Source organism: Rousettus aegyptiacus, unplaced genomic scaffold (assembly GCF_014176215.1).
Source record: "Rousettus aegyptiacus isolate mRouAeg1 unplaced genomic scaffold, mRouAeg1.p scaffold_m13_p_7, whole genome shotgun sequence".
In the NCBI taxonomy this organism is placed as follows: Eukaryota; Metazoa; Chordata; class Mammalia; order Chiroptera; family Pteropodidae; genus Rousettus; species Rousettus aegyptiacus.
In genome coordinates, this window is record NW_023416310.1 from 58024310 (window position 1) to 58312667 (window position 288358).

At 39.6% G+C, this 288358-nt stretch overlaps 4 protein-coding genes, 1 long non-coding RNA gene and 3 pseudogenes across 8 annotated transcripts; 4 read left to right on the forward strand and 4 right to left on the reverse strand.

Annotated features, from left to right (window-relative positions):
- Positions 1-14867: 14867 nt before the first annotated feature.
- Positions 14868-67398, reverse strand: RPIA (ribose 5-phosphate isomerase A). 3 transcript variants are annotated; one of them, XM_036224270.1, is made up of 9 exons: positions 67083-67398; positions 61433-61493; positions 59904-59959; positions 50223-50282; positions 48080-48144; positions 46812-46880; positions 45979-46120; positions 39907-40006; positions 14868-15088 (listed from the first exon to the last, which is right to left on the reverse strand). In XM_036224270.1, the coding sequence occupies exons 1-9, from the start codon at positions 67365-67367 to the stop codon at positions 15042-15044; spliced, it is 885 nt and encodes a 294-aa protein (XP_036080163.1). In that variant the 5' UTR covers positions 67368-67398; the 3' UTR covers positions 14868-15041. The 3 variants fall into 3 exon arrangements, with proteins under 3 accessions (XP_036080163.1, XP_016003253.1, XP_016003262.1); XM_016147767.2 differs by lacking the exon at positions 14868-15088 and adding an exon at positions 34916-35858; XM_016147776.2 differs by lacking the exons at positions 14868-15088; positions 59904-59959; positions 61433-61493 and adding an exon at positions 34916-35858.
- Positions 67399-67411: 13 nt separating this feature from the next.
- LOC118605116 lies at positions 67412-68422 on the forward strand. The gene is made up of 2 exons (XR_004951922.1): positions 67412-67607; positions 67689-68422. It is a non-coding gene; the product is annotated as an uncharacterized LOC118605116 (long non-coding RNA).
- Positions 68423-93021: 24599 nt separating this feature from the next.
- LOC107512387 lies at positions 93022-94193 on the reverse strand (annotated as a pseudogene).
- A 14495-nt stretch (positions 94194-108688) lies between these two features.
- Positions 108689-178029, forward strand: EIF2AK3 (eukaryotic translation initiation factor 2 alpha kinase 3). Of its 2 annotated transcripts, XM_016147834.2 has the most exons (17): positions 108689-109297; positions 120124-120253; positions 137381-137575; positions 139029-139159; positions 140800-141034; positions 143418-143580; positions 144475-144615; positions 145241-145363; positions 146707-146936; positions 147289-147401; positions 150390-150512; positions 152825-152974; positions 158690-159470; positions 162615-162782; positions 172261-172362; positions 175466-175528; positions 176813-178029. In XM_016147834.2, the coding sequence occupies exons 1-17, from the start codon at positions 108993-108995 to the stop codon at positions 177011-177013; spliced, it is 3354 nt and encodes a 1117-aa protein (XP_016003320.1). In that variant the 5' UTR covers positions 108689-108992; the 3' UTR covers positions 177014-178029. The 2 variants fall into 2 exon arrangements, with proteins under 2 accessions (XP_016003320.1, XP_036080238.1); XM_036224345.1 differs by lacking the exon at positions 144475-144615 and having other exon boundaries at positions 108732-109297.
- Positions 178030-181593: 3564 nt separating this feature from the next.
- On the forward strand, positions 181594-181712 carry LOC118606148 (annotated as a pseudogene).
- A 17831-nt stretch (positions 181713-199543) lies between these two features.
- On the reverse strand, positions 199544-202526 carry TEX37 (testis expressed 37). The gene is made up of 3 exons (XM_016147878.2): positions 202500-202526; positions 201790-201882; positions 199544-199966 (listed from the first exon to the last, which is right to left on the reverse strand). The coding sequence occupies exons 1-3, from the start codon at positions 202524-202526 to the stop codon at positions 199544-199546; spliced, it is 543 nt and encodes a 180-aa protein (XP_016003364.2).
- A 22657-nt stretch (positions 202527-225183) lies between these two features.
- On the reverse strand, positions 225184-225302 carry LOC118605811 (annotated as a pseudogene).
- A 37549-nt stretch (positions 225303-262851) lies between these two features.
- Positions 262852-267998, forward strand: FOXI3 (forkhead box I3). The gene is made up of 2 exons (XM_016147891.2): positions 262852-263464; positions 266294-267998. The coding sequence occupies exons 1-2, from the start codon at positions 262852-262854 to the stop codon at positions 266917-266919; spliced, it is 1239 nt and encodes a 412-aa protein (XP_016003377.2). The 3' UTR covers positions 266920-267998.
- Positions 267999-288358: the final 20360 nt, after the last annotated feature.

Below are 288358 nucleotides of genomic sequence, written 5' to 3' on the forward strand. Positions count from 1 at the left end.
CCTCTGGACCATAGTATGAGAGGCTCGCTTCCTTGTTTGCCCCTCCTCAGTAGGCTCTCAAAGTCTTTTTAAGGGTGACAGTTCTACAGGCACATATCCTATGATTCAATTGAAACTACCCTGAGAATTTTCCAAAAGAAGGAAACCGATATAATGAGAGTCATATACTGCAACATTATATAAAATAAAACAATCTAGATTAAAAAGCAATAGGGAAATATTTAAGTCCATTATGGCACTTCGACTTAATGAAATATTATGCCTTCATTACATTTTTAAACAAGTATTGAGAGGTTCCTATCTACCAAAGACCATACCGAGCACTTACAAAGTGGCACACATTACTTTTGGTTGGGTGTGGGGTGAAATAGTGCCTAGGAGGAGATAAGAAGGGGCTCCTGGGAGGTTGGTAATGTAATGTGTGCCACTTAGTAAAAATTTATCAAGCTGTACAATTATGATCTGTTCACTTTTCTATGCATATGTATTATACTTCAAAATAAGTTTACATCAATAAATATCTTACACCCAATTTACAGATAAGAGAGGCTAAGGTCAAGGCCACACAGCTGGTAAATGGCTGGCCTGGGATCAAATCTCTACCTATGTAACTCTGCTCTCTTGAAGCCTATACAATGCAAGAGAATTGTAACCTTCCAGTGCTTAAGGTGATGCACAGAAAACAGGGTCAAATATGCCATTTTCCTGGGGTCTCCTTCTCCACTTGGTTAACTACTACTACTACTACTACTATTACTACTACACACACACACACATACACACAGAATTAACCTAGTCCAGACATTGCGATCTCATGTATGAAAGAGTATGTGTTTTGGGAATTAGAAGGGGTACGGAACACATATAAAACCAACTTTGACTCTCTTCTCTCACTTCTGTATTGGCACCCCAGCCCTTCTCCTCTTATCCACTCATCCATCAAAAAATATCTACTGATCACCTCAGCCTACACTCTGAAGGAAGTACAAAAATAACTAAAACGGTGTCCTTTTCCTCAATAAATTTATAATTTAGTTTTTCTACTTTGACAAGGACTAGGACAGTCATGGGAAAACTGGTCAGGAAAACAACAATGACATTCTACCTCCTGAGAATATTCATTATTATTAAATTTTTGAAACTAAAGGTCTGACTAGAGTTCAGAAAGACTCACAAATGTACCTCCAAGCAATATAAATTTGCTCATTTATCCTTAGGGGCAAATTCAAAAACCTAGGGCACTTCTGATGAGGCTGAAATCAAAGCAAGCCCTTTCTCATAAAGCAAAGCTCTGAAGTCAGATACACTATGACTCAAGAAAGTGAAGACAGGTACTGTGGGTTCAATTGTGTCCATCAAAAAGATATACTCAAGTCTCAACTCCCAGTACTTATAAATGTGACCCCACTTGAGAATAAAGTCTTTAGAGATGTGTTCAAGTTAAGCTGAGGTCATACTGAAGTGCTGGTGAAGATGCAGTTGAAATCGGATTATTCGCACAGTGCTCATGGGAATGTAAAATGTTACAGACACTTTGTAGAATAGTTTGCCAGTTTCAGGAAAAACTAAACAAAATATACCTACTATATGACCTAGCAATTACACTCCTGGGCCTTTATTGCCAAGAAATGAAAACTATGTCCACACAAAAAAATCTGTACATAATTGTTGATAGCAGCTTTATGTGTAATAGCCCAAAACTGGAAACAACCAACATGTCCCTGAATAGACGAATGGCTAAACAAATTGTGATATATCTATACCATGGAATACTATGTAGCGATAACAAGAAAGTATCGGTACATGTAACAACTTGGGTGATCCTGAAGTGCATTGAACTGAATGAAAAAATAATAGCAATGGGTCACATACCATATTATTTTTATATAACATTCTTGAAATTACAATACTGTAGAAATGGAGAAGAGATTATTGGTTGCCAGGGTTTAGTGATGGTGGGGGAAAGAGAGTGAATGAAACTGTGAAAGGAATAGCACAGGGAGATCTTAATGGTAACGAAGTAATTCTTTTTCTTGATTGCAGTGGTGGTTATGTACATCTGGACATGTAATAAAATTGCATAAAACTATACACAATTTGAAAAACTATACACAATTCGACCAGTGTTAAATTGCTGGTTTGGATATTGTACTATAATTATGTAAGAAGTAACCTTCAGGGAAAACTGGGCAAAGGACACACCAAACTTCTCTGTTCTATAATTACTTCAAAACAAAAAGTTAAAAAGAAAAAGATAAGATCATATTGGATTAAGATGGGCCCAAATCCAATGACTGGTGTCCTTATTTGGAAAGGAAGATTGGAGATGCAGAGATGCAGGCAAAATGCCATGTGGTAACAGGTGGAAATTGGAGTGATGCAGCTGCAAGCTTAGTAATGTCAAGGATTGTCTGGGAGCCACCAGAAGTTAGGAAAGAGGCAGGGGATGGCTTCTCCCTCAGGGCCTCAAGAAGGACCCGCCTTGACTTCAGAGTTCCAGCCTTCAGAACTGTGAGAGAATAAATTTCTGTTGTTTTAAGCCACTCAGTTTGTGGTATTTGGTTACCACAGCTGAAGCAACCTAATATAACGGGAGTAACAGAGATGAGAGTTCTGTTCTCCACAAACTTCCACCAAGTCAGCTCAAGTAATGTCCATGCCCTGCAGAAACAGCTGGCCAAATCCACTCAGAGAAATGCGATGCCATGGGTCTTTTTCATGAATCCAGAAAGTTCAGATCAACAGATAAGAGACCCAGGCTGCTTCTCATGGGACTTAATGGAGTACTTTTTGGCTCTTAAAATTAACTTTGGAGTCAGAAAACCCCCACTCTACCAGTAACTAGCTGTGTGGCTCTGAGAAGTTTCTTAATTTTTGTGGGCCTCACTTTCTCACCCATAAGATGCAGATAATGATGGTTAACCACCTAATTAGTAAAAAGTTATAAAGATTAAAAGTGATAGCAAATGTAAAGTGCTCAGCACAGTGTCTGGTGTATATCGAAGCTCAGTGAGGCTGCTTATCAAATGACCACACCATGTGTCACCTATCTTTGGGGTGAGCTAACTCTTTGACTCCAAAGTCCCATAGGCCCTGTGGTAGACCTAAGGCAGATATGAGGAAAGAAATACAAAAGAGAAAGTAAAGGAAAAAAGAAGAAATTAAGGAGAGAGGAAGAAAGAGAGAAGAGAAAAAAGAAAGGATGGGAAAAGGAGGTGTGTCCAGGAAAACTTGAAGGGACCTAGAATCACATGCCCCCACCTGTAGCAGAGTTTGTACCTTTCCCCAGGCTTACCAAGGGTAGAACAGCAATAGTACCTGAGGGAGAAGAAGCCCATACTCATGGCACAAGGCTGGGCATCAATTATTTGGGAGTAAAGATGCCGAGACATCTTGAAAGCAACATACAGATTATATGTAGACTAAGACATAGTAAGAAAAATTAAAACTTTTCTGGTGGTTGCCAGTGGGTTTATAATAATAATAAATGTTTAGTGTCACAAGGTTGGAGTGGTCCAACTGCTAACCAACCATCACTACCTGTCACTTCTGTGGGCCATCCACAGCATCCTAGTTACCTTTGGGCACACCATGTCCCCTCTGTGCCTTCTTTGCCCTATCAGTAAAGGAAAGGGCTGGATTGGAGACCTTTGGAAAAGAAGTTCTTTTCCAGCTCTAATGTCTGTATATCAGAGTGAGATTCTCTATGGCTTCAAAAATGGACTATAGCTTTCTATTAACCTTTTCTACAAAAGGAGAATTTTTGTCAGAATTAACCATGTGTTTTAGAGCTGATGCTAACACATTTCCACAAGCCCCTAAGCAAGTCAACAAATGAAACAGTATTTTGGAGAAAAGGGAAAGGGAGAAGAGAGAATGAGTAAAGAAATGTTTTTAAAATATCAGGAAATGGAAGATAGAAAGAAATTGGAAATGCGGGGGGAGATAGAGGAGGAAGAAGAAGCAAAGAAGCAAAGGATTAATAGAGGGTGAGAAATGAAAGAGGGAGTGGAGACAGATGTCTGTCTTTTTACGTTGTGCCTTATTCCCAAACACTCACAGTTCCAAGACCTAACTCTTCACTTGCGTCCCCCAACATAAGAACAACTCTCTTTGGTCTTTCTTGAAACCTCAGACCCCAGTGGGCTCATGCTCATGTCAGGCCTTTTCATCTTTTCACAGAAGGCGTCACTAGCGCTGGTACCTGGGCTGGGGAAGAGTGTTGTTATGAAAGCTAACAGGGTGGAAACTAACCTTTTACTAAACTAAATTAGTGGCCTGAATGGCCACTGGAAGACCTAAGGTTTAGTCTCAAAGATACAGACCAGGGGCTCTGCACCCTCTCCCCACAAGATAATAACAGGTGAGTTATCACCAGTCATTACCAAGAGCCTGGGGAGATGTGGTGAACAAATTATTGGCTATTTCCCCCCACATAATTGTTTGTATATCATTGTCTGAGAAAATATGTTCTCAAGTCACAATTGCAATACTTGACTTTCATGCTTCAGTTTTTTTCATCTGAAAGGGAGGGAGTCTTACTAATAAGAATGTCATGAGGATTAAATGAAATAATTCATATTAAAGTGTTAAGCATCCAGTCTAGCATATATTAAGGGAGGTATAAATGTTAGTTATCATTATAATAGAAGGAGTAGCTCAATTTGGCTATTGTTAGATTTCCTTCAAGGGTCTCCCTGAACACATTCTTCAGTCAAATTCTTTCAGCCCCAAAATGTTTAAATCTTGCATTAACTCATATATGTTCCAGACCTGTGCTTCCCAATACAGCAGCTGCATGCCGCACATGGCTAAAGAGGTCTTGAAGTGAGGCTAGTTCATATTGAGATGTTCTATAAATGTTAAAACACATCAAATTTTGAAGATTTATTTACAAGTATGTATAAAATATCTCATTAATAATTTTCAGATTGATTAATGTTGAGATGGTAATACTTCAGATATTGGGTTAAATTTAATATACTATCAAAATTAATCTCACAAGTGTTTTTTTGGTTTGTATTAAATTTATTAGGGTAATATTGGTTAGTAACATAAATTTCAGGTATGCAACTTTATAATACAACTTCTGTGTATTTCTATATACTGTTGTGTGCTCACTCCCTGAAGTCTAGCTTACTTTTGTCACCATATATTTTACCCCTTTTACCCTCTTTGTCCTTCCCCTACCCCGCTTTCTCTCTGATAACCGCCATACTATTGTCTGTATCTATGAGTTTTTGTTTGTTTTGTTTATTCATTTGTTGCTTTTTGGTTTATATCTTACATATGAGTGGGATAATATGGTCCTTTTCCTTTTCAGTCTGATTTATTTTACTTAGCACAGTATTATGCTGTACTTAACACTCTCGAGATCCATCCAAGCTATTGCAAATGGCAATATTTCATCTTTTTGTAGCTGAGTAGTATTCCACTGTGTGTATATGTGTGTGTATTATATCTTTATCCTATTATCTGTTGAAGGACACTTAGGTTGTTTCCTTATCTTGGCTATTGTAAATAATACTTTAATGAAATAGGAGTACATATATCTGTGGATAAGTGTTTTCAAATTTGGGGGGGGAGGGGAATGTAGATACCCAGAATAGGAATTGCTGGGTCATATGATAGCTCTAGTATTAATTTTTGGAGGAACCTCCATACTATTTTCCACAGTAGCTGCATCAATTTATATTCTAACCAGTTTGGTTTTTACGCTATTGAGTTTTGTGAGTCCTTTATATATTTTGGATATATAAAGCTCCTTATTGGAGGTATCATTTGCAAAATCTTTTACTTTTTTAGTTGATTGCCTTTTTGTTTTGTTGATGGTTTCTTTTACTATAAAGCAGTGTTTAGTTTGATGTAGTCCCATTCATTTCTTTTTGCTTTTATTTCTTTTGTCTTTGGTGTGAAGTTCACAAAAGCCTTCTAAGACCAAGGCCTATGAGTTTAGTGCCCATATTTTCTTCTATGTATTTTATCATTCAAGTCTTATGTTTAAGCCTTTATTTCATTTTTTAAAAGAATTTTTTATTTTTTAATTACAGTTATTTTTTATATTTCAATAACTCTTATTTGGCATACAATATTATATTAGTTTCAGGTGTACAATATAGTGACTAGACATTTATATAACTTATGAAGTGATTACCCCAATAAATCCAGTACCCATTTGACACCATACATAGTTATAACAATATTATTGACTATATTCTTTATGCTGTACTTTACATCCCCATGACAATTTTGTAACTACCAATTTGTACTTCTCAATCCCTTCCCCCTTTTCACCCTCCAACCCCTCTCCCACATGGCAACCATCAAAATGTTCTCTCTATATCTGAGTTTGTTTCTGTTTTGTTTACTTATTTAGTTATTTAGATTTCCCATCAAAGTGAAATCATATAGTATTTGTCTTTCCCTGACTTAATTTACTTAATATAATACCTCTGGATTCATTCATAGTATTGCAAATGGCAAGATTTTATTCTTTTTGATGTCGAGTACTATTCCATTGTATATCTTCTTTATCCATTCATCTGTTGATGGATACCAGGTTGCTTCTATATCTTGGTTACTGTAAATAATGTTGCAATGAACATATGAATGCACATGTCCCTTCAAAGTAGTGGTTTGTTGTTTTCAAATAAATATCCCAAAATGAGATTACAGGGTTCTTCTTTATCTCATGTTATAGTCTTTGTTTTAAAGTCTATTCTGTCTGGTACAAATATTGCTAACCAAGCTTTTTATTGTTGTTTTGATGTTCATTATATATTTTACCATCCCTTTATTTGGATCAATGTGTGTCTTTAGATCTGAAGTAAATCTCTTAGAGGAAGCATCTGTAAGGATCTTGTTTCCTTATCCAGTCGGCCATCCCATGTCTTTTGATTGGAGCATTTAATCCATTTACATTTGAAGTAATTGTGGATAGTCATGTAGTTATTTCCATTTTATTATACATATTTTTTATCTTTTCTCTTCTTCTTTTTTTTCTTTCTCTTCCTCTTTCTCTTCTCCTGCACCTCCTCCTCCTTCTTTTTCAAAAAGTCCTGTTAGTATTTCTTAAAATACTGTTTTGGTGGTGATGAACACCTTCAGCTTTTTCTTCACTGGGAAGCTCTTTATCTGTCCTTAGATTTTAAATGATAGTTTTGCTGGATAGAGTAATCTTGGTTGTAGGTCCTTGTTTTTTGTTTTTTGTTTTTTTTATCACTTTGAATATTTCATGTCAATTCCTTCTGGCCTGCAAAGTTTCTGTTGAGAAATCAGCTGACAGTTTTATGGGAGCTCCCTTGTAGGTAACTAACTGCTTTTCTTACTTTGTCTTTAACTTTTGGCATTTTAATTATGATATGTTTTGGTATGGGCCTCTTTGGATTCATTTTGTTTGGGACTCTCTGTGCTTCTTGGGCTTATAGGTCTATTTTGTTCAAAAGATTAGGGAAGTTTTCAGTCATTATTTCTTCAAATAGGTTTTCAATTCCTTGCTCTCCTTTTCTCCTTCTGGTACCCCTATGATGCGAATGTACACTTGATATCGTCCCAGAGGCCCCTTAAGCTATCCTCACTTTCTAGAGGGGGAGATTCTTTTTTAATTTTGCTGTTCTGTTTGGGTGTTTTCTGCTACTATCTTCTAAATCATTGATTTGATCCTTTGCTTCATCTAATCTATTGTTGATTTCCTCTAATCTATTCTTTATTTCAATTATTGTATTCTTCATTTCTGACTGGATTTTTATATTTTATATCTCCATTTTTACATTTCATATCTCTTTGTTGAACTTCTCACTAAGATCATTGAGCATCTTTATTACCAGTGTTTTGAAATCTGCATCTGGTAGATTGCTTGTCTCCATTTTAATTCTTTTTCTGAAGCTTTGTTCTATTCTTTTATTTGGGACATTTTTCTTGGTCTCCTCATTTTGGCTGCCTCCCTGTGTTTGTTTCTACATATTAGGTAGGGCTGCTATGTCTCCCGATCTTAGTGGAATGGCCTTATGTAGTCAATGTCCTATGGAACCCATTGATGCAGTCTCCCTAGTCACCTGAGTCAAGTGCTCCAGGGGGTTTTAAATTTATATACATCATCAGGAAAGGTGTTACCAAGAAGGTAACATTTAAATAAAGACCTAAATGAAGTGAACCACGTGGATAAGTGGATAAGGACATTCAAAGCCTCGGGAACAGCAAATGAAAAGTTCTGAGGTGGGCAAGTGCCCAGAATATTTACAGCACAGGGTTACAGGGAAGAGAGGCAGATCACACAGGGTCTCATGAGTCACAGGAAGAATTTTTTTTTTACTTCAAGTGAGATGAAGTTTGGTGGGTTTGAACAGAAGAATAATTTTGCCTGATTTATATGTAGCAACATTTCTCTGGGTGCTCTGATAAAAATAAACTGTCGAGGTGGAATGGCAGCCAGTGTGGCAGTAGCAGCCCAAGTTAGGGGTCTATTACAATAAGCCAAGCAAGAGATGATGCTACTTTGAAGGTAGGGCTAACATGACATGCTGAAAATGTGGTGTGGACAAAGAGCGAGATGACAACAGTAAATCCAGAGTTTTTGACCTGCGAAATTAAAAAAATAGTTTTTCTTTGTTGTTTTTGTTTTTGTGTTTAGAAAGGAGGAAGCTTACAGAAGATGCAGTTTAGAGAGAAAAGACCAGGAACTCAATTTTGATCCATCTGGATTTAATTTTCTTGTATAGTAAGAGGTATAAGTGTCAACATTCATTTTTTTCTCCATATGGATATCCAGTTGTTCCAGCATCATATATTTAAAAGACTTGCCTTTCCCCCTGTTGGATTGCTTTGGCATATTTGTTGAAAATCAACTGACCATAAAGTTGTGTCTATTTCTAAACTCTCTATTTCATTCCATGATCTATTTGTCTATCTTTATACCAATAGACACTAACTACCTTGATCACTGAAACTTAAGAAGCTCTATTTTGGACATGTTAAATCTGAGATGCCTTAGACAACCAAGTAGAGATGTCAGGTGGACAGCCAAGTATAAGAATCTGGAATTTAGAAGACAGAGGTCAGTGCTAGAGACAATAAAAGTGGTGTCATCTTCATACAGGTGGTGCTAAAAAGTTATCAAACTGCTAGAAAGTATCTAATGAGTGAGCATGGGAAGAAAAATCCAAGCACTGAGCCGAGAGGCACTCTAACATTAAGAAGTTAGTGAGATGAGAGAAACTAGAAAAGAAGATTGAAAAGGATTCATCAGCGAAGAAGGAAAATCAGGAGGGTGGGATTGTCCAGTAATCCAGGAGAAGTGTTACCAAGAGAAATGAATCAGCGGCCAGCTGGGTCAACTGGAATGAAAACAGACCATTAAATGTAGTGATGGGGGCGGGGAGGTGGGGGTGAACTAGATTGTGGCAGTTTTTATAGAATGGCAGGAGCAAAAGTCTGATAAAAATGAATTGAAAAGAAAATGAGAGCAAAGAAATGGAGACAATGCGCATGGACAATTCTTTCAAGGAGTTGGAAAAGAGAAGAACAGAGTGACGCAGTATATGAAAGCAGAAGAGAAACGACAGCATTTTTAATGCTAATGAGAATGATCCAGTAGAGAGGAAGAATCCGGTGCGAAAGAGAGAGAGGAGAAAATTGCTTGAGCAGTGTTCGTGTGTAGGTGAGACAAGGTGGATGGAGCACATGTGGAAGCACATTACTCCTAGATAAGGACACGGGGTGGTTCAGCCAGGAAGAGAGTGTCCACAGGCACTGGTGCAGCGAAGTCCCCAGATGTGCTGGGAATTGTTCACGACCTGTCTAATGAATGTGTATCAATTAGACCGTGTAGGTTTAAAAGTTTAGGGAGAACCTGTAGATTGAAGTAAGCAAGTACCGGCTATGGGGAGGTATGGAGAGGAAGAAAGATAACCGTAATCAGGCTCCGTCCCACACCCATAGCTAGCTTCCAAGTGGAAGAAAACTCAGCACTTCTCCCCTTATGTACCCGGTAAGTATGCGCAGGCTCCCATTATCTGGCAATGCGCCACTATTGTTTAACCAGTGTATAAAAGGCGCCACCACCATGGTAGTGGGGGCGAGGGGCGCAGGGAAGGATGGGACGCAGGGAAGGATGGGACGCCGTGCCCTCGCTGGTTAACACCGCTGCCCTGTGAGGTGGGCTGTGCCATTGCTGAAATAAAGAGCTATGTCACAGTTGCCTACACTCCTTGAATTTTCTTCCAACTGCTCAAGTCTAGTAGCTTATCTTGAAACTGTGAATCTGCAGCAACACAGCAGGGTCAAGCTCAGAGAAGGGTTGGGAGGAAAAATGAAATTCACAAGGGAGTCTCCTTTCCCCTTGGTTCCACTTGTCAACTTTCCCTCTGAGTTCTTGGAGACTGTTGGCATGGGAAAGACCCCCCTGCCACCCCAACCATCGACAACCAAAGGCATCACATAATTTTTCAGAATAACTTGATATTCTGATGTTTTCCCTTACCCTGCCATTCTCCCTCTCCTTCCCACTCATTCCTCTGGCTCCTTTCCCATTCTCAGATATTCTCCCCTTCTCCCTTCCTACCTTCTTCCATTTTCTCTGTCTCTCTCCTTAGTTCCTCTTAGCCTTTCTACCCCTCCATTTACCTACCAATCTCTTCGCAGGATTGAATAGCACTATTACCCCTACCACATGGTTGGTTATCTCTTCATGAAAAGGTTTGATCTTCCAACTCTGGCTGGAACCTTTTGTATCCCTGAAACTAGCAAGATTCTCTGTAGAATAAGAAACAGGATGATGGAGAGGAAAGAGGCAGTGAAGTGTGGAAGGTAGAGAAGAGGAGAGTGCTGGCATTTGCTAGTACTGTCACCTGTGTGGCCACCTTTGCTTCTCACACCACCCACCGAAGTGTTTTTTATTCACCCTGGTTCATAGATGAGGAAACTGAGGCTAAGAAAGATTATGTAACATACTTAGGATTATAGAGTTCATGAGAGATAGAACCATAACTTAAACCAAGGTTATCAAGCCCAAACTACCATGTCTTCCCCATAGCTTTGTACTTGGCAGATTCTGTGTAGATTTTCAATACTATTGGTTTTTGATAGTAATAGTTAGGCCTCAGTCAACTTCTCTAGGTCTAATAAAAGGGTTGGACTAATGGTGATTAAGGGTCTTTCTTTCTCTCTGTGAGTTATTCTCAAGAAAATATAAAATTTTACCATGGGCAAAATTTTACCAAAGAGCAAATGAGGTACAGCCTCCAACATATGACACAGTAATCAAATGTTGATGGTCCAGACTGGAAGCAAAAAATACATAGAGAAGACCTTCTGTAATATTGTTGGTGGCTCAATACATGCTAACTTATAACAGATATTTACTCTGTAGTAATAGTAATGGATACAATGCCCTAACACTGACAGAGATCATGTCACCAAATCCTCCTACAACCCCAGGAGTAGTTTGTGTTATAAAGAAACTACAACTTGGAGAGAAATAAATACAGTGTCTAAGATCACACAATTTTTAAACATTAAAATCAGGTTTCAAACTCAAGTGGCCTGATCAAGAGTCCTAACTGTAAAACACAGTGCTGTTCCCTTAGCAACTACTATTCATGGTTGCCACTTTTAGGAACAAAGAATCAGTCAATATTAAAGTGATAAAGAACCTTAGAAATCAAATCTCTCATTAACAGATGAGGAGACTGAAGAGCAAAAGTCGAATGATCACTAGACACAGAATTGAGACTTGCGGTTAGTGCTCTTTCCACCTGTTATATGTTTGCTAAGTGCAATAAAGAGAAAATTACAGACATCTCAGAAGAGAAATCTATGACCCTCTGCAAAAAGAAGAATTAACCAAGCCTAAGACAACTGGAAATATTAATCTAGTTTGAAAAAACAACTCATTAACCAAAGGTCCCTCTTCACACCCCAACATCTTCCCCCATCACAGGGCTCAGGCCCCAACTATGCCCTCAACCACCCCCACCCGAGGCTTGTTTTTACCAAGTTTCATGGTGATTGGCCTGAGGAGATTAAAAAAGTAATGCCACCCTTTGAGGGAGAATCCCAGGGACTAAGATAGCAGCTGTTATAGCAACGGTCATACTACTTTGGTCAAGGAGAAGACTTTTTGGGGAACTGAAAACAGAACCTTGAGCACATCTGCTGGTTTCACTCCCATTCTCCTCCAACACGCCCTTTTAGAAGTTACCATGGGCCCCTGCACCTGGGGCCCTCACAGCGCACCTGGCTAAGTCTGTGTCCAGCACTGGAATGGAGGTAACACCAACCCTAACCTTGCTTGATATCATTCCACCTGAACTCACTGTTGGATCTCTGGTGCTAGAGTTCTCCTGCTGGAAAACCTCAGCCCAGAACAGTCGACATCCTCTAAGAGGTCTAATATGGTAACAGGACCCACTCAGACTGCATGTGAGAAAGAAGTAGTAAGCAAGAAGTTTCTTCATTAGGCCCACAGAGGTCCTGGAGTTATTTGAGAGTAGCAAAAAAAAAAAAAAAAATTAACATTGAATAGTTTGGGCATCTCAGGGATAAGAGGCTGGGAAGGATAAGGATGAGATATAGCAACGTTTCAGTATATATTTCAGTAAACTTTCTAGTTCCCATGACAGAAACATTCTCTTCTACTATAACTTCCTTCCAACCATGCCTATTGCCATCTACACATCCATCCATTCATCCTTTGGTCCTTACCCCAGTTATAGGGTTAGTTGTTTGGCCACCTACACCAAGCAACCCTAACTACTACAGACAAAATTTGTTTGCATGATTGGATGAATGGATGTCCATCTTCATTTATTATACAGACATTGATTAGCATCTTCATGCACCTGGCTCTGTACTATGTTCTGCAGATAACATGGTGAACAAGATAGAGTTTTCAACATCAAGGAGCTCCCAGCCTAGTGTGGAAACAAATAAACAGAAATTGTATCATGAAGTAATGGGCTGGAGGGTGAGGTATCTAGACAGCTCTATAGAGCCATACAGGAGGGACACATAACCGCATATTAGAAGTCAGGGAAAATACATACTTTCCATTCCTGCCCAAACATTAGCCAACATGGAATGTACCTGACAATGAAAGTGTCCTCATAAAGCACTCCTGTGCTCCAGCCCTCTGACTGCAAAGCCATGGGTTAATGAGCTCTGACATGGGGACTCATCACTCACAAACTTATCTCCTCTATGTCTGGGGTTCTTTGTCTATAATAAAGCAATAGTAATAGAACCTCTGTCTCAATATCACTATGAACATTACATGAAGTTTTGTGTATAATCCACTTAGTACAAGGCATGTCACAGAATATGTGTTCAATCTATGACCTTTTCTTAGTCTTAATTATTAATAGGTTCTTCGATTCCATGGGTGACCTCAGTGGATATTCTCCCCACAGGGATTTCACAAGGAAGCCATCGTACGTATGATCTGAAACCTTCATTTATTCAAATTTGCAGTATTATATCACAATCCTTCTGTTCCTCTCTTTATTTGACATGTAAAAAGAAAAATCTCTCAATCTTAAAGAAGGAGAAACTGAGGCATAAAGTGAAGAAACTATTCGTTGGCACAATATCTCCCCCACGAGGCTAAGGATCAAGCTTGGTTCATTGTATTTTTCCTCAGCCCATCCTCCTTGACACCATAATAGAACATACATAATATTGCAGTTTTAAGGAGGAAGGTGCATTCCCCCCCCCAAAAAAAAAAACCCCAATATTTCATACGGGGAAAAATAAATATGCTTGCCAGTCATCAGCATGTGATTTCAAGAGATCCAACCATCCAGCTGTCTTCCCAACTAGAAGGATAGTGAACTAAGAGGTGGTTCATGTCCTTGAGGAAAAGGAGGCTCTGAAATCTGAGACATCACGAACTCTTCTTGGACTACACACCAGCTGAGTCTGCCTTCCCACACACTTGGTTCATGGGCAGGCAGATGATGGCTCATTAACTGAAATCTTCTAATGGATGGAACTGTTCTTCCCCCTTTCACTGTGCAAATAGACAAATAACAAACAAAAAAACTATAACATTACAAATAGAGGAAAATAAGAAAATAAATAGATAAATAACTTTGGGAATCAGAATCAATTCAACTCAGTCCCTTACAACTTCTGATCCCACACATATTCCTGGATTCTTTCAGTTGATAGACATGTATGAGCAGCTGGCTCATGTTCTAGGGCTGGGAGGTGGGTGAGGAAAGGTGCACAGGGAAGAGGACACAGAAGTCTTGTCCTCAAGGGGCTGCAGCATGACCTGCCTTGAACCCTTTAAGATCTTTAGTCATCAAACAGAAGCTCAAACCTGTTCCCTGGACCTGAATAAAATGAGGACTTCCTATCTATTCTCATTCCATTTTCACTATATTCTCCACGGACTCAAGGAACCACATATGGGTTTCTTTTGTTGTCCACCAAAAACAATAATTTGGACATTAAGAAATTCTGGTTTGAGGATCACCAATTCAATCCATCCAGACTTCTACACTGTAGAGAAATTTTTAAATTTTCTGTCTTTTTTTTGGTAAGAAATAGAAAATATTCCATGTATGTGTGCATGCAGCATTTTATTTAACAAATTAATGTTTGTAATTTGATAGCATAGTGTATTCATTTAAATTTAAAAGAAGATTAAAAGAAAATGAAAATACAGAGAACTGGAAGAAAGATGAAAGATAATAGAGATGGAAATAATGATAAAGGAGGGAAAAGACGGAGAAACGGAGAAACTGGGTATGCTCTGAAAAGAGTTCTAATCAGAGGTTTTCCCTCTGAGGACCCAGGTCAAGGTCTTCTGTGAACTGTGGTGCATTGGGATGCTGATCAGCAAGTCTGCTGCTCACTGTCCCAGGATTCTGTTGCTGGATGACATGATTTCAAAGCATCTCTGCTGATTGTATTAACCAGAGCAGCCCACCTAGGGATGGCAAGATTTCCTCCACTGCAATAGTGAAGAGAGCCACGACAACCAAAAAACTCAATGGGTCTGAGGCTTCAAGTCCTGTTAGCCCATCTTCTCCTCCACTCTTTTAAGATCGTAAATGCTTGAAGACATAGACAGTGTCTCCGAAATTGACTGTAAACAAAACAAAACAAAACAAAACGTGCGTGCGCACGCGCACACACACACACACACACACACACACACACACACACACAAAGTCCTTGAAACAGGAGAAGCTAAATGAGACATGAATGAAAAATGACACCACCCAACTCTCATTGCCTCTGCCCTAACACACACACATACCTGCAGATACATGCTTCTGTCAGAGTGTTTCTCACCCTTTCAACTTGCTCTCTCCACCATCAACCTCAATTTAGTTTCCAAATATGCACCGGTGTTCAGAAATATTGTAACTTCTAATTTTTTATGTAGGAAAAAGAAATATACTTTTTCCAATTACTATATCCTGTAGTAAGAGTTAACAAGTGAAATTAAGCAAATTTCTAACACAGGTTAGGTCTACCTGATGTGACAGTTGCAAATAATCTTTTCATCCATGTTGTTAGATTCATGACACCCTTCGAAATCATGAGGCACAAATGGCTTGTTAAATATAACAATATCAAATTTGTTAACCTCATAACTCTCATTAGCTATTTATCTGTAGTCATGGCTGAAAATCAATGAAATCTTGGTTCTATTTCCAGCTGACCTGAAGAAATCCCACCTCCTCTTAAAGACCATCTGCGAATAATGGGAAACTCTGCTGGTGTCACCCAGAATCCACTCTCTCAATTCCCCACATCACTGCATTCACTATGTATCATCTATCACTTATGTATTTTATTTGTGTAAGCCCCAAGTAGCTCTGTCTTTATTTCACATCAAAATACAAACTCCTAAAAGGCAGAGGCTTTTGTCAATTATAAAGAAACTGGCACTGTTTCACTTGGAAACCATGCATCAAAATATTTGAAGGACCTGTAGAGAGTCACTCTATACTTCTATCCTTCAGTTTATGATTTATCTACCATTTACTGAGGACCTAAACTAGGAATTTGCACCTTGATCTTTATACAGTTTTAGGCTCATTGCAGTGCTTAGCACAAAGCATAGTGCCTTATTTGTACAAGCATTTGTTGAATGAATAAATGCGTGAATGAATAATAAATTGTTGATGATTGATATGGTTGTAGAACTATTACGGGGTTGTTTTTCTGTGTTTGGTTGTGTTTGTTTGTTATTTTGATATACCTTCTCATAGAGTGTGATGTTATTACCCCAATTTACAGATGAAGAAACAGGACTAGAAGGATCAAGAGAACTGCCTAAGTGGAAAAGCCGTCCCTCAGATACCTGCTCTCTGATTTCAAACACATAGTTCCTTTGGTTCCACACAACTGCCTATCTGAAATAATACCATTGAATCTGTTAATCCAGGTCTTTTTAGAGAGCTGCTGCATTTGTAATCTACTTTATGACTGTGACTTCCAGGAACTTGTCTTTTTATTCCTTTTTCTGCCCTTGTATTGCTCTATGCTGTCTTCAGTTCCAAAGAATGTTTCATGTAAGGATAGAAGATTCCTATCTTCTGGAGCCAGCTATAAATAAGGCATCATTTCTCATGACCCTTCATAATATAGTCCAACTCCACTAAAAACACCCCTCACCTAGCAGCATGACCACTCTCATCGCCTCTGTGAACACATGATGGGCCTATCTACGTAGAGCAGAGAGAATAAGTCCACTTTGGGGTAGAATGACTTAATTATAGGCAAAAAGTCGCTTTGACAGGGAAGAAGTGCTTTATTGCACTGAATAACTAACTTGGCACTATTGCTTCTTCAAGTTGGAAAGTACCTTTGTGTGTGCGTGTCTCCAGACGAATTTATCAAACAACCTCACTTAGCTATAAGAATAAATCTCTTAATTTTTTTGTGAAGTTATTTCTAACATTTTTTCAATATCATTAATCATCAGGGAAATGCAAATTAAGACCACAATGAGATACCACCTCACACCTGTCAGAATGGTTATCGTCAATAAATCAACAAACAAGTGTTGGTGAAGATGTGGAGAAAAGGAAACCCTCATGCACTGTTGATAGGATTGCAAATTGGTGCAACCACTATGGGAAATAGTGTGGAATTTCCTCAAAAAATAAAAAATAGAACTACCATATGACCCAGCAGTTCCACTTCTGGGTATTTATCCAAAGAAATCCAAAACACTACATGAAAAGATATATGTTCATTGAAATGTTACTTACTATAGCCAAGATATAGAAGGAACCTAAGTGCCCATCAAAAGATGAATGGATAAAGAAGAAGTGGATCATACGATTTAATTTATATATGAAATTTAAAAAACAAAATCAACCAACAAACAAACAGAAACAAACTCACGGAACAAATTGATGATTGTCAGATGGGAGGGAGGTTGGAGGATGGGTGAAAACAGTAAAGGGATTAAAAGTACAAACTTGCTGTTATAAAAATAGTCATAAGGGTGTAAAGTACAGCATGAATATAGTCAATAATGTTTTAATAACTATGTATGGTGTCAAATGGGTACTAGACTTATTGAGTTGACCACTTATTATGTTATATAAATGTCTAATCACTATGTTGTACACTTAGAACTAATATAATATTATATATATCAACCATAACTGAAAAATATTTTTAAAAGAAAAAATATGTTAGATGCATTAAAATTCTAGTATTTATTTAAATTTTCACTCTTGAATTAAGTGTGTTTTATAAACATGAGAAAGATTCTAAAAGAAAGAATAGATAGACTCACCAAGAAGAATGTTGTTTTGATGATGGTCCCACGAGCTCAGATCACTCTGAGGAGATATAAGGACATGGATGTCACAAGCCCATTTTCAAGGAGCCTGTGCAGATAAAACAAAACAAAACAAAATAAAATAAAACATGATCCTTGCTCCCCCCCCCAAAAAAAATGGGTACAAACAAGGGAAAATTATAATAGTGCCAAACTGGGCACTAATGCTCTTGAGAAAAGCCAACTAAAAGTATCAAAGTGATTGGGATTTGATTTGAATTAATTGAGAAGTTTAGATAAAAGAACTGAAGGTGAATTCATAGACTACTAAGACTGGGGAAAAGTGGCCAGAATAGTCAGACTACCCTCTTTAATTTAATAAATTAGGAGACTAAGTCCTAGAGAAGTTGACTGACTTACTCCACACCATTAACTGAAGTTGAGCCAAGACTAGAAGCTAGGTCTTGAGGCTTCCTGTTCAGTTCTCCTTCCTCTACTCTACGTTCTCAAGCAAACTTAGGCATCAAGCTTTGAAAAGTTGGCACATAGAGTGAGCGAAAAAGGGCCCCAGGGCTCCCTGTGGTGGCATGAAAGACTAGAGGACAAGCTGAGCCAGGCTGCTTAGTTAACTTCTAAATCGGAAGCAAATAACTTACCCGTAGGTTCACTGGCACAAATATCCACATGTTTTTTGGCCTGGTTAGGCTGGACCAGTTTGCATTGAATTAGCTTGCATAGGGTGAAACTGATTTGATTTCAATACATTTGGAACTGGAAGATCACTGAGGGCCACAGTTGTGTTTCATCTTTTCAGATTCTTCCCCTTAACAAGAACTGACCTACTCGAACTGTGAAAGAGCCAGACCTAAATATACATTACTACCTGTAGGATAAATCACTAAATGGAATCAGTGTGTCCCTAGAAAGTCAATACACTTTTAAAGGACATTCATGGGAAATTCTTTTGAGAATGAAGGGTTCATCTGCCAAAATAAAATGTAAATGACCTCCTGTATTATCTATTTGTCCAGTTGATTGTTGGTATACTGTTTTTCTTCTTGAAGCGATATGCGCCTCTACTGGGGCTGAATGAGTCTTGAGCGAACCAGGCATTTGCTAGAGAAGTAGCAGGACAAATCCCTGGTTCAAATTCAGAGTTCTCAAGATCTCTCCCTTCCTTTGGATTCGATATCATGTCGCATGGAATTTGAGAAGGAAGATCTACAGAAATGTAAATGAAGGAGGACTCCATAACCTATGGGGGATTTGTTGCACATTTTTCTCTTTAAAAAAATTCAAGCCATTCAGAGATCACAATGAATATCACAGAGAAAGTCCTGACTCAGAGAAGGCTGGAGCCTTCACCCAGGGACTGGTATAATAGTCAACCCCAGTTATTATTCAGTATTATATTATTCAAAATGTTTGGTTTATGTCAATTATTAAAAGTAAAAGCCTACTCAAAGAAATGTTTTAGAAATTCATTCACAAATCCATAACCCTAGTACATTTATTATTTTAATTTCTTACATCATATTATTTTCTAATATTTATCTATGTATCTTTATACAAAGCCACAGGAAAAATTCACACCATTACTATAATTTTGTGTTTAACCTCTTTCACTTTGTTATTTCACAACACTTTTCTACTTAAATATCATATTGATCATTTTGAATAATACTCATCATTCTCTCTTGTTAATAGCATGTAATTTTACTTAGTCTTTCCCCATTGTTGAAACCTACAACATGTGACCTTGACTCTTCCTGAGCATGATCAGCTATGCTGGCATATCACACTCCTTGAAAATTTGACTCAGATCATTACTGCGAGAATCTGCCTGCTCTGCTAGGGTTACCTAGCCCTAAATGCAGCAAATGGTCAGGTTCTGACTTAAGCTGTTGTCTAATTGTTTCATATGTATTTATTTTATCTTACCAAAATATTGCTAGCTCTTTGAGATTTGAGGGAAGTTTTCAGCCTCAAGGCTAATCAATAGCTATCGTTCATAGCAGAAAAAAGAAACTTATTATTTGACCCTAAAAAAGAAACTTATTATTTGAGTGCCTAACATGTGTTGGACACTTCCTGGCAATGTCATATTATTTTTCTTCTTTAATTCCCATAAGGACCCATGAAGAGATATTATTATTACTTCTAATTTATAAAAAGAAACTGAGACTCAAGGATCAATTTGCCTATCAGAACAAAAGCCAGAGGAGTTTTATAGATATCAATTTCTTAAAGTTCAATCTCTTGAGATTTAAAATTTTTGAGAAAAATCCTTAATTTTTCATAGAAATAACCCTCCCTGATGTTAAATTAAGTCATCTATTGTTTTCTGTGATCCCAAGCACATGCATCAGTATTTATTCAAGATTTTAAGTGGTACTTGGCACATGCTTAAGAGAGGGTTGCTGGTATAGAGCAAACAGAATGTCAGGATGGTGGGATGTTGTACTTTAACCAGCAAGAATAATTTTTAGCCCCAGCTATTCTTGCTAGATAAATATTGCTGGGAGAATTAAGCAAGATAGAGATAGTGAATTCCAAAATCTGAACCCAAACTGGAAACATGGACACAGAATGTTAAAGCTAGGAAGAAGGGTACTTGAGGGTACCAGGAAGAAGTCTTGTATTTTACAAGTGAAGAAACTAGAGAGTTCAAATGACAAATGAAAAGTCCCACAGAAATCAAGAAAATGCAATGATTAGGGGACAGAGCTTCATCATTTCATAATATGAACAATGGGTGAAGTAAGGGGAGTTCCACTGTGCCACGTTACATGAAAAATAGGCTTCTATTTTAAGAGCCCAGTCTTGCACCTGCCCTATTCAGATTAGCCTAGCAAAAAAAAAAAAAAAAAAAGAAAGAAATGAAAACAGGCTTTTCTCACTATGGGCTGGCATGAGGGTTCAAGGTCACAGGTTGCTTAAGCCATAGTGGAGTATGTACACCCCATGGGGCGGGGAGGGGGGGAGGGGTGCTTTCCCTACTAAGATTCTCTCAATTCATTTACTACCAACTTGTCCCCATAATACCAAGGGGAGAAGTAAGGTGAAACCAGAGAAAGAGACCTTTTAGTCCTCTGGCTCATGTAGAGTCGCTCTCATATACCCCCACCCTGGCTGTGTGCTAATTAAGCAGGAGGAATAGGAAGCCAGAGAAGGTCCAGACCAGCCATAGGTTAGGGGAAGGGGAGTTAAGAGCCCATACTCAGCACATCTAGAAAAAAAGAAATTGTTAGATCTTGGAATAAATTGCCAAGAAAAGCAGAAAAATATTTTAATTACAGTTTCTTCAGTAAAATAATAAAGGCCAATGGAAAGATTATAGATTTTAGAAAGATCTGACTTTGAATCAGGTCTGCCACTGTCTTGGTTGATTAGCTTTGTGCAAGTACCTAACACTATCAAAACTTCAGTTTCCTTATCCATAATTTTAGATAATAATAGAACATCTCTTTGAAGGTTATTGTAAGGACAGTGACAATACGGAAGCACCGAGTACAAGGCCTAGGCAAAGGTAACTGTTCTCGTTATTTTTATCAACCTACATGAGAACATCCTTTTACAATTTCTAATGCTTTGACAAGATGCTTCACTACCCTGTTTCTTCATTTCAGAACATAAGCAAGCAATCAGTTCATTCTCAGGGCTCCCCTAATGATAGAGGCAGCTCTCTAGCACCCTCCTCCCAAGAATCTACCATTCAAAGTCAAAGGACTCCATGAATTTCAATTTAAATCATGTTACTAGACCTCCATGCTCTATCAAAATCTGATGATTTAAACTCCACTGTGTAGTTATCGAAATCCACAAACTCTTTTACTTTGGCAAAATATAAAATATACAATGTAGGAATAAGAAAATTGCCAAAATTTGTTAAGTAATCTCAGTGAATTTCCTGTTAGCTGTCTTCCTTAAGGAATGGGTTGGTCTAGTTGAAATAAATTGAATAGATCTCAAAAGATTGTGACTAAAGTGAAACAAAATCAGTAGTTATGGTTTCCTTTCTTTATTAATGCTCCTTTAATAATTCAGAAGTCACTTCGGATTCTTACAACAACTACTGTAGTACTATGAAGGGACAAAAATGTTGGTGAATTAAGAGTTTGTTTAATAATAGAATAAATTTTTTACACATTCATACTTTTGTGTGTGTGCAAGAGCTTAATAAACCTAAAAGAATTTCGCAGTTGTAATGGGGTCCTGTGATTATGGTTATTACTTGCTTCTGATTTCTGAACTAGCACACTTTTCCTTTTGCCTGCTCCCCTCTTGCAGAATAGTAAGCATCGGCTACCCATTGTGCTGACTTTAAAAACAGGGGGCTGGAGTCCAAGGAGTCACTGGAGTCCCTCCTCAACCACCACCTTATTAACAGTCTCGGGCAAGTCACTAGCCCTCAGTTTCCCAGTCTGTAATATGGGTGGGAGGTGGACTGGGAGGTTGTGAAGTTTCCTTCCACATCTAAACTCCTATAATTCCTACACCGCAGTATGAAAAAACAAATTTTTAAGGTCCTTCCTTTGAACATGATTTGTTATCTATAATGCAAAAACAACCACTTTAATATGAAAAGAGGTCTTGCAGTACTTCTTTGAGAGAGGATTTTGAAAGCTGCATCAGATGAAAAGGTATGTGAAGAGGACTAAGAAAGATAACTGGCCAAAGGTCAACTGGAGAACGGCTCCACCAGAGATAGACTGGGCCCACCGTGCAGATCGACCTACCAGTCCCCTGATGCGAGGACCTTGTGTCAGGCCTCCACCAACTTTCAGGAGTGTACCACCACCTAAAACATGTGCTCACCTCTATGGATTTTGAAAATATGCCTGTAGAGTCCTAGAGTGAGATGAGGAGATAATCCATATTATTTAAACAATGTAGTCAGAAAGAAACATAAATGAAATCTAGAAATCCCTAAGTATCTTTTTTGAGTGTCAACACTGGACAAAATTGCCAAGGTAACTAATCTAGTTTGCCCTTCAGCTGTGCTGTGGCTGCTAATTGAGAGATTTATACCCTCAAATGGCATGTTTTTAAATGGTCAAGTAGCCTATAGTGGACATAAAACCCAGAAAAGAGACTTGTACTTGGTTCTGGTTATGCTCTTAGGTGATGCTAAGTCACTCAGCCCATCTGAAATGAGCTGCAACATAAAACTGAGAGTAGAAACACCTGTTATGTTCTACGCACTTGTTAAGTAATGACCACACAAAAAAATATTCCACAAAACTCTCAGCAAGCTTATTGTACATAGCCTCCTGAAAGACAGCTCATAGGGATGGGAGCAGAACTCATTTCATGAAAGGCAACACGATGTGCCTTCCTACCCCCACCAGAAAATGAAATGAAACTGTTCTCTCCACATGCGATAGGCTCACAGAAGGGCTCTCCTTACCGATTCTGTGTTGAGTATTTACTTATCACTCTGTAATTAGACCGGTGAGAACAATTTCCCTCAACTCCCTCTTTCTGGAGACACACCTGCAATCACAGAAACAGAAATTCAGAGTTTCGACTTTACTGTTCAGGGCTTATGACAAAAAACTTACCAAATCAGGCATCAAATAGGAACTAACACCACACTTGAGGCCTGAAGCTAAGTAGATTATTTCTGTATTTCTCAGTGAGATGGTATCTGTAGAATTTAGTATCTGAAGCTCAGACATTCACAGTAAACATACATGTATGTATGTCTATGCCCTACTTCACCCTCAGGCACTATTAGTTTTATTTTTTTATTTTATTTTTAATTTTTGCTGGTTGGAGAGGAGAGATATGGATATATGAAAATAAACTGTAAAATAATCCTTGTGTGGTTGAAAACATTTGTGAAACATTTAGTTGGCATGTAAATTGATATAACCTTTTGAAAAGGAATTTAATAACACATATCGAAAGCCACTAAAATTTCATTCCCTTTAACCAATGTGTAATTTCAAGAAGTCTAAAATTCAAACATTAGAAAAATACTAAATACCCAATGGGAGAAATGGGAGAGAAAATAATGGAAAGCCAACTCAATGGACTAATTTAAGTCAATTGAGAGGAGGCTTCTGAAATCTATGTGGCAACATGGAAAACTCAGTGAGCATCTGTAAAGTAAGGTGTGGAGTTCTATACATCGTACAAATAGCTCTATGTAAAAAACATGTGTACGAAGAAAGATTGGAAAGAAAACATGGCCCAAAATGCTATGACTGTTAAATTAAAGTACAAGGTTTTGACTTTTCTTCCTTTGAAATTTTGTTATTAGAATATCGCTTTTCCAATAAGTAATAATCAGGAATAGAAAAAGAAGGGAGGGACAACTTGTCAACATTACATAAAGGAAGTCAGAAATAAACCACTGTCTCATTTTCAGATTTGGATAGAGCCAGTCCCTTCCAAGTAGCTCCATGCCAGGCCCTGGGCAGATCATTCTACAGCCCTGGAGACATAGTCCCAGTATCCAAAGTGCCATTACTTAACCAAAAGAACGTAAGAGCTAACCGCTTCCCAACAGTTTGAACTAAATGATCTGAAAGGTAAAATTTCATCAGCTGCAGCAAATACTTCTCAGAATCTTAAATTATCAAGTGACCTGGGAACCCTAAAAATAATTCAGCCATTCTGGATTGAGAACTAAGAATATTTTAAATTTAGATAATTGTCTAAAATAAATTAACAAGAGTATGTTGAGGGACAGAGGCATGCTCTAGTTAATTGTCACTTCTCTCTAATCTCTCAATCCATTTGTCTAGTTCCTTTCTTGAAAGTATTTAAGAGGGCAAAAGTACATTAATGAAAAACACTATAGTGCACCAAATATTTTACTGATTCTATTGCTAAAAATTTTTCCATTTAATTTTTGGAAAGGTAATACATGTACTTGGTAAAATATTCAAACAGTACAAAGAATAATCATGGAAGTAATTCTCTCTTTACCACTTCATATCCTCCAGATTAAAAAATTTTTAACCAAGTATTTTAGTTCTAAAGTAAGTTTCATAATAAAAGTGGACTGAAACCCAAAACTGGTATGTTAGAAAAGACATAACAAGTTAGACTTAGAGGCACAAATTGTAAAAGCTCTCCTTGCAGAGAAAATTGATTCCCAAAGTACTTCCAAAACTAAAACTTTTTTAAAATTTTATTTTATTATTAGTTTCAAGTATACAGTATATTGCTTAGACATTTATATAGTTTTTGAAATGATCCCCCTGATTACTCTATCTTCTCTGTCTCTACACCTAGCCATTACATTACACCTGCTGACTACATGCCCTACGCCGTACTCTTTTGAAATTCTTTTAGAATTATCCTTACTATAAAATTTATATTATAAAAGTGTTAGTTATTTTAATTACAGAAAATTATTCAGAAAAATGAGTTCTAGTAATTCAGTAAATAAGTCACTCTTTATTTTGGAAAAATATTTTGGGTCATTTACTTATTGTCTAACATTATTTATACTCTTATAATACACTCAGAATTAGAAATGGTCTAATGTGGCTTGTATGGAAAGAGGAACACAGAAAATATACTTCGCTGCATGAAATTAATTATTTATAATTAATGAGTACTGGCCACATGTGTTCGATTCGAAACAAAATCTTCAAGTTTACTTAGAAAAAGGATTCATCTTTTCTCCTCAAACTTTTAAACATAATTATAAAACTCCCTATACACATCTTATGAAATAGTAATCTATTTTAGGAATAAGAATGCATTGTGGTGAATTTTATTGTATGTGAATTATATCTTTATAAAAAATAAGAATGGTTTAATAAAACCCACAAAAATTGTACTCAAGAAAAAGGAGCTGATCTGAGGCATTGGCCCAGAGAATATAGCTCTCAGCTCAGCTAAATACCTCAAGAACTTCCAAGATCAACATTGGTAAGCATTGTTGGTTTGGGTTAATGCTTATTCAGAGACTCAACTTTTCATACCTGAAAGTTTACTTTAATGAAACCATGTTTATTTTTCATAATTAAAATTGCATTCATTGCTCTCTTTACCCTTAATAATTGTATTTTGTTTACATGATCTCTTTCTTTATGTTTCATCAAAGCAATCTTTTCCTTTAAGAAGTTTGAACTCATTTCCCCAAACAGAAAAGCATAAAGTTCTAAAGCATTGTATACTTAATTAGGGGGGGAAAAGCCACACAATTAAAAGCACAGTCTCTTAGTCAGGGAGTAAGGGGCAGGAGGATGCTTGGAGAGGACAGCTATCTGGAATTACGAGAAATTATTCTTCCATTTCATTGGACTTCTCTTAGATTTTGCAACCACACACACACAGCAAATTGAGATGGGCACAGAGCCTGGGTGGGCCCTGGGACCGGGCTGTTTCCTCAGAGTTTCTGTACAGGCAGCAGGTTGGTAGCACTCACTGTGGCAGCCTTAGTGGCAGCCCCAGCTGGGTCATGTGGCTGAAGGTGCCTTCAACCTCAGAGCACTGTTACATTTTTGCAATGTTCACTATTCAGAGCTTGTCCCATTCTCCCCCAGGAAAGCGGGCCATCCCATTAGAACAATCTCCTCTGACTTCTGAGGACCTGTATGTCCAGGGAAAACTATCTGCCTGAAGAGACGCTGCAGGAGCTTCCGGCAGGCAGGAATTCCAGCCCGGCTCAGCCTGCACCCTCAGCAGTAGGAAAGCTTTGAGTGCCCAGAGGAGCACAGGTAAGAGTTCGAGCAGAGGTACTAAACAGTCATGATACACACCTTAACTGCAAAGAAATGTCCTCTGACCACTCAGTGCAGCTCTACTTCTGGCACTTTTCCAGTTAACTGGCCAGAGCAGATCTCCTGAGTCAGTCACTTTAGGTGAGATGGCTTGAAGAAACAGCAGAAACTGCAAAATATGGAGCCTTGCACTCATCAATTTGAGGCAATTATGTAGGGAAAATGCAGTTAGCATTAATATATTGGCTAGGTGGAAAACCAGAGGAGAGAAGGAGCAATTAGGGGGATTGTTTTATAAACTATATAAATGTCTAACTAATGAATACACTGTAATTAAATTAAATTACTGTAAATAATTAAAAGAAATTTTAAAAACACACACGCACAGATGATTTTATAAAGCATTCATTCTTACATGACAGCTAGAGCTGAGAGCCCTAACCAGTGATCACTGGCACCTCTGTGCAAGTTCCTTTAGGCCAGCCATAATCAATACAGTGAGGCTCAAGGTTCAATTGACACACATCCCAAATAATTCCAAAGGGACAAGTAAGGACCTTCCAGTTCCGATGGTGCTTAGCTTTCTCATGAGTTCTGGCAACAGTTTGCCTGAAACGTAAGAAAGGATAGCTCTGAGATGATTCTGACAGAAACAAACCCCTGGGAGAGTAGACAGGACGACTTATTCCCCAGCAATGGCCGCGGCAATTCCCAGCCTGTCAGCCGGGCTGGGGAGGCCTCCGTGTACTGGTTTGGAGCGTCCCCTGCTGGCCCGTTAAGAAAGCACACTCAGTTCTTTAAGGGCCGCTGACGCAGTCTGACTCAGCAACTAAAACTCCGTTGTTTGGCTGCATCATATGAATTCTTACACACTCGTCATCTTTATAAATTTTTATTTGTCATCTCCCTCGCACACAATTGCCATTTTAAAAAAATTTTTGATAATATTGTTCAGGTTCTTCAGAAAATACAGAAAAACATGAAAATAATTATATATAATCTCATCAGCAAAAACAACTACTTTTAACATCATTTAATAAGCATAATTTCTACCTATTCTAGATCATGCTGCGTGGTGATCATTGTTCATCTACTCTCAGATTCATTTCCTGCCCTCGTCTCCATTACCAGCTGACTTTTGGCTCATTGGCAAAATGTTAGAGTGGGAAGAAGGGTTAAGACATCTGTCCCTCCCTCCACTTTGGGGAGGAATTTTCCAGCAGCAGAGGCATCTCCTCTGTGGTTCTAGCTCCCACCAGGCGCCCGGGACCTGCGTCTGGTAACAGCACCTCTCTAGCCCTGGGAGTGGAGTAGCTCCGTGCTGTTGCTCATCTGTGAGTTCCCTCAACATAATGTTTAGCTTCTCCGCCCTTCCATCACCTGTGAAGCATTTTCTGTAATAAAGTCCCTTTGTTTGAAATACCTAAAATGGTTTACTTCCCTGACTACATCTTGATTGATATATGTCACATCAATAACCTTTGGTTACCACGTCACTCAACATTTTGTATCTTTCGTTCTTCATAAGCTTTTATTAATAGCTGCATAATATCTTATTATATCACACTTTAATTGACTCACATCATTAAAGTTTCCAATGTTTGCGAAAATATAACATTGGTATGAACATCTTGGTGTATAAATTTATATTCACATTTCTAAGTATTCTCTTAGACTACATTCTTGGAAGTGACTAGGAAATGATTCATTTTAAGATTCTTGGTAAATATTGCCCCCAAACCCCCAGACAGAAAGGTTAAACCAGTTTACAATCCCACCAGAGGTCTAAAAAAGCTTTTCTCACCATGCCTTTTGCAGCGCTACCACATTAATTTGCTAATTTTATAGTCAAAAAAGATATCTGTTTTAATTTAGATATTTTATTTATATTGTTAGTGAGGCGGAACATTTTTCAGTTGTTTATTGGCTGTGTGCATTTCCTCTTTGGTAAATCATCTATTATACTACACAGTCCTTAGTGGTTCTCGTATTGACTAGGAGTTCTCAGATGCAAACAGAAGCTGGCTTTGCTAAATTATGCAGAAATAGGGTTTATTGGAAGCATATCTTTCAGCTCTAAAGTAGGTGAGAAGACTGGTAAATTAGGTTCAGGAAATATATGGAGCCAAGGAAACCTGCTAAGCTGAAAATATGATCAAGATCCTACCCTGAAATGGTCTGAATAAGGTGGCACTACCAATCTGCTCACCTGAATGATGCTCCTGGCATTACTGCCATCCACCATTGAATCCTGAACGCCACTGGCAAAATGCATGTTGAACTCTTCTCACATCTTGTCACTCCTTGTAACAACTTGCAAATTCTGCATTTTTCCTTCCCTCATCTACTTCCCTATCTCTTTGAGTCTGGGTTGACATGGTGACTTGCTTTGAGCAACATTGTACAATTTCTGAGGAAGCCTGGCAGCTTCCACAAGAAGGCTCCTTCTGAGAATACAGCCCCCATGCCACGAGGAAGCCTAAGAAAGCCCATGGAGAGAGGCCCAGGCATACCCCAGATGACCCAGCCTCAGCCAAATTACCCCAGCTGAAGCCACATGAAATGGAAATAAGCCATCCCCACCAAGTTCTGTTCAATTTAAAGGACCATGAGTAAATGAATGGTAGTGATGGGGTAAAGCCACTAAGTTTTGGGGTGGTTTGTTCTGTGTCAGTAGGTAACTGAGATACTCCTTAAGGTTTAGACCTTGAGCAGGAATGGCCAGCTGACCAAGCATTTCAAGGCCAGTCATACGCAGCTCCTCCAAGTCATCTGTGCCCACTGGGGCCTCTTATCTTTGCACATTCTGTTCCCCCATCATGTTTCTTTCCATCTCACCTGCCTGCCTGGTGGTCTTTTACTCTTCTTTCAATTTTCAACAACTAGAGCAACCACTAAGTAGTAACCAAAATATATACGGTAATAATAATAATAATAATAATAACAACAATAACAACAATAACTACAACAACAACAACAGAGGAATTAGAATGGTATGCTGAAAAATATTTATTTAAATCAAAAGGCAGTAAAGGAGGAAGGAGCAAAAGACAGGAGACAATAAAAACAACTATATCCATATGTTCACATACAAAAACTTGTACATACATAAATGTTCATAGCAGCATTATTCATAAAAAGTAGAAACAATCCAAATGTCCATCAACTAATGAATGGATAAATAAATGTGGTATATCCACATGATAAAATATTATTTGGCAATAAAAAAGAATGAAGAACTGATATATGCTGCATGTATGAGCCTTGAAAACATTACACTAAATAAAAACAGCAAGATACAAGAGATTATATATCATATGATTCCATTTACATGAAATGTCCAGAAGAGGCAAATCTCTATTAACAGAAAGTGAATTCATGATATGTCTACAGCTGAGTGGAGTGGGGGGTACTGAGGAGCAAGAGGAAGTGACTGCTATTGAATGTGGGGTTTCTCTTTGAGTCGATGAAAATGTTCTAGAATTCATCATGGCGATGGTTGTACAACTGTGAATATACTAAAAGTCACTGGATTATATACTTAAGTGGGTGAACTGAATGGTATGTAAATTCTCTCTCAATAAAGCTGATAAAAATTTTCGATTAAAAAATATTTTTTAAAAAATTCAGCTAAATAACCACCTCCTCCATTAGGCCTTCCCTGAACTTCCCCAAGCAGAAGACACAAACACTCACAGCTATCGCAAGTAAACCTATATGACACTTCACGGGACCATATAAAATTATTTTAAGTTTCTTCTTTTGACAAATTCCAGAACAAAAGTTGACAAGCCATTTTAAGAAAAATTCTATTATGGAAACTATCATATATATAAAAGTTTGAGAACGGTTAACCCGCATCTCCATGTACCTATAACTCAGCTCCTGGTATCCCCATGTACTGCCCGCCCCACCCCCAGATTATTTTCAGCAAGTCATTTTACACATCCAATGCTAGTAATCTTGAGGCCCAAGGAAGCTGGAAAACAGAAGTCCACAGCAGTCTAACAGAAATTCAGCATTTATTAAGTGCCAATAATTGTTCTAAGCACTTGGAATGAATTAGTTCATTCAAGCTTCTAAACAACCTTAAAGGGTAATGTTATTATACCTATTTTACCCTGAGGAAATCAAGACTTAGAGGTGAAATAAATTCTCCGAGAGCTAGTAAGCAGAAAATGGAATTTCAAACTGAGGTTATCACAATCCTATTTACCTCAGTAAACAAGAATATAACTAATATAATCATTTAACTTATAAGCTGAAAGAACGGTGTTCTCTTTCCTGGACTGTAAGGCCACTTACAGGGTCCATCTGCTTGAATTATAGATGGTTTCAGTTCAAGCTGGGGCTACTGAGGACGAAGCATCTAAGGCCTCAGAGGACCCCAGGCTTGCTCCAGGAAATGAAGAGCCTGTAAAAAGCCAGAACGACAAAAACAGCAAAGTCCCCTTGAATTCTAGAACTGTGCTCTGCAATATGGAAGCCACTCACCAGTGTACCCAGTGAGCACTTGGAATGTAGCTAGTTCAAAATCCGATGTACTGAGGTCAAAAATAAATAAATAAATAAACAAATTAAAACATGTATTTTGAAGACTTAGTACAAAAAAAGAATGTGAAATATTGATTACATGTTAAAATAGTAACATTTTAGAAATGTTGGGTTAAATAAAATATTTTATCAGAATTAATCTCACCTGTTCCTTTGCACCTTTTTAGTGCGGCTACTAGAACATTTAAAACGGCGTCTGCGGCTCACATGTCCACAGGCGCTGCCATACTGCGCCTGGGCTCTCACCTTGCAAATGCTTCTCACAGGTTCGCAAAGAAACAGGCAGCACCTCTGGCACAGAGGGACACCAGCCATGTGCAGCTAAACTCAAAGGTCTGACCTGGGGAACCTTCAGAACTTGTCAGTGATACATTAGCCTAACCCTCCACCAAGAGCAGCTTCTGAAATAAAATGAGTACAGCTCTATTTGAAACTCAGGTTGGGTTGGGATACCCCTGAACCTAATTATGCACTTAAAATGAAGTTCTGTCACCAAGAAGTCATTGAAGGATCTTATTGCCACTGGGATGAGGCTGACAGAGACAGCCAGCCAGGGCTTTAGTTTCAGAGAGATGGAGCTGCTTCCTCTCCCACCTTGCTGCCGGGCAGGAATGTTCTCAGTGGTTTGGCATAAGAAAATGGGTTTCAAGACTGAATTTATTTCCTTCACCAGTCTGCATAAGGCATTGTCTATAGAACAAAGGGGCTGCCATTCAGGTCAGACCTTTCCCTCCAGCTCTGGATTGTACCTCCACCCCACCGCCCACGTCAGAGATCACACTTCCATCCCTCTGGAAGCTCCGTTACAGGTGGTTATTCGCTGAGGTCAATTTGGGCACATGTGAATGCTACACTATACTGGAATGTTTTTGCTTACCTGCAATACAACCCAGTTACTAAAAAAACAAAGGCACTGAAACTGTCAAAAACATCATCTGATTACCAGGTTAGTGGAAGGTGAAGGCTGATGAAATCCTAAATCCTGCTGTATCAGCTGCTAGGTATGACAGGAAGTGAGCAGTCAGGCATTTGAGAAGAAAGTCATAAGAGGTTGTCATGGCACCACTGAGGTCTTGGAAGGCTGGAGCTTACACCATATGGTCACTGTGGCCTGACTCCTCCACCCCAGTGCCCGATACACAGCAAGGGCTCAATATCTATCAGTTGAAGCGAAGGGAGGAGTTGATTATAGAATGATCAGGCCCTCTGGATCCTGGGTCAGCCTTCCGGAGAAAGAAGCTGCAGCCCCTGACAGTGGGCAACTAGTCAGGTTCTATAGTCAGGACATGGTGTTGCTATGAGCTGACCTGGCCCCTACCATTAGGCTGTTGTGTTCTCCTGTGGAACATAAACAATTTCACAGAACAGCATCAGACAAGGCCACTCTGTGACTGATGAAGACAAAAACCAGATGACCCAGTAATCACATCTCAACACAGATAAAATGTGACCATGGTCCAAACCACACAATGGACCAGACACCCCCCACCCCGGCTAATGAGTGGCCACCAGTGCTTTACCCAGACCAGCTTTAGCCTCACTCCATTCTCACCTTCGCAGTGAAAATCAAAGACAACAATCGCAGAATTCTCCTGCTTCCTGACAACATCCAGTCCAGAGCAAAGCCCTCCCCCAAAGCACCAGACACAAGCTCAAATCCTGAAGTCCTAACACCACCCTCTGACAGACCTCAGCAGCTCCCCATGGCATGTGACTTCCCTTGTTCAATGAGTCAATAAACCCAACTTTGTTCAAATATGTGTTCCTGAAGAGTCTTTGGCTAAAGAAAACTAATAACCCTTAGGCATAAACATCCCCTCCTAGGCCACGGTTGTCACTGTGCCTATATCCCCAGGCCTGGGGAGGGGAAAAAAGTAAATGAGCACAGGAGAGAGGAGAAATTTAGTGGTGGCAGAGAAAGACTTCCACAAAGGGTGCTGTCCTGTGGCCATCCTCAGGTGGCGCCATGTCCTACGCCTTTCTCACACTAAAAAAAAGCCTACCAGAAAACAGAATTTAATATTATAGGATTACCCATAAGCCTATCTACACACACACAAAATAAACCATTTCATTAACTTCAGTACTTAAACAAATTACTTGTGATTCACATTACAAGGATGGCCATGACAGTTAAGAAACACAAACTATTTAGTCCTACAACCACCTGTAATTAGGAGCCTAAGAAGTCTAGCCTGCCTTCCAGCATATGACCTGAACAAGTTACTTAAACTAAGCCTCATTCTCATTCTGCAAATTAAGAGAACGAATGCCATAAAGCTGCTGTAAGGTAACAGGCCAAAGACCACAAAAAGAACGTGACACATGGGAAGTAATGGCAGGCAGGACACTATTGCCATGTTCACCTGATAACCATTTTCCCCACCTCATGGCCCACCTCTCCCTGCCCTAGGCTGACAACTCCTTCACGTTGCCCCATTATGGCACTCCTCTGTCAACCTGCCTTGCCCACCAGATGGAAGCATCTGGAACATGAGTAAGCTGAAGCACAGGAGGTGTCTTCTTCTTCTCTGTCCCACCCTTCCCTCTCACTAGTGGCCTAGGAATTGGCACATGGTGGGGACTCAGAAAAAGTCTGATGAATGAATATAAAAACTTTATACAAGCTATAGCTAAAACCAAAACTGAGTAGGCTTTATTCAAGTCCACGTGATTCTTTCCCTTTGATACTTCTCAGAAATGTGTTTAACTAGGTTAGAAACAGTTCCCAAACACCAGACTTGCAGCTTGTCCTGTGTCCCTCAAATTGATCACGAGCCTGAAAATTTTTTTCATCCAACTTATCATCCACAAGATCACATTTAATAATTTTATTGAAGAAACTTTAATCAGAATTTATCTCAAGAACTGCTGTATATGTGCCTAAAGCACTGCAAGTGTTTTGTTTCAAGAGAAAAACCTCAGTCACGTTAAGATTTGAAGAAGCTGCAGTTCGGTTACAGGTGTCAATGCCTGTGAAACTCACTGAAAATTTACATGTGATGTAGAGCATGAAGGTGTTTTTCAGAAACCCAGTTTAACTTTGTTGTTTTTCTTTATACCTGAATTTAATTCATGTCACAAGAGCAATAAAGGATTATTAGTTCTATCAAGTTTTCTCTAAGATCCGGTGCCCGTTAGGTACGAAAATTATCTATCATCCAGACCAAAATCATCTTGAAGAAAAAGAAAGCACTCTCAGCAATAGGTTCCCTAACAATGTGTGGGGCAACTATTTTTAAAGGGCACCGAGAGTAAAGAAAGAGAAAGAATCCAGCAAAAGAAAGCCTCTTCAATATTCAGTACTGATTGTTTATTCTGCAACTTAACTTAGATGCCAACAAGTTTGGCAGCTAAAATCCAAGCTTCAAAACAGAAGGCAAGCCCGGTGAAATGACTGTCCATGTACTGTGCAAATTCAGCACAGGTGAGATTAGGGGTCTCAGCACAAACACCTTTACAACAGGATGGATTCCTGCGTCCCATGTAGAACCATCACTGCGTTGATCGCAGCCTCTCTTTTCCTGGCCATGAGGCTTTCTGGACAATTCGCTGCTCATTAGGCAACTATGAAGGTTACAGAGCGGAGGGAATAAAGAGGAAGTGCAGGTCACCCACTTTACTGCTTGTCAGCTTCCATGAGTAAAGACTTGACTGATGTAAAACTTGGGGGCAGTTTGTGACTTTTGTTCAGCTGTTATTCTCCATCAACAAGGAAAGCTAATGTTTTGTTTGACAAATTCTATGGAATGAAACTAATGTCAAGCTCTCTCAGAAATAAAGGAAATATTTATCCATCCCTTGGCTCAAGATTTCTTGAGTATATTATTCTACCCCTTATTAGAGATCCAATGTAAACTGAGTGAGCAAAATTGATTTTTGTTGTACCACAAAACTGCTGTGAATTCTAAAGGAAAGACAAGAGTAAAAATGGCACCATACTGTTTTATTTCAACCCTCAAACAATACAAAGAGGTAACAACTTCTGATGTTGAACCATGCAAGTAATAATAAAGGAACAGATAAAATATTAACAACAAAAAGACAATCATTTAAAAGCGTTCCACATTTCACAGCAGTGCTCTGGCAGTGCGGGCAAGTCCTTCGGACCAACTGGTTCCCGCCCCAGGCATCTGAAGGAACTCCCTGATCTTAGCAAAAGAACCACCACAATCTCCCTAGTAGTTTGCACTCTTTGAGTCGCCATACACCACACTGGTACATTCACCAAACTTGTAAACTTCATCTTAAAATATGTAACCAGGTACTATGTGTGATTACAATGAAAACTAAAAATAGACAGACAGTGGCAGAAAAGTAAACTCCGATGTTTCCGGTAAGGCATCAGGGGATCGCTGCCAGCTGGGCCCTTCATTTTACCAGTTTAAAGAAAAGTTTTCACTTACATTATTCAGCAAACGCAATATTCAGAAGCTTAACCGGCAGGCTCAAGTTAAAAGTTTAAAAGACAGTTCCCTTCACTCTCTCTCTCTTTTTATTTTTTGGTAAATGTTTCATATAAAACATGAAATCAATTTCTACTTTATTAAAAAACTGAGTATTTTTAATAGTAAAAATATATGTTTATATTTCTCTTTTTTTAAAAAAAAGACATGTAATAACATATTTCAGAAGACTGAATTTAACTCCCCAACCCCCCACCCGGCCAGCTGTCCACCTGGCACAGACACATTAAGGCAAAGGCTCCTGGAGAGGCGTGTCCATCTCGGCTGGGGCTGGGGACTCAAGGCGAACACTTCGCTCCTGCTGTCAGCGGAAAGGCTTCTCCCTCACGTTCACTGAGCCGTCCTGCATCCCAAAGTAGACTCTCTCAGCCATATTGATGAACAGGCCTGTGTCCACCACACCTGCAGGACAAAGGACGGAAGGAAGCATTAAGTTTCAGCTTTCTCCAGCAAGAAAAGAATCCAGGATCACAGGGTCAGTAGAAGCAACTACCGTTAGCAGCACTGGACAAATGAATAGAGATTCTGATTATTTTTATTTCTTCTTACAAGCCATATGTCCCCTGCCATCTTGGCTTTCTTTTTAAATGCCCATTATGTGCCCAACTTTTTCCTTTCTCAGGGCCTTTGCTCATACTATTCCTTTTGTCTGGAATAGTCATTTGAGAGCTTCAAGGGGTTCTTCTCTGTCCTTCAGATATTAGATGACAAGTCATCTTTTCAGAAAGGTCATTACTCTAAGTAACCCCCACTCCCAGTTATTTTCAATCACACTGTCAACTTTAGAAGTTTTCCCCCAAAGAGCCCAAGAAAATATTTGCAATATGTATACCCAACAAAGGGCTCACATCAAAATACATAAACTACTCTCTAAATCAATAAGACAGACCTAGTAGAAAAATGGACAAAAGATTTAGAGGTACTTCACAAGAGGCTATCCAAAATTACCAATAAACATAAAAAAAAACGGTGTTTAAACTAGTCAAAAGGGAATGCCAGTTAAAACTACAAAACACCACTATATGCTCACTAGAAAGAGTATAATGAAATCTGACGAGGATGAAAAGACACTCCCACACGTAGACAGTGGGAGTAAACTGGCAAAGCAGCTTTGGCAATGTTTGTTAATACCTCTCTAACACCAAACACACTCACACCTAATGATCCAACAATGCTGCTCCAGGCATACAAACAACTGTCAGGTAGACATATGGTCATCAAGAGTCATGTACAAGAATGTGCACAGCAGTACTTTTCCTAATAGCTAAAAACTGGAAATACTCAAACACCCATCAACAGTAGAATGCACGTACAAACTTTTTCCTCACACATAAATAAGATGGAATGTTATTCAGCAATGAAAATTAACTACGGCTGCAAACAACCTTTTCTGAAAATACTGACATATCCAGTTAACCCTTTAACGACTCAGAGGTTATGGGCGCCGACCTCCCTCACAGTCGAAAACCAGCGAATAACAGCTGGCCCTCTGCATACGCAGATTCCCAGCTGCAGAGCAAAACAGGCTTGGATCGCACAGGCCAACTGAAAAATCTGCACGTAAGGTGGACCGGCCCAGTTCAAACCCCATGTTGTTCAGAGTCAACCACGTACACACATACTACAATGAGCGAGTAATTGCTGAACTATCAGAGAAAAAGTCTGATGGACTCAGTGCGTAGGGAAAGTGGCACCTGCACCTGCTGCTGGCAGACAGGCAAAGCGGTGCAATCCATGGCAGGCGATTTAACACCATCTAGCAACATCAGACACACTTACCTCCTCTGACCTAGGAACTGCTTTCTAGCAAAGGACAGGAAACAAATATCCACTAGTGGGGAGCTGGTTACACGAAGTATGCGATGGCCATAAAATGGAATGCCATGCTGTTATTTTAAAAGAATGAGGAAGCTCTTTCATGAACCATTATGGAATAATGTCCACAACAAAAAAAAAAAACAAGGAAGCAAAATGCATGTCTAGTATGTTGTCACTTGTTAAAGAGGTGGGGAGAGAAGAGAGGGTTGATTTGTTTATGAAAGACCAACTCGAAAAGCACACATAGTTTTGGTAACATTTGCTGCCTCCACACAAATTTGGAGGGGTGGAAGGAAGAGATTGTCACTGTTTACTCTTGTAATATTAAACTATGTAAATTCAAAAGGAGGAATAAAATTAAAACTTCCAAAGACGGACCCCAATACATAAATAAAATCATCTATTAGCAATGAAAAGCCATCAGGTAGGGAAAAATCTGCTGAAGCGCAACGGTCCCTGGCACCAAAGAGCCAATATGACTAGAGCCTCCCAGAGATAAGCCTAGTAGCCACTCAAGACCCGTCCGCTTCAAAAAGTCTGCAACACACAGTGACAGATTCTACCTGATCAGATAGAAAGTCAAACCAGGTTCAGAGAAGGTTGCACGGCAAGAGCAGAGATGAATGGCAGCAGTCTAGGGTCTGATCTGAGAGCAACCTCTCCTCAGGTTACTAAGATGGAGGGAGTGACTGATCCTCCCAGCCCCCACCCTCATCCCCAAAATAGTGGAAAGGGAAGGGGTGGCTTAATGTGAACATGGGAGAAAGAATCCCAGTAGCTCTGGACCTTCCACAGAGCCTGTCTGCTCTGGGTGCAACCCAATGGCACATCCAAGGGAGTGCACCTGTTCAGCTGTCCCCTAAGTGACACGGGACAGGCAGGGCAACAGGGACAGACAGCGAAACTTGCCCTGCTTCTCCTCCCTTGATCTTGGTCCAGCAGCAAGTATTACAATGGGCCGAACCAGGAAGAGAAACAAAAAAACAAATTTCACTGATGTTCCTGGTGGCACTGTGCCAAATAATTGAAAATCTAGCCTCTCTTTTTTCATTTTCTTCATTTTAAGTTCTTAATAAAACTCTGAACTTCTCTAGGATGTAATCTGTACTTACTGAAATGGGAAGCAAAGTATGAAAGAAATTTTCTTGACATCTCAGGGTCTCAATAAACCAAGAAAAGTCTGAGCAGCAGCAACAGAGCTACCTAGTGGGCACTGCAAGAAATCCACTTACGGATGAACAGCACCAACACTGCATTTGTGTGCGTTATCATTAGGGCAAATCCTCCTTTTACGTTAACAGTGACCTCTTTGTCTTCTCTTCCTCCTTCCTGCCTTCTTGGCTCTTTAGTTCTTCCACTAAAAAGATAACACTAAGTGAGAGAATAAGCATAATTCAACCAATCTCTGATTTAAGAAATCTGGTAAAAGATTGTCAGTGGAAGACTAAAATAGCAAACTAAAGTAAGATTGGAAGATTATTACATGGCATATATTTACATCATTTTCATTCTCAAGTAGCTTGGATAACTTAGAATTTAGTATATTTAATTAATGGTAAAGATAATATTCTTTCTTTTGTTGAATACATCCAACAAACACTCCCTTGTATACTGGGTACCACTTTAACTCACTTAATCCTCCCAACAATCCTATGAGGTAGGTACTAGAATTATCTCTTTTACAGAGGAAGATACTGAGGCACGGAGATATTAACTGCACGAAAATCACACTGATAGAGCATAGCTGGGTTAGGACCCGTACTCAGGCAGTCTGCTCCAGGATCCACTCTTAGCCACTACAATCTGCTACACTGACTGTATCTGCCTCATTAGCCAGCTCTGGCCCAAGAATATTCCATGTCATGAAATAGTCCCAATTAGAATTTTAGTCTCTCAATATCATGAGACTGATATTTCTCACCTCCCTCTCCTTCATTTAATCTCCTTGTTTGAGCCCAATATCACCTCCAGCCTGGAATCTTAACTGACCTCTACACTGCCCGCCGAGGTCCCTGGTACAAGCAGCATTAGAGATTCTCCACCGCACCACATGTTCATGTCACAAAACTCCTCTTAGACCTGGCTCTCGAAGGAGGACAGACTAAAAGTTCAGGGTCTGGAGCTGACCTAGGGCCCCCACCTCAGTGCTGCGACAAATTCCCAGGCAAATAAATCCTTTAACCTTCCTCAATCTGTGTCCTCTCGACAACTATGTACACTCAAACTGGGACTCAAATGAAACATTTGCAAACACTTACTGCAATGTCTAGATTACACTATGCCGAGGATTAGATCACAAGCCACCTCCCCTCTATGGAATTCCCTGAAAAGCAGCAACTTTTGTGCACTCTAGATTCTTGTTATTATTCTAGCAGAATCTGGCACATTCTATCTTACTTGCAGGCATGGCTTCCACACAGCGAAGCACAGCTGCCCCGATTTGCCACAACTCTCCCTAAGGACAGAGTCCACATTCTCCAGATGGGAGCGCCCCTGTAATGCGTGGCACAATATCTTGCTTGTGGTCTGTATCTAAAGAATGCAGGCGAATTGAGTCATTTTGCCCTATTGCTTAAGAAGGGTCCTGGAAGGGACAGCCTTAGGCAGAGAGGGTGAACGCTGCTCACGTTACCTGGGATCATCTTGATGGTTGTGTTCACTTCACTCCACTTGTGCACCCGGTCAAACTTCCAGTCCAGGATAAAATTTCCATTATCTGTTACCACGGGACCCTAGAAGATAATTTTCTATATTTACTGAGGATGTAGATACAGGTAGGTAGAGAAGGGCAGGAAAGTGGAAGTGATAACCAAAGACAGGTATCCTAATTAACTTGCTCCAACCAATACTCCCACCTCATGCTTTCTAGAAGGCAGTGCAATGAGCAGTAATGAGTAAGAGCTTCAGAGTCAGAATTTGGGTCTTGATGCTACATAAGTACAATTCTCAGAGGAGCCATTAGCTTCTGTGAGCCTCAGATTCCTCAACTGCAAAAAGGGATACTCATGCTTACTGCAACTACGTATAAACGATATGAGTAAGCATTTACTGCAGTAAGTGTTCACAGTGAGAGCTTAATAATTCTTAGCTATTTTTAGACTGAAAAACTACAGCAACAGAACAGATTACCAACGTGGCACAATATTCTCACAGCTTCACATTAAGTATCATCAATAATATAAGACAATGCTATTTCACCCATCGGTCAGGCAGTCCTATCAATAAAAAAGGCAGGAAGCTGAAACGGGTTCTGAGGACAAGAAGGCAGGGGTAGTTTTAGTTAATTAATCAAGAATTCCTCAACAGCTTTGTGCACTAGGAAGCACTGAGGACCACAACTGCTGACAGAACGCTACAGCCAAAGGCAAAGAAACTAGGATCGCCCACAGACTGGAGAAGGGGTGGGAGCTCCGTTAAGATGTTGAGGTTCTTGTCTGGAGTAACCCCAGCCATGACAGAGAACCTCTGACAACCTCCCAGCATCAGAGCTCTGCACAGCCACCGTGATCAGGACAGTGACTTAAAAAGTCACAAAACACCAGGAAGAAAACACATCAAAATAAAAATTACCAAGAAAGTGTTAAAAATAATTTTTATTTTCTATATCTCTCGAGTTTTTTATATAGTTATGCCTGTAACTATGGTTACTTTTTATTTATTATTTTTGACAAATAGGATGGGAATCATATCAAAATACCATCTTCCTGCTCAAGACATAACATGTAATAGTTCTCTAGTGACTATCACATCATGTACGAATTCTGACATTTTAAAACACTCAATCTTAAGAACTGTGGAAAAACTTGGCATTTTATTCTACTTGCAAGCTAACAACTTAGCCTGCCACAGTTCATGGGTGCTGGCAGAAGATATAAGACATCTGGATCCGAGACACAACCCTTAGAGCAGTATCAGCAAGAGCATCAGCATTTGCATCACTTCCCCAAGACCCAGGTCCTTTAGCTGGCACGGAGGAGGCCCGGTGATATCTGCATGCAGTGTATTGCATTACATGAGAGGAATGTCCATCTTATGGAATTCGAATATTTTATAAGGTGCAGTAAGCCTGCCTGAACTTTGCATAAGAAGCAGACATCTTTATACACCTAGAAGTACACTCACCCTTTGCTCTGGGAGGATATACTACACCTTTCAAGGTTGTTCACTTTATAAACCTCCTTGAATAGTTAAAACAAAAACAGTGTCTCTGCTTGTAAGAAATGTAAGGGACCCATAGAGAATTATTTCTCAACAATTTTAAGACCCTCTATAACGGTCCATGGCCTGTTAGGAACAGGGCCATACAGCAGGAAAGTGAGCAGCAGTCTAGCAAGCAAAGCTTCATTTCTATCTGCAGCTGCTCCCAGTGTTAGCAATCACCGCCTCGGCTCCACCTCAGATCATTAGGCATTAAATTCCCATAGGAGTGTGAACCCTATTGTGAACTGTGCTTGTGAGGGATCTAGGTTGAGCGTTCCTTATGAGAATCTAATGCCTGATGATCTGAGGTGGAGCTGAGGCAGTGATGCTAACGTTGAGAGCGGCTGCAAATACAGATTAACATTTTAGCAGAGAGGTTTGATTGCACAGAGACCATAATAAATCAGTTGCTTGCAGACTCATATCAAACCCTATCAGTGAGTGGCAAGTGACAATTCAGCTGCAGCTGTTGGTAGGCTTTATGATGGCACGTGAGTTGCCATCATAAATTTATGAGGTACAGCTGCTTTAATTTAATTGTACAGCTGCTTCTGGTGGCAGGCTTTATGTCAGAATCCGATACTTAATTTAGTCTGTGCATGGTCCACCCATTATTTTATTTACCACTTCCATTCTCATCTCTTCCCCACACTACACACTTATCTCGGTCATAGTTTTGGTAAGCCCGCAAGCTAACAGTAGCCAAACTGAGAAAACAACAAATATCACAGGAGAAATTCTTTGGAAAGGGGGAAAGACCCAACGATGAGACAGTGGAAGACTAAGACTGCCAACAACAAATAAGCTGTATTTAAAAGAAAATACCAAGAATCCAACTTAAATTACAGATTCATTGCAACAGGTGATTCATATTCTCCAAGCCCACTTTGTATAATATGTGGTGACCGGCTATGCAACGAAGCCACGAAACCTTCAAAATTGCTTCACCACATGGAGACCAAGCACTCGGCATTGAAAGACAAGGCTTTGGTAATTTTTCAAAAGAAAAAAAAAACGCGAACATGAAGAACAGGAGTCATTATTGAAGGCTATCACTACATCAAATGTGTCTGCACTGAGAGCATCATTCTTAGTAGCTAATCACATTGCTCAAGTTAAGAAGCCCTTCACCACTGGTGAAGAGTTGATCCTGCCTGCTGCTACAGACATCTGCTGTGAACTTTTAGGAGAAGCTGCAGTTCAAAAAGTGGTATGTGTTCCTTTTTTGACCAGCACCATAACTAGATGAACTGATGAAATAGCACAAGATATTGAAGTACAATTGTTAGAGAGGGTTCATGAGTCACCGTGGTACACAATCCAGGTTGACAAGTCTACCGATGTTGACCACAAGGCAACAATGCTTGTATTTGTGTGATCTATTTTTCAGGAAGATGTTCAAGAGGACGTGTTATGTGCACTTTTGGTGCCAACCAACACCACAGCTGCAGAACTATCCAAGTCTTGAATGATTACACATCAGGAAAACTGAACTGGTCATTTTATGTCGGGATATGCACGGACGAAGCGGCTGCCATGACTGGACGGCTTTCCAGTTTCACTACACAGGTCAAAGAGGTTGCTTCTGATACGAGTCTACACACTGTATCATCCATAGAGAAATGTTGGCTAGCTGAAAATGTCACCTGAACTTAACAACATTTTGCAGGATGTGATTAAAATTATCAACATTAAAGTACATGCCCTTAACTCACGTCTGTTCACTCAGCTCTGTGAGATCCAACAGAGCACACACGTCTTCTCTTGGACACTGCAGTGAGATGGTTTCTAAAGGTAGATCACTCACCAGAGTTTTTGAGTTACGAGAGTCGCTCCGGAGATTTTTTTGACAAAAAGTCACCACTGGCAGCACATTTCAGTGACACAAAATGGCATAACTTGCTTACTTGTATGACATACACAACCTGCTCAACCAACTCAAGTCGGCAGACAAAGTGGCTTCATTAAAAGCCAAACTGGAATTATGAGGGTGACAAGTGAACACTGGGATTTTTGTCATGTTTCAAATATTGGCAGAGATTTTGAAAGAGACTGATTCAAGACCTTCTTTCTCCCAGCTAGTGAATGATCACCTATCTCAGCTTTTGAAAGAGTTTGAGCATTACTTCCCAACCACAAAAGACCCCAAACTGGGAAGGAATGGATCTGCGACTCATGTGTGAATAAGCCAGGTGAATCAACTTTGTCCACTCTATAAGAAAATCAGCTGCTTGAGACTGGAAATGACAGTGGCCTTAAAAGTATGTCTCAGACAACTTCAAATCTCCATGCATTCTGGATTAAAATCAAGGTGGAATATTTTAGTACTTCTGAGACTGCCACAGAAGCACTAAAAAGCCTGCTTCCATTTCCGACATCCTATCTTTATGAAGCAGGGTTTTCTGCAATGACAGCAACCAAAACGAGATTACAGAGTAGACTGGACATAAGCAACACACTTCGGGTGCCACTGTCTCCCATCACCCCCAGATGGGACCGTCTAGTTGCAGAAAAACAAGCTAAGGGCTCCCACTGATTCTGCATTATGGTGAGCTGTATAATTATTTCATTATATATTACAGTGTAATAATAATAAAGTGCACAATATAATGCACTTGAATCATCCCAAAACTGTACCCTCCACCAGCATCTGTGGAAAGGTTATCTTCCATGAAACCGGTCCCTGGTACCAAAAAAGTTGGGGACCACTGCTCTGTAACTTTATTTTTTCTAAATATGCATTTTCTTTTTATTTTCCTAAAAGTGTCCCTTTTGGCTCAGTTTCCCTCTCTAGAAAACACTCTGCCTTTCCTCTACTTATCAGTAAACTACTAAAATGGACAAGTCCAAACAGAGCTCCCCTTCTGTATGTCAGGAACTGTACAGAATCTCAAGATTTTCCATACTTGCAGGGTAACATGTTAGTTTCTTACTGTACCATGGATGCTAAGGAAAGACGTGAGATTTCTGGGTCAGTGACAAAGGACTTTATTACTCACAGTAAAAGCAATAGCCAGAGCTTCATGTTTGTTTTTGTTGGTTCCCATGCTCCCCATATACCATAGTAATAGGCTTGCCAAATTTAGTATATACATAAAATAAAAAACACAGTCAGTTTAATTTTAATTTTAGTTAGACTCACTGCTTTTCTACACTGAGTGGAAGCCAGACTGTTCTGTGGGAAGAGATGAAGAGATGTTACTTCATCTCTCAATGTTGCTCACTGAAGGAAAATAAAACTGGAAAATGAACCAGGTAAAGCGTGATCAGGGCCTTGCATTCTCTGCCTGCTTAGCAAGAACCCTCAGGGCCCATGATGGAGTGTCTCCTTCAACATTCTGAAGCCTACATTTAAACCAGCCTTAATTCTCATCTAAAAGATGTGCTTGTATATAGAAATATAACTTTTGATGTTTGTTATCTTTAGCATTTGTCTTTTGAGTTGCTCTGTAATCTTCATGAGGCCAGAGAATATGTCCTACTTTTTATTTTTCTTAATCGTTCACAGCATCTTTTATAATGTCCAAATATAGATGCTACTTAACGAGATCTTTTCAGATAATTGATGCCTTTAGGATGAACAGCTTTTAGTTTTTACATTTTTTAGTAAACAAAGAATAAATTCTTTGGAAAGTATTTAATCTGAACCCATAAGAAACCATTTTTAGCCAGGAGCAAGTTTCTTGATCTATGCTCTATAATAACTAACACATTTCTCTTTTTGGTCTCTTATGTTCCTAATTACCTCATATATTCTTATGTTATCCTTTCATATATACTGGTATGTGAGCAAGCCTCCAAATGAGTAAGCTTGCTCACATTTAAGGCTGGATAACTTTTTTTTTCCAATTAGAGTAGACATTCAATATTATTTTACATAGCTTTTAGGTTATTAATTTTGCTTGTTTATGGATAAGTAAAACAAAAGTTCTGTGTAATTCACTTTAGAAGCTAAAGAGGAATATCTGGAGTAAGTATGTGGAGTATATTCCTGAGGAGGTATTTACTTCCCCCCAAAAATTCTACTACTTATCACATCTAACCACAGAATTAGAGAAGAGGAGGGAAAAAGAAAATTATACCATGAAACTGAAAACTTTCTGGCCCAGGGAACTTCCCAAAGCCCAAGTTTAGCGGATGTTAACCAGGGTGATCCAGGCTTCCAGTACAAAGGTCAGGTCTCCTGAGGAGTGTCAGACCCCCAAGGGACAGAAAGAATCATTCCCCCATTTGTACAGAGGATGTGCACAGCATTCAGTATAGTCTTATCGATATGAGTTTGAATGCAGAAATAGTCAAAAAAGCCAGCACTCTAAAAATAAATAAAATGATTTAAAATAAATAAACATAAGCCGACTGACTAGTCTAGGCACAGAGGACCTGACTGAAGCAGAAAGAACACCACACTGAGAAACTGTGGGCACCAGAGAATGTTTTGGACCACAAATATTGACACAATACTGAGAGCCCGGAATGCCTTCCAGAAACGTCCCTGGCCACTTACTGCCTTGTTGACAGCCATTCGAAGTTCAATCATGCCTCCAAACTTCCGAGTTACAGCTCTGCTCACTGGGACATAAGCCATTGGGATGACCTCAATGGGGATTCCCTTGTGCCACTGATCCCCAAGGTTCGTTGAATCTTTCCTGGAAGGAATGAGTCAAAAAATAATGTATATAAGCTCAGCAGTACAGATAAACAACAAATTTAGGAATTATATTGTGAAAGGGTAAGGGAAGTGAGCAAGGATAAGTATATAGAGGCTTTAAATGTACTGACTACGTTCTATTATTTAAGAAAAGGGTATTCAAAGTAAATCGATTAGCTTTGTGACTATACAGGTGTTTATTACTAATGTCCCTCCTATAGCTATACTTCACAAGTGAATACATTTTTTTTTTTCTTTTTTAATTAACATGCTCAGCACAAGAGTCTTCTACCAGACTCCTTGAAGGAGAATCTGAAAGCCTGGTCAAAGACCGTTCAAAAGTGACCCAGGGGAAGCAGTACATACTGAGTCACTCGCTGCCCGTGGGCAGGCCTTGCACAGCCACTTGTGAGGCTCCCTGTGAGATCAAATGACTGATATAAGAGGATGTGCTCTGTAAACAAGGGAGACAAGCTGTTTCCTTCTCATTACAATGAACACATAAAATAGCGATATCTACCTTCAGCACAAAAGCAGAACAAATCCTCTTAGTCACTGCTCTAAGTCCTAGCCATGAGTCTCAAAAAGTCAGTCTCTCCATTTCTCTATTTCCTCTTCTGTAAATGGGGACAAAGCCTGGGGTCTGATCTATCACTTTGGTGGGCAGTTCAGAACACTGAAAATTATACCTGAAATCAGCAATTACAATGAAGTGACTTGCATAGCCAGCCACAATCTTCTCCTGCGTTAGGCAGCCTCTGAAAATGAACACGGGGTAAGATAAAAACTCGATATGGGAACCAAGGCCAGACACAGGAAGCCCAAATCCACTCAACGCTGGCGCTTACCCACCCCCATCATGCTGTGCAACGAAGTGAATTATGTCACACCAAAATTCTAAGGTTGAAGCCCTAACCCCTGATATGACTGTATTTGGAGATAGGGCCCCTAAGGAAGGAATTGTGGTTAAATGAGATCATAAGGGTGAGGCCTGGTCTGATAGAATTAAAATCTTGGATAAGAGCCATGGGAGAGCTTGCTTACTCTCTCTCTGTCAAGAGGACAACATGAAAAGGCAGCTGTCTGCAAGCCAAAGAGCGTCTGGAACAGTGAGACACTTTTGCTGTTGAAGCCGCCCAGTCTGTGGTGTTTTGCTATGGCAGCCCAAGATAAGACTTGTTGCTTCTGGTAAATGGATTGTGGAAACATTAGCCTGTGTCTAGGAGGAACCTAGAAACCGGACAATGGCTCCAGTTAGGCCAGGCGGAATGCCATCTAAGATGCATCTGTGGAGAAGCCCTGTGCTGAAGGAGAGAAGTCACCTACACATGGCGTGAATGCAGGGGCCTACAACTGGAGAAGTAAGGATAAGCTTCAAACAACATGGCCTATTGGCTATTTGACAGTCAGACTGATGAAGCAGAAAGAGCACAATGAGCTTTTAAACAAATTTTGTGTCATTTCAAAGTTTGCTTGATTTTTAAGAACCAGCAGAACAGGATTTCACCTTCTTCACCTCACCTTTCCCTACTCCCCAAATCAGCACTTAAGAAATTCCCAATAAATGTTTTCAAAATGAATGAATACATATATGCTCACAGAGGTAAGAGTGGCTTTCAAACAAAGATCACGCACTGGTACCCACAGGCCTAATAATCTAGCCCCAACAATATTTGGTTTAGCCTGCACTGTATTAAAGCTTGAATCAATGGAAGAATGCAGACACAGAAAACCCATTAAGATGAATAATCTCACTGAAGAGGTCCAGGTTCCTAGTGATCAAATTGCAACTTTGACCAGATATGCCAATTTGGCTCTACGGCCATAGTTATCAACATCCCAGCAGAAAGACGAACTCATGTACATCGCAGTAGCAATTTGTTTATTCTATAATCCATTCTCCTTTGCTAAGAATTAACTGGCAGATACTCTTTAGCAAAGTCCCCCCAACACTCACCCACCGCCCTTGATGAGATTGAGATCAGCATCTACTTCATCAGCACCATCAATGGCAATGTCGATCTGTGTTGGGGGAGAGGAAAGATACAAAAACCACTAAGAGCCTTTTGAAGGAAGGCTCTGTACAAAGCTTGAACATGCAATAGCTCATCAGGTCCTCAACAGCCCTGCTAGCTATGCACAGTCGCATTTAACCCACCAAGAAACTGAGGCTTTGAGAGGTTAAACTGTTCCACTAAAGTCGCCAGGAAACAAATATGGGACCTGGGACCCATAACTGGTTCCAGCGCTTACACTCCCTATTCTCACTGACAGCCTTCTCAGTGAAGATGAAATTACTGAGATCATGCAGTGGATGACATGCTGTCCAGTTACAGAAACAGACATATGGTGTATCTGTGGTTTTAAAATTCAATAGGGCGAAGAAGGGCAGATTAATAGAAAAAAGGCTGAGAAACACTAATTTAGAAGTCTCCATACTAGTGTGATGAAAACAGACAATTTTGAGCAGACAGATAACACCCAAAGAAGAGTTATAAAGTTGACACACATTTGATGTGATCCAGAATTGGAAATTATCTGAGGTACCCCTACCATGATCCCACCAAAGCACCTGTCTGGGCTTGCCCACTCTATTAGGGAGCACCAGTACCAGCACCTAAAGTAGTTGAAGGGAAAATAAATTCATTCATCTTTCAAAATTCAAAATCAAGGACGTTAGGTATTTCTCATCACTTCTGGTACCCTGCATGGACAATGTAGGAGCTTCAAGTGTGGGTTTTTTTTTTTTTTTTTTTTAAATAGCAGGATACAAATTCAGTTCAAGCTCCAGTTAGAAGTTGCTTGGCGTGGCTGCTGTGGCACAGGTGAAAAGCCTACAAAGCTTTAGCCAGACTCCTTTATTTCCATCCTTCTACATATCAACCCTCTATCTGAAGTTATAGCCTGGCTCGCTCCTCCTTGACCCTGCACTAACCCCAGGGCCAGGCTTTGCCTTGGCAACTCTCCAGGGCCTGGAAAGTTGCAACCCTTTGTCCGAGTAGCAGGCCCACCTTCAACCCAAACCATTCACCTGAGAGCACTGAACAGCTGATTCGGCCTGTGCCCTGGCTCTCTACCCACAGAACTCTCTCAATGAGACTGTCCCGTAGTTCCTACTAACCCATCAGAGGCCCATGTGTACCATCACAACTGGGTTACTAGACCACCATCAAGACCCGACCACCAGCCTGGTTTTGGAGCTAAAACCCCACCTCACTCTTCCGATCCAGCCTTCCCCTCTCCCCTTTACCCCACTGCACCCATGCATGCCACTACTTGGTCCAAATCACCCCAACTAGCCTGAGTATTGTCTGCATATACCCATGTGCCTACCTGGAACTGCTTACTGGAATGTCCCCTCCTGCTCCAACCACCCAGTTTTCACAGCCCCACCTCTTCCCACAAAACCCTTCTAAGTAGTGCCACCCTAGTGCTAGAAGCACCCAAATTCATACTGAGGCTTTGCCAATTACAAAAAGCATGGCCTTAGGCAAGTGCTTGCCCTCTATGTGCCTTTTACAGATCTGTAAAATGGGATAATAATGGTACCCACCTTAACACTACTGGAGATTAAACAGTTTACCACAGGTACTGTACTGAGCATAACACTTCGTATACAGTAAGGGCTCAGTAAATGCTAGCTACGAGCATGCTACTCAACCTCATCGACTTCGGTCTCCTCTGGATTGCCCATGTTTTTAACTGTCTTTATCATAAAACTTAATTTTAATCTGTTTTTAAATGTCCATGGCTGCCTCAGATGATTACTTCTTTTCTCCACTTGGTGGTAAGCTCTCAGGGCTGGCTCACTCTCATATCTCTGTCCAAGGACCAAAGGAAGCCCTTTGTGTGCAGTCTTGGGCTCATCCAATCCCACTCTACCATACTCAAACTGAACCCTCATGGTTAGACCACAGGGAATGTACTGGGAACCAACTACCTCTCCACTTGTGCCCTAGGCCAGGGTTAACATTCAAGGTCTCAGGAGGAATGCTAATATGATGAACCAAACTTACTCCTAGACTTGACAAGATATAGCGAGCCCATGAACAAGTGAAAGCCATAAAAAAGGGGCAGAGACAGAATGGCCTCTCTCTTACCTCTGGGTGTCGGTCCAGGTCACTGAGCGTTAAGCCATGCTGCAGGATGAGCTGACGGGCCTACGGAGGACAGGAAAAAGCACCCATGATCATTTATCCTGAGCACTGACAAGGATTTTCAAAATTCTGTTGGATTAAAGTGTCGAACATTGAGTCCTGACCAAGGCTCCCTCTCAAATCTCAACCTGGCTCACCAAGGTAAAAGATCTAGCCCCATGGAAGGTAAAACGAAGTTAATTCATCCTGGGAGCCAGAAGAAGGCAAACAGTACACAAAAGAGCTCCTCCTCAGTGACCTGCTATTTAAGACAATAAGTATCTGTCATGGCCTCCTATAGCTTTGGGTAATACAGTGCTTTAAAAATTTCCTAAAATAAAAACCAAATCTACAAAATATTAGAAAAGTTTCTAAAAACAATCCAAAAATGTGAAAAAAAGACTGAGGAAGATCACAATGAATTGATGTGGAATGATTTCCAGGCTACGCTATTGAGTAAAAATAAGCATAAGAATATACACACTCGGAAGAGTATATAAAGGCAGAACTTCTGGAAAGGCTAAGTGAGGAGCATGGCAAATTGAGAGCACCAGACTGGGCAAAATTTAGGATGTTCTGGAGCATGTCTATAAAGTACTATTGACTTTACAGACATGCACCATAGTTAACCTTTCGAACAGGCTGACCAAAGGGGAGAGCAGTGGTTACCGCCCCATGGCCCCAAGCAGGATCCTTAGCTGGAATAAATGCACCATGAACCTTGGACCACCCAAGTCCAAGTGATGAGGATATATGTCATTGTTTATAATATGCAGAGGAACCAAAGGATGAAAAAAGTTTTTTTCCAAGGCATGTCTTAAAAATATTTCTGCTTACAGTGAAAAGCACCTGAGTTTAAGAATCAGAAGCTCTGGGTTCTATCTTAAATGAACCAGCCACACGACCTCTGGCAAGTTTTCCATCTACAAAAAGATAGGGACAGACAAAATGACCAATGTAATGCCTTAAATCCAAAATCCTCAACACTGAGAATAAAATACAAAGACCTGAGATTTGCAATATACAGCCTTTATTTTGAACCCTGATTCAAAAAAACTGTAAAAAATACTTTTAAGGATAAGAGGGGAAATTTAAACCCTGGATTTTTATTGGACACTATTAAAGATTATCATATTTTTTAGTATTGTTGAGATGTTTAAGTCTCCCTATTTTTCAGAGACATAATGAAATATATCAGTGAATTATACTATGACTGGGATTTGTTTCAAAATAAACAAGGTGGAAGAGAATGAGGTACAGATAAAACAAAATTAATTGGCCATGAAGTGAAAATTGTTCAAACTGGGTGATGGAAGTTCATTATATTGTTCATTATCCTTGTTGAAGTTTGAAATTTTCCACGATAAAAGGCTAAAATAAAATGCTGACTGAAAAAAACAAGTTAAAAAAAACAAACAAACATGATTTTGTTCTTATTAAAGAACAAAATATACATAATGAAGAGAAAACAAAATATATATAATATGTATCATGGAGAAAACAACCATTAAAATGGTATTGCTGGATTATTTTGAAGTTTCTAGATTTCTCCAAAAGTGGTACTGGAGAAACCACCATAATTCCAGACTTGAAGACTATATATAAAAACACTAGGAAGAGCTGTCAGGAAGGCAGCTTCCAAGGTTATCCACAATGAGCCCCTCCTCCTAGTAATCGTGCCTTTGGGTATTTCTGCCCACAATGCCCTAGGGTTGGTCTGTGACCAATGGCACACAGCAGGGGAGATGGCATGATACTTCAGAGATCAGTTCATACAGAATGCCACTAGGTAGCAGACTAAGGGTGAAGCATGCTCAAGTAATCCTTCCCTCCCACCTTTTCTCCTCTCCCTTAGCCTCTCAAATGACACACTCCAGGGGAAACCAGCTGCTATGTCCTGAAGACACTCTACTCAATTGCCTGTGACAAACTGAGGCCTGCAAACACCCATGTGGCTGAGCTTGGAAGCAGATCCTTCAACTGGGGCCCGGGCAACCTCACAAGAGACCCAAAGCCAAGACCACCCAACTAAATCACTCCAGATTCCTGACTCTTGGAAACCATGAAATAATACATTTATTGTTCATTTATTGTTTGAAATGTCTAAGTTTAAGAGTAATTTGTTCCATAGCAATAAATATCTAACACGGGCATTAGAAAAATGATAAGAACTGCATATAGTTCAGTGTGATATTCTATCATGCAAATAAAATGGTGTGATATACCATGATCTTACTAATTTTATCTACTTTAGAAACAGTACTAAAGTGAATTGAGATATAGTAAATGAAAACTGGATGTCAGCAGACTCCTCTATGATGATTCCTATGAGAAAAGTCCTATGTAAACATATCATTTTAACTGAACATTTCTTAAGTTCAAAGCACCATGAGAATGTCTTATTGTCTACCTAAGCTATAATCAGCACATGAGAGACCACATTTTATATACTCTTGTATCCTACAGCAGTTAGCATCATATTAAACCAACAGTTGAGTTAATAACTGGTCACTGTGAGATCAATCCAAAAGGAGCCACTTAGTGTAAACCCATGTGTAAGGAATGGATGGTGAGGGAGGTCACACAGTTAGGAACAGATCGAGGACCAGAAATACTGTCTCCTGTTTCCTGGTCCTGTCTAGGGACTAGGAATGCAATTAAGAAAAAAAGAAATATAGAGAGAATGATAGAAGAAAAAAAGGAGAGGACAGACCTGCTTATAAACGGAAATGAAGTCGTCTTACATAATAATATGCTAATAATAATACTATTAACAATAATTTTAAGAGGAATTCTTTGAGGTCTTGGCATTCCTCCTCTAACTGAAGTGCTCTGCCTTCTCCCAACACCAGCACTTCATACCTAACTCAAAGGATGTCTTTTCCAGGAAGTCTGCCCAATCTCATGGGCAAAGAGGGGCTCTCCTTCCTCTAAAAGGTAAATTATCATTACTTCTTCTCTACTATATTATTTGTAACAAATGACGCACATAAATGCAGCATTAATTCATCCAGCAAACAAAGAGTGCCTAAGGGCCAGGCACCACACTGGACACTGGAGATAATGAATAACACCTCCCATGTACAAGGAGCCTCATATCCCTTAAAGAAAATACATATACCCTCAACAATTGGTATGTCCAAGTGAACTCTGCTTCATCACCACCACTAGCTCCCCTAGCACCTGTCCAGAGTCTGGCACATGAGAAGGGCCGATTGGTAATTGTTGTCTACATCATGCAGCTAGACCTGCTATAATCCCCTGCCCTACCCAACTCTCACCTCTCCAGACAATAACCAGTAATTTGAGCACAGCATCTGTATAATCTTTAAACAGCATGTATCACATTCACAACACAGAGGACAACCCTGTACAATGACTGCAAGATCCCACCGGGTTGAGACCCTTTCCCTTGAAGCGTGCTTCCATCAGCAAGTCCTCCAACACTCCCTTCTCCCCACCTTTGACTGGACTCCCCTCAGGGCCCCTGCGAGTGGCCCTGCTCACACAGAGAAGTCATTCTCACAAAAAGCATGGGTGTCATCCTTCCTGAGTGTTAGGGGTTGAACTGTGTTCCCCTAAAAAAAAAAGATATGTTGAAGTTCTAACCCCCAGGACCCCAGAGTGTGACCTTATGTGGAGACAAGGTCTTCACAGAGGTAACCAAGTTAAAGTGACATCATTAGGGTGGGCCCTAATCCAACAGGACTGGTGTTCTTATAAGGGGAAATTTGGACACAGAAACAGATGTGCACAGGGAAGAGACCATGTGAACATGAAGGCAGAAACCAGGGTGCTGCACCTATAAGCCAAGCAATTCCAAAGATTGCCAGCAAACCACCAGAAGGTAGGACAAAGAAATAGAACAAATTCTCCCTCATAACCTTCGAAGGAATCAACCTTACCAACTTCTTGATCTTGGATTGCCAGCCTCCAGAACTGAGACAATAAATTTGTTTGTTTTTTTAGCCACTCAGTTTGCAGTGTCTTGTTACGGCAGCCCTAGGAAATTATAACACGGAATTCAGCACAACAGCCCTGTCATGGGAGTACCGACCCACCACTGGCTCTGTCAGCACGAATGTAGCCTCTATGCACGACTGAGATCAGACACCAGACACGCCAAGCTCACAAGCTAAGGGGTCTTATCTCCTGAGGAAGCAGAGAAAACACCTGTCAGCCTCTTCCAGCTCTAGAACGTGCAGGGAGCAGAAAAGCTAATGATTAGCTTGTGCTTATGAAAAAGGACAGGAGGCAATGTCTTTTCGCCCGCAACCCCACAGCTGGTGCCCCTAAATGCCTCCTGTGCTTAAGGACAGCGGCACAGTCAGGCTAGCAATCCTTCTGCTTTTCATCAATTCTACAATAAAATCTGAAAACATCTTCCTTTCTACCACCTAATCCAAGGGGACTGAAGGCCAGCGTGAACGAAAAATAGCTATTTTTGGCTTAGGCCAGATCTGACTTACTTTCAAATGCGTTTTTAAAATTCTCCTCTTCCAAAAGCCTAACTTTAAAGGGAAAATTTTTACAAATCCTTTAAATTCCTATAGGTTTACTTGTGTAAAAGGTAGGGCACAAAATATTTCGATTTCTTTTTAATAATTTCAGGAGAATGCATCTGGCTCAACACAAAAGTTTGGGTTTGAGGAGGAAAAAAACAGAAACAAGAAAGTAACTGAACAAGTGAATTTTTAAAAGCCCTGTGAACTGTGAACGACTCTTCCACCTAATTAATTGAAACAGCCAGTATTTTCCAGTTTAGGGACACTTGTTAATCATCAACTTAAAACATAGTGGATTTGGAGGATGACGCTATCTTAAGAACAAAAGATCAAATTTCCAATTCAAGAGAGCAATATGAACACCTGTATTTGGCTCAGCTTTCCCAAAACCTCTGTAAAACTATAATAAAGGGTTTTTTCTTAAAGGCATAAGCCAAAAAAAAAAAGGAGAAAATAGCAAAAAACTTTGAAAAGCTGGACCACTGATGCACAATGGTAAATAGCAGAAATGAGGAAGATAAATCCTAAACCTGTATTGGGGAAAGCTAAGATGCAACCAAATAAACAGCAAAGAACTTTCCAAAAGGTTCAGACCCAGGCACTATGAACTTCAAGAAACGGACATGATGATGGGAGTAAAAAAAGAAGGAATGGTTGAAAGGCTAGTTGGGACCCTGTTACATCTCCTTATCTTTCTCTACTAGTCTCAGAGCAGCATGTTTATTCTCTGAAGAAGGACAGACAGCAGGTCTCAGGACCAGGCTGCCAGGCACAACTGAAGACGGCGGTACTCCATAAGTAAGATTTTGTTGTGGAGCAGCCATCCTAAAGCAAAATGGTTTAAAAGAACAAACATTTACTAATTCTCCTGATTCCCTGGACTGACTGGGAAATTTCTGGGCTGGGTGGTATCAGATGGCCTCACTCACATGCCTCAGCCACTCATCTGCCATGAGAGTAGCCAGGGCTTGTTCACATGATGGCAGAATGGTTTCAGCAACAAGAGGAGCCAAGCCCCAACGCAAAAGCACTTTTCAAGCCTCTGCTGTCGTATCTACCATTTGGTCACGTTCCACTGGCAAACAGGCCACATGATCACACTCAAAAAGATTCCGCAAAATGCTGTACACACTCCTTTTTCTTCTACCACAACTACTATACTGAATACGGGGGAATTAAGAGCAAGTTTATATCCATAATAATGACAGATATCTTCCAGCCCTCTTACCTGCTTGTCTCCCAGGACACGGGCAGCCATGCATACCCTCCCAAGAGGAAACTGGACAATCTTCTCTGGAAAATCTGACCAACCAGAAGAAAGATAAATGATCTGACATCAGGAGTTCCCCCAACATAGGGGCTTCACAGGGAAGCCTAGAACAAAGACCACCCTCATCCTGAGAGCTAGTTTCTACTTGGTTTCTTGGCCTACCAGTCTTCGAAATAAGCAGACAGCTAAGGAACATCAAAATAAGAAAAGCAGGAATGTAATTTTAAAAAGACTAAAGCAATCTAATAGTATTTTGACTGTGCTGGTTGTTATATGACTGTGTTTGTCAAAACTCAGAATTATATGCTAATAAGGATAATTTTACTGTATATAAATTATACCTCCAACAAAGTATTAAAAAAATAACTCTCGGGAAACAGATATTTAAGAAGAAATCTTAAGAACAAAGTTATCATTGACATCCTCAGAGAGACGAGAAGAAACTGAAAAAATTGAACCCATAAAAACAACAAAAACAACTTTCAGAGAACAAATGTAGTTCTTGTTTGAAATTTAGACATATGAGAGAAAAGGATGCTCAACAGAAAGGTTAGAAAAAGAAAAAGCTGAAAAGACAAAGGGACAGAACAGTCCACAGGTACCAAGAACACAACAAGAGTCCTAGAAAGACCAGAGAAAACAGAAGACAGAAAATCCAAGAAATTAACAGAAAAAAATTCCCCAAACTGAAGAGTGAAATTGGCAGAATGAAATGTCCTAGCAAGTACCCAGCATAGTGGACAAAAATAAATGCACATCGAGACACAACATAGTGAAATCTGAGAACACTGGAGACAAAGAAAAGATAATAAAAGGGCATAAGTTCAGAGAAAATAAAAAACAAGTTTCAGACAGAGGATCAAAAATTAGAATAGTTTCAAGCTCGACAGCAAATTGAAAACCAGAAGACAGCAGAGAAATGTATTCAAAATTCTAAGAAATTACTTAATATAGAATTGTCTAATAAATCAAATAACCGACTTCGAAAGAGGCTAACAAAATTTTCAAACATCCAAAGTGTCAACAAATTTGCATTCCATGCACTTGAGTAAAAGGTTGTGCTTCACCCAAACTGAAGAAAACATAAGGGTGTGGAGGAAGAGTGAGGAGGAACAGGGCCAACAGGATGTCCAAAACAGGAGGAAGAGGAGGTAACTTCCTGACTGTGAAGGGAGGCCCCAAGATAGCAGCCAAGTGCAGCTCCCACAGCATTACCAACCCTAACCACCCAAAGAGACTTGGCCAAGAAGATAAAATTAATGGAGTAGAATATCCACCATGTCAAAAAGAGGTGAGATTTTCCAATCCAGGTAAGAAGAGCTTACTTACAGGTAAATTAAAAAGGAGTATAGAGCCAACCAAGCAAATGAAAAAAACAAAGGTCACATTTACTTAACTTTTGAGAGAACAAAATAATGGGCCGGTAAGGAGGAGTAATCATAGCACACTATGCCGTTCAGTTGTAATTGGATGGTCATAATTCTGTAAACATTGAGTAAAGCCTCACCAAAACGTAACTACTGAAAGACTGGGAGGGAAGGGTGTGTGTGAACCATGAGATCAAGGTGGTAAAAGATGACCAAATGCTATCTTCCATTCATCTATTCAGTGCAGAATTAATACATAACACTGAAAAACAAATAAATAACAAAAGCATGTCATTTTAAGATACTGGAGGAAATATTAAATCAGCTAATGCAGTTTTAAAAGTATGTCCATCTAAAGAGTAAGAAATGGTAGTAGTCAGGAGTGGGAAGTAAGGGGAATGTGTATGTGTGTGTGTGTGTGTGTGTGTGTATTAATAAAAAGATTTGAATTATTTGATTCTTCAATTCATGTGTTGTATATAGTCATATTTCACTTAACAACAGGATCCATTCTGAGAAATTTGTTAGGTGACTTCGTTGCTGGGAAACACAGAGTGTACTTACACAAACCTAGATGGTATGCCTGTACTGTGATTGTGTGTACTATACTATTATACTACTAGCAACACCACAAACATGTGAGTAATGTGCTGCGCTATGAAGTTATGATGTCTACAACATCACTAGGTGACAGAAAGTTTTCGGCTCCATTATAATCTTATAGGACCACCATCATGTGTGTGGCCCATCACTGACCAAAACATTATGTGGCATATGACTGTATGGCTTCAATTAAAAATAAACACCTATATAAAATAATTTACTAAATAGGAAAAATATTAGATGATCAAGTCACTTGAAAAAATTAGACACAGCTTTTCGAAAGACCAAGGAAACCAATTTTAAAAGCATCTTCTCAGGACAGCAGGATTTCAAAGGCAAAGAGGCAATGTAAAACCACTCATTTTCTAACCTGAAGCAGAAATTATGGTGTTGTCTTCAGTCCCTTGGGTGCCCACCCACCTTATTGAAGACCCACAAGAGATTTCACTTCAAGAAAGCTCTCACCATCCTAATTTCCTGTCTTGTCTACCTGAAATCCCTTTCCCACTCCCTACTCTGACAGACCTAAAAGAAATCTCTCACCCCCTTAACAGCTCCCTCCTCTCACTAGAGCTATCTATAGGCTGCCAGCACTGAGCTTCCAGGATTGGAAGTTTCCTAAGACCCGCCTGTCCAAAACTAAGTCCACAAAGTCACAGTAGCACCAACTATCTGCAATTCCAACCTTTACCTCAGTTCACAGTATCTCCATGATGAATTCAATGAGAGATTATACACATACTCCTTCCCACAATGGCCAGATGAGGACAGAGATGGCTCTATCTGAGCACCTCTCTCTCTTCCCTTCCTGAAGTCTACTTTTCCCTTAGCTTTCTCTATATTTAACTGGCTCCACTGTTTTCCTCCACCAGCCCCCAATATTTTACAGTGAAATGGCATTACACATGAACTCAAAATACTATACTTGCATTACTTGACACATCACTTACTGCTCTTTGCCTCAGTTTTTTCATCTATAAATGGAAATAACGTTCCTTTAGAGACCATGTGATCATCTCTACATACTCCATCACGCCTAACACAAGAGACACAGAAATAGTCACTGAGTGAATAAATGAATGCATCTAAAACTGCACATCTAAGGAGTAGTCCTCAGTAAAGAGACTATTCTCACCCAGCAATTGCACTTCTGGGTATTTATCCAAAGAAAACCAAAACAATAATTCATAAAGATCTATGCACCTTGATATTCATGGCAGCACGATTTACAATAGCCAAGTTATGGAAGCAACCTAAACGCCCATCAACAGATGATTAGATAAAGAAAGTATGGTTAATATATAAAATGGACTATTACTTAGCCATTAAAAAAATGAAATCCTACTATTTGCATGGATGGACCTAGAGGATATTATGCTGAGTGAAATAAGTCAGAGAAAGATAAATACCATGTGATTTCACTTCTATGTGGAATCTGAAGAACAAAAAGAACAAACTAATCAAAAAGACTCACAAATACAGTGGACAATTTGGTGACAGAGGAGAGGGAAGTTTGGGGGGCTGGGAAAATGGGGTGAAGGGTTAAACACATACAAATTAGTACTTGATGGATGGTCATGGAGATGGGGAAAATGGCATAGGGAATGTAGTTAGCATTAATATATTGGCTAGGTAGAAAACCAGAGGAGAAAAGGAGCAATTGGGGGGGATCCTTTTATGAACTATATAAATGTCTAACCAATGTGCTGTATACTTGAAACTAATTAAAATAAATAAATTTATTTAAAATTTTTTAAAAAGAAAAGAGACTATTCTGCTCTGGCTCTCTTCTCATCTAGAGCAACTCTAGTGCACAACCCCGAGCCACACCTCTGTGTCCCTGGGGACCCAGAAGATTCAGCAACAACTGCCAAGATACAGAATGGAAAGCAGGACATACCTGGAAGGAAGTTGGAATACAGACGAGGTTCAGATTCTCTTGTTTCACTCTTTCAGCTGTGGAGAACAAAAGCCATATGTGTGGATTTTCACTCTCCTCATTTTATTGTTCTTGACGTATACACATTTGTTCAAATTCAATAGAAAAGGAAAGGCCTACTCCCCTTGGACAGCTGTCTTTAATTCTGTGTCCCCACTCTTGGTGAAAAAGTTGGTGGAAATATATCGCACATCACAACACAGGGACACTGGAAAGCTTAAGGAAGTAAGTACTAACTAAAGAAAGAACAATGTCGGTGTTTGCTACTATTATATGCCTGGCAATATTCAAAGATCTTTGTACATATGAACTCTTTTAATTCTAACAACTCAAAGGTAAGTTACAATTATTATCCCCAATGTACAGATGAGGAACTAAGGCCCAGAGAGGTAAAGTAACTGGGTAGTTGCAGAGCTAACAAGTGGCAGAACTGCAATATGATCTTCAGTCTTAACTACTTCCCTATATTGCCATTTACAAGGAAATGCTGGAACTCAACTTTTGCATTTAGTAAAAAAATAGAATCATTTTTAGAACCCAGAGGGTTGTTAAAGGGAGTTTATTCACTTTTAGACTTCTACCTTTCAGGAAAACTTGATTTAAAAAAAAAAAAAAGTCTTAAGAAAAACACAGGCTTGTTAAAATTTAAGTCTTTTTAATCACCGTGTATGCATCTTGTGAGGTTTAGATGTCATTATGAAATCCACAGTAATTCCTGTGCTTTAAAATCCTCCACACACTCAGAGCTAAGGCAGAAACGTGTGCAACACTAAAGTCCCTGTTAGGCCAATGAGAAGGCTTTCAGAAGCCATCACACCACACACCACACCACAACCACCCCTCTTAAAGACAAAGCTTTCCTGGGCTTTGTGCATTGAGCACTGCCTTTGGCAACTAGAAGAGATCAGCACCCAGGCAAGCCTTTCCTCTGGGCTTTGTTCTTAACAAACAAGAGCAGGTTAATAAAACCTGTTGAGCAGCCACAGGGGCTGATGATTCCTCAGCCTTTCCTAAGCACAGAGAAACCATACAGGAACCAGCCCAGCTGCCAAATGCAGGCACTGCCCATTCACTGCAGGGTCAAGCCTGTACTGACCTTGATTGGTTTGCCTGTGTTCGCCTAAGGAACCCACAAGCTTCAGAGGGCTTGCTTCGGGGTCCCTGCAACTACATATACAGTATCACTGATGATGATTAAAATTCTATTGAGACCTCACTCTAAGTCTACTCTTCCCATCCCCCACAGCTGAGCAGACTAAACAAAGCCAGGGCAACCCCCAAAGGTGGTTGAAGAGGCCCAAGAATCCCTCTAAAAGAGAAGAGCAGGTACACTCAACTGACTTCAGACAAGATGCCCCTCTCCCACATGCCACACTGCTGGAGTCAAGCAAGGTAGTTGCCCAACCTGTGCCCCACCTCCTCTCCCTCCTCACCCCCCCCCACCTCTACCCACACAGAACGTGCAGTAGACAGCCAGCCCAGGGACACACCTATTCGCTGCACAGCGTGGACAATTGTAGACCCGCTTCCAATTCCCAGCACCTGGTTATTCTGCCAAAAAAGGAGAGAAAGAAACAAAACTCAGCATAAGCAACTCCATTTTGGGCCTGTTGTCTAATGTTTACACTCCCTACATCCTATCAGACAAAAGGCTTTGCTCACTTACAACGTTCAGCACCTTAAGTCGGCCTCCCAAAAATGGCCTGCAGATGAGCACAGAAAGTCTCTTGGGCAGGGTGATCAGAAAGGAAAGGCCCCCGGAAAAAAAAGAGAGCCCTGGTGCACCCAGAGAAGAAAGGAGACGTTTCTGGCTTCGGTGCCTTTTCATAAAAGCTTAACATCTAGAAGGCAGGAGACTGACCACATGCACTTAATGCTGGCGGCATCGCAGGGAACCTGAGGGACATATCAAGCCCACCATCTAGACTTTCCTCAAAGTCAGAAGAGATAAGAGTTTGAAATAACCACGAAATAGGGAATTACATCAGCATCTGTCCAGCTGATGCCAACTGGTCTCTATGTGTATAATAAGCCTGCCTCAAAGAATGTGGGGAAAGAGCAAAGGCTAAGTTAAGAACATGAGAAAGTCTTCGCCTGCAATAGGAAGGATTTGTAATAAACACAGAACACTTCCTGAGTTTAAACGACAAGAAACAGGCATCACACTACTGAGCTGGCCTTCTTAAGAAAAAGGGAAGGTACCTATGAGTATACCAGGGGCACAGTAGGGGCCCAGCCAAGGTCAGTTAGACCACAAACAGCACAACAAGGTCAGGGTATACATACTCAGGAACTAATGTTGAGTTCAGTGTCTAAGCAACTTCCTGGCAACAATTTCCTGTCAGTCTAAGGCAAAATAGCTAAAAACTTAAGTGGCAGCTACCATTTATTAAGCACCTTATAAATGTTAATACAAGTCGAATCTCACAATAAGCTCTTGTGATGTCAAGACCCATTATCCTCACTTCAGAGATGAATTCGACACTGCACAGAAAAATTTAAAATTTAGAAATGAGCAAAAGGGATTACAGGATGTCCACTCAGTGGAATGCAGGAGGGTGCAGGTCCTGTATTATCTGATCCTACAGGTGTGTGTGCCTTTGCCTTGACTAGGCCATTTTGCAACTCTGTAAAGATAGACTTTAACTTGCAGAAAACCACTAATAACTAACACAAATAATTATTGTCCACAGAACTGCAAATTATTATATTTTGTGAGATCTTGATTATTAACCTATAGATCTTACAAATTTATTTTATTTAACATTTTTTGACTGCATATAAATTTATGGTTCTTTGGTTTTTCCTGTGAACAGGTTATAACATCTTTTCCAGTTCTCTCATTAATTTAATGAATTAAATAAAATCTTTGATACATGTTTATACATGTATAAGCATCAAGATTTTAGCTTTTGAAAAAACCATCTTTTAACAACATCAACCACCTCCCTACAGAACCTCACTTTGAATAAGCAACTTCCCCAAGTTCATTTTGCTGAAACATCATTTCATTCAAACATCTCAAGAGTGTCAGCAACTGATTAACAATGAACTCATTTGGCAAGAGAAGCCAAAGTGAAACTTTCTTCCTAGGAGGATAAAAAAAAAAGGTCTGGAGGCCCCTCAGGACAAAGAGGCATCACCACTCACTCTCCATAAGACAAAGGCCAGAGGAATACCCAAGTCTGGTCTCTGTTCTGCCCTCCTCAAAATGAACAACACATCAATCTAGAAAAGACTAGAAAGAATGACCAATAGGTGGAGAGAATTACAAAAAAAGAAATCAAAAACTAATGTCCCCACTTCCAGTTCAGTGTCTCCTATCTACAGAGGCTTAACCCATCAACCTCTGTGTTCCTGACCTGATATAAATAACTTACTAGCTCAACATTCCAAAATAGAGCTCATGCTAGGTCGGGATTCCACCTGCGACAATGCCCTCAAGAAGGCAAAGTATCCAATAGTCATTTAGCTACCTGGGCAAACCTCAATAGCAAGGTCTTCAAAATGGTACAATGCAAAACATGCAAAATAACTGAATATCAGAAAATGCAAAAATCTTCAAGTATTAGAAAATAAATATCTTGACTTATTTATGCCTAGGTAGGCTCGATCTCACCCGAAACTGAGAGCTCTAGCTATACAGTAATTTAACTGCCAGCTTCATTATCATGTTCAGCTATACATTCATGTCACACAGATGAGCTAGGTGAGTCAGACAAGCTCTGTGCAAAGCTCCTCCTGTTACTGAACACAAGGAGTTCGCCTTGCCTGCACATCAAACTTGCAGACACAGGCGAGCTAGAGCTCAAAGACTTGGCCTCTAAGGGATAAGTTATACAGGGCAAAACTCATCAGTCATGGTAGCTAAGGGAGCTATGGTCATGGGCTCTACTGATTGGTTGCGGCTAGGGTAGAAAGCAGTTGACCATCACATCAGGTCCTGATGTCAGTCATGGCGTAGTCCTGTCTGGTTTCAAGGGTTGTTCTGCCTTCTTTGGTACAGAACTGCAAGATATTATCTTTGGTTTAACTGAAACTGTTTTTGTGGTCAACAGACCTGAGGCTTTGTTTGATGCTGACCTAAGGGTTTAATGATTAAGAGAGTGGTCCCGCAGAACAAAGAAAGATAAGGAAAGACAAGAAACAAGTTAGCTCAAGGCAATTTGGAACAAGGAGAAAGAGAAGAAAAAGGCAATTTATAGATGTGACTATTTGCACAGTACACTCCCCTGGCTTTTGGAGGAGGCCATGAAATGCAAAAAGCTGCTGGCCCAAAGCTCTTCAACCATGTCATGTAGCCCTGGAATTAAATGACTGGCCCAGGAATCGCTGCCCCAGCCAAAGCCAAAGAGAGGTGGCCAAAGGCTGGCTATGAGATGGCCCAACAGCAGAAGGCTGCCAAGCAGTTCCACTGGAGGAGCAGGCCGCTTCTCATGGGCATCTCACATGTGCAACATCAGAACTTACTCACCTTGTCCACTGGGTAACCTTGGAAATATTTCTTCAAAATAGTTACCACATTGGAGCGCCAATGGGCTAGGGAACTGGACATACGTCCCAGAGATTCAACCCACCAATAATCCCAGAACCTCCATACTTGCATCCACACTCCACACAATTCAGTGAACATCTACTCTGCAGGCCCTATTGTGACCAACACTGGATGAAAATAAAAGTTAACTACTATCCTGGAGCTTACCCTTTAGGGACCTGGGAGAGACAAAGAAGAGATGACTAGAACATAAGACACCTGCAAAGGTGCCTAAGAGATATAAAGCACTACAAGCTTGAAGAGAATACATCCTCCCTTCATGAAGCAAAGGAAAAAACCTGAAAGAAAGAAATGGCCTTTGAACCAAACACTGAAGGACATATATGATTTTAACAGGTAAAGGCAGAAGACAAGAAAGAGCATTCTAGGTCGAGGATAGTAATGTTAAAACACAAATCATGTGCCATTAGCCTGCCTTTTCCAATGTTCTGGTACCTGTGGGAGAACGAAGCACAGAAGAAAATGAAACTGTGGGCTTCAGGACAAGAACCAGAGCCTCTTTTCTGTGTACCATCTCCACCTAGCTTGGTACCTAGATGTGACAGATGCTTCAGATGTGTTACATGGAGATTAGGATGAGGCCACGTGAGGGTGACTGTGACAAGAGCAGATGAGAGCTTCAGAAGATGATAATGCACCACTTGGGAGGTCAACAGAAAGGACAAGATAAGGGAAACTGCTATCTTCTGGCCCTGTGGAAAGCTTAAACTGGGGAAGTTGATAAGTCAAAGGGAAGGGTCAGCTCTAAGAACATTCCAAAGATGGAACCAACAAGACTTAGCATATAACCTACCTTATTTACAAAAGTGAGTAAATGACTTTAAGTCACAATGTGCTAGAGGAAACCATGGCCTTAGATGGGGCAAAGGATACCCCCTGGGAGCTAAGCCTTAATAATTATGTACATGAATGTGTGCAATAAATGTGTGGATTTGAATGAGTTAGCCTGCTTGCAAAGTATCCAGGACCCAACTCTCCTCTTCCTCTCTTTAGCCACATTTCTGGCAATCACAACAACTGCTCTGACACTACCAGGCACTCAGTAAATACCTAGCAAACAAGTGAAAAATACAAAATTCAACTAGTGCTGGCATCTCAGTAAAGAAGTTTGGTAGGGAAAGTGGGTGCAACTCAGATTGGGGTGAGGTGCCCCCAAAAGACCAGTGGAGATCTCCCTGGGATCACCTGGTAACTTCATGGAATAATGTGGCTGGAATCCAGTGTTTTGGGGCTCTAGCCTGAGGTGAAGGCTTTCAGATTTTTATTTAACCAAATACATAATCATAAAACAAAGATCAGGGAAATATGTGTCACCAAATATTAATGTAAATAGGTAAATTGGAAAACTAAAATATGGAGCTTATTGTATAATTTCATTTAACCTGTTCATTAGCTATTCTCTATCCAAGCATTTTGAAATTTCAGCTTTTTGTCCAAATTTTGCAGCTGAGGCACTGAACCCCCAAAGTAGAAGTAGATTACACATTTTACACTATCTGTGAATTCCCACAGAAAATCCTACTGTTAACCAGACTTGGAACAAGTTACACCAGAACAGGGCAGCAATGAACCCGGTGGAAGGGCACTGGAATAGGAGTCATTGGGGTAGGGGTTCTTGGCTAGTCCTCCAGAACATGCTGAGCCACCATTTACCACACAGTCCCCTCCCACATAACCAGGATGTTTGGAGATCAAACGTCATCTATCTATGCAAAATAACTTTGTAAGATAATGCATTATTAAATGCAATGAACTATCATTAGAGAAAAGGGACTCTGATCTCATTTTCTAAGAAGCAGAAAAGAAAGACAAAAAGCCAAAGAAACTCCACCTAAGGGCGGAGATACTCCACCTGGCTACCAAAATACTATCATTTAGATAATTAACCTGACTGGCAACAGTAAATCCACTCAGGTCAAAAGGCTACACTTCCAGCATCACACCCACCACTTAACAAACAAGTGGGGCCACAACCTCCTCGAGTAACAGCTAAACATCTCCGCACCTAGACCTTTAAGAACGGCATTCTCCAGATTTCAAGTGTCCACCCGGCCCTGTCAAAGAGAGGGTGAAAGATCGAGTGTTCTCCTGCGACTCTGTCTCCACTTCCCCTTGGCGAGTACACTCAGGAGCAGGCGCGCGCCAAGCTTCCTACTTAGAGTGAAATTTCAAAGCAATTTTCAAGCCAGCTCTTCCCCGGTTTCCCAGGAAAGTTAAGAAAGACCTCTCCGCAACCCAAGAACGCATCAGTTTCCATTTGTTGATAAGGAAAACACATGGCAAGTCTCTTCCATTCCCACTCAACATCAGACACCACCCAGGCTCCACTTTGGAAACTGTTATCTGGCCAGACACGGAGTATTTAGAAAGCACAACTTAGGGGACTCGTCCCCAAATGATCTCACATCGAATCAGCTTTTAAATGGCAAGAAACAAGGGATTCTAACCTGAATCAAGTGCGCAACCTCTCCCCTCTCACGCCACTTACTCCCTTGCAGGAACTGAGCGCGCCCCGGCGGTGTCCAGAGCGCGCAGCACGAGCCCATCACGCCGCGTCCAAACGCCCCACGCCCGGAGCTGCTCACCCTCACGTGGTTCTCCACCGCCGCGCGGCCCGCCAGCTTCTTGGCCTCCTCGGCCTTGGACATCGTGGAGGGGGCTGGGAAGCCGCTTTTGGCTTCCCCGCCGCTGGTGCTTGTTCCGCCAGCGCCGCCGCGGGTCCCAGACTGAGCGCAACCGGGAGACTGCACGTGGGAGCCGGGGACGCTCCAACTGTTCCCGCCTCCGCCCGAGGCCGCGCCCCCGGCCCGCCCGGGCAGTGGGGCCAGGACCCGCCCGTAGAGGGTGCTGAAGGGCCCAGGGCGCTGCATCCCGGCGCCTGCCTCCTGCCTCCGCCACGGACCCGCCCCCAGTTCTTCCGGAAGTCTGGTGCTCACGCACACGGCCCGCGCCGGCGCGGGCCTCGCTGGGAAATGCAGTTCTGTGGCTTGGGGAGCCCGAAGCCGCGCCCCGGCGTGGACTACCAGCCCTACAAGGCCCCGCGCGCGACCCGTGCGCAATCGCCCGCGACGGGCTTTGCTGCGTTGGCCACTGTGACGGGAGAAGCCGAGGTTGGTTGAATCCTGGACGTGTTTTCGTTTGTCCGTGCTTCGGAGGCGGGCAATATCTGACCCTGTTGTTTCTCCCAACAGTCAGAAATGTAGCAGTGGACGAGACCTCAGGACTCTTTTGGAGACGTCTTTTTGCAAATGACTTCTCTAGACTCACTCCCAAGGGAAACGCTCATGGGACCCCGGTGTCCTCTAAAGTCTATCCTAGACTTTCGAAGGACCAGGACTCCAAGTTCAGAACCCCCCAGCCCTAGACGTTGTACTGCACTTTGCGGTGTTGGATGGCGTGCTTTGTCCAGATCGAGCCTGATCCCGCACATACGAGTGTGCCCTGCAGAGACCCCACAATCTTGGTTGACTAACAAGGATTTTGACTGAAATTAAAAACTTTGTCTTTTTTACCTGTAAGGTGTATTGCTGTAGGAACAGTAAGGAACAGAGAATTATTGTCCCCGTTTTACAGGTGAGGAAACTAATGCTAATCCCAACTAACCCCTACTACTTGGAGGTCCTTAAAGAGCATGTAGGTAGCCTTTGTGCTTCTTGCCCATGTTAATAGAATCCCCTCTGTCTGCACACGAACTCATCTTCAAACTGCGGGCCCTCTTCCTCCTGTGTGCAAAGCACCAGTATGGGCCGCCGTTATCGCCCTCATCCTTTGCTGTGCCCACTGAGGTCGTCAGCCCTGGACCACTGCCTTAGTCTGAGGAGGGAAAGTTATTTGAGGTAATATTTGAATCCTAGACGTTAGGCAAAATTTGGAAACTAGCACAAAGTTCTGGCTCAGATGCTGGACAAAATATTTGGGACCCCCACTACCGTTGGTTGCCGCACCATTGAAGTCAAACTTGTGACCTTTTCTGTATCCCCTTGGGGGCAGTCTTTCCCCATTCAGGCCAAAGGTTGGAGCAACTGTTAGTAGCCAATCTCTGCTTTACCCCTCCAGCTTCAGGGCATTTGTACTGAGGCTTCCCACAGTAAGTACTCTCCGCCTGATCCTCTGCCCACCTCTGCACTGCCAGCTCCATCTTACCCTTCATTCAGCTGAAATGCCACCGCCTCAGTCTTCCTGATCACCAATTTATTGGGTTCCCACCCACCCATCCTTGGTCATTTTACCCATTGTTCATTTCCATCACAGAACATCCCTCGATCATTTACTTAGTTTTGTGCTTTTTTTTTTTTTTTTTTTTATCTATCCTCTAGAAAATAATATTTCTGAGAAGAGAGACTTTGCCTTTTCCCTATAGCATCCTCCCTACGTCTGTCATATAGATAGTCCACAACAAATAGCTAAAGCACAGATAACATTTTGTGCCTCAGCCCCACACTCTATCTTCAACTATACATAATTTCACTCTGCTTTGCATGTCTTACCTCCATGTCTTTGCACACACTGTACCCTTCTAATTCTCAGGACTGCACTCTATGACTTTAGTTACTCTGCAACCCTGAACCCTAACCCTAGGCAGGTTGACTGCTCTTCTGTGCTTTCAATCACTTGCACCCTCTTTGCCATAATCCATCTTGCTCTGTTCATTTGACTCTCATTCAAAAGACTACAAGTCCTTCGATGTCAGAGACAGTCTTTTCTTAATAGAATTAAAATGCACATTGCCTGGCTCAATATTTTGGGAGCGAACAATATTCTACAAAATTCTACCTGCTTGTGCCTCTGTTTTCTTCTCTTCATTTTGCTATTATTTCTCATTCCTGCCCCCCTTAATCCTTCTTCTTAGGTCTACCAATGATGCCAACTAACTCTTATGGACATTCTGAAATCCTACTGGCAACTCTTGGGGCTGAAGACTATACTGATCCTTGAATGATATAAGCATCATGTTCTATGATTCTTTTATTTGCATGTTTATTGACAACAGTGCCAGGCACCATGCTAAATGCTTTATAGATGTCATCACATTTAGTCCTAACAACTCCAAGAAGTGGGTACTAGTATCCCCATTGTACAGATGAGGCAAGAAAAAAGTCCTAACTTACCCAAGGTCACATTGCTCATAAGTGAAACTGGGATGCAGACTTTCAGTGACTCTAGAATGAAATTTTGATCTGACAGAATCACCTAGGTGCAAATTTATTAATTGCCCCAACACCACCACCAGTATAGCCCTAAACTTGGTATAAACCACACAAGTATTGCCTTTTCTCAGGTAATGGCAATGAACCTTGAGACAAAATGGTTAGTAAGGGGAAAAGAATGAAAAAAAAACTTTAAATGAGGATGTACTAAATAAAAGGAAGTATAGTTTTTGGATGCTGGACTACATGTTCAGAGTCTCACAAAGGTGAGATTAATCTACTTTAAAATCTTAATAGCCTGACAAATTCTAATTTTTTTCCTAGATTATTCAAACTGTGAAGAAATACATGTGGCTCATTTTTCCTCTTCATGGAACCTAATACCCTTGGAAAAGAGATTTCAGGGCCAGAATGAGGGATCACAGGGTCAGAGCCCACCATCCTGTACTATTACTGGTGGTGAGAGGGAGGGCCTTGGGCAGCTTACCCCCTTGTTGGCTCCAGTATGGTCCAGTCTGAGAGAAAACAAAGGCAGTGGAGCACTGTGACACCTCCCTTAATCTTGAAATGTAGGCTTCCCAGGGAGATGCACAGCCACTATTGTGTGCCTGCCTGGGCTTCAATGAAGTAGGAAAAACTCCCTGCTACCGTACTCCCTTCTCTCTCCTTTCTACCTGTCTTTTTCTTCAGTGTCTTCATTTGGAATGGGACTTCCAGGGAAGGCTGTACTGAACTACAAAGCAGATGCTGGAATGGATTTGAGGATCCTGCCAGAGACAAGTGGTGCTAGCTCAAATACACCTCAGGCTAGAGTTTGGATTACTCTAATTTTATCTAGCACTTAAGCTAATTTAGAAATGGGTACTTAAGCTAACATTCCCTCAGTTTACATCCATTAGCATCCAGCTCTCACATCCTTAGATTGGTCTTTTGGAGCTTTAACTTGTGACCTGCATTGCTTCATTCCCTTTCCATGAGAGCAGGTTTATTGTCTAACTAATAACTTCGAGTGAAAGAAAGGTAAGGCCTTGGTAGAGGATGAGAATTTATTCCTGATAGCCTATTGCTTAATACATAATACATAAGTGTTGTTACCCTGATACACATTTAACACTGGAAGGGAGCATGGCACAGTTCATTTACCAAAACCAAGTTTTCCTGTGGGTTGACCACACGGTCCTGAAAAAAAAGTGAACAATTTCTTACTGCCATGTGAAATCTTGCTTAAGAATTAAGCTGCCTTTTAAAATCTTTGCAGCAGTGGTTGCCAACTTGGAGTGGTTTTGCCTCCAAGGGGATATTTTGCAATGTCTAGAAAGATTGTCGCGTCTCAAGGATGCTCCTGGCATCTAGTGGGTAGAGGTCAGGGATTGCTGCTAAACATCTTGCAATGCAGAGACAGCTTCACACACACAGAATTTTCCCACCCAAAACGTCAATAGTGCTGGCCATTTCCTGCTCAAACAAGTGTGTTCCTGACTGCCCTCCCCACCTCAAAGACTCTCCAGCTAACGTCAGTTTTTTCATAGCTTGCCAACCAATTAATGTTCTCTATATCTGTAGCTGTGTAGGGATAACAAGACTGTACAAAACTGCCTATTAAGTAACAGTCGGGGCTTAGCCTTTGGATAAGACTCTACTGAACTGGTGCCGGCATCAATAAACGCTACTTCCTGCTTATAGCCTTGGAGCTCCGTCTCTCCATTGGCGAATCCTGCAACATTTCTGGAGGCTTGTCCGGGATCCGGAGACGGCAGTTTTTCACCACCCTTGTCTTCAGGGTCTGGCCCCAGTAGACTCCGCTTGGCCCCGTGCCTGTAAAGGGAGAAACATCTCTTCCAGTGACCTTGGGTGGCTGCCCCTGAAGCACAATGGAAACTGGAGAGGTGCACGAATCAGCCCAGGAGCTCTACTTGACTGAATGTTAAGGACCTGGGTCCCAGAAACAGCCTGTTCGCTAGAGAACAGAAGGGTCACCCGAATACTCTACATGTTAGAGGAAACCGCGTATTTGTGTGTGATTGAGACATGCCCCTGCCACAAAGCGAGAGTTGAGCCCCTATCTGTGGTTCCGTGGTGAACCTCATATGGCTTAGCGTGGTGTCTCTGGATCTCTGTGAGGAGTCTACTCCAGTGATCTGAGTAGAGGGGTTTATACCAACCCACCAATTGCTAAGAGGCACCTAAAAGATCCCCACGAGGAGAGCAGCCAGAGATGGGTGAAGCAAATCTCTGAGTGCATATGCATCACCAACCATGGGTGGAAGCGTAGGTGGACAACAGAGTAAACGAACACTTTTAGGTTGTATGCTTAAGAATTTCAAAAAGGGGTATTCAGGAGATGATGGAGTTAAACTCACCCCAGGGAAACTCCACATCCTTTGTGAGATGGACTGGCCCGCTTTTGGTGTTGGATGGCCAGCAGAGGGAGCTCTTAATAAGGAAGTCATTGCAAAGGTCTTTCAAGTCATTACCAGTCAACCTGGCTGCCTAGACCAATTCTCTTATATTGATTCTTAGGAGGTAATAGTTTGCACCTGAATCCCTTGGTTGAGAGTCTGTCTAAAGGAGAACTATACGGTCCTCTTAGCCCAAGCCTTCGCACCCTCCCAAGGTCAATTGAAAAAAAAAAGAGGCTTGTGTTGCCAGCACTAGGATACACTAGGCTCCATTCTGCTAGGCCTCCAGAAGCCTATAATCCAAATGATAGTCCGGAGCTGAACACTCAGCTGTAACTCAGCCTGTGAGCCCCTTTCTCAAAGATGAGCTACCATTATGGGATCAACCAGAGGACAAGTCTGTTGGCCTTTCCTGCAGCCCTGCTGGTGCAACCTAGGAGAACAAGAAGTCATCCACAAATTCTTTTACTTGCCCAACTGCCCCATGGCACTGATAAGATGAGATCTTTTAGGAAAACTACAGGCTCAGATTACTTTTGACACATGTGGCCAAGCAGCCGTAACCTTGGGGAGGCCAAAAGCAAGGATCATGTCACTCACGATTCCCCAAAGAGAAGAGTGGTGCCTCTATAGTCCCAGCAGAGATCTGATTGCCCCTTTAAGATGCCCGGAGTGTGGGCTGAAGACAACCTTCCAGGACTGGCCCAACACATTCCTCCGGTGGTGGTAGAGTTAAAACCAGGAGCTGAGCAAGATACCAAATACAATATTTCATCCCACATAAGGCACAAGTAGGGATTCAAAATCATGTAGAGAAACTTCCGAAGTATGGAATTCTTTGGCTCTGCCAGTCATCCTGGAATATGTCTCTTCTGCTGGCCCAGAAGCCAAGGACCAATGAATACCAGCTGGTCCAAGATTTATATGCAATCAACCAGGTGACTGTCACCCTGCACCTTGTCCTCTCCAATCCGTATCCCCTCTTAGGCCTCATCTCCATTAGGGCAGCTTATTTCACCTGTCTGGATCTCAAGACTGCCTTCTTCTGCATTTGCCAGGCTCCTCAGAATCTATTGATCTTTACCTTCCAATGGGAAAGCCCTAAAAATGGAGACAAAGGCCAGTTAACATAGACATACTGCCTCAAGGGGTTCAAGAACTCCCCGACTATCTTTGGGACAGCTCTAGCCTTATTACCCTCTGGGACCTTGCCTCCCACCCACCCCCAACCTAATGGAGTAACAGGTGCATGTGCTGTCTGAAAAGGATACCTTTTGCCCAAAACAAGTAGGTTTCAGTGGTTGGTTTCAAACCTCTTTTCCACTTGGCTCTGCTTTTCTTCTTACTGGCCTTGACTTTCCCATGGTAAGAAACTCCATCCAGGGAATCTTTAAGTTAGGAAATCTTTCACTGCTGGATGACAGAAAACTCAGCTCAAACTGGCCCCAGCCACCAAGAAACTAATTGGTTCTGAAAATCAAAGAGTGTACAGCTTGGCTTGCTTTGATTTCAAAAGATGTCACTATAATCTGTGTCTCAGCTCAGCCTCCTCTAGGTCAGCCTAGCCTCAGATGAACTCTCCCCTTACATCCCAAAATGACTTCCAGAAGCCGCAAGTGTGTGTCCCCCATCACTTTACTTTTATTAAACCAATTTAGGGAAATGCCCACTCAGAACCTATTGTTAGGGGAGGGGTTTGGATTTGCTTACTTTGAGCCAGAGCTAGTTTCCTCAGAAGCCTGTGTAGTGTAGAGAGTAGGGATAGAATAAATATTGGGGTTAAAGAAAGAAATGGATGCTGGGGAGTGAAAAATGGTACATGGCTGCTTATGCATAGGACTACGAAAAGTATCGATCTTTTGTTTTGTATCCATTGTGTTCAGCTTTATTGTATTTGTATTTTCATAGTAGGCCATTCCAACTTCTTTTTGGAAATGGAATGCTAAATATATTTAAATAATCAATAAAATATTGAAATGGATTAGTATCCCCTGTACACACAGCCAACATCTGCTAGTGCAAAGACATAGCCTGTGAGTGAAAAGATGTGGCAAAAGGGGGAAAAAAGTAGCTGGAATTAACATATTTTTGTAGCCAAACTATATTCTGAATATTTTACACAAAACACGGGAAAATTGATTTACAAAGCTATTCTAGCTAAACACTGTCCTAGACCAATACCAGATCATTGGAAATGTTGATATTTCCTTGCAGAGGATAGATTTAAGCAACCATTTAAAACACACACACAAATCTCATCATGTTATTCCTGTTTAAATCTTGCAGTGATACCGAGATGTCTTCAAAATAAACTCCAAACTTCCTAAAGAGCCATGTAGGGGGTTCCGAGTGCTGACCCTTGCCTCTTCCTTCTGCACCCTTCACCCTCATTAGCTCCTTCACTGCCTACTTACCAACATAGCCAATCAACGAATTTTCCCAGTGCACTGTGTTCTGACATCTCTCCATGCCTTTGCAGGAACTGGAGCCTCAGCCTAGAACACCCTCTGTATAACCCCTGCCTCCCTTCAGCCTTTGCCTTCATCTGGCTAACTCCTCCCCATCCTCTAAGACCCAGTTCAGGCCTCACCTCCTGAATAAATTTATCAAACACACACATACACACCTGTACATCACACTATATACATATATGTATTTTTGCCCACTAGAGGGCGAGCTCCTTGATTCAGAGGCTAGAGCCTACATCTTTTTGCATCCTCAGGGTTTTATACTGGAACAAGGTAGAAACTCAGTATGTGTTTATTTGATGGATGGATGGGCAGATGGATGGATAGTTGAATAGATGATGAATGAACAAAACCAGCATGTTAAAATTTTAGCACAACCCAGAAATTGTATAATTGCTTACAGTTTATCACAATATGATTTAACATTTAACATCATATCGAAATTACGTGATGCAATAGAAAAAATAAAGGGTTGAGTTAGAAAAACCAATTTTTAGTCCTGTCTTTCTCACTAACTGGTAGAAGCTGCCTTCATTTCTTGATTTATGGCTCCTTCCTTCATCACTCCCGCATCTTGGTTCTGTGATCACATCTGCTACTCAAACTGACCTGCTTCCCATGTATTAAGAGCCTGTGATTACACTTGGCCCATGTGGGCAATCCAGGACAATTACCCCTCTCAAGAACTTTAATCGCATCTGCAAAATTCCTCTTGCCATATAAGATTATATTCACAGGTTCCAGATACTAGGCTATGAATATCTTTGAGGGGCCATTATTCGTCCATAGATAACCATAAGCAAAAAAGAAAAATTAAAAGAAAAAAAAAAGAACCTCAATTTAAACCTCCCACTTCATATAAAAATTAATTAGAAATGGTTCACTCCTTTTTCTCTCTGTTCTAGTACTCCCAATAGTTTGCTTGTGACACCAGATATGTAGGTCACCCCCCCCAAACACACACTGACCAATTTTCTGCTTCTATGCAGATGCCAACAAGGCGTCCTACAATTCAATCCAATTCTGACACTATCTACCTGGAATTAGTGCAGATCTCACAGGTTAAGAGCTCAGTTCCACAAGACTGCCCCCACTTTGTGTGCCAATCAGAAGTCCCAGTTTGTCACCTGGGCTTCTTACTGACTGACTATAAATTGGAGGTTCCCACAACCCCCTCCTTGGGTTCAATAATTTGCTAGAACAGTTCACAGAACTCACAAAAACAGTTTACTTACAAGATTATCAGTCGATTATTATAGGATATAATTTAGGAACAACCAGATAGGAGAACTGTGTCAACAAAAATAAGGTGGAGCTCTGAAAATTTTAGAGAGATTTTTATTCAGGCCTTGCCGAGGACTATAGCCTGACAGCAAAGCTTTAAGATGCCTTGAAACAGTGCTCCGACTTCAGAAAAGTGAGAGGTGCTTGTATAGGCTGAGGTGTAAGGAAAACTTACATCTGGTGCTTCTGTTAGGGTACACACACTTCAATGATTAACAAATGGAATGTAGGAAAGATAAGGTTGGGTCTTGTGCCCTCTGGCATCAGGGAGTCTGGGAATAGGGTCTGGAAATAATTAAACTGCTTTGAAACTTCTCAAGGTGAATTTTTATCAGGATGTAGAAATAACAGGACACTGTCTTCTATAATCATTGATCCGTAGTGTTGTAACTGTAGATGTATGTGGCTACCCTCATGTTGTGCCTTAATAAAGAATTTTAGTTAATGATGGTCCTTGTACTTCCTTGGCTACTGATTTAGTCAGATGAGTTTAGGCACTCTTTCTTCAGAAGGGATTAAAAAGGGCCAGGTGTGTGTGTGGGAAGGGGCTTGGGGTTTCCGTGCGCTCTCTGGGGGAACCATTTTCTCAGCCCTTTCTGTTCACCAACCTGGAAGCTCTCCAAATCTTAATTTTAAGGATTTTTATGAAGGCTTTTATTACATTGGCATGGTCAATTGAATCATTGGCCATCGGTGATTAAATTTATCTTCAGCCCCTCTCCCCTACACTGAGGTAGGGGTAGGGCTGTAAGTTCTAACTCTCTAATGATGAGATTGGTTCCCCTGGCAACCAGCTCCACTCCATCCTTAGGGGCTTTCCAAACATCACCTCATGAACATAAATTCAAGTGTGGTTGAAAGGAGCTTGTAATGAATAACACAAGACACTCCTTTCACCTTTGTGCTAGGGAGCTATTCAAGAGCTGGGAACAAAAACTAAATATTATAGCAAAAAATACTCCTTGCCTCTTATTACTTAGGAAAATATAAAGGTTTTTTAGGAGCTGTGTGCCAGGAGGAATCATGACAAAGACCAAAATATGTTTCTTATTATATCACAATTCTACAATTACATAGGAAAAAAGTTTCAGGATCTAGGCCTTGGTGAAGAATTCTTAATTATGACACCTAAAATATGATTCATAAAAGAAAACTTGATAAATTGGACTTCATCAAAATTTAAAACTTTTGCTCTATGAAAAACTCTGTTAATGATGACAAGAATGAAAAGACAAACTACAGACTAGGAGAAAATATTTGCAAACCACAAATCCGAAAAAGTATAACTGCAGAACCGCTCAAAATGGCCCTATCTGGTTTCTTACAAGACATTGAATTGCTTTTCAGAGTCAATAAACCAAAACTGCAAGCCTAGGCATGAGCGGAGGAGAGAACTTTGACCTCCAGCTGCACCCAGAACCAAAGTCTTGCTCCTTCCCACAGAACCAAAGGACCAAGACATAATCAGAATATTGGAACCCTTTCAGAAGCAAAAGATCCGGTGTCCAGGAAAATTTGGTGCTGACACCACTTTACACTAAATGGCCAACTTCGAAGTTCCTCCAATTAAGATTCGCCCCACCAGCGCTTCCGCATACAAGTTCCTCCTAGTCCCTTAACCCCACCCCCACCCCCACCCCAAACCCTGGGTCAGAAGGACAGATTTGAGCGGTGCCTCTTGTCTTCTGCAAGCCAACTCAGCATTAAATAAATCGCTCTTTTCTAAAAAACTGATATCATAGTCTTGGCTTCTATGTTCATTGGGCAGCAAACTCTTGTTTGGTAGAAGGACACATATCTAGGATATATAACGAATGTTCAAAAAATTAAAAATGAAGAAAAGAATGGTTAAAATTTAACAGTAAAAAAAACAAAATTGAAGCAATCCAATTAGAAAATGGGCAAAAGACAAGAAAAGTCATTTAAATAACGAGGATATACTGAAGTCAAATAAGCACACACAAAAAAAATTCATTAACTTTATTGCAGCTAGCCATTAAGGAAATGCAAATTGAGACCTCATTGAGATATCACTTAATATCTATTAAAACAACTAAAATAAAAATGGGTGAAATTACCAACACTGGGAAGGATGTGGAGAAAGTGGATCTTTCTTACATTGCTTGTGGGAATATAAAATCATTCACCACTCCGGAAAGAACTTTGGTAATCTAGTTAAAAACTAAACATGCAACTTCAGTATAACCCAGCAATTGTACTACTGGAAATTTAGTCCAAAAAAATGGAAATTTGTTACTGGTTCAAAAGTTCATGAGCCCAATGCTTTGAAAAGCCAAATTTCAAATATGGAGTTCGGAATAAGGAAATTTATTTTGTGGACCAAAAAAAAAAAGGCCACATACTAAACCTGGCAAGCTCAGGGAGGCCCACATGGCAGTCCCTACGAACTCAGAGACTGAAAGTAACCATGTAGGATGGTCTGAACATAAAAATTCCTAGCTAAAAGCAGGTCATGGTGGGTAGTCACATCCTGGGCCTATAGCTGTCTTGACAAAGATCAATCTTTACATTAAGCAAGCCTGTTTATTGTCTTTTTGCATCTAAGATAACATACCCTTGGAATGTCAGAGTAATCCCTTCTTCCAGACCCCTCAGGGCACAACCCCCTGCACCAGAGCACCAGTCCACAGACCTCATTATGGTTATGTAGTTCCCCGCATACCATCTCTATGTGCTGTGTTAATTATTACTATCCTGTACCCAACAATGTAAAAGAGGTATGTGTCCCTCTGTTTTACTTTCTGTACGATCTCAGAGATTTCCCCTCTTTGCCTTCTCCTGCTCCCTTAATCTACCACCAATGAATTTCATGTAACCCCCTTACTTCTCCTCCTTTGAGTCTAGTGTATAAAATAAGCTGTAAAACTGCCATTCTCTGGAGCATTTTCTCCATTCGTTGAGATTTTTATTTCCCAGCAATTGTCATCAGTTTAATTCAAATAAACTCTTATCAGACTTTTTCTTCGGCTGAACGTTCTTTGGTTGACAGCTGCAATAAAGTAAATTTTTGAGAGCGATTTGTTAAATGTTCGGTAAAATAACAGTGTAATAGCCCGAGTTCAGGCTTTGGAGCCAGAAAGAATTATACCACACCCTTTTATTTTCTCGTTTAATTGCAGAGAAATGTTTTAACCTCTCTGAGCCATTAATGATCTGTAAAATAGATACAATATTATCCATATTACAAAGTTATTGTGAGGGGAAATAATCTGTAGAGAACGTCTAGTTCATGTAAGTATTCTATGGATATTACTTCTCTTCTTCCTTTCCCTTATCCTGTTATGAGATTTGTCATATCAAAGAATTCACAAATCATTTAAAAATATTCTTTGTCAGTTTTCTTTATTTTAGTGGTTAGAAATATAGTCATAGCGTGGGAACTCTCTCCGTCCTTACCTTTGATGACTCTATGCCCAATAAATTCACCCAATACAGGAATTGCGGTTTACCAGGGAGCAATGCTAAGAGTTACCACCAGGTGGCAGGCCATCCTCTCTATTGAAGGACTGATTTGGTCACAAAGGTGATGATAACCAGCTCTTTTGATCAAGAAATTTTCTCTGTTTCCTGCTGTGAGGAATTTCTGGAACAGTACAGTTCTCCAGATTTTCTGGCCCTGAGGTTTTGAATATGAGCCAATAATTTACTCAGTTAAACTCAGTCAAGAGTTTATCACATATTTATCAAGCTCATCTGATAGATACTGTGAAAAAGGTAGGTGACCAGAGAGAACCTTGCTAAATATTCAAGATGTATGGCATTTAGGTTATGTGTGTGTGTTTATTGCAAGGTGTTTTCCTATCACATTCTCCTATGTAAAGTCATACAAGGTACTGCAATACAAGGTATCGCAAAAAGTATTCTTCTTTGCTACCTAAACTGGGCAAAGCTAACAACAATAGTAGTAATAATAATAATAATAATGATAATAATAATACTGGATAGGCAAAAGTGATTAAGTTGGATTTCAAGCCAAGTGTTTCACCTTCTCTAGACAATCTGAGGTCACAGGGTAACCAACTTGTTCCAGTTTTCCTGGGACTTCACCAGTTTTAGATTTTAAAATCCCACATTCAGTGAAACCCCTCAGCCCCAGGCAAACTGGGATGGTTGATCCCTCTACCTAGGGATGGTTTTTTTCTTCCTCCCAGTCTGAGGCGATTTCAGAATGACCTTCTTGTTGTCACTAAGGCTGTCTTGTCGTGAGGCTTGCCGCCCAGGGCACCAAATCTAGCTTTCAGGTAGACCTAAAGCTACCTGGGACAGTATCCACAAGCAGGTCTGCGAGAGAAAAAGACTGGGAAAATGCAGTTAGGTAGAGGAAGTCTACGATGAGGATGGGGAATTCAAGCTGAGCCCTGAATGACGAGGAGACGGCTATTCATAGTTCTAGGGGGAAGCACTGCAGACAGAGAGAGTGGAGAGTATCTTGGCCCTGAGACAGGGAGAAAGTTAAAGTGTTGGTGAAACCGAAACATGTTCAGTGTGGCTGGAGCGGAGTAAAAGGGGAAGAAGGGTAGGTGGTGAGTTTGTTAGGGTAGGCAGGGGCCAGTTCAGGTCTGGCCTTGTGGGCCTTGGTAAGGAGTTTGCAATGTGTTCTCAGTAAAGAGACGCCGTCAAAGAGCCTTAAGAGGAGGAAGGATGTGATCTAGTTCGTGTGCTAAAAAGACCACCCTGGCCACTGTGGGGGGGGGGGGCGGGTGGAGGGTGGGGATGGACTGTAAGGGAGCTAGAGTGGAAGCAGAGAAACCATTCAGGAAGTGCCCGCTGTTTGAATCGAGCTCATAGCGTCAGACTGGTAATACACCCTGCTACCATCTGAAGGTACGAAACATTGTTCAAAGAAAGAAGGCTGCCACAGAACACGTCTGCGACCAGCATCTCACCCATGTCCCACTTGGTAGCTAAGAAGCAGCTCTTTCACTTAGCCTCAGACCTCACAAAGAGTCCGTGGTATGGGACCAGGATGACGGCTGCAAGGAATGACACCTAGCACTTAGGTGTCAGTACTACTGTCCACTGTTTCACCCTCAAAGCAGGCAGAACAAGGAGAGATAAATGATGAGATATGCCAGAAAAATGAGAGATACCATAAAACGACGAATGATTTTAGGGTTCTTAGCCCTGAAAAGCACACTCACTGCCCAATCTCACTCACTTTTCCCCTTCTGTCCAGCTCGGTGCTGGAGCCAAGCGGAAAACTGTTGGAGGTTTCCTGCAGAATCTCTGGGTACAGCAGCTGTGCTCCTCCAAGGGAATGGGAGCGTGAACAGCCTCCCAGCATGGCATGCGTGCATCTCCCATGTGCCAGGTCACTGGGGCGGTCAGGTTCTCCAGAGAGGTGGAGCCTGTGGTGCATCCCCAGCTGCAGGGCATTGGTGAGATTCTTGGTGGCAAAGGCAAGAGCTCTGACCGAGAGAGTGAGCTTTTTTAGGTTCCCCAAATGGTCATGCTGCCTGCTCTTCTGGGAACCCCATTTCACCTTTGGGCCCCAGCATGGGCATACAGACAGCAATTCAGGAAAAAAACTTGGGGCAATGAATTGGCAGTGCGAATGAAAACAACCACACATTGTTAGTCCTCAGAAACACCCCTAACCCCACCCCACTAAGACCGAGAAGTAAGTGAACTACACAGCTCTGCATTCTGTTATGATGAACATTTGGTTAAGCATGTTTAAGAACAGCCACAAAATAAATGGTTAAAATAAGTTAGGAGGATTGTGCAAAGGTGGATCACTGGGGCCAAGAAAGCTGTCACTTGGATGAGTAATGCTAGGAACAGAGGGACAAAGAAACAGTGGAACAGGAAACCAGACTCCAGTATGGAGACCAGCAAGTTACACACACAGCCTGTAAGTCAATAATGGATATGCTGCAGTGACTGTGCCAAATTCTCAAGGTAAACAGGGCTCAGGGCTCCATGGCCAGTTGCCTCTGTGGCCAGAACATTTGATCTGGCAGGACCAGGGCGGGAGCAGCGACAGGCATCCCATGATAATGACTCATAGCTGTGTTATTGACAGTGCCTGAGAGTGGTGGCACCTGAGAATTGCAGCAGCTGGGGAGGGTGGACGAGCTGCCATCCAACCACCTCCGAGAGAACCTAAATCTCGTCTGGCTAATCACAAGGTGTTGTTGGCCAGTATTCTCCTCCAACCTCAGTGAGGTACAGTCATTTCATGTGAAATACTTTGGCCCTGAGGAAAAGGATAATGGTTCTTATAAAGATAAGCCTTCCCTTGTCTACTCTTTGGTCAGCCTGAGGTGGTTTGTATAAGAAATGAAGGATAAGCAACAGAATCTTTTTATTTATAGGCCACTGTCACTGTCAACATGGGTCTCGTTGAAACACCCTATCCTGATACTTTTACCATTGTATTCAGTCACCAATATATCATTATGTCTCCCTGACTCAGTTGCAAGCCTCCTGAAGGAAAGAGTGGCATCGAACATCCCCAGAGCCTAGCGCTCTACATGGCATTTAATTGATATGATAGTCTGGTCCAGGATTTTCTCTGTGGTTCTACCTTCAGGCTGCTACCACAGACTGCTTCCAAGTGGGGTTTTCCTCCTACTTTGACCCCAAATTAGAGACAGATGGAGACTTCTTAATAAAAACAAAACCCAGAACTTCCAAACTTGACAGTAAACTGAGAATCTCTTCATGAGATCTGGATAGCTGAGCCGTGACATTGCACCTTTGTTCAGGCCCTTAGTCTTTTTCCTCTGCCTGTCCAGCTGTAAAGAAACTCTTCCTCTTATACCTTGTATCACAGCTGGGACATGCAATTCCTGCTTCAAGAAGGACTGGGCAATGATACTTTAAGGATCAGAGCTTTTTTTAAAAAAAAATAAGAAAAAAAATAGCAGATCTTTACTTGTTAGTAGTTCCTCCCCCTCCAGTAGTATTTATTGACTTAACAAAACTCATAATGAAAAATCTACTATAAACTCTCTAATGATTTAAAAAAAAAACATACATACATGTGTGTATATATATATATAGCGAACCATGCCATTTCTACGTTTGCTGGATTATCATATACGTACATGTCATCTGTTGTTTATTCAGCCTACAGCCAAAGGCTCGGTGACTGTGTGGGTTTTCAGAAACCTGACAATGATTCCTTGGTCCCTGAGGTTGGGATGCAACATTCTAAGAAAGGGAAGGTAGCTTGGCTACAAGATACAGCTTGACTACAAACTCAAGAGACCCCCCCCCCCCATTTATGTAAGAGCCCAGGAAAATAAGGGAGCTTTGCCTTCTTAATCTCTTAAGTCTTCCTTCTCTAATACCAGCTCTGAGCTCCCACCCATTCTAGAATGCTTTTCCTTCAGGATACCTCAGAGCAACTTTTGATAACTCCGGTTGGTCTTAGGGACTAGATGCCAATTCAAAGATCTTTGACTTTGTCTAATAAAAAACAAAACAAGAGGTGGGGACTTTCACATGGGAGAGTTCAATGTCCTTAAAAGAATCCTGGGTGTTATCAAGCATGTCCATGAGAATCCTCTGGCCCTACCACCTGTCTCCTTGTCAGCTGCATCTGTTTTGACCTCAGCTTTGGCAGTGTTCCAGTTGTTACCCTTGGCCCATTTGATGTTACTATCTCTCATATAACATTTGGTGTATTGGCCAAGGTTCAGTTTCAAAGAACAACTCCCCCTAGCCAGCTTACACAGAAAGGGTTTAATTCAGAATAGCTTAAAGTTTATAGCATTATTGGAAGACTTAAAGACATAGAATCTAGAAAATTAAGAATTCAGGAACACTCCCAAATCCCCACCGAGGAAAGAAGCCACCAGGGGCTCTGCTTCGTTGGGAGGCTGCCACCCCATCCCACCCCACTCTAGAACTTTTGCTATCATGTCAGAGCAAGATGGATGCCTCTTATCTTGTCACCTCCCTGACCTAACTCAGTTCTGAATTCAAATGTTACCCGAGTGCTTATGGTTGGTGGATAGGAATCAAATTCAGAGCCCTAGATGCAATGGGAAATGTAGTTTCTTACCTGTACTACACAGAAGTCACAGTAGAAGAGGCTGGAGCTGACGTGGAGGGGTGCAATCTACAGGATCCACTGTCCATGGCCACATTTCGCCTTGGCTTTACTCCCACTGGAAATCTTATCCCACACTGTGACCTTGTTAATTCACTGTGAGCTGTGGGCCAGAACTGAAATGAATTTTCCTGCTGGCCAGAGAGGAGACAAATGTGGCAGAGAGTCTTCTAGAAGGCCTCCATGAACGAGGAAAGGCAGTAAGTGAGTGGACAGCAAGAATCAGCAGCAGCCTGTGGAGAAGGACCATGTCAGCTGGGTGCAGGTCCAAACACAGCAGGGAACTGTCCCCTTAGACCTTTTGTTCTCCAAACTAGAGAGGCAAAGGAACTTAACTGGAACCACAAACTGGCCAAGCCAGGAGGGCACTGAGACTATACCTGTGAGCATCCCAGGAATATCTACAGTAGAGAATCTCTAGAAACACAAGACTTTTGGTTTGGACATGCGAGTTATATTTGCCTGACACTAAATTGATTGGACAATATTCTGGTACAAATAAAGAAGCTACCTACCAATAAATTTTAAAATAACCTTCATTATCGAAGAGGGGAAATTTTTTTGTTGTGAGGGTGACTAAAAAAAAACGGAATCAGGTTCTCAGCAATATACTCTCCTTTTTTCTCTCCCCCTGAGTTACGCGGAGTAAAGTCAGTTTCTTGAGACTTCTCAAAGACTTTAAAACAAATGTACTTCTAAATTACCAGGAGATTGCAGGACTAGAGTGGACTGGGTTTCGGAAAATTATTTGTCCACGAGACCCTTTTATCAAGAAGCATGTCTTGGGCTTAGTGTTTTACGGAACATAAGAAATAATTATATTTCCTGCTCCCACCCTCTCCATGCCCTTCAGCTTTCTGTTCTTTTTGCAGAACAGGTCCTCAGTCTGGCATGAGAGGCCCTTCGCTATCTGTTCACCTCCTCTGTAGCCATATTTCCCGTAAATTCTGTTCAAAGATGTGCATTCTTTAGCCAAATTCACCATTTCTGGAACCCATCAAGTTCATTCCTATCTTTTATTCACTAAAGAAGGCTTTATTGGGTTTGTTATGATAATAAAGGCCTAAATCTTGAGGTCCTATCCTAGGTGTGTACACAAAGGGCATTTTGGGTTTAAAAAAGAAATATGTAGATCTATGAGGTTCTGGGAGGCCCTTACAACTCTGAGAAAGTTAATATGAACTAAGTACCACCCTTAAGAGCGGGGGTTTATAACCAAAGGACATTTCTGAAAGCTTCTCTTTTGATGATTTTGGTTATGTACATACTTTGGTTATACAGAGAACAAATTATAGCTTCCTCCTTTAGCCACCATAGAAAAGCAAGCAAGCAAACAATCTCTAGTATCCCCGCAAGCTTAGTAAAGCCAAATGCCTGCATGCTGAGTGGTGTGGTGTGGCCAGGGCTGGCCCGGAAGTCAGTAGGTCCTTGTAGCACTGGACACTATCCCATTCACAGCCTGTCTGTGCTGCACTTCGAAAGGTACCTTTCAGAGAGAAGATTCTCTCCCACCATCAAAGAACCTTTAGTTGGGGTTCTTCTCTGCTCCTCTGCTGAGCTGCTTGTGGCTACTTGGTGCACATTCAAGTTCATGAAGTAGTTGGTCTTTTAACTTAAAAAACAATTCTGAGGAATATGGGAGGCCAGTGTAGTATATAGAAACTGCCCTTCTTTCTGCCTTTTTTTTTTTTTCAGAACTAAGCTCAAGTTTTTCCTATTAAATGGCAAGTTTAATAGGAAAAAGGGAGATGATCATTGGGAGGTGGCCAACGGGTGAGGTGAATGATGCTGACATCGATTTTCCAGCTTCTGCCAGCTTTTCCAGAATAAATTGGTAAAGCAAGGTACTGGTCCTCCAGGCCTCACCCACAAGTAGCCACCACAGCCACACCTGCCCTCCGAGTTTCATGAAAACAGATGGAAATCAGTCACTATTGCACTATTGGCCTCTCTGAGTGAAAATGGGGCTCACCTCCAAGGTCAGGTGAGAGTCAGCCTACTGAAAATACAATTACCAAGGCAACAGGAGGAGTTTGTTGTAAGCATGCACCCCCTGCTTCTGGAATTCAGGAGCTGCTGCAGACTGCTAGGAAAAGGGGACTACAGACTCATCTTACCTCAAAGTACAGCCAGCCACAAGAGAAAGACAGACAAGAGGGGCAAAATGAGCAGGCTGGCAGCCATCCCTCAGAATTCGGCCGTTGGAGGAAGGCATTACAGTGTGGGGCAGTCCTGGCCTTTGCTGAACTCCTTTCCTGGAGGCTCTCTAACCTCAGAACCAAGAGAAGGGCAAAGGTTCCCGTAGTCTTAATCCCAGAACTGTCTGGGCAAACACTGCTTGTTCAAATTATTCATGTATTCATTTGTCATTTAACCACTATTTATGAAGGGCCTCCCCTGTGCCCACTGGTACGTGGTGCTGAGGAGGCAGCCGTTAACCCGAGGGGCCGGACTCTGGCCGAGCAGCCCTGGCCCACTGTGCCTCGGGAGAATGGACGGTATTACCAGTCGAGGAGGAACTGATGTGCAGGAGTTAAAAATTCAAATAGATGAAAATGTAGAGCCAAATGACCTTTGGATTGGACGGGACTGTCAAGATTATACCTCCACTTCCTTATTTTCTGACAGCCGATGTTGTTTCTGTTATACCCAGAAAGGTGACACTTACTGACTCATGAGCAATAGCTTGAACATGGAATTATTTTCTCTAGTTCTGAATCAGCAATGATTCAAACTCTTTTCACCAGTCTTCTCTGACCATTTGCATTGATTTTTAAGGAATGTAATGAGAATTATTCTGTAACCATAGAATAGAGGGGGAAAGGAAAGTGTTTAATTTTCATACCATGCATGTTCAAAGATAACTAATGTCCCTGATACCATTAATGTCATGGCTTCATCAAAATCAACGTACAAGTGATAGGAAGATAAGAGGTAGGGAGGAAAATAAGGAGAAAGAAATAGACATAAAGAAAAAAGTCAGGAGCTTGCCACAGTGACTCTATGATTATGGACAAAGCAAGGTTGGAATTCAATAACGCTATCTCCTGGGCTTCTCATAACCTCTGTGCCAAAGGTTAGAGATCTTTCTGAAAATCGATAAGTAAAGATAACAGCCACCCATTCTCCAGATCTCAGCAACTAACTTTGAGAATGTGAAAGCCAGGTATTGTGCAACATGCTTAAAGAGGCATCGAAATTATAATTGAAAGATACATTACCTTTCTTTATTTACATTTTGGCAATTGAGAGGATAAAAAAAAAAGCCTTAGAACTGGAGGCATCCAGAAAAGCCATCGTAAAGTTGGTATTTAGGGAGGAATTTATTTTATCGTGTATTTAAAGATATCCAAGGAAGGCAATTCCATAGCTTCCTGGATAAATCACTCCAGTGTTTAATAGCTTCCTTAACTTTTTCTAAATCTACTTTCCTGAGTTTATTTAAGATGCTCTGGTTTTATGATCAGGAGTGTTACTCTTTTATATTTTCACAATTCAGCATTATAGTGCAACAACTCTCAATGGACAATGTGAGCCTCTCCAACAGTGAGATTTACGTGAGTTGGCGCAGGTGAATTGGAAGGAACATAAGACACAACCCTGGTTAACTGGATCAGTGGATGAAACCTTTTTTTGTCAAGAACATGTAGCGGAACTCTTGCCTTGAGCTATACTGAGTCGCTGCATGGCCTCCTGTCAAGGCACATTTCATGTTTCCTTTTTTCATTTATTTGAAATATATTTGTTTAATGTACAGGGGTTTTTAAAACTTCTGTTGAACTAGAAAAGGCAGGAAAGTCATAGGTCTCCTATTTTTCTAGCATAGCCCTTATTTCTCAGGCTACACCAATGAAGAGAAAATCAAGGGCCCATGTCACAGCCCAAGAGATTGACCCTCCAGGCCTACCCTATCTTCCTGGAGCTCCAGCTCCCTAGTTGGCCATGCTAAGGTCCCACCCCAGACTTCTTCCTCTCCTTAGTATTAGACATTTTGTTTTGTTTTGTTTTGTTTTGTTTTGTCTGCCCACTACCATCTCCTCCATCAGCAGAAGAGGAATTCTAATTTCCCTGTAGGAATACTCCCCTTCCCCACCCACTGTGTGCTGTCTTGAGGGGACTGTTGACCAAAGGGGCCCTGCTCTCCTCTAGCTGAGGATGAACTCAAACCAAGCTAGGTCGAATATCTCTCTTTCCGGAGAAGGTAAAGTTTGACAGTGTGGCTCCAAGAAAGAAAAATGATCAAGGTGGTTCTCTCCTGGTGTTTTATGTCTAAAGAGACAGTCTGTTGGGTCCTGCTTCCTAGATTCCCCCAAAGTGGTTTTGGTTCCTTTACTTTCAAAGATGGTTGTTCAGTTTTTCCTTTAATCCTGTGAGCTGTCCAATATCCTTCCAACAATAATGTTTCTTTAAAGTTTTTCTCTTGAAATAGTTGATTTCTGTGGCTTGCCACAGAAGAATCCTGATATATTCTCTCACAGCCTTAGGATCCATTATCCTCAGGTAGCACAAGTCCCACAAGCCATGGAATTTGGCAACTCTGGAAAGACAGACAGGTTGTTCTCTGGCCATACAATTCACCTCTAGTTTCTGAAAGACCTAGAAACCCTGGCAGGACAGTGTGGCTGACTCACATTTGTTCTACTCCAGACTCTGATACTTCTAACTACCTCTAACCCCTGGGTCTCCTGTGTAACAACAATCTTTGTTCTAGTTCATTTTGCCTTAAGTGGGATGTCCTCTGTTTTCAAATGACTGATACTACAGCACTTTTAGGTTAATAGTTATTTCTTTGGGGAATTTAGAACAAGCCTTTAGAAGTTCAGATGAGAAGCGATTCTAAGTGAATTTGCATGTAACATGAGGGTAAAATTTTACAGAGAGTGGCAAGACAAATCACAAAAGACCAAGACAAAAAAAAAAAAAAAAAAAAGGTTTCTATGAGCTGAAATTAAAAGATCTCCAAAATATATTCTTAAAAAAAACAAAACCTTTTCATTGTGGGAAATTTCAAACATATACAAAGGGTAGACAAAAATAGTACAATGAAGGTGTGTCCTATAGACACACTTTCCAGCTTCAGCAGCCATGAGCTCATGGCTAATCTTTTTCCATCTATACACTTACCTACTTCCAGTCCTTCCTTCAGAATACATTGAAGCAAGTCTCAAACATCATATTATTCCGTCCACAAATAGTTTAATATATGTGGCTCTTAAAAAGAACCATGATATTTTTTTTACATCTAAAAAATTAATAATTTCATAAGATCATTACATTGAGTTCAAATTTCTCTGATTGTCTTATTTTTTTTTCCAGTTTGTGTTTGTTTTATCAAGGTCTAAATAAGGTATTATATCTAGGGTCCCCAAAAGCACTCCTAAGTTTGGTCCTTCATTATAGGACCCGCGGAAGTTAGCATACAGTTGTGCTCATAGCTATGACTTATTATGAAGAAAGGCTACAAAGCAAAATCAGCTAAGGAAAAAGACACATGTGGTGAAATTCAGAGGAAACCAGGAGCAAGCCTCCAAGAGTCCTTTACCGATGGAGCCACACAGGATGAACTTAATTCTTCCAAGATCAAATTGTGGTAACACGTGTGAAATGTTGTTTACCAGGGAAACTCATTAGAGACTTGGTGCTCAAGGTTTTTACTTGGTGCTGGTCACGTAGGCATCTGCTATCTAGCATATACCAAAATTCAGAAGGAAAGCATACACCATATTATTGTTTTGGTGTATGCACAGTGAGCCATTTTTATCAGTTAGAGAATGGTGAAAAACATCCAAATCCAAGTTTTCCAGATACCCGTCAAGGGCCAAACTTGCAAGCTGACCTTTCTAAGAATAGCAGCCTCAGGCCTGTTATGTTAACTTCTTTCTTCACAGGTACATATATTTTAACTGGTTGATATCTCTTAAATCTCCTTTAATCTACAGCATCCCCTCCATCTTTTTTTCCTCTTGTAATTTATTTATTATCTTCCATAGTCTGGATTTTGTTTATTCTATCTCTGCAGAATTATTTGAAATAGTCTTCTGTGTTTTTTTTGTCTTTCCCATGAACTTGTAATTATATCTATAGGCTTGAACCAATTTAGTTTTACTTTTTAAAATTTCATATCAAGGTAAGTAGTATCGTGTATTTCTACCACATAGTATATTAAATCTGGCTGTCTCTATATTGAGATGCTACTGCCTTTGTTCTAAGCCCTTCATCTATTAATTCATGCACAGTACAGAATGTCAGAAATCTAATTCTATCATTCCTTCTTCATTAACTAGAATACTTCTATAAGGAGAAAATTCCCTCATCATATTTGATTACTCAATGATATAGTTTGTATAAAAGTGCTTGATTCACTATCCCCTCCTTTTTTCTAAAGTTTTAAATTAATGAGAAACTCTAAAATTCTCCAAAGGTGACATATTTTTGGAGTGTCTTTTGAAATTATGGATTTAAATATATGTGATGATTTTCAATCCTGTTGATGCTCATTTTGTTCCATCTTTTCTCAGAAGGAGCCTATATAGCCATTACTGGTCTCCAGTTTTCTTACTTTCTTGTAAAGCACGTTATTCCAGATCATCTTATACATTTCTTGCCCAAATCTGAAATGAACTGTTTCTTCAAAAATTTCTGATTCCATCAAGTGAAAATTGGTATTTAGACTTTTGGGTGCTAAGGAGCCAAACTACTCTTAAATTTAAAGAAGAAGAAGAAGAAAAAGAAGAAGAAGAAGAAGAAGAAGAAGAAGAAGAGAGAGAGGAGGAGGAGGAGGAGGAGGAGGAGGAGGAGGATTATAGGTAGTCTTCTGGGAGGAGGATTCAGTCCTGCCTTCCTTCTTCCTTCCTTCCTTCCCTCCTTCCTCCGAAGGAAAGAAGGAAAGAAGAAAGAAAGAAAGAAAGAAAGAAAGAAAGAAGAAAGAAAGAAGAAAGAAAGATGCAGAATAGGGCATAGTATGTTTTTAAAAAGTGGGAAAATAATAAATATTAGCATTAGCTGAATTTGCATAAAGAAGCTCTAGAAGACTTTACAAGAAACCAATAAAAGTGGTACTTATTTGGGGGCAGAAGAAGGGGTAAGGAGTAGATTTTAAAAATCACCTTTGAAACCCTTTAAATATCACAAAGTAGAGTATACAGACATATAAACTCTAATAAGTCAAACATAGTAAACATTGGAACAGATTGTTTTTGCCTCTGATAAATACCAGGTCAAATTATAGGCTTGAGTTTTAGAGTTATTTTGAGTGATGAATACTTATCTTTATATTTTTTCTAAAAGGGTAATTGGTTATTTTCTTATATAATATAGATTAATTTCATTCTTGTGTGCAAGAACAAAGAAACAGTAAAATTATTAGCTTAGAAACCTTAAAACAAAGCTTTGTTCCCAGCCCAAATCAACACTTTATCCAGTTTAATACCCAGTTCAATATTACAGATGACATTATAAACAAAAATAACGTTCTCTTCTCTTAACTGGTTGATTCTCTGTGATAGAAATTTACTAACAAACACGGAATCACTACCCACAAAATTTTCTGCATTGATTTCTCACCTATTTTCACTGTTCATTTTTGTCTCAGAGAAAGTCTTCCAATATACCTTTACAAACGATTTTTAAAAATAAGTACAGAGCCATGAAGTAGCTACTTGACAATTTATAATAACCTGGATGACAAAGATTAGAACTCAACAAAGAAATACACTGTAATTAAATTTTATAATAGTCACATTCATAAATAGGTTATGAATTTAATTACATATCAATACAGTGGTGCCTATTTTATCCAAGTGCAATTCATCCCAATTACTTGAACACAAACTTTATTCAATAAAAATTTTTAAAAAAATAGCAAGTAAATTTCACCACCACTATCAAACTAAATGTAGACAAAATAAAAAAGAAATAGAAGAAAATATCCACATTCATGAAAAGTTGTGATCTATAGAACAATCACATTAAAGTCCAAGTGTTTGTTAGTAAATCTCAGAAATTACTCCGAATCACATTACAGGGAGTATGTACTCAGTAAGGCATATATGTCAAAAATATTCTTCAAGTGAGAAAGTGAGCAAGGTAGGAAAGAGAGAATTTCTCTCTACTTCTCTGTTCTTGTGAAATAAAAAACAAGTACTTTCCTCTCAACAAAAGGTGATAGAGAGGGAGCGGAAGGAAAAAAAAAGAACCAATCAGAATCAGAAAACTAATTTTGTAGCGAGGTTCAGAGTAGTAATTATATAGGGAGGTTCATGAGATTCCTAACTCCAAAGTGAATTTCTCTAATAAAAAAGTTTACCTACATTTCTCACGAGTAGTTATTATAGGACTGGGACTGTCACATGCATTTATATAATCATAGTTCACAGGCACCAAATCCCAGCAACTTGCAGCTAAAGGGGGGGAAAATGCCACATTTAAACAATTAGCTAAGCCAATGGGTGAGCTACAATTACCATCCATTCTCTACCAAGTGTCAATAGAATGTTTTTCTTTAAAAGGAAATTAAAAAGCATTTACCAAGATCTGTTCCATAACAAAGAGACAGAATACTAAGAGAATCTAAAAATATCGGTTAGCTCTCCTAGCACATGAGGACATAGGCACTTCCATGGGAAGAAGAAACCAGTAATTGGCAACTGTTTATTATTCTGTAATCATTTGGCATCTCTTGTCGACTTGCTCTTTTATCTTTTCCCTATATTAGGTTTGGGCTATTGGTAGCTTCCATGGCTAAAGACCTACTACTAAATATTAAATATTAAAACATATTGTGGTTTTCTGAACGTTGTCTGTGTTCCTAAACCAATTTGGGGGTTTTAAAAATAAAAACAAAGCATCTTTAATTCTGTACGAATCAAAACATTATGGACCCATGAAGCTAAAATCACTAGGAACATTTTGCCGATCTAATGTACATTATGCTTAACCAGAATGTCACACAGTTTTATTAAAAAAATAAAATAATCTGGGAGTTAGTAGTCCCCAAATTCCATAAGTTTAGATCATATGTATCATTCCTGCTGTCTAGTACCACACACACAGAGTTCCTATGTCTATTAAACAGGTCAGTTTAGTTCAAGGGTGACAAATAAAATATTTATAAACATCTTGTTTATAGTATTTATTTCTGTGTATTACATACCAATATTCTTTTCTTCCATTCCTAGTCAATCTGAGTTTGGTTTTCTTAATGAGGATAGGTGAATCTGAAAATCTGTTCAGCTGCTTTATCATTTGTACTCCATAGTGCATGTCGGCCAGAGTGAAAGCAGGAGAATGTATACAGGAGAATGCTCTCAATGTAAGAGGCTACTCCTAAGTCTGTCACTATAACAGCCAAGAAGAGAGGAACCAGCAACCAATTCAGAGTTGGGCACTAGATTCTGCTCATTTGACAAACCATCAGCAGACATGTGATGTTGGTGAAGGCTGTTTGCCAACCAGAAAGTAAGATACTACTCAAGGACATATCTCTAAAATATCTGAAGGTGACCAGAGGATCCACACTGTAGACAAAATGAATAGCAGACATGAAGAAATGAAGGGAACCATAGCTTCATAGACTGAATCGTATTTCAGGGTAGTGTTTTATAACCTTTGAGAGACTTAATAAACTCATTGGAAGAGTTACAGATCATGCACAACCAATAATCATTGTAGCGAACAGGTCTCTATATAAGAAATTAAACAAGAATAGTTCATACGAGGTCTTGACTACCACAATCGCAGTCATTATATAGACAAAAGAAATAGTCACCTGGCTAATGTCGTACCCACCCCCATGGCAAGAAAAGTATCCCTGTGATACTTTCCCCAGTGGTACAGAATGAAAGAAAACAAAACTATCCATGACAAAACACAGACACCAGATGATCCTCATCCGAAGAGGAAATACATAGTTACAGCAAAGTAAACACATGACCAACTCTTTAGGCTATGGTCAAAGAGCTCCCCTAAGGGAGTGTTGGAATTGGTTCAATAGGCTTGCTCTCCTTCCACACCATCTAGATTGTAGAAGCTGAAGATGCCCACTACAGTCCAAACCCAATCAGGTACATGCTTGTGACCAGGTGCTGAAGCATAAAGGTCAGGATTAAAGTATACCATAAGTAGGAATTGAATACAATGAACAGAAAGCCAGATAAGATTATCAGGTTTGGAGCTGGCCAAGTAGGAAACATCTTTACTATAGTGTTCCCAAATGGATGCATGATATATAGAGAAAGTAGATTGGTATCCACAGTACTGTACTTTGCTGATCAAAGCCAGTCAGCTGCTCCTGGCTCATATATTGGTAATTAGACATGACAAGCTGAACACCGAGGGGCCACTTGGCAGCAACTCTCACTAACAAGGTGCAGAAACGCAACCCCCTTGAGCAAAGATGGAAAGACCTGGGCTAGCAAAGCAACAAATACTTATCTTTAAATACTAGAATCTCACTCAGCATAGCATGAAGTAATACTAGGAGCAATGATTAGGAATTAAGACCAACTGCAGAGACTCTCAAGCCTGGCTGCACAATAAAATCACTTGAGGAAGAAGTAAAATTCTCTGTTTGCAGATGTTATGATCTTATGTGCAGAAAACACTAACGAGTCTACCAAAACAAAACCAAACAACAACAACAAAACCCTATTAGAAAGGATAAATGAATTCATCATGGTAACAGGATATAAAGTCAACACACAAAAATCAGTTGCATTTCTATACACTTACAATGAATGCTCTGAAACAGAAAGGAAGAAAACAATTCCATTTATAATAGGCAAAAAGGAATAAAATATCAAGAAATTAGTTGAGGAGGTAAGAGACTTGCACAATGAAAATTGCAAAGCATTGTTGAAAGAAAGTAAAGAAGACATAAATAAATGGAAACACAACCATGTTCATGTGTTGGAAGACTTAATATGGTAAGATATTAATACTATCCCAAGTGATATACAGATTCAATGCAATCCCTATCAAAATTCTAGTGACTTTTTTTTGCAAAAATAGAAAAACCCATCCTAAAATTCCTATGGAATCTTAAATGACCCTGAATAGCCAAAACAATGACCTTAAACAAGGTACAAATTTAGATGACTCACACTTCTTGATTTCAAAACTTACTACAAAGCTACAGTGATCAAACCAATGTGGTATTAGAATAAAGACAGACATATAGACCAGTGGAATAGTGAGCCTCCAAAGTAAACTCTCAACTATATGGTCAAGGGATTTCTGACAAGGGTGCCAAGACTATTCAATGGGGGAAAGGACAGTCTTTTTAACAAATAGTGCTGGAAAACTAAATATCCACATGCAAAAGAATGAAATTGGATCTTTACTTTATGCCACATACAAAAATTAATTCAAAATGGATCAAAGACCTAGATGCAAGACTTAAACTATCTAACTCTTAGAAGAAAACATAGGGTAAAATCTTCATAGCATTAGATTTAGCAATGATTTCTCAGATATGACACCTAAGGTATAGGCAACAAAAGGAAAAATAGACAAATTGGACTTCACGAAAAAAATTTAAATTTGTGTCTATAAAAACACTATCAATAAAATAAGAAGGCAACCCACAGAATGGAAAAAAATGCATAAATCATATATTTAATAAGAGATTAATATCCTGACTATAGAGATATCTTCCAAAACTCAACAACCAAAAATGAAACAACTCAATTCAAAAATGATCAAAGAACTTGAATAGATATTTCTCCCAAGAAGATAAATGAATGGCCAATAAGCACATAAACAGATGTTCAACATTACCAAACATTAAGGAAACGCAAATCAGAACAATGATAAGATACCACCTCACACACATTAGAATGGCTACCATAAAAAAAAAAAAAAGGAAATAACAAATGTCGGAGAGGAATGGGGAGAAATTAGAACCTTTGGACTGTAGTGGGCATCCTCAGCTTCATGTGCTGTGTTGGTGGGAATGTAAAATGCTGTGGGAAACAGTACGGAGGTTCCTCAAAAAGTTAATAATAGAATGACCATATGATCCAGCGATTCCACTTTTGGGAATATATACAAAAGAACTGAAAGCAGGGTCTCAAGAGATATTTGTGCAGCCATGTAGCATTCTTCACAATAACTAAAATGTGAAAGCAATCCAAGTATTCATAGACAGATGAATGGATAAACAAATTGTGTTATATACATACAATAGAATATTATTCAGTCTTAAAAAGTAAGGGAATTCTGACATATACTAGACCAAGGATGAGCCTTGAGGATATTATGCTAATTAAAATAAACTGGACAACAAAAAGATAAGTATTGTATGATTCCACTTATACGAGGTACTTAGAGAAGTCAAAATCAAATAGACAAAAAGCAGAATGATGGTTTCCAGGGGCTGGGGATGAGGCAATGGGAGTTGTTATTTAATGGATTTAGAGTTTATGTTTATAAGGTGACAAGAGTTCTGTTATGTGTATTTTGCCACAATACGAAAAAAAATTTTTTTTAATCACCTGAGAGCTTTTAAACAGTGTGATGCCCAGGCTGCTCCTCCGACCCATTAATTACGTCGGACTCTAAGGGAGGGATCCAGGTGTCTGTATTTTTTTTTTTTTTTTTGGCTCCACTAGTGATCCAAGTGCAGTTAGAGCAGAATCCCAGCACACCAAAGGCAAAGTAGATGCCACTGCTCCCTCCTCAAGCTCTTCAGGAACAATACTGAATGGAATGTTGGGTAGCATCACCTATACATTAATAAAATATAGCAACCTGTATTATTTAAATGGCTATTTCTCTTCTTCCACTCTGTCCCACTGTTGTTTCTTTCCCTCTTCCTCCTTCCTTTCTGCCAAGTATATATAATCAAATTTATGTAATTCAGTGTTTGTACGATGCTCTGTCCTTCCTCCATTGGTTTGTTTTCCAAAGCAGAGACTCATGCTTTAACTGCCTTTTCATCTCTCAATTTATATCTTGTCTCAAGATCTAGATCCAGTCCCTAACTCTCTACCTGCCTCCCCTTTACCTTTTATTCCAGAATAATATAGTCGTCACCTAAATCATATGCTTGAGAAACTTCCTGGACTTCTGGCATTCCTGAGATGGGTGTATAAATCGAGTCCCTCTGGAATTCTCATTCTTTCATGTTCGCTGCATAGTGTTTGGTACTCAGCGCTTAGTAAGACATGTTGGTTGACTGAAGAGAAGTCTTCTTTGGGTACTGAGAACAGGTATGGAGTTAGTTGTTGACTGAGTTGGTTGTTAAAGGCAGGACACTTAGGGACAGTGGAAAGAGGAAAGCTCCTTCTGTGTACTGGGCCCTATGCAAGACCCTAGGGACCCAGTTATGAAAGGCACAGCACCTGCCCTAAGGAAATTACACTCTAAGGGGGAGGTAGGTAATTAAACAAGTGATTAAAATGCCTTATGGTAAGTACTGTGCTAGAGGTGAGCATGGGTTTTATGGAAAGCAAAAGAAGGGAACCAAAACTACCTAGAGGAGGTGGGGAAGAAGTCAAGGAAGACTTCTTGTAGGAGGCACCATAAGTACTGTATTTCATTTTTAATTAAAAAAATATACAGGTAACATAGATTCATTACAGAAAATTAGAGTGAATGAAGAAAGGACACTGAAAATAAATATAAACACCTTTTTAAAAATATGCTAACTTGTGCCAGGTTGGAGGGAGTTATGAGATCAATCCCTTGTATACTGTGCTGTCTTGGAATGCCATGCTTGGTGACAAATGCATGGAAATATTGACGTACTGCTATTCTGAAATCAATCCTTTACAAAGAGGTAGGGTCCCTGGAAAGGCAAGAGGAGGAAGGCCTGGATCTCATGCTGTGGTCTTTAGAAGAGCCCCTCTTCATCTTCGGATTGTTGGTAACAAAATCTACCCAAGCAGTGAAAACTTTGAGTGGTCCTTCTGTTTAGAGTGTGCCTTGGGCCCTATTTTATTTTTCATTTCATCTACCCCATAAGCACTAAATATATGTCTCCAACTGTCTAGAAGGTGTGGAATGCAAAAGAGGATATAGATCTAGTATTCCTCTAAGTAGCTACCAGTTTTGCCAGAAACGTAAAATGAACACTGACATTCTGGTTTCGGCTCTTCCAGCTGACACTACAATTTCTCCTGTTCCTTCCGTAGCCACTCTTTCACTTCTTATTCTCTAGTAGTGGTGTCAACAGGGTTTGCCCTTCCACACAGAGAGGCTGATTGAATGGATTGTGAGGTGCTAGCAGAGGAATCATCTTCCTTAGAAATACTCTGAGGCTTTAGATTCAGTTTAGGTCTCTGTCATCATGCCTATGATCATCTCTGGAGCTCCATAATCGATCAGTTCATCAGTCAGATCTGTTCATGGTATGCCCTCCCCTCTGTAGTAATCACTCCTACAGTATCCACTACCAAGTGCTCTTCTGGCACTCTGTGCTGGAATCATACATAGCTTCTGTCGTAGTCTCTGCTGCCTCAGTCATCGTAGTGATCCCAGCCCTCACATCACCCCATATCCTGGTGTAGGTCATCACAACACCCATCATGATATGGGTCTAAATCGTAACAATCTCAAAACTTATCTCTAAAGCTATGATCACCTCTTCTGGACAGGTAGTCATAAAATCTGTCTGTGGCAGAATAGGCCTTCCAGTCTATGTCTATTTTGTTAGAATCCCAATTTCAATCTTAGTCACAAGATCAATCATTCTTGTCATTATCCTGTGCTTGATCAACAATGTCCACCCAAAATTCTTCTCTTACCTAGAAACCCTTCATTTGAGGCTCAGGGCACTGAGCAAGAAATCCAAACTCAGGTTCTCGAACTCGACATAACCCAAATCTTTCAACCTCTCTGGATTTCTGGGTTCACACTGTAAACAGACAGCACTGATATTTAATCCTCTAAAGAATTTCTTAACCCATTTCCCATTTAGAAAAAAAAAAAAAAAAAGTACAGCTCGCTGCCAGCGTTATTTTAATTTTAAATAAATACTCTCTTTGAGGCTGAAGCAAATCTGACTGGTTTTCAATGTGAAAATAAAATTAAAAAACTGTTCTTGGAGTTATTTCTAAACAGAACGTCTCTCTAATCCTAATGTAACAAAAATGTATATGATCAGTATTTAACAATATTTTTCATGTGGTAAATTTCAAAGCATGGAACAGCACAAAATGGAACATCATATTCTGCACAAAAATGTCGTATTTCTCTCCGGATCTCCTTGCCATGCTTGTCATTGTGCAAGCAGCAAACTTTGACTAACCAGTTGGATTCTGTTTCCCTGATGCTGGTGGCATGCTCTTGGGGAAATGTCTCCCAGACAGGCTAAGGGGTGTGACATCATTGGAGTACTGATAACCTCCAGGATGTTGCTGCCCTGGCTTGTGATATCTCCAATATCTCAGTCTCTTGTGAATCTAGTCTATTTCTATTTTTTTCTTCTAATTTTCTGTCACTTGATTCTATTTATTGACATGGCTTATAGATTTTTGCTCTAGACAATATGTATGAATATTTGTAGGAATTCTACCTGATGTTTTCCTTCTCCAGAGATAATTTAATTTTCTTCTGGCAGAAAGAGGAGAGGCAGATTGCCCTAATCCATTTAAAGAAAGTAGTACTTTAAGGCTGTGTTTAGGTTTTATGAGGTTTATTTCCGCGTTGTCCTTTACTCCTATTTCCAGTCTGCCTGGAGTACTGATTGAAAACCTGGAGGCGTTTTTCAGAGCTCTGACTCCTTGCTCGGCCCTGACTTCCAATTTTGGATGTCTCAGTAAAATGAGACTATTTCACTTTTTAGCCTCTCCATCTGCCTTTTTCTGCTTGGGTTTGCATCTACCACATGAACGTATTAGGAATAAGCAAATGCTTTGATGGGAAGAATAGGGTGGAATATCAACTAACTTTTCAACAATCTCTTTTCTCTGGGATCTGAGTCCTTCCAATCCTGGCTTTCTTGCTAGATGAACTACAAAATGGGCCCATTTGTTGTTTTGGTAGGTCTGAGAAGCTCTAAGCTGCATCTTTCTGCTTGGCTTTTAGGTCCTGCATGTTTTGCTTAAAATTTAGCAAATGTCTTAAGTTGGGAAATGATGGAGAGCGTTACCTTGCTCTCATTGCATTTTCTTTATTTCATTCCTGGCCTCTCAAGTCCTAGATGCCTTGTTGCTTTCTGATACCTTCAAAGATTGTGTGTGTGTGTGTGTGTGTGCGCGCGCGCGCGTGTTTTGCGTGCGCGCATGGCGCTTAATCTAACTTTATAGTAATTCTCAGTGAGATCTGAAACAGCTCTTATGTCAAAGCTGAAAACAGTTGCCCAAATATCGACGGCTAAGATACAGTTTTCAGTGTGGCCCATTTACAAAATTACATGCTGTGTGAGAATTTGATTCTCCCAACACTTTTCTTTATTTGAACCATGTGGAATACCTGCTTTCAGAGAACGTGTTTTTTGTTTTTTATTTGGCAGGAATGAATCTTTCATTCATATATATATATATGTATATATACAGCTTATTTTTTCTCTGTTGCCTATGACAATTAAAATAGTATTACTTGCTGCTAATTTGATAGACACAAATGTGAGCTTGGGCCTGAAATGCCAAAGAGGTTTTGCCAGATAATCTCACAATTATATTTAATTTAAAAAATTATCATCCAAATGAAATTATAAAATTAAAAAAATTTTAATCTTACTCTGTACTTGCTAACCATGAAGGCTATGTGGCAGTACCCATGTGAGAAATAATTTTGCTTATGGTTAGTGACATAAAGCTATGCTTTTCATTTGTGTTTACTTATTGCTACCTGGTTTAGATTTTCTAAAATGTAAAATTGTGTAAATATTCTCTACAAAGAAATTAGAGAAAGCACTATAGAAAAAAATTGAAATGAAGTGACCAAAGGGAATCCCTGGTGCAAATGACCCATGAAAGTACCTGGTGCAAGTGACCACTGAGAGCCTTTGGAGAAAGTGACCTCAGAGAACTTCTGGCACAAGTGGCCAAAGAGCACCTGGTACAAGTTAACACATGAGACTTAGTGAGAAGCAGATTGTCCTAGAGCACAGAGCAAGTTACTTGGAGTTCAAAAATCAGTGCTAATTAGTGCCTCCATTTCCTGCTACATTGGAAGAATTCCATACAACTCAAAGAATAAAACTATCCCCAGACAGAAAATGAAAGCAATGAAGCCATTTAGTAAGACTTTTCCAGGACAAGTGTCTTTGTGCATTTTAGGGAGTGTGACACTTAGAGGTCCTGAGTTCTAGCTGCTGGCTGCTCTCATTTTTGGCAGGTTCATAGGGGTTCAATTATGAAGAAGCAAGGTTGAAGAAAATGCACTGATATTTCTCAGAGTAATGCAAAGTCCTTATTTTATTATGAAACAGGATTCTTGCAAGTTATAAAGCAAGTAGAAATTCCTATCCTACTTAAGAGTTTAGCCTCTGAAAATCTCTGATACTAAACTTTTTTTGGATACATACACATGCACACAAGCACATGTATATTTGCATGTGAGTATATACACAGGGACATGTTTCTGCATTTATGCATTTAGGCCTGCAAATTCCACTTTTGGAGAGATCTGTCTAGGACTGGACTAAATTGTGTAAATTTGGGAGTTGATAATTATCAGTTACTGTCCTAGCGAAGCCTCAAGGCATTTTTTTAGACTCAATCTTCAGATAAGGGAAAAAATACTCATAATGGATGTGGTAGACTGAATGAATGGTCCCAAGTCTTCTCTCCCTCCTCTCTGGTAGTAATACGAATCTACACTCTAGCCATGGCCTCTTGGTATATGGAGTATGTTTCCCCACCCTTTTACTTTGGACTTGGCTATATGGCATACTTTGCCTACAAGACTGTCTGCAGATATGTGAAAGCAGAAATGTGTATGCGTGGTGGGGCTTGCCCTCCTCCATTTTCATTATTGCCATGAGAACATGACCCGAGTAGCTTATTCTTCCATGAAGGATGAAAGATCAGCAGAGCAGACCTGGAGGTTTAGAGCTCGGCTTAGAGCTAAGCCCCAGATGACAGGCAGATGCACAAGGAAGAATAAGTGGCTATTGTTGAGCCATTGAGTTTTAGGGTGGTTTGTTATGCAGAATTATTGTGACAGTAGCTGACCAGCACAATGTGGAGGCAGTGAGTCCTTGGCTAAGACCAAATCCTGTGGGTAGGAAGGGGGAAAAAGAGAAAGTAGGTGTATCTAAGATACAGGAAAATGAGGGCAGTTGAGCAGGGTTATGAGCAGAGGTATGCATGTGAGTGGACCCCTATAATCGGTGTAACTTTTGGGGTCCTTTTCTTTTTAATTACCCCAGCCTTTTGGTAAAGTTTGATCTGCACACACGGTCTTGCATGGTGGGCATAGAGAATAAAGTCTGAGCTGGAACCTGTGGTGGAGGGCAGACCCCTACTCAGGGATTGTGTCCAGGAATTCCAGGCAGTGACTACAGTGAAGTGGCCATGACCCACAGTCAAGATGCAAACAGCTGAGGTGAACTTGCAATAGCCAGGAAGAATTTTCTAGAAGAAATTTAAGGCTTTGAACTGAAGAGTTGGTAGGCATGGTAGTGGAACAACCCCTAATTTAGGCTAGCTTTTTGGGGATCCCAGGCCCTTTTCGCACAGGCCCTAAGAGTAGTTGTCATTTTAAAGGTTGAGACAGCCACTAGAAGACCAAGCTTGTTATATGCTCTGCATTCCCTAAGCTGGACCTCCTGAATTCCTCTTTCCATCCTTGTCATCTAACCTGCACCAAGCAACTTTTAATACTTAAGAAAGGTGTACCCCAAAACTTATTTACATGTCATATGTTACATCAAACCAATCCACATTTAATTTTGTCTTGTCACTTAACCAGCTAACAATCTTTGAAATTTGTTTTCAAACAAATAATATCTCAGTGTTCACACACCTCTGCCTTTTGTTTGTTTTGTATTAAGATCAGGTTCATATACAATAAAATCCACCCTCTTTAGATGTATGGTTCTATGAGTTTTGACAAACTTATATACTTGCAGAACCACCAACAAGACCTGGAATATTTCCATCATTCATTAAAGGTTCCTTGTTATCCTCTGTCATCAATCTCATCTCTTTGTCGCCATAGTTTTGCCTTTTCCTGAATGTCATATAGATGAAATAATGCAGTATACAGTTTTTATATCTGCCTTTTTTTCACTTAGTACAATGTTTCTGAAGTGCATCTATGTCATTCATGTGTCAGTAGCTCGTTCCTTTTAATTCCTGAGTAGTTTTCAATCATATATATGTATCGTGATTTATCCATTCACTAGTTCGTAGACATTTTCAGTTTTTCCAGTTTTGTCAATTATGAGTAAAGCTTCTCTAAACATTTGCATATAGGTCTTTGTTTAGACATCTGTTTTCATTTCTCCTGGGTAAAAACCTTGGTTGGGGTTGTTAGGGCATATGGTAAGTGTATGTCTAATTGTATAAAAAACTGCCAAATGTTTCTAAAATAGTTTTACCATTTTGCATTCAGACCAGCAATGTGTGAGACTTTCAATTTTCCAAATCCTCATCACCATTTGATATTGTCTTTTTTTTTTTCAAAAAAAAATAGCTGTTCTGATATAAAGTAGTATCTCACTGTATGTATTGCTTTGAAGCAATTGTTCATGCTAGATTCAGGCACAGATATAATCACTTTCACAGCACTGTGGTAGATCATATTTTTCTTCAAAATCCTGTATCTGTGTCTTTTGTCATGTGACTTCGCAGTTTTTCTCACTAAAGGCAGGGTGTGTTTTCCTGCTTCACTGATGTGGGGTCACATGCTTTAGCCAAAAGGTTGTGGGTGGAAGTAATAGTTCTGACTCTAGCCTCAAGAGGCCCTATAAGTTTCCACCCATCTTTCTGGTGTTTCTTTCTCCATTGTCATAAGAAAAATGTGTTCTGACTGGATCAGTCAACCCTCAGGTGAAGGGTGTGAGAGTATATTTTTATTGTTTTAAGCCTCTGCATTTTTGGATAGTTTCTTACACAGCATTATTACGGCAATAGTCAACATATATAGCTTATTTTACTGTGTGGCAAACTCTGCTGGGTGCTTACCCATATAAATGCTTCCTTTACAAATATTTTGAATAGAGACTGCACGAAAGGAAAAAAATATATATATCCATCCCATAAACACTTTAAAAGATCTCCCAAATCACTAGTCATCAGGGAAATGCAAACCAAAACCACAAATACCATTGCATATCCAATAGAATAGCAAAAATTAAAAGATTGATAATATCAAATGCTGGTGAAAATATGGAACAATTGGAACTCTCTGACACCACTAGTGGGGGTATAGAGTAGAACACTTTGGAACACTTTTTGGCTTATTAGACATTTACATATCTTCTTTTGTACATGTATTATACTTTAATAGAATAGATTAAAATTTTCCTTTATTCTCACTCGCAGAACCCCAATTTTGTTCGGAGTGGAAGTATGCTTCCCTTGTAGGTCAGGGTGACTGTCTGACATGATCTTGGCCTGTGAAATGTAAGAAGTCCCCTACTGGGGCTTCTAGAAAAGCTCTTTGACAGAGCAGATTCAGGTGGTACATGTCTTTTGCTGTTCCTTTTTTCTTACTTGTAAGGAAAAAGTGATGCTGGAATTGCCATCCTGACACCATGAGATGACAAGCACAAGAAACAAAAAGCGGACATGAAGGATGGGAAAATAGAAGAAGCATAAGAAAAAATATAGTCACGTGACCCTTAACATTCTGAGAATTATGTCAGGTGATTTTGTCATGTGAATACCATAGGGTGTATGTACAGAAACCTAGATAGTATATCGTACCACACACCTAGGTTATATCGTATAGCCTGTGCTCTTAGGCTAAAAACTGTACAGCATATTACTATTCGCTATTCAAAACAACACAAGACAAAATCAAGCACAAGAGGAAATGATGCAATTAAGAAATGTGGTAAACATGAGATGTATGAGGCTGCTGGTGGTGTGACATGGCATACTGTTTTACAACAAACTTTTTTTTTGTAAGTAGAAAGAGTACACTCTGAAATAACAATAAGAAAAGAAATATAGTATAGTAAATACATAAAGCAGTAACATAGTTGTTTATTATCATTATTAAATATTGTGTACTGTACAAAATTGCATGTGCTATACTTTTATAAGACCGGCAGTGCAGTAGGTTTACATTAGCATAACTACAAATACAGACACATGATTAATGAGTTGAGCTATAACATTAGGACAGTTATAAGGTCACTAGGTGATAGAAAATTTTCAGCTTCATTATAATCTTATGGGGCCACCATTCTACGTGCAGTCCATCACTGACTGAAACATTGTTATGTGAGATGTGCTTGTAAAAACACTTGTGGAGCTGTTTTGTCAGTAAGAAAAATAAATCCTGTACTTATTTCAGCCACTATATGACAGGATTTTGTTATTGACAACCGAATATAATCTCAATGGATGCAGACTTTCTTTGGCAATGAACTGAGCCTACAAGTCTAAATCTCCAACCTGTTTTCTGGACCTTCTGACCTTGCTCAGTTTTAGAATCTTAATTGCTCTCATCAGCTCTGGCTCAGGCACGTTAAGGACCCGCTTCTTTTCTGGATCAGACTCACCCACCAATCAGCTATCAGGTCTGGTCCTAATTTTTCTTACACTTCCCTGAGGTACTCAGACGCAGATTCCAGAGTTCCCATGCAGTCACCATGACTTTCCATGCTGCACTAAAACTCTCACACTCTTTTCCCTCCTTCAAGTTATTTTTCCAGTCAGTTAACCATGATGTAGGACTTTTCTTCTTTTTCAAATGAAAATACTTGCATTTTTATTTTTATTTTTATTTTCCCTGAGTACAGAGCTTGACTCTTACTGGCATTTTCCACCACTGCATTCTTCTGTCTATGCATTTTTTTTTTATCATAGTATTTATCTTCATGTACATAATATAAATATATGTGTGATTATTAGAGTAGTGTCTGTCTCCCTACATTGATGTTAAGCTTCAGAAGGGCAGGGACAACTGTTTTGTTCATGTCTTTATTCCCATTACATGTAGGTGGCCACGTGATACTCCCTGAATCATAATAATAAATAAATGAATGAACAAAACTTCCACATCATGCTATGATAATTTTTTGAAAAATTAAGCCATAAAGGTTAGGTTCACTAAAATAACTACACTAGCTAATTTTGAATGGGCCATTACAAGTAATCAACAATCATTTTTCATCTCATGTTAACTTTCTGACACCTTCCTCATATTATTTTATTCCTCACTTAGGCAGATCTCATCTCCTGTTTTGTTGAGTATATAAATGATCTAGTAGTTTGAGCTCTCTCATCTATTTTCTCTTTATTTCAAAATAACTTATTCTCTAGGAGTACTTCCTAATCTCTATACTTTCAACATGGAAGATATGACCTTGTTTCCTCCAGATACTCTGGGATCTTTCTTCCTTAATCACCCTATAGCAACTAAAATCTCTTCCTTTCCACTTGTTTTTTTTCCTTCTGTCTTGTTGAATAAATTTGTTTATTCATTTAACAAATATTAATTAAATGCTTACTAAACACCGTGCACTGTTTTAGGATCTTGGCATATATTAATGAGCACTTCTTCATAGAACTTATATAGGAACAGAGCGATACAGACAATAAACAAAACTAATCTATAAACTGTAGTATTTAAAGTCTAAGAAGAAATAAAACAGTAGAGTTTAGGAAGTGAGGTGTTAGGAGGGTTCAGTTTTAAAAAGGGTAGTCAGGAGAGGCTTCACTGGGAAGATAACAGCCTTGAAGGAAGTGAGGGAACAAGCCTCATGCGTGTTATGGGCTGAATTGTGCCTCCTCCACTTCCAAATTCATATGAAGTCTGTACCCCCAGTACCTTAGAATGTAACCATATTTGGAGATAAGAAGGCCTTTAACTCAATTCCCATTTGCCCTCAGAATACTTGCAGAAGGCCCTTGTGGTTGCAGCATTTACCCAAAGATAACTTGCAGAGTACAGTCTTTACCTTATTCCCAAAGTTTGCCACAAAATGACTCACTTTTATTACTGTTTTTGCATTGATAGTCTTTGGAAACAAGTGACATTTGATGAATCCGATTTTTTAGTAGTGATATTTCCATTTACAAACTATAGTAATTCTCGATCACTGAAAATGTCAAATCCTAGAAAATGTAGCATTCCAACAAGTGATGTTAACATCGTTCTCTAGCAGTTGTTAGCCAAAGATCCATTTGATGAATCCAATTTATGTATACGTTTCTGTTACATTAGGATTAGAGATAAGTTCTGTTTAGAAATAACTCCAAAAACAGTTTTTGTATTTTATCTTCACATTGAAAACCAGTCCGATTTGCTTCAGCTTTAAAGAATGAGTTTATATAAAATTAAATTAATGCTGGCAGCAAGAGGCACTTTTTCTTTTTCTAAATGGGAAATGGGTTAAAAAGGTGATTAAGTGAAATGACACCTAATAAGTGTTATGATCTGATCTATGGGAAACAAGAAGACCAGTGAAAAATGTTTTGTACAGGAAAGACTGAGTTATTGGGTTAAATACAGCTGATAAGATGCAGATTGAGAATTGTCCTTTGAATTCAGCAATGGTGGCCTCAGCAAGACCAGTTTGTGAGCATGAAAGCCAGACTAGTGTGTTTGAGAAGAAACGAAGATAAGGAGTTTAGAACACTGGAGTTTTGATGTTCTTGCAGGAAAAGGGAAATGTGGAAAATGAAGGTGGAAGTGGGGCTTTTTGTTTTGCTTTTGGATGAAAGCAATTACAGCATATTTGTGACAGTATCTTTTAAAATTCTTAAAAGAGTTTTCACTGGGCAATAGTTTCCCAGTTACAACCTGCCAATTAGTCTCAGCTTTGTTGCTATTCTTTGAATACACTGCTTGCCGATGCATATTCTTAAACCACAACTCTTATCCTTTTATTCACCTGCTCAAAAATCTTCAGGGTGTATTACTTGCTGTATAAAGTTCCAGCTGAACATTCAAATATTCTCGTTTTGCCTTTTGCAGTTTTCTCTCTTCCGTGAAGCCCTATATGAGGCACAAAGCCTGCCAGATCAGGGTCAGAGGCTTAAAGTTATGCACATAACTGGTTCTGTGACTTTAGACTAATTACCTAGGTGCACCGTGCTTAGGCCCCTTCCCCTTTATAACAACGAGGCGAGCGAGTCGGGTAGACTGGGTCACCTGTAGCTAGCTCACTAGCATCTCTTAACAAGCTGTACTTCTCAGCACCCTAGGGGCCACACGCAGGATTGTTTCCTGAATCCACCATCCCTCTTCTACTTCTAGGGCCACATAGCTTGTGTAGTCACTTATATTTCTTGCTCCGCTTTCCAAACAGATCAAGCTTTACGAGAGCCATGGCGGTAGCTCCTTTAAGGTCGGCTGCCTCTCTACCACACGGAACTCGACTCTTGCTCTTCCTCTCACTAGGGACTGTCCTCTCCACAGTCAGAATTTGCCACGTATTAAGTGCTGCTTCCAACCAATCAGGAAGAAATTATCCCAGACCTTTGAGGAGCATCCGCTTCCATCAATGATCTTCAAATCTTCTCCAGTGCCTCACTTCGAGAGGCGAAGCCAACCACGGCAATGGCCAATCTGCTTCGGAGGCAGGTTTTTCGGAACTGTAGAGCCCACCAATCAGGTAAGACAGCTGCGGGGGAGGGGGAAGGGGGATGGGGGAGTTTCTCATTGGTAAACACTTCCGGAAAAGGGCCGGGCTTCAAGGTAGAACAATACAATTTGATTGGTAGGCGTGATGTTGACAACTGGGGAAAGTCCACCTTCTCTAACAGAACCAGGCTGGGTCCCCAGAGTGGCGGTGGCTGCAGCCAATCGGAGAGCAGACGCGCGGAAAGTTTGCTCAATGGGTGATGTCCGAGGGAGGCTGTCACTCAGGCGGCGGCGGCTGAGGCCGAGCTGAGACGTGGCTGTAGAAACGCGGCTGGCTGTTCAGGCTGTGAGTGCGGCGGCTTGGGTCCCCTGCGCGTCTTCGCCCTAGTCCGGAACTTGGAGCGGCGGGAGAAGCGGGCGCCGGCGGCTGCACCTCCATGACTGCGCGCTGGGCTGGCCGCTGATGGAACGCGCCACCCGTCCGGGGCCGCTGGCGCGGGCGCTGCTGCTGCCGCTGCTGCTGGGGCTCGCGGCGCGAACTGTGGCCGCTGGGCGCGCCCGCGACCTCCCCGCACGGTCGGCGGAGGCTGCGTTCGGCCTGGGGGCCGCGGCCGCTCCCACTTCGGCCGTGCGAGTGCCGGCAGCTGGGGCTGTGGCTGCGGCCGAGGTGACGGTTGAGGACGCCGAGGTGTTGCCAGTGGCTTCAGGCGAGCAGGAGCCGCGGGAGCCGGAACCTGACAAAGAGGCTGAGCTACGGCCGCGTGGAAGGTGAGGGGCGCGGGCGGAGCGCCGGGGCCGCGGACCCCGGAGGTGATTTGTTTAAGCTCGCGCGCCGCGAAGGACCCAGGGACCGGGGACCCCTTCTGCGGCTTCTTGCCAGCGTTGGACAGCTGGTGACCTAGGCGCGAGCGCGGGGTTGCCTTCCGGCCCCTCGGGCCAGCGACGGGCCTCGCTCCGCTCCCGGTGAGAGCGGCATTCTGGAAGGTGTCTTGGGGATGCTCTCAGAATGGAGCGCAGAGGTGGGAAAGAAACGTCACTTTTCGTCTTTGATTGTTTTCGGGCTTTATTTATATTCCAAGGAACTTTACACCCCATTCCTCCCTTTTTTTTCTTTCATGTATCACTTCTTGTCTGTACTGGTGCTAGGGAAATGACTTCGCAGAGAGATTTCTACGTCTCCCTTTAACCACAATCTTGTAGTGCCCCAGGCCAGAGTTTATTTCAGTACGTCTCAAGTGTTGCGGAATATCCGCATCAGAGTCACTCGGGAATGCTGTTTAACTATACAGTTTTCTAGGCCCCATCCCAAATTTACTGAATCAGACTTTCTCCGGGTGAGAACTTGGAATCTGCACGTTAACTAGCACACCAGACAGTTCTTGAACACACTAAAGTTTAAGAACTATGGGTAGATCTTTGAATTTTGGCAGTTTTGCTAATGTAAAGGATTAACCATATAAACATTTAATATAGAGCTGTCTTGGTTGAGTTGGTTAACCTTAAAAATCAAGATACATGTTTTAAAGCACTTTTCAAAGTAGGGACACAAATGTAAGGAATTGTAATGGTAAAGTATTTTGCAAACAGTTATCTTAGAACGTCCGGGAAGAAAGTGATATCTTATTTAACATTATAAAGGGAGCATTAGGTGAATTAAACCACAGAGGGCTAGAATGTGAATTACAAAGTATTGTAAGCTTATAATGTAGCATTTACTATATCATAACAAATAGATTTAATTTCTAGTTAAATATCAGAACCTTGATGTATATACCTAGAGATCACTATAAATAGGATAAATACTAAAGTAGCAAATATTTAAAGTAGCAAATATTTAAAGTAGCAAATATTTGACGAAATTTTCATAAGTTTTGCTAATGAAAACATTCCTGGAAGAGTGGTTTGTTTATCTTAGAGAAACTTCTGAAGCACCTGCTTAAAGTAAGTTACATGAAGTAAGATGTTTCATTTTTCTTAGAATACAAATCCTCTGCAGTAGGTACTTATTGACACTTATAAAGGGTTTTAAGATGCCATGGGGTTACAGAGGGTAGGCAGATAATCCTTGTCTTCCCAGAGGAGCGTGAAGTCTAGCAGTGAGGGTTAAGCGAAGAGCTCCATAATGACATTATAGAGCAGAAGCAGTGCAAATCAAATGCTGACAGTGTTTCAGGGTTTTTGTGGTCACCAGTAAGTGGGATCCAGGGATTAAGGTAGGTGAAGATAAGCAAAAGCTGTGGCAGAATAAATTAGTTCCTGAAAAGTGGGTAGAATTGTAATGGGTAGGCATGGGACTTGAGGAAACAGAAAAAGGCACAGAAGTTGGAAAGTGTGTTTAGAGAACATTTTGTTTGTGTACATCTGTGTGTGTTTATGTACATCTGTGTGTGTGTGCACGCATGTGCATGAGGCCTGTGTATACATGAGAGACACAGAAATATATACAGGTATGCTGGGCAGGTGATGAGCCTAGAAAGATGAGCCTAGAAAAATAGGTTGAAGCCATATTGTGTGTATATATCCTTATACCAGTAGCATGATCATCACTTGGGTACATGTTAGAAATCCAAAATCAGGCACCACCCAGACATACTGAATAAGTATCTCTGTTTTAAGATCACCATGTGCTTCACAGGCCCATTACAGCTTAAGAAGTGATGTGTAGAGTATCTCAAATGCCAGGTTTGATAAAGTTTGTGCTTAAGGAATATTTGTTTAGCAATACTATGTACTGAAAAACTTGAGATAAGGATACCACAAGGAGAGTGTTGTAGCAGTTCAGGTAATAGGTTTCCTGTTCAGTGGATATAGATATAGGCTGTATTTGAGGTAGAATCTTGGTTCCTAGCAAATGAATCATTCCTCCTCTCTTGGCACTTTCATGCAAAGATTGAGACTGGTCAAAAGGTGAGAGCACACATGGGAAAACTGAGATGTAGGTGAGCAGGGAAGAAAAGACAAGGGGTTTGGTGATGGACATGGTGACTTGGAGGTCTAGGCAGGACATCGAGAGGGAGGTGTTTGGTAGGCAGGTGGGAATGAGTGACTGAAATTGGAGAACAGGGTGAATAGTTGAAGCTCTGAGGCGGCTCATGGTAAATCCTTAGGAAATGCCTTATATTTTGGAGAAGATAATCCAACAAAGGAGATAAGCAATACAGATGGCTAGGTTGGAGAGGTAGTGTGAAGACTGAGAAAAATGAAGGATTTGGTGATGAGCACAATTAAAGAGTTTAAGTAAAACAATAGAGAGAGTGCTCAGATAGCAAGAGAAAGGTTAAGGATCCATCTTTTTCAGCCCCACACCTTCCTTCCCTCACTGCTAGACCTGTGTGGGAGGCAAATTTTAGGACTTTGGACCGCTGATCTTACTTATACACTCAGAGTATAGAGCCTATATAGACAGGTTAAAAAATAAAAGAATGAAGAAGATAGTGAAGGTAGTTGGAGAAGATCTACTTCTTTCTCAGAAACAAGGTGAAAATGCAAGAATTTTGCATGGCGGAGAGTAAGTGATCTTTGGCAATCAGAATTGACTGGGAAGAGATAGGCCCAGGTTTAGGGATCTGCCTTGTAACTAAAGATAGTGTGGAAAGTTTGAGAAACCTTAGGTAAGTAAATTGATCACGTCAACAGGAGATAAATATGCAATGTTTATAAAACTTTTTGTAAATGCTTTTAAAAAAATTCAGAATATGAATTCCATAATAATAGACCAACATCCTGTTTGTTTCAAGAAGGAAGATTAGGGGAACAGATTTGAATTAACCAAGCATTTATTACAAACAGCTGTGAAGAATTATGGTCCTTGCAAAACTTTTTAAGGGAGCTAGGGAATTAATATCTTCATTTTTGCATGTTTTCTTTTGATGCCCAAGAAGCAATATGAGACTTGATAATTATTTTTTTTCTCATGATGACATTTTCATTGGCTTAATTCTACATGCTTACTCTGCATCTCAAGCATGTGAATGAATAAACCATTTTTTTTTTAAAGTAACCAAAATAAATAAACATTACTCAGCCATAAGAAAAGATGTAATAATGCTATTTGCGACATGGATGGATTTCGAGATAATCATGCTAAGCAAAATGAGCTAGACAGAAAAAGTTGAAAACCACATGATATCACTTAAGTGTGGGATATAAACCTAAAAGCAACAAACAGGGCAAACAGACTCGTGGACATGGACAATAGATTAGTGGTTACCAGAGTGGAGGGGGGAGAGGAGAAGAGGGAGGTAGACGGGATAAAGGGGGTCAAACATGTGGTGACAGAAAGAAGTCTAACTATGGAAGGTGAACACTGTTAAATTGTACACCTGAAACTTACTGAATATCATTAAACAATGTCACTAAAAAATAAATTAAAAAAATAAAATAAGTAGCCAAAATAGATGTGTTTTTCTAATAGCAGTTTTGTTAGTGCCGCTTCTGTTAAATATATTTAGTTGACATTTAAATGGGATGGTTACTATAGAAAGTTGGGAAGGAAGTCGAAATCTCACCTCATTTTAGGTTTTATATAAGTTAGCATAATTGATGAGTTACCAGTTTTCTGACTCTAACACAAGTAACAATTTAGGATGTTATTTGCAGTCCTTGTGATAGGATGAACATCTTCATATTGAATACATCTGACGCTTTCAGAAGTTATAAAGAGCAGTTTTATCTTAATCACACTAGTTTGTAAGGTATTTGTTTTCTTTTCCTCTGCCTCTAATTCCCTTGTAACAAAAGCATTACTGAATTTGATATTCATCTATGATGTTTCATGAATTTGTGCACCTATAAACTGATTTTTTCAGCAGGAGGATTTAATGAGATAACACAAAAACTCAGCAAATGTAAGATGAATTAATTCCTCTTTGTTTTTCTCTCCATCCTTTTACAAACTGATTCGCTGTGAATCAGTGGTACAGAAATCTGGTCTTCCTCGGGTTTTCGGATTCACAATCATGCTTTTAAAAAATATATGACTATTGAAAAATAGAATCTCAGAATAGTGTTGAAAGGGAATTTAGTCATGTTTCTAACACTGCTCACTTTTCTGACTTCTGACTTTTAAAGTTGACTAAAACTCACATTTAAAGAATTTGTGCATAACTTACAAGGCAAGTAGTAAGCCAAAATAAACATACTTTAGATCTTTCTGTCTACAATTGTATTTTTAGCTGAATTGACACCTGAATTCTAGATATGCTATGTGACAAGATTGAGGGAACTGTGTAATTTGAACTCAGCAGCCTTTATACAGTAAGTCATTTTGCAAAAGGGAACTTGTCTTTATCAGCTGCTGTGAGCTGTAGTTTGGACGTAGCTCTTCATTCTCTAAATACTGCCTGGAAACGCTTTTTTTTTGGTGAGGAACTGCATGTATATTTTTGTTACAAAATGATTCAAAATACAAAGATGAAAACTTGTAGGTTACAGAATAAATGCGAGGCAAGGCCATTACTTTAATTTTTTTCACCCTGTTCTATGTATACATAACCATTTTGATTAAAAATGTTTCATAGCATAAAGGAGAAAAAGTGCTTTCAGAAATATTTTAATCTGGTAGGAAAAGGACACCTATCATGACACTATCATGTCATCTACAATATTGAAAATTTAGGTTGCATTTCTTTAAGGTCTATTTGATAAGTCAAGGTTCTAAAATATAGTTGGTAACTTTTGACATTATATTTCTTTTGATTTGGGGCATGGCTAGTCTTGTGATATGTTTAAATAAAGTTTCGATCTGAAGATTTACTTAGTAGGTGGGGACTGAAAAGTAAAGTCCAATTAGTACAAGTTTGTTTTTGAATGAGAACATGTGCTTCCGAATTGATCGAGAGCATATGTTTAAGGAGGGGATTCTTGGCTACATCATAAAAAGCAGATTTAACCAAATTTTTAATTTTGTAGAGTTTCTCCCCCCCGAAAGGAAATGTGAACCTTTAAAATAAGCAGTTGTTAATATAGAAATTATTCAATTGATATATTATTCTCTTTTTGCCAGCTTCTCTTTCACATGGGAAGTTTCTACAGGCAGTAAGGACTGTTAACATGACTGTGATGAAGGAATTCAGAGTTCAATAATCTTCATTGTAAATAGGCAGATAGATATTCTGGGTAACTTAAATCAGAGCAAACAGATTTTTTAAATTGGGTGTTCATTATGGAATAAGGTCATTTTTGCTCAGTCGAGGGCATAATCTGGGCAATAACAGGATATTTGGGGTCCTGATATTTCTGGAAGGAGTAAAACCTGCACATTATAGTACTATAGTAGTTGCCATTTATGTAAACTTACAGTTAACAGAATGATAGAATTCGTGTTAGAAAACCTAAATCCATGCTTCACAAATTTTGTTCAAAACCTCTTATTTGGTGTGTGACTTTAGGCAAGTTACATATTTTTACATCTTTCTATTTTTTGTTTTTATTTTATTCGAGTAATAGTGTCTGTCCTAGCAAGACTTACTGATTCAACAAACATTAATTACATTTATTAGGGGTTAAACACTATTAGGTGCTGAAGGTAGCTAAATGGACCACTGGGCTTGCCCTTGAACCCTCGGTCTGACAGGGGGATATTTGTGTTAAAGAATTAGCTATACTAGAATGGAAAATAAGTGACAAGAATAGTATGAGAGTGAAAAGAATGTCAAATGAGCAAGTCCTTCAATGTTAAGTGTCAAGGACAGTCTAGGCAACAAGAATGAGTCAGGGCGCAGAGTAGTGGTTCCCAGGCCAGGACTTTTGGACCTCTATGGACCAGCAAAAGTAAAAATGGGCATACTTGAGATATCAGTATTTTTTTAAATAATTTAATGGAAATTGGACATTCATTGAGGAGAAGGCTAATTTTTAAAAAGTCAAATTTCTTTGCTTTGAACTAGAATTATATCAAATTTAATATAGTAATTTTAGCTCATTCTTTCTAGAAATCTTGAATATTTTGATTTATACTTAAATATTTTCCCTAGAGATGGGGGAATTCATTAGAAGTGGTGTTTATTGGGCAAATGAAATCATTTATGATGTGAGACAAAAAAATAAATTAACAGGGGAACTTTGTTGAAAAGATTTGAAGTGTGTGCGTGTGTGGCCACTGTGGTGAGGGATTATGCCAAATTATGAAAGTCTTTACATGCCATATGAAGCAGTTTTGCCTTTATTTGGTGAGCATAAGGAGCATCAGAAGTGTGTCACATCTCTTTCTTAGAAACAAAACTGTTGGAAATACAGAAAGGAAAGAGACCAGAGACATGGAAATATATCAGAAAGGCTTTTGCAGGTGTTCTGATGAGAAATGAGAATCTATTCTAGGACAAGAGCAGTAGTGGTAATGAAGAAGGAAAAGATTTGAAAGAACCTTCAGTAATAGAATCAAGAGTACACGACTGTTGTCCAAACGCACAGTATGAAGGAGAAATTAGAGTTGATGTCTGATTTAAATGTTAAGTGACAGGGTGGATGGAGAAATATGTAGAGAGAAATCGAGTTTTCTGTAAGCTTTGAGGTGAATAACAGGAATGTCCTGCTGAAAATGTGGTACCAGGGTTGGAAGAGAGATGAATTGTAAATACCCTATAGATTCGGAGCTGTCATATTACAGATCAAGGTGAAGCTGTGGGCTTTGGCGAAAGCTAGACTCTGTGACCTACTCGTTAGTGGTTGAGAGCTGTAAGAGTGATAGGTGAGGATGGGGTGGCAGGGACAGGTCTTGCAGAAGCCAGGGAAGGAGGAATGACCCGCATGAGGGGCCAGCCATTGTTTTAGCTGCTGCTGTGAGGACAAAGTCGTTTTGGACAAACCCTTAGGAAGGAGCAAGTCATTGACAACCTTTCTTGCGAGGAGCTTCAAAGACTCCGGTATTGGTGAATGAACAGTGCTTGTTGTTCGGTCATCCAAACAAATACCTTTGTAAACTAAAGCAAAGTGTAAGTGAGAGAAAGAAGATTCAAGAGTGTTTCCTGATAGAGTTGATCAATAGGCCTTCTTCATTCAGGTAATACATTATTATTTTTTTTACTCTTTGAGGTAAATCAGTGTTGTCAAATTGGCCTTATCTTGAGACTCACCTGGGGTACTTGGTAAGCTGCATTCTCGCAAGCCCTGCTGTGGGATGGGACCTTTATGGGTTTTTAACAAGCATTCCAGATTATTTCTTTGATAAGGTGTATTTGAGTTATGTCTTGCACACAGGCTTACTTCAGAGGTTTTGTGGGTTAGGTTCCAGACCACCATAACAAAGTGGATATTACAATAAAGCAAGTTGTAATTTTTTTGCTAGTGAGGGGTCTTGCCTTCAATTTGTAAAAAAATGTAGTATCTGTGAAGCGCAATAAAAGGAGGTGTGTCTGTAATTTACCTAGGAAAAAGCAAGTTGAATGAAAAATCCATGAGATGAATAAGAGCAGAGCCTTGGAGTATACCCCAAATGGTAGGCTTTCAGTGAAAGAATAGTTAGGTATTAAACTCCAAATTATTTATTAAAATGTTCTTACGTGCATATAATAAATTGTAATACATATACATATAATACATTGTAATAAATAGAATACCTAGACTAATAAATGAACAGTGGTGGTTCTGAATTTTAAAAAAATAGTATCTGAAGTGTTCCAATGGTCTTAATTTTTCATGGGTTAACACACTGTTTGCTTATACTAAGTTTTATGTGAACTAGATTTTTTTTTTTATTCAACCAATTATTTGTGGTTAATGATTATTAAACAGAAGAATTAGACATTTATACAGTGGAGCTGGGAAAGGGTTAACTTGGCTCTGAATGAACCCTGGATCTCTGAAATTAGATTCTATTGCTTTTATTTGTAAAGTGACACATTTAAGATAAGAATTTTATGACCTTCATTATAAAATAACTTTCTTACTCGAGGCATCTTTCTCTTCCTCTCCCAGTAGATTTCTTTAGAAAGCAAGATAATATGTGGGGAAGTAAGTTGAGTTTCCTTTCTTTTGGTTTGTTGTTTAAAATTGCTAGAGTTTATGGTGTGGCAAAATTTTTTATTTTCACAAAATGGACTAAGGGTTACCACTTGAAAAATTCAAAGTGAGAATTGATGTGTAGTTTGGGAACTAAATTAATAATTGTATTTATTAATTTGATAAGTTCATTCATTTGTTAAATTTTTGAAAGGTTGCAAATGAGTTTACTTGAACTGTTTTGGTCAACTCTTAGATTTACTTTGAACTCATATACATTGTGTATCAAGTGAGATAGAAAAAATAAAAGTTGTATTTATCCTAACCAGGAACATAAATATATGTACTCGGAATTTGCATTATCTCTGAAGCAGACAAATATACCTAGCAAATTCCTTGAACACCTGTACAGCACATTCCTTCATTCAACAAAAGTTTACTGAGAGTGTGTTATGTATATGGGGATTGTGTTCCAGACAGAAGGAACAGTAGCTGCAAAGTTCCTTTGGGAAAATCATGCATGATGTGTTTAAGGAATTGGTGGAGTCAGTATGAAGGGATTGACTTTGGAAACGTAGACTTTGAGAAGCCTCTTAGACAATCTAAACCTGGTAGGCAGTCAGATATGTAAGTCTAGAGTTTAGGGAGAGTCCTGGAACTAGAGAGAAAAATTTGAGATTTGCCAGTGTATAGATGATATTTTAAGCTATGAGACTGGATGAAACCAACAAAAAAAGTATGTGTAGGTAGAGAATATTTTAAGAGATAGGAGAAATGAGGAGGAACCAGAAAATGCAACTGAGAAGGCATAGGATGGAAGAAAAAAATCATGGGAGTTTAGTGTCTTGGAACCACGTGAAGAGTGTGTTTTATGGAGGGCAAGAGAAGTAGCTGCTCAGGTGCTGTTAGATGGTCAAGTGAACCAAGACCTGACCACAGGATTTTTAAATGTGAAGATCATTGGTGACTCCAATAAGAACCTTTTCAGTGGGAGTGGTAGAGGCACAAACGTGACTGGAAATAGTTCAAGACAAGGGGAGGAGAGGATTTGGAGTATATAACAACTCTTTCAAGGAATTTTGTTCTAAAGTGAGCAAGGAATAAATTGGAAGCTGGAGGGAGAAGAGTGGTTGATTCTGTTTAATCTTGATTGGTTTTTAAGTTTGGGGAAATAATAGCAGATTTGAATACCGAGGGGAATGCTCTTGTAGAGAGGGACTATTGTAAGAGCAAGAGGAGAGATCTGCAGGAGTGAGTCCTGATGTGTGCGTGAGGGAGAGATCTGTCTAAGTGGAAGTGTTGGTGGTGAATGGGAATGTGGACTTCACCTGCAGTAACAGGGCAAAAGGGAGACTACATGGGTCCATCCAGGTGCTGATAAATAGATGTGATGGTGGGCAACAATCTCATTTGATTGTTTGTTTTTCTCAGAGAAATAGGTAGCATAGTCCCTGAGATGCATGAGCTTGGAAGAGCTGGTGTCAGAAATTTGTGGAGAAGGGTGAAGTGAATAGTTAACCCAGGACATCGAATGAGTGGATAGACTAGGGAAGTGTTATACGATTGTTTAGCATCATTAATGCCGTTTTGAGGTTGGCGGTTGTAGTGAGACCATTCAGCATGGCTATGTTTTTCTTCAGCTGTATTCAACTGCACAGTTGCAAGAATAAGGCAAGACAGAAAGTTAAATTTAATCAGGATTGGAGTTCCGCCAGTGACATGTGAGAGAAGGTGAAAGGAAGGAGGTGCTTAAAATGAAGGACTGTGGAATCGAAACTGAATGAGAAAGAAGTGAAGGCACAGTGGTAGTAAAGGTCAGGGTAAAGGTGATAGGATCAATGGCTTTTAGGTTCTGGTGGGGTCAGAGGTTTGTTTGCAGTCAGGGAAGCAAAGTGAGCTGGAAAGAAGGGTTGGCGGCTGGGGTCGGGGGATGCTTAAAATTTTAGTGGGACAGGGGAGTTGTGATTTGTAATGACAAGGGCTAGGGTCTTGACCATGGAGGTGGCTGAGGCAAGGTAGTCAGATCATGAAAACCCAAAGAATTTAATAATAACAGTAAACTAGGAGCTAAAATCCTCAAGGAATGGGGCTAGTGACCCAAGGATAAGTAGACAATTACTAGGAGGGGTAATAGATGGAACCATCTGATCCTGAGAACTTTAGAGAGGACAGAAAGAACGAGGTCTAGGGAGCACACCTACCCTGTCACTAGGCCCGCTGGTCAAGGTTATGGAGAAAACAATTCTCACTGCTTCTGAAGCAATGGCCTCAAGAAGAGTCAGATTTCTGTTAGAGTAGGAAGGAAAGTGAACATTCACGGAAGACTTCAGGAGTTGGGAAAAGGTAGAAGAGGACAGAGCAGGGACTGTTGAGTTCTGGGTAGGGATTAGAGTGTGGGAATAAAGGGAAACCTAGGAATCTGGGACTTTTCATAAGTGACATAAACAGTTAAAGGACATAGTACAATTTTTTTGGAAGGCTAAAGACAGTGGTGGCAAGACAGTAAGTGATGTAAGGAGACGGACCCCTCTTCTCTCCTATAGATAGAGGCCTGGGGAGGGGTATATGGAGCAAGTGCTCAATATCTTAGATGCCTTTTACACTTTGTCCTATTTTTATTTTTATTCACTTATTTACTTTAATATTTAAATTTACAGATCATTAGTGATTATCAGCACTTTAGATGGGCGAATTGCTGCTTTGGATCCTGAAAATCATGGTAAAAAGCAGTGGGATTTGGACGTGGGATCTGGTTCCTTGGTTTCATCCAGCCTTAGCAAACCAGAGGTAAGAATTTTTTATTTGTTGACTGGAAAACTAGTTATAATGAGGAATTGCTGATATTAATAGTATGTTTTTGCTTATAGAGCTGAGACTCAGGGCCTCATTGCCTAGGTGTGAGACCTGTGTTCCTCTTATGGCCCCTTAGGGCAATTACTTTTCTGTTCCTCAGATTCCCTCCTATAGTGAAGTAGGTAATATTGCCTACTTCCTAGTATTATTTGGGGGCATTCAGTTATTTAATCATATTAAAGAGCGACTGAGGATACTCTGTTGTATCAGTATAGCTAATGTGAGCTATAACATTGTTTGTTATTATCACTAATAATAAAGAGTTCCAGAATAATAAAACAAATGTAAGTAACTGTGTTTTAATAGTTAGAAATACATGCTGCAAAACCTCATAAATGATTTTCTACATTTTTCCTCAAGTGTACACACTTATTATAAGAATAATTCATCTGAAATTTTCTTGAAATGTGGTTTTAGACAAATTTGATTATTTGCAGAAAAGAGACTTTGCTTCCAAAACTACTCTGATGCATGACTCCAGCACTTGGGCAGGTGACTTAGCCCCTCAGAGCTTTAGTATCTTCATCAGGAAAGTTAGGACACTGCCTGCCTTGATGAAGTTAGGGGAGCAGGTAGATGAGGGAAGTTTATTTTCTTTACCTTTAGTCTTGACCCTGATGGATTAAGTCTCTCTCCTTTTCTGGAGCTTTATTCTCTTGTTTAAATCATTTAAAGTAAGTCCCTCTTTTGAGTTGTGATTGCCAACATGGAAACAGTCACCTGTTTTCCAGAAGGCTTTCAGCTTCTACCTTATTAAGTTGCTTCTGTGGGACACTCTATAAGGCACTCTGATATTCTGTTACCATAAGTCTTTCCCTTTCAAAAAGCTTCTCTTCTGGTTTGAAAAGGTGAAACTTAACATGAGGGGCTTGAGAATGATCTGATTAGTGGTGACTGAATTTTCTGATGAGAAAACTACTAAGTGATCCACCTGCTCTCCAGTAAACCTAGCCTGGATTTTTTTCTGGAGCACCCATGTAGGTACTTAGGGAGATGGCACTGCCTAGCCTCCACATCTGCTGTGTGCTAAGCCCTGACTAAACCTTCAGAGGGCCTACTGTTCGTTTGTCAGACAGTACACTGAGAAGAGTGAACTTCTGTTGTATTGTGAATTATTAATACAAATAGCAATTTGATCATAAATTACATTAAAAAATTTGAATCAGGTATACTATTCACACAATTACTACTCGAGCTAAACATTCATTTATTTGTATTTTGTGGGGATTATACTCGGGCATGCATGTTTTGCTTTATTTTTAAACTAGACATAAAAGACGATCAGCAAAATCAGAAGACTGTAAGCTGTTTATATCTGAGGTAATATTACAGTATGTTGTAGTGGTGCAAAGCATGTGTGTGTTTGCAAACTAAAATATATACATGTACAAATGATAAATTGCATGGGATGACATATAGAATGCAAATAGTTCTAATAACCTGAGTGCCATTGAGTGTGTTTAAATTATAAGTAGCTAATCATACTTGAAGGTTTTCTTGTAACTAGCAATTATATTAGCTGGGATTTTAAATTAATTTTTAAAAAATTTCAGTATCGTTGGTATACAATATTATATTAGTTTCAGGTGTACAATATAGTGATTCAGCATTTTTATACCTTACAATGTGACCACCCCTCTAATTCTAGTAATCATCTGTCACTGAAAACTTACCACAATATTACCGACTATATTACGCTTCACCTTTTTCACTTATTCCCTACTCCCTTGGCCAGCTGGTAACCATTCTTTGATCTGTTTCTATAAGTCTGTGTTTATTTTGTTGTGTTTGCTCATTGTTTATTTGTTTTTAAGATTCCACATATAAGTGAAACCATACAGTATTTGTCTTTTTCTGTCTGACTCATTTCACTTAGCATAATACCTTCTAGGTCCATATATATTGTTGCAAATGGCAAGATTTCATCTTTTATTGCTGAGTAATATTTCATTGTATATATGTACCACATCTTTATCCAATTATCTATCAATAGACACCTATGTTGCTTCCATATCTTGGCTATTGTAAATAATGCTGCAATGAACATAAGAGTATATATATCTTTTTGAATTAGTGTTTTTATTTTCTTTGGATAAGTGTCTAGAAGTAGAATTAATGGATCATGTGGTAGATCTATCTTTACTTTTTTGAGGAATCTCTAGACTTTGCATAGTGGCTGCACCAATTTGCAGTCCCACCAACAGTGCAACAGGGTCCCTTTTCTCCACATCCTCACCAACACGTGTTATTTGTTGACTTTTTGATAATAGCCATTCTGACAGGTGTGAAATGATATCTCACTGTGGTTTTGATTTCCATTTCCCTGATGATTAGTGATGTTGAGCATCTTTTCATATATCTGTTGACCATCTGTTTGACCTCTTTAGAGAAATATCTCATGTCCTCTGTTCATTTTTTGACCAGATTGTTTGTTTTTTTGTTATTGAGTTGTATGAGTTCCTTATGTGTTTTAGGTATCAGTCGCTAATCTGATGTATCATTTGCAAATACATTCTCTCATTCAGTAGATTGTCTTTGTTATGGTTTTCTTCACTGTGCAGAAGTTATTTAGTTCGATGAAGTCCCATCTGTTTAATTTTGCTTTTTATTTCCCTTGCTCAAGAGGACATATCCAAAAAGATATTACTCAGACTGATGTCAAATAGTTTACTACTTTTATTTTCTTCCATGAGTTTTATGGTTTCAAATCTTACATTTAAGTCTTTAATTTATTTTGAGTTTATTTTTGCATATAGTCTAAGAGAGTGATCCAGTTTCATTTTTTTTTTTTTTTTTGCATGTATCTGTCCAGTTTCCCCAACTGGAAAAAAATTGAAGAGACTGTCATTTTTCCATTGCATATTTTTGCCTCCTTTGTCATAGATTAATTGACCACATTAAGCTAGGGTTTATTTGGGGGCTCTCTATTGTGTTCCATCGATCTATGTGTCTGTTTTTATGCTAGTACCATCCCGTTTTATTATAGCTTTGTAGAATAGTTTGAAATCAGGGAGCATGATGCTTCCAACTTTGTTCTTTCTCAAAATCCCTTTGGCTATTTGTGGTCTTTGTGAGTCCATATAAATTTTAATATTGTTTGTTTTAGTTCTGAGAAGAATGCCATTGGTGTTTTGATAGGGATCACATTGAATCTGTAGATTGCTTTGGATAATATGGTCATTTTAACAATATTAAACCTTTCAGTCATGAGCACGGTATATCCTTCCATTTATTCGTGTGCTCTTCCCTTTTTTCTTCAGTGTCTTATATTTCTCAGTACGGATCTTTGATCTCCTTGGTTAAATTTATTCTAAGTATTTTACCTTTTTTTTGATGCAGTTATAACTGGGATTGTTTTCTTAATTTCTCCTGCTGTTCATTCATTATTAGTGTATAGAAATGCGACAGATTTCTGTATATTAATTTTGTATCCTACTACTTTACTGAATTCATTTATTCTATTTTTTTTGATGGATTCTTTTGGCTGTTCTATATAACTATCAAGTCATCTGCAAATAGTGGCAGTTTTACTTCTTCCTTTCCAATTTGGTTGCTTTTCCTTTTTTTTTTTTTGGTCTGATTGCTGTCCTTTGGACTTCCCATATTATCTTAAATAACAATGGTAAAAGTGGGCATCCTTGTATTGTTCCTGATCTTAGAGGAAAATCTTTCAACTTTTCACTATTGTATATATTAACTGTAGACTTGTCATATATAACCTTTATAATGTTGAGACAGGTTTCTCATATACTTAATTTATTGAGAATTTTTGTCATAAATTGATATTGAATTTTGTCAAATGCTTTTTCTGCATCTGTTGAGATGATAAATATTTTGATTCTTCGTTTTGTTGATATGATGAATGACATTAATTGTTTTGCAGATGTTGAACCACCCTTGCATCCTCAGTATAAATCCTGCTTGGTTATGGTGTACAATCATTTTAATTTATTGTTGAATTCAGTTTGCTGGTATTTTGTTGAGAGTTTTTGCATCTATGTTTATCAGGGATATTGGCCTGTGATATTCTCTTTTGGTAGTGTCTTTGATTTTGGTATCGGTGTAATTCTGGTCTTATAGAATGAGTTTGGAAGCATTCCTTCCTCTTCAATTTTTGGAAATTTGAGAAATGTAGGTATTAATTCTTCTTTAAAAGTATAGTAGAATTCCCCTGTGATACTGTCTGGTCTTGGGCTTTTTTCGTTGGGAGTTTTTTAAATTACTCCTTTAATTTCATTGCTAGTAACCAGTTTCTTCTTCCTGGTTTAGTCTTGGAAGGTTATATGTTTATAGAAATTTATCAATTTCTTCTAGATTGTCTAGTTCATTGACAATTAATTGTACATAGTATTCTTTAGTGATCCTTTGTATTTCTGTGGTATCAGTTGTAATCTCTCCTCTTCCATTTCTGATTTTATTTGTTTGAGCTCTCTTATTTCCTTGAGAGTCTTACTAGAGGTTTATCAATTTTATTTATCCCTTTAAGGAACCAACTCTTAGTTTCATTGTTCTTTTCTATTGTTTTCTAGTCTCTCTTTTGTTTATTTCCACTCTGATCTTTATTAATTACTTCTTTCAACTTACTTTGGGTTTTGTTTGTTCTTCTTTTTCTAGTTCCTATAGGTGTTAAGTTGAATTGTTTACTTGTGATTTTTCTTGCTTCTTGAGGTAGGCATGCATAAGCTATAATCTGTCCTCTTAGAACTGCTTTTGCTGCATTCCATAAAATCTTAAAGGTGTGCTCACATTTTCATTTGTCTTAAGATAGTTTATTTCCTGTTTGATTTCTTCTTTGATCCATTGGTTGTATAGTAGCATGTTGTTTAATCTCCATGTATTTGTGTTTTTGTCCAATTTTTTCCTGTAGTTGATTTCTAGTTTCATCAAAATATGCTTGATATAATTTCACTCTTCTTGAATTAATTGAGGCTTGTTTTGTGACCTAACATGTGTATCCTGGAAAATATTTTATGTGCACTTAGAAAAATGTGTATGAAATGTTTTATAAATGTCTATTAAGTCAAACTGCTCCAATGTGGCATTTAAGGCCATTATTTCCTTATTAATTTTGTCTGGATGATCCATCCATTGAGGTAAATGGAGTATTAAAGTACCAACTCTTATGTTAGTGCTAATTTCTGCCTCTATGTCTATTAATATTTGCTTTGTGTACTTGGATGCTCCTGTGTTGGGTGCGTAAATATTTATGAATGTCATATCCTCTTGAATTGACACCTTTATCATTATGTAATGCCCTTTGTCTCTCATTAAAGTCTTCGTTTTAATGTCTTATTTTGTCAGATATGATAATTGCTGCCCCATTTCTTTTAATTTCTATTGCATGGAATATCTTTTTTCATCTCTTTGCTTTTTTTTTGTGTATGTATTTTTATCTAAAGCGAGTCTCTTGTAGGCAACATATAGATGGTTCTTGTTTTTTTAATCCATTCTGCCACCCTATGTCTTTTGATTGAAGCATTTATCCATTTATATTTAAAGTAATTATTGATGGGTATGTGTTTATTGACATTTTTAAAATTGTTTTTTGGTTGTTTTTATTGTTCTCTTCCTTTTTCACTTGATCGCTTTCCTTTTGATTTGCTGGTTTTCTTCGGATTCCTTTTTATTTTTCGTGTGTTTTCTGTATGTTTTTGGTTACCATGAGGTTCATATATATCTATAGTAATCTATTTTAAGTTTATAGACATTTAAGTTCAAGTGCATTCTAATAGCACTACATTTTTACTTCCTTCTTCACTTTGTTTTTGATGTCATGTTTTATATCATTTTGTTTTGTGTATCCCCTATTTATTATAGTTATGTTCAGTTTTGCTACTTTCGTCTTTTAACCTTGATATTAGCTTTTTAAGTGGTTAATTCACTATTTATTATATATTTCCCTTTACCAGTGAGATTTTTTTTATTTCCTATATTTTCTTACTTCTGGTTATGGCCTAATCCTTTCTGCACAAAGAAGACCCTTTAATATTTCTTGTAAAGCCAGTTCAGTGTTGTGAACTCCTTTAGTTTTTGCTTGTCTGGGAAACTCTTTATCTCTTCTTCAATTTTGAATGTAACATTGCTGCATACAGTATTCTAGGTTGTAGATTCTTTTCTTTCAGCACTTTAAATGTTTCCTGCCACTCCATTTTGACCTGTAAAGTTGCTCCTGAGAAATCAGCCCATAGCCTTATGGGATTTTCCTTGTAAGTGACTTATTCTTTCCTTCTTACTGCCTTCCAGATAGTTTCTTTATCCTTAACTTTTATTGTTTTAATTATAATATACCTTAGTGTAGGCCTCTTTGGGTTCACCTTGTTTGGAACCCTCTTTGCTTCCTGGACCTGGATGTCTGTTTCCTTCCCCAGATTAGGATGTTTTCAACCATTATTTCTTCAAATATACTTTCTGCCCTTTTCCCTCTCTTTTCTTCTGAAATCCCTATAATGCTAATTATCCCAGAGGTCCTTTAATACTCTCCTCATTTTTTTAAACTTTTTTTTCATTTTGCTGTTCTGATTCAGTCATTTTCACTATTCTGTCTTTCAGGTAGCTGATCTCTTATGTATTAACTAATCTACTAGCAGTTCCTTGTAATATATTCTTCAGTCATTGTAGTCTTCATTTCTGATTGGTTCTTTATTACATTTTCTAGCTCCTTATTGAAGTGCTCTGTGAGTTCCTCTATTCTACTCTCAAGTTTGTTGAGCATCTGTATGACCATTTCTTTGAATTATTTATCATGCAATTACTTATCTTTGTTTCATTAGAGTTTTTCTCTGTTTTTGTTATTTTTTAAAATTTTCTCGTTCCTTCATTCGGGGCATATTCTTCTGTCTCCCATTTTGTTTGGCATTTTGTGTTTGTTAAGGTAGCTCTCTCTCCCCGTCTTCAAAAAGTGGCCTCTGTGTAGACTATACACTGGATGGTTTTGGCAGGCCAGTGATAGTTGGAGCAGGCACGTGCGATGCTTGGTGTGTTGTCTGGCCTGAAGGTGTGGGGCCCATGTGGGGCCGCCTGGTATGTGCACCCTTTCTTGTCCTTCTGGTCTAAGCAGGTCTGCCTAGAGCACTTGGCATACTTTAATTGTCTGTTGCCTGAGCTGGGTCTGGATGGGGCTTCTCTGAATGTGTGCATCGTACCACCCTACTAGCTATACACTTTCTCTAGATGGGGCAGCCCTGTGTGCATGCACTGTTGCACTTTGCTAGTTCTGCACCCTCTCCATGCAGGAGAGCTCTGCATGCACACAGCCCAGTGGATGCACACCACAGCACCTTGTCGTATTCACTGGATCAGTCTAAGGTGGAGGGGCCCCATGTGTGTGCCGTGCCAGCCTACTGTTCCTGTTGGATCTAGTTTTCTGGTGGGGTGTCTGGGGACACGCTACAGCAGCCTTGCAGGTTGGCCAGAGAAGCTGGATAGAGCTTACACCCACTATCCCCGTGCAGGGGAAATGTAAACAATGGTTACTCACCAGTTTCTCCTGGCCTGGAGAGTACCCTCAGCTCCCGGAGAGCTCTCATGGCTCTCCACCTTTCTCTATGCCATTTGTCTATGGCATTTGTCTCTCTCTGTCATTTGTTGTGCAAAAGCTGTTCAATTGGCTCTCTGTTTTCTCTCAGGAGGAGTTTCTCTAAACATAGGTGTACATTCGATGTGTTCTTGGGAGGAAGTGAGCTCAGTGTCCTCTACTGCCAACATCTTAAACCTGCCACCATATTAGCCACAGTTCAGTTTTCTCATTGTCACTAGTCCTTACCATTTTCTGTGGTTTATCAGTGCTCTCTTGTTTTAAATATTCTTTCTACCCATCCCCAACCCTAGATCCTCTGGATAGGACACATTGAAATGTTGAATTGCTAGCATGTTCAAAAAGTTTCAAAGTCACCTTTGTGCAACTAATGAAAAGCTTACTGGCCAGCTAGCATCCATGCAGGAGAAGAATCCTATGACCCCTTTGCATTATCTAGACTTAAATTTTCTACTTTATAGAAAAAAATAGAAAATCTAAAGGTATTGAGCCATCTATGATAACATGATAGGTTTACTACATTTTATTGTTTCCCCGAGTACATGGGACCATTTCTTGGGATTACGTGTTCACTGTGTAGATATATTAATGACAGGAGCATTGCTCCCACCATTATAATACACATGTGATGTACTCTACATACAGTGTTCATAGTTTGTAAGCAATGTAATCCTCATAGTGATCCTCCTGAGTTTGATATGTTGGTCTCATTTCGTAGAAAAGGAAACAGAAGCTCAGAGAAATCATTTGCTTGAAGTCATAAACTGACTAGATGATAAAGCTGAGATTGAACCAAGGCTGGCCTGACTGTATCCAGGAATCAGATGCCATCAAATACATGAAACACCCAAATAAATTATCTGGAGGCATTTTTGAACTTTGTGCTACATTTAAGGATTCTTTTTAAAATTAAACACAAATTCATTAAAAATAACCATCATGTGCCTATCTCATTGCCTCCTGGCCTGCTCTTATGTTGTCCTTAACCTTTTCTGATAGAAAAGGCATATAAAATAGTGTATTATGTTGCTTTAGTGGTAGTTGGATTATGTCAATGAAAAAATAAGTTCCCAGAGGATAAGAGATTTGTGGTTCTATTAAAAACAAGTGTTTCGCATTATATTTAGAATGAATTGTATATTGCAGGAAGGTTGAGGTGCCCTGGGACACAGATCTGATTTGTTGGTCTTTCCTCTTAAATAGGTATTCACAAACTTCCTCAAAAGAATACTGATATAAACCAAGCTAAAACTGAGTGTGTGTATTAGAATAAATGATGAACCTAAGTTGTACTGTTAGCTTTAACAGATGTGCCCTAGGTTCTAAGCCTAAAATTTTTGATAGTAGCTAAGAATTTTGTTTTTAATTTTCAGAAGGATCACGTGAGATGAAACGAGATTTGCTTTCCTTTGATAATTTATATGCAGATTCAACTTCATAAAAGCACTAAGGAGATTTGGCTGTGGTTCCTCATTGTCTTAAAATTTTATTTTGTTTTGTAACATACTAGCATAGCTTTTCTTTGGGGTCTTTGGGTGGCATTTGGACCACACTTTACCAAGTCTAAGTAGATATAGTATACTTGAACTATTTACTTCTCTATATCTTGGAACACATGCATAAATACAAAGACCTTCGTTTTATTTAGAATGCATATTATAATTGTGTGTATGTAACTCGTTTGTCCTTACATGAATATCTTTATTTCTTTATTTAGAGATAACCATATTTGTTTTTTGTTTCGGTTTTCTGTAAAAATGCCCCTTTTTTTCCTTTTAAAAAGAACAAACAACTCTATAGTTAGAGTTTGGGGTTTTGTTTTATTTTAGGCGTGCTCCTCCCCAAGGGATACCGCCTTTCTGTTTCAGACAGGTGCAGAAACAGACAACCATGATGCTGGAGCTCTCCAGCCTCCTCCCCGCCCCACATCAGACTCCATTCATTAAACAGGACCTTCAAAGACTGAGGGAGATTTTGGAAAGAGCACACTTTTCACGGTTACTGATTTGTTCACAAAGAGTCCATTAGTAGACCCTTTGAGTATTGCTTTATTAAGAGAATATCTGTAATCTCTTTTGAGATTCTCACTTAAACTCAAAGATATCCGGTCTATTTGCAGTTTTTCATTTGTATGTAAACTAGCACATTTTAAGCCTGGCTCTCTCATCGAAAATGGTTTATTGTGAAAAGTCACTGTCAATCATGTAGCAAGCCAATATTTGACTAATTACTTAGGTTAATTGCTTCTCTTTTAATTATAGGAATGAAACAGTGCTTTGATTCAATTTTGTTTTATTAATCTCTTAGCATGCCTGAAAGCAATGCTGTGAACCAAACCAATTTATTTTGGCATGCATGTTACCAAGTGAGAAATTGATTTGACCATATTTTTTAAGAACTTGACTTCTCATGCATACTTTATATACTTTATGAATGTATTATTAATCTAAACGAAGGCAGGGATAGTTGCTAAAATCAGTGTTTTTCATCATGAATGTAAAAAAGTATGCTTAAAAAGTCTAGTAATTTTCTTTGAGGTATTTTGTTTTGTAGGTTGACTATAGATTAAGGAAAGAAAGAATAAAACAATTATTATCTACTTGGTAACTCACTGCTCTTCGGCATTAATTGACAATCTTTGAAGATAATAAATAAGAAATCACTTGAGGGGTTTGTTTTTTGCTTCTGCATTTCCTTTTTTTAAATCTACATTTCCTTTTAAGTCACACGGGTTGCCTTCTCCAACTAAAGATCTCATAACCCTCCTGTTAGATCTTCTTAGTCTTTGAAGTGTGGTTCCCAGGAACAATTTTCTTTTAGCAAAGAAAATTCCTTTAGCAAAGAAGCTTCCTTTACTCTGCCCAACATGGTAATTTAAATGTTTTCAGAGAAATAAAAGTATTTTCTCAATACAACGATGTTGGAACTTTTAAAAAAAGTTACAAATAGTCAATTCTGGCATCTAGTAGTCTGGTCAGTCGTTCATTTTGGTTTATTAAGAGCTACAACTTTATGTTCTATACGTAATCTATCATTTTTGAAGAATTAAAATATGCAAAAATATGCCTATTAACTTTTACTTAATATTGTATATCTTTGTAATAAAGTACTTTATGATCCTTCAGAACCTCTATGTTTAGGGTTGATAGAGACTTCTGGTAAATCAAAGGCCAGTAACAGTTCGATATATTTCATAGATATATTTAATTCATCTTTATTTAGTTTTGAAGCTCTGTTTTTAAATAGGTATTATGTGTCCAGGGCTGAGAAAGAAAGAGTCAACATGGCACAGTTAAGCTTTCTACTCTCTCTATTTGAATTTACTTTTGGAGCAGCTATTTGAATTTTAAAACTTATTTTGAAATTTTTGCATTTTAATGTTAATGAATCATAGTTATTTTGAGAAGTTTTCTTATAAAGTAAGAGAAGGCTCATGATGAATTTAACATTGTTCTTTAATAAAAGTACACATAAATGCACACAGACTTGAATTACATTGGGAGTTCACAGAAGCAGCCTTTACGTCAACATCAGCTATTTTTTGATTAGCACTTTATAGTTTGCCAAATGATAAGAAACCCACTCTTATTTTATCTCTAACATAGCCTTGAAAAGTAAATGTTCCTATTAACCCCCATTTTTCAGATGAGAAAATTTGGACTCAAAATGGTTCAGAGATTTGTCTGATGTAGTAAAGGTGAGGTTCAACCCTAGGTCTTTGGGCTTATTTTTTGCTCTCTTTCTAGTATTTCATGTTTTTTGAAATACTTCACTACTTACAATGTATTTGTGCTTCGCGTACTTATAATTATAATTCTTAATTTGCTTTATCAAGAATAATTACTCAAAAGACATCATGTAGATAGCAGACTTAGTATGGCGCTCAGCGCACTGCAAGCAGGTAACTACCTCTTAAACAACCCTAGTGGGAAAGTCAAAGGTACTTGAACCTAAGTCATCCAAAACTGAACTCATTTTTAAAGGGGTGGGGAGTCTTGTGTGCTGAGGTACAGCAGTGCCCAGGACAGATGTGACTCTTGCTCTTGAGGAACTTACATGGCACTATGTCAAGTCAGCTGGGGGGACGGGTATGAAATAATTATAGTGCACATAATGTCATTGAGTTTGGGTAACTGCTGGAGGAAAAGTGTAACTAACAGACTTGGCAAGGATCCCAGAACTACTGCACTGAGAGGTCAGAGAAAGCCTCCCAGAAGAAATGATGTTCACAACTGAGAGCCATGAGCAGAAGGAGCTGCCTGGGCAAGAAATGGGTGGAGGGGCAGGGAAGGACTGCACTGGAAGAGGGAATAGCCTGAGCCAAGGCCTTTAGCGGGAGTTATCACATTGTGCTCAGGGAACTGAAAGAAGGTGAGAATGGCGCAAGGATGAGAGCTGGGGGAGAGTATTATAGATAAGCCTGTTGAGGGAGGCCAGGGCCAGGGTATTCAGCATCTAGTAAGGACAGTTAAGCATTTTGGATTTTATCTTGAGCCATGAGAAACAAATGAAGGATTTTGAGTGAAGAGATTCCTTCATAGTCAAAACAGAAAGAGTTCTCAATGTTCTCTTTTGCTGTGAGACTCTCAGTGAGATTCTAATGAAGCAAAGGGTTGTCTCTGTGAGGCATTTGTATTATAAGCCAGTTATCTCTAATTGTGGAAGTATTTATATTTATAAAGTATTCACATCCAACTAGCAGTTTGGGAAAAAAGCAGGAAAATCCCTGAATCCTACTAAAAACAAACTCTCCTGTACCGTACTGACTATCCTGCGATGTAGATGTGCTGACCATAAATGGTCTGTACTGACTATGGAGAATGGCCTGGAAAAGGAACAAGAGCGGAATTCAGGAGACTAGTTAAGACACTACATAAAATTAGTACAGATGGGATGATAGTTTGGATTGGGGTGGTGACAGAGGAAATGGAGTAGAGTGATGCGTTTAAGAGAAGTTCAAGGAGGATAGTCTTTACAGAATTAAAAGACCAAAGAAAGATTTAGTAGTAAATTAAGTACAGGTATAGAGAAGAAAGACATGGTTTTGCTTAGTTATGGTGAATTCCGAGTGGCCGAGAGAGCTCTCCAAGCTGTTTGTATGGGCCTAGTGCTCACGGAGGAAAGATTTGGGCTGAAGATAAAAAGTGGAATTGCTAGTGTCATGGCAACTGAGAGGAGCGATTACCGTGAAAAAGAGTAGGGTGAGAAGACCACCTGCAATCAAAATTGTAAAAGCTCTAACATTTAAAAATTTAAGTAGAGGGTGGTAAGTCAAGGAAACAGAAAAAAGTGCTTCAGGGATAGATCAGTTTTAGTGGGATTTTTAAAATGTCTGAAGTCACACAATTAGTTTAAGATGCAGAGCAGCGAATCAGAACAAATGGCTGCTTACAGGGACAATGGAATGTGAACATGCATCACCGTAGCCTCCATTTTTTTCTACCAAGAGATTTGCAGCTAACTATCCGGTGACTCATTCCTATGCTGGGAGGGTGAGGTAATGCTCTTGTGAGGGGTGATGTCATCTCTCCACCTGAACTGAATGCATATACTGCTTCTTGTGGCTCTCAAGGAAAAGCACCATCTGCTTTCCCATATGCAGCCTGAAAGATTTTACAAAGATTGGTGCAAAGGTTAACAGCCATGTGTATGACTCATAAGCAACCAATCAGTGAAGAGCAGCTGTTTAAGAGAGAACTTATAAAATCATAATCCGGAAATATGACAGTTTAAATTTTTTGAAAATCAAAGCCGTTATCTATTATCAAGAAGTATAAGAAAGCAAAGAATAAAATAGTAATGCCAAAACTCTAAGGTAATCCGAGGTGGGATACATACTGATATGATTTGAAAGTTTATTAAAAATCAAACTTTTTTTAATAAAGAGTAATAATTGGAGATTTTTAGATACCCAGCATTATGATGAACCTTCAATGTAATGGTATAGTCATCTGGCTTTAAGGACAGAGCTCCTGTAAGGCTCTTGAGTATCTTTCTTCTCTTTTTTCTTTTTAACCTTTTATTTGAAGGTAATTTCAAACTACAAAATATACACAAATAAAAGTGGTACCAACACCCCCACTACCACCCTTCCATGCCAGATTTACCCACCTAAACCTCCTTTTTCGCTTTATCATTCGAGTGCCTCTCTGCCAGCCCCTCCCTCCTCATGTCGCCCATGCTGCTGGCTTGTGTGGTCACTCATGCTCTCTCTTCCCCACTCCCTCAATACACATTTGAAAATAAATTTAATATCCTAAGTACTTCAGCATGTATTTTCTAATACAGACATTCTCTTACATAATCACAGTACAGTTATCAACTTCATAAATTTATATTGATTCTTTAACCTACTGTTCATATTCTGATTTTATCAGTTGACCTAATAATATCTTTTATAGCATGCTCTATCCCAGTACAGCATCTACTCTAGGGTCAGGTAGTACATTTTTTTGTCACGTTAGCCTCTTTTAATCTGAATTTATCTACACTTTGTCTTTTATGCCAGTGACATTTTTGAAGAATCGAAAGTTCCTCATTTTGTGCTTGTCTGATGTTCCCTCGTGATTAGATTCAAGTTGCGTATTCTTGGCGGAAACACTGCATAGGTGATGTTGTATCCTCTCTTAGGTACCACCCCTGTCATTCATTGATGTTAGTTTTGGTCATCCAGTCGAGGTATTGTCTGAATTCTTCAATATATAATTACTGTTTTTAAAAAACTTTTTGTAACTAATAAGCAGCCTCAGGCAAAATACTTTAAGACAAATGTCCTGCTCCTTGTCAAAGTTTCCACCTAGATTTAACACCATTACTGACTTTTTCCTGATGCAGTCTTTACTATGATGGTTGCAACTTGCTACTTATTCCAAATGTACCCCTCCCTTTATATTTACCAGCAGACACATGGCATTTTACTGCTGTAAGAGCCCTCACTTCTCCCCCATATGTAATTTTATTTATTATCAGTATGAACTCATTAATTCTTTTTTTTTTTCCTTAATGCTTTATAATTCAGTACTTAATTGTTTTGGTGCTTAAATCTTCCAGATTTGGTCAGTGACATGCTCCCATCTTTCTTATTCTTTTTCTTTTTCCTTTTTTTCTTTTTTTAAAATTACATCCTCACTTTCTAGAATAATAAGGTGTTCGAGACTCATTTTGTTACCTATCCTACAGCCCTGGGATCAGCCATTTCTCTGAGAAGCATTTGATGGGAAATTCAACTAGACAACAAAATCTGGGTACTAGATTTGAATGCATTACTTTTATAGCCATTGTGTAAACATTAATGTAAAATCATTAGCATACCAGGTAAATATTTCTTAGAGGTACAACAAACAATTTTTGAGAATGTAATAGTATCTCAGTTTATAGTTACAGCAAAAAGTAAAGTGCATGGAGATTTTCGTCAGCAAATTTGCACTGCCAAAATTTTCTTGGATTTCAAAGCAAAAACATAGTGATTCTAGCTTAAAGGTCAAATAGGATTTCAGTGGGCAGTGCTGGTACAGAAGGGTTTTCCTGGGAGAAGAAATGATATTGAGAGTGACCGTTTAGTACTATTACTGAACAATAACAGTAACATTAAATATCATGCTTCAGTAATGCTGCCTCATTTCTGCCCATGTGAGAAAGAGTAAAGGACAAGGAGGGAAAGGTTGTTTGAGTTCATGTTTAGAGGACTTTTGAATGTCAGACTTAGGATGTGGGGTCTTTAATAAGATAACAGACAGCTTTGAAGATTTTTGGGTAGTGTCATAACAAGCTTAACTCTGACTCCAGAGATTAATCCATAAGATAAGGAGGGGTTAGATTGAGGAAATTTCCAGTTAAGAGTGTAAAGAGGCTATTATAATAATTCAAGCAGGAGAGAAATTTGAAATAGAAAAAGAAAGGAATGAATTAGAATAGTGGTTTTCAGCTGTCCTTCAGAACCCCAGGGGTGTGGGACAAAGCTGGGGGAAAGGGAGGATATGTGAGCTGGGCACCAATTTAAAACTCTTAGAACACAATGCAATACACATATGCCTTACTGCTAAATTGTACACCTGAAACTTACTGGATTTCGCTAACCGTTGGTGAACGAATTTATTTATTATGGTGATAATAAGTAAATTTTTAAAAAATTAATAAAACTCATTGACAATGTGAGAGTATTTTCAAGTAAGTATCTCTTTAAAGAGAGGATTCTGCTGTTTAAGTAACAAAGAAGTACATAGTGAAATTTTGTTTTTAAAAACGTTAAGACCAGCATTTGTTTGGAGTTTCATATTTTCTTTTTTAAACTCATACTTCTTTCATATTCCCTTTTTCCAAAGCTCTGAGCTTGAATGTTCAGGAAAATGGTCTTGTTGTTAGCTGAAGTAAATCAAGTATATATTTTTTTAAGTGCCAAAGTATCAGTGCCACCAAACCATGCACTAATACTCTTTCTCAAAAAATAAGGTATTATCGGCCAAAACCTTTAAAGTCATGCTGAACTCTTCTTTTGCTCATTCCATATAGGGAATCCACCCTGAAATCCCATTAGGCTTAGATTCTAACTATATCACAAATCTGACCACGTTCAGCACCTCCACCGCTATCAACTACCATCATCTTGTGCCTTCTACTTTTCTCTCCCTGCCTCTGCCCTTGCCTCCGTAGCCTGTTGGCTTTCCTTGTGATGGGCACACTTCTACCTTTAGGTCTTGGTAAGGGGCGTTCCCCGGAAATAAACATAGTTAAGTCTCATTCTTAGGTTTTGCTCAAATATTGCATTAGCAAAGTTCAGTACCCTAAACTTAATGACAGTCTCCTCCATTCCGTCATGTACATTTTCCAGGACCCCTTTATTTTGTCTATTTTTTTCCCTCTGGCATTTATCACCTAACATACCTTATAATTATTATGTTATTTGTCTCCTGACACCAGAGTTTGAGCTCCACAGTGGCAGCTCATTGGTCTGCCCTAAGCAACAGAATAGTACCTGGTATGTAGTAGGCCCTCAGTAAACATTGTTAAAAAGGATGGACAACAGAGGCATAAAATCAGTGAGTTTGGTTACCAGGCTTCTGGCACATAGGAGATTTGAGAAAGTAAATACAAGAAAGCATGGGATACTGCTTGAATCACCATGTGTCCCTTGAATCTGAGCCTAGGACAGTAATCATCCTGGATAAAATGGGCCTGGAAAGTACTGCACATACGATCTGTTTACTAGAAAATCATATTGTACATTAGCCTAGTAATCACCGTATGAACTCCTGTAAACTTCTTCTTGAAGTCACTTGATCACAAAACTCTCTTTTGATGGCTTACGTAGCATTATGAGATACTCTTGGCAAACAGAGTTTGAGAAAAACCTTACTGGAGTACTACATGTAAGCCCCAGGGGTGACTGACGGTTCTTTAAAATTGCTTTTGGTGGACAAACTGCTGCTTCAAATGCTGGCTGCTGAGAAGAGGCCTGGAGTGCATCAGGCTCAAGTCTCCAGCTCTACTCTTATAGTTAAGATCCTCTTAAAAGTTAGTTTTTATTTTAGGTATTTGGGAATAAGATGATAATTCCGTCTCTGGATGGAGACCTCTTCCAGTGGGACCGAGACCGTGAGAGCATGGAAACAGTTCCTTTTACGGTTGAATCACTTCTTGAATCTTCTTATAAATTTGGAGATGATGTTGTTTTGGTTGGAGGAAAGTCTCTCACTACATATGGACTCAGTGTATATAGTGGAAAGGTAAGTGAAAATGTTGAATCTATTTGGGGAGAACTAAATTACAATAAGGGATAAAAGAAGTAATTTCTTAAACTATACTATTACTGGTTGAGGTTTATTAAAAATTTTCCCCAGGGATATCATTTGTTTCAATTAAAGAACTATGAAGTAGAATGGGGAAAATATTATTGAGAAACTAAATTTATCCAAGATAACAGAATAAACAGCAGAGCCAGTGTAGCAGGAGGAAGATAATAAATGTGTTCTACTGTGTGTCAGGTACATTTTTCATGCATTATTTTGAAATCTTCACAGTATTGCTAAGGATTATATATTTTTGTTTCCTTTTGGACAGATGAGGAACCCCCTCCCCAGATTAATAAGAATTCTAATAAGAATAATTGCTACTAATTTATTTGTATAGTTTGATCCTATAATAAGAAGATCCAAGAAGAAAGTTAGTACTCATTTTACAGATGAGAAAACTGAGACTTTAAAAGGTTCAGAAACTTCCAAGGTCAGATTTGACTTAGCTGTGTCTGACAATAGAGTCATGCTGCTATGACCTAGACTTTCTTTATTATTAGCTCTTCTGATGTAATCGTAATATAAATCCATTATTATAAAAAACTAATTAAAAATATATTTCTTAGAAAGGTAAAAATCTTTTTTTAACCCTTTAACACCTCGAAATGTGAATATTTTATATATAGATTTAAGACTCAAACAAAGAAGAATAGAAAAGTTATCTTTTCACCCTTGAGTTTTTCAAAACTTTAACGATTCCTTATCTGTTAGGCCTATAGCACCTTCTTGTTGCAGATGCTTTTCTGCTTCTTTCCCACCTGATTCTGCACTGTGTTGAGGAGGCCTTGCAGTTCTCTGCTTACTTGAGTATTCTCATCTGTAAAACACCGCAGTTGAACCAGATTATCTGGTTCTCTTATGTGCTTCTGCAAAATTCTGGTATTAGAGTAGGTATGCTTTCTGTGAGGATTTTAGTTTGGATCATACTAATAGTCTTTCTTTTTCTTTTAATGAAGATATAAAGGAAGTACTCTTAAATACTGTAGCTATTAGAATAAGTTCAAATTTTTAAAAACTAAATACTTATATGGAAACCCTGAAGTTGATTTTTTAAAAATTCATCTGCAATTTTATTTATGATATTATTGCTAAGATACCACAACTAGTTATCCATTTCTTCTCATGTGTTCCCTGGAAATGCTCAAAGTAAGACTAAAGTTATCTAAATCCTTAAATTATTTTTTGAAATAAGTATTCATTAGTACTTTTATGGTTATAAATAATTCATTTTAGGAGTAGGTAATCTAACTGATGCTTCTTAGTACTTGGATACTTCTAACACAGTTCCTCATTTTTTTCCCTCTTTTTTTTTTTTAATAAATTATAGAATTTTCTGGTCTCCCATAACTTGCCTTTTTTTTTTTCCCCCACTACTTTTATTTGTCAGGTGAGGTACATCTGTTCAGCTTTGGGTTGTCACCAATGGGATAATGATGAAATGGAACAAGAAGACATCCTACTTCTGCAGCGTACCCAGAAAACTGTTAGAGCTGTCGGACCCCGCAGTGGCAATGAGAAGTATGTATTCAGATAATGTTGATGTTGATGTTATTTAAAACTACACCAAGACCAAAACTCATCAGATTTTTCTTTGTGGAGATTTTCTGAACTATTTTGGTGCCCTAAAAGCATACTATTCTTGTAAGAGAAATGTAGGCTGTAAATTTAATATAGCCTCATGATTGTTAACAAATTCTGAAGTGGACTTCTCACCATATGTTTCAGGATATGGTAACTAGAAGGAGCCTATACTGTGACTAGATACTAGTTTGGTCTTAGGTTAATGTTATTTTTCATAGCAGCCTCACTGATCAGAGTTTTTTGAATGCAAAAAGCTCTTAAGACAAGGTTAGTGTGCTTTATTTCAGCTTGGACATGTTTAACTCTGGTTCTCTCTGGCATGTAGTTTCATAGTTTTACTGATTATCCCAATTTTAAAATTATATTTCAGTGTATTTCCTACTAAAGTATAATTTGTTTAGTCAAATTAATTTTTTCCCTTTTTCAAATAATGAATTCCTTACATAATTTTTACATTTAGCTATGTGATTAAAGATAATTGGATAACATATGCTGTCCTAACTCATATACATGTGTGATTTTTTAAACCTAATATTTAAATTTGAAATTGCCTGCATAGTAAAAATAATTTTATCTTTTGAAAGTGAACCAGACTTTCAAATTTAGTTCCATCTGATGCAGTATATAATTCAGTTTCCTGAAAACTGTTTTCTCAAACTCAGTTAAGAATGTATTTTTTTCTGTGTTCACTGGACTGTGAATAGGGCTTTGCATTTGCTGACAACCTGACCTCATTTATCCTGATAGTGTTTTGTTTTTTTAAGCGTTTGAGTGCTTGCTGGGTGTTCAGCCACCATAGGAACAGATGTTCAAATTAGAATTTTGAGTTACCAGAGTAGGAATAGTCTGGGGCTAAAATCTATGTTCCTTAAGTATATGTATTTTAACAGGTGTTGGAATTCTACGGCCATTTTTTATTTATGTGACAAGATATTATACTGTCAGTAGTTAAGTGATTTTTCCATATATTAATTATAGAGGGAACATTATTACTGCCACATAATGGTTAAGGACACTGAAACTCAGAAAAGGTTAAGTGACTTGCCAGATCTCAGTCAGTAGAGATTGGAAGTGAGGTGGTATGACCTTCAGTTTTGGTATACTAGGTCACATTGCCTTTTGGGGACATTTTTTTCATATAAATCTAAACTTGATATATTTTATCTTGCCTTTTACATTGGTCTATTGGGATATATTAATTTCTGTGCACTTGAACGAAATGTGCCTAGACTTTAATTAAGAAATAAGGCAGACTGCATGCTGCCTCATTTTAAGGTGGCTTTGATATGTTTTGGGAAAAAATTGCTCTGATTTGGAAATGTAAACATTTGTTAATTTTTGAGAGATCTGTCCCATAGTTGATGTCAGCTCACAACTCTCAATTGTTTCTAAAAGGTCAGGACAAAGTTATGCCCTCTTGTGGCATAAATTAGCAGAGCGCACCTTTCCAGTTGTATTCAGCTGTTCTTTTTCTCATTACAAAATTTTAATGTTTGCTTTTTCACTCTAGCAGAGTTCTTTATTTGGTCCCTTTATTTATGTATAAATTTCTAAAAATATGCCTCTGTAAATTTAAGGTGGAATTTCAGTGTTGGCCACTTTGAACTTCAGTATATTCCAGACATGGAAACTAGAGCTGGATTTATTGAAAGCACCTTAAAACCCAGTGGAAACAAAGAAGATTCTAAAATTATTTCAGATGTGGAAGAACAGGAAGCTGCCATGATGGACAGAGTGATAAAAGTCTCAGTTGCTGATTGGAAGGTTATGGCCTTTAGTAAGAAGGGGGGACATCTGGAATGGGAATATCAGGTACCTAAAATTGCTGAGAATTTGTGTAATGTTTCTTCCTCTCTCAGTTTGACCAAACATATTGGATAGAGGGAAATGACTGCTGTTTTGTTTTTTTAACTTGTTCTCTATGTTTTAAGAAATTTGTGGTTTTATACCTGTTAGGGATATTTTTACAGTTTTTTTTTTTAATTGAGTTTATTGGGGTAACATTGGTTAATTCAATTATATAATTTCAGATGGATGTTATAATTTGACATTTATATATTCTATTGTGTGTTTACCACCCAAATTCCAGTTTCCTTCAGCTACCATATATTTGATTCCCTTTACCCACTTCGCCCCCCCACCCCACCCCTTTATTTGACCCCATCTGCCTCTCCTCTCCTCCCCCTACCCTCTGCCCTCTAGTAGCCACTAGTCTGTTGTCCATGTCCCTGAGTCTCTGTTTGTCCTATTCATTTGTTGCTTTTAGGTTTATATCCCATATATAAGTGATATCATGTGATTTTCAACTTTTTCTGTTTGGCTTATTTTGCTTAGCATGATTATCTTGAGGTCCATCCATGTTGTTGTAAATGTTAGTATTTCATTTCTTCTTATGGCTGAGTCATTCACATTCCATTGTATATATGTACCATAGCTTCTTTAACCAATTATCTCTTGTAGGACACTTCAGTTGCTTCCATGTCCTGGCCACTGTGAATAATGCTGCTATAAACATCAGTGTGCAAATATCTTTTCGAATATGAGTTTTCAAGTCTTTGGGGTAAATACCCAGTAGAGGGATTGCTGGATCATATGGTAGGTCAATTCTTAGTTTTTTGAGGAACCTCCATACTGTTTTCCATAGTACTGTACCCATTTGCAGTCACACCAGCAATGTATGAGTGTTCCTTTTTCTCCACATCCTCTCTAGCACTTGTTATTTCTTGTCCTGTTGATTATAGCTATTCTAACAGGTGCGAGATGGTATCTCATTGTGGTTTTGATTTGCATTTCCCTAATAGCTAGCAATGTTGAGCATCTTTTCATATGTTTGTTGGCCATTTGTATGTCCTCTAGGGAGAAGTGTTATTTCAGGTCCTCTGCCCATTTTTTGATTGGATCGCTTGTTTTCTTTGTTATTGAGTCGTATGAGTTCCTTGTTATTTTGGATATTGGACCATTATCAGAGGCATTGCTTGCAAATATATTTTCCCATTAGGATGGTTGTCTCTTTACCTTGTTCATGATTTCTTTTGCTGAGCAGAAGCTTTTTAGTTTGATGTAGTCTCATTCATTTATTTTAGATTTTACTTCCTTCGCCTTTGAGGTCAAATTCATAAAATTCTCTTTAAGTCCAAGGTCCTTGAGTTTAGTTCCTATGTTTTCTTCTATGCATTTTATTGTTTCAAGTCTTATATTCCAGTCCTTAATTCATTTTGAGTTCATTTGGGTATGTGGTGATAGACAACAGTATAGTTTCATTCTTTTGCCGGTGGCCCTCCAGTTTTCCCAGCACCATTTATTGAAGAGGCTTTAAGAGGGATATTTTGAAAAAGACAAAAGATAACAAGTGTTGGTGAGGATGTTGGTAAAAAGTGTACAACAGTATATCTTTGTACACTGTTGGCGAAAATATAAATTGTCACAGCCATTATAGAAAACAGTATGGAGGCTCCTCAAAAAATTAAAAGTAGAATTACCATATGATTCAGCTATTTTACTTCTGTTCTGGGTATTTATGCAAAGGAAGTGAAATCAATATCTCGAGATATTTGCACTTGCATACTCATTACGTCATTATTCACAACAGCCAAGATATGGAATCAGTCTAAGTGATCATCAGTGGATGAGTGGATAAAGAAAATGTGGTGTGCATATATACATAATGGAATCTTATTTAGTCTTAAAAGGAAATCTTGTCATTTGCAACAACAGGGATGAACCTGGAGGACATTATGCTAATGGTGACAAGTGTATTATGTATTGAAATTTGCCAAGACATTATATCTTTTTTGAAAAAAACTTTTTTCTAGCTTTATCGAGTTATAATTGACAAGTAAAAACTATATATATTTGGTGTGTACATTGTGATGATTTGATATACATATTCATTGTGAAATGAAGAGAGTAGATCTTAAATGTTCTTAGTGCACACACAATAACTAATGTGAGATAAGAGATATGTTAATTAGCTTGGTCGTGTTGATCATTTCACAATGTGTACATATATCAACATATCACATTGTACATTGTAAATATATATAAATATATACTTTTTTATTTCTCAATTATGCCTCCGTAAAGCTGGAAAATAAAAATATAAGAAATTTGTGATTTTCAGTGGTAATTTAGCAGTTGGAATACATTATAAGTACTGCTTGAAATTATTTAAAATTTCTTTTCCACTTTTTTTTAGTTTTGTACTCCCATTGCATCTGCCTGGTTGGTTAAGGATGGCAGAGTCATCCCCATCAGTCTTTTTGATGATACAAGTTATTCATCTAATAATGAAGTTTTAGAAGATGAAGAAGACATTGTAGAAGCTGCGCGAGGAGCCACAGAAAACAGTGTTTACTTGGGTGAGGAGATGTCTCTTATCTAGCGATAGATAGTGCATGTTGACATCTAGATTTTATGATTATGAAACTTTTAATTACTATAGCATATTTTTTCTCAGAGACCTATATTAGAAAGTTTTAGAAGTGTTTCTGTTATAATAACACGACTTCAAATAACGTGTGTATCCTCAGAGTCTAAAACTTTCTACATTTGTAGTTGTATTTGCATCATATCAGTTTGTGCCTCAAAGATTGTTCGTTATTTTTCTATGCATCTATACAACTGATCTGAGAAATAAAAATAGAATTTTGGTGTACTTCTGGGCATTTGAAGGTCTTTAACATAATAAATTTTTAAAAACCTTGAATCTAATTATTCGAACTAGTTTTAGTGGTCATATACTCACAGAATTCTTTAAACTCTATCAATGTGCTACTCACCCCTCATTCTCAATGAAATGAAGAATTTGAAATATCAACATGTCACGCACGTGTTATGGTAATAGTTATGTTATGATAATAGTTAACTCGATTGTTAGCAATATCTCTGGAATTATAGGTGTTTAGTCTTCCGTAAGGAGAAAGTTACTTCATCTAAGTTGTTAGTCACAGAAGAGTACAATGACTTCTTTTATTTGAATTTTCCTAGTGGATGAGTTTTCCAGTAGTTGGTGAAGATTATTATTCAGTGAGAAAATTGTATGGACCTCCGTGTAACTTTCCTCCCGTATTTTTGTTGAATACCCTTCAAGTCAAGTTTGAGTGCTTCGGGCATGATTCTTCTTTGAAAGGAGCTATGTAACCCATGACAAATAACTGGAATTAATCTAATTTTATTAAATTAAAATGAACCTTTTTGAAAAACTCATTGGTGCTTGATCCTGAACATAATTGACAATGTTCTGGTTGATTTAGGAATGTACAGAGGCCAGCTGTATCTGCAATCATCAGTCAGAATTTCAGAAAAGTTTCCTACAAATCCCAAGGCTTTGGAATCTGTTAATAATGAAAATTCAATTATTCCTTTGCCAACAATCAAATGGAAACCTTTAATTCGTAAGTGAATTGTATAAAGTTTATTAATGTGTACAGAGGCCAAATCATGATTGTCTTTGCTCTAGTTATGAATATCACAGAAATCACAACTATTATATACTCTTTGTTTTTGATAAACTAGGAAAGTATTTCAGATGTTAATGAATTTTAATTATAAATTAGAACATGATTTCATTTAAATAGCAGTTGCTTCTCTAGAACTCAATGTTAATAAAATATTTCTCTATACAACTTAGAAAAGCTGTTAACCATTTAGCAACCATGCCTAAATTTAGCTTTTGACGTACTTATATCAAGAATATTTATGAAACATTATCTTGTCACATCATATTCTTTGAAACATTTAATGAATTAAAATCAAATACTAGGCCACCTACTTCCTTCAGTTATCTTTTCATACCTTGTGTATGGTTTTTTAAATACACATCTCATCATATTTTAACTACTTGTTTAAATAATTCATCTTCTCTACAAGACTGCTTTTCCAGGGAAAGAACCTTGAGCCATTTGTTCATCTTACATGCTTGTACTGAACTGTGTGGTTGAATATCTATTTTTTGAATAAATGAAGTACACACGTTTTCATTAAAATTATAATAGTTAACGATTTTACATTTTCTTTTAGATTCTCCTTCCAGAACTCCTGTCTTGGTAGGGTCTGATGAATTTGACAAATGTCTTAGTAATGATAAGTTTTCTCATGAAGAGTACAGTAATGGTGCACTTTCAATCTTGCAGTATCCATATGGTAAGTGTGATTATGTTAGGACTGAAAATGCTATTTTATTTTTTTAATGTATTAATTTGAGATTCATTAATAGAATTCAAATGAAAGGTAGTCAATCAGAAGGTAGAAAATCTTACAAGGCAATATTATGAATAGCGGCCAAGGGTGCAAGCTCCAAAGTCAGAATGCCAGGGTTCAGATCCCAGCTTTGCCACAAACTAGGTCGAGCACACCTAACTTCACTGTATTGAGATTCCTTCATCTGTAAAACAAGGATAGTAATTCTCACATCTATTTATTGTGTTGTTGTGAGGTCTAAATGAGATAATGCATATATACAGTCTTAATTAGTGCTATGCCTGGCAAGTAAGTGTTTAATAAGCATTAGTTCTTGTTATTAGTTCTTATCTATCAGCCATTATATATCTAGTCTATATAAAATCAGTCTGTATAATGAAAAAAACAGATGTTCCCCATAGAGCTACATGAAAATACTATAAAATGAGATCAATTTTGTCCGCAGACAAGGGAGATTAGTGCAAAAGTCAAGAATAGGTGAACTTTGGCATGAAATACATTCCTGTGTATTTAAAGTTGGGATATATTTAGATATTAAAGTCTTTTGAATGGCTAGATATAAAAAAGTCCTCAAATCTGTGTTAGACAAAAATCATAGGTTCCTCATCAGTTACCCTAGTTGCTAGAACTGAGAAATTACTGTAGAATTTAAATTGATAAAAAACAAACAAAAAAACCCAGAAGGCTCTGAACTAGAAACAGCAGTCTTTATCTGATATTGCTCAAAATACAGGGTAAGAGAGCTAAGAGAGAACTGTGTAATCGGCCCACACGGTGCAAAATGGAGAACAAAAAAGACAGGCTGCTTTTTAGGACAAACTCTTTTGACAGCCTGAAGTGAACCAAAGACCATGATGGATGTGTTTTTCTTTCAGCTCGTGAAGAATGATCAGTGGTAAAATTTGGTATTTGATTGATGCTGAATGCAAATAAAATTTAAAATCGTTGAAGGAATTTGTGTTCTATCTAATTCTTTCTTGCATTTAAAGGACTAAATTATTAACGAAGTAATGAATAGAGTGGCTGTTAAATTTTTTTCTAGTCTTATTATTTAGTATAAAGAAAATTTATGATGTTTATGGAATAAAGGAAAATATATTTGTGTAGTAAAAAAAAAAATCAGGGTAAACGAGGCTGCCAAAATTTATTAAAGAAAAAAATGAAACTTTTACAAAAGGAATTAGTGTTATAAGTCATAGGAAAATAAATAATTTTTAATAATTAAAGATGGCTCTGTGTTGGTATATCTTTTTTTAAAAACAATCTTTTAATGTTTGTTTTTGAAGATAATGGTTATTATCTACCATACTACCAGAGGGAAAGGGGCAAACGGAGCATACGAAACACACAGATCACAGTCAGATTTCTCAACAACCCAAATTACAACAAGAATATCCGCAAAAAAGACCCTGTTCTCCTCTTACACTGGTGGAAAGAAATAGTTGGAACTATTCTGTTTTGTATCATAACTACGACCTTTATTGTGCGCAGACTTTTCCATCCTCAGCCTCACAGAGTAAGACATTTTAAAATTTGTTTCAAAGTGTTGGGAATTTAGAAAGCTAATTGTGTACGGGGGCGGGGAGGCGAGGGGTACATTTACCTAAGTTTTACCATAAAATCATTGTTGCCCATAATGTCGTTTCCACTTTCTTACCTTTCATTCACTCCTCAACCTTGCATTGCAATCTAGTTTCCACCCTATTGTTACCCTTTTCTTTCACAAGTGAAATATGATATTTTGTGTTCTTACAATGTTTTTATTTCTCAATATTATTTTATTTTTCAATGTTATTTTATAGCCTAAGATTGTTAGCTAACTTCCATTCAGCTTTGTATTGACAGTGACTTTTTCCCCACCTTATCAGCAAAGAAAGGAATCTGAAACTCAGTGTCAAACCGAAAATAAATATGATTCTGTAAGTGGAGAAGCTAATGACAGTAGCTGGAATGACATAAAAAATTCTGGGTATATATCACGGTAAGAGTCTTGTCATTAAATATGTATGTGTCCCATAGCCTCTGGTGGTAACTGTTTGGATCCAAGAGTAAATGTCCTCTAAAATTAGATCTCGTTTAACTTTTTTTTTTTTACGTGTAAATATCTAGGTAAATAAAACATAGATTTAACCCTCAATTAACTTAATCTAATTCAAAATGAATAGAATAAGAGTGTTACAGAAGTTTAGAATTTCAGCCACCAAATTAAGTTTTTATCAGAAAGCTTAGTTATTGAGGGTCTACCATTTACTGAGCTCCAATTAATAATACCAAATAATAATTATTGTGTTATTAGACTATGATATAAATCTCCATATGTTACTTAATCTTTAGTTTATTTCATCTTAATCATGGCTAGAATAAGAAGCAGAAAAATGGGAGTAAATATACCAATAGACTAGAAAATTTTTAAAGCAAAAGTGATAGATGGTTTACCTATAAAGTAGGCAAGTCAAATAATTTAAAAGTAAAATTAGAGACTGTTAGCAATCTGGCACGCATACAGGTTTTGATGCTTGGGGTACAGGAAATGATGTGGCTCATTTTTCATATTACGTGGATTATCGCTACTTTTTCTCTTTGTTATAATATCACTTTAGTGATATGGGGACAAGGAAAAGATATGAGACCTTACTGCTTAATATCTAGGGTAATGATTTTATGACAGGAAAGATTGAAAATTGCAGCTAAAATGTGTGATACTTTGATTATCTGTGGACTTAATTTATCTAAGCTGCATTCATACTGTATTACCAAAAATTGAGAATTTATCATAATCAGTTTGACTGCTAGTTTCCCAAAACTGAACTTACTAGGTGACTAATAAATGGTAAGGATTTTAAGACCCTTGCTAATAAAGATGACTAATGCATCAGTGACCAGCAATATCGGAAGGCTACAAGAGAGAGAAAGGGAGGGAGGGAGGAAGTGAGGGAGGGAGGGAGGGAGTGAGGGAGGGAACAGGGGACCCGGCAGCTCTTGATGGGTAATCCACTACTGAAAGCATTGGTTGTTTAGTTAACATTTACTTTGAACAGGTCTGTGCAGGACAGTATTCCAGGCTTTGGGAGAAATAAAAAGTCTGGGCCCGTCCTGGAGGAATTTAAAGTCTATGGGGGAAGATAATGCTGGGTAAAACATACCTTAAGAAAAAAGTCATGAATTAAGCAACTAACTCTGGTTGTGATGATTCAAAAGGGCATCATAAATGAGGTCACATTTTAATTGAAACTTAAATCATGAGTAAGTAAGAGTTAGGTAGATAGAGATGGGAGGAGGAGTGAGGTATGATGAATAAATATGTAATGTAAGGCTGTCGTGAAAAGAATTAGAATAATATACTCTAATGTTGAATGACTTGATTTGACTAACTATTCATTATTAAGAGTACAGCTGATTGTTTTAAACCACTGGCGTTCTATAGTACTACCTAGTGTTCATTGAGTGCCTGCTATATTCTAGGCGTTTTTAAGAACATAAGCTCAGGATTCAGTCATAAGTCCCAGTTCTAACTTTGTTGTTTATCAGTTGGGACCTTAGGTAAGGTGATGCTTATATTAATAAGAGTCTGTAATCAAAAATAAAATGTTTCTCTTTTCAGAAGATATATCCATTTTCATATGGATACTTTCTTTAATATTGGAAGATAATTCAGTTGACCCTCCAAGAGTAGGACATGAACTTCATAGGCTTTAACAGCTGGGGTGATGGATTTGTACTGAAGTTTTTGGTCTAACTATTTTTAGGGATACAGATTATTACTCTTCATTCTCTGTGAAGATAATTGGTCCATGGAGGGTTGGAATCTGTTGCTTCTCCTTCTTAACTTCATGCTTTAACCAGCTGAGCAACAGCTAAATTAATATGTGTACAAATCATAAAGTAATAAACTTAGCCTTATAAGAGACATGAAAAATAATCCAATTTAGCTCTTCTCTCCTATGGCTGGAATAATAACTTCCACAGCATACATTTGTTCATTCATGCATCAGCCACAGCATTCATTCATTCATTCATGCATTATTCAACAGATATTTGTTAGACCTTCTATTTACCAGGTAAGCCCAGACACTGAAAATACAAAGAGAAATAAGAATACATTCTTGCATTCAAGGCCTCTGCAATTCAATGGCAGTGGGGAGAGTGAGCTGCATACTAATAACTGAAAAATGTTAAGTTGAATACTTCAAACTACTGTGTGCACAGTACTCTGAGAAGAATGAAGACAGGGGTCTAGGAAGGCCTTACAGAAGTGGCAAGATAAGCACAGTGAGGGAAGAATAGTTTCATTAAGTACAAAGAAGTAGGCCATCTCAGTAGAGCAAATAGCAGAAGCAAAAGCTCCGAAGTTGTGAGTAGCCTGGTGAAAGTTGGCTGGAATATACAGTGCAGATCAGTGAGGTCAGGCACTAAAGAGGGGACTAGGCTGCCATGTGGAGGTCCATCTGTGAGTGACAGTGAGTTAGCTTCTATCTGGATACCTTTGGTGATGAGCATACTGATTGTGGAGTAACCCAGCCAATTTCAGTTGATTGATTAAATTTGTTCCGTAAAACTTACAGACACAGAAGATTAAAACACATTTTTGAATTGAATACAGAATGCCATGGGAGGTAAAAGATTAGAGAATTAAGGACAGAATTCTTGGTAGATGATAGAAAGTATTGGACAGGACAGTTGCTTTAAGAACAAGTGATTAATAAGTGATTCCCAATGAAACAGAAGCTTTTATATTTTTTTTATAAATTTCTTATAAAAAAATTAGAATGTGTTTGCTCAGTTTATACAAACAGAAAACAAAAAAATGCTATTAGAATTTATACTCTTTATTAAAGTAAGTTTTATGAGACTTACTGAATTTACATTTTTGTGTATCATAAACTAAGATTGAAATGAATATTACCATACAACAAAATGTAAAACTATTTGCAAACTTTTTCTAATTTACTTTTTTTTTTTTTTTTTTAAGATATCTAACAGATTTTGAACCTATTCAGTGCATGGGTCGTGGTGGGTTTGGAGTTGTCTTCGAAGCTAGAAACAAAGTAGATGACTGCAATTATGCAATCAAGAGAATCCATCTCCCCAACAGGTAATGGATGGCACTTCTAGTAAACTCAGAGTTAGCACTATGTCATGTAATCTCATATATAGTATGTCTTTCTTATTACATTTCATAGAGACTGTAGAAAACATAGTTTCTGACCTTCTAAATTTTATGTTTTAAGTGCTACCAGGTTACCAGTTGTCTAACAGATGTGATCTGCTTTGATTGCTTTTTATATACTTTTAAAAATCTACCTTTGTTTTTGATTCTTAACAACTCAGGACTTTAGTGAATTTTAATAACTATAGCTTTTAATACATAGCACCATTTAAAAACAATTTATATTGTGGAAAATAAGGAAACATATTAAAACAAAAATTATATCTTCTCTATCCAGTAATAACCATTATTAACATTTTGGAGTATTTTGATTTTTCTTTCTGATAATAAATATACCTAATTAATAGCACAGTTATCAATTTGGTACAGTTTTAGCTCTTGCTTCCTTCATTGTATCCTCAGCATTTCTGTGTTATTAAGAGTATTTTATTGAAATGTTAAAATACATTGAAAGTATTTATGGCAGGATAATAGTCCAGTTAAAACATGTGAAATATTATGTTTAACCATGTCTTATAGTTAAACATTTGTGTTTCCAATTCGTTGCAGTTAAAAATAACTTTGCAGGGTTCATCTTTTATTTAACTTCTTGATCACATTCATTTCCTTGGGATAGATTCCTAGGTCTATAATTTCGTGCTCAGAACAACAGTGTGATGCTTAAGATGATGAGCTTTCAGTAATACCTTCCTTTCCACATGTTGTAGACAGCTTCTGTGGATTCTTGATTAAATCAGTAATTGCTGGGCTGCCCTTCTAACTGGTAATTAAATATTCTGTCCAACAGATAGGGACATAGAAATGAGATAGTTTGAGTACTATGGAACTGGTTCTTTTCTTTAGTATAAAATTTTTGAATAGTTTAAATATTCATATGTACAAGACACTACATAGGATATAAAATTTAAGAAAGGCTTCTGTGCTCAAGAACCTATAACTATTTGAGGCTTTCGTAAATATACTCAAATAACTACAATGCAAGGAAGAGTGTGATTCATGGTTTTGCTAAATAAGTAGCTTCTCATGTAGAAAGCACAGATGTAGCCAAAAGTCAGTCAAGGAAGGCAAGCTTTGTGGAGGTCGTAATGTCTATGCCAAGTGCTCAAGAATAGACAGATGTGTAGGGGAGGGGTGGCCAAGTACATATGATGGCCTGAGCAAAGGCTCTAGACAAACACCCAAAGGTGGTAAGGAAAATACTGGAATAATGGGTGTTCTGGCATGGGTAGGGCAAAGGATAAGAATGGGGGAGTATGGAAGAGAAAATGGAAAATATGGATTGCAGCACCTTAAATGTCAAGCAAAGGAGTTTAGATTTTATTTGTGGCAGCTGTGCCTTTGCACAGAAGAATGACTTGATCAAAGTGGAGGTGGCTCTGGAAAGGGTCACAGACAAAACTGTTAGGGTGTGTGTGTTGTTACAAAAGTTTAGTTTTAAAATACAGAACATTAGTACAGTAGCAGTGGGGACGGATGAGAAAGGAGTGAGTGTTAGGAATTGAAAAGAAGTAGTTGTTACTGAATATAAGGACATAGAAGTTGACAAATTCACAAATGTACCAGGATTCTCAGACAGTGGGCACATTAACAACAACAAAGCACCGGAGAAAAAGTGGGAGTAAGTGACCATCTCCTGGAGAGAGAAGAGGATATAATTGTACTTATTATGGTGTTTCGGGTGATAGTGGGATCCCTAGAAATGTGAGACTAGATTTATCAGAGAAGCAGTCAAGTAAAAGGTCAAATCCAGATGCTTTTCTAGTTAAACTTCGTTGCTTATGATATTCAGTAGTCAAGGCTTTCTTTAAACAAATGTGCTAGAACAAGCATTTTGGAATATAATTTGTCCTCTGTTGGGCGGTTGTTCTCCGTTCTCCTGAGCTGTGATGCTGAGCTTTCCTTTTCTGGATACTTCACTTAGACATGTTCAGCCTTCTATTCATTTACAAACATTAAGCAATAATCTCTAAGGGTCTGTAGTCATTCATTTCTACTCATCCAAGAAAGCTCTATTTGAATGAAGAGGTAGATGGACTTGTAGCACTTACTACAAGCACATTCTAAAAAATAACATGTATTTTTTAGAATTATGGCTTTTTAGAATTATGCCACTAGGCTAATTCATTTGTTTCTCATTTTAGATTCAAGGGAGAATTTTATTTAATTTTCACTATTGGTTATGATTACTTCTTTAGACCAGAGCAACCTCAGTGTCTTCCTTTTTCTCTCTGTTTCAGGGAATTGGCTCGGGAAAAGGTAATGCGAGAAGTTAAAGCCTTAGCCAAGCTTGAACACCCAGGGATTGTTAGATACTTCAATGCTTGGTTGGAAGCACCACCAGAGAAGTGGCAAGAAAAAATGGATGAAATCTGGCTGAAAGATGAAAGGTAACATTGTTAGACATAGACTTAAAAACTAATGTTTTCTTTCAGGTTAGTTTTTTGCTTATGCAAACAAAATATCATTTGTATAGCTTTAGAGGTGATGTTTTTTAAAGAAAAATAACATAAGCTTACTGTTCTCATCATATTTTGGAATGTTCTCTAGTCACTTTGTTAAGTGAAAAGTTTATTTACTATTTAAACATGATTTTTTCTTTTTTGTATGGAACATAAATTTTTAAATTAAATTTATTGTGGTGACATTGGTTAATAACATGTAAGTTTCAAGTGTATAATTCTATAATACATCATCTGTATATTGCATTGCGTGCTCACCACCCAAAGCCTAGTATCATTCTGTTACCATACATTTTGCCCCTTGACCTCTATCCTCCCAGCTCTCCCCTTACCTCTGGTAACCACCCTTCTGTTGTCTGGTCTGTAATGTTTGTTTGTTTTGTTTGTTTGTTGTTTTCTGTTTTATATTCCATGCATGAGTGAAATTGTATGTTTTTTTTCCATCTAACTTATTTTGCTTTAGCTTGATACTGTCAAGATCCATCCATGTTGTCGCAAATGACAATGTTTCATCTTTTCTCATGACACAGTAATATTCTATTGTATGTATGTACCACTTCTTTATCCAGTCATTCATTGAAGGACACTTAAGTTGTTTCCATGTCTTGGCTACCGTGTATAAAGCTGCAATGAAGATAGGGATACATATATCTCTACAAATATATATTAATGTTTTTGGGTAAATACTGAAGAGAGGTATTGCTGGGTCATATAGTAGCATTCTTTCTTTGTACACACATTTTGAGTGTTTTAATCATAAATAGATCTTATATATTCTCAAATGTTTTTTTTCATCTATTCATATGAATTTTATCCTTTATTTTGTTAATGTGTTGTATCATGTTGATCGATTTGAACCATCCTTGCATCCTTGGAATGAAGCCCACTGATTGTGATGTATTACATCTTTTTAATGTATTGTTTTATTTGATTTGCTAGTATTTTGTTTAGGATTTTTGCATTTATATTCTTCAGGGATATTAGTCTGTAATCTTTTTTGTGTGTTGTCTTTGCCACATTTTTGGTATCTGGGTAATGCTTGCCTCATAAAGTGAGATAGGAAGTATCAACTCTTCTTAAATTTTTTGGAAGAGTTTAAGAAAGATGGGTATTAATTCTTTGAATGTTTAGTAGAATTCACTAGTGAAGCCTTCTGTTCCTGGACTTGTATTTTTTGGGAGGTTTTTGATAACTATTTCAGTTTTCTTACTTTTGATCAATCTATTTAGATTTCATGTTCTTCATGATTCAGTCTAGGAAGGTTATATATTTCCAAAAACTCATTTATCCATTTGTTCTGCATTACCAAATTTTGTGGTGTCCTTTATAACTTCTCTTTTATTTCTGATTCTATTTTAATCTTTTCTGTTTTTTTCTTAGTCTAACCAGAAGTTTGGCAATTTTATTAATCTTTTCAAAGAATAAGTTCTTTGTTGCGTTAATTTTTTTTATTGTCCTTTTGTTCTGTATTTTATTTAATTCTGCTCTAATTTTTATTTCCTTCCTTCTACTGACTTTTGGCTTCATTTGTTCTTCTTTTTCTAGTTCTTTAAGATGAAATGTTGTTTATTTGAGATTTTTTTTGTTTCTTGGGGTAGGCATGTAATGCTATAAACTTCCCTCTTATGACTGCTTTTGCTGCACCCCAAAAGTTTTGATGCATTGTATTGTTATTCTCATTTGTTTCTGTGTGTCTTTTGATCTCTTTTATTTCTGTTTTGACCCAGTCGTTCTTTAGTAGTATATTGTTTAATCTCCACATGTTCTGGTTTTTCCAGCTTTCTTATTGCAGTTGATTTCCAGTCTCAAATCACTATCATCGGAGAATAAATATGCTTGGTATGATTTCAGTCTTCTTAAATTTGTTAAGACTAGTTTTATGCCTCAACATATTGTCTGTCCTTGAGATTATTCCACGTGTACTAGAAAAGAATGTATATTCTGGCGTTGTGGGATGAAAAGTTTTGTAAAAATCAGTTATGTCCATTTATTTCAATATGTCATTTCCTTATTAATTTTCTGTTTGGATTATCTATCCATTGCTGTCAGTGGAGTACTTAGGCCCCTATTATAATTGTATTTTTGTTACTTTCTCCCTTTCATTCTGTTAGTAGTTGCTTTACATATTTTGGTGCTCCCAGGTTAGGAGCATATTAATATTAATAAGTATTATCTCTTCTTGATATAATGTCCCCTTTGTCATCATAAAATGTTCATCTTTATCTCTTGTTATCTTTTTGTCTTGAAATCTTTTTCGTCTGCTGTAAGTACAGCTACACTCACTTTTCTCTGGATGCCATTTGCTTGTAGTATTATATTCCACCGTTTCACTTTGAATTGCTGTTTGTCTTTGCAGCTGAGATTTGTCTTCTAAAGGCAGCATGTAGTTGGCTTTTGTTTTTTAATTCATTCTGCTACTCTGCCTTTTAACTGACGGGTTCAGTTGATTTACATTTAGGGTGATATTGATAATATGAGGATTTTCTATAGCCATTTTTTCTTTTGTTTTTAGTAGTCCTATGTCTCTATTGTTTCTGTTCCCTTCTGTTTCTGTCTGTTATTTTAGTTTGGTGCTATTCTATGATTTTTCTATTTTCTCTTTTTTTATGTTATGTGCCTCAGTTCTAGGTTTTTATTTGTAGTTACCATTAGGTTTATGCAAAAAGGTTTCATATGTGTAATAGTCCATTTTCTTCTAAATTCATCTGATTTTCATTCAACTGTGCAAATTCTTTCCCCACTCTGCTTTTGTTTTTGTTGTCACAGATGATCTGTTTTTATGCTGTGCGTTCATTTACAAATTGCAGTAGCTATTTTTTTCTGTCTTTTAAAATGCTTTTACCTCCTTTAATCTTTGTTATATTTAAATGTTTAATACCCTATTCTAAACAAGAGTTGTAAATTCCTGCTTATGTCTGTCAGTTAGTCATCTTATTCCGTTTTCTATTCTTTGTCTTTTGGTTTCAGGTAGAAGAGTACCTTTCAGCATTTTTTGTAATGCATGTCTTACAGCGAATTCCCTCAGCTTCTGTAAATCTGGAAAAGCCTTTAATTCTCCTTCATATCTAAAGAATAACTTTGCTGGATATCTTATTCTTGTCTGGTGATTTCTTGCTGTCAATAATTTGAATATTTGATTTCACTCTCTCCTAGCTTGTAGGGTTTCTGCTGAAAAATCCAGTGATAATCTAGTGGGGTTCCTTAATAGATTACCATTACCATCTTCTTTTCCTTGTCTGCCGTGAGAATTTTTTGTCATTAATTTTTGACAGCTGTAATATAATGTGCCTTGGAAAAGGCCTTTTTGGATGGAGATAATTAGGTGTTCTGTTAGCTTCTTGGATTTGAGGATCTAGTTCTTTCCATAGGTTTGGGAAGTTTTTGTTTATTATTTGTCTGAATAGGCTGTCTGTTCCCTTCTCCTTCTGTTCTGCTGGAATACCCATTTTTCTCACATTGTTCTTTCTAATGGAATCAGATAGTTCTAGTAGAGTTCTTTCTTTTTCTTTTCTTTTTTTACTCTCAATTCTCCCTCTTCTTCTACTTGAATCATTTCTAGATTTCTGTCTTCAGTATCAATAATTCTTGCTACCTTCTGATCCGCTTTATTTTCTAAGCTTGCTTGTTCATTTTTCATCTCATTTATTGAGTTCCTCAGCTCAAGAATTTCTGTTTGGTTCATTTTTTATAGTTTCAGTCTCTTTGGTGAAGTACTCCTTTTGTTTGTTGATTTTATTTCTGAGCTCTTTGAATTAATTTTCTGAATTTTCTTGTATCTTATTGAGTTTTTTCAGGACTACAATCTTGAATTCTCTGTTATTTAAATCATAGTCATTTATGTCTTTAAGTTTGTTTTCTGGAGAATTTTTATTGTCTTCCTGAATTTCTTTGTACCTAGGTTATTAATTGTGCTTGACGGACTATTTCTTTGCCTAGGCATTTGTAGAAATGAAATATGATTGTTTCAAATATTTGACTTCACTTTTCAGCAGGTTGATAAGTAGAGATCTTTATTTTGTTTTCCAGTAGGTGGTGCTAAAGCACCAGTTTTTATTTTCTCTTACCTGTACCAATGCAGCGTCTGGGAATCTCTGTGGGGTAATGTCACCTCTGCAGTGGAAAACACCCCCATATTTCATGAGGCAATGAGCATCGCCTTTCCCAGCTTGTAGCCTCAGTCTCAGGGTACCACCCCCATGATAGAATGTGGTGGGCTATAGGTCTTCTGGCCTCTGTGTTCCCAATGTAGCCTTCCTGTAGCCAGAAGCTGCTGGCAGCCTGGATTGACCCAGCTGCTTTTACCAGAGTTTGCTGGATGGCTGGGTAAGGGGTTAGTGTGTCTTGGGGAGGGGGTTCCAGCATCTGTGGCTCTGTTTTTTCTTTTGGGTTTAGTGGCGATGAATAGAGACCATTTAGGCAGGAAAGTTTTTCCTGTGTTTTTGTAATCTGCCGACTGAGGATTTTACTGCTAGACAGGCTAAGGGAAGATGGGGCGGGTAGGTTTCTACATCTGCGGAATCCTTTGGTGCTGCTGGATTGTGTAATGCTGCCACCCTTTGCATTGCTTCCCTGCCCCAACCCTGGGATCAGCTTTAATATGTGCCGGTCAGGCATTCAGGCCCAGTTGCTGTCTCTGCCCCTCCAATTTGCCCAGTGGGGGTTGCATCCTCACCCTTCATTGCTATTGTGTCCTCTGGGGCCTCACCGAGCACTGGATTGGGTCTGCAGCTACTATCTCTGTTTTTCCCCATCCTGTCTCCCCTGTTCGCTGGAATTGCCCACCACCTGTGAGGATCTCTCAGACATATTTGTGGGTGGAGCAGGGATTCTTTCGTTGAATTATAATTGTCCAACTTGTTGTAACTTCGAGGGGAGAGAACTGAATGTTCTCTTTCACACTTCATCACTGCTGACATCACTGATCTAGAACATGAATTTTTAAAATTATTAATAGATAAGGTTCTATGAATTATAATTCACTGAAGGATTTACAGTGGCTTTTCTCAATAAGAAAATATTTACTTTTGTCTACGTATTTTAAATTTTTATTCAGTTTTTTAGCAGTTAGCAAGCTACAACTCCTTTTTAAAGTAGTTTTTAACTACTTACAGTTAAAAATTTATAAACATCTTATGCAGCCTGAGGATAATTCCCAAATTAGAAGCAGGTTGCAAATAGAGTATTTGCCAAACAGCTGGGGTAAAATTTCTGCCTAAAAGTACCAAACAGCCCTTGTTACAGTGACCCTTGTTACAGACTCAACTAATAGCCAGACCATGGAAGGTCAAGTGAATTGGCCTGTTGTCTCCAGGCCCTGTGAGCTTCTGCCCTGATTTGGTTGGGGCTTCAGAGTCGGAGTTACCAAGAGATCCTGGGTCCTTCAGTGCTTTGTATTTTGTGTGAAAACCCTGACATGACAGTCCCAGATAATGGTTCCAAGTATAAGATTAACATTTAAAGTTAAGTTTTTTAGAAGGAATGGATGGAATGTGATATTCTTTGTCTCATGTAGCATGTTTCTATTTAATCTGTATGTTGTTTGTCTTTTGGTAACTAGCTTTATTGTAGTTGAAGCTTTTACAACAAAGGGTGTGGTTCACATAATTTAATCAACATATATTCACTTTTCTCTCCCACTTGTAGCACAGACTGGCCACTCAGCTCTCCGAGTCCAACAGATGCACCATCAGTTAAAATACGCAGAATGGATCCTTTCTCTACAAAGGAACATATTGAAATCATAGCTCCTTCACCACAAAGAAGCAGATCTTTTTCAGTAGGGATTTCCTGTGGCCAGACAAGTTCATCTGAGAGTCATTTTTCTCCACTGGAATTTTCAGAAACGGACCATGGGGACATCAGTGTGTCAGTGGATTCAGTGCATAACCTCCAGGACAGTTGTCTCACATGCCGTGATGCGGAAGATGGCACTATGGATGGCAATGAGGAGGCGCACTCCTTTGAACTTTGTCCTTCTGAAGCTTCTCCTTATGTAAGATCAAGGGAGAGAACCTCCTCTTCTATAGTATTCGAAGATTCAGGCTGTGATAATGCGTCCAGTAAAGAAGAGCTCAAAACCAACCAACTGTACATAGGCAACTGTTATGCTAATAAACTAACTGCTACCAAGCATTCCAGTAGCAGATCTTCTTCAGAACCTACTTTATCTATTTCTCTTCCAAGACCAACCACTTTAAGTCTAGATCTCACTAAAAACACTGCGGAAAAACTCCAGCCCAGTTCACCAAAGGTGTATCTTTACATTCAAATGCAGCTGTGCAGAAAAGAAAACCTCAAAGACTGGATGAACAGTAGATGCACCATAGAAAAGAGAGAGAGGAGCGTGTGTCTGCACATCTTCCTGCAGATCGCGGAGGCAGTAGAATTTCTGCACAGTAAAGGGCTCATGCACAGAGACCTCAAGGTCTGTATTTATGAAACATCACCCAGGGGTTTCAATATGATGCTTTGCGCAACGCTTGCAGTATTTGTCAGAGGAGAGTGATGGTATCGGGAGCAGAGGTCTGGGAAAGTAGCCTGAAGGCGACTGCTGCAAAAATGAGAAATCTCACATCTTAAAAACCTCACACAAATCATAAGTTTTCCTCTATAATGGATTTATGTCCATTCTGCAGTAAAACGTGTTCTGTCTCCTGAAGAAGAAAAAAATCTCATGTAAAATCCATCATGAGCAGATTTTACAGTTTTCTTGTGGCTTTGAGTTACCCTGACCCAGGTTCCTGTATGGCCCTGAAGTCGCACAGTGAAATTGCCATACTTTTTGCCCCTATTCCTAACCATTTTGGCTTTGGGAAAGGAGATGAGACGCTGGATGATAAAAGGTGGCAAATGGTTAGCCAGGTGATTGTTTGCAGCTCTAAAACCTTTGATTCTATTTTCAATATATACAATATTGACTATTGTAGCAATGCAATATGCTAAATTACATAAAATTCTTACTAAAACATGCAGTATTTCCTCAGTATGTGTTCCTGAAATCAGTAGTATATAGAACTTCTATTTAACCAGTTTCTGTCATATTCTGTATGCTCGTAGCAATCATAATGGCAAATGTAGATGTGTAGTGAATATACAATTATTTTTCTAATGGAAGTAGCTTAAATTTTTTTTATAGATTTGGACTCTTTAAGTATTTTCAGTTTTGTTTTATATAACCTCAAACTTGTTTCAGGCATCAAAGTAGCTGTTTGGATGACTTATTCTAAAATCAGCAGTAGAGTTTTTAATCTTTGAATATATCTAAAGAGTTTTCTTGTATTTCTCTATGCACCAAAATAATTTCAAGAAGAAAACTAATTTTTTCTTTATTTTTTTCTAGAAATCAAAAGCTTTTTAAAGATAAATTCCCTTTAAAGATTAGCGAACCAGAAAAAATTCCCCCAAAATTTTTATTCCTAGTTGTAAGGGTTTTGCATTCCATTCATTCTGACCCAAGTCTTTGAGCTCAATGTTAAACCTCTTGTGCCCTCTTCTCCTGTTGTATTTGGTCACATTTTTGTCATCAGTACTCTCTACCCCTGATTCTTCAGACTTGCTTTTAATCTTTTTTTCTCTTCACTCAAGCCACACTGGGTTTTTCATAGTACCTCGAATACATGGTATCCTCAAAGAACCTGGTATTTCTTTGTTGTAATTGTCAGCACAACCATATCATTTATCCCCTGGTTTCCACAGAGCCAGGAGCCATGTCTGTTTGTTCACCTGTTGTATCCTTAGCTGATACATTCCATTTTGTTTTGAATATCTTCTTGTTTGCAAACAAAAGCATTTGTAATAACTTAATCAAAAAGGAAGTTTATTGGCCTGTGTAACTAAACTGTCCAAGATTCAAATAGAACTTTATCTAGAGTCAAATGTTGTGGCCAGAATGTGGTTTGCCCACTTCTTGCCCCATTTCTTGTTTCCATTTTCAGGCAGGCTCTTTCTTCACAATCTCAGAGCAGCTGCCAGTGAGTCTCAGGGCTATGTGTTTTAAGTCTTGCGGAGTGATGGGGTAGGAGGTAAGAGGAAAAGTATCTCTTCCCCTACTGTTGATCAGAAGTCCTGGGTTTCCTTCTAATTGATAAGGCAAGAACACATACCCATCTCTAAACCATGTCCTGACCAGGAGATGGGATTATGCTGATTGGTTTATGGATAAGCTCCGCAGGAACCATGGGGTCGCTGCACAGCTGGGAATAAGAGAGTTCCCAGAGTCAAGTAAGGATACTTCTGGTTAGAACTACAGAGGTGAGGTATAGAGGGTTGGAGAACTTAAAAATAAAAAATAAATTAATTAAATAAAAGCCTATTACAGTGTTCGGTAAATAACACCAGATGATGGGAGAGCAGAGGAACAATGAAATTTAAAGCAGCATTAGTCTCTTATTGTCTGTCATATAAGGTGAATTGTAAGAGAGCAGGAGGTTAATATTATAGACTTTGTTTATGTGCATTAACTTCATTGCTTCAGAGTCAAAATTGTATAATGATATTTTGGAGTTTGAGGATAAAATGTTATTTGGCAGTATTTGAAACCTGATGAAATTTAATTTCATGAGCTAAATGGCTTTTTCCTTATTTCAAGGGCTGTGAATGGTGGTCATGTTAGCAGGGATTAGAATAGGTGATAGAGTAGGGGTGAGGGAAAGATGATATATTTTATGTAAGGGACTTTGAGTTTGAGGAGCCCATGAGAAATTTGGTTAGCTATATCTTATAAACAGTTGCATATGAAAGTTTAGAACTTGGGAGAGACAGTGACCTTAGAATATATGGGAGCATATGGGTTTTATAAGAGGCAGCACAAGGTTGTAGTTAAGCGCTCATATTCTTGTTGGTAGCCTACTTTCCCTTCTCAGACGCAAACCTGAATATCAGTCTGTTTCATTCATTCATCAAATAGTAGTGATTAGCTACTATAGGGCATGAATTGTACTGAATGCTGGACCCGTGGTAGTGAAGCAGAAGTCCTTAGCTCATGAGGCCAGACTGCCTCAGTTTGAATCCCTGCCCCACTGCTTACTACTTGGGTAACCTTGAGCTATCACTTAACTTTTCTGGGCCTCAGTTTTCACATCTTTAAAATAAAGGGCTAATGGAACTAATAAGGTTGTGAGTATTACATGAGTTATTAGTAGTGAACAGTTTAGGCTCCAGACATATTGCAAGTGCTGCTATATCTGCATTTGCTATTATTATAATCATGACTTAAGTTATAAATGTAGAAAAGCTGGTCAGAGGGAGAGTATATACAATAAAAGAGATTGAGCAGTACATAGAATGTCCTAGGGAATGTCAATCTCTAAGGTTTAAATAAATCCTATTTGCTACCTCATTAACCAGATGGCTAAATGTAAATGCTAACTCCTCTGCTACCCTTCCTTTTTCTTTATTCGCAGTACTTGGCTAACATGGAAGGATTATTTTTATTTTCATACTACCCCATTTGAAAGAGAAACATGCTTGAGAATATCTAATTTCTTATATTTGTCTTACATAGTCATTTAAATAAATTCTCTTCACTTTCTCTATACACACCCATTGCGCTTTTTGTTTATTTTTCCAGCCTTCCAACATATTCTTTACAATGGATGACGTAGTAAAGGTTGGAGACTTTGGATTAGTGACGGCAATGGACCAGGATGAGGAAGAGCAAATGGTTCTGACTCCAATGCCAGCATATGCCAGACACACAGGACAAGTGGGCACCAAACTGTATATGAGCCCAGAACAGGTGAGTCTTGTTTTCCTTCTGAATTAAAAATACATTTTCAGTTAGATTGGCAGCAAGCTAGATGAACCCCATGAATCTCCATCCATGTTGTGCTTAAAATACTCAATAAAATAAAATCTGAAAAGTATGAAAACTGGTAATAGTATTCCCCAAGCAACACAGCCAGGTTACAGTTTCTACAACCTGAATTGGGAATGGATTTTAAAAAAACACTCACAATGCATAAAACATGCTCACCCTCTGAACCAGAACTTGACAGCAACCAGAAATTTATAAAGAGACTTTGAATACTCCCCTTCCAAACTTAACTCCAGTTTGCCTTGTGTAAACTGTGTGGGAACTGTTTTCAGAGCCAGCTAGAGCAAGAGGTACTGTACTGAGTTGCCCCCTACAGAAATTCACAGGGAATTTCCAAAATGTCCTATGGCAGGAAATAGAGGTAGGTAGACTGGGTGGGATATCTTGCCTTGTGGGATGCTTACTCTGCAAAGGAATAGGACAGAGACTGGAAGAGTGGTGGGAGCAGGGCATCCTGGGAGCTTCAGAGTAGCATGTCCAGCCACCACCATATTAATGATATTCATAAGCCTACATATACTTAGATCAGCAGTTCTCAAACTCTTTGGTCTCAGTACCTATTTATACTTGTAAATGTGATTGAGAACCCAAGAGGTTTTCTTATGGGATTTTATCTATAAATATTTGCCATATTAGAGATTACAACAGAAAAGTATTCAGTTTTATTAATTCAGTTAAAAATAACAATATTAATCCAATCTCATCCTAAAGATATTTTTATGGTAAATAACTGTTTCCCAAACAAATAGTGAAAAGAGTGGCATTTATTTACATTTTTACAAACCTCTTTAATATCTAACTTAAAATAAGAGCTAGATTCTCACACCTGCTTTTTCATTCAGTTTGTTGCAGTGTGTTATTTTAACTGGCGTATATGAAAATCTGATCTCACACATATATGTAGTTGGAAAGGGAGATATATTTTAATAGCATTTTCAGGTCACTGTGAGTATTCTTTGACAGTGCATCAAAATTCAATAAGTGATGGTTTCTTAAAAATCATTTGCCCCCTATGGCCTTGCCACCCTGAATGTGCCCGATCTCTTCTGATCTCGGAAGCTAAGCAAGGTCAGGCTTGGTTAGTACTCGGATGGGAGACCAGGTGCTGTAGGCGTTTAAAAAATAAATAAATATAAAAAAAGTCTTTACAAAAAAAAAAGTCATTTGCCCTGTGGAATCTAAAGCCATATCATCAAATGTTTTGTACTCTGTTACTTCAACATTCTTAGTTCATTTTGCACTTTGAATGGATCTTTTACCCATGCGTGCTTTTGTAATATTGTGCATTGGTAATTTGGAAACTATCGATTCCCTAAGTTATGCAACTTCTCCAAAAGTCACAATTTATTTTATAATATTTAAAAAAATCACTTTGATTAATATCACCACCAATCTCACCAGAAAAAGCTTCAAGAATGAAGAAACTGTCAAGTTCCCAGTGATGAATACGAATTTTCCAAAATTCTGATTTTCATGTCAAAGTTCAACTTTTATCATTAGCAACAAATACTGTCAGATTCCTTGAAGTGCCATTTTCATTTTGTTCATCTTTAAGAAAATATATGTCAAGTATCCAAGTCAGAGTAACCATAATTGGTCTACCAATTGTTCTTTCAAGTCCAAATGGTATTTTGTATGTGTGTGTGTGGGGTGGGGGACTGTTTCATAGTGCAATTCCAACAAGTACACAAGTGCTTCCCTTGAGAGAACCATTGCACTTTGGTGTGGAGCAGAAATGCTTTATGAATACTTAGTTCCCATTTTGTCACATAGCATATTATAAAGATGTGTACCTAAGGATCAAGATGTGATAAAATTGATAATGTTTACTGCTTCAGCAAAGACATTTTAAGTGAAATTATCTTTTTGTTGTTTTGTTTCTTAACTTTGAGTATGTGGCGCTGAAGAATATAATTACTGCTAATACAGTTTGGTGACACTGCCTTGATTTATGCTAAGGTCCAGCACTGTAAATGTCAACACAGTGAAAAGACAAATTGTATTTTAGTAGTATTATGAAAATCATCTTGACCTTGCAGACCTCCTGAAAGGATGTTGAGATCCCCAAGGATCCAGGGACCACACTTTGTGAAACTGATGGATTAGATTATCTTTGGAAGGTCGTATCAGAGACCAGGACTAGGAGTTGCTTTGAGGAGAGGGACTCTATTTTACTGTTGTACAGTAACCTTTAGTATCCTTTTGTACTATTTCAGTTGTTTACATTATTCAAATATTTCTTTTTCTGGTTTAAAGTTTCCATTATTTATTAAAAAAATTTTTTAAAGAGCCTTGTACTTAGACATATTGAATTTCAAAAATAAAAGAAAAATAGTGTAAGTACTTAGGTAGGAAAACAAAAAGGTTGCAGCTAAAGAGCTTGTTTTCTATAGTACTTAATCTCAGAAGACAATAAAACAACATACAATTTTGAAGAAAAATATCTGTGACCAGTGAATCTTATTTCTGGCCATGAAGTTATTCATGCACAAAGAAATCAGGCATTTTTAGATAGATAAGACTTAAAGAATCTCTTAAGTGAAAAAAGCAGGTACAGAAATATATATATATATATATATATATATAGTGTGCAATGTTTTGTGTAAACGATGGAAAGTTATGTGTTTGCTTGTGTTCACATACAGAAACTCTGGAAGGATGTGCAAGTAATGAATAGTTACAGAAGCAGTAGGCAGAGGGGAAGTGGCTGGTGGCCACTGGGCAAATGAGGGATGATTAGGAGGGAAATTTTACTATAGGCTTCTCGTTGAACCATTTGAATATGTTACCTATTGAAAGCGAATTTAAGAATGGGAATGTGAAAATATTGGCAATGGACTTCTAAACTGATCAACTATATGTGTCAATGGATTATGAATATGAATACCAAATTAAAATTGAATGTAGCAGCTACTCATAAGATGGTGTAGAAGGTAGAGGCAGTGCATGCCTCCTCTAGTGACCACACCAAATTTTAACAAAACTACAGAGTAACTAGCATGCAGAGTTGCATGAGGTCTAGCTGAACAGAAGCCCCACAACTAAGGACAAAAATAACAGGTCATCTCGGGACGGTAGGAGGAGTGATCAAGACTCAGGAGGGCTATCTTTGCTACAGAGCTCCCTTTCTCACCTCAGGAGGGAGGGGTCTAGACTGCACGTGTGGCTCCCTAGCCCAGCGTTCCAGTGCCAGGAAGAGAAGTCCCACAACCTGTGGCTGTGAAAACCAGTAGAGGTGCATCTGAGTGAGATGGAGGGCTGCAGGAAGCCCTTTTGAAGGGCCCACGCCCAGCCTTACTTGTTGACGGACTCACTTGCTCTGAGCTCCAGGCTGGGGCAGCTGCTCCAGGGTTACCAGGCATATACAGGGAGGCACTGAGCTGTTGGACTTCAGGGTGAGGGTTTGAGGAGCAGCTATCTCCCAGACAGAGGCGCAGGCAGAAACCATTGTTCCTTTGTTTAGAATGCTCCCTGCCTATAGACGCAGGTGCCATCAACCTGGACAACACAAGTCGTTCTGCCCAGGGGATTCCCTGAGATTCCACCTCTCCCAACTTGTGGGCTCACCCAAGCTGCCTCCAGTGATTTATTCCATACAAACGGGTTGTCTTGGCTCCTGCTATGAACTGTCATAAAATCTCTCAGAGGCTCACAAAATGCAGAGAAGCAGCACCTGGCCTCGGTGTGCCCTGTACCCTCTTATTGAGTAGCCCCAACACCCACACTAATGGCTGCCGGCCTCGGTTTCTGATTTAGCTCCTCGAGGCACCTATAAGACCAGCACAGATGGAAGCCTTGGTGACACTTACCAGGTGCTCCTGGAGGTGCACAGGCTACAACTAAACTTGGCCTGAGCTGGACCCCTCTCAGGACTGTGCCACTGGGCCCCACAGCACACCTGCTATATAAAGCCACTCTACTAATACCAGGAGACTAAAGGGCCTTACGTAATACATAGAAACAGACACAGGGAGGTGGCCAAGATGGGGAGACAAAGAAACATGCCCCACATGAAAAAAAAAAAAAAAAAAAAAGAATTTGCCAGAATGGAAACAAGCAATTTGACAGATGCACAGTTCAAAACACTGGTTATAAGGGTGCTCAAAGAACCCAGGGGAAATGTAGATGAACTCAGTGAGAACTTTGACAAAGAAATAGAAAACATTAAAATGGAAATGGAAACCGTAATAGGGAGCCAGGCAGAAAAGAAGAATAAAATATCTGAGATAAAGAGTACATTAGAGGGATTCAACAGAGTGGATGAAGTAGAAGATTGAATCAGCTACATAGAGGATGGACACCTAATCAGAACATCAACAAGAAAAAGAATCCAAAAAAATGAGTTTAAGGAACCTCTGGGAACTCAAGCATAACAATCTTTACACCATAGGGGTACCAAAAGGAGAGAGAGAGCGAGCAAGGAATTGAAAACATATTTGAAGAAATAATGACTGAAAATTTCCCTTACCTGGTGAGGGAAATAGATATACAACCTCAGGAAGTCCAGAGAGTCCCAAACAAGATGAACCCAAAGAGGCCCACACCAAGATGCATCATAATTAAAATGCCACAGGTTAAAGACAAAAAGAGAATCTTAAAAGTAGCAGGAGAAGAGCAATTAGTTACCTACAAGGGAGCTCCCATAAGACTGTCAACCATTTTTTCAACAGAAACTTTGCAGGCCAGAAGGGCTTGGCATAAAATATTCAAAGTGATAAAAACCCAGGACCTACAACCAAGATTACTTTACCCAGCACAGCTATCATTTAGAATCAAAGGACAGATAAAGAGCTTCCCAGACAAGAAAAAGCTAAAGGAGTTCATCACCACCAAGTCAGTATTTCAGGAAAGGTTTGATGGTCTTCTTTAAGAAAAAGAAAAAATATGTATCAGAAGTCTAAATAAAGAATGGCAATAACTATATATCTATCAACAAGTACTTCAAGTGGAAAAGAATTAAATGCTCCAATCAAAAGATAGGATAAGAATGGATAAAAAAAACCAAAACCCTTACATATGCTGCCTACGAGAGACTCACTTCAGATTAAAAGACACAGAGACTAAAAGTAATGGGATGGAAAAAGATATTTCATGATGGACCTACAGAGTATTGTGCTGAGTGGAGTTAGTCAGATAGAGGAAGATAAATGCCATATGATTGCATATATATGTTAAATCCAAAGAACAAAATAACAACAGCAAAAAACAAAAGTGCACTCATAGATACAGAGAACATTTTGAGGGTTACCAGCTGGGAGGGGGGTGGAGGGGTCAGTGAAAAAGGGGAAGGGATTAAGAAGTATAAATCGGTATTTACAAAATAGTCATGGAGATAGAAAGTATAGCATAAAAAATGTAGCCAGTAATATAATAACTACAGTGTCAGGCACTAGGTTTATTGGGGTGATCATTTTATGAATTACATAGATGTCTAATCACTGTGTTGTACAACTGAAACTAATATATGCCAACTGTAACTAAAAATTTTTTTAATTGAATGTAAAATATGTTCTTAGTAAAAGCTTTATAATTTTAAATACAGTCATCATAATAAGATAGATTTGTCACTTCCATTTTAAATTAACAAAGATCAGGAAACAAGATGGTAAGAACAGAGAAAGATGGGAATAAGGATTTGTATTTGATATACCTTAATTCAATAGATAGAATTAAAAATAATATTTCTACCTTCTGTGTCACTACAGAAGATAAAGCAAACAACTATGGAAATACAAAACACAAAGTAAAACTTAAAATAATGGGAAAGCCAAATATTAATTATGATGATAAGTAAATAAATGTGTTTAAATTTCCCCACAAAAGGGAAAACTTCAGATTGGGTTAAAAAAAGTTTTTTCGTAAAGATTAAAAAGGGAAGCTAGATGATATACAAGGCCTTATATAGTTGGCATTCGAACATTCATTGATAAACAAATAAGATACACTTTCATTTCAAACTTCTAGACCACAAAGAAACATCAGTGTATTTGAAGACAACTTGTGAATGTCTTGCTATGATCACACTGCAATAAAAAAGGATGGTGGGTTGTTTCGATTTTGAGTTTTTGTTTGTTTTTGTTATGTTTTGGCTAGCTGGACATTTAAAACACCTTCCTAAGTAACGATTGGGTGAATAATAAAAATATTCATGCAAATTATTAAGAATGAAAGGAAAAATATTGAAATTCATAGGAAGCTACCAATGTTCTATTTGGAGATAAATTTATTTGAAAAGGCTTTCTTATTTGAGCACATTACTGCATAAGTGATTTGCATTGTGCCCAATAGTCCCTGTGAGGAGCTGCAAGGTGTTAACCACAAATAAGTACTCAACTGGTAAAACAGTGAAACATTATGGTAGATTTTAAGTTTTAAATAAAAAGGATAATCCTCTCTAGCAAATCCACTTAAAGGGGAAAAACTACAAATAAATTTAGAAATTAGAAATGATACACGTGGCAGAGATTTTAATGTATAAGAGATTGTTATACATAGTTGGTCATTTGCAACCAAAAGTATCCAAACTGGTATGAGTAGAAAAAGGACTTTATTATCCTGAGTAATTAAATCACCCTAGTCAAATGATGTGACCAGGACCTGGTAAAAGGAGAAATTAAAACTGTATGAAATATCAAAGTACTGTAAATAGATGTTTATATTCATAGGAAAAAAGATAGGAAAAAGAGCCATAAAATGTCAACAGTCACTGCTTCTGTGTAGGAAGCTTTGAAAGGTGTATTGGACCTCTCTGTGTTTTCCGATTTTTCTATGTAGACATGTATCAGAATTGATACTAAAATGTGTTTAATAGCATTTTTTTTTAAATTCACTATTATTCAAGAGGCTGGAAATACACCTTTACACTTTAAATATTGTGAAAACAAAATAAGAATGACTGGATAAAAGGAGTTTACCTTTAGGCATATGCATACGAATGAAAGGCTCACTAGATAGGGTCCTGCCACCCCACCCCTTTTTGCAATACTGACTGTCCCTCCACTCTCTGTCAGGATCTGTCACATTATATTCTTTTTTCCTTTCATAGCATTTTTAACTCTCTGAAAGTGTTTTTCTTCTCCTCTAATATATAAGCTATCAGAAGAGAAACCTAGCTTGTCTCTTTTCTTACTTTATCCTCAACACCTAAAACACTGCCTAGAACTCAGCATAAATGTATGGTGGATGAATGAATGTGAATGTCAGTGAAAAGATAAACACCCGGTAGTCCTGGCTGACTGTATTTTATCTTGTGGCTAGGTGTGTGTGTAATTGTATAATTGTTTGTTGGAGGTAAGGGTTGCCATCTGAAAGAGATTGATGACAAGTGATTCCATATTTGTTATTGTTGAACATACTAGAAAATCAAATAGAAATTTTGTCATCACAACATATAATAGTTTAATAAGGTAGTTAAAAATAGTCTTAATTCTCTTAATAAACCTCTTATTTTGTATTCTTAAATACAGAAGCTGTCACTTTATAAAGCATCCCTTTAAAAAGTATCTCAAAATATTTTGGCTATATGAATTATCATACCCAAGCCTCAGAAACTGTACTAAGACATGGTTTTAAAATATTTTTTATCAAATCTCTTAATTTTCTTATCCTCCTAGGAGAAAATGAGCAGAGACCACAGTTACTTTGTTCTTGGTTGTAATTACCAGGAAATACAAGACAAGTTCTAATATGACACAGCAATAAAACAATCAGCTTAAACTCTGGAAGGGTATATTATATTCTGTTCCCCTTGAGATTGTACTTAATAACTTTTTAGATATGCTGTAAAGATCACTTTGTATGTATGAAGCTACATTTTTTTTTAATGTATTTGATAATGCTTTTCCTCCCTTATTATACCTTAATCTATCTTCTATGTAGGGAGTATGGAAAAATCACTTATTAAAAAATCTCTAAAATATTAACAATGGTTATTTCCTTTTATATAATAGGTATACACATACATCTTAACATTTTTATATGTTCTCTATTTTGGAAAGCAAAATTAGGTTCTAGTCTGTAAAATTTCGGATACAATATTAAGATGTAAGCATTTTTTGCATTATTAAATGTTCTTTGGAAACATTTTTGGCTACATAATATTCTCTCTGTTAAGCATTTTTTTCAACATTTGTTTTGGACATTTTAGTAACTTGTAATTTTTGCTGTTAAGAATATCACTTAGATAACTACCCCTGTGTACAAATCTCTGTCCACATTCCCGTGTACCCTAGAGTGGATGAAATTAACTAGGACCATCAAATGGGAGTAAAAATTTATCGCCAGTTGCTTTTCATGAAAGTGTGTTAGTTTATATTCTCTAATATTGTATGAGGATGTCCTTTTCACTGAACCCTTATAAGCTCTGTTTCTGAACATATTTTCTTTGAATACTTCCCAAACCTCAGGGATAAGAGGTAAGGGAAGAGGAGAAGGTGGTGATGCAGCTGACGCCCTCTTTGCAACTTTTTATCTGATCTTCTGTATTCTATATGCAGCCAGGCAGGCAGTTTGTGGGAGTAACCAGGGAGACAGGTATCAAATAGTTTAGAGAGGAGATTGTGAAGGGTTTGTAATCCTGGCTGCTTACTACCTTGTGACTTTCCCAATTAAATGCTGGTGTGGAACTTTCCCAAAGTGACACCCTTCTCTAGTTTTGCCAAATGTCAATTTATGTGCCAAAAGTAATTTTCACAAATAAAAGGGTACTGCCGAATCCACCGAGGTCATTTTTAATTTCAGTGAGACTTTGTTTAGTAGAGTAGTTGGGTTGTAATTCATCTGTTCATTTTAACAAGTCAGTATTTATTGAGGGCCTTCTCTATACTTAGCCCAGTCTGGGATACAAAAGGAGCAGTTCCATTCCCTCCAGGGCTTCATAATCTAGTTGTGAAGAATAAGAAATATACAGGAGAATAATACAACTAAGAATGCAAAGTAGTCCATAATTAAGTGCCATAATGAGGGCTAACTACAGTTGATTAGTGGTTTGGAGTAATGAAGATTTTCTCATAAAAATGGGTGAGGACTAAGATGATTAGAAATGAGAGATTTGCTTTAGATAGAGTTCACTTTGAAAAACTTCACCTCAGGGGTAGTTGAGCAGCTTTTACTGGCTCCCACAAACTTAAGCATTGCAAGGCTCCAGGTTTCTGCCTGGCCTACTTTACTGATGCATATCTCAGAGCTATTCCTGGGCTTTCCTTCTGTGATGCTGAGTAGTTTAATTACTCTTGCTGTATTGAGTTGAAGAAAAGAGGCTTGAAAGATTTAACTCTTTGCTAACATTTTTACACATACTATTACTTTTCAACAGAGACATGACTAAGTTAACTTTGGAATTCACCAATGCCATTGTACCAATTGTATATTCTTTGTTAATTTTTTTCTAATATTCTTTCAGATTCATGGAAACAACTACTCTCATAAAGTGGACATCTTTTCTTTAGGCCTCATTCTGTTTGAATTGTTGTACCCCTTCAGCACTCAGATGGAAAGAGTCAGGGTAAGTTCTCCCCCCCTCAGAAAAGGTAGAAAAGAAAATGCTCTTTAATTTTTAAAAGAACAATGTTAAAAGGAGAGTAAGTTATTCTTAATACCCGCAGACTAGGTAAATACAAGTGAGAGAGGTGATGTGAGCTATACAGAGAGGATTTTAGGCTATTTGCTTCTATTTAAAGCTCAGTCTTCAAAAATTGTTTAGTTTAATTTTTTTTTTAATTTTTTTATTGTTGTTCCTTGTTGTTGCTAAATTCATGATAACATTATCTGGTACTCTGTAAGTCTGTAATAAGTGCACAGCTAGGGGCAGAGAGAAAGTGATGGTGGTGGTTGGTCAGAGGGAATTTTCCAGAAGATGAGTGACCACACACTCATAAAAGCTGGCAAACTAAGCATAATTAATTTTTTTTCCTCTCAAACCATGACCATGGTTTTTTAAAGAAGATAGTACTGAAAGTCTTTTAAATGTAGACCTTTGTCACATTCTTCTTCATCCTCCATAAGCGGTCACCCTCAACTTTTCTAGCTATTGTCCCTGGTACTTGCCTCCACATTTCTAAAATTTATGCCCTTGTCACTCACCATTTTGTTCTCAGTTTTAGACTTATCTATTGACTCCTGCCCATGGTAGAAGAGGATGTAGTTCTCACATAAAGCCAAAGGGCTCATATCTTCTAACCAGAAGGGCCTACCAAAATGACTAAATGACTAAATTTTAGAACCCTAAAAGCTTCCAGAAACAGATAGTAAACAGATTCAACATATGTAATGGATCAAAGGACCCTGTTAAGAAATTAATACAGCCTATAGAATGGGTGAGAATATTTGTGAATCATATATCTGATAAGGTTCAAGTATTTGGAATATATAAAGAACTATAACAGTTCAACAACAAAAAGAGACAAACAACCCAATTAAAAATGAGCAAAGGACATTTCTCCAAAGATGTTTTACAGATGACCAATAAGCACATCATTTTTCATTGGGGAAATGCAAATTAAAATCACAATAAGATACTAATCACACCATATAGAATGGCTATAATAATAATGATAATAAAATAACGTGTTGGCAAGGATGTGGAGAAATTAGAACCCTTATATATTTCCGATGAGGATGTAAAGTGGTATAGCCATTATGGAAAACATTCTTTTGCAGTTGTTTTAGTGAAAATGTTTACCGAAAATGTAATAGAAGATCTGCATGTTTAGCCAGAACCTCTCTGAAATTCTCTTAATGTAAAACAGACTATTCTACGATTTGACCATAGTCCTTTTTTTCAATCAATTATATTGAGGTATAATTTACATACAATAAAATGCATGCACTTTAAGTGTACAGTTTGTACAGTCAAAACCTGAGTTTTGACAAGTTTGTATACCCATGTAACCACTACTACATTCAAACTGTGGAACATTTTTATCCCCCAAGAAAGTTTCCTTTGCTCTTTCCCAGTCAATCCCTTCCCTTGTAGCCTCTGCATCCATCCCAGGCAACTACTCATCTTCTTTCTTTCTTTTCTAAAGCTTCATATAAATGGAATCTTTCAATATATATACTTATGTCTGCCTTCTTTGACTCACCATAAAGTTTTTGAGATTCATTCATGTTACTCAATGTGTCAGTAGTTTATTCCTTTTATTATTAATATTCACTACATATATACCACAGTTCAAACATCCATTTACCTATTGAGAAACATTTATGAATAAAGATGCTATGAACATTTGTGAACAAGTCTTTTTGTAGACACACGTTTTCATTTGTCTTGAGCCATTACCTTGGTAGAATTGATAAGCTATGTGGTCAGTGGTTTGACTTTATAAGAAAGTGTCATTTTACATTCCCACCAGCAGTGTATCAGAGTTCTAGTTCCTGTATGTCCTTGCCAACACTTACGTTTCAGTCTTTACAATTTTAGTCATTCTGGTAGGGGTATAATGGAATCATGACATGGTTTGAGTTTGTATTTCTCTGATGACCTAGACTATCTTTTCAAGTCCTTTGCCAGATAGCTGTATTATGATTATTTTCTTCCAGTCTGTGGCTTGCTATTTTATTTTATTAATGAGATCTTTCAAAGGTCACAAGTTTTAATTTTGAAGTTCAGTTTATCAATCTTTTCATTTATGCTATACTTTTTGTCGAAAAGATTCTCCATTTCCCCCACTGAATTATGACCAAGGTCTTTTTTCAGTTCTAAGTTTTATAATAAAAACCTTTATTTAAAAATGTTTCGTGATTAAAACTTAATTCTGTAGGTCCAGCCTCAAGCATTACCTGCACTTAGTTTGGTACAACCTACTTATTAGCAAATGAAACCCTCCATTCTAGGGCCTGCAGCATAGATTCTTCTAGTTAAGTTTCTGTTTTCCTTTAGTGGGAAGAAAAAATTCCAACATAGTTCTTACTTTATTTAAGTACACTACAGCTTATTTCTCAGGAAATATGAAGACTTATTTGCTTTATCTCATATCAAAACTGGTTTTTGTCATCATTACAAAAGAGGTATCAGGCACCATGCTAAATAGTTTGCCAGAATTACCTCATTTAATTCTCAAAACAGTTGTACAAAATGGACCCTATTATCCTTGTTTTTTAGATAAGGAAAGTGGAACATAAAGAGAGTAATAACTTGTATGAAAATTTCCCAAAGAACTTTCAAAAGCTTAGTTTTATACTCAGTGTTTAGTACAGTTGATGTAGTGAGTGATTGACTCACTCAGTAAATAAATAAAAGAAAGAACATGGCTTTTATCAAATGCAGAGAAGTTAGATACTAATAGAAAAAGTTATCCACTTAAGGACACAAGTGTCGATTCATGAATGATTGAATTATTTTGATGCAAATCAATCTCAGGTAAAATCCAGATGTCAGTATTACATGTACAGTTCAAGCATAATTATATATAATGATTTTATAGATTTTGATTTGATGGCACTTATGTGTAGATTATCAAGTCAGGAAAAGCTATTGATAGGTTTTCCATCAGTTTAATATTTACTCTTTCTCCTTAGTCACTCCATTAGAACATCAAAAGATATTTTATGTTTAAATCTATATATCAAAATGGTTTTAAAATAGTAAAACTCTTCTTTCTTTTCAGATCTTAACTGATGTAAGAAACCTCAGATTTCCACCACTGTTTATTCAGAAATATCCTCGTGAGGTTTGTATAATTCTTATCTTATATTTTCTTTAGAATCACATTTAGAACTTAAAAGGTCCTTAGCAGTCAGTTCATGAGTTTTCCTGTTTTACTGATGAGTAAACCAGAGGTCTAGAGGAGAAAGGACCTGGTCCCAAGAACACACACTTGCTAGAACCAAAGACTGGAACACAGAGCTGGGTCGTGGGCCTGCTGTTCTGTGTTCTATGCTGCATGACATCCTATTTGTAACAACCTTTCACTTCCATAAAGCTGAAATCCTAGCACACCCTCACAGGAATAGAGCTGCCATTATGATCGTGCCATTAATTACTTCATCTTAGTGAATATGGGCTTCTTTAAGAGGGGTAGGGGGTACTCATTTCCATTGACTGTGTGTAGAATGACATAGTAAATGGTTCAGAAGAGTAGGAAGGAAATTTAGCTTGGTCTTGAATGGTGAAAATTATGTGTAATGAACCTTTCAAGTTTCTTTTTGCAGTTTTTATTTTTAATTCATAAAATGTTTCATTCAGAAACATCATTTTAAAATTTATACATTTATTAATCTTGAATTTTCTTAAATAAGTTCAAGTAAATTAGACCGTGTCTTATCAAATTGGAAAAAGTCTAAATTTATCTTTTAATATTATAAGTATAATGGATTATATTAAAATGAATTTTATAATACTATACAGATACACTAACCTAAAAGATGTTTTAGTAAAATATGTTTTACTAAAAATTATTTTGTTATATATTTCACAAATTTGATAAATCAGTTTTTAAGGTGGCTCATAAGAATATGTTACATTAATAAGGGTTCAAAAAAAATCAAAAAAAGACTGTTAGATATTGACCTCTGGCATGATTATATTTTAATTGAAATTTTATTATTGAGATAATTGTACATTCACATGCAGTCATAAGATGAATTTATTTTTAAAGTTGGGTTATGTTTGAGTTTCAAGGATATGATTTAAAACCCTTTATTATAGTTAGAAAACAGTTACCCACAAATGGTCCATATTTATTTGGAGTAGGAGTTGGCAAACTCTGACCCATGGACCAAATCCAGCCTGTGGCCTACTTTTGTAATAGAGTTTTGAGACACAGCCATGCCCATTTGTTTCCATATTGTCCATGGCTGCTTTTGTACTTCAATGGCAGAGTTGAGAAGTTGCGTCAGAAACTGGCTCACAAACTGAATATATTTACAGAAAAATTTTGCTGACTCCTGAGTTAGGGAACTGTTTAGTGGTTAAAACGTGGGACTTTTATCACAAAACAATTTTTATATTTCAGTATGCTATGGTTCAAGACATGCTTTCTCCATCCCCCATGGAACGGCCTGAAGCTATAAACATCATTGAAAATGCTATATTTGAAGACTTGGAGTTTCCAGGAAAAGCAGTGCTCAGACAGAGGTCTCGCTCCTTGAGTTCATCAGGAACAAAACATTCAAGACAGTCTAGCAATTCCCATATCCCTTCGTCAAACAATTAGCCTTAAGCCATGCCCACCCCCTAACGGGACACAGAATAGCCCACGTCCTGGGAATGTGACTTTCCAGAATTGTGAACTTGAGAATTTGTTCTTTGTTCAATTTTATGTTGGACTATTTTGTCTAAGCCAAATCTAAACTAGATTTTTTTTTGGGGAGGGGGGCTGAATTCGAGCCAATTCTTGATTTTTGCTGTACATGAGGAGAGAATTATCACTAAGTCACGTGTGGTCCTTTTTCTTCGTTGGTCTCTTGAAATGGGCTGGCCACGCTTTATAGTCCTCATTTTTTGCCTAGGGAGGCAGAAGCAATCCCTAAAATATATAGAGAATGACAAAGGAAATATTTTTATAGTACAGAATAATGAAAGTCCCTGCATATCATACTATATTGTTCTAGAAATATGCTTTCTAGAGATACAGTGGTGATTTTGAAACTGATTTCCAAAAAAGCTGACTCCATTTTTGTCCCTGGTGGGTAAATTAGGAATCTGCACTATTTTGGAGTACAAATAGCACAGATTGTATAATAGTTTACGTCTATAGCTAGTTTTATAGTGCCATTTGTAGCATTAAATAGCTTTATTCCTTAGATGGTTCTAGGGAGAGTTTAAGAACTTTTTGCGCTTTACCTCCAAAAAAGGGAAAATGAAGTTTTTATGTAAACTGGTCAAAAGTTCTGGTTTGGGATGAAAAAAAAAAAGAAGCCGTAGTAAGAAATGAATCGCATACTACAACTAACTTCTTTAATTATGGACTTTTAAACCTAATAAGATCTTAAATGTCTTATATGTAATCCTGTAGGTTGGTACTTTCCTCAAACTGATTATAGATAACAGATTAATCATCTAACTTACTAACATGTTATTATTTTTGACTGTAAATATGTTTATTTTTTATTTATAAAAATTCTGAACTCAATCCATTTGGGTTGGTGGTATACAGAACACACTTAAGTGTGTTAACTATTGTGACTTCTTTCAAGTCTAAATGATTTAATAAAACTTTTATTAATTATTTATGGTTGACTCTTATTTTGGGAAATTAGCCCCCCCAAAGGGTAGTTTTTCGAATTTAAAAAACAGTCATACATCTACAAAGGATCATAACCCTACCCTCAAGGAAACTTACTCCAAACAAATGTCTTCTCTGTTACTTCCCAAAGACTTGACCAGGACCACGTCCTTTCTAAAATTCACTGGGCTCATAATCTAGAAACAGTTTATTACTGTTACGGCATTCGAAGTCTGGTAACACACAGGTCTCGGTCCTTATCACTGATGAAATAAATTTCCACTTAGTGACATTTATGAGAGGTATTATTTATTAACGGCACATTTTGAAGTAGAAAGCGAATCAAGTCTAAACTCGCTCACCACGTGGAAAAGAGGATATGTACCCTGGAGGGGAGAGGGTCATAGCCAGGGAAGGTAGAGAGCTGTAACCCTGGGGGAGGGGGAGGTCTACGTTATATTAGGGCTGTGATGGGTGCTTGCAAGGGTGTTACTAGGTGATTGGCACATGAGATCATTTTGATTGACAGTTGGCTGTTATGTATAACACTTGGCCTAGTGCACACATGCTTACCCAGAATTCTGTTATAATTATATTCGTGAATTTTCAAGCATATTATAATGATGATCTAATGAGGCCGAGGTTGTGGGCAGGTTAGGGTAGTACCTTCTGCATATGTGTCTCTGGCCAGATTAAACCAGCTATAGGTTATGGCCCTCCAGTCCTCTGTCTCCAGGGATGCAGGAAGGATTCTTGACCAACAGGGTGTTTTTTGGGTGATCTCTAAGATGGGTCTCTTCATTCCCCTGTAGCTCATGTCTGACTAGCTATCTCACAATTTCACAGTGCCTACTCTGTGCCAGGGACTGGGAACATAAAGGGGACCCTGCACTAAAGGGAGACCTCACAGAGAAAAGGACTGTAGCAATGCCAGTTGTATTGATACCACAATGTGTCTGATATGTTCCATGTGGAGGCATGTGGCATGCTGGCCTGACTAGGTACAAACCAGCTAGCCACAGCCTTTAAGAGTCAAAATGCATGATTACTTCCATTTTATAAATAATGTCAGTCCCACAAAGTTACAAGCATTTTGTAAGCTGAAAAATCACATCACAGATATTTATGCACTTGATCTAGACCCTCACTTCTCAGTGCAGCTTGATCATTGTCTTTCTTCCCAGGTTCTTCTTGGCTCCTGAACAGCCCACCTCCTTCTTCTTCATCTCTTGGTCAGTCTGCTTCAGTTGCTACCACCTTAACTCCCTTCCTCTTCAACCCAGCCAGGGATCTTGTGGATTGCTTTCTAGCACCCCAAGCCAGTCCCAGCTGTAGATCCCTTGATCCTCACAAACACCCTGAGAGCTAGCCCTGGCAGGCATTGTTATAGCCACTCTACCTGTGGTGAAACTCAAGCCCGGAAAGGTGCTGGGATCTGCCTAAGATCACAAGGCTGCAAGAGCAGAACTGGGACCAAATCCCGGCTACTCTGATTTCTAGTCAGAGTTTTGTCTACTCCCGTGTACCAAGCTGTCTAAGGATCTGCAAATTTTTACATAGCATAATCAAGCCTTCCTTCATTTTAATTCTGCAGTGCCTTTCCTGACCACAGTAGAAAAGCGGGCACGGGAAGTTACAGGGCTGGGCCAGCAGGACCTAGTAAGTCTTCGGTAGTAACCCAGCAATGTCCTATTCTCACCTAGAGCCCCTTCTCCTGACTCCAAACCCTACCACCCCTTTAAATTGTTGCTTTTTTGTCATCTTTCTGAGGCCCCTCCCTTTAACACTTAACTCTCCTTTTAGCACTTTGTCTTAATAACATGTCACTGTCAGGTCAGAGTAACTGATGTAAGTCAGCCTCCTCAATGGCTAAAGTCCAGAGCATATTGGTCCTGGGTTACATGTTTGTGGAATTGAATTTGGAGAACACAATCTAACATGTTTGCAGGGGAAAAATAGCCAAATGACGAATGTATCAGTTACTGCAATAAATATTTGGCAAAGGTTAAGGAGAAAAGATGATTGAACAATTCCGATGCTAAAAACACATAAAAGTCTCAAGTCCAGAGAGTTTTCTAAAGGAAAAAGGACCTTATGCTTTAAATTAAATGAGAAGAGAAATGAGCCAGGACACTTAGCACTGACATGGCTTTGCCTGATGCTGTCTCCTTTAGCCTAACTCCGTCTCCTTCCTCTTCCACTGGAGTGCATTACATCCCCCACCTCCAGCCCGGGCCCCTGAGGGAAGGATCTTCAGAGGAGAGCCCTGCAGGCCTGTTGACACTGTGCCAGGAGAAAGCATCAGGTTCTAGATTCCACCTTTCAGAGAGGCAGAAGTATTGAGGCAAGGACTGGTCCAGAGTCCATAAGATTTTCAGAGATTCTGAAAATTAGCGACCTGCTCTTCCCATTGCCTCCTACTAGCAGAGAGAAAAGCAGAAATGTATTATGTTCGGGTGATTTTCTTTTTCCATATTGTTTCTTACAGAAACTTTTCTCTGGATGCATTTACACCGAAAGCTATTACTATATTTCCCCCAAAGAAACAAAAATAGAAGAAGCTTCCAGTCCAACCACCGGCCATAGAGTCATTCTGTCTTACTTGTAGAGGGTGAGGCACTGCTTAAGGAGACTCCCGGCCCCAGATTCTATCCCTGTAACTACAAGCATGTCTATAGGTGACCGACGTAAACATAACAGATATAACAGAATTCGATCATACCAAGTCTCTGTCATGAACTACCTTTAAATTCTTCAGGTAGACAGTGACTTAAAACAAAACATAGGAGCAGTATATGCCCAGCTACTTCTAACGGTTGCAGTATTGCTAATCCCTCACTCAGCGCCCTGGTCTGGACGAGAGTAGCTCCCTTCTCTGACTCCTGCAGGCTCTGGGGCTCTACGAAAAGGTTAGGGTAGGAACAGTTCATGGGAGGGAGAGGGATGAGAAAGAGTGTTCTCAATGGTGGGAGCAGAGAGAAATAGATCGACTTGAGAATTATTTTTGAGGCAGAAAGCCCAGGACACGAATTAACTGAATACAGATGAAGGAGAAGATGGTGCCTCGGTTTCCGGTGCTGGAACTTCGATAGCATCGGAAGAAGGAGGGTGTGGTTTGAGGACAGGTATTCTCTTTTGAAAATAGTGAATTTCCCAGAACTCTGTAGTAAAAAGTTGGGGCTTTGTTCCAGAGGAAGTGAGAAGCCATTGAAGTTTCGGAGCTGAGGAAGGACATGCTGAGATTTTAAGGTCACCGTGGCAAGTGAGGAAGAAGGTTAATTGTAGAGAGAAGGAGCTGGGATGGAGAAGCATGCAGAAGGCCTCAATCCAGGAAGAGGCCAGAGGGCCTGAGCCACGTTGGTGGGAGCCAAATACATCCCTCCTCCAGAGACTAAAGATATCCTGGTCCCCAACAGCCCAGAAAGGCATCCTCTGTCATTGCTCTTTAGTGTTAAGTTTTGAAAGATTTCTTTAGGGACTGCTGCAGTGTGTGGGTTCCTATCTGCTGCCTTCTGAAGTGCCGTGAGCTTTCAGAGAGCACGCAGAGAACATTGTCAGAAACAATGACAGTCTAAGGCCATGCCACCCTGAACACGCCTGATCCTGTCTGATCTCGGAAGCTAAGCAAGGTCGGGCCTGGTTAGTACTTGGAAGGGAGCCCACCTAGGAAGACCAGGTGCTGCAGGTGTTGAAAGAAAAGAAAAAAGAAGAGAGAGAGAGAGAGAGAAATGAAAGAAAGAAATGAAAGAAACAAAAGAAAAAGAAACAATGACAGCAGCTTTGGGATATTGGCACCTCTTGCCAGCAGCAAGAGTGTGGATAGGAAGAGGAACTGGAACAAGGCCGAGTTTGCTGGCACAGAACTCAGGCGCCTCTGAGAGGAGCCTGGTAGAAAAATGTTACTACCTAGAAAGGTCACAAACCTGCCTAGAGGGAGTGACAGGGTTTGATACTGAGAAGTAATGAAGTGGGAGGACTCTTCTCTCTCCAAAAGAATCTTTTGAAGAAACACTCAGGGTAATGACTGAGTAAATGACGATGTGTTCATACTATGGATATTGTGCAAATAAGCTGGCTGCATAAACAGAATTATTAAATGTCTACTAAGCAGATAAGTGAAAATTCTACACATTGCAGAGGAGCATGAATAGAACAATTGCAACCCAATGAAATAGCTTCTATACCTGTTTAAATCAAATATTTTCATGGGCATGGTTACCTTAGGAAAGTAGAGTTGGGGAAGGAATATGAGGGAGAAGATTACTAACTTCATTATGCATCTCAGTATTGTTGACTTCTTCCAATAGATGCACACTGCTTTGGGGATTAATAATATTACATTTAAAAACAGGAAAAAGGAAACCAATAAACTGCATTTACAATATTTTAATTGATCTCATCTTTGTATCCTGCTTTATAGTTTAGAAGAGTTTAATGTGGTCTCACTTAATTCTACTAGGACCTCGGCAACTCAGATATTTTGATTGCTGTTTTATGTATGAGGAAACAAGGCAATTATTAAAATAACTACAGTAACACAACAGGATATTTCTGATGGTCCACTTATCATTCCACCATCCTCTTAGCATAACAATTCTTACTTCTCTGAATTCTCTTCAACCCAGAGGGCATTTTAGAGGAGTGACAGGTAACAAGACAGCACTGGGCTTTGCAACCAGTCTGCTGCATTACTATTGACTTGTTTACAATTTTCCTTTACTCTGTAATCTGTTTCCTCAACTGAAAATAACATCGTGAAGATTAAAGGATAAAATATATAATGTTTAGCATAGAAGTTGGTAAGTAGCAAGTACCCAATAAGTAGAGGCCTGAAATGAATTCGTTTCCACAGTTTCCTCAACTCTAAAATGGGCAGAATTGGTCAAGAGTATTGTGAGGATTAAATGACATAACTGAGTTAAAGAGTCACACAAATATATGCATACATGCAAATCTATGATTATATGATCAGAGGGAAGGGTATAGAAAGAACTCCTGGCTGTTGCTGTTGAATATTCAAGAAGTGGAAAGAAAACAAGATGTGAAGAAGGAAAGAAAAACAATCACATAGTAAAACATCTGATTATATGTAATATAAATACGCAATGTAAAACTTCGTTTCTGCAAAAATGTTGACAATGAATATGCATATGACAAGAACTAGAGGCTGGCATTTGATTATGTGTGGAAAACGTGTTACTCGTACGAAAGTACGCTAATTTAAGTGATCAAGAAGTGTCCTTTGTTACACTGAGGGGTTCGTGGCTGCTGTGGGGGCGGGGGGCACTGGGAATTTCTTTCTTCCAGGACTTTGACCCTAGGCTGCGGGTCAGCAGGTAGCCCGCGAGTCTTTGCTCTTTTGACTCGGCGGGTTGCCGAGGCACAGTGTGGCCCCAGGGTTTGGAGATCAAAGACAGAAGGCTGTGATCTCGTTACTCCAGGATGGAGCTGGGAATCTGGCTCCTGCGCCGCTGGAAGCGGCGCCAGAATTGTTTGTGCAAACACCCGGCTTGGGGAGGAAGAGTTCAGACAGGCCACGTGGGGGCGACAAGACACCGAGGAAAGGCTGGGGCGCCCTCGGGTTGGGGAGACTGGGTGCCGCAGAGTCAGTCCAGTGCGGCAAATGCAGGAGGGCAGGCTGAACAGCGAGTACAATGGGCAGTGGAGGTGTGGTGTTTAGAGCGTGGGGGTGGAGGCCGCACGGGAAGAAGAGGAGGTGGGTCAGGGGAGCGGCGCCCCTCTGGTCCTTGGTCACCACCCACCATCCACCCTCGGTGGGCTGCAAGAAGGTGGGCTCCTTCATGAGTTCTAAAGGCAAACATTTCTGGAATCCTTGCAGCATACCAAGCGCCTCTACTAGGCCCTGTATCTTCCTGAAATCTCATCTAATAGTCACAACTTTGGGAGATCATCGGCCTCATTTAATAGAGGAGAAAACAGGTTTACTGTGGATTTACCCCCAATGAATATAATCCAGCAAATCAAAGGTGAATTTTAAGTATTTTTACATAAGTAAATGAGTAAAAAGAATTCAACCTCGCTCTTCATTAGGGAAATACAAAGTGTAAGCAATAGTGAGATCTCATTTTTCCACTATTCCCTGGCAAACTTTAAAAGATTACTGGTGTGAGCAAAAGTGTAGTGAAAAGAAACTATTCCACACACTGTGAGGAATGCAAACTGGGATGCATTTCAATGGATTTTTGAGTCAGTATCTGTCTAAATTTGAAAGCTAATTCCTCTTTTGAAGCAGTAATTTCCCTTTTGGAATCTATTCTGCAGAAGCAATCACTCAGGTATAAATCTTAGTGGGAAAGGCAAGTAAAGCGATTTTTTTTTAAATGTGATTTACCTCGGTACCCTGCAGCAGCCTGGGGGCCTAAACCCGCTGGATCTGATTCCAGTGATCACTGCCCTTGGGCCTCTTCCTGAGGGGACAGGTGCCGGTGTGAGTGCTATGTGACTGCAGACTGCAGTGGGACCTCGGGGTGCTGGCGAAAATCACATGGGGGTGAGGGAGAGGTGTTCTAAGATTTAAATAATCAAAACTTTAGAACCTACATTTTAAAAAATCTCCCTTCGTTATTCTAAAGCACCACTTTTCTGTCTTAGCAAAATGTTAGAATCCTGGGCCCTTTAAAAAATGCCAATATCTCGGCTAAACTCCAGCCCCATAACTCACAACCTCAGGGTGTGGGTCCCAGGGGTTAGGATTCTTTGAAGCTCTCACATGATTCCTAGGTGCAGTCAAGGCTAAGAACCACAGGCCTTGCCACTCACAGTGTGGCTGCTGGACCAGGAGCCGTGGCAGAAATGGAGATTCTCTGGTTTCACCCCAGACCTGCTGAATCAGAATTCTCATTTTAACAGGAGCCCCAAGCAATTCATATGTACTTTAATGTTTTTGATAGACTGCGTGTGAGATTTTAGATTTATTTTAACCTGTAGCCTTGTCCTAGCCTGACAGCCAAGAGGGCAGGCCGGAACTCTTGCGCTGGCACCAATGAAATAAAAAGCTTGACCATGGTCAATTACACTAACATCTCCTGAGCAACTCCTTTGGGGTTCTAGGGGAAGCTATAGCTCCTCTTCCAGATTGCTATAATCTGGCTAAGTACAGGTTAAGAGAGAACTGGCCTGAAAAAGGTGCAAGTGCAGACAATCAGAACTCTAGGCTGATTAAAAGCTTAAATTTTTTTTTAAAAAGCATAAAAATTTTAAAGTAAATCGACAATGTGAGGCATCTAGTACGTGGCATTCATTGGTCTCTATCACCTCTCACTGGACCTCAAAATTTGTCTCCACACCTCTAATCTTGAACCAACTCAGGCTGACATGACAGAATGTTTTACTGCACAAATCTCGCCATGCTACTTATTATTCCCCGTTTACCATCTTCTGAAAACTCCTGGTTATCCCGATGTTAAAAGTCAAACTCATGAGTGTTGACACAAGAACATCCAAACCTGTAGAGAATTTTTATAAGAGTTTATTTGAGCCAAATTGACAACAATGCAAGGAAATAAGATCTCAAATGCTACAGGGAATGGCAATTTTACAGTTTCTTTTGTGCATTTGGAATTGAGGAAAAGTAAGGAAGGTTACATGGAGGTGGGGGAAAGCAAAGAGGGGATTGGATTACAGGATAGTTAACAAGACTATGTGCTCTCTTGAGGGTGGTTATCTCTTATTTCAAGGATGTGTTAACCTAGACACACGAAACAATGGACAGGGCTTTATTAAGGCAAAGATAAACTTTTTATTAGAGAAGTTATATACTTGAGGCATCACTACTCACCATGTTTGGAATTTATCATCAGATTGCCCTGTGAGGTTATTCTCCATAGAACCCCTTTTTCCTCCACAACTCCCCATTTTGGTCATAAATCAAAGGATGCATTGATGACCAGCCAAAGGATGCATTGATGGTCAACCTTTTGGTCAGAGAGGGTGCTCTCACAATGCTAGGAAGGCTTATTCCTGGGAAGTCTCAGTATAGATGTCATCTTGTTGAAACAGTGGACTATTGGGGGTGGGGCACTGCTGTAACCATGGGATGTGAGTTGAGGCCAAATTTTCCTAAAAAGAGAAGCCAATAGGTCTTATGGCCTTCGCTGTGAAAAAAAAAAACACTCTGGATCACTTCTGTCCTGTGAACTATCATAATTAGAGTTTTGTCATCTATCTGATTTTTCTGTATTTGGCATCTAGAATGAATACATAAACCATGAAAAAGTATTAACAGTTATCTTATACATATTCAGTTGGACTATCTAGGAAAACACAAAGAAGTATAATTATTATTATGGCTAATATTAGCAGACAAGTAAAGACGATCAAACAATTGGTTTCTGAGTTCAACATCAATCCGTAGGTATACAGGCCTGATGGGTGAGAGAACTGACAAACAAAATGGATGCAGTCAGGCTGCCTCCCAGCAAGCCATGTGATTTCCAGGTGGCCTTAGCTACGGAGTCCCAGGTGACCTTAGAAACAGTGTCTTATACGACTGGTAGATTGTGATTGATTATAGTACCTGGCCTTAAGCCATTATTATGCACCTTGTTATAAGAACGACCTGTACAGGCTGGGGGGAGCTGGAGCTGTGCCCATGCTTTGCCGTGTCCTGCTATGCCTGAATAAAGCTATGTCGCATTTGCCCATGGCTCCTTGCATATTCTTCCAGCTGCCAGAACCATGCACCCCAAGCTTTGGTACCTCAAAACCTGCAGAACAAGGCCTTGTCAATATCTTGGAATAGGTGTCGACCTCTGATGTCAGTGACTTCTCATCCTCAAGGAGTCTGATGTCCTTTGTAGGCAGGGGTGAAGGTAGATGTCCGTTCATGGTTAGACGCATGATAAAGTTCCTTTCTACAACTATGGAAAAGTCTTTTATTTGATGTGCTTTCCAATAAATAAAATCTCCAGGTGGCAGTCAATGATCTTTAAAGTCTGTCTCCTGGGAACTCTCTGTGAAAGGAAGTGGCTACCTACCTGACATTTTCCTGAAGTGACTTTATCAAATATCAGCAATAGTGTAAGATGTCACCTTTCAATGATGTCAGCTCATAAATTTCTTCTTCCAATTTAAGTCCAGCTTAAATGTATTTACTATGATGCATGAAGAAATGCAAAATGGAAAAATGGGTTTTAGCACGGAGCCTGGAAGAACCATGTGGTCCTCTTGGGCTTCCCATAGCCCTTGCTTATTTAATTTACAAGCATTGTTTACCCATGCAATATACCCTAGAATTTTTTTTATCACTTATTTTACAGTGCTTCCCATATAATTTAACATAAAAAACAAGTCTTTTGAGGTGTTCTAGGGGCCCTTTTTTAACACCACAAAGTTATTCCTAGTCTTTTTAATTACATATCTTGAGATATTTAACCCTTAAAACCTTAATTTCTAATAAAAACTAAGATGTCAAATTTATGAAAACATTTTATAACCTCTAGAAACATATTTCATAGACATCAAAGTCAGTTATTAACATGGACTTATTTTTGTAAACCTGAGTGAAATGTAAATATTATTTAGTATCAAAAACATATCAAAAGACATGTCTGTTCTATTTAAATGAACAAACTTAAGCTAGCTTTTGTTCACTAAGGATTAATCTTAGATTACATGAACTTGAAAAGTGAGTTTCTGTATTTCCAAGAATTTTAGAATATTCAATCCTTTTATAAGCACTCATCTTTAATTGTAACAATATCATCTGGAGGTACAAAATTATCTCACATTTACACCATACGTATACAGACACATATAGACACAGAGACCTTTTAGCCATGAGAAAAACTCACTAATTTATAAAAGAATAGTCGGATCTAAATTTTGTTTTGGAGGCATTTACAATTTATATCTGTCCTTGACAAGTTAAGCTCCAAATGACCTTCCTCCTTTTAAAATAGGAATGGCTGTTTTGAATATCTCAAAGAATAGGTTGCCACCTAAATGACATTATAGGTCAACCCATTTATCTAAATTCCCTTTTTGAAGCTTTGAAAGGTCAATTAAATATGCTTTCCATTCATCCTACCTAATTTTATAGCTGGCTTTTTCTAATTGTGCATGCAAAAGATTACTTTAGAAGTATCAAAGTATTCTCTTCGCAGCCTTAGTGTTAGTGGGAAGCTAACGTCCTGAGACTTGTCGGCCTCAGAAGCATGATTTCCCACTTTAATTTAATTAATTAATTATTATTATTATTATTATTATTTTTTTTGAGATCTGTAGAGTCTGAGCAAACTTTTAGGGAAAACTAGCCCTTATGTGCAGGTCTCCAGATGAGCCAAATGCGCTGGATATCCTTAAAGGAACATTTCATACCCTAGAGGAAATTTTTCCTCAGGCAGCCCCCACAAAGATTTTTGATCCCCTAAAAATACCTAAGATTTGGGTTGGGGAAGAAAATGTCCTTCTTTTTTGGAGCTAAAGAGAGTTCAGCCTCTCATTTAACAAACAAAGATTTTGCTCAGACTCTAAGTAAGCAATCTAATAAAAACCAAAATTTAAAGTAGCAACCCATTTTTACCCTCCTTTCCCTGGGTTATCTATAACTCTTATCTACCTCAAGGATTTTCTAAGGTCAGCTCAGATGATATCAGGACCTGCTACCTAAAGTAAGAAGGTCCAGTGTTCTTCTCAAGGAAACTCATCCGAGTGCACCTGATGCAAAGTGGGGAGCTGGATGGAGTGCAGTGGGCTCCTGCAGAGTGGGTCTGGGGGATCCTCCTGGCTAAGCCAAGAAAATGTCCACGTAAGAACGTCCAAACCTGTAGAGAATTCTCATGAGTTTATCTGAGCCAAACCAACAACAAAGCACAATCTCAAATGCTCTGGAGGACAGTTTTGAAGTTTCTTTTACATATTTGGAATTAAGGAGAGAAACTAAGGAAGATTCCATGGAGATGGGGGAAAGGAAGGCGGGGACAGAATTACAGGATAATTAACAAGATTGTGTGCTCTCTTGAGGGTGGCTTCCTAGGGGTTTGAAAGAGAGACATTTTCAAAAGTGTGTTAACTTAAATACACAAAAACAATGGACAGAGCTTGCTTAAGGCAAAGATAAACCTTTCACTAAAGAAGTTATATGCCTAGGACATCTAGTTAGGACTCAGGGATTTATGATCAGATCACCACGTTAGGTCACTTTGGTTAGATTTATTACAGTGCCCCTTTTTTGTCCATGTGAGCTTGGCATACGAGGCCCTCCACCAACTGACTCAGCTAGCCTCAACTCTGGATAACCGCTGCGTGCCTACTTTTTGTTCAGTAATAATGAATGAACCACTGGCCTTTCCCCAAGCTGCCATGTTCCATAGCTTCTCGGTTTGTCATGCCCTCTAAACTCCCTCTACCAACAGTAACCCACACCCCCTGGAAATTCCCCATCCCAGGTTAAGTGTTAAGATTGTGGTATCTGTGAATCTCCTCCTGATCATCTGTCACCTCAATGAAGATATCATTAGGAGGAGGTGTGTCACCTGACTTTGGCTTTATACATCTATCCCGTGAGAGCAGTATGACTGTTCCGTGGGCATAGCTTCTAATAGCCAAAACTCACCTGAGCTTGGACAAGTCAGGATACAGGTTAAGTGTGTGTAACACAAACCCACATTAATAGTGCCATAAACAAATGGTTCTTAACCTTGGCTTGGGAACTTTTACAATATCCAATGCTCGGGCTACACCCCAGACCAATTACATCAGAATTTGAGGAGGAGGGGGGCAGTCATCAATATATTTTTAATGCTCTCCAGGTGATACTAACGTGCAGTCAAGGTTGAGAACCATTGATGGTTTACTTCTGTCCCTTGGGGCATTCCAGATCTGCTGTTACTACTGTGTACCCCTCCAGAATCCAGATACCTTCTCTCTTGTCATCCTACTCACAAGATCCAACTTGGTTCAGGACTTGTCCAAGCTGCAGGATGGAGAAAGGGAAGATACACATATCACTTCTGCTTGTGGCCTATTGGCTGAAACTTAGTCAAATGGCAAGGGAAGCTGGGAAAGATAGTCTTTATTCTAGGTGGCCATGGCCCAACTGAAAAATACAGGGGTTCTGTTAATATAGAAGAGAACATGGTTATTGCAGGAAATCTAGCAGACCTCAAGCCAAGGAAGAATTCCCTAAAGAATAAAACTGTCATGTAATGGAACAAGCAATGTACATTACACATTAAATCACATCAGGAGAGAGCTATTGCTCCGAGGTAATCAGGTATTCACTCAGTCTGTCTTTCAGTTTATTCATTTGCAGTCCCCATGGCTAGTCACCCTGATCTCCTTCCTGTTCCATGAGCACCCCCATATGTCTTCTCCTTTAGACAGTCTTGTGCTTGCCAGGAGTCTCTCATCCACCAGAGCTTTTCCTATTGTTTGGGTCTCAGATAGTTCTGCTCTGACCACTAAATCCAGAGGTGCACTCCTACTCTTCTGTCAGTCCGCATCCCTTTTTTTTTTTTTTTTACTCGTATTTATAATTTTAAGAGATAGACTGCTGGGGTTCATAACCTAGCTCAGCCACTGACAGCTGGGTGACTTTTCTGTGCCTCTGTTTCTTATCTATATAATGGGGATAATCATGGTACCTGTCTTCATGGGGTTGCTAAGAGCATTAGTTATTTTATTTTCTATAAAATAGTTTGAGCTATTATGTCATTTTATCAGCTGTTTTTTCTTGCCAGCAGGGAAGCTCCCTGAGACCTTGCCTGACTGGTCGCTGTGGGGAAAACTGCCCCCAGAACAGTGCTTAGCACTCATGAGGCCTTCGGGAACTTGCATGGCGCAGTGAGCAGCACCCACTGTGCTCTCCTGCCTGCCTCAGAGGGGCCGCAGAGCCGTCATGTAGATCTCCGGAACGGGCGCCGGAGGTGGACACTGCACATCAGTTCTGCGTCTTAACAGGCCACCAGCTGATGGTGATGCAGCCCTGCCATGGACTGGGGGGTGAGAACAACCGGGTTAGACACCCTGAAAGTTCTCTCAACCCTACATGATGTGACCCCACTGTATAAGTTATTTTAAATTTAGTTCTTAACATTATGTGTTCGTGGTTAAAACTTTGAATGGTGAAAAGAATATGAGGTAAAATGTTTACCACCTTTGACTCTCCGTGTTCCTTCCCAGGGTCAGCTCTGTTTTCGGTTGCTAGCGTGTGCTCCCAGAAATCTCCCAGGCCTGTCCAGGCATGGATGTAGGTATCCCCTTTCGCAAAAAATGAGAAGAGATGCTATCCACTACTTGTTTTCTTGGTTTACTAGTCCATATGATTATGCCACATCTGTACCCATAGCGGCTTGTATTCCATTATGGCTGCACGGTGATGGACACTTGGATTTGTTCCAGGATTTTGCTGTTACAAATAATAATGTTGTGACTATGCCTGTACATAGTCATTGAGTACCTGTGTGACTCTACTCATTGGGACAAATTCCTAGGAGTAAAATCACCGAGCTGAACTGTAACTGTTTTTAGTGACCGGAAAGGCCTTACGAATAAAGTGCTAACTAACCACAGTGGATGAGAGTTGGCTTCTCTGCCCTTCGGACAGCACAGCACCAACTTTCCAATCTCCCCTAATTTGATCAGTGTAAAATGACATCTCTTTGTTGTTTACATGCACATTTATTTGATTATGAGGTTCAGCATCTTTCCATAAGTTTAAAAGCCATGTGTATTTCTTTTCCTGTGAATATTCCACATCTTTGCTAATTTTTCTGCACCCCTTTAACTTCAAAGCTTCTCAACAATTATCTATACTCAGTGCTTTCGATTCTTCTGTCCCATTCTCTCTCGATACCCTCTCCCATTCACCCTCCTTCAACCCCCCGGCTTCTTGCCAGCTCGGTAACCTTGTTGCTGTATCCAGTGGCAAGTCCTCAGTCCTCACATTTTCTGGCCCAGTAACTCCTTCCTGTCTCCCTGACTTCTCAACCTTGACCTGTCCTAGACAGTGGTCTTTGGACCACTTCTACACCTTGGCAACAGAGTCAGGTCTCTGGTTTTCAGTACCATCCATAGGCTGTTAACTGCCAAGTTTTGATCTCTAGCTGGCGAGACCTGTCCTCTGTGTAGCCAATTGCTTTCTCAAATCTGCACTTGGATGTCCTAGGAGTGTTTCAAACTTAACATTTCCAAAACCAAAACTGATCTTTCCTCAAAATCCATTTTGACCATCATCCTCTCCAACTAAATGAAAAGCAGTTCACCTTCCTGTTTGCACAAGCCTCAGGTCTTTCTCTCACATACCCCCGGCCAAACTGTTGGAGACCCTATTGGCTGTACCTTCAGATACACCCCCAAACCAACCACTTCTCATAGGCTCCACCTCTACAACTGTCACTTTGCTCCAAGTTGCCACCAACTCCCACATAAATTATCCTGACCCACTTCTCTGCTTTGACCTTTGCTCCCTCAGTCTTTTTGGCACCAGGGAGCCGAAGACTTCCTTTTAAAATAGAAATAAGGGTGTGTCGTCCCTTTGCTCATTACTTTCTAGTGGCTCCCATCTCATTTGGAATAAAGCTCAGAGCCTTTACAATGGTTCGCCAGTCCATAGACAATCCTGCAGTCCCTATGACTTCTTTGACCTCATTCTGTTGCTGTGACTCTGCCTTCCAGGCCCATCCCCCTCAGGGCATTTGCCTAGTCATTCCGCCCCACTCATCCCTGTGAGAAGATCTCTCCTCTTCAGGGCTTTGCTTGAATGTCACCTTCTCAGTGAGAACTGCCTGTATCAGTCTCCTTATCCTCTGTGCCTGATTTACTTTTCTCCATATCACTTGTTCCTTTCCAACATAGTATATACTTTCCTTATTTAGTGTATTGTCATCTTCCCAATCTGGTATAAAATTTGTGTTGTTATTATTTTTATTGTTGCAATATTCCCAACACTTAACTTTATGCCTGGCACATAAATATTAAACAAATATTTACTAAATAAGCAAATAATTGAATTTAAAAAATGTTTTCTCCTACATTATTGGGCTTTTTCTTCTTGGTGTGTAAGAGACTTAGATGCTTTTGCCATTTGTGTTGCAAATATGTGTCCAGTTTATCTTTGCCTTTTGATTTTATTATATTTTTTCCATTGAGAAATTTTTATTATTATCCAGGCAATGTATTAATTTTTAACTTTATAATTTCCAAGTTTTATGTCATACTTAGGGAAGCTTCCTTTTTTATTTAACATTTTATTTTATTTCAATTTTAGTTTCAAGTATACAGTACATTGGTTAGACATTTATGTAGTTTATGAAATGATCCCTCTAATTGCTCTTTTCTCTGGCTCTCCATCCAGCCATTACATTACTGCTGACTGCATTCCCTGTGCCGTGCTCCTCAGCCCTGTGACCATCTCTCAACTACTAATTTGTACTTCTTCTCTTCATCCCTTTCTTCCAGCCTCCCAACTCCCTCCTCTCTGGCCATCACCAGATTGTCCTCTATATTTGTAAGTCTGTTTTTGGTCAGTTTTTTTTTTTTTTAATTAGATTCTACATATACACGAAATCATATGGTACTTATCTTTCTCTGTATGACTTATTTTGCTCAACATAACAACCTCTAGGTCCATCCATGTCATTGCAAATGGCAGGATTTCATTTTTTTTATAGCTGAGTAATATTCCATTGTATATATGAACCACAACTTGTTTATCCAATCGTCTGTTGATGGGCATTTAGGTTGCTTCCATGTCTTGGCTGTTGTGAATAGCACTGTCATGAACATAGGGGTGCATAGATCTTTATGAGTTATTGTTTTCTTTGGATAAATACCCAGAAGTACAATTGCTGGGTCAAAAGGTAGATCCGTTTTTAATTATTTTAGGAACCTCCATACTGTTTTCCATAGTGGCTGTACCAATTTGCAATCCCATCAATAGTGTATGAGGGTTCCCTTTTCTCCACATCCTCGCCAACACTTGTTTTTGATTTATTGATGATAGCCATTCTGACAAGTGTGAGATGATATCTCATTGTGGTTTTAATTTGCATTTCTCCAATGATTAGCAACCTTGAGCATCTTTTCATATGTCTATTGGCCATCTGTATTTCCTCTGGATAAATATTCAGGTCTTCTGCCCATTTTTAAACTGGATTGTTTGTTTGTTTTTTTTGTTGTTAAATCGTATGAGTTCTTTATATATTTTGGATATTAACTCCTTATCAGGCGTATCATAAATGAATATCTTCTCCCATTCAGTAGATTGTCTTTTCATTTTGTTGATCGTTTCCTTTGCTGTGCAAAAACTTTTTAGTTTGATGTAGTCTAATTTGTTTATTTTTTCTTTTGTTTCCCTTATCCAAGGAGACTTATCTGAAAATAAATTACTATTAGCAATATCAGAGAGTTTACTGCCTATATTTTCTTCTAGAACTTGTATAGTTTCAGGTCTTACATTTAAGTGTTTAATACATTTTGAGTCTATTCTTGTGTATGGTGTATGAAGGTGGTCCAGTTTCATTTTTTTGCACGTATCTGTCTAATTTTCCCAACACTATTTGTAAAAATTTAATTGTGATAAAATATACACATAACATAAAATTTACTATTTTAACCATTTTTTAAAGTCTATAGTTTAGTAGCATTAAGTAATTCACATTGTTGTGCAACCATCACCACCATCCATTTCCGGAACTTTTTCATAATCCCATTCCCCTCTTTTCCCAGCCCTGGGCAACTACCATTCTGCCTACTGTCTCTATAGGTTTTGTTACTCTAGGTATTTCATGTAAGTGAAATACACACACACACACGCACACACACACACACACACACACGCACACACACACACCCCCAGATATATATGAAACGAAATTACTATTAGCAATATCAGAGAGTTTATTGCCTATATTTTCTTCTAGAAGTTTTATAGTGTGTGTGTGTGTGTGTGTGTACACACACACACACACATACATAATGTTTGGAAGTCAATGTACACCTTCCGGCATGTTGCTTGGCCAAAACCTCCTTGGGATGTTTCAATACATGCTTGCTCTGACACCCCCACGCCCACCCTCCACCCTCACTCTGCCCAGTTGTGAGTTTATCTGTAGCAGAGATTCACTGCTTTGTGCTCAGGACTTCCAGGAATGCTGCACCCTCTTCTGCTACTTCTCAAGTGTGATACAGAGCACCAGCCTCCAGCTGACTTGGATAAAAATGCAGATTCTTGGTGTTTGCTCCAGATCTAGTCACTCTCCATCCAGGCCTGATTGACCTGAGAACTCGGCATTTTATTAACAAGGAGCTGTCAAGCGACCCCCTGCTGGACACTCTTTCCGCCTGTAGCTGCCTGATCCAGGAGAGGGCACAGGGCAGGACAAGCCTGGAGTCTGCATCCTCACTCAGCTTTAGTTACTTATCCCCTCTGTGAAATGGGAGTAAGAATTCCTATGTCACGGAGGTTAAATGAGAATTAAGGGAGATACCATCTGGGGCTGTGTTTTGTAAACTCTGAAGAATATACACATGTAAGGGCTGCTAGCATTATCTTGGAGCCTCCCAGTCCGGTTTCTGCAGCCTCATCACCAGGACCTCTCCCCAGGCCAAAGAATGACAAAAGCATCCTTTCAATGGGCAGGGGAACACTGTGCTGGCAGTGGCAAATTTACAAGCAAGTGCAGCAAAACGGGTGGCAGTTCGGCAGTTCGTCCTCTTTTATGTTAATAATTGAAAAGAACACTTTATTAACCTTAAAAAAATTTTTAAATGCATTCTATTTGTACCTTATGAGATGGGTGTAATTATCCTCATTTCACAGATGAGAAAGCTGAAGGTTTTTATGGAACTGAGATTTCATGAAAAGAAGAAGTCAGACTTCAGATCCTGTGACATTTGGCCATATCACCTGAATGAACCCTAGGTTTCCTCAGCTATAAAATGAGGGTGACAGCTGCATTAGCTCAATAGTTATAATGGGAATTTAGTATGATAATGAATGTGCTGTGCTTAACACTGGAACTGGCACATCTGGGTGGTGGGGTCCCCCTCCGCAGGGCCTGCTCAAAATTCCGTGCCTCACCCTTATGTGAAGGGACCTCAGGGGTCTCTATAAAAGACAATGAGGGTGGCTCCCAGTATCCAGCCATCTTCTTTCCCAGGAATAAATTGGTCAAGAAGCTAAGAGTCTTCTTTTGAGAACATTAAAATGTCTGTTGACCAAGGCAGGCTTCTCCTGGGTCTATCAATTAAACACAGTTATTAGACCAGGCCAGAGTTGGAACTAGGAAGGCACTTGGGGAGAGGTGGCCCAAACCCAATTTGTAGTTCCCTTTGTCCTGCTGTCTTCCCAAAGATGACTCCAATTGGTAGAGAGTATTGTTTAGTGGGCAAAGTTGTGGGCCATTCTCACGAATGCCTGCTCAGATACCTTCACCTGACATTGCCAGGCACTGAGGGCTTCCCCAGCTGAAGGTGGACATACCCTGGTGGGAGCTTGAAGCTGTTGGAGACAAGAGCCTGGAGAGCCGCTAAGAAAATGTGTGGAGGTCAGGCCAGGGCCACCTCCTTCCTGTGTCTCCCCTTTGAAAGCCCTTTCTCCCTTTCGCCCCCATTCATTCCTTTGATATTTTTTTGAACACCTGCTATATGCCAAGTTCCAGGACCAGTGAAGATAAACAGAACACTCTCTGAGATAAATAAACAAACAGTAATAATTCGAAAGATAATAAAAATAAAAATTAAAAAGATTTTAAAATTTTGAGCCCTATTTGCCAGGCTCTAGGTGTTTACTCATGTAATCCTCATAGCACCCCTTCTGAGAGACGTAGGAATGAAGAGATTTGGGAACGCATAGGAATAGCAAACTGATAGGGACAGGAGGTTGTCAAAACAGGCTTTTTCAAAGAGGCAATGATTCAGCTGGGGTAAAGCAGAACAAGGAGCTTTCTAGCAGACAGAAACAGCAAATGTAAAGGTACAGAGGTGGGAAATGCTGAATATGCATGAAGGGAAGGTAGCAGGTGAGGTTGGAAGGGTCGGTGCCACAGGTGAAGGGCCCCAGGGGAGGCAGTTATGCTGGAAGATGAGAAATAATCATCTTCTGTGTGTGCCAATTCTCCTGGGGTAATATGGGGAGGAACAGTAGGTGGCATTCCTGGGTACCAACAGAAGAAGCCTATTGCAGCGAGCCTGGATGGAGAGTCAAGTCAGACAGAGATTTCTGAGACAGAATCTTGGGACTGAGATAGAATCTCAGGATTTCAGTGGTTCTTGACCAGATAAATTGACAGCCCTATTTGTCAGCCTCCAGGCACCTCCATGGGAAGGTGCAGAAAGTGCCTTAAAGGCAGCCTTAAACCCCTCTTGGAGTTTCAACCCATCTTCCCCTCTTGAGTGGATTTCTCCCTGGGCCCCTCTACTTACTGCTGTCCTCTCTGGATCCAAAGACCCAGGTGACAGTTAGCTTTCTTGCTCTGTCCACTCCTGTGGTGATGTCCAGGCACATCTTGGTGACCTATTTTATACCTTAAGCACAGCCAGTCATACCCCTTGTAAGTCCATGATGAAGGAAGGTCATAACTTCCTGAATACCTGAAGGACAGCTCTGAATCTGGCCCATCTTCTTGGTCCAGGCCATTGTTCACACTAATGGATGGTTAACCAATGAAACTTGAACCTTAAGGAATAAGACAACTATTGCATTAAAGGGGTTCTCATCATTTATTTAGAAGAAAAAATGACATAAAACATTCCAAAAATGACTGAAATCTTGGGGTTGGAATCAGATAAATCTGGAATTCAAATTCTCCTTGGACTTCTGTTACTTCAATTGTATGTGAGGATAAAATAATGCTTGTGATGTGTGCAACATGGAACCTGGTATATAACAAGTGATCAATAAAAGAGTTTCTATTGTTCATTGGAGATGTAGCAATAAACCAAATGAGCAAAAAAGAGTAGCTTTTGTTATTAATGTTTTTACTTCAACTGAATCATTTGATGGAAATAACTATGTGCTAAAACTGTCAACGAATCTACATGACCCAACACTAAAAAAAAAAATGTTATTAACTAGCCTTAAGAGGTAGTGAACTTTTGTTCATAGACACCCTAGAGGAATTATGAGTAAAATGGACTCACTAAAGATTGTAAAAAGTAAGGGAGAAGGAGCACACTGGTAAGGAAACATTTCATAACTCATGAAGAGATATGGATCATTTGCATAATTATTCAACCTCACCAAGGATCAGAAAGACTATACTATCAAACCTACAGACTTTTCTCTCTCTCCCTCTCTTCCTCCATCACTTTTTCTTCCTTCTTCCTTCCTTCCTTTGCTTCCTCTCCTGCTTTTCCTTCTTCCCTATCCCTTTCTCCTTCTCCATCCTCTTCCTCTTCTTTCTTTTTTTCTTTTTCTTAGTGAGCATAGCAAGGATGGCAAGGATATTATTCTAAATTAGACATACTTATAAACAGCTACTGGTAGTCTGAAGGACTATATCTTTAATTTTCCTTCCTTTCCTTTCCTTTTTTCATCCCCCCCCCCGACCTTTTCCTGTTTTAATGTTTCATTATGGAAATTTTCAAACACACAAAAGTGCAGAATAGGATAACGAACTTCCACATACCCATCACCCAGCTGTGACGTTTATTTTGTCACTGGTATTGTTTCACCTAGTCCCCTATTCTACTAACACTGTTTATTTGGCCGGAGCATTTTAAAGTAAATTCCCTTTTTTTAGAAGGCCACCAATCCTATTGGATTAGGTTCCACCTTTATGACCTCATTTAACCTTACTTTAGCCCTAAAGGCCCTATCTCCAAATACAGTCACATTAGGGGTTAGGGTTTCAACATATGAATTTTGGGGGGGACACAATTTAGTCTATAGTGGCCATTTTAGACCCAGAGATGGAAACCACAGCAAAGATGCTCCACCCCCACCCCCCCACCCCGCCACTTGACTGTCTACCTTATGTTTTTCAAGTCACTGTATTTGGTTCTCTTTGTCGCAGAAGCTTAGCCTATTTCTTAACTGACTTTTCTATGTATGTGTTTACAAAGCTACATGCTGCAAGAAGAAAAGTATACAACGATGGCTTCTAAATGCTAAATGGTTGATTGCTACAAGGGTAGAAGAGGTAAATAAACTGAAATGCGAATATTGACACGAAAAGTTATCCAACAGTATTTCAAGTTTTACAATCTTATCAAACATTCAGATGACTATGGGAAATGTAGTTTTTCCCATTTGGTAAGTAAATGCCTAAAACAGTAAGAACCTTTACAGCAGGACTCTTCATTATAATGAAACATCACACAGATTCTAGCCCTCCAGACACACCGGTGTTCCTTCCCTCCCTGCCTCCTGTGGTGGGGATGCTGTGTACCAGGGCAGACCAGGGAGTAAGGCACAGCAACTGCAGTCCCAATGCTGCTGCAACATCTTTCCAGGGCTTTATTCTCAGTTCTCTCTGTAATCCAAGGCCAGAACAAGGATTTCCTTGTGAGAGGGAGGAATTTCCACAGTGACCTTGGGAGTTGTTCTCACCCCTTCTACTGGTAAAATGGGAGCAGGGGCCCCCATCGGTTCAAGACGGGGACCTTGGCTGTATGGTGATGCGGACAGACGCAGCCGGGCAGTAGAAAGTAGCCTTTGGCCGCCTCCGTAGCAGGTTGGCGCTCCGGCTCCAAGAGGCACGGAAAGTCGGCACTCTGGTGGACCCCATTCAGATAGCCCTGGGGCAGGTACTGGCCATGAGAAACTGGGTACACGGAAGGGCAGATGCTGGTGAGCCTGCCTTCCTCCTCCCCTGTGGTTTCACGCTCCGGTGGTGGGAAGAAGCCCGGGTTTCCCAGGTCTTTGGCGGTCATGTAGGGTCTTTTAAAGGCAGGGTATCCATCCTCTAGCTTGGGGTAGGGGCCACGGATGGGCCTATAAAACTCTTTTTCCCGGAGTTGGGCGTCCAGCTTCACTTGCTGTGGGAACAAATCACACATGAATGGAGGGCTGAGTGAGGTGAAAGGCAATGTAGCTTCCTTGGAAGTATCCAAGACAGAGCACACTTTCCGTTACTAAGAAATATTTTCTTTAACTGTGTATAGAGCCAGGTGGGTACTAGACTAATCAAGGGGATCACTTCATAAATTATATAAATGTCTAACTCCTATAGCTTACACTTGAAACTAACATAAAATAATATTAAATGTCGACTGCAATTGTAAAAAGTTTTAAGAGTAAATTTTTTAAAATTAGTTTCTGAATGGTAATATATACGACAGAGGCAAATACTGAAACAATACAAAAGGGTTAATAGTGAAAAGCCTCTTTGCCACCACCCTCCTGCCTTGGTTCCCATCTCCAGACACAATCACTGTCATCAGTGGTTTTTTTTTTTTTTTTTGTATCTTCCCAGAAATATTTTTTATATATATAAACATATATGTACATATCCACATCCCTGGTTTGTACATGAATGATGCATATTATAATTCCACTCTGCGCTTCGCTTCCACGTAATAACGTATCTCAGAAATTGTGCCACCTTTGTATAGATCTTATTATTATTTTTAGTGGAGATGCCTCAAGATAGGAAAGGATTTCTTAAACAAGACTTGAAAAGAGAAATGATAAAGGGAAAGACTGATACATCTGGCTATAATAAAATAAGAATTTCCATTCACTGAAAGACAGAGTGAAAAGACAAACCACCAACGGGAAGACAGTTTTGCCATATACCTAATGGACAAATGAAAGGTGTCCAGAATTTAAATGACTCTTACAAATTAATAAGAAAAAGGCAAGTAATTCAATAAAAAAATGGGCAAAAGATATGAAAAGACATTTCACAGAATAAATACTTATAAATAAGTGAAAAGGTGCTGAGCGTCATTAATAATCAGTGAAATGAGAATAATGACAGGAAAATGTTATTTTAAACCTGCCAAATTGACAAAATTTAAAAAACTCTGATAATACCAAGCAATGGCAAGATCAGAGAGCTACAGGAGTGACTACCTCTGCTGATGAGAAAGCAAATTGATGCAACCACTTTAAAAAACGGTGATGTCCCTTCCCTATGACACACGACTCCACAGCTGGGAGGGGTGAACTTGCGCATGTGAGGCTGTGCCTCATCTTCACTGCAGCATTCGGGGGTGAGAGGTTAACACAAAAGTAATTAACTCAATTGTTGGCCAATAAGAGAAGGGACAAACATATGGTGGCACATTCATGCAATGTAATACCATACAGCAGAAAATGAAGAATGTGCCATATGTTTGGCAAAAAATAAAAGTAACAGAAGATTATAGATAATATGATCCAATATATAATAAAGTGTATAGAAGGCAAACCCAAACAATTTGTTTAGAGGTAATACATACCTACAGTGTAAAACTACTTAAAAAAACACACACACACACAGCTAGAGAATGATTAACCCAAAACTCAGAACAGTGGCTACTCTGGAGGGGAGGGGAGGGGTATGAGCAGGAAGGAGCTCATGGGGCCCTAAGGTACTGTTAATGCTACTTGATAATGAGTACATTGGTGTTTGGCTTATCAATGTCATTTAAACCACAAGCATAAATTATTTACACTCTTCTGTACATGACTTATATTCAGTGTACATTTTAGAACATACACACACACACACACACACACACACACACACGACCTCTTAGATGTCCTGGCACTGGGTATTGTTCTAAATAAGAGACTCTAATGTCCTCATTATAAACATGAAATAAAGATGATTTCAGTGAACAGCTGAATGGAAGACAAGATAGTGACTTCTTACCTCGTGTGGTGTGACCCTGGAGTACTTGTGCTTCCCGTAGGGTTTATAGTTGACCATGTAGGAGCTTTGGTACATGTCTAAATCCACGGGGGCCTAAAGGGCAAGAGTGAATTTAAAGCAAAAGGTCCCATCTTGTCGTTCCTGCACTTAAAGGCACTCAGAAGCCTGGCATTTGGAGTCCTTCACGATCTGGCTTCCACTGGCCTTTCCCACCACCCTTGGCTCCCCTCCATGGCCTCTGTGCTCCAGCCTCTCTTCACCCGTGTCTGGCACATGCTTTTATCCCCTTCCGGAAACACTAGTTGGACTCCTCACCAGCTGGCGAACTCCTCCTACATATCCTTCAACACCCAGATTAAATCTCTCCCCCAAAACATCTCAACCACCCACCCTTTTATTCCCCGCCTCCCAGAAATTAAATTCTTTCTCCTCTGCTTTCATAGCATATTTTATAGCCCTCACTACAGCAGTTATTGTGGTGTATTGTAATTGATTTAATGAAGTACAATAGATTAGAATTTAATTTTAGGCATCTCCGCAGCAGTGTCCAACACTGAGGATGCCTAATAAATACATGCTGAATAAATAAATGAACCTCCAGAAAGTTGTAAACCCTTAGCTTTCTTTTGTTTAAAAAGAAAAGCATTCAAGATTAATGACCAGAAGGATGCCCAAAGAGCCTAAGACCTGGCTGTCCCCATAACACTTACCTGTCTAGGGTACACCACACCTGCCATCGTAGATGACCTAGGCACAGACAAGTTGGTTAGCCTTGCTTCTTGTCACAGGCAGAGAAAGCAGCCACTGTCCACAGAGCTCTGCCAACCAAGCACTACTTCCCCAGTCCTCTTAACCCCGCCTTGCACATTATTCAGTCATCGGGGGGTTGATGGTGGCAGCAGGGATAAACGGGCTGGTGGACAGGGGCCCTGGGGCAAAGGGGCTGGAGCAGGATCCAGAAAGACTTGCAGCTGTTGGGAACATCAGATGTGCCTCTTAAGCAGAGATGAATCTACTAGAAGGGCAAGTTGTATGCTGCTTAATGTTTAACAATTACCTTTAAGGGGCAAATAAACCCTGGTTTGCAGTCTTTGCCAGTTTTTGTGGCTTACATACTTTCACCATGGCCCATTTTGAGCTATCAACATAATGTCATTGATGCAGAGTTTTGAAGATGTACACAGAATGGGCTCTCAGAGCCAAGATGAGCTGACTCCATCACACAGGTCCCACCAAACTGGGACTTTGAACTACCTGGAGGAAGCGAGGTTCAAGCCTAGGACTTAGACGCACCCCGATTCAGAAGCACGGACCATGTTTTCTGATGGAGATTGGGGGTATCCAGCATGAAGACAGTTGTGAGGCTCTGTGTTCGTAGTTGAATGGTAGTGTGTGTAGGCGCAACCCTGCCCCTTGCCCCCCAGCCCTGAAGTCCTGCAGAGAGTCCTTACTGCCCAGGCACTGGGGAGCTCCCTGGGGACACACCTTATCTTGTGTTCTTGCACCCTTAAGTTCTTGATTGGTAATCCATTTCATTCCCATGGAACCCTGCCCTGAGTCCCATTCCATTCAGTGGGCTGTGGCCCAGCAGGGTGGTTGCCAGACCTCAACTGACCTCTGTGTCTCGTCCTTTTTGTGCAAGATAGCACCTCTCCTGCAGCTAGGGACCAGCTTCAGTGCAAAACGGCACCTACCCCTCCTCTGCCAAAGGGAAGATAATGCTCCTGTCCTTCCAGCTCCAGGTGCCCCTGCTTCATGGAGCGGACCGCTGCTGTGTCCTTCTGCCACACCTGCCTTTGAGATGAACCCTGAACTGCATCATGCAGTCTGTTTTGGTCACAGCTCCTAGTCATTGTGATTGGATGACTGACCAACCTCCCGCATGTCAGATCCCCTGTCCCTGTCTCACCCCTCTCACGTGGACACACTGGTGTCCCAGGACACCTGAGGGGACATGAACCCTGGCAGCATCAGAAAGTACCTGGGAGGCAGGGCTTTCCAATACTCTACAGAATTGATCTATTTCCAAGAGAAGGAGATGAGCAGAACCTGTGAATTCTGACATCATCAAACTGTGTGTGACTGAGTCCACTTTATACCAAAGCCCCTCTAGGCCTCTGTTGCCTGAAAGCCTCACTCACCCCTCTTCCATCTGTCAAAATTCCACCGTCTTTCATACTCATTAGGATGCTCTAATCCAAAAATGAAAAGTAACAACTGTTGGCAAGGAAGTGGAGTAATTAGAACCCTTGAAATTGGAACCAGCATTGCTGGTAGAAATGTAAAATGGTATATAGTTTGGTGGAAAACAGTTTGGTGTTTCCTCAAAAAGTTAAACATAGATTTACCACATGATCTTGCAATTCTACTTCTGAGAATATACCCCAAAGAACTGAAAGCTGCGGCTTGTACAGATACTTGTACACCCATGTTCATAGCAGCATTACTCACAATAGTCAAAAAGTGGAAGCTACCCAAATGTCCAACTACTAATGAATGGATAAACAAAAGTGTGGTATATACCTACAATGGAATATTATTCAGCTTTAAAAAAAGAAGGAAATTCTAATACATGCCACAACATGGATGAACTGTGCAAAACATTAAGCTAAGTGAAATAAGCTGAACATAAAGGACAAATATTGTATGATTTCACTTGTATAAGGTACTAGAGTCATCAAATTCCTAGAGACAGAAACTAGAACCATGGTTGCCAGGGGCCACAGTGAAAGAGGAATGAGGAGTAATCATTTAATGGGTATAGAGTTTCAGTTTGGGAAGATGAAAAAGTTCTGGAAAAAACAGTGGTTATGATTGCACAACATTGTAAATGTCTTCAATGTCACTAAACTTGTATACTTAAAAAATGGTTAAAATAATAAATTTTGTTCTATATATTTACAATTTTTAACTCATTTCCTGTTTAGAAAAAAAAAAGCGCAGCTTGCTGCCAGCGTAAATTTAATTAACATAATAAACTCTTTTGGGGCTGAAGCAAATCTAACTGGTTTTCAATGTGAAATAAAATATTAAAACTGTTCTTGGAGTTATTTCTAAACAGAACTTGTCTCTGGCCCTAATATAACAGAAACGTATACATAAATGGGATTCATCAAGTAAATCTTTGGTTAACAACTGCTGGAGAATGATGTTAAATTAACATCACGTGTAGGAATGCTACGTTTCCTAGGAGTTGACATTTTCAGCGATCGAGAATTATTGTATTTTGTAAATGGAAATACCACTACTAAAAACAGAATGCTATAAATAGAATGATGTTATTTGGTCATTTGTTTCCACAGACTATTGATATACTAGAGCGATATGAAAACAATAATAAGAGTGAGAGATTTCATGGCGAACTTTGCGGGTAAATTTGGAACCGTAATCCGCGAGTTATCTCGGGGTAAACGCTGTAGCCGCCAGTGCCGCCAGTGAGTATTCTTGGCGCAAATGAGAAATGGGTTTAAAAAGGTTTAAAAAATGAGTTTAAAAAGGCCACTCTCTTTAAGGGCCACCTCCTCCGGGAAGCTCCCTTGGCGTCTCACTAGATGCCACCATAGATCCCTTCATTTATTCAATCAGTATTTACTGAGCACTTATTTATTGGGCACTGTTCTGAACCTTGTGGATTCAATGATGAATAAAATAGATGAAAATCCCTGCTTGCACTGAGCTCACATTCTGGTGAGAGCAAAACACAAAGTAAACAAAGCAATAAGCAATTGAGCCTCCAGCAAATCAATGAGGTGACATGTGAATGAATGAATGAATGAATGAATGAATGCACTTCAGATGCAGGGTCTGAGAAGGCCTCCCTGGGAAGTGCCATGAAAGCAGGGATCTGAAGTGTAGAAAGAACCAGCCGTGCAAAGATCTGGAGGAGGGGGTATCTTAGCTTAGGGATTAGGAAGTGCAAACCCTGTAAGACAGGACAACTTGGAGCAAGAAGGGACAAGGAAAGGAGTGCGTGAGGACCTGAGGCCAAGAGAGGGAGTCTGTTGTGAATCTCAGACTTCCCCTTTCTGTCCACAGCGGTTTATCAGCTTCCCTCTAGAGAACTTTAGTGATCATGTTTTATCCTTGGGAATCATGTGGTTTGGGTGGTGTTGACCTTACTCCAGTTCTAAATGGGCACATTGTCCCCAGAATATTCCATCTTCTAGGCCCCAAATGGGGTCATGGGCATCATCCTTCAACTCCTGCAAAAGAGGCCCTCTTTCTGAGAAAGGAGACACCAAGAACCATGTGAACCTGGAGCTACCCAAGTCCATCTTTGCGCCATGTGGAGGGAGCCTGGCCAAGAAAAAAATCAACGGAGAAAAGAAGACCCAAGAGCTGGAGACAGTGACAGCATCATGAGGACACTGAGCCCCTGATAACAACCATGCCTGAAGCTTGCACGACGTCTAGACCTTGCAGCTTATGTGAACCAATATATTCCTTCTCTTGCTAAAGTCAATTTTAATTGAGTTTATGTAACTTGCAGCTGAAGCAGTCTCTACAAATTCAAGGTTGGACAGCTAAAGTAGTTATTTCTCATAATAAACTATGGGATCCTTATGGTAAAAAACTGGGTCTTACTCAGTTTATCCCTCAGTGCACTGTCACTTAAGTTTAGGGATTAAAGAGGTGCTTTTGAATTTAATAAAACTGAAATAAATGGTAAACAAAACAAAACAAAACAAAAAATATAGTAAAAAAACAGAATGGCTACAGAGAAAGAAACAAAGGGATCAGCTAGGCCATAACGAGTGATTTTTGTGCCTTAAGGATATATTTTTCAGGAAAATACTACCAACTAGATAGATTTGGGAGTCCTGACTTCAACTCCTGAGACTTACTCTCCCCATGTCCTTGGGTCAATCATGTAAGTTCAAAAGAAGTCAGTTTGATCAGCTATAAAAGCAGGATATAATATCTACCTAAAATGAATGTTGGAAGCTGCATGGATACACATGTGAAGGTACTCGGTATTCTTCATGCCAATATTCACCCATATTTTCTGAGTGTCTACTCTATGCCAGATATTGTATGAGGGTCTAGGATTTTAGTGATGAAATTAAACAGTTTCTGCCTTTGTGAAATTACAGTATAATTCGAGACAAATATATTATATAAATAATTATACAAGTGAGTCTTTAATTACAATTGTGACCAGTGCCATGAAAGAGACATATAGGGTGCAGGAACCTGATTCGGTGGTGGGGGCTGGTCAGGGAGGACCTGCCTCAAATGGCGACATTTTAACTCAGTCCTAAAGACAAAGGAAAATTCTCAGGCCTGTGTGACTGGTCTTGTGTGGAAGAGAGAGGCTGCTCTGCAACAGCAGAGTGAGGCGGGACAAGTGTGGCTCCAGATGAGGCCGGGTAGAGTGGTGGGGACTTTGTCCAGTGGGTACAGGAGGACTGGTTGACTTTCTCCTGAGAATAATGGGAAGTACTGAAGAGTTTAAGCAGAAGGATGATACAATGGGATGTGCATATCACAAAAACCACTGGTAGATAGCCATCTGGGTGAAGAGGAAGCGAGGATTCAGGGAGATGAGTTCGAAGGCCCCTGGATGACTTTGGTGGCTGGGACAGGTTGGAGGACATGGTGGTGGATATGGAGAAGGGTGCGTAGATTCAAGACGTGCTCTGCAAGTAAACTCTATAGAATTTAATCAATATTAGGAAGCAGCAGGGGCAAGACAGAGCCGTATCAAAGATGTTTCCTAGATATTTGGAATAACTCACTGGGGGGTTGATGGTCTTTTGAGGAGGTGGAACATGCTGAGGGAGGAGCCAGTCTGGGGAATAGGACCATTGTATTGCAGTCCCGCAGCCTGTGTGGCTTCCAAATGGAGAAGGTGAAGTAACATTTGGGTAAAAGGGTTTATAGCTCAGGGAAGAAAGCTCTGGGCAGGTGACACACACTTTGGAATTGCTGGTGATAGGTGTGACGTTTGAGGCTGACAGAGAGGATATATACTGGGTGCTGTAGCCTTCCCCGCAGCCCTGCACCGCATTGCTGCCCTAAAGAGCATCCGCGTCTCCCCCAAGTGCGAAGGGAAGGAAAATCAGGCCAGAAGAGTAAAAAGGTCACGGGGTCCATGTACTCATGTCTTTTTACTCCCCTGTGTTTGTCACTCTGTGTTGGGTCTTTGCTGAATCTCTTGGCTTCAGAGGTAACACAGCAATGCTCCCGCGTCAACCTGAGGGAGCGGGGTTTCTCACTGAGCAGGTGCAGGCCGCTCTCCTCAGGAGCTTCGCTGTCCGAGTTTCGAGGTTCGTCACTGAGAATTGAAATGCTTCCTCCATCCAGGCAATATGATTATGAACTGTTTTAAGCTTGAACCGAAACATTGCAAAATCCCACGTTGTACCACTTTTTAAGTTTTTACAGCGTGACACATGTTATTTTTCCAAAGTACGAAGCACAGGGACGTTTCTCATGTTTCCGCTGTCTCTTTTAGCAGCATGTGAGGGCAGATCTTTTCAATATTAATAAGAGATAAAAAAATAAACCAGAAAACAAACCCTGCCCCTATTTAAAAAAAAAAAATTCTAAATTACGTAAAGAGTTGGGTTCAAATAGTGTAGGGTAAGTTAAACTACATTGCATAACAGAAAATGATATGAGTATATTTCTAAAAGCATGGTTCAAGTGAACACTCGAAGTGAAGTGTGTGGACAAAATTGAATAAACAGTGCACAGAAATCACAGGGCAGACCAGAGGCTCCCTGCAGAGTCCTCCCCTCCTTCCTCCAGTGAGGATATTCACTTCTGAATCTTAATTTTCTTATCGATAAAACAATTGGCCTAATACATAGTCACAGGGTTAGATGAGAAAACTAAAGGAGAAAAACATGCACAGTGACTTGGCACATAGTCCCGTACGCTGCAGGAGTTTAATTATCGCAACCTTCCTTCATCTGAAAGAGATTCCACTTGGCTTTCCCAGGAGGGAAAGCTGAGTTTCTGTCTATGCAAATTCAGCTTGTTAATGTTGTTAAATCGCAGGAGGAAATTCTTCTCCCAAACCAGAAGCCCTCGAGTTCCTCCAGGTTTATATTAAAGGGATTACAATCCATTTCCTTCCTAATACGCTAATGCGCTCTGGGAAGCCCTCAGGCCAGGGATTAAAGCATTTACGCCTTTAATTAGGAGCAAACCTTCCCTTAGAGCCCGAAACACAAACAGCAAGTCAACACTACAAAGGCCTCTTTCCAGACCAGGGGATATTGATCCCTCTCCGGGAGCCAGGAGCCTCCCAGGGTTTAGCAAACGCTGCCTTTCCCAAACTGGGTGACTTAGCCGGGAGGGCCCTCAGCAGAAATAGAAACCCCTTCCCGTGAAGAGCAAACAAACAAACAGCAACAGAGCAGTTAATCAGAATTAGCCCTTTCGGGCACAGCAGGGCGGGCGGGAGGGAGCAGGACGCGGGGTTGCCCCACAGCCTTGCTCTTCAACCAGGTCATTAGTGTGCAAGTGGACTGCTCTGAAAATTAAACGTGTTTTGCTCCAGGAGATGTCTGTCCCCACGTGGATGCCCTCATTAGTCCTAAACACAGGGTCTGCCAGCCTTTTCCATTTTAGATTTACAGAAACTAGGTGGGTCACCTAGTGCAGGGCTCCTTCAAGAGAGGCTCAGTGACTATGTGCTTCAGAGTCCTCTGGGATACGTATTAAAAGCCAGATTTCTGCTGCCACTTTCTATGTCAGACTCTCTGAGAGAAGAAGCCGACCCCAGAACGTACCTTTTAACAAGCTTCACTGATGATCGTTATGATTTTTACACAGGCATAGAAGGACACTGTAGCTGGGCCACATCTGCTCTTTATAGAGGATGGAGCTGTGTCGCAGGGTCTTCCAGGGACTTGTCGGGACAAGGGCAGACAGCCAAGCAGGGCCCAGCCCGGGATGCACACGAGGTGGCAGATGTGCACAGTACCTGAGAAATGATATCAAGAGAGCTCATGAAGTGGTGAAACTGAAGTTAAGAACTTGGGGGCGTCTGCTTCACTGGTTCGGTTTCTGAGTACGGGCTGCCTCAGGTGAGCAAGGTGTGGTGCTAGATGCCGTGTGTGTAAAGTAGGAATGGGGTGCTGTTGGGGTGATGATAAAAGACCAAAAACACAAGGCTCCTGCCATCTAGCCCTTTACACACGGGTGAGGAGAAGGAGGAAGGAAGTGCCCAAATTGAGAAATGAGCAGGCACAGGTAGGGCGGTGCAGAGCCAAGGGCCATTTAGGTACAGCGAAGGGGCTGGAGAAATGGCAAGATGTGGTGATGAAGTCACTCTTAAATAAAGAGCCTCCTTTTGTCCAAATCCAGCCTGTCACTGAATGTTCAGCCGACCCCTGACCTTTGGCGCGAACCACTTCCTGCCCACTCCTCTTTGCCCGTATCCCTTTTTTCTGAATGTCTAGCACACCCCACCAGATATTTGTTACTAAATTGCTGCCATTTCCACGTCTTAATTTAGTTATGCATTTTTTACTTCGCCAAAAGATTTCAACTGCCTTTTGCCTCTCAATTTCCTCTGAGCCTGCCAGACGAGACCAGTAACTGTGAGACTCTCAACACTGCTTTTTGGTTGTTTGGGGGATTTTTAAGGTCAGGCTGGAGGGGCAAGCTGGGGCTGGACACTGAAGGCCCTCGGTGCTAGACTAAGGACTGGGGACTTTCAGAGGGAGGTTGACTGCAGAGAGGAAAGAGTTTGAGAGCCAGATGATTTTTCATTTGAAGTCAGCTCTGTCACTTACAAACCAGGTGTTCTTGGGTATGTGCCTTATAGTTTCTTCTCAATTTCCATGGTAAGCGGTAAAAGGGGAATGGAAACGCCTGCCTTGCAGGGGAATGGAGTAAAATGCTGAGAACGTCCTACCCAGCATGAGACTCAAGAAACAAGAGTGAGTATGGACCATGTCGCTCAATAAAACATGAAGAAAAGGCCTTTTTAAAGACCAGTGGGGGAAAAGTGTGCAGCACAGGCAGGAAAGAGGAGAGTACAGGAGCAGCGACAGCAGCTGGAGGGGCCTGCGATCTGCCAGGCACTTGAGGAGGGACGGGATATTTGGTGATACCGGTAACGACACCTCACATCCTCTGTGCTCAGTACCGTCTTCACGGCTTCGCCGTAACCCTATGATATAGATCCTTTTTATTCTCCCCATTTGTAAATGAGGAAAATGGGGCACAGAGAGCAAGTGACTTGCTCAGGGTCCCACATAGCTAATAAGTGACAGAGGCAGGATTCCAGCCCCTACCACCTGGGGCCGGAATCTATGTGCTCAGTCACTGGGCCATGTGGCCTTTGTGCACCTGGAGAGAAAGAAGATAGGGGTCTACAGATGGCAATCGACATGCTGGACTGGAATTTGGGGGATGGCCTTCATTTCAAACAATGTCCTGAAACTCCCTGAGAATGTGGAAGGAGGTCCCTGATGCGGAGGCTGGCACCTGCTGTTCGGCCGCGGGGCTCTCCTGTTGAACATAAGCAACTTCACATAAACCCACATCGCACAAGACCGCTGCGACCACAGTGGATTAGATAAAAACAAGACTCCTCTGTAATTGTGTTGAACACACAAAGCAAGAACATTATGCAAGACACGAAAAGTACCGGCCATTGGGCGGTCCTGGCTACTGAGCTGCTGCTGCTGCTGCTTTAGCCTCAGCTTATTCCTTCTGCCTGATGAACAAGAATTGTAGGTACCTGCTTTCCAGTGACAGTGTCCAATCCGAAGCAAGGCCCTGCTTCCTTGAGTCCTCCCCCAAGTCACCTAACACAAGCCCAAGTCCTATAATAAACACCTTCTGACAGCACATTCTCACAGATCCCTGTTGTGCGTCTTCTCCCTCTTTGCGACTAGACATAAACTCAACTTGTCAAATTCTAGGAGGGCTCTTGATGGTCTTTGGATGGATGCCACTGACATCTCATTGGAAATCCCAGTGTTTCAGTATTCCAGCTCTTCCCCAGACTGCTTCTCCCACTCAGAAGCCCAACCTTCATCAGAGTGTGCCATGGCAGAGGCCTCAGAAAAGTCACCAGAATCATCTTTGGTTGCTTTGTTTTTGCGTTTTTGTGATCTCAGCAGAAAGTGGAAAGAATTCTCGGTAACAGTGTGGGTGAGGATTACATCAACACCAAAGAATTGTTAAGAAAAATAGATTACAACAATTTCTCAACAATGGTTGAGGGCACTTGACAAGGGAACTTGACAAGGGCCATGTCTAGCATGGCGATTGGCAGAGAGCTCAGACTGCAATTCTTCATTTGTTGTATTTCATTGTTCAGAAAAGCTTCCGTTCTTTCAGCAATGCTCGAAAACATTAAAAAAAAAAATTCATCTAGATTATCGGCTTCTCTTTCGCTCAAAGAGCTGGAATTGGAATGAGAAATTGTAATCCTCAGGGACTCTTTCTTATAATGAATCTAAGATGCATTCTTTGAGGGCTCAGTGACTATTGATTATGATTGTGTTTTTGATGATTAAGATAGTAATGGTGAAGAGTCTATGCCTAAAATAGTTAGAAGAAAAATATCGTCCCTGAAAGATCGTACGTATTCTGCCTCACAGTTACCTCAACATATTAGCGGTACTTATTTTGTCTCCTTGTACTTCTGTCAACTTTCCTAAATTCTTTCAAATGCTTTTTGGGCCATGAGTCTGGGGTCAGTAGTGGGTCGGGCCATTTAGATGTTGAAAGGGCAAGGTGATCAGTAAGTCACACCCCCATTTCCTCCCTGCCTGACCTGGCACTGGCAGTGTAATCTGTGAGAGGATCTCCCTTCATGCCATCACATCGGAATAAAGTGACGAGAGGAGCACCTTCCCTAGGAATCGTGTTGACAGATTGGTCAGTCACTTTGAGGTCAGTTCTCCTCATACCTCATAAGGCAAACCTGACAGTGGGAGGTTGGGAAAAAGATTGACTTTTTTAGCCACAAACACTCTCAAGATAAGTTGGTGGATCTTAAAGTGTGGTCCTTGGGGCTCTGGAAGTGATTGCTAAGAATACAGAGTCTCAAGACCTCACTTCATATCTTCCTAATCGGGATTCAGTGGGGGAGGCTGGAGCCAAGCATGGGATCCACATGTAAAACCGGCCCGCAAAGGGATTCTTTTGTATCCTGAAGTTTGGGGACAACCGAGGAAGACCTCGGTGATATTTCGCCCACAGGCAAATCTTTCAGGATCCCATGATGACTGATTATATCTTTGCATGAAGCATTTTTGCCATCACTCAAGTGACCCTACATCCGTTCCATTATCCTGGTTTAGAGAATAATTAGAAATAAATAAAGCTTGATTTAAGTGGGCCCCTCTGTGTATACTCCAGCATAAGATAAAAAGAAAACCAATACTAGGGAAAAAAAATAAGAAAACTTAAATACATATTGTCTAGATACATGCCATTTTCTGACTCAGTTAGCAAACATTTATCAGACAGAGAATTTGTGAAAAAAAGCTTTAAAACTTGGAAAAAGATTTCTTCCCTATATATGTTAATTTGTAACATGTAGTATAACAGAATTTTGTTTTTCCTATTCTTTTTACCAAACTTTCAGTGGAACTGTTTTATTGGTTAAAACCAACGAACCACCTATGCGTAACAACACCCGGAAGCTTTCACTCCCTTCCTTCCCTTCCGTCCCTCCCTCTCTCTTTTCCTTCCTTTCTCCCTACAAATATTTACTGAGCACCTGCTCTGTGCCAGATATTGGAAATATATTAATGAACAAAGAATATGCCTTTACCCTTTGTGATTTCACTCTCTGGATTTTATATATGTAACTAATCACATAAATATATCTATACAAATGATTAGAAATGATGCATGAACATACCAGATCCATAGCAGTCCCTACCAGTGACTGTGGCTCAGGGAAACAGCATAGCTCTGCAGGGAGCACAGACTTAGGTTCAATTCAGCTCTCTTCACCATTTGTTGGTGTGATTCCTGAGGCAGGTTCTTCAGCTCTGCATCCTCTTACAGAAAACGCAGATAAGAATGCCTACTATGTAGAGTAGTTAAATGGATTAAAGATAATATTTATAAGAATATGAGTAGTATTACTAGAAATAAAATATAATAGTATATATCATAATTATTTATATATGTCACAATTATTTATACACACACACACACACACATTACCTGGTGCACAGCAAGAGCTCAACAAATGATACCCACTGTCTCCATCTCCAAAGAAATCCAATATTATATTTTAAAAAAATCACATTTACAATTCATTATAATTCTTGGTAACTCTATCAGGTCAAAAAATTAGTTCCGCTCCCCCAAAACTTGTTTTTCCGCATCTTTCTGAAGAGGGTCACATATCATCCCAAGACAGAAAATCAAGAGCAGCCTAAGTTAATCACCAAGTCCTGAAATGTGTCTGTTTTTCTCCCTGCCCTTTCTCCAGCCACCATCACTTTTAGTGATATGGGCCCCTGAAATGGGTTTTTAATTAGCTTTTCTGCCGCTGCTCAAATCTGCACCTGCAAACGGGATCATCTTTCTAAAGGCCAACTACAATATATTCATTCTTGGGTGGAAACCCCCTCTGTTCCCTACTGCCCTTAGGATAAAACCAAGCCACTTCGCCTAATCCACAGGACCTTTCTAGCTCCAGCTTCAGCCCGCCTCTTAGTCTCTCCTTGCTTCTCCTGCCCCAACATCACGCTGAAGCCAGTTCCTCAGACATGCCAAGCAATTGCCGGACTCTAGGCCTTTGTACAGTCCTCTCTCTCTTTACACAGCTAGTAACTTTCCCCTCAATGTGTCACTTCCTCTAGGAAGCCCTCCTTGACTCCTACTAGAGCATGTAATGTGCCTCCATGGTGCTCCCAATGCACCTTAACTTCCTCTTCCTGGTGCTTATCACACGTCCTGGCAGCTGGCTGTTTATTAGCACACAGCCTCTGGAGTTCCAACTCTGGCGCTGATACTTAGCGGTAAAGCCCTAAATAAATTCACCAAACTGCATTGGGCCTCAGTTTCCTCAGCTGTCATGGATAATAATAGTACCGACCTCACAGGTGTGTAGTGAGGATCAAATGAGATCATGCATGTAAAGTGTTCAGTAGAGCGACTTGGCTTACTAAGAATAAATGTTGGCCATTATGATAGTTGTCATAATCACTAAGAGTAGGGGCCATTCTGGTTGCCTGCCCAACGTCCATTCCATCCTTCAGCATTGCATCACCATTACACACTTTGGGTAGAATAATCCTGACCACCAGCTGCACAGATGAGATCTGATTCATCCAAGCACGGTTCTCGAACTTCAGTGTGCATCGTAATCTCCTAGGCTCGTTAAGCATAGATTGCTGGACCTCACCCCTAGAGTTTAGGTTCAGTTTCTCATCTCAAGGATTTGTATTTTTTGGCAAACTCCCAGGGGATGTTGTTGACCACACTTTGGCCTGGTCTAAGCCAAACAGAGGGTCTTATTTCCTTTGTCTTATGATTGAGTCAGGGATGAACACGGGATTTATGATGGTCTAATGATTGCAGGAGAGCAGCTCTCCCCTTTCCCGAATGTAAAGCGATGTAGCTTCTGATGTTGTTTGTAGCCACGTTGCAACCATGCAAGATGGTTGCTTTTTTGAGTAAAGTAGAAGTCAACCCTAGGGTGGAAGTGATACACAGAAGACAGAAGGCCCAGGAGAATCACAGAGAAACGAAGTACAGTCTTAGTTGAATAATGTTCGAGGCCTCAGATCTCCGCACTTTTTAGTTCCTGGAATTAAGTTCTTTTTATTGCTTAAGTCAATTTATGTTGAGCCATCTGTTACTTGCAACCAAAATCTTCTGAACTGAGACATTGTCTTTGAGAGTGAGAACTACATTTGTCCCCCCAATATTCCATGCTGAGCCTGAGCCTGGCACAAAGCGGGTGCTCAACAAATATGTGTCAGTCCGTGCGAGGATGTCCACTCTCTTCTCACACAGGACCTGGCAGTAACCTTAGTCAGGCTTGGGGGCAGTCCTGGAGCTGGCCTGGGTCCGCTTCTACCTGTTCTCTCCTCTGCTATCCCCCATCTGAGTGTCTCGCTCCACCTCCCCTGGGCTGAACCCGTGCCTGGCTTGTTTCAGGCCTTGCTTGCCATCGCCTTAGGCTTCTGCCTTGCAAATGTTCTGATTCTGCTTTTAGTAGTAAGTCTTGATCATCTGATTTTCATAGAAAATTTTCCTTGCTTACCCTGAACTTTGCAGAATGAGGCCGCCTGCTTTAACTATTAACGGACGGTTGCAGAATATGCCCAGTAATACTCTGTCCCTCACCTAACCTGGGCACTCACTGTCTCGGAGCTTTCCACTACATTGGTTTCTTCTGCTGCAATCAGTTTTCTGGGCATGGTGGTGATGGCCCGAGCAGTTAAAACTCCCTTCAGTGAGAATTTCTTTGTATTAGTTTCTGAGGGCTGCCAGGAGAAATTATCACAAATTTGTTGGCTTAAAATGACAGAAATTTATTCACTCACAGGTCTGGAAGCCAGAAGTCCGAAATCAAGGTGTCAGCAGGGCTGAGCTCCCTCTGAGGGCTCTAGGGGAGGACCCTTCCTTGCCTCTTTCAGCTTCTGTTGTCCCCTGGGGTTCCTTGACTTGTGGCAGCATAAGTCAAGCCTTCACGTGGCCATCTTTTCTGTGTGTCTCTATATGTCTCTTATAAGGACACTCTCCTCGGATTTAGGGCCCAACCTAATTCAGTATGATCTCATCTTCCTTACCTTAATCACATCTGGAAGGACACAACTTCTGAATAGGGTTACATTCTTAGGCCCCTATTTTGGAGACCCTATTTAAACACATCCCTTTAGAACAGGGGCTTTGCTTTAAAAAAAAAAAACAAAAAACAAAAAACAAAAAAAAAACACTGCTCTGGTAACACCACTAAACACTGCCTGGCAGTCCCTGCAAGACTCTGAACCTGGCTGCTGAGTGATAGTGAGCGGCAAATGCACGCTGCAGCTGCACCTCGAACTGCCTGTCCCTTCCTTCATACCTGCACCTTCCAGCTTCTTTCTACACATCAGCAAATGTGATGCCATATCCTCTTTGTCCCTACACTCAAATCACAGAGCGGCAGAACAGGCAGGGTCTTTGGAGATGCTGCGAAGCCCCTACCCCAGCTCCTTGCACATGTCTTTTCATTTTTCGAGACTTCGCATGCCAGAATATCCCAGGCAGGGGAGGCCTTCTCCCAGGTCTAGCATAGTGCTTCTGAAGCATTCCTCACCTGTCCTTGTGGTTGGCCCCTGCTCTTCGAGGCCAGTAGCACTTGGCTCCACCCCCCAAAACCCCAATGTGTCCTGGACATCTATCCACCTCCTGGTTTCTATCAGCCTTGAGTGCAGGCTTTCCTTTCTGTCTATCTCCATCCTCATCAGGCATGATTCCAGGTTGCTGTAAGGTCCATTCCACAGCCCAGCCATAGGGTTCCATCACCTCCTCCATGCTAATAAAGTTCTCCCCTCCACTTTAGCTTCAAGGTCATCTCTCATCCCTCTAAACCTTAAACACCAACACTGCACAGCCCCCAGCACAAACGCAGTTCCTGCAGGATTTGTCACTCTTCTGAAAACACCGCACTTCCATCACTTCCACTATAGTCCCTCGCCCATTTCATCTTCAGTCTCCTGTTTCAATCTCTTCCTTCCCAGCCTCATCCCCCATAGCCCATCACTTCAGCCACTCTCTCGTCCCCAAGGTCCCTTACCAGTCTTCATGTGTTGCAACAGATCAACGGAATCCCAGATTCAGATCATCCAACTGTCGCCTTCTCGACACCCCCACCCAGAGCTTCCAAACATGTTAGGACATCTGAAACTCAGCGCATCCAAACGGAGAGTGCCCCTCCCTCGGCAAGCCCAGCCACGCCTAGTACCACTCTGGTAGTAACCGTGGTAGCGAGGACAACGATATTTATAGCTACACATTTCTTAGATGCTACAACAGGCATTGTAACCCTATCAATGGCACTTCTTCCCTTGCAATAATCCCTCTCTTATAGACGAAGCAATTGAAGCTCAGAGAATTTGTGTAATTTATTCAGACTCATGCGAGTGACTCAAAAGTAGACCATCTGATCTCCGCAAAAGGCCTCATTGGTCCCATAAGCCTGGGAGTTGGTTCGATGCCTCCTCTTCCCTCACCCGCATCAGTAAGTCGTATTGCTTCTACCTCATTCCTTCCTGCACCACCCCTCTGCCCCCGCTCCAATCTTTCCATCTCTCTCCATCCTCATAATGCTTCTTGGTTCTCATCATTAGCTCTTCTCCCCTGGATTGCTGAAAAAATGTCTAGTCTTGCTCTTCTAGTCCACCTTCACTCTGCTGTCTCAGGGCACTTCCTGAAGCCTAAATTTGTATCTTCTAACAAGCTTCTTGGTAAAGGAAGTCATGACAGGGCCATAACTCTTCCCGAAGCTAAAGAAAATATGACACTCCGAGGCACATTGTCCATGTATAATCCCGCATACACATTTATTTATTACTAAGCAATGAATTGACAAATAGGTATGAAGACACTACTTAGGGTCTCACTGAATCTGAGAATAAAACAGAGACCAAGACAGAGCTTCTAAAAATGAGTGTTTTAGAAATTCTGGTGCCTGGGCCTCACTCACCCCCAGAGAATTTGACTTGGTGAAATTGGAGAAGGGCGAGGGGGTCTGCATTTTGAACAGGCACCCAGATGATTCTGTTGCAGGTACTTCATGAACTGTACTGAGTGAAACAGTGACGTTGAAGAGTCATCTTCAAGAGGTAATTGTAATGCAGGGAAATAAGGTCAACAAAGGGTCCTGTGGAAGCCCAAAGGAGGGGCTCAGAATTTAGAATAACTGTGTGGCAGGGATGGTGAGGGCATCGAAAAGTTAAGTATTAAATTTTACTTTCTTTATCTCCCTCATTATAACCTGAAATTGCCTTGCTTGTGTATTTATTTGTTTGTCATTTGCTGCTGGTAGGCTTGCCACGAAGGTGCCCCAAGGCCTGGCTCAAGGGTAAGAGAATAATGGTCCTCTTTCACCTCTTGCACTGGCTGCCAGGAGTGCAGTCAGCTCACCACCTCTCATCCACAGGCCGTGGACCATCTTTAACTGATTTCAATTTTTCATATTCTTCTTTTTTTGTATTATTATTATTTTTTTAATCTTGTCGTCCTGTCTATATTTTTTCAAGTGCCCTGAATCCCTTTCTGGAAGATGGCCAGGGTACAAACAGGTACATCAGTAATTATCGGCATTTTCTTTCAGAGACCAATTAACTCTTTTATTCAGCTCATTCTTCTGTTAGTATTATTCAGCTCATTCTTCTGTTAGTATCTGTTACGCACTGATCACTCTCCTGGGGGCAGGGCGGCAGACACTAAACAACTAAGTAAAGAAAGAAAGAAAATTGTTAGTGGTTATAATTAGTGCAAGGGAGGAAATAAGTGGGGAAAGAGGTGGATGGCAGCACTCGTATAGGAAGGTTCAGGAAGGCCCCTCTGAGGAGGTGACACTTAAGTAGGGACCCGGTGGACAAGGAGATGTGGGGGAGGTCGTCCAGGCTGAGCAGCACAGAGAAACAAGCTGGGCAGGTTTTAGGAGGACTGAGGCCAGTGTGTGAGGGGGAGGGCAGGGGAGCAAGAGAGAAAAGGCAGCAGCCAGGCCAGGTGGGGAGACCTTGGAGGCCAGGAGCGCAGACTTTGGCCTCAGTGTGATGGGAAAGCCCCATCTGAAGACGGAAGTGGCAGCTTCTGTTTTTAAAAGATCATTTACATAGCTTGGAATACAACTCCGCAATAAAAAGGAACAAACTACTGATACAACTTGGATGGATTCAAAGAGCGTTATGCTAAGTGAAAAAGAAAAGCTGATTTCAAAAGGCCACATGATGCATGATTCCATTTATACAATATTCTTAAAATGAGAAAATTATAGAGATGGAGGATAGGTTAGTGGTTGCTAGGGATTAGAGACAGGCGTGAGGGGGAAAAGATTGGGTACAACCATAAAGCGTAGCATAAAGAAGTCCTCTGTCATGCTGGAACAGTTCTGTGTCTTGATTGTGGCGATGGCTACGTGAATCTACATCCGTGATAGTTACACAGACTGACCCCTCCTACCCTCCCTCCCACTCACACATACACACTGCACACACAAAGAAGTGCAAGTAAAACTGGTGAAATCTGAATAAGCTCCGTAATTACACACCCATGTCAATTTCCTGGTTCTGATCATGCAATATAGATATATAAGATGTTAACATCAGGGGCAACTGGAGGTACAGCAGGCGTCTCTGTGTTAGTTTTGTAACTTCCTGTGAATCTATAATCATTTCAAATAGAAACATTTTTTTAAGATTTCACGGTCTTTAAATGGGGAGGAAGAGTGGAGGCGAGGAGCCCAGCTATCTACACAAGAGCTGCCAGAAGGTGGACAGAGTGGTTGCAGTGGAGGCGGTGAGGTCTGGAGGGATGTGAGAACTCTGGGGGCTGCTGAGGGAATTGATGGAGAGGTAGAAGGAAAGGGAGGAAGAGTCAAAAAGAATGCTGGGTCTTAGGACTTAGCTACTGGATGGATGGTGGTACCGCCAGTTACTGAAATGGTGGAGAATGGGGAGGACTAACGCGTCTTTTTTTTCTTGTTGTTCATTGTAAAAAGTTTACATTTTAAAAATCCTTAAAATACACACATGCGGTTTAATGAATTATTCTAACACATTGTAGGTATATAACCTCCACCCAGATAGGAAATAGCATCCTGCAAATCACTCGCCCCTCCGGGTTCTTCCTCATCACAAATGTCCCTCCCCACAGAGATAACTGACACCCTGATTTTTGGAGTACTGCCTCCTTGATTTTCTTCCAAGTTTACCCGACCCTCCTCCCCATCCCTGCCCACAAGCATTGGTGATATTCAGTCTGAGATGCCATGAGACGTCCAAGTGAAAGTTTGAATTCAAAAAACTCTAAAGTCCCTTCTAACACTTCTCACAGGCTTTTGAATGTGGCCATTCTCCATATCTTCCAAAGCCATTCTCTTCTGGAAGCTGTAAGGAGAGACCTCTATGACAAGATCATATACGCTTTGATATTATAAATATTTGAAGAAGATGGCAAACGCCCCAGGACTTAATGCAAAGATGTCTTTTTTGCCTTGCTATTTCCTTTGTTTCATCTGACTCCTTTCGAAGCCTTAAATATCAAGTTTGTTTCTGTACATATTTCCAGAAAAATAACTTGAACTTAATTCAGTAGATCAGTGTGTGGACAGAACATCTACTTCTGCAGAAGTAGATGTTCTCTTAGTTTTTAGGACTGGGAGATGTGAACGTCTCGGTTGGAGCCCCGTTTGGACCCTGACTGCCCTGAGACAGGAGCCCTGGCTCCAGTACAGATCTCATTGGAGTGACGAGGCCCAATGAAGGGGTCCCTGTAGGTAAGGCATTCACACTGATAGTGAGACTTACAACCAGAGAGATAGGATTGTTGGCCTGGGGCAAGTCACAGAGGCCAGGCCCCCCCCATTGTTAACTCAGAGCATTGATTGGGCCTAAGAGGCAAACAGGGTCTACTTGGCTGTGGAACAGTGTGGGGAGACCCTCCCCCATATCTATAGTAGCTCCTTTAAAACTTCTTTCAAACGGTGCCATAGACAAACCGTACCTTGATGTGAGGCTCTCACCTACACCTGCATGCTATCTTTTTCTTCAAAGTGTTCTGAGTGGCTCACCACACAGCTGTTTAAAGCATCACTTCCCTCCAGCTCATATAGACCTTGTGCCCATGTTTCTATGTGCCCACACATAGATGTTGTTAGACAAACCTAAGATATCACTGTTTAGTGTAGTTTTGTGCATTTTGGGAGACCTGAGTGACCTAGGGACTATTTTCTGGGCCAAGGAATTTGCTCCCTCCCCTTCCCACCACCTTGAGTGTAGACAAAGGACTTGAGAATACTGGTGGTGGGCACAGAGGACTCTTTTGATCTAGTGAGGACCTGGCCAGGGAGTGCAGTGAGTACAGTGGGAATCCTTGGAGACGAATTTGCTTTTGTCCTTCTCTAGCTGCCTGACCTTGAGCACTTCCTCAAACACTTTTCTTCCAGGATTCTTCACTTGTGAAATAGAGGTATTACTAGCACCTACTTCAGAGGTGTTTTTCGAGGGTTAATTTAGATAGAAAATGTAGTACTGGGCCAGGTTCTTTTTTTTTTTTTTTTTTTTTTTTTGTGGTAAAAGTATGTTTCTTTTTAAGTTACTTTCCTGAATTTCATTAGGATCACCTTTTAGGGCTAGAATGTGAGATCTTACGTTTGTGGTTCATGCATGCAAAATAATTAATAGCACTTCTAACAGACAGGGTGGTTCAGGCTGGTTTCAGAGGCTTCTTCACGCCACCCAGTTACCTGTGCTGGCTCTTCAGGGTACCCTGCTGAGATCTTCATGGTAACCTTTGATTACCTCGAGATCTCTTCTTCTCTTCACTGAAAGAAATTTACCTGTGGTAGATCTCACACTCAGACATGCTGGTGTGCAGTTTGGGTGTTTTTTTTGTTGTTGTTGCATTTTAGATATTCAGCTTATTGTTGTTTCAAGGGGAGAGATCTGGGTACGTCTCTCACTCTACCATATTTCTCCAGCCTCTCCAGGTTCACTTTTAACTCCGGCTACTTGATATGTACCAGTGCTCGGTACCAGACATTGTGTAAAACACCACAAGGCTCGCCTCCTTGTGACACCTCCTCGTGACAGCACTAAGGAGGAGCTCCCATTATCAAGCCCAGCCTACAGGTGAGAACACTGAGGCTCCAAGAGTTTACTTGCCCTAAGTTGCAAAACTCATGATGTGCCACACTGAGTGTCAAACTGGGTTAACTTCGCCACTCTACTGTGTGGCCTCCAAACACCCATGTTGAATTCGGTCACTGGGCTGTGCCAGCCAGTGTCAGTAGGCAGCTCTGTGCTGGTCCAGGACACTGAGCCTCCCTGCGTGGTCAGAACTCCACGCGAGCTGCCGCTGAGAAAGCCGAGACTGCTGACGGAAATTTCCAACCCAGCAGGGACAATTATATTTTACAAACCACTTACTGAATTTTATTTGTTTAATCTAAGATAGCTGATAATGCCCAGCTTAATAGATCCTGAAGCTCACAGGAGACATGAAGAGGAAAATGCCCCGCTCTTTCTCCCAGGCGCCTCCTGCCCAAGGTCTCCCTGTCTCCTGCTTTACGGGGAGCACAGCAGACATCTATGAGTATTCTCTCTGAGCCAGAAACTGTTCCAAGAATCCACATGCGCTATCTATTTTAACTCTCACAGTTTTCTGAAATGAGGACCAGCTATTATTATCCAAGCAAGGTGAAGCCATCATCCCAAATCACTCAATTGTATAGAGGCAGGAATGAATCTCGGCTGTACAGGTCTTGGTCGTCATGTTGTACCATGGCAAACTGTACCGCAGCAAAGAAAAGCATGTTTGTTCTGTATAGACCACCTTACATATCATCAACAGCAATCTAAACTATTATTATGTTCTTTTTTTTTTTTTTCACTTCAGCGTTATAATATCCAACTGGTGGGTCAAATTTGGTATGAGAGCACAACTCCTGTGATCCCAAAATTTACGGGACTTACTTACATTCAAAATTAAGATATTCATTGGTATAACATGATTTGAGGGCTATTAACAGTCAATTTTAACATTTCCCATTAATAGGTAACACAATTCATTTGAAATGTTTTTGAAAGTTCAATATTTAAAGTGACAGTGACAGCCTACCCACCACACATTTTTTTTTTCAAGAGAACCTGATGAAAGCCACCCCACCAGACACTTTCTTCAGAAAAATGGATATTTACTTGCAAAGAATCATATCTGCACCTTTAAGGAGTTTTCAGAGGACCTGAGGTCCACCCATCAACCGACCCCAATGACGAGAAGTGGTTCTGTGGGTTTACAAATGTGGAATCCTTTGTGAAGCAAATGTTCTTTCTTTGACTTGCGTTTTGTAACTAACTCCTCTCCCTTCTCTCTGCCTCTCCCTCTATACACACGTATATCACAATATATTCTCTCAGAAACTGTCATTCATCACCATTTTTTATCATCAGAGTAGTATTCCCTTTTTCACATTCTGTGTTCCAAATAAACGTTACCATAACAAAACATTCAATCTCACAAAGCACAAACAAAATTTTAGCTACACCATTTGGCAAAACTGATGCACAGCTAATGTGCAGACCTTTAATGTTCAACCTGAACTTGTCTTTGAACTGATTTGTAGATTTCCTGCAGAATATGTTCAGTATTACTGTTGTTATAGAGCTATCAAATCCATCTGAGGGAGCAGTTGGCATAGGCTATACCCTTGCTACAAAAGAAATTTACTTGTTCACCTAAAAAATACAAATTGTTGACAATATAGTCATCTCTTCTGGTTACTGTTTGCAGGGGACTTTGGATTTGAAAGTGCTTCATTCACATTTTATTTGCAGTATAATATCTGATCAGTGGGTCCAAATTTAAAGTGAAAGCACAACACTTAAGATCCCCAAATATACTGTACTTGCATTTAAAAATAGGTTGCTGATTTCTGGAGGAAAAAAATGGCATAGATGTTAGAGGCTCTGTTCATCCCTCTGGTGACCAAATCAAAGTTGTGACAGAAACAAGGAGTAGCAGCAAGGAAAGTCGCCTGGGATCTAGATGAACAAGCCAAGCCATACTACTACGGAGTAATCCAAGAAAGCACCCTGCAATGGCAGAAGGTAGGATGGGGCGAGGACACAGGGTTGCCCAGTCCCGAGTGGTTGAGTGAGTTGGAGGTAGCAGCAGCAGCAGACACCTCTTAAAGGGGCTGTGTCCTCGAGTGGATTTTCACGGTGACGGACCTGCTCGCTCTAAGCACAAGTGCCTTTTAGGCTGCATGCAGGGGGCAACAGGGAATTACAGGGAGACACTGCTGAAGTGAGGGCCTATATGAGAGTCGCTCGATATGAAAGTGCCGGCAGTAACCATTGTTCTCTGTTGAGCCTTCCACCCTACCAGTGCTCCGGACACAGTGCTGCTATAGCTGTGACATCACCGAACTGGATAACAGAGGTCGCTTTGCCCAGAGGATTCTCTGAAACCTCACCTACCCCAACTTGGGCCCCACCCAAGCCACATCCAGGTGTATCCTCAGTGAGTCAAGTGCTCCTTGCTGAGACTCACACTGGTGAAGGCAGCTGGCCTCAGTTTCTGGTATGGCCTTTTGAGACAACTATAAACACAGCATCTCTGGATTACTTGCCGAATCTATTTTTTTTTATTTTTATTTTTAGATGAGGCAAACTTTGGTTGACCTCACAGATTGCAAGGACCTTGTCAGCTTATAATCCCTTCTTTTTAAATTTTTTATGCCTACAGTACCTGGTCTTCCTAGGTGGGCTCCCATCCAAGTACTAACCAGGCCCGACCCTGCTTAGCTTCTGAGATCAAATGGGATCAGGCTTGTTTAGGGTGGCATGGCCATGGACTGCTTGCTGAATCTTAACAGTGGCCCTGGAGGGGTAGAGTCTTGAGCTAAGTTTGGCCTGCAGCTGAACTCCTCTCAGGACTATATCATTGGACACCTACTTCACAAATCCACACTAATAAGACTAGGAGACTTAGGAGCTTTGTTAGTACATAGAAACAGACACAGAATGGCAGCCAAAATGGGAAGACAAGGAAGCAGAAACCATATGTGAGAACAGAGCAGAGATCCAGATATAATGGAGTCAAGTAATCTAACAGATACAGAGTTCAAAACATTGGTTATAAGAAGCTCAATGAACTTTTGGGAAGCGTTGAGAACTCTAACAAAGAGATAAAAATGGAAATGGAAATTATAAAAGGGAACCAGTCAGAAATGGAGAACACATTATCTGAGATGAGAAGTATATTAAATGGAATAAACAAAGGAATCAACAAAGCGAATAAAGAAGAGGATCAAATGCCCTGTCTAGAAAGCAGGACAGCCAATCAGGACACTCAAGCAGAATGGAAAGAAAAAAGATGCCAAGACTATAAAAATAATTTAAGGAGAATATGGGGCACTATTAAGGCTCCAAATATTCATCTGATCGGTATAACAGAAGAAAATCAAGATGTTGAACAGCCGTTTGAAGAAATAATGATGGAAAACTTCCCAAATCTGGTAAAGTAAATGGACATAACCCCCAGGAAGCTCCGAGGATTCCAAAAATCAGGAATCCAAAGAGGTCCACACCAAGATATATCATAATTAAAATGCCAAAGGTTAAATTCAAAGAAAGAATATTAAAAGCAGCAAGAGAAAAAGAAATAATTACTTATAAGGGAACATCCATAAGACTGGCAGCTCATTTCTCAAAAGAAACTATGCAGGACAGAAGGGCTTAGCAAAAAATTATTTGACAGAATAAAGACCCAGGATCTACAATGAAGAATAATTTATCCAGCAAAGTTATTATTTAGAGTTGAAGGACAGACAAAGAGCTTCCTGACAAAAATAAGCTAAAGGAATTTATCACCACTAAGCCAGTATTATAGGAAATGTTGGAGGGACTTCTTGAAGAAGAAAAAACATGTTATCAGAAACAGAAATAAAGAATGGTAACAACTACATTCTTATCAATAAGTATCTTAAATGGAAAATAATTAAGTGCTCCAACCAAAAGATAGAGTGGCTGAAAGGATAAAAAAACAAGACCCCCACATATGAAAAGGCAGAGGATAGGAAAAGATATTGTTTTGAAGGACCTAGAAAGTATTTAAGTCAGACAGAGAAAGATAAACACTATATGATTTCACTTATATGCGGAATTTAAGGAATAAAAAGAACGAACTAATCAAAAACAGACTCACAAATATAGTGGACAATTTGATGATGGACAGAGAGGAGGAGGGGGACGGGAATCAGTTTTACAGATGAGAATACCGAGGACCAGAGACTTTTAGTGCCTTTCCAAGGTCACACTGCTAGGAAGTGGACCATAATTTGGCTTAAAAGTCCACTGTTTGAATATGGTTCCATAGTGTAGCAGTTAGCACGTCTGCTTTACATACAGAAGGTCCTGGGTTCACACCCCAGTGGAAACACGGTCCATGGTCTACAGCCATGCTATACTGAAAAAGCCCAATGTCTGATCTCAGAAGCTAAGCAGGGTCAGGCCTAGTTAGTACCTGGATGGGAGACCACCTAGCAAGACCAGGTGCTGTAGGCATAAATAACAACAACAACAACAACAACAACAACAAAAAGTCCACTGGTTTTCAGCTACCATACTGCTTAGCTCTGGCTTCAATTTGGACTCAGACCCATGTTTACAGAGTAACCCCCCCCCCAAATAAAAAATGTCTACTTTCTTCTTGATAATGGCCACCTTTACTGAAACTCCTCACATCCCTAAAACTTGAAGCTCACAAAGGGGACGTTCAAACAGAACTAGCAGAGAATATTTTAGGTTAATATTAGAGTAAACAAGGAATTTGTCCATTTAATTATAGAACTTAAAAAATATAACAGCATACATTCAGTGACAGATTCCAAATTGAGAGTGTATGGCCTAAATACCATACCCCTAAACATTATTTTTGTCTTTAGAGTCATTCCAAAATGGATAATTAGGTTCAAGATTTTCTATTATTGGCTCACTTTTGCTCTGTTAGGTAACATAAACCTGTCCTGAAAACAAGTGCCATAGTACTAAATAGCCACCTGCCTACACTGAAAGACAAGCAAAGCAAGACCCCGTTTTTCACATCAAGAGATAATTAAACAACTGGATGCTTTCAGTTTGTGTCAAGAGTCACCCTTTCCCTTTGATCTGTACTCAGCTAAGGTGCATCACGAAATCTTAGGGGTCATGAGAGAAGAGGGACAGGGCAGGAGAGAAATTTCAGTCCACCTTGAAGTGTGAAGTGTTTGCTTTTCCTCAGACAGCTAGTCTCACTTCCTCTCCAGTGAAAATCTACCCTCCCTATTCCTTAGTGACATTGCCCTGTGGCATTCTTTGGTTGCCCTTCCCAAAACTTCAAGAAGCTCAAACTGAAGTCAATACTTTCTGACATACCATGAAATGTGTGTGCTCTGAAACAAGCTGTGAGTTTTTTTGGAGGATACTCTAATTTATGTTTTATAATGCAGGAAAGTTTCAATTTTTTGGTATCAGAATCTAAATGCAATCTCTCTATACGACTGAAAATCACTATCGTATTAATTAAAAATCACAGCATTTTGTTTAATCCCACAATTATGACTTCCCCCTTGGTCTCTTACTCCAGATTATTATCACAAATGGAAGACTCCGCAAATACACACAGGCAAAAAGAAGGCTTTTATCTGACTTGGGAGGCTGAGGGGAAAGGCTAATGGGGATAATTTCCAGTGACTTTTTCTAGTCCATTGGTAATGCAGTAAAAGTCGAAATTCTCTCTTTGTGCCTCTTTGTGCCATCCCCAACTGCAAGGCCCTGATGCCTCTTTAATTTCAAAGTGATCAGGGAGAGTGATAAGCGATAAGCCACTAGGGACCCAGAGCCACTGGCTCTCTAGAAGTCAAGGCTTTTATTTCCTGCCTTGCGTAACTGTGAAATAAGATATTTGCCATTATGAATGGAAGGTGACACAGATGCTAGCAATTCTAGATCTACTCACTGTAGATCTAGTTGACTAAAACATAGGGCCATTGCTCTCTGATTTGTAGATACGGCTTTTGGGGAACCCAGTAGTGTGATTGATACGTTCTCCAGCCCTGCCAACAGTGCAGTGCCTTCACTCAAAGGGATGAGACATTTCTTTCTTTAAGAGAAGAAAGGATTGCTTGAATTCTGGCTTCAACATTTCCATGGCTGCATTGTGGGCTTACAGAGCTTCCTCTGAAAGTCAGTTGCCATCAGTAAATGCGGGTGATATTATTCACATGCAGGGTATCTGTGGCCAGAGGTAAAGGAGCGGCAGACAGAGGGATCCAGCTGCTCTGTTTCCACATTGCTCGCTATTGGGGGAAGCAGCAGGGTTCTTCTGAAGGAAACTGGCTTCCCCTTAGGCTTCCCTCTGCCACTCATTTCATCCAAAAGTTGGAGGAAGTCCACCTGAAGGGACAATTTGGTCGTGCCCTTACAGCAAGTTATATTTTAACGACATACTGTTTGCTTTTAATCGAGAAAAAAAATTTTTTCTCCATGCTTTCCATTTATCTTCCAGATTTGGTCACTATCCCTGTTCTCACTCAAATCCTTCATCAATTGGCAGCTTTGAGTAACGAATATTCCTGAATTATAGAGTTAATAAGCTTTGGCTTAGTCCATCTGTTTGTTTTTCACAGTTAGCTATCTGGAGAATTTGGTGGTGCTTAAGTTACCTCGTGCCTACCACTGATCAGACCACAGCTCAACAATGGCTACGAAATAAAAACCCAAATTCATTTTCATTTTAAGACTTCTGGATGTCCAAGTGTTTCTATCGGCATATGCAGAAGTTGGATGACATCCAGCTAAGAGTGTGTCCCTCATTTAAAAAGTGATTCTCAGAGATTCTTACTGTTCTCCTGATTTTTTTTTTTGACAAAAGTTTATGTTCTTCTTGCTTAAGAAAGATTTTAACATTCTTTTAGAAAAATAAAAGAAAGTCTGAAAGAAAATCATCAAGATGTCAACAATCATATTAGATGGGTGGAACTATGTGCTATTTCTTTTTCTTTTAACATGAGTATTTTTTTAAGTTTTCTATAATTTATACATCCTCATTTATAATACTTTACTTTATAGACTTTATTTTTAAAGAAGCAATTCACTGACAATCTGAATCAATGTTAAGTATTTAAAATATATAAGTCACCATTCTGTCCAGTACTTCCTTCCATAGTCTTTCTTGTTTTATATTTCCACGAGGAGGATCCTAATATCAAGTATAGATTCAAAATACTACCACAAGAAGTCCTTTTTAATTGAATATTGAATGTCTATACTAATTGTGAGACACATAAAGTTACATGAGGACCAAAAAAGGACTAGGCCATAGTTTTGAATGATGGCTGAGGAGATAGTATGTAGAGGCACATATTTTAGGGATGCAACTTGGAAACTCCCAAATCTTTATTTCTCTTCCTGTGTTTGCTCCTGGGTTTGAAACTGCCTGGCTTATATTCAGTAGCACATAACATTTGCTCAAAATAATACTTTGAAAGATCTCTGCATTAGTGTCATTCACAGAGAAAATTGGCAGTCACAAATTTGCAGAAAAATGGCAAGAAGGCTAAGAGAATCATTGACTGTTGCCTATTCTAGCAGACATTTTGCCTGTGTCTCCTTTTCCATCACTGCAAGTTGTCAAGGTGTTTGTGGATAAACAGAGTCCCTTCTCTTGGTGATCTATCATCTTGCACTGCTTGGTTTGTGCATGGATCACTGCCGATTGTTGGTGCAATGGCCTAGCAACCTCGACAGCCATTTAAAAAAAATCAAATGCCTATTTAATTTCTGCACAATGCAAGATATTATCTCTATATCTCTGTATGGCTCCCATTAGACCCTGAATAAGTTGACGAGGTCCCACCACCAAACAGAAAGACCTTGGCTGCTTATGACCTTTAAACCCTTCGACATATAAAGCCCTCTTGATCTGGTCCCAACTCGACCTCTCACTTTTCCAGTCTCATCTGCTCTTTCGTCCATCTCCACAAAATGATTCTTTCTCCTGACCAGCTGTTATCTTTTTTTTTTTTTTTTTTTACTTCTGTTTTGTTCATTCTGTCCCAATGCCCATCTTTGTTCTCTAGGGGACACCCAGCTAAATGCCACCTCCCGTAGAAGCATTCTCCGATTGCCCCAGATTTTCACTGTATTGTTTCTTTATGTGCCTGACTCCTGTCCCCAAAAGGCTGAGATTATATTAGAGACCTCTTGATGCTGAAGATGCTAAATGATTTCTTGCTGCTGGAATTTAAAGCTTATTGAACTTATTTATGTATATTTACTGGCACACACAAAAATTCTTTTTTTAAATCTTTAGTACTCTGAATTTGGCGGTACTCTCTCCTCCTACCTTTTGCTCTTTCTCAGCACCTGCTCTGGCAGGTGGGATTTCCCATACATCCTAGCATCCAGGGAACCAGTTCTGGAGAGATTTCTTTTTCCTTTATAGGCCTGGGATGTAATTCCACCTCTTCATTTGGCATCTAGCTTCCAAGGTTGATTTGTTGTCATATCATGAGCCACTTGGCTGCAAATCAATTTATCAATTGACCAATTTGCTGAATCCACTCTAGCCTTATAGTAAAGCTGAGAGGCAGAATTGTGGAAAAGGAGTTAGTTAGCTGGATCTTGAAAAATGGGCAGGATTCAGATCACCGATAATAGGAGAGAGGCAGAAAGGGACATTCAGAATAAAGAAACATAATAAGCAAAAAAATTTCTAATAATGAGCCAAAAAAAAAAAAAGGAAAAATAATTTCAAAATAGGTGTTTGGTGAATACAGGATACTTTATTGTTGTTATATATGCTCTTATTGATGCAATTAAATCATCAACACTTTTTGTTCTCATTAGATTCAGATTTAATTTGAATAAGTGCCTTTTCTTTCATTTCTTGGTAACATAGATTTTGCTAAAGGATGGAGATCTAGCCCTGAAGAATAAATTTACCTACCCTAAAAAACTAAACTTATGTCAATGGAAGTTGGCTTGAGTTCAATGTAAATTGGCTCATGCAGTCACACGGCTGCGAGTGGGAAGGTGAACACCAGTATATTTGTTCAGCATTTTCAATAATGTCAAAAAAAAAAGAAAAAGAAAAAAGAAAAGAAAAGAAAAGAAAAATCAATGATAGCACGTCCAGTAGACCTGGCTGCTTTCCAAACAGTGTTCCTCCAGCTGTGATCTGAGAACCTCCTGCACTGGTGCTGTGACTGGGATGATGGCAAAGGAAGGGAAGAGTGTGTGTCATGAAGTATGGGCTCCAGGACCAAATCCAGACCCATATCAGACTTTTTGGAGGTGGAACCCAGAAACTTGAATTTTAAAAATCTGGTGATTTTTGTAGTCATTCAAGTTTGAGAACAAATGCAAATAAATACAGATGTTCCTCAACTTACAATGGGCTTACATCATGATAAACCCATCAAAAGTTGAAAATATTGGGAGTCAAAATGCGTTTAATATATCTAACCTACTCATAGCTTTACCTAGCCTATCTCAAACATGCTTAGAACACTTACATTAGCCTATAGTTGGGCAAAATCATCTCACTGCTGCTACCCTGCATCATGAGAATATTACACCATATTTGCAAGCCTGAGAAAAGATCAGAATTTAAAATTTGAAGTATGGCTTCTACTGAAGGCATATTGCTTTCCCACCATCGTAAAGTCAAAAAATTGTAAGTTGAGGACCATTTGTAAATACACCAAGAATAAAATGTAAATCTTGAAAACATTTAATTTTTATGGTACTCAACACCAGCCCTTTTACCCAATCTATGTATCCTGGTATTTCTTCTTTCAGGCAAAAGAGCTGCTTTAAATTTCTGATAAGTAAATACAGGATAAAGTCCTAAAAATCATAATTAAAAGTGAGAGACTATCAGGTTGAATTTTAAAAAAACTATACGTTGCCTACCAAAAAAAAAAAACCCACTTTACATATAAAGATACAGTACCTTAAAAGTAAAAGTATGAAAAAATATATACCACGCTAACACTAAAAAGAAAAATTAGTATGGTTATATTAATATTAGACAAAGAAGATTTCAAATTCCAGAATAAAGAAGGTCATTTCATAATGATGAAAGGACCAATTAACCAAGAAGACAAAGCAATCCTACATGTTTAAGTATCTGATATCAGAGCTTCAAAATTAAAGAAAAAACTGAGAGAACCATAAGGAGAAATAGACAAATCTACAGTCAACATTGGAGATTTCAACACCTCTCTATCAATATTTGATAGAACAAATAGATGGAAATCAGTAAGGATATAGAAGAGTTGACTAAATATGACCACCAAATTGACTGAATTGACTCCATCCAACGAAAGCAAAATATACATTCTTTTCAAATTCACATAGAACATTTACCAAGGTAGACTATGTTCTGGGCCATAAAACAAGTCTCAATAAATTTAAAAGGATTCAAACCATACAAAGTGTGCTCTCTGACTACAGTGGAATTAAATTAGAAATCAAATATTTCTGGAAGGTCTCCAAATATTTAAAAACAAAAAAACACACTTCTAAATAACTCAAAAAGAAATCAAATGGGAAATAAGAAAGTATTCTGAACTAAACGAAAATGAAAAAGTAACATCAAAATTTGTGTGATGCAGATAAAGCGAAGAGAGAAACTTGTAACATTATATACATATAGGTGAAATGAAGAAAGGTCTTAAGTTAGGGTTGCCAATCTTAGCAAATAAAAATACAGAATATGCAGCTCAATTTGAATTTTAAAAAAACAATTATTTTTTTTCAGTATAAGTATACCCCATGATATATTTGAATATACTTTCTATATTAAAAAATTATGTTGTTTATCTGAAATTAACATTTAATTGAGCATCTTATATGCCACTGAAAACCTATTTAAATCAATCTCAGCTTCTATCTTAAGAAATTAAAAAAGATCAAATAAAGTCAAAGTAACCAGAAAAAAGGGAAAAAATAAAGTTTAATGCAAAAAAAACCAATTAAATATGAAACAAAAAATCAATAAAGAAAAATCAAAGAAACCAAAAATTGTTTTAGAGATTAATAAAATTGATAAATTTCTAACCAGATTCATAAGGAAAATAAAAGATAAAAATTACAACTATCAGGAATAAGAAAGAGGACATCACTACAGATCCTAGAAATATGACAAAGATAATAAGAGAATATCATGAACTACTTTATTTCAGTAAATTTGATAACTTTGATGAAACAGACAAATTCCTTGAAATATAGAAACTACCAAAACCCACTCAAGAAGGAAATAATCTGATTAGCTTTGTTTATTAAAGAACTAAATTTATAATTAAAAACTTTCCCACGCACATATAAAAAAAAGAAAGAAAAGAAAAAGAAAACCTCCAGCCCTAGATGGCTCTACAATTTTAAGGAGAAAATAGCAATTCTATACAAACTCTTCAAAAAAATTGAAGAGGAGTGATCACCTTCCTACTTATTCTATGAGGTGACATTACCCTATAACAAAACCAGATAAAGACCTTAGGAGAAAAGAAGACATATTAACATCTTTCATGAACATAGACACAAAAATTTTACTAAAATTTTAGAAAATGAAATCCAAAAACACGTTTAAAATACTACTACTTCAGGGCTAGATAGGGTTTATACTGTGAATACAAAGTTTAACATTTGAAAATATGTTAATATAATTTATCATATTAATAGACTAAAGAAGAAAAATGACATTATTTCAATAGATACAAACATTAAACATGTATTCATAATGAAAACTCTCAATATCTAGAATTATAAGAGAACTTCCTCAACTTGAAAAAAATGATCTACAGAAAACCTATAGCTAATATCTTTCTCAATATATGTACACCTTGTATGACTACATGCCTTCCCCTAAGACTGGAAACGAGACAAGGGTGTCTACTTTCACCTCTCCTATCCAATAGCATACTGGAGGTCCTACCTAGTGCAATAAAGTAAGAAAAATAAATTAAATGCATACATGTTAGAAAAGAAGAAATAAAACTGTCACTCTTTGTAAATAACAATCACCTATGTAGAAAGTGCCAATGAATATACGAAAGAGCTCCTAAAACGAAATATGTTTAGCAAGGTTACAATACATAAGGTCAACATACAAAAGTCAATAATATTTTTATATATTAGCAATGAACAATTCAAAATAGAAAATATGAAGAGTTCCATTTATGACAGCATCAAAAAACATCAAATACTTAGGTATAAGTTTTATAAAATATGTGCAATGTCTCTATGCTGAAAACTACAAAACAATAATGAAAGAAGACAAAGAAGACCGAAATAAATGGAGATTAATACTGTACTCATGGGTCGAAAGAGTCGATATTGTTAAGATGCCAATTTTCTCTGATTTATATCTTTATCTCAATTTCAATCAAAATTCCAGCAAGTTTTTATGAAAATCGATAAACTGACTCCAAGTTTTGCATGGAAAGGCAAAAGAACTAAAATAACCAAACTGATTTGTAAAATAAAGTTGGGGGATCCACACTACTTGATTTCAAACCTATGATAATCAGGAATGATCAATGGAACAAAAAAGAGAATGAAGAAGTAGATGCACACATATGTAGTGCATTGATTTTCTACAAACATAAAAAGGCAATTCAGTGGAAAAAGATTTTTCAACAAATGAAACAACTGAATATCCCAATGTAAAAAATAAAAAATTTAAAAAAAAAGGATCCCAATCTATACCTTGTGTCCTATGCAGAAATTAGTTCAGAATGGATCATAGACCTAAATGAAACATCTAATGCTATAAAACTTCCAGAAAAAAATATAGGAGAAAATTTTGGTGACTTTGGAATAGGCAAAGAATTCTTAACTGCAACACTAAAAGCACTACCTGTGAAGGAATTGTTTTATTTCTTGATGGTGGCCGTGGTTACACCTGTATACGTGTCTGTGAAAACTCGAAGACTTGCACAGTTTAGTGTATGTAAATTGTAATTTAATTTTAAAAATAAACTGCAAAAACAAAGTCTGACATGTGAATACCAGAGCTATGTAAATGCAAAGTTTACTAGGAACTAATTATCTAATTGGTGAAAGTGGAGTGATATTAGCTGGGTTTGAAGGCAGAGGAGACTAGGGAGAGGTTACGAATAGTGAAAAACAAGGTAAGGGTTTGAAACAGGCAAAGTAGGGGTTGGAGAAGAGAGGACTGAATAAACACCAAACGTGAGAATGGAGGAGAAAGTACAGACTGGAAAGAGTAAGCTGTGGGGCTGCCACATCTGGGCCTTAATTACCCTTCAGTCGGTACTGCAGGAGGGTGATGGGAGAAGTCTGGCTGGCGGTGGTTCCTGAGCAAGGGCTCAGCTGCTGATGTGCTGAGAAGCCAATACTGTGTGGTTCCAGCTTTTAAGAAAAGAAAAGACTTTTATAGAGAAGTCACCTGGCAAGGAGACAGGAGGCAACGCTCAACTCTCTTTCCCCAATCCAGAGTTTGGGGTGAATTTTAAGGCATTAAGGGGAACAGACTGGTATGTAGAAGTGGTGGTGGGCAGGGTTTGGTTGGTGGGTTTTGGAACTTGACTATTTATGGTAAGATATGGTTAGGGCTTTAGCACTGGATCTTCCTGGACGATGGACCCATCGCTTCTGAAAGAGCTGCAGTGTTCAAGTTCTGGTCATGGCCCAGGCCTTCACTTCTGCAGGGAGGGCAAGACTTTGGTTCTGGGTGTAACTGGAGGTCAGAATTGTCTTCTATGAATATGCTTCAGCTGCATGACATGTGGTTGTGATCTGCTGTCTCTGAAAAGCAACTCAGTATCTTGTTAGAAAGAGGTGTGGGCCAGGTTGAGGTGCTTCTACAGTTTCGGTAACAGTGGAGGGGGATCCAGCACAGACCTGGAGAGAAAAGCCCAGGGAACAGGTCACTGTGAACTGAGTCAAACACATTACCACTGTGCTGGATGCAACAGAAAGAACACCGAACCAGGAATCAGAATATCCGGGTTCTGGCATAGCCCGGCCAGCAATGAGCTGTGGGACCTGTGACACCAGCCCAGCCCCAGACAGCACATCTGTCTTGAGGGTTTGGAATGATGGATCTCAAGTCTCTTCAACAGCCAACGATCTCTCGGTTATGTAATGTATACTCTGAAATGAGTTCCACTGGAATATACATTTACAAATTCTTCACAGTTTATAAAGCACTCTTAGCATCAACCTCTTTCACCCCTCAAGGCTGTGCACAGTGTATGTTGTTGATCCCCTTTACACATGAGAAAATCATGCTCAGAGTGGTTAATAGTCTCGCTTAAAGTCCCTCTGAGTCCAATGCCCTTTCAGCCACCCCACAGGAAGGCGCAGAGCAGCACCTGCAAGTGCTGCAAGCCTAAGACCAGGCTTGGCAGTGATGACTCACCGGGGAAAAGCTTTAGGCCCCAGGGCTCGAGAGAAAAGTTCATTCCTGGAGTGAGGACAGCACTCCAGGTGTGTCAATAACTCTTCATTCGTAACTTAGGTCTTGCTGTGGAAGCCCCTTCCAGTTCATGGGTTTGTAAGTAATTGTGACAGTAAGTGTGGTAGGCTGAGTAATGGCTCTTCAAAGAGGGCCTGTGTTCTAATTCCTGGAACCTGGGAATATGTTACTTCGAATGGTAAAAGGAGCTTTGTAAATGTGATTTAGTTAAAGATCTCGAAGCAAGAGATTATCCTAGATTACCTGGATGGGTCCAATGTAATCACAAGAGGGAGGCCAGGCCGGAGGGGTCAAAGTCAGAGGTGTGACCACAGAATACAGAGATTGCAGTGGTATAGTATGCTTTGGAGATGGAAGAAAGGACCACAAACCTACGATTGCGACGACCTCTAGAAGCTGCAAAGGGCAAGGAAGCAGATTCATCCCTGAGACTTCGGTCCAGGAGGAAAGCAGTCTAACACCACTGAATTTAGACTCCTGACCTCCAGCACTGTAAGGGAATACATCTGTGTTGCTCTAAGTCACTAAGTTTGTGGTAATTTATTACAGCAGCAATAGGAAAATAATAAGGTAGGAAAGGAGCACATCGACATTGTGGAATAAGATGTACTCCATCTAATTTAAAGTCAAAGATTCTTTATTTTAATCATTTCTGCGCATTGTTATTCCACACAATGTGAACTCACACAAGTCTCTGTCTGTAGCTCAATCGATACAGTCCATCGGTCCTATAACAAAATGATAATCATTTTACTATGCTTACTAGATAGTATTTAACACTAAGAAATTGTTACATTGTCTATCCAGAGCCCCCAAAAAATTGGGAGCAAAGAAATTTAGAATCCTTTTTTACTCAGAACTGTATTCAAATGCTGGGGGTAAATTTTATTAATATAAACTCATTTCAGGTTTTGAATTGAGAAAAATATGTAGTTTATTATTCAATTGGATGTTTTAATTGGTATTATGTCCAAGATTTTCTGCCCCAATTTCAATTTTCCACCCTATTTCTGTAAATATACTTAAACTTCATAGGTGCAGATTTTTCAGAAAAACCACGCTTGATTCTCTGAAAACAAGTATTGAGATCTTAGGGGTTTATTTAAAAAGGGATATGGGAATAAAGCTTCCTTTTTATTTTGAAAATTCATCCAACATTTGTTTCAACCAGTCTCTGGCTTTGAGAGTGATCTACAGCTCCACTGACCTAAGCATGAGTTTAGTGATCATTCCAATATGTGTTAACAGACAGTGACATCATCTGGAAGCAAGAAATGGCTCTCGGGTTACCATATAAATTGACTTAAGCCTCGGAGAGGATTACAGGGCAGACCTCAGCTAAGTGTGCAGATGCCATTACAGGTAAATCAAAGGTAACCGTGGGGTCTGGCAGGCACCTGTCAACAGGTAAGGCAAGGAGGAGTCCGTGAAGGAGCCTAAAGTCAGGATTACATTCTCTAAGCTTTATTTTTATTTCAGGTTAAAGGGTCAGACAGAAAAGCCATTCTTTATTTATGGTTCTCAGAGACCCGCTTGATGAAGTGTCCTGAAGGAGAAGGATGGCTCAGGTGGGGTCCCAGTTTCCCAGCCTGGCTGATGACAGACCGAGGGCCTTGTGCTATGTGAAAGCCCAGCTTTTTATGAATGTGCACTAATGTTTGCAGGCACAACATCAGGGCTCATCCTCTCTGTTACCTCCTGTGCAGAGAGCGGTGTGTGTTTTCCTTCCCTCCTCACTCCTCAGCCACCTGAAAGGCTTGTTTCTACCACCTGTCGCTGGCCTTTCAAGGACAGGTAAGAAGATACAAGCATCCTGACCAGCAAGCTTCACTAGGGTATATTTCCTACACACTTCTCAAAGGTTCAAAAATCAGTAAAATGTTTTATTCAAGTCTTCTCTTGGGGGAAGAATAAGTCTCCATTTTTTGGAGAGGTTATCTTCCCCAATGAAGTACAGGAGGGAAAGACGGCCAGAGAACAGAAGAGAAGGAAGGAGACCCCTCCTTCGGTCCCGACCCTGTTCTTGGGGGCCAGCTGCCTCTACCTCCTTCTCACCCTTTAACATTCAACTTGGGTCCCTCTTCCTCCCCAATCAGATTTCATAGTCCTCTGCTGTTCCATTTCCTGCTGGCACTGTGGGGTGATAGACAGAGCATGGCTAGGGTAGGGACAGGCAGAGGGTGGGGATAAATGGCTTCTTTGCCACCTGAACGCTGCAAGACCTGAGGCAATGTTCTCAGCCGCAGAAGCTGGATTCCTCTCCTGAGTGGGGGGTGGGGGGGGGCGGTGGGGGGGGGCCTGGCAATGCCTGCCTCCAATGCAGTGTACTTGAAAATGTTTTCTTTTCTCCAACTTATTGCTTGACTGCCTTACTCTCGCCCTTCAGAGAGGCCCGCCCTTGCCCACTCTATCCAAAGCAGCCATCATTCCACCTCATTCCTCACCCACCCCCAGTTAAAAGTGAAGGAACCCCGTCTTGTTCCATGAACCTGGCCCATCGAAGCAGCCTGATAAATATTTCTGAATGATGCAGGCTTAACCAGGCTCGTGGGCGTGTCATCCCAGACAGTCAGAGGGGCACATGTCACAACCATGTAATGCTCCCGCCCAACATTTTTTACCATGAAAAGTTGCCTTAATAGTCAAATAATGGCACTAAAAGGGTAGAGTTGGGGAAAGGCAATCTGCTCTTACCAAAATTTTGCCAAGCCTGAAAAAAAAAATATAAGGAACAAAGCACCCTCAGACTTTTCTCATGAGAAAAAGGTAGAGCTCCCTGAAGATAGGCGATAGTTTGTTCACCTCTGTATTCCTCCATCTAACAGACTGCCTACAACCAGGTGGTGGTAAGCAAAATGATGGGTAGATAAATGAACCCAATGTTTTTTAAATGTCTTTGCAAGTGAAGATAAATAAAAAAAAAATACTGTCCTTTTTGTTATTGCGGGGAGAGCTGTGTGCTTTCCTTCCCTCCTTGCTCCCTCGTCACTCCTCAGACACCTGGAAAGACTTGTTTCCACCAGTCGCAGTTGGCCTTTAAAAAACAGGTGAGTAGGTACAAGCGTCCCTAGCTGTCTTGGGTCTGGAAGACTCACACACACCATCAGGCAGCTAAACTCTAGTAAGTTATTGACAGATAACTGATGTGTTACCTAATAATAAAGTATGCCCATTCCAAAACACATTTCCATTTAGTCTGATGATCCTTTAAAACAAGAGATTTTCAGCACATAAAACAGCAATGTTATAATAATCAAATGAGTGGAAGCGATACTTTGGAACAGTGAATAACTCCAAGACACTGTTGAACACATTCTCATCACCCAAAAAGAAATTCTATACCCATTAGCAGTCATTCCTCACTCCCCACACATAATGGAATCCTTCAAAACGTGGTTTTTGGAACTGGCATCTTAGCATCATGTTTTCAAGGTTCATCCATGTTGCAGCACATATCAGTATTTCATTCCTTTTTATTGGCAAATAATATTCCCCTGTACTGCTATATCACTTTTATTTACCCATTTACCAGTAAATGGACACTTGGGTTGTTTCTTCTTTTTGACTATCCCTCCAAATTTTGAAGACACTTCTATGTATTCCCTTATTATTCAGAGTTATCATTGCAGTTAGATGCAATCCCTTGTGTGTGACTTTTGACTTTTCTGAAATTTCATGATAGTGTGCCTTGGTGACTCATTTATCATTCAATGTACTAGCCTCCCAATGGACCCTTAGGTAACAGGAGCTTCAAAACTGGGAAATTTTCTTATATTATTTTCCTATACTTTCCTTCTTTCCATTCCCTTGACTGTTTTTAGAATTTGTTATTAAATGTTGGGCTTTCTGGCTTGAATATTCTCTCTTATCTTCTCCCATTTTTCATTTCTTTGTGTTCTTGTTCTAATTTCTTGGAAATTCCCTCAACTTTATCTTCTAACCTCTCTGTTAAACTGATGTGTTTTCATGTTAAATATAATCATCAATATTATAAGTATTTTGTTCTAGCAGTAGAACATGATCATTACTCCCTAAAAGAGCTTTGAAATGAAAATTTAAAGGATAGTTAAAAGCTAGTTTTCACATGTAAAGGACCTTTTAGTGCAGGTTAAACCGTAACACCTTCTGCTGAATAATCGCTCATAATCCATTTTATGTGTAATAAGTTCCCAATGTGCTTGTTCTTTTACACCTGGCCGTGCCGTCACTTGGGTCAAGTTGGCTACTTCAGCAGAGGGCACAATAACACTGCGAGAGGAGCGATCATTTTTGTCTTGTCCTATAGAACATTTTGTGGAAAATGATGGTAAAGCTATAACGTGTCCTTTAGGAGTGACACGTGGCTTGTACGTCTCCCTCTTGCTGACCATGAGGGAAGCGATAAAATGAGGTGGGTTAGTGCGCACATTCTGAAGCCAGAGGGACTCATCTCAAATACTGACCCTGACCTTACAAGCCATGGGACCTTTGTCCTTAATGCCTCTGCCTCAGTTTCCTCACCTGCACAACACAGTAATAATATAAGCTGCTCATGCTGTGGTTGTGACAGACGTGTCAACATGTGGAAAGCACTGGGAACAGGGTCCAGCCAAGCGGTTGGTAAGCACTGCTGTTATCCTCTGCTCTCTGGCATTAGTTGCCTATTGCTGCTGTTAAAATTTCTATAAGCTTAGTGGCCTAAGACAACACAAATATATTATCTTAGAGTTATGGAGTCAGCAGTCCTAAAATGAAGGTGTCCGCAGGGCTCCATTTCTTTAAGGGAGAAGCTTATCTGTTTCCTTGTCTTTCCCAGCGCCTAGAAGGTGCCTGGACTCTAGACTCTGGTTCTTTCCTCCATCTTCAAAGCACACGGAGCATTGAGGCACTCTCCAGCTTCCCACCCTGTTGCGACGCCGCCACCTCTGACCCTGCCGCCTGCCTCTTACGAGGACTCTGGGCCTACACTGAGCCTACGCGGAAAATTCAAGGTGAGCTCCCACCTCAAGACCCTTAATTTAATGACCTCGGCAAAGTCCCTTGAACCAAGTAAAGTAATGTAATTCCAGGTGCCAGGGTCTGTGGACATCTTTGTCACAGGTCTCTTGCCAGGTTGGCGGAAATGTCCCTCTGTGTTATGTAGTATGAGATGATACTCCAGTGTTTGGTAAATACGGTGTCCATGTTGACAGGGTAATGATGTTGATAAAATGTCTTACTGATATAAATCATGCTGGTTAGAATGCCATTTAGTCCTCAAAGGCTAATAAGTAAAAATACTATTATATTTATTATACCCTTACATCACTTGTCAAAGAATTCTCTATTGTTTACAATAGGCAGCGCAGAATTAATTTTAATATTTGTTTTAATTTTAAAATGCACATATAATTTTAAAGTGCTTTAATCTTTGCAATTTCCTGAAATATACTGGCTTGCCCTGAGGCCAATTTAGAAAAATGTCATAAATGCTAGAGAGTGAATATGTACTTTTTAGAATTAATCACTCTCCCTTTTGTGCTCATACCCAAAGCTACATGTACCTTTCTAGAACAAAGCCACCTAAAATGAGGTCTGTGACCTGTTCCTTACCTGTCTGCAAGGAGATAGCTGAGGAGCTTAAATGAGAATGTAAACCAACAAGGCAAGTAAGCACTCCCGTTAGTTCAGTGTGTGTTTGTGTGTGTATTTATTATTATTATTATTATTATTATTACTATTATTACTATTATTATATTTTAAATAGCGAGACTTAATCAAAGCAGCAGTGCATTGATCTACACTCCAGCATAATCTCTTTGGTTTATCGCAGATCAATCACAAACAGCTATGAACTAGTTACTTTGATTAGCACTGCTCTGGCGGGTTTCTATCATTTTGATTAATCCCAATTAATCCCAATACAAATCAGAATGATAGAAGCCCACCAGAGCAGTGCTAATCAAAGTAACTAGTCCACAGCTGTTTGTGATTGGTCTGCGATAAACCAAAGAGATTATGCTGGAGTGTAGATCAATGCACTGCTGCTTTGATTAAGTCTCGCTATTTAAAATATAATAATAGTAGTAGTAATAATAATAATAATAATAATAATACACACACAAACACACACTGAACTAACGGGAGTGCTTACTTGCCTTGTCGGTTTTATTCTATATATTGCTCAGATAATCTTTTCTGTGATGCTTAGCATCCAGCCTGTCTCTCAAACACACGTACATGTATGTGGATTGCTATTGCTTTTTAGGGTTTGATGATTTGTCTGACCACTGGGGAACTGCTGCAGGTTGGACAGTCATGGGTCCGGTTCCCATCAGCACCAAACTAGCAGTTGTTCCCTCAGAGTTTGCAGGCTGAGGTAGTAAAGGCCTCTGTCCCTGCTTCAAGCCCCACTTCCTTCTGCAGTAGCACCTGGGAAACTGCACCTGTTCAGTAATACAGCACGCCTTCAGCATGTGCCAAGCTTCGCAGAAAGCAAGAAAATGTGTCTAAGTTTTAAAATAGCAAAAACACATATACAGAAATGTTTACTAGGTAATATTTTCAGAAAGAATAGTATCATGCTTTTATTGTTATTTTGTAATTATTATAAAATATGCGATATAATAATAATTATAATTTTTAATTATAATTAAAATTAATAATTAATTTTTTAGGCTTTCATCTCCATTAGTGCCTCCTAAAAGCATCTTGCTCATGTAGGGATTCAAAAATATTCACGTGCATGAGTTAAGTTATTCCCTTTTTAGATTTGTGAATATTGAAACAGAAAGACCAGATTTCTTGTCCATAGCATGTATCGAACATGTGAAACCTAGGAATGCTGATATATGTCCATTTTCTATAAAATATTCCTCCTAGTATTACCCTCGATAGGCAGATATGAAAAAGGGAAAACATGTTGTTCTTTTTCATCCATTAGGATCCTCAAACATAGTTGAAAAAGACCACAAAGGCAGGTACATGCATGAAACCCAATTACACAAAAATTTTTAAACATAAGATCGCATGTACACTGGAAAAAGCGATCAACTAAAGAGGAGTCGGCATCATGCATCATCAGAAAAATGCAAACTAAAACCACAATAAGATACCACTACACACACATACTAGAATGGTTAAAATGAACAAGACTGTTCTTATAAAATGTTGATTAGGATGTGGAAGAACTGGAACTCTCATACAAAGCTGCTGGAAATGTAAAGGGTACACGACTCTGGAAGAGTTGAGCAGTTTCTTGAATTTAAGCATACACCTACCTTTCCATTCTTAGTTGTTAAGTCAAGAGAAAGAAAAACGTACGTCTGTAGAAACACCTGTACACAATACTCACGGAAGCTTTATTTGTAATAGCCCCAAAGTGGAACAGCACTAATGTTCATCAACAAGTGAGTGGATAAAGAAATTGTAGTACATCTATACAATGGGACACTACTCAGCTATAAAATAATAAAGAAAGGAATGAACTGTGGAGCTACTGAAACCACAACATGGCTGAATCTCAAAATAATTATACAGAGTGAAAGAAGCTACTTTAAAAAGAGTACACATTATATGATCCAATTTACATATAAAGTTCTAGAAAGTGCACACTAACACATAGGGACAGAAAGCAGATCAGTGAAGGCCGGGGAAGGGGTAGGCAGAAGGGGTGGGAGGGAGGGGCTACAGAGAAGCAGGAGGACTCCTTGCTGGAAGGGTAGGGACAGATGGATAAGTTCACACTCTTTTTGTGGTGATAGTTCCACCAGTGCATAAATATGTTAAAATGTACCAAATTGTACCCTTTAAATATGTGCAATTTATGGATGTCAATTATGTCTGAAAAAAAAAAGGAAAAAGATAAAAGAAAGAGAAAAGAGAGAGGAATAATGGGAGGTGAGAGCAAGGAAAAAAAAAAAAAAACAGATGCAAATATAACACATAAAATCTAGTCTTCCCCAGACCCAGTCTCTCTGGGCAGCTCTCCCACTGGTCTTGGAGTCAGGCCTCATTCTGAGGCCCAGCTCAGCCGGTCAACTGGCTCTGATCCCTTAGGCAAATCACTTAATTAGGGTTGTTTGGAAGTTCAAATGGGATAGCAAAATTTTCTTCTGTAAAAACCCATGTCAGTATTTGCAACCGTGCCAGGGATAGTGGTGGATACTGTTATTGATATTATGATTGTGCTAATCAGTGGACTCAAGCGTTGTGATGACAGAAGATGAGTTTCATCACCAGAGTCCTTCCAACCACTTGTTCGGAGATCTGCATCTCTAAGCTTTGCAGAAATCAAACTACTTCTATTTTGTCAAGGCTAGTTCCCTGCACGGCTACAATAAGAATCAAGCCATGCTTTAGCTTGTACCACATAGAAGTGGATTTGACCTCTGATGTGCAGACACTATAGAATTTTGGGGGAATCTGTAGCAACCTTTGTCACAAACTCCCACAGGGGAAGAAAAAGAAGGAAATAAAATATGTTTCAGTATTGCTCACTAGTGAAATGTGATCAGCCCACAATTGCCAGTTATGTTTTTCCATGTTTCGAATTTGCCGTAAGGACTGCTGCTTGATTTACTTTTGGTCATAATTATGTTTATTAGAAAATAAAAGAAATACTATGTTAATGCATTCTATAATAAAAAAAAATGGCCTACATCAAGTCTGAGTCTGCTCTCAGTCTACTAACATGGCCCATGAAAATACTAAATTTAAATATTGGCCAATTTCAATTCTCAGAGCCTGTGTCCCTTATAAGAGACTTCTCATCTTTTTTTCCCCTCATCAGCACTTTTAGGAGATGAACATTTCTACTAAAGGATGACAAATCCTACAATGGTTTCTATGTTACTTTTGAATTTTCTTTTGCATTTCCTGCTGAGGTGGCCTCTTGGAGAACAGCACATCTTAGCCAGTCAAACACTTAATTTTCCCAGTTGTTTTTTTTTTTTTTCATGATTTAGAGTTGGTGTTTCACAAAGTTGACTGTTTCTTCAGACATCGCTAAAGAAATGTTCTTGCCTTTACAGAAGCCAGCCAGCACCAGCCCCCCTCCCTAGCCTCCACCCGACTTTCATTAGAATTCCCCAGATAGAAGCGGTAGAACAGTGTTAGAGCTGTTGCTTAGGCTTCGATTAAATAACAAACTGGTTATTATCTATGATAACTCTTCTCTGAATTTCTCTGTAGCCTGGAGATACTGAATCAGTTGAGATATACTCTCAATGTATCTGCTTAGTAAAGTAAGAGAGGGCCACTGGATTGCATTTTCGTAGTTTCTGCATATGATTTTTTCTAGCAATGATATTTTCTCTTTTTCTACAGAGGAGATTCTAGTAGTCGTTTTTCCAATTCAATTAATAATTAGATTTGAATTCTGCAACCGGACCGCATCCAATTCCTAGGATCCCAGGGCTCCAGATAGAAACTGTAGATGGCAAAGCCCTGCATTACTTGGACTTAAGTTTCTTACTGTGCAATCTTATTTATGCACTGGAATATGTTTCAAAGTACTGAGTTAACTGAATATTACTTATTTATTTTGTTAAAAGTATTTATTTAGAAATTAATTTTAAAATATAAACCTGGAAAGATCTGAGCAGGAAAATGGCTTCGATATTCCCCATTTTATATAAAATCTTTATAGCAAAAAGACTTAGGGATGATCAAGTGTGGAGAAATGGTGAAGAACATGCAATTTTCTCACACATCCGAACATGCCTATTTCCTACAGAAAGTACACGATCTGCCACAGAAGGGCCATCATCAAATCAGCCATGCATATTTTGTAGGTGAAATCAGTTGAATGAAAGCAAACTGCAACCTTCAGTGCTATCATCAATTACAGGCTCCTTGAAGGATAAGCTTGAGATTAAAAATAAACACCTCTTACCTTTCACAGAAACAGATTTTTCGGAAGCTAAATGAACACACCTGAGGAGGTACGGTGTCATCAGCCCTCTAACTGATTAATAACAAGACACATCAGCAAACATTTAATCAACAAGCAATCCATGTTGGCTGATGATGTGTTTAGGTTTGGTCTTAGAATAGGGGACATGGTAGTCATAGCCCTTGTCCTCCAGGAAGCATGATAATCATGGAGAGAAGGACTCCCAATAGGTCATCCCGGGTGACTGCTGTCTAGGCACCGCACATCCCTTGCTGCAATGGAACTTCGCAGGCCACCTAAAACTGAATTTCTTTGCACCCTGTCCACAGAGTAGCGAAGACCACTTGGAAGTCTTCTTGCTTCCTCTACTTCCTTTTGAGGCAGGACTGATTCTAATCCTTTACATACTAGTTAAAGAACCAGTTTTATTCTGAGTGTTAAATCTTTTTTTTTTTCTTTTTTTCTTAATGCAGCTTTAAATCTCTGAGCATCTCTGTTGGTAGCTATTATTTCTATAGAAGTCGGCTGACTGCTACATGAGATTTATTTGCATGCCTAGCATGCTCATCCCAAAATGAGAGGGGGAAATTCCCTAAATATTATAAAATTTAAAATGATGCTTTGTGTCATACACTAATCTCTATTCTGGGTCAGAGGATTTCGGAGGGAGTGAACTGACCAATGAAAGGCAGCCAGGTGCAGCTCAAGGAGTCCTCTTCCCTTCTGCTTTCTGCAGGGCCTTTCTTTGAGGGCTCCAAGGTGCTAAAGAATAGCAATACCAACAAGACCACAGATCTCTTACCAGAAGCCTGAAGCCCAAATTTGCATAAACAGTGGTAACTGCAGACCTCCTCTGAGAGGCCAGGTGCAGATCATTTTGGAAATCGAACTCTCTCCCTTGACTGGAACCTCAGCAGTGGGTGTTGAGGGCGGGGTGACAGAGCTTCCCAGTTCACGTTAATATATAATACATAGAGTGATTGCATCCTGTTTATGGCTATGGGCAGGGGGATTTCTTTTAGTCCTAACATTAAAAGAGCAAGGCGCTGGAGGCCAGAGGAACAGCAGTTTGAAAGGAAGGGGCTGAGGCTGGGCAGGGGAAGGTGGCTTTGAGGAAGCAGAAGTCAGCTGTTTTAAAGTATGGAGTAGACAGACACACTCCAGGTGTTTTGCAACAAGTTTCCCAAGGCACTCGGCAGTCTGCATTCCTTTCCGCAGCTCAAGAAAAGTGTCTCTTCTAGCTTAAGAAGAAACATTAAAAACTTGCCACTCTGACCCCCTCATCTTAATCCTTCGCCATTTGGGGAACAAGAGAGAAAGCACAGCTGACAAAAGTGTGTGGCTTACGCACGCCAAGGTTTCTCTTGGCTCTGCGAAGAGCATAGTGGGAAACTTCACTTTCACGCTTCCTTCAAGTCCAGGGTTGCAGATTGAGCCAAGCCCCTGATTTAAAGCTGCCAATGGAATATGGCTTTCAGGTATAAATCATCTGAGGCTGGTGCTTCTAGTCCTGGTCCTCTCGGCCTTTGTCCTAACACTGTCTTTAAAAGTCAAATTATTTCTCTTTTTAGACCTAAGTCTTCAGCCAGACAAGATCTGAAAATACAATGACAGCGAGATGCATTGTTACATGCTTTGTAGGAGAGACACTGCCTATTTTGAAGTGGCTGCAATTCAAGTGTTCATCAGAGACTTTACTACTTAGCATCATCAGGTGAATCGGTTGGATGTACCAGTATTGTTTTCAAATAGTTTTCTTCCAAGTACTCTCCATAAATGTGAACAATAAAAATGGATTAAATTCAGGCAATAAAATATAGCAGGTATGTTTATACGAGAAAGTTAGAATCACCTCTTCTAATTATCTTTGCAAGAACCAAATTACACTGATTATGCAATGGAATAGATTAAGGAACTGCTGACTCGTCCATTCTGGCTTTTGTTTTCTTTCATTTTCTTGAAGCTGAGATCTTATCAAAGGAGAAAACCTGAACAACAAGTAGGATGACGGTCTATTGCAAAGTCCTTTCCTTTGACGTCTGAAATTGAATAAATGAAAAATTTTGTCATTGATCAATAATAGATGGAGCTCCAGAGGTGAAAATGTTGGAGGGCCTTTTCATGCAGCAGGTTGCTGTGGGCTACTCAAACTGCTTGGTGATAGTGAGAGATGAAAGTGAGACCAATAAAGAGAAGATATTGTTGTGATAAGTAAGGGGGAAGAGGGAGACTAGATTTAGTGGGGTGATCGCTTTGTGAGTTATGTGGATCTCTGATCAATATGCTGTACAACTGAAACTGGTATATCGTATGCCAACTATGATTGAAAAAAAAAATCTCATTGAATTATACAATGTAAATACAAGCAACTAATTTTCTATTATATTTCAATAAAGCTGGAGAAAAAAAAAAAGAAACTGCTAGAATATAACCTGAGCCTGTAGATTCTCCGGGGAACTCCTCTCACTCTGAAACTTTCTCAGCAGCTGTCATTCCTACTTGCACAGAGATATGAAGTGAAGCGAGGAATTTAAACAAGCAAAAGTTGATCAAAGGTACATTTTTGTTAGATTACCTGAGGTTCCATCTTCTAAGTGATTCAACATCAACTACTCTTTCTGAATGCTTTCCAAAGTGTTTTTTTTTCTCTTAACATTTGATTTACATATTTGCTCATAGTTGATTTACTATTTCTACGAAAGAGGCAGAAACTTAGAGCAATCTAGGTTTTAAAAAAAAGATAGATACATGATATATAACATAACTTACATCTGTCCAAAATGCAAGAGTATCTCAGCAGTTCGACAATCAATATGTTATGTACCTTATCGACTAGGACACTTGTCAAATGTCAGTAGCAATGTCGAAAGGTGCACTGACAACAGGAAATGGTAGAATTTTAATTACCTTTGTTTTATCACCATTCCTAATAGAGTAGACTCCCTTATTTGCAATTTCACTTTCCACGGTTTCAGTTACCCAGGCTCAATCAACTGAGGTCCAAAATATTAAATGGACAATTCCAGAAATAAACAATTTCTAAGTTTTAAATGCTCACTGTTCTGTAGAGTGTGATGAAATCTCGTGCCTTCCTACTCCAGCCAGCCCGGGACCTAAGTCATCCCTTTATCCAGTGTCTCCATGCTGTAAACGCGCCCGCCCAGTTAGTTTCTCAGTAGCTACCTCAGTTATCAGATCAACTGTTTCAGTATCTCAGTGCTTTGTGCTCAAGCGCTTGTGCTTATTTTACTTAATAATGAAATGGCCCCAAAGTGTGAGAGTGATGATGCTGGTAATTCAGATACGCGAGAGAGAAGCCTGAAAGTACTTCCTTTAAGTGAAAAGGTGAAAATTCTTGACTTAATACGGAAAGAAAAAATTGCATGCTGAGATTAGGAAGAATGAATCTGCTATCTGTAAAACTGTGAATAAGGTAAAAAGAAATTTGTGCTAATTATGCCGGTCACGGTGCATGATAAGTGCTTAGTTAAGATGGAAAAGGCATGAAATTTGTGGGTGGAAGATATGAACAGAAATTGTTTCAAAAGCACTGGGCCTATAAGATGACTTCAGCAAGGGATCCCCTGAAACAAGTGACACCAGGCCATTTACTACACGTAAAGGATGGTTACACAGATTCAGGAATAGATTTGGACTAAAAAATATAAAAATTACTAGAGATAGAAAGAGCATGAGAGCACATTCACATAACTTTTATTGCAGTATATTATTAGAAGTGTCCTATTTATTATCAGTTATTGTTATTCTCTTACGGTGCATAATTTATATATTAAACCTTATCATACGGGTGTGTGTGTGTGTGCGCGCGCACGCGTGTGTGTGTGTGTGTGCGTGTGTGTGTGTGTATGTGTGCGCATGCACGTGAGTGTGTGTATGAAGAAACGGTATATGTTGGGTTTGGTACTATCTGCAGTTTCAGGCATCTACTGAAGGTCTTGGAAGGTATCCTCTGCTAAAAGGGGAATACTGTATAGATTTTCCTTAAATGTCAGTGTCGCTTTTAAATTAAAAGCTAAATTGTCTAAACAAATCTCTGACAGGATTCAGCTTCATTCAAGAAAAATGAATGAAATCATGAAACAAGTGATTTTATTTCACAGAAAAGGCTATAATTCAACATGTAACATTTCATTAATTGATCAATCAATTATTAAGTGTCTGCCTCTTCTAAAGGGACAGAGGTCTCAAGCCTGGCACTAGAGTTGAGGAAGCATTTCTCATCAGCATCTTTCTTCCTTGAAAGGGGTTTCATCTTCTCTGTGCAGCACAGAGCTCATGGAGCTAGTCAGCTCCCAACAGGCCTGACCTGGCTCTGCATGCCCCCCTCCCCAAGTTCGCCCAGCCCCGACCCTCTGACAGGCCCCGACCCTCTGACAGGCCACCCATGACATTCTAAGAAATCAGCTACTTTTGTCTCAGGCTTCTTCATTTCTCTCAGAGGTTCTCTGTCTTCCTCTCTCAACATTCAACCAGCAAACATTTATTGAGGACTCTGTGCTCAGTGCCAGGCTCTATCCCTAGAGGTGAAGAAAACATATACAGCCCCTGACCCCAGAAATCCACAGTCCAGTGCCACCAGGGCAGGCGTCGACCAGATACTCACACTAACATATCTTAGTTACCAAGTGCAAAAGCACTATTAATAAAAAGTAACATGAACCAATTATGAAGGGGCCCTCATCTACTTTAGGAGAGTGAGAAAGGAGGACGTTAGGGCCACTACTCTGAGGATGGGGCTTCAAGCTGGCATCTGAAGAACAGGTAGCAACTAACTGGCTGAAAGATTGGGAAAGGTGGCCTCGGCTCAGGAAGGATAATTTGCCAAGACCCTCAGGAGGCAAGGAGTATTCTCTCTCTTTTCTTTTCCTAACTCTGATTACCTCTTATAATTATCTCCAACAAAAGAGCTTTAAAAACAAACAAACAAACAAACAAACAAAAAATTGCATCTACAAGAACTGAAATTCTTGCAGCTGAACAAAAGTTATCCAGAAGTAAGTTCAGGAAGAGAGGAATTTCACATACAAGGACGTAGGGTTTCGGGAGGTGTGGTCCTGACTGCCGGTTGTAACTTGGTACTCTCTCCTTCTTTCTTTTAGTACAAGAGCCATGCTCCTGCCTGCCAGACTCCTTGTTTCAGCAGGGCACAGGCCGCCCAGCTCGAGACTACTATTTCCCAGCTTCCTTTGCAGTGAGGTGTGTCCAAGTGACTAAGTTTCAGTGGGATTTAAGTGGAAATGAATGTCGCTTCTTTTAAGGGTAATTGCTTGTTTTCCACTTCCTCTCTCTTCCCCTTCCCATATTTTCTTCTGACAAAAGAAGAGCCGGGGTCACTGGGAAGCCTCTGGCGCAGAGCCACATCCCAAGTCCAGGCTGTTCCATGAGAGAGAAGTTCATCTCTTAATCTTATATTTTAGAGTCTCTTTAAGTTAACCTGTTCCCTAATTAACACAGGAGTGGTTATGTCTTATTCAGTTGTTTTGTCTTTATAATGCTAACCAAAACAAAAATCATAACCAAAGTCATAATGGAAAGATAAAGAAATTTGATCGTATAAAAATTGTGTAAGTTAGCAAATACCACAAGCCAAATCAAATGCCAAATGAGTAAATTGGAAAATAATAGTTGCAACACATGAAAGACTAACGGCTAATATCACGTGCATTTTTTTTTTTTTTTTAATCTATCAGGCACTGTGCTGAGGGCTTTGTGAGGGCTGTCCCAGTTAATACTGACTACATCCCTGTGTGGCAGGTGTTATATAGCACAGTGATGAATTGTGGGCTGCAAATTCACCCCTGACTTGCTGTGTGGCTTTGGGGAAATGACCTAAAATAGTGATAACAGTATCTTCTTCCTAGGATTGATCATGAAAATTAAATGAGACAGAGTTACTGTGAACAGCTGTGTGCCCTGGATAGGGGCAAACGACTAAGACAATAAGTAGGGGTGCAAGCCAGTGCCTGCCCTCCAAGACACATGCCCTAGTACAGCGTAAGGCCCGCCTGAGGAAGGGAAGCGTTTTCTAATTTTTACAAAGACACCTTGTGGACTAGTGGTCCTGAAATGAGATAACTGCTTAGCAAAGTACCTGCAGTTTTCAATATGAGTCAACAATTATTATTACCATTAGCATCGTTGTTCTCATTCTCCAGATGAGAAAACTTAGGCTTAAGAGAAGCTAAGTGATTTGTCTATCATGGGGTTAATGCAAAGATTCTTAAAAATAGATAACAAAAAGTTAAATGATCCAATAAAAAAAAATGAAGGAAATTGTTTACAAAAAAAGTACATTTGAAAAACTACACAAAATTTCTCATAATTAAAGAAACGAAAGTTAAAACAATAAATGAGAAAATTTTCATCATCAGATTAGTAAACTTTGGTTATAGTCTTTCACATTGTTGATGGGCCTATGTATTGGCTTGAAGCTTCTTTCTACTCAGAGTTTCAGAGCTAATCATTGAATCCCAAATATAATGATGCCTTAAATACTCAGGGGTTCTGATCTGCGAGATCCCACAGTATGACTAGTCAGCTGATTCAGGACTTGGGGCTTTGGCTTGTCAGTGGCTTGTCACTGCAAACGGGATTTCCATGAAGTTTTAATGTTTATTTTAATTTTAGTTACCAAGAAAATTTAGTGTCTCAGTGCTTAAAAGTAAGAAAAAGAGTGCTTTGTTTGATACTATGTATTACATTTATCTTGGCTATTGGGCAATAGGATGCAAAACTGTCAAATAATTGCCTTTAAGCAATGACAACAAAAATGTTAAGATGAGTATTTAAAATCATTCTATATTAGCTTATTCACTTTCCGTCTTAACAGTGAGTACACAACATGATTTAATTTTACTGATGACTCAAAGTCATCATTATTGAATATCAATTACTCTGCCATCTCAGAACTCAGCACCGTAACTCCAAGCCTAAATAAATTAAGAGGACTATTCAATAAATGATGTTAGGACATCCTGGTGGCCTTCTGGAAAAGTAAATTTGGATTTTTATCTCAACCGAATTAAGGTCATAGACATATCTTGACCTGTCGACTCCTACATCTGAAGAAGAGAATTGATTTTTGAACTTCCATTCATAGCAAATCATGACAAGCAACATACTGGAAAAAGTATAGAGGGTGCTAGGGCCACGGCTGGTTCAACAGGGGAATGAAGCCCTTTCTCTCAGGCTAGAGAGCCAAGACTACATGTTGCTGTATACACAGGGCATGTCTTGGCCACAGAAGATAGAAACATTCCAGGAGGCAGTTAAGATTGTCCATTATGTTAACTTAGGTCACAGAATTCTCAGTCTTTTCAAAGTTGAGAAGTGTTGGGCAGTGACTACTGCTTCATACCGAAACTCCACACCTGTCTTTTCAAGATAGGAGAAGAATTAAGTCTTTTTAGAAGAAAACTTCTATCTTCATGGACATCATATGCATGATTGGGTGAGGATTTGAAAATTAGCATATCTTATAGATAAGTCTCACTCATTTGAAAGCCTAATTAACGCTTAAAAGACAAGCTTATTTCAGTATTCCCAAGATAAAATGACCTTGAAGACTGTAAGCCTGTGGCCCAGGTCCCCTGGGTCTCATGGAGTGGTAAACTCCTCCCTGTCTGAAACTATGTGGGAGCAGGGATTCATAGTTTATCCTGTTGGCTTGGAGCCCGGGACAGGGTCTACTGCTCTCAATAACTATTCCTCGAATTCATAAGTGAACCTGTTTATAAACTCATGTGAAATATTTGCTGGAAGTATTTTGAAGAGCATGAAAAAACACCTGACAGGATTGATAAAAGGATTTTATAAGCATTATCCACTGACAGTAGTCAGGGAACACGAAATCCTTTCTCTAATCCTTTTTGAATATTATCCTAGATTGTATCTTCACAAATTTACAACAGATCCTAAGAATTATTTCAGATGGCTTCTTGAATAGAACCTTTTTGAATAATAGCTAAACCTATCAAATGGGGGCAATTAAATTCATTTTTCCATTCAATGTAAACACCTGTAAGCTGAAATTCTTCCTGTGCATTAAAAAAAAGTTCAAAAACCAGAATTCGTTTTCCTAATGTAGAACTTTGTCTTAATCTTATTTTAAAATAAGCATCATCAAGCCAAACATCACTCTTATTAAAACGATCATAAGTAGTGCTGTTCTTATCTAGGAATTTATTTTCAAGTTTGAATCTTTGTTAATGAAATTAAATTTACTGTTGCTTATATATTATTTGTTTTTAGTTTTAAAATTGTAATTTAACATTATTTAAAGGAACCATTTTCCAGCAATATTAATGATCCATTTAAATTGCTTACCTTCTATTTATGACAAGCAAGGTAGTGAATATGTATGTGTGTGTGTGTGTGTATATATATATATATACACATTAAATTTACAGTAGTGCTGTGTAATTTCCTTTCTAAATAGTGAAATTTATTTTTAAAAGTTAAATTAATTAACAGAAAAATATTAAGTAATGATTAACATAAGTGATATAGAGAATCAGAATGACTGGATTTAGGGAAACACTGAGCTTTAAAGAGAGTGTAAATCGAGCATAGAGTGGAGACAAGCTAGTTAACAAGGTGAGCGCCCTCTCCTAGGTTCACTTATGGAGTTTGGACTTTATCTTAAGTAGTGGGAGCCATTAAAGAGTTGACAGCAGGAGTGAGTCATGACTGGATTTGCCCTTTTACAAAATCATTATGAGAGTGGTGTATAGGATTGGGAGGTGACAAGAGGAGGCAGGGAAGTCAATTAAGATCCAACTTCAATAATCCAGGAGAGAGATGATGGTGGCTTAAACCTTGGTGTTGCAAGTAAGACAGATAAAGTAAAGAGCTATTGTGGCATGACATGGTCACTGAGGTCGAAGAACCTCTGATTTCTGGCTTAGACAGCTGGGTGGATGGTGGATGGGATGGGGCCCTTCACAGAGCTATGGAATACAGAAGGAGAAGTGGATTTTAAGAGAATTAGGATGAGCTGCTTAGACATGTTGTATATGAGGTGACTTTAAAAAAATGAAGAAAAGTCCAATAGGAGCTCATGTGAGTGGTTTGGATTAAAGTCGCCAGCATTTTCTTTTGGAAGGGAAAAAACCCCACCTGTATCTATTTGCCAGGGCTGCCAAAACAAAGTACTACAGGCTGAGTGGCTTTTATTTACTCACGGTTCTGGAGCAAGTGCGAGATCGAGATGTTGGCAGGGTTTGTTTCCTCTGAGGACTTCTCTCCGTGGCTTGTGGATGGCCATCTTTCAGTATCCTCACACCTCTGTCCTAGTCTCCTCTTCCTGTAGAGACACAAGTCATATTGGATTAGGGCCCACCCTAATAATCTAATTGTACCTTAATGAACTCTCTAAAGACCCTATCTCCAAATGGATAGAGTCACATTCTGAGGTACTAGGAGTTAGAATATCAACATACTAGTTTGGGGGGGGGGTGGGGCGAGGGGAGGTCATGATTCAGCCTATAACAAACACCATCCTAATTTATTAACTCAAAAAGGAAATATGTTGGCTAATGAAACTAGGAAGTTCAAAGGGGTTTTATGGGAGGATTTTGGATGAAGGGATTCAAATCAGCTTTACATGGTGTCACCTGCATTCTTAAGCAGACTCTCCCTCACGGCACCCAAGATGGCCAATTCAGGACTACAGCTTCTGTGCAGGAACCAATCCTCTGAAGAAAGGAACTTTTCCCTGATAATCCTAGCAAAAGTCTCCAGGAAGATTTGAAACGACCTATCTTAAGTCACACACCTCAAATAACTCTCTGGTGTAGAGAAAGCAGCACAGGCAAGGGCCAAGTCTGAGTCTCCAGCCTGTCCCTGCCCAGTGACCAACTCCACGTAAACCTCAAAAATTGGGAATAGTGGAAGAGTGTTTCTTTACAGTGTTGTTAAACAAGCAACAACAACTACAACAAACCATGGGTGCTACCATTCTTAAAGCAACAAGAATAGATGTGGCAACCCATGAAGAATGTGTAGAAGGAAAAATAAGAGGGCCAAGGTCAGGAACCTGAGGGGAAACACGCTATTCAGAGGATGAGATGAGAAATAGACGTCCTTGAGGAAGATGTACAAGAGAAAGGAAAACAACCAGGACAGCATGTTATCATCACAAATGCCAAGAGAAGAGACAGTTTTAACAGAGAAACCATGGTTTGCAACAACTTGGAGAAGAAAGGATAAGATCTTTGCTTAATTGCAAAGATCTCAGACACATCAATTTAAAAACAAGATCTACAAATAGAAAAATGGGCAGAAAATCAGAACAGGCAGTTTGCAAAAAAGAAATTAAAATGACATATGACAAAGTATTTAAATTCATTCATAATGAAAAACAAATCAAAACATTTCTGCAGTATCCTTTAGTGCTTTTAAGGTTGGCAAAAATAAAAAGACTTGAAGAAATCCAGTGTTAGCAAAGGTGAAGGGAAATAGACAATCACGGTGAAACCACTGGTGGTACAAACAGGGCAGAGTATTTTTTCCGAATCGAACATTTAAAGCTATACGCTCATTGACCTAGCAAATCCCGGCTATGAAATTACTATCACAAGTAAAATTAAGCCACATTTTTAAACACAGAAATTATCCAAAGATGCATCAAAAATAGGTTAAATTCAAAATATTGCCCAACAAGTACATAGGGGCACCAACAAATTAGAACAGATACTGGCTATAAACCACGCAGCACAGCTGTACGGGTGGGTCCCTACTGAATATCCCATGAAAGGGAACCAGGGGGATAAAATGAGGCAGACATATAGACGTTTGGGCTGTTTTGGAAAGTTCTCCAAAATATATTAATAAAACTGTAAAGTGCAGAACCATGTGAATAACGTGGATTCCATTTCTGTATATTTTAAAATGTGTACAGCTGTGTGGGTAAGTACCACAAAACATTTCCTGAAGGAAAGCATAAGAAACTGAGAGCAAGTGGCTGCCTTTGGTGAGAGGGACCGCGTAAAGATGGGCGGGGAGATTGTAAGGTAAGACTTTTAGTTTCCATTTTATACTTTTTAACTCTTTAATCTATTCAAGTGACCAACAATAACTGAGTGTGCATTAATGTCAGGCACCAGACTATGCACGGGGGAAGAAATGGAGGAAGCGGAGCTGAAACACTAGCAGCGGCTCCACAGCCAGCTGCGGGTTGAAGTTGCAGGCTTAGAAGTTGGAAGACCACAGTTAATTTACTTAGCCTCTCTGTCAGCTCCTTCATTTGTAAGATGTGGACTAACAGTTCTTATCTGATAGGATTGCCGTGAGAAGTAAATGAGATAATGCGGGTAAGGTGCTCAGCACAGTGCTGGGTATTTAGTACCCGTTCCTTAACTGTTCGTGCTAAAGAAGAAAAGTGAGGTCACCATCCTGGTAGAACACCCAGTAGAGTGAGTGGCTGACCTAGAAAGCAGTTGGTTACTGGAAACTAAGGGCCAGGTTGTTGGATGAGCCATCCAGGCAGATGCTGGCACCGCCCAGTGGGGTTTGAGGGCCTTCTTGCCCTGAGGAGGGAGGAGTGGGGGCAAATGTAGCCTTCACTTGAGATGGTCTCAGGATATCAGGAGAGGATGGGAGGGGTCAGGATGCAGGGCAGGGAAGCTCTGCAAGGCAAACCCTTCAGGAGAGCTGAAGATATTCTAGAAGCTTGGTCTGGAGCAGAAGGAAGAGTCTGAGAAGTTAGCTGTGGAAGCTCAAGAATGGGACCAATCAGCTAGAACCAGAGTCCAGAAAGCATTCCAGAGATTAGGGAGGAGAGAGTGAGGCAGCTGGAGAGTTGGGCGGCCACATATCGACTTTACTCCAAGAAATCTGTGGAGCACCACTGTCTTGGCTGATTATTTTTCCTCTTATTTTTCCGGATTAAGCACATGGAATGTCTGTGGCATCCACAGGTGCTTTAGGCTTCTAGAATTCTAAAAAGTATTTATCCTTTTTGCTACACTTCCTATGCCTAACATTTGCAGTGGGAAGAGAGTCGTGTGAACTTTGGGGACAGCTGGCATGTGGTTGGTGACCCCTGGGCCATGCCCCTGCTTCTGAGCCTCCCTGGGTTTGCTTTTTGCCCACTCTGTGTTTGTAACTCACCTGCATCTTCCCTGACTCCCAGGTAGCTGAGTGAGGTGACTGGCAGGACAATTTGGCAGCATCAACATAAAGGTTTTACAAGGGAAATTATTCTTGGAACAGGAGACAAATCCCAAATTAGTAGAAAGCTTGCTCTCCCGGGGAGAAAAGAGCTGCCTCAGTTTCCCACCAACACTTACACTCAGAGCCCTAAAATACTCGTTAAAGGAACAAACGAACAGTCCTCCTGTTTCAATCTGCAGGTCATAGCCTTTGAGGCACAGATAGGACAGGACAAAAGCTCTTCAATTTGCCCCTCACAGTCCTATCAGATAATGACTCTACTCGCTCTAAAAAGAGAACCAATCAAGTGGTCAGAAATTGGAAAAAAATTACAGCAGGTAAGAAATGAAGCAGTGGGTCCAACTCTGGTCATCTCAACATCTTTTCTTAAATATTCCATCCGTTCCTCACCAAAACAATCAATGCAAGAATTAATTTTATATACTTGGCCTATGTGGTAGAGTTATTCTCACCTCATTATTCCAAATTGTATTCTCCAACTACGATTCCAGTTTTTTCGCCTTCTTTCTCACCTCCTCTAGTTCCTTTTTCATCTCTACTTGCACCAGAATTCATTGACTTCTTATCTCACTCTGACTTGTTTCATAAAAGCCAATTTTCATTATATCTTTTGAAAACAAAAAAGCAAATATTTTCTAAAATGTTCTTTCCATTACTTTAGCAAATTATTTTCAGAGTTGGGCTATTTCTCCACATCTAAGTGATGCTTCTATCCTTTTTTACTACCAAAATTTATCCCAGGTCCTATTTGTGTGTGTGTGTGTGTGTGTGTGTGTGTGCGCGCGCGTTTACACATCCTCAAATGGACTTATTTATATTCCAATGCAGCATTATAAATATTCATTAATCCAACAGATACTAATTTTTAAAAAATTGATATTTATTTATCCTTTAGTTGGCAAAGTGTTTAAAAAACTGAATTACCTATAAGGATTTGTCTTCAAAGAGCCTCTGATTTACAAAAAGAGGTAAGATAGGTATAATAACAACAGTGCAAGGTAGAAAAGCCAGATAGGAGACCTGAGCAGATTTCACGATTCCCACTTATGGCTTTCCTCATAGATGATACAAGGTAAATCATGATGTTGACATAGGAAGGACTGATTCCGTGCACAGCTCAGTGTCGTTCTAAGTTGGCAGTCATTAGAAATTAAGAGCACTGAGACTATTTCCAATTTATACTACCTTTTCCTTCTCTAGTATTTCACTATTACATAAAAATACTAACGAACATTAACGTGCCAATGTTTCTATGCTACAAATTAATAAGTATAATAAATATTACATTCTGTTACAGTATTTGTTAAAAATGACTACATTCCATTACAAATCACTGTTGTTGCTCAGCCAATTCAAAGAAGCAACATGGATGTTACCAAATGTTAGTGGAAAATAAAAAATATTTTCTTTGGGTTGACTAATTTTCCAAAATGTGTGTTTTCCAGTGATGAAAACATATAACAATCTATCTTTATTTTACACTGGCATAGAACATTAACCAATTTCTTGATTATATCATTTTGTGGAAAGGCAATTTGATAAAACTTTATTGTGGGGAACTTGCTTTTTAAATTTGTTTAATCTTTTAACAAATCATGATTTTAAAAAACATTATTATAATTTTGATATTAAAAAGCTCAGTCCATAACCAATAATAGTTTTTACGCTTATCTAACTAAGATGTGAGTGAAAATAGAAAAGTGTAACTCCCAAACCCCTAGAGGGTGTGTCCACCTCACAGATCCCTACCCCTACAGATGCTGTAACAGAGGGAAAGAGCCGCTAGGTGGCTCTGTCATTTTTAAATAAAACTAAAGTCCGCAAAAGATAATGTGTAGTTAAGAAACAAAATAGAGGAACAAAATAAGCAGAATCTTTAATCAAGGCAAGAAACAATAATCTACGATTATGGACTCTCATTCAGAATAATTTGGAGTTTTAAGTTGAGAATTAGACTTGAAAAAAAATACTTGCAAAACTGGAAAGTATATATGAGTAAGCAATTTGCAAAAAATAAGGGAAAGTATTGTATTCTTAAGGATATCAATTACCAAAGGGAAGATGGTTTCAAATTTTTCCTAATTTATTGCTATCTAGGTTCCCAGCTTTTCTTTTGGACTTTCTCTATGTAGTTTAGACTTTTAAGTTAAAGGGAAAAAAATATTAAACTCAGGCATTATAACTCATTAAATATTGCTTTCCAGTGGCTTGGGTTACAGTTGTCATCCTTATTAACATCCCATAACAAAAGAAAACGTTTTGGCCTATTTGGGGAGGAAGAAGAAAAAACACTGTACTTATCGAAATTAAGAAACATTTAGTTCTTTAAATCAAAATACAATTAAGATGAACACTATTCTATTCTACAGCATTTGCCAGGAGAGTGAAAGAAATGATGTTCTTTAGAGCTGACAAATTCCTTTCTGATTCCAGAAAGGATGAAAAAAAGTTATATTTGAAGTTTGGGTTTAAGTATCAATTTGTAGTTAAATATCTCTGGATTTAATTTTTTAAAAAAGTTATATAACGGAAGACAATAATTTTTCCCAAAGTACATAACTAACTTTATAACGAAAATAAATGAAGCGTTGAGGGGGTGTTCCCAATTATTAAATACTCTGAACTGTCAGTCTGCAATTGGCAAATAGTTAGAAAAACACTTTCCCCCTACCCCTCCCTTAAATGAGAATCTCAGACCTGTCACTTACTAAGAACATATTTAGGAATAGTTTTAACTTGTAAAGAAAAACAGTTTTCTTATTGTTTTTCAGAGCCAATAAACAACGACTGCGGGGCAGGTCACATCGTTACAGGATTTTACTGGTTTTGTTTGTTTTCCCAGGCAAGAACCGCATTTGGAAACTTTCGAAGTAGTTTGTAAAATTTCTTTTTAACAAAAGTTTGTCGTGGCCGTTTTTGTAAATGAGCGCTTCTCACACACTTTAAATTAAACTTGGCTTTAAAATGATTCCGAACCCTTTTATTCAAATGTCTTTGAAAAAGTTCACCCTTCTGTTTTTGAAGACAACAAATCACACAGAAAGAGTGCACGGACCAGATGTAAAATAAACAAATACTTCCTGAATGTGAATGAACAAATCGCCGTATGTTTAGGGAAATTAAAAGCCGATTTCAGTCCCTCCAATCACAGAATTCCCTAGAAGGCACTCACCAAAGATGCCTGTTAATATCGTCTGCCGCGTAAACCAGAGAGTTGCGAATCACGTCTACTAAGGTCGACTCGGAGCAGATCAATTGAGACCGGGCGTAAATCCCGCAACTCGATCACAACGGTGTAGAAAACGCAAAGGTGTAGAAAACCCAAAGGCGCCCAGGCAGGTGACCTGAGCGACCATCCAAAGTTAACTCTAGGACTTTTTGGAATCATTTGTACTCTTTTGTTATCATCGCTTTGTTTTAATAGTCGTTATTGCATTTCATTATTGTGCCAAGAATACGTTAGCCAGGAAGGGGGTACTTTTCGCCCTAAGCCCGGAGGAGTCAGGCTCCCCGGGCTCCCGGGGCTCCCGGGGCTCCCCGGGCCGGCCAGGAGGGGCTGCGGGGCGGGGCGCGCTCGGCGGGGCCGCGCGGGCAGGTGGGGCGTGGCGGGGGCGTGGAGAGCCGGGCGGGGGGCCGCCGCCCAGCCCGGGCCGGCCCGGGAGGAGCCGCGCCGCAGACGGCTATAAGAAGCGGGCTGGCAGGCGCTCCGCGCCCACCCGCCCGACCCCCTCCCGGAGCACCGGCCGCCGAGCGAGGGCCGAAGCGGGGCCGCAGGGTTGGCTCCTAAAGGGATGCTCTCGCCCGAGCGGCGAGACCAGCCCCGCTCGCCCCTCGCAGCCGCCGCGCCGCACCCGCCGACGGCCACCGACATGGCTCTCTACTGCGGCGACAACTTCGGCGTGTACTCGCAGCCCGGCCTGCCCCCGCCCGCCGCCCCCGGCGCGCCCCCGGCCGCCCGGGCGTCCTACGGACTGGCCGACTACGCCGCGCCGCCCGCCGCCGCCGCCAACCCCTACCTGTGGCTCAACGGGCCGGGCGTGGGCGCGCCACCCGCTGCCGCCGCCGCGTACCTGGGCGCCCCGCCGCCGCCGCCCCCCAGGGGCGCGGCCGGGCCAGTCCTGCAACCGCCGACCGCCGCCGGCACCTTCGCCTGCGCGCAGCGCTCGCTTGCACCGCCCGCGTCCGCCGCGCCCGCCTCGCCGGCGGGGCCCGCAGCGCCCGGCGAGCTGGGCTGGCTGTCCATGGCCAGCCGCGAGGACCTGATGAAGATGGTGCGGCCGCCCTACTCGTACTCCGCGCTCATCGCCATGGCCATTCAGAGCGCGCCCGAGCGCAAGCTCACGCTCAGCCACATCTACCAGTTTGTGGCCGACAGCTTCCCCTTCTACCAGCGCAGCAAGGCCGGCTGGCAGAACTCCATCCGCCACAACCTGTCGCTCAATGACTGCTTCAAGAAGGTGCCCCGCGACGAGGACGACCCAGGTGAGGGCGGCTGGACAGGTGCTTCCCGGCGGTAGCGCCGGAGAGCAGCGCCCCGGCAGGCTGGGTAGTTCTCTGCGTGGCTGACTGGAGATCCACTTGGAATCTTCTGGTTTTAGCTGGGAATGGGAGCCACGGGAGGGACAACCACCCGAACCTCGACTAAACTGGGGTGAGGGGAACACAGGGGACAAAGGAGAGTATCAGGATTCTAGGAGGGAAGACCCGGTGAGGAAGGAGTTCTCCCCTCACACACACACATACGCACACACACGCATGCACGCAGAGGCGGGCGGGCCAGTAAGGGAAAAAGGAAAAAGCCCGTATCCTCAACCAGAGAGCCATCCCTGGGCCATTTGAAGAGAGGGTGAAGTTACAGGGAGGTGGATTGGGAATGAGAACACCGCGAGCCCTTAAGGATGACTGACTATAAAGGGATTCAGATGAGCTGAGAATCCCCTCACATCACCAAAGAGGTGGTGAGATACGGAGAGGAACAGAAAGGCCATTTGAGCTGTCCATAGATGCACCTCCTCCTGCATCGGATTCTTACGAGGCTCATTGTCACCGTCATAAAAGTTTGCCTACCTTGAGATGATTGGAGGATAATGGCACAGACGTGAAATGGGCAGAGGGATCAGAACTTTAGCTGGGTCCTGCAAATTATGGTTTTGGTACCTTAACTACTTAGAATGTAAAAATGAAAACCCCAAATGATTCATTCTGATCTAAGCCCTGGAATGAGAAGGGCTGGGTTACAGTGGAGTGCTGTTGGGGGTTTCCCTCAACCTGCGAGGTGGGAAAAAGCCATAAAAACGGAGAGGAACGGAATCTTGAAGTTTTCAGAGGGAGCCCAGGATGATGGAAGTAGCGGCAGAGTTGTAATAGGAAAAAGGAAAGGGAAATAAAACTGGTTCAGTTGCACATTACAGAGATCCAGGATTTTGTAAAAATGATGTAAACACTCTGGAGTATTAACAGTGGTTTCCAGTAGAAATACAGCACAAAACTATGTGTGATTGTAAATTTTCTAGTAGCCACATCAAAAGAGCAAAAAGAATTGGTGAACTTATTTTTAATGCTTTTTAAGTAACCAAAAATGTTGTTTTAACCTATAACAAATATAAAATTATTAGTGAGATACTTTACATCACTTTTTTGGTATCAAAAAAGTCTTCGAAGCCCACATCTCATTTTGGACTAGCCACTTTTCAAGTGCCCAGCAGCGGCATGTGGCTAGTGGTTACTATATTGGAGCAGGCATGCAGTTGTAGAAGGTGCATGTTCCTGATTTGGCCTCCAAATCACCTGAGATTATCATGTAAATTTCATGTGTATTCCTCGACATTCTAATAAGTGCAGGGATCTATAGCAGTGGTTCCCAACCTTTTTGGCAGCTAATGCTTCTATGAGAATCTAATGCCTGATGATCTGAGGTGGAGCTGAGGCGGTGATGCTAGCGCTGGGGAGCAGCTGCAAGTACAGATGAAGCTTCATTCGCTGGCCTGCCACTCACTCCTGCTGTGCGGCTCTATTCCAAACTGGCTACGGATCTGCCCCGGGTGTTGGGGACCCCTGATTTATAGTGTCTTGTCAAAGTGCTTGATACCAAGGTGGCACAATATAAATATCCTGATAGCTGCAGGTATCATCGTTTAGATAGTAGTTATATGAAAAAATTTTTCTGCAACTATTTGCAGAAATTGTTTGTCAGTGGAGAAAATGGGTGTGAGGTAGTGTCTGCTAATTTGTGGAGGCAGCATAATGTAGTGCTTAGTTAAGAATGCTGAGTGGAGAGCCAGTCTGCTTAAATCCTGGTTCTGCCATTGTTAGTTGGGAAAATGGCAGGTTACTACTAACCAGCCTGCACCTCAGTTTCCCCATCTGAAATATGGAGGCAGTAATATTGCCTGTCTCCATAGAGCTGCTCAGTCACTGTAAGCTAAGTGGTTAACAGTGCTTTCAAACACCAACGATTCTTTTTACCAAAAGTGGAAAGAGCTATAGGGGGATAAAACGCTTCAAGATGATAGATCTTTTTTACCTCAATTTTGCTAGATAAACTGAGTGAAATTTTCTAGATAGGAGACTAGCATTACATACATTAATTGGGGCCCTGATTGCTGAGATTTGCCTAGTGGAGGGAAAACTTGGAAGAGATGCAGGGGCTCCTCCTGCCCAGGGTGAAGAGGGGACAGAGATTTTAGGAGTTCCCTTGTTCTTCAAATATATACCAGCCAAGGTGTTGTTAAAACAATTGGTTGTTTAGTAATAACTCTTGTCATTTTTGTTCAGCAAGGCAGAGGATTAGGTATTTGAGATTGCCTTTTTCCAGTGGAGTATTTTTTTTTAGGGGAAAGTATAATATACTTTCAGCAAATAATAATAATAACTGCTTGCCAGCTGCTATGCAGAGATATTTAACCATTGTGGCCAATCTATGAGGTGGGTACCATTCTTATTCCTATTTTTATAAATAAAGAAATGGAGGTCAAGTGTAAGTAGCACCAGGATTTTGCAAGGACACTCCATTTGGATCTAGAAAAGAAGGTGTTGAGTAATTAAAAGTGTCCTGTGAATGGAATTAGGTCTTAAGATTTAAGTAGCAGAAACTGCCAAGAGGTGAAAGTAGTCAGAACATCTTTGTTTTAGATTTCTCATTGAAGGTAAAGAGTAAAATCTCCCCTACAAGGACAAATTTAAATCATAGAGTGGTTTGAACATCTTTGTCAGCATTTAATGAAAACCAGCCCTCCTCCTTTGGAAATTGAGGCTGAATGCATAGACATAAACTAGGTCCTTCTCTAACATCTTTCTTCCTCATCTGTGTAGGGAAAGGTAATTACTGGACCCTCGATCCAAACTGTGAGAAAATGTTTGACAATGGGAACTTCCGTCGGAAGCGAAAGCGCCGCTCTGAGGCCAGTAGCAGCTCTTCAGTGGCTGCAGGGACATCAAAACCAGAAGAAGCCCTCTCCTCAGGACTGGGGTCTGGATTGGGTGGGAAGCCAGAAGGAGACAGCCCCTCTGCTCTGCTAAGGCCTTCCCAGTCCCCAGAGCCTCCAGAGGGCACCAAGAGTACTGTCTCCTCTCCAGGAGGATCCATGCTCACGTCCACCCCTTGCCTCAACACCTTCTTCAGCAGCCTCAGCACCTTAAGTGTCAGCAGCAGTGGGAGCACCCAGAGAGCTCTCCCTGGAGGTCACCACCTCCCTGGGATCCAGGGGGCCCAGCTGCCCTCCAGCAGCACATTCCCCCCCAGCTCTATCTCGGAAGCCTCACCAGACACCTTGCAGCTCAGTAACAGCACCAGCAACGGCAGCAGCCAAAGATCTTCCTATTATAGCCCTTTCCCTAACAGCACCAGCGGGAGTCAAAGCAGCCCTTTCAGTCCCCCTTTCTACAACTTCAGCATGGTCAATAGCCTCATCTACCCCCGGGAGGGCTCTGAGGTATAGAGTGCTGCTTCTCAGACTGAATATACACACCTAAAGTCCTGTTAAAATGCAGCTTCCAAAGCAATAGGTCTGGGGTAGGAACTGAGGTTCTGCATTTCTCTGGAGCTCCTGGGTGATCTGTGGTCTATTGACCACACTTGGAGAAGCTTGGGCATAGTAGATAACTTTCTACACCCCAGCAAGCCTTTACAGGTTCCTCTGGGTAAGGGCCTCCCTGAAGAGAAATCACCGCACCCTGCTCTAGGATAGTACCTGTGAAGACAGGGACCATGTCTATTTTGTTTATTACTGTATATCGGTTACAAGCTCAAGTGTGTATACAATCTGGCTAAAAAAAACAAGTGAATGAAGTTATCGGGTAGGAAAAAGAAAGCAATTGGCAACTGAAGCAGTAGGGAGTGGTTGGGACTGGCCAGCTGAAGGCTGCTGTGGACAGCTGGTTATCTCCTGCCTGCCAGCATTCTGATTTGCTTAGAGAAATCAGCTATCTATAATTTTATAGGGAACCTCTGTTTGAAAACTTTGCCACTAATTAACATTTTAAAAATACAGTACCAGGAAAGCCTACAAATCCTTGAGTTATATCCAGCTCATGAATCACCTCTATTTAATGCTCAGTATCTAGTACATGGTAAATACTAATAGCAATAAAACTACCCAGGCAAGCCCTGTGTGCCAGGTGCTGTTCTAAACACTTGACTCATTTTATCTGCACAGCAACCTTGGGAGATAGGTATTATTACAAACCCTCGTTTTCATCCGAGGGCAGTGAAACTCCAAGGTGTTCGATAACTCACCAAGGCCACACAGATAGTAAGTCACGGAGCTAGGATCAGATCTAGGTAGTCCGGTTCCAGAACTGGTGCTCGTAACTTTGCATTCTAGTTCCTGAAAAATCAGGTGCGAGGATTCATAGTGTATAGAGGGTAGGAATGAGCTAGCTCACATTTAACCAAAGATTCTGGTTGTGATATTGCTTGAGGTGGTCCCCTGAGCAGTGAGGATGGGCACCACCACTTCTGCTTTACTTCTGCTGTGTTCCTGAGACCTGGGGTGACCACTGTCCTAGCTAACTTGGCATCCTGTCCCTTTTAGTATGTGTTCTGGATTTTTCATTTTTTGAAAACAAAGTATTGAAATTTTATTAAAAGTAGTTTTTAAATGGAAAATTCATAGTTTTAATAAACGATTTGTAGTTAAATTTTTTAAAAATATAATTTATTTTTAGCACTATTCGTTAACGTCTCAAGAGGTATCTTCATTTGAATAATTTTTATAGTCACCCTCCTAGTGCCCCGCAGAGTGCTTGGTATGTGGTGGACACTTAGTCATCACTGCTTGAACTTACCCAAAAATTGTTCATTGATTTTATTGGAATAGCATTGCAATTAAGCTGAAGATAATGTCCAATGAATTGCCTTTGTACCATGTTGTCGGTTTGGGGTTTTAATTTTTTTTAAAAAACAAGTATATTATAAAAAAAAAAATTGAACTTTTTCCTGTGTATTTTTTGAGACAGCATTACTCTTAAATTTTAATTTTGAAACAACTTATAGAAAATTATTTTTAAAAACAGTTTATTGAGGTATACTTAACATCACCATTACAATTTAAATATTATATATTACATTTTTTACAAATTGAAGGCAAGACCCTCCACCAGCAAAAAGCTGGTGACTTGCTTTATTGTAGTACTCGCTTTTTGGGGATGGTCTGAAACCAAACCTGCAGTATCTGAGGTCTGCCTGTAGAAGGACAACCAAAGAGACTACCTGCCCCCATACTGTGTGGACAAAAAACCAGTTTCAATGGATATTATTCTATGTGAAAAATCATATGGACTTTTATAAATGTTATTTCTAATACAACTTTATATTTGTAAATTAACTTATAATGTGAACTGAGACAAAAAAAAAAATTTCCCTAAGGAAGTACACTGCATGCTGAGAATCACATGAAATAAACTTTATTGGGGATGACCTCTGGCCAGTTTTTGGCATTACTGTTTTTCTGTCTTCATCTGCTTTCTCCTAAAGAAACAGATGTAAGTTCAGGGACTTTGTGTTGAGGGAGTGCTTGATTTTTCATTGGATTTGCCCCACCTGCCCACATCTGGAAGGACCAAAATGAAACTTACCCTTGGAGAGGTCTACAGGCATATGAGATACATTTTGTTGGAGAGTAACAGGTCTATCATTTAAAGTGCATTTCAGTGCACCAGACAATGTCTATTCCTGAAGGAGACTGCTGGAAGGCCTCCGGTAGCAGTCCTCAGGTGGAGCTCTACAGCCCTGGGTGTTGTCCCCAAGGGGGCCACAGGCAGCCCATCGTTTCCAAGGAAAGAGCCAGGAAACCGTCGAACTTGGCTCCCTTCTAGAAGAAACCTGAAGGGTGAGGTTTCCAGACTAGGCTTGGTCAGCATCAGCGCTGTTGATTTCAGGGGCCGGGTAACTCGTAGAGGTTGCTCTGCACCACAGGACATTGAGGCAGCATCCTTGGTCTCTACCCATAAGATTCTAGAAGCACCTTCTCTTCCTTGGCCCTGGCCATGTGTGACAACCAAGAGTTTCTCCAGGCATTGCTAAATGTCCCCAGGGGGCAATTTTTTTTTTTTCTGTAAAAAGTATTTTAATATTTATAAAAATAGACCCTAGAAGGGGCAAAATTAACCCTGGGTGAAAACCACTAATCTAGACCAACACCTATAATTTGCCAGTAAGGAAACAGCCCATTCATACCTCCACACAAAGTCCTAGGTCCAAGGGCTAGTTGAGCCCCGAATGAATGAGGCCCTTGGGTTTCTGGTGCAGGATGGTTTCTGTCCTGAGATGCCTTTTCTAAAGAGACTCAGTCCTGAGTAGAAGTTACTCATTAACTGAGGCATTTCTCTGAATTGAGATCTACATACAGGTTGGCCCTGTCACACTGGTGGTAAACTTCGATATTTTAGTTGCTGATTATAGATTCTAATGGTAGCTTCCTTCTTGGCACCTAATATTTATTAATAGAGACCTAGGCTGGGGATAATTTTGATTAAACCGTAGTAAACTATTTGGGTTGTTAATTTTGGGGTGGCAGAGAGTGGGAAGGGACACAGGCATAAAGATTCTCAGAAAAGAAAACATGTTAAAAGAACATGACTAAACTGTATTTGGAAGTACCTAGATCTGGGTGGTTGATGGATATTAAATGCCAGAACAATGGCGTTTATGAGGATAAAGGTGATGTGAGGAATCTGATCTGAACAACTAACTGCAAAGGGCTGCAAGGTGGCTCAGTCCTCACTCCCAGGACTGAAGAAGCTGTGCGAAGGGCAGGTCCCTGGGAACCGCCTCCTGCTGGGCATGGATTAAAGGGAAAGGGACTAAGCTGCCTCTGCCTGTGAGGTTTTCAGGTCGAAGTCTGCACCAGCCTCCAATTGGCACTGATTTCCTGCATCTGCGACGTTTTCTGCTTGGGAACCAGGTCAGAAATTGTGGATCTGAGCTAGATTTCACTGTGTCGTTGGGAACAGTGCAGGAGAAATGATGTGGACCCCGTGGCAAGTAGTTAAGCACCCTTCTTTCTCTGGGTTTCTCAAGGACTAGGGATTGATGTCAATCTATGGCCCAAGCTGAGGCCACTAGGGCATGTTTATAACTGAAAGCAGCTAGCCTCAGGCCTTCTTGGACCCAGTGTGCCATTCAGAATAAGACAGGGGCAAAGAAGAATTTGAAAAACTAATAAGCAGGTTTCAGGTTTTCTTCTTAATACTTTTAGATCTTCTATCTCATCCTTGAATTTAGTAGAAAAAGGCATTTAAAAGTGTGTGCCTTTGGAGCCCAACTCCTCCCCCAGCCCCGGAGGCACTTACAGGTCTCAGGGCCAAGTGGGCCAAGCTTTGGCCACCAGGAACATCACTGAACTTCAAAGGAAACTCACAAACTGTGCTTTCCCTTACTCTCTAAGATTCCCAGAATTTGGAAAGAGCCTAAATCTTTGGGGTCTGAGTCTCGTTTTTTTTAGATGCTCTAGTAGCTGAAACCTTGAGGTTGTTAATGAAAACGAAACTCCTGGTGGTTTCCCGAGGCAGGCAGGGATTTGCTGGTTTACGAGGTCGAGACCTGGCAGGCAAGGTGGCCTTGCCTTTTGTTATGGAAAACAGTCAGCTGGGGCGGGTGGCTGGGTGGCTGGCACCGCTGAAGAAAAAAGGAATTTCCTGTCAGATTTGGAAACAAAAACCACCAGGTTCCTACTGAATTCCTCCCAGCTTTTTTTATTCATGATGTCAGGGGATCATCACCAAAACCCTAGGAGGCCTGGAGAGCAGCCCCTTATTATTTAAAAAAGGAAACATTACAATAATAATAACTCACTTCTTGGACACTAGGCACTGTTCTAAAACATGTATATGTGTGTATATATATATACTATAGCTATATTAACCCCCCAACAACTCTATGAAATAGATACTGTTTTTATTCATTTCACCAGTGAGAATACTGAAGGCTGGAGCATTTGTGTAATGAGACCAAGGTCAAAATTCTAACTGGTTGCTGCAGGTAAGTGGTCGAACCAGGATTCAAAATCAGGCCATCTAATGTCAGGGCCCACCTGCCCTGAACCTACTACATTGTCTCTCCATCTTGGAGGTGAGAAACAAGAGTCACGGAGAGGTTAAGTGACTTGCCAAAGGCCACACGGCTTGCTGATTGCAGATTTGAGCCTGGATCCCAGGCTCCTGCCCCACTGCGCCCCTTCCGTGATGTTCCCTTCAGGCATTTCCTTTGTATGCTCCGTGAAGTTGGTTTTTGTGTTAGCGCCTCCTCGAGGACACAGGAAGGTTAGCATTGAGAAGGAAAGTCACTTCCTTGACAAGTCCTCACCTGTTCCACAGGATCAGCCAGTAGCCAGGTCAGAGGCCTGGATCTCAGGCTCTGAAGCTGCCGAGGGAAGCCAGACACTGGGGACGCTGGCTTGGAACCTTGGACTCCCGTGGAAAATTCATTTATTGCCTCAGCAAATCCCCTTCAGGAATCTGGCTCTGTGCTAGGCATTGAGGATACTAAGACAACTAAGAGCCACTCAGGCCCTCAGCAAGCATGGCAGAGGCCTAGAACAGATGTGCACAGGGTAGAGAGGATCCACAGGGTCGCAGCGAGCTTCCCCACCTAGCTGCCAGCCTCTGATGAGGGAGACAGAAAGGTTTAACCTGGAAGAGCAGCAGGCAGCTCTCTGTCCTGGGCTGAGAGAGGTTGCAGCTCCACTGCCCGCACCTTCACTCCTTCTCTTTCTTGTGTTTAGTGTTAGGAGGAGACAAAGACCAGGACGGACATTATTCAAAGCTGTGTTGCTTCTGGACTGATGGAAATGACTAAGCAATCGGGTGGTGACGAGCGGAGCCCTCTTCAAGGCTGGGCCTTGATGGATGGCTGAGTTCTCTCAGTTCCCTCACACTCGTCCAGCCCTGGCACATCGCTCCCAACTGCCAGTGTGAGCCCCAGCTTTGTATTGGACTTCTGGGAGGTTTAAGGCTACAAGTGTGTTGGGGTTTTCTCTCCAGTTTACCCTCTTGAAATGCATTAAGCAAACGATAACGCAGGGATCCCTCTGCTTCGCGTTGAGATGAGAAAGCCAGGCGTTAACGAGCAAGAAGGCCTGTCCATCCTCTCGTCTCTAAGGATTATGCCAACTGACCCCATTCCATAACTGCTCACCTCCAACGCTCCACACCCGAGTGACACACAGGTGCTGTGACTGTGGCTCAGTCATACGAACTCTCCAGGTCTCAGTCTTTTCCTTGGTAAAAGGGATGGTTGAGAGGGTTAATGCATCTATTTTGTATAGAATCCATGTGTTTGCCCAACACATGGATTAGGCCCAGAAGGGCCTCGTGTCCACTTGTAGAGCCTCCACCTGTCTCTTTTAAGAAAGTCTGATGTCAGTATTATCCATTTTGTTTGCCCAACAGCCTTAGAGAGTAAGTTATTTTGTCCTTAATATGACAGAAAGGTAAAAACAGAGTAGGAAACTTGGTCAATGGCTAGCCACTGGGAAGCCCTGGAAGTCCCACAGGAAAGGGAGGTTCACTTACTCATCGATCTTGTTAGTGGGCAAGTCAGTTGATAAATGTTCCAAATACCTATTAGCTCTTATTTTGATTTCTCTGTTTCCCTTGACACTGCACATCCAAGCCTGAAAAAAGAACCATTGACTCTAGTATCCAAAACTGGTCTCCAGAACCTGACTTCTTACCAGTTTATCCGCCATGGCCACATCTCTGCCAGGATGACCACGGCAGCACCTAACTGGCTTCCCAGCCTCGCCTCCTGGCCCCGATGTTCACATTGCGTTCATCTCTGCTGTTTCGAATTCACTGACTACTCGAAAGCCAGAGTAATCTTTTAAATAACAGTTATGGTTATATTGCTTTCCCGCTTAGCGCCTTTTGGTAGCTTCTATTACCAGCAAATGCCAACGTTCTTCTGTGGCCCTGCATGAAATAGCTCCTCCCCTCTCCATCCCCCAAATTTCCTTTACTTGGTTCCAGCCACTCACCACTTTGCACCCCCTCAAACATTCCAAACTCTTCTGTTGTAGCATCTTTGCAGTTACTCTTTCTGCCATGATCACTCAATTCCCCAGATATTCTCAGGCTAGTGCTTGAAGGCCCTCTTCCGATCAACTGTCCCTGGGCATCCTAACCCCTCCCACTTCTACCAGCTCCCCTCAAACTGCCTTTTATAGATTCTTCTTCCCACCTCAACTAAATCTCTGACTTAAATAAAAACAAGTAAGTTATTTTACTAAGACAATTTCTGAGAATGAGGAATGAGCAGAGGCACAGGGACCAGCGAGGGGAGCATGGTGTGACTCACTCTGCTGAGCTCTCAGGTGACCCTGTTCATGTCTGTCTCCTCCGATTTAAAAAGAAACCCTATGTACAACCGAAATAATTGTCTTATTTATCTTAAGTTAAAGGGACTCCCCCCCCATTTGGGGAAACTGAGGCACAGAGTATCCATTTTCCCAAGAGTTGTATTTATGACAAAGCTCCCTCACCCGACTGTGCTGTAAAACAGAAAAAGTTATTTTCTTCCTTCAGTTTTAAATGGGCAAAACCTCAAGAATTTTTGCTGTTTGGCCTGGATTTGGAACTCAGCTGTCCCTATTTCCCCATCTATCACTTCCCCCTTTCCACATTCATAACCTCCCCTGAGTTCTCCAGGAGACTGAGAGTCTCAGCCAAACACCTGGAGTCTTTGATCATCAACCCATCAGCTGCCCCCAGCATTCGGCTAGAAGACTTTCAAGTTTTCCCTCTTTACAAGGTTTGGGAAAGGAAGAAAACACCCATAGCAGCTGTTACACCGAACCTTCCTTTGCATACTGGTGGGAAGAGCCAAAGAATTGCTACTTCGGCAAAGGTTTCTGAAACCTTCTTTCAATGGGATTAACTGCTGTGCAGCCAAGGATGCCTGCCACGCACAGCAGTGTCAGCCACAGAACCCCAGCCTCTTCCACTGCTCGCTCAAGGGATGTGCTAGACATCCTGCTACATCAGCGTTTCTTGATTCAGGAATTACTGAGAATGGACATGTTCTACACTTACAGGATTATTGCCATTGATTGCTAAGGTAGTAATGAGGCTGACACTTGTGTGGCAATCATCCTCCTTTTTAGACTCTTACATGCTAAAATTCCTCCTCTAAAAGGGCAGCGTCATAATTCATTCCAATGCTTCCAAATTCAGTATCCCTTCATTTGTTCAGCAATTTTTGGTACCCAATTTATATACCTATTAGGAGACACAGCTAAAATTAAGGCCCCTGTAAGGATGGCACTTACTGTCTTTAGAGAAGAAGTAAAGACGGAATAAAAGCAGGATGACAAGTGCTTCAACCAGAGAAATGGGGGGACGGGGTGCAGTGGGAATCTCTGGAAAGGCTCCAACCCTGACCAGAGTAGGAACTGGCCAGATGAAGACGGCAGGAAGGGAAAAGGAATAAGTGTGTGTGGTGGGGGGCTGTGTGGGAGCAGAGGAGAGGCCTGGGGATGAGAGACCATGGCTCCTTTGGGGAACTGAGAGCAGCTGCACTTGGAGGCAAGTCAGGGACAGCAGTTTCAGGCAGAGAAGGGCAGAGTAGGGAGGGGGAAGGTGAATCTATAGCCTGATAAAGCCCGTCAATAGAATAGAATTGGGCAGAATAAAACAGAATATAAATGAATCCAATTTTATTCTAAAGAATAAAATTTGTATTTTAAATAGAGTTCTTTGTGCAGAAGCCTTTGGAAAGACAAGGTCTTCTAAGAGAGAACCCCCTGGACGCTACTGTAGAAATATACACAAGAGGCGATAGGAGTCTGAGCAGGGAAGGAATGCTGGGGGAGGAGACCGTGGTAGGACTAGGCGGATTTAGTGTTTCCTGACTGCTAATTCAGGGAGTGGAAACACCCCAGGGTGACTGTCAGGGTCCAGCCTGAAGCGATGGAGGGAAGGGTGGTTCTGTTCACCAGGGCAGGGCACTCCAGAAGAGGGAGAGCTAACTGTCTTTGGGTCATTCTGAAGGAGCTTTCTAGCAAGAACTGGATCTTGGAGATGGTGATTAGGAGGGAGGACCAGGCTGGCTGTGTAAATCTGGGAGATATCAGAATGTGGATGAGATTTATTGTAGTCCTTTAATAAATATTTCTTAGCAGTTATTTTGCTAGGCCCTGAAGATACAATGGCAAGTAAAACAGACTTGCTCCCTTCTCTCTTGGAGTCCATACTTTATGGGGACACAGACATGAAAGAAATAATCTCACTAATGAACATGTAATTGCCAAGTGGCCTAAGTTCTGTGAAGGGTGTGGGAGAGTCCTGTGAATACATAAAAGAAAGGACAGTAATCTAGGATGGGGAACCAGAAAAAGTTTTCCTTAGGGCATGAGCCTTGAACTGAGATCTGAAAAATTGGGCAGATATGGACCAGAGAAAGGAAGAAAAGCACATTTCTGGCAGGGGCAGAATTTACAAAGTCTCCTTGCTGAAAGAGGACTCTGCACCCTGGAGGGTCTGAAGAGAGCACAGCTGGCCGGGGGACTTAGAGGCTACAATGAGACATAATCAGATTTGCATTTAAATGGTTGAGTGAGCCTTCTGGAATGAGGCGGACAAGAGTAGGACGTTATTGTAGTTGTTCAGGCAAGTGACTTGGACCAGGAGAGTGACAACAGGGAGAGACATGGTTTCTTTTGAAAGGTATCAAGGAAGTAAAATCAACAAGACTTGGTGAAGCATTGGATATAGAGGAGTGGAGGATTGAGGAGGTAAGAGAGGAAGGTATGAAGGACGAATTTCATCTGTAGCCTGGCAAATGGGACAATGGCCATTTCTGAGATGAGGAAATTTGAAAGATCAGTTATTATTTGAAGTTGGGGAGAGGAGAGGGTCAGAAACTTGGTCTCAGATACATGGAGTTGAGGTGCCACTGAAATATTTGAGTCGGGATATAGATGATTCTGGAACTCAGAAGAGAAACCTAGGTTGGAAATTTAAATTATGAATCATAAGTATGAAAATATTAATTGAGAGACTTCTGGTTTTTGACATGTATTTCCACGCTCGCAATAAGAAAAAGCTGAAAAACTGAAAATCAGCAACTCTTTTTAGATTCATCATAGCATTGAGGTCAGAACACTGCCTCTGGATAGTATCTGTGCCCCTCTGTGTAAGACACAGATTCCAGGGAAAGTGATTGACTCCTGGGCTGGAAGAGGGTGGGACATCTTAACTGACAGGATACAGTTAAGTAACAGGGATGAATTTTGCAGGCAAACAACACAGGAATTCATTTAGTCAATACAAGTTTATCGAGTCCTTCTATGTGCCAGGCACTGGAGATAATCAGTGAACAAACCAGTTCTTATGGACTGTACATTCTGGTGGGGGACTGGACAGTAAATAAACACAGATCCACAATACCATATCTCTAGTGATGAAATTGAAAAAAGCTCCAAAAACCGATTTTTTTTTTTTGGTGGCTTTTCTGATTTGGCAGAAAAACCTGACCTGAATGAATGTGAAACAATTTGAGTATTTATTCATCCCAGTTAGTGAGAATGCTCATACATTTGACAGAAGAAATAGTAGCGGATGTGCTTGCAGGATGCTGCTCCTGAAGCACTGGCGGTATCATTTAATATATGGTATATGCCCCTACTCCTTTCCAGAATTTGAAAAATTCGGGATTACAAAATACATTTGGCCACAAGGCTTTTGATAAGGGATTATGGACCTGCAAATAAGTAAGTGTCCTGTAAGTATGTATGGCTGTGCCCTAGAGGACTGTACTTGTGCTCAAGGGAGAGCACATTGGTGTCTGTGTGACTCAGGGGTCCTGGACTTGTCTGCACTCCTGGTACTGGCTATGAAGAAAGAAAAAGCAGAAGGGGGATAGTGAGTGCTGAAAATGGAGGAGTGAGAAGGATGTTTTCATTTTATGTGGGGTGGTCAGGGAAGACCTCATTGATAGGATGACAATTTGGACAGAGAGACCCGAAGGGGACAAGGGAGAAATTCACATAGATATCTGAGAGAACAGTTTAGGCGGAGGGTAGAGCAAATGCAAAAGGCCTTGAGATGGAAGCATGCTTAGATGCTAGACTGGATGGAGCAAGTTGAGCTAGCTCATGGAATGGATGAGCTCTAAGAGGCAGTGGGAGAGGACAGATGCTACAAGGACTGCGGCTTTTACTCTGAGATGAGATGTGACAGTAAGATGTTTCTTAACAGGGGGGTGATAGGATCTAACTAGAGTTTTAGAAGAATAAACCGAGCTTAGAAAGTCTGTGTTGAGAAAGGATGGATGAGAGTGAGGGCTGAAATAGGAGAATCAGTTAGGACACTGCTGGGAGATGGTGGTTTGGATGAGGGCGGCAGCAGCGGAAGAGGAAAGCAGTCTACATCCAGCAGAATTTGGACATATTTTGAAAGAAGAACTGGTATAACTTGCAGTGCATTCGAAAGGGAAATATGAGAGAAAGATGAGACTCTTCAGGTCATTCATTGAAAGCAGGAATTATAAGTAAAAATGATGGAGGAGATGTTGAGGTTTAAGGAGAAAGTGGGATGAGATCAGATAAGAGGAAGTGCAGATCCTGTCATGTCTGGGTTATGTCTAGATGATTCAGGATGCTGGAGAAATCTCAGAATTTTGGGTTCATAATAGAATCAGTGCTAGTGGATCCCAAGGCGGATTTTGGCAATGAGGCTATGCGTGCTGGGGGTGGGCAAGAAAGGGAAGAAGTAGTGTTCTTGTCCTTAAACAGTATTTTTATTATTTTATAAGGACAGTATTTGTTTAGATTTACCTGAATGTTAATCACTTTCTTTGCTCACAATCTTTTCTTGCATTTCTTCTAAGACGTTTTCCTTTTTGCTGAAGTGAATCATACAGATTTTTGTGTGTGTGTGAACTTCCTTTGGCCATACACTCCCTCAGTTTTTATTTAAATAGAAATACTTCATTTTGCCTTTGTACTTGAAAAATAGTATGTTTTAGAGATGCAGAAATCTAGGTTGACATTTGTTTCAACTCTTTAAAGATTTTTTTTTTTTTAAATATCATCTGGCTTCTGTTATCAGCTGTCTGAATAATTGTCATTCCCCTGGAGAAGATTTATCTTCTCTCTCTGACTGCTTCTAACATGTTCTCTTTGCCTTTGGTGTTCCACAGTTTCATGAAAATATGTATAAGTTTGGTTCATTTTTGTTTACCCTGGTTGGTATATGTTGTCCTCCTTGTCTCTGTGGATTCTTGCCTTTTAACTCTTCTGCAAAATTCACAGCCATTATCTCTTTAAATATTGATTCTCCTCTCTTTTCTGCTTCTGGGACTATGATTAAATATACATCACGTTTCTCATTCTTAACCTCATACTTAACCTCTCTATCACATATTTCACCACCTTGTCTCTCTGAGTTGCACCTTCCATGATGTTATCAGCTCTACCTTCCAAGACACCAATTCTCTCTTCATTTCTCCCTGGACTTTAACTTTTCCACTATTGATTTTTAAATTTCAACAAAGATATTTTCTGTATCAAAAAGTTCTATTTATTTCTTTTTCAAATTTTCCTTGGCATTTTGGAAAATCTCTTATAGCTTGCTTAGCCTTATGATTGATCTTTCATTTTGTAAACATGTACATATTTTATAGTCTATATCTGATAATTCTAGCATATGAAATCTTTAGAAGTCTAAATCTAGATTGTTTCAGCTTTGCTTTCATTCATTATAACTTGTGTCATTTGCCTTTATAGTAAATTCATATTAGGTTGATGCTAACTTGTGGAAATTCTGACTTTCCTCCAAAGAGGATTATGTGAGCTTCTGCTACCAGGTGGGGGTGCTATCAACATATGAGCGTTTTAATCCTTCTTGAGGGTCCCAGCTCACTTCAGGACTTTCTGTAGTTAGCATCCACACCCTGCTGATGACTATAGTTGAGTGCCTTTGTAAATATGTGTGCCTATTTTAGTATTTGCTTTCAGATCAAATTTCTCTTTGCACTTGCTTGCTTATTGTTCTCTAATAATGTTTCAGTTCATCTTTTTGTTCATTTTTAACTTGCAAAAGACTCTCATATACTCTTCACACAGATTACCTAATTAACATTTTATCATATTGCTGTACTCACGCTTTCTTGTGCGCGCTCTCTCTCTCTCTCTCTCTCTCTCTCTCTCTCTCTCTCTCCTTCTGTCTCTCTCCCACTGCAACTTGATGAAGAGTTGCTTCTGAGCAAGCCTAACACTTCGGTGAAGTAGATTTGATAGCACTCAATCCGTGATGGGTAACTAAAGATCCCACGTTCAACCAGTACTCCACAGTTGGGTGTTTAGAGTCTACCGAATCCTTAAGACAGGAGCTGCATCTTTAAAAAAGTGTGACATACTGAATGTTCTAAAATTTTGGTTCTGCTACTGAATTTTACTAAATTTTACTGAAATTTTAGTAACTGCTACAGTCATTTTCCTGCTGGAGTTGCCAGAGGCTCCATAAAACATTCTAAGCTTTTTTGAACACATCAAGCAGCATGTATATATTGAAACAGGGTGGTACAGCTACTCATGATGCACTTTGGGGTAAGCCAGAGTACTTTCTCTTTCTCTGGGTTCCATTCAAAGATGTCAGATTGTAGGTTCTCCCTTGGAACAAGACAAACATGTGTACTATATGTTAATATAAGCATCAAACATTGTGCTTCTTAGTTATAGGGGGCGTAGATTTTTGGAATTTGTCACTTTGGAGGGGATATTTTGTCACACGTCAGATTATGTGACCTATAGAAACTTCACTAGGTAGCAGCCCTATATGTTTTTGAAGATTTTTTTTTTGTTTTCTCTTACATGTATGTCTTATAAAGACATGCATGGATAGCTGCTTCTTGCTTTCCATTATTATTATTATGTCACTAATGGAGAATACTAGCATGCTGTTTTATGGGTTGTTAAAATGGTAAAATTACTAGCAGATAAAACCTGTGCTTTCACTTAGAGAGTTAGCAATCCTTTAGGCAGAGTTGTAAAGGTCTACATCTACCCCTACCAGATGAAAGCAAACCACCTCTAATCTTCTCTGTTTATTGCATGAAGGAAAACAAATCAATAAATTATCCCATAAATGCACCCACCAAAGGCAATACGAGCATACCTCACCTTATTGTATTTTGCTTTATTGTGCTTTGCAGATATTGTGTTTTTTACAAATTGAAGGTTTCAAATATATAGGTATCATTTTTCACCAATATTTGCTCATTTTATGTCTTTGTGTCACATTTTGGAAATTCTTGCAATATTTCAAACTTTATTATTATTATTATTATATTTGTTATGATGATTTATGATTAGCGATCTTCAATGTTACTACTGTAATTGTTTTGGGGTGCCACAAACCACGTCCATAAAATATTGTGTGTGCTCTGACTGCTCCACTGACCAGCCATTCTTCTCTCTCTTTCCCTCTCCTTGGGCCTCCTTATTCTCTGAGACACAACGATATTGAAATTAAGCTAATAAATAACATTACAATGACTTCTAAGTGTTCAAGTGAAAAGCAGAATCTCATATCTTTTACTTTAAATCAAAAGCTGGAATAATTAAGCTTAGTGAGAAAAGCATGTCAAAAACTGAGATATATTTGAAAGCTAGGCCTCTTGCACCAAAGAGCTGTGAATGCAAAGGTAAACTTCTTGAAGGAAATTAAAAGTGCTACTCCAGTGAAGAGAATGATAAGAAAGTGAAACAACCTTATCGTTGATATGGAGACAGTTTTAATGGTCTGGATAGGAGCTCAAACTAGCCAAAATGTTCCCTTAAGCCAAAGCCTAATTTAGAGCAAGGCCCTAACTCTCTTTAATTCTATAAAGGCTGAGAGAGGTGAGGAAGTTGTAGAAGAAAAATTTGAAGCTAGCGGAGATTGCTTCTTGAGGTCTAAGAAAAGTAGCCATCTCATAACAAAATTACAAGGTGAAGCAACAAGTGCCAGTGTAGAAGCTACAGCAAGTTATCCAAAAGCTCTAGCTAAGGTACATAATGAAGGTGGCTACACTAAACAACAGACTTTCAATGGAGACAAAACAATCTTATATTGGAAGAAAAGATTATCTGTGACTTGCATAGCTAGAGAGAAGTTGGTGCCTAGTTTCAAAGCTTTAAAGGACAGGCTGACTCTCTTGTTAGGGGCTAATGCAGCTGGTGACTCTAAGCTGAAGCCAATGTTCATTTACCATTCTGAAAATCCTAGAGCCCTTAAGAAGAATGCTAACTCTACTCTGCCTGTGCTCTATAAATGGAATAACAAAGACAGGATGATATCACATCTGTTTACAACATGGTTTACAGAATATTTTAAGCACACTGTTGAGACCTACTGCTCAGAAAAAAAAAAAAAAAGATTTCTTTCAAAACATCACTGTTCATTGATAATGTACCTTGTTACTTGAGAACTCTAATGGAGATGTACAATAAGATTAATGTTGTTTTCGTGCCTGCTAATATAACATCCAATCTGCAACCCATGGATTCAGGAGTAATTTCAACTTTCAAATTTTATTATTTAAGAAATTTTGTAAGGATATAGCTGCAATAGATAGTGATTCCTCTGATAGATCTGGGCAAAGTACATTGACAACCTTATGGAAAAGATTCGCCATTCTAGATACCACTGAGATCAATCACAATTTATGGGAAGAGGGCAAAAGATCAACATTAACAGGACCTTGGGAAAAGTTGATTCCAACCCTCATGGATGAGTTAAGGAGTTCAAAACATCAGTAGAGGAAGTAACTGCAGATGTAATAGAAACAGCGAGAGAGCTGGAACTTGAAGTGGAGACTGAAGATGTAACTAAATTATTGGAATCTCATGACAAAATTTTAAGGATGGGGAGTTGCTTCTTATGAATGAGCAAAGAGAGTGGTTGTTTTGAGATAGATTCTACTCTCAGTGAAAATGTTATTAAGATTGTTGAAATGACGGCAAAATATTTAGAATATTACAGAAAATTTGTTGGTAAAGCAGCAGGGCTTGAGAGGATTGACTCTAATGCCAAAAGAGGTTCTAATTGGGCAAAATGCTATCAAACAGCATCATAGTCTACAGAAAAATTGTTCATGCTAGAAAGAATCAATTGATGTGGCAAACTTCACTGTTATTTTATTTTAAGAAATTGGTACAGCCAACCCAACATTCATTAACCACTACCCTGATCAGTCAGCAGCCATTAACATGGAGGCAAGACCCTCTACCAGTAAAAAGATTATGACTTGATAAAGGCTCAGATGATGGTTAACATTTTTTAGCAATAAATTCTTTTTAAATTAAGATATGAACATTTTTTAGACAAAATATTATTGTGTACTTAGATTACAGTATAGGGTAAATATAACTTTTATATGCACTGGGAAACCAAAAATTCTTTGTTGAGATATTTGCTTTACTGTGGTGTTCTAGAATAGAACCTGCACTAACTCTGAGGTGTGCCTGTAATCCTTTCCTTGCACAGAGGGACCACATCCAGAATAGTAATTGCTATTAGAGTTATTACCAGATTAAACTTATAATAATATATTGCTATTATATAAGCCCTTCACTTTTTATACTCGCCCAACTAGAAAACTAAATACAAATATAAAAGGAATGATAAATCTTGCATCTTTCATGTGAAAGAGTTTTCTGATATCTAAATGCTATTTAGTGTGGGTTAGAATTAAATCCAGGTTTTCATGAGTCTACTTAGTAAATTATTATAGCCTCAGCCAGCTAGCCAAGCAAACACACTGACTGACATTTTCTTTATAATTGAATCCGTATCAGTAAATTAAGTCAGATCTAAAATTATGTTCTGCTTAGAAAATAAAGTTATACACTGTTCTCCATTAAAACTTAACATAAATTTAAAAGTCCGGCATATTGAATGCTATATAACAGTAAATTATTAAATATTGATGAAATGGAAAAATTTCTAAGAATATGTCAATTAACAAACTGACACCGAAGAGGTAGAAGCCCCTAACACATCGATAACCATAGAAGAAATTCAAATAGTAGTAAAAAATTTATACCCAAGAAAGGCACTAAGCCAGGACAGATTTATGACTAACCTCTATCAATGTTTCAAAAACCATATTATTTCAATGATACTTTTAAACACATACAAATATGAAAATTATTAATTCGTTCTATGAAGCTAGCAAAATCCTGATATCTCTTAAACTGGATAGCTCTCCAAAAGAAAACTAGATAAATTTCACTTACGAATATATGCCAATATGTAAAAGTCTGTGGAGAGACAGGCTCCATTGGGACTTGTGCTTTTATGTGTCTTGCAAACAAAGATACCAAATGCCCTCTTATTCCAAACTATATTTTCAACATGTTTGTATAGTGAACAACCTTGAGCAGGTTTGCTTACTCTCTAGTATAATAAAAACAATGTCCCCCTCCAGTAGCTTTCCTTACTTTTCTTTATAAAAGATTCAAATTCCCTAAGCTTGGAGTTCCTCAGCTGTGATGCGTGCTCACTGTGTGTATATTTCTCTTTGGGATCTCAGAGGCAAGGGAAACCAACAGGAGCATGATGCTTATGCTGTTTTCTGTGCTGCGAGTAATAGTCTTTCATCTCTGACCCATGAGTCTTGTGTATTCTGTCAGCATATGTGACACTATGGCAAGATAGTGTTTTAGCTTGCAAGCAAGAAAAAAAATTTCAGACCCTTCATAGTCTCAATAAAGTCTTAAATATTATCAAGTTGAATTCAGTAATGTATCAGACAATCACATATCATGGCAAAATAAGACTTATTCTAATTATTCAAAGATGACTCATCATTAGAAAATCTGTTATGTAATTGACTCTATTAAAAAAGCAAGAAAAAACAGGATGTGCTGAAAAATTATTTGTTAAAATTTATCACCTTTTCTTATTAAAACTAAAAAACCCCATGAACATCAACAAAATTATTTCTTACTGAATTAGAAATAGAAGAAACATTCCTTAATTTAAGTAAATGTTTTTACCAGGAATCAACAACAAAGAAACAAGGCGAATTTTTACACTATTACCTAAGCTACTCAACAATGAACTAGAGTTAACAAGTCAGTAAGAATTATAAACAGGAGGCATACATATAGAAAAAAGAGAGGGGTGGGGGAGGGAAGAAGGTGAAAGAGAGAGAGATTTGCCATTTTGTTGGCAGGCAATATTTTTTTCTCTAAAAAATACAGGAGAACCATCTAAAAAACTATTTCAACTAATGAGATAGTTCAGTGATATGAATACACCACCAGATACCACATTTACATATTTAAAAAATCATGGCTTTCTTATATAGAATCAATAATCAATTAGAAAATATAAATATAAAAATTTCATTCTCGATAGAAATGAAATATATAAAATTCCCAGGAATAAATTTACTAAGGAAAAGGTAAACTCCACATTATACATAAATACTTTTTTTAAAACCACAAAATCATACTGAATGTCATTAAAAAGCGTTGTTTTTAATAGAAAAATTCAATATGCAAAGATGTTACCATCACTCCAAATAATTAAAAAATTTAATGTAATGCCAATTAAGTCCCAAAAGAATTTTTAATTTAATCAAAGAATCCCAGTGCTTACCTGAAGTAGAAAATATACAAGGCAATTTTGAAACAGAATATATGTAAGTATAAATATATATGTGTGTATATAAATATATGATATAAATATAAAATATAAAATTAATATGCTGCATATAATATAAATCTATAAATGTGTTATATTTAGTATAAGTCTCTAAATCTATAATATAAATATATTTATATAACATAAATATATAAATATATTTTTCTTCCCCTACTCCACCCTTGACCAGGTATTAAGATATAACGTTATGAAATCTGAAACATTATGTATCAGTACAGGAAAATACAAATGACTCAAGGAAACATGGACCCATCTACATATTGGAATTTAAAATATTATCAAGGTGGCGTGTCAAAACAGTGGAAAAAGGAGAAAACACTCAAAGCAGATTTAGGGCATTTAGAATCCATACGCAAAACATAAATTTAAACTCTATGTGTACCGTACACAAAATAAATTCCAGATAAGTTAAGAGATAAATATGAAAAACAAACAAGCACAAAATCACAACATTATTACAAGAAAGATATTAAGAAGATATTTTTATAATTTTGGAAATAATCTGCAGATGAAAGGTAAATAATTACTTTTCATATAATTCAGCTAAAAGTTGATTGAAAACAAAGAGAACAGGTTATTCACAGAAGAAATACAAGATGAATATATATAATATATAATATATATATAAAGACACTCAGTCTAGTTAATAGTCAGGGAAATGCAAATGAAAATGAATACTTTTTTTACTCCTCACATTAAAAAACTGAACAAGATTGATAATTTTCAAGGTTGTTGATGGTGTATTCTTATACATTTTTGGAACTATTTAGCAATTTTGACAACAGTATCTAAATCAAAATTTAAAGAACACTTATTTTTATCCAGAAAGTCCACTTTTAACAAATTATTTCAAGAGTCACTCTAAGATGTGCACAAATATTGTCTGATATTCATATATAACTTCGCTCTTTTCTCAGCAGCATTTGTATAGTCTCTGTTTCCCTGCCTTCTAAACTGTAATCTTTTAAAGTCGGTTTATTTTAGCTGTGTTTCTTGAACACAGCATATTGTGACTTCGTATTTGAGGCATTCTGAAAATCTTTCTCTTTCATGGGTCAACTTATCACACCCAACATTTGTTGTCACACAGATAGGTTTGATTTAACCTCTGTCATCTTATTAAATTACTTTTCTCTATTTTTATTTTGTTCTGTTTCAGTTTTTACATTTTCGTGTAAGAACTATAATTTCTCCTTTTTTCCTTCCCCTCTGCTTATGGATCAGAACTCAATCCTTGAACTCTAGCTCTCATTTTCATCTTCTGCAAAATAAAAAGCATATTATTTATTTACTATCTGATGGGGCCTCACCTTTTCTCCTGTCAACTCTTTAGGAACTCTTACTTTGCTAAATTCTTTCTTGAGTTCTGAATTCAGTTTCTTTAGTCCTCAAGGACTCTTTCCCCTCTGGGCTTCTGTCTGCCCTCTACTAACTGTTGGTAATTGGTTCCTGTCAGAACAATAAACTCTGGCCCCTGATTGCCTGCTCAGCTTTTGCAAGGAAATAGAGCTGCCCGGTAAGGCTTAATTTCGAGGCTCTAAACATTTTCTACAACTGGAAAAGCTAGACAACACCTAGTTAATCCACCAAACAAAATTCCCTAACTTCTGGCAAAACTGTGCAGAGAAGGGCTCAAGGCTGGACACAGCAGTACCAGAGCCTGGGCATAACTGCATTGTAAGCCTCAGTGCTATATTTCAGTTCACCCTCATAGTATAGGGCCTACCTTGACCTTCCTTCTTCTTGCTTCCATGGTTTTTCTGTCTAAACTAGAGACCTAAGTGTCCTAGCCTGCAAATAGAGAGGGAACGTGGCCTTGAGCTCTGCCCTAAGGCTCTGGAAGTAACTCCCAGCAAATATGTGCCCTCACCTTGGTTGGGAGGAAGCCCTATCATTAGTGCCTCTGCCCCTTCTCTGGATCAGGGTGTGGGATATCTAGGCAGTCTCTCGGTAGCCCCTTTCATTTGCTCCCTTTATTGTGTGGGTCCCCAGTACCCGGGCTGAAGACTGGTATTAGTTGGTGGCCTGTTAGGAACCAGGCCACACAGCAGGAGGTGAGCGGCCCAAATGAAGCTTCATTTGTATTTGTAGCTTCATTTGTATTTGTATTTGCAGCTACTACCCAGAACTAGCATTACCACCTCAGCTCCACCTCAGATCATCAGATATTAGATTCTCATAGGAGCACTGGTCCCTGGTGCCAAAAAGATTGGGGACCACTGCTATTCAGGTCCTCGCTCTCACGGGTGGTCCAATCCCAGACAAGGCAAAACCTTCTCTTCCTTTCTAGGCTTTGTGGGAGAGATATGGAGAAGGCTGCTATTAGTCTAGACTCCCCAAGGTTAGGACTATTTCTGCTCTAAGGCATAGAGATGAATCCCCAGAGTTTGGTTGGTATTTCAAAAGATTAGCAAGGCTCTCCCTAAAGGAAACTCCATTCTGACATTCAAGGTGTGTTTTCTAGCCTCCCATTTGAGAGACTGACCAAACAGATTAAAACCTCTTCCTGGAGTACCCTAAAGCAGTCTTTCATTCCACGGGTCTGAAATCCCTGATAAAGAGGGCAGGGGGCTTTCTTTCCTCAATTCTCTTGGTCTGGTGAAAGGACTTCTCTCAGACTGAGCTAGCCTCTCCGAGTCCATTTCTGGGCAAACATATTGCAGCTGGTGATACCTACTGTGGATCAACCAACGACCTGTTGAGAGATGCAGGGTTGGTAAGCCATTTCAATATTCGGGTTTTAAAGCTGCTTAATAAGCTACTCTTAAATATGTGTTCTATTATGTTTTATCCATGCTTAGGAACAGTAATCACTGACTAAAAGGAAAATCCTATCAAAAGAGTTCAAGTGGTACTGGAAAGGCGCAATTTGTTGTTCGAGCCTAATGGGTGGTACAGGAGGTCAGACTATCCGGAAGAAGGTATCTTGGCCCAGCAAGTTTGGAAACAGACCCTTCCTCCCCTCTCCAGACCTGGGGAGCCTCCATCCTCCTCAACCTAATATGATCTCTCCAGGAAAGACTGAAGAGGCAGAGTAGGTCTAGATGGAACAACAACAAGATACAGCCCTCAGGCTAGATCCTACACCAGGCTATTTTTGTACAGCCTGAGAACTAAAAATGGTCTTTACATTTTCCCCCAGCTTTATTGAAATATAATACACTATTAGTCATATTTACATTGTATAATTCAGAGGTTTTTTTTCAATTATAGTTGGCATACAAT

Excerpts from the sequence above, each read along its gene's own strand:
- FOXI3 (XM_016147891.2), top strand. The coding sequence starts at position 262,852 with ATGGCTCTCTACTGCGGCGACAACTTCGGCGTGTACTCGCAGCCCGGC. Across the intron at positions 263,465-266,293 it reads CCGCGACGAGGACGACCCAG|GGAAAGGTAATTACTGGACC; the intron begins GTGAGGGCGGCT and ends TCATCTGTGTAG.
- TEX37 (XM_016147878.2), bottom strand. The coding sequence starts at position 202,526 with ATGGCAGGTGTGGTGTACCCTAGACAG. Across the intron at positions 201,883-202,499 it reads GTGTGGTGTACCCTAGACAG|GCCCCCGTGGATTTAGACAT; the intron begins GTAAGTGTTATG and ends CTTGCCCTTTAG. Across the intron at positions 199,967-201,789 it reads CCAGGGTCACACCACACGAG|CAAGTGAAGCTGGACGCCCA; the intron begins GTAAGAAGTCAC and ends TTGTTCCCACAG.
- RPIA (XM_016147767.2), bottom strand. The coding sequence starts at position 67,367 with ATGCAGCGCCCTGGGCCCTTCAGCACCCTCTACGGGCGGGTCCTGGCC. Across the intron at positions 50,283-59,903 it reads GTATTCCAACTTCCTTCCAG|GCCCGTCAGCTCATCCTGCA; the intron begins GTATGTCCTGCT and ends TGTCCTCCGTAG. Across the intron at positions 40,007-45,978 it reads GAATGGCTGTCAACAAGGCA|GGTCCCGTGGTAACAGATAA; the intron begins GTAAGTGGCCAG and ends ATTATCTTCTAG.
- EIF2AK3 (XM_016147834.2), top strand. The coding sequence starts at position 108,993 with ATGGAACGCGCCACCCGTCCGGGGCCGCTGGCGCGGGCGCTGCTGCTG. Across the intron at positions 143,581-144,474 it reads AGAAAACAGTGTTTACTTGG|GAATGTACAGAGGCCAGCTG; the intron begins GTGAGGAGATGT and ends TGGTTGATTTAG. Across the intron at positions 150,513-152,824 it reads AGAATCCATCTCCCCAACAG|GGAATTGGCTCGGGAAAAGG; the intron begins GTAATGGATGGC and ends TCTCTGTTTCAG.